Raw genomic sequence first — 241,700 nt, forward strand, 5'->3', positions numbered from 1 at the left:
CTGTTCTTCCAGAGGACCACTGGGTGGCTCAACACTGTTTTTGGGGCTCTGACCCCTTCTTCTGGCCTCTGTGGGCAGTGTATGCACCGTGGTGCACAGATCCACATGCAAACAAAACACTCAGAAACATTAAAAAAAAAAAAAAAAAAAAAAAAAAAGGCCTGCCTTTCCAGCAGGGACAACCTCCTTAAAAGAACAGGCCAATTGCAAGGCCAGTTCATCTCTACACCAGAAGAGAGGAGGAAATACAAGAACAAGTGTCTGTACAGAGCCCAGTTCCTAATTCATGGATATGAATTTCCCAGAATGCTGTTAGTCATCACAGGCTTTATCCATGTCACCTTGTTGGCTGCTACACTGTCAGCCTACAGGTGGGAAAGCAAGGGGGGGGGAGAGGAGGAGAGAGATGGAACCTGGAGGACAGACGACTGGACGATCTAGTTCAAACAGCGAACTGCCGATTCTGTGAGAGGTTCTGCCTCAGAAAATATGGTGACTCGGATGAGGGGATGTTTCAGCGGGTAAAGACATACCCTAAGGCTTGAAAACCAGATTCAGTTTCCAGAACCCACATAAAGGCAGGAGAACTGAACCCACAAAGTTGTTCTTTCACTCCTCCATATGTGTGCCGATGATGGACATATCACACACACACACACACACACACACACACACACACACAGTTTGTAAATAGTAAAGAGCTGGGATGGTTGCACACACCTTTAATCCCAGCACTCTGGTGGTCTCTTTAAAGACTTTCAGGTCAGCCGGAGTTCATAGTGAGGCCCTGTCTCAAACAAAATAAAACAAAACTAAAAGCTAAATAAATAAAAGCATAAATAAAAACGGCAGAGAACACAATGGAGGAAGACCCCCAGTGTTGATCTCAGCATTCAAATGAGAATGTAGGGACGTGTGCAACACAGGCTTACAAGCAGCCCTTGCTGGAGTGTGTCTTATGTCCCCATGATTATTAAAGAAAATGGTAGTCAGCAACACTGATTCTGTTGTACCAAGAACTTTTTAAACATTAACTCAAACCAGGAATCGTGGCTCATACTTACAACCTTAGCAGTCAAGAGGTTTATATTGAGTTTCATGCAGGCCTGGCTTACACAGTGACTTCCAGACCAGTCTGAGCTGCAGAGTCAGACCCTGTTTCAAGAAATAAAAGAAGCAGAATAATCCAGAATTGATTCTGTATAAACCTTCTGAGGAGGAGATTAAGTATGTTCTGTACTTTACTGTGGAGCTCTTAACAAACTTTGAGTCTTGGACCTGTCCAGACTATGTCTTTGTTCATAGCTGTTTCTGTTTCTATCACGGAAATAAGTAAGTGTAAGAAAGGGAGAAAGGAGGAAAAGAAGGGGGGGAGGAAGGAAAGACAAATGGAAAAAAGAAACGGAAGAAAACAGAGGTGTTATCTTGTCTGGGATTTACGCAGCTGGAAAGAAGACTCCAATTTGGACCCGGGTCCAAGTTCATCCACTCCCCGACACTGGTTTGTCTAGGAAACCAATTAATTTGCCCAGTCAGCCTTTAGTGTCTGGAGTTTTGAATCCCAACCAAAAGACAAAGCTCAGAAAAATAAAAAACAAGACAACCCCCCAAACTTCAGAAAAATCCAATAGCCTTAGTTATGGGCCCTAGGAAGCTTGGGCGGATTTGGGGACTGCAGAGATAGGGGTTTGGAATGACAATTGAGGGGCGGGTGGGGGTTTCGGTTTGTGGCCAAATTCTAATAAGCAGGATGGAGTCTACGTGGCTTGGAGGTTCACAGGCTGGGAGGCGAGAAGCTGTGAAATCTGTTTGTCTGGTTCAGGGCATGCTGAGTTTCCATTCTCATTTCTAAACCTTCTAGGCCTGAGTCTGCAAGCCCTCCCCCATTGTCGCACCTGCTGGCAGCGGGGGCTCCAGTGAATGGACAAGTTTCAACAATTCTTCCCCCTTCCCCCACCTTTTACATAGCCAAGCCGGGAGACAAAAGGCGTCCAGAGTCTAGAGCTTCTTGCTCAGTCTCTGCCAGCTCCAGGGAGTGCCAGACAGCTGGAGCCGAGCCTCCACCACGCCATTTACAGTTTTACCGCCTGCCCAACCCACTCCCTCCTCCTCCACCCGAAGGCTAGTAGATCCCAGGATCCTCCTCTTGGTTCCCTGGAGGCTGAGGGTGGCTACCCCTGGAACCGGACAGGAAACCCGGTGCATGTGAGCGTTAATGCTCGGACCACATGTGCAGATATTTTGTACAGGGTACCACACAATACAATGGGGACACACAGCAGCAGCGGAAAGGGGTGCAGGCTAACCCAAAGCTTCTTGCCAGATCACACTGCCCTGATTTCTGGCCTTGGTAGCTTCCCTGTCTTTCTCAGCTGGTTCATTTATCCACCATATATGTAATTTATTCACTGAGCACTTAACCCCCGTTTGAGGAAATTACTCCGGTCTGCTCTCCTCAATGTTAGCAGGTCGGTCGGCAGCAGCACTAAGATGTGAATTCAGGTCTTCCACACCTTGAGTGAAAAACTGAGGACTGATGTCCTGTCCAAATTCTTCCTGTCTGCCGTTTACCGATAGTCCCAGATCCCCAGACGAGCACCAACTTGCCTTTTCCTATCCTCAGGACTAACCCAGTTTGGCCCTTCTTAACCTCTGAAATGTGTTCCTTTGGGTAGGCTGGAGAAAGAAACGGTTACTCCTCAGTTCTGGGAGCTGCCCTGAGGGGTTCGAGGCCAGGCTAGGATCAGAAGCCACAGGCTGATTCCTTCTCTTGCAAGTCCTGTTCTACCGGACTAGACCACCCTCGGAGAAATTGAGGAACTTTTAAAATTATCCCACGAACTTCCAGCTTTGAAATCCTGGGCCAGTGTATCAAAGACCATCTTGCAAGGACCTGAGGAGCAGTTCTGGACCTAAGACTTAGCATAGAAGTTCTCATGTTTGCATTCAATTCCTTGGAAATGAAATACGGAAGCCCATCAGTGGCGATGGCGCATGCCTTTAATCACAGGGAGGCAGAGGCAGGCGGGTCTCCGAGTTTGAGGCTAGCCTGGTCTACAGAGTGAGTTTCAGGACAGCCAGGGCTACACAGAGAAACCTCGTCTCAAGAAAAAGATCGAACAAAAGAAAAAAAGGAGGAAGGAGGGAAAGAAGGAAGTAGGAAGGAGGGAAGAAGGGGGAAGGGAGGGAAAGGGAGGGAAGGAAGGAAGGAAGGAAGGAAGGAAGGAAGGAAGGAAGGAAGGAAGGGGTTGGGGATGTAGCTCAGTGGTAGAGCACTTGTCTAGCAAGTTCAAGGCCCCTGGTCAGTCCTCCGCTGGGGCGGGTGGGGGAGGACAGAGGGATTTATTCATCTCTGGACCCCCTCCTGGGAGTTCTTTTTCACTGTCCCTTAATAAATCTGTTTGTTCTGCTAAAGCACACACACACACACACACACACACACACACACACACACACACACACACAGAAATAAGAATGAAAAACAATCCACCCACAATAAGCCAATGCTTGGGGGCAATGTAACTTTTGTGAATGGGAGTGTGAGAAGAGCTGCTCTTAGCCATCCCTCCTTGGTACAGGGTGCTGCAGACTCCTGGCAGTAGTCGACAATGTTACACCTCCATTTCTTACTACCATCCTCACAGGAGGTCCAAAGCATAACACAGGAAAGAAGAACTTGGTGACAGACACCCATCCTGCACAGACTAGTCTCTCTGCTAGTTTGTCATGGTCCTCTGTGGGTTTTTGAGACCCACAAAGTCTTGCTGTGTTGCCCCAACGGACCAGCAATCTCTTGCTTGCTGCGGTTGCCTTGTTTGGAGTGTTACAATTAGAGGTTTGCCCCTCCCCCCACAGGCAGCTAGTTTGATTTAAGAGTAACTAGGTCCCAAGCTGACCCAAGCTAAGCCTTTTCCCTGTGACAATCACAGTATAAATGCTTTCTTTGCTTTTTATTACTTATTTAATTGTGGTTGTTTTGGGTTTTTTGAAACGTGGTTTCTCTGTTGTAGTCCTGGCTGTCCTGGAACTCTCTTGGTAGACCAGGCTGGCCTCGAACTTGGAGATCTGCCTGCCTCTGCCTCCTTGAGTGCTGGGATTTAAAATGTGCGTCTCCATTGGCCCTCAAAATATTTCTCTTTACATTTATGTGTTTATTAGATATATGTATTGAGGGGTTCATGCCACAGCTTAGGAGGATAATTTTATACAGTCTTCTCTCCTTCCACCTTCTTCTACCTTGTAAGCAACTCCTCTTGCCTTCTGAGCCATCTTGCCTGTCTTTTCTTGTCTAATCTTTATCAGGAAACAAGAAGATAATAATTATTATAATGACCACTTTCACAGACGAGGAACTTAAAGCTGTAAGGTTTTAATTTTTTCCTGGTATATGTGTAGCCTGAAACTAGCTTTAAATTCCTGAAGCTTCTGTCTCCACACTAGCAGGAGGGTAACAGGAAAGCACCATCTCTTCCACCTTAGAGCAGAGATTTCAATTTGTGTCTAAACCGGATGTCCACCACTTCTTAGATACCAGCACTCTGGAGTCAGAGGTAGGTGGATTTCTGTGAGCCAACCTGGTCTACGTTACAAGTTCTAGGACACCTAGGTCCACAAGGAGATTGTCTCAAAATTAATGAAAAAACAAAACAAACAAACCAACAACAACAAAAAAAAAAAAAAAAAACAAACAAAATAAGCAAAAAACCAAAAATCTCATATTTTTTCAATTCTGAAGCTAGTATTATGTTAATTTAAATTTCATTGTTGTTGTTGTGTTTTGGTTTTTTAACAGGGTTTCTCTGTGTAGCCCAGGCTGTCATGGAATCCATTCTGCAGACCAGGCTGGCCTCTAACTCAGCAATCTACTTGCCTCTGCCTTTCCAACACTGAAATTAAAGGCATGTACCACTACCTTCTGGTGTAGGGGAAAATTAATTGCATTTATGCCTGAACCTAGGACCCAGGGAACATCTTGGAGGAGGGGCTTGGAAGACTGTAAGAGTCAGGGGACCAGCAAGTCTACAGAAGGCTGTGTGTCTCCTAGAATTGACAGGGAAGATACAGCTGTGGATACCTTAACAGTATGGCTGCCTAGACAGGACCTGAACAATGATGCTAGTAGACATGCTGTTGTGAAAGGGGGAGTAACATGGGACCCCAGCTCTAGGCAAAGCACTACCCACAACTGAGGATAACTGAGAAGATTAGTCAGTTATCACCAAGGATGAGCCCCCTTATGGACAAAGTGGTCTGTCCTGAAATCACATAAACACTAAACAGACTTAGCAGGCTGTACTGGCTGGTTTTGTGTCAACTTGATACAAGCTGGAGTTATCCCAGAGAAAGGAGCCTCAGTTGAGAAAATGCCTCCATGAGATCCAGCTATAAGGCATTTTCTCCACTAGTGATCAAGGGGGGAAGGCCCAGCCCATTGTGGGTGGTGCCATTCCTGAGCTGGTAGACCTGGGTTCTATAAGAAAGCAGGCTGAGCAAGCCAGGGGAAGCAAGCCAATAAGTAACATCCCTCCATGGCCTCTGCATCAGCTCCTGCTTCCTGACATCTTTGAGTTCCAGTCCTGAATTCCTTTGGTGATAAACAGCAATGTGGAAGTGTAAGCTGAATAAACCCTTTCCTCCCCAACTTGCTTCTTGGTCATGATGTTTGTGCAGGAATAGAAACCTTGACTAAGACACAGGCTGTATTAACATTTACACACATATATGCACATATACGTTTATATGTATGTGTATATATGCAACAACAATAAAGCAAAAGAGGCCATGAATTTGAGAGGGGGTAAATTTGGAAGGGGGTGGGAAAGAAAAAAGGCAGAGGAAAATGTTTTAATTATATTTTAATTCTTAGAAATTATACTTATTAAAGTTTAAATATTACATTTGCTGTGTACACACAGTGCATGTGTCTTGTGTGGTATACCCATGATACACAGACACACATCGAGGCAAAACACACATAGAAGACACTTTAAAAATAATTAAGAGATGAATTGATAAGATCTCAAGGATTTGCTTTTTAAACAGCAAGAGAAGGTGATGGAAACATTTTGATAGTTACGATTCTTTAAGCCATGTATTCTGGTTGGTCTGCTATACCACCTTCATCCTTTAGGTCATGTTAAAGGTCATGTGATTCAAGTCAAGTATGGAGGCCTGACCTCTCAGCTCTCCAAGGCTGAGTCTGGGGGACAGCCACTGTTAGGAGCTACATGTTGGTATCCGGGACAGCCTAGGCTACAAGGGAGATCCTATTTCAAAATGCCAGCCCCTCTAGCTCTAAATTAAAATTCTTTGAGGCTACATGTGCATCATGTGTGTGCAGTACCCTTGGGTTTCCTGGAGCTGGAGTAACAGATGGTTGTGACCCACCCTGCATACGCTGGAATTGAACCTGGGTCCTTTGGAAGATCAGCTGGTGCTCTTAACCACTGAGCCATCTCTCCAGCCCCACACCCCTTTAATTCTTTTTTTTTTTTAATTGTTAAACTTTCCTTAGCAATACTACATTAGCATGTAACAATTGAAAGCAGGTGTGGGGGGAGCCAGGGTTGGGAACATGGGGAGGCAAGAGGATAGTGAGTTTGAGCCCAATCAGAGCGGCTTAGTGAGGCCCTGTGTGAAAACCGACAAAAGAACAAAACCAAGAGTCAGCCATGGTGAGGAGGGTCAGGCTACCTCTGCTGGTATCAGGACCAGCTTTTGCCTCTAAACCCAGCGGTGACATCACCCACAGGCTACAGCACACACACCCCCATCTGTTGCCATGGCATTACATGCCAATACATTCCTAGTATTCATTGGGTTACCTCCCACCTTTACCTGCAAGCTGTTACTTCACAGTTTAAAAAGCAAACCCTTACCTTCACCCTTTCTTCTCTCTATCCCCAGTTTGTCTCCATCGACCCCAATAAACCTCTCCCACGTGGAACTGCATTGGCCTGGTGTGGTCTGTGCGGGCCTGAGCATTTAATTTATTTTGTTTTATTTTTTTGATTAGTTTATCAGATTTCCTTAGGGCCCTTCTTTACACTGTCAGTTGTTCCTTCAGCCAGCACACCAGCACCCACTTTCCCCATCACTTCTCTGAACCCTGCTGCCTTTAATCCCAGCACTCAGGAGGCAGAGGCAGGTGGATCTCTGAGTTCCAGAGTCTGAGTCTACAGAGCAAGTTCTAGGACAGCCAGGGCTACCCGATCAAGTAGTTTACTCTTCACAAAAGTGGTTTTGGTAGCTGATACAAGAACAGGTAAACTGTGAACTCCCCTGTAAGTTATCCCTGGGAAGCTGTAAGTTCAAACCTAGCTCTGGTTGTTTTTTTAAAGGAAGCTCATCTTCTGCATGCTGCTTTATAGGTGCCAGAATATTCTTTCTTTATCTACTTCCTCAATCTGGATTTTGTTCAGAGCCAGGTATGTATTTAAAGATGTCTGCTTTTAGACACTGGTTTAATTATTGCTGGGAATCTTTTGTGTTTAATAACTTAATTCACCAGGTCCTCAGGGTCTTTTTTACTTTTATGAAATCTCACTGTCTGTCTGTTTGTTTGTTTTGTCTATGTTTGAGAAAGGGTGTTGCTATGTAGTGCAGGCTAGCCTAGAATTTAGGAAAATCTTTCTGCCTCAGATTTACAGGTGTGCACCACCACGCCTGGCCTTTTTGTTATGCTGAGATTTGGTTAACACTGTCCATTCTCTCTCTCTCTCACTCTCTCTCTCTCTCTCTCTCTCACTCTCTCTCTCTCTCTCTCTGTGTGTGTGTGTGTGTGTGTGTGTATCTGTGCTAATTTCTGTGTGTCTATCTCTGTCTCTTTCTCTCTTAGGCAAGGTCTCCCTCCATAGCTAAAATTGGTCTGGAACTTGCTATTTAACTTCTCCTACCCCAGCCTCTGGAGTTCAAGGATTTCAGGTGCCTCCTACCTCATTAGTAAATTTAATATTAATAAGTAATTAATACTATTTCTAACCAAATATTTTTTTTTCAGATCTAGGGGTTTCTAACTTTGAACTCCTGGCATTCCAGTATCCACCTTCCCAGGGCTGGAATCCGAGCCATGGGCCACTATACTTGGTTTATTAGTGTTGAGAATTGAATCTGTTGGAGTCTTGGAGTCGCCACACAAACCATGTGCCCACCAATCTTAGTTACTCAAGAATGGTTTATTGAACATACATATAATGCTGGACATCCAGGTTCACAAGAAGGAACAAACCTGATTGTGGCACCAAGCTGTCTTCAGGGAAGACCTTTTATATGAGAAAACAGGTTTAAAAGTTTAAAGGGCCAGGAGGGGAGCAGTTGGCTCACTAGGCAAAGTATTTGCAGCTGACCTTTAAGCTGATTGGTCCTGAGTCAGGTATGGGGGAGGGGGAGGGGTGGTGAAAAGGGAATTTCACAACATTGAGATAACAGAACATGAGTGTTATGGTCATAGCTTTTGGGCTTATTAGCATTCTTCACTGTCAGTAGCTCATATGTAGATGCCTTATAGTCAGTCAGCTCTGACTCAAGATATTTAAAACATAACAGTTCATATTGACCTTTGATTCGATGAGTCCTACATAAAGCTTTGTGGACTTTCTTAAGATGAGTGAACCTCATACAGCCCATTCAGAACACACAGAACAAAACAGGGTATGAGTCATCATGTCCTTGAGCCAAGTCACTTCTCTGTGTCCGTGACTGGCAGGCATGTCACAACAGCAACATGAAATAGCTGGCAGGCCTGGAACAGAATGGCTACAGCCATTAGGAGGTGGGGTGAGTTATCAGACCATAACAGAACCTACGGCCTAGTGATTGCTAGACAGGCACTCAGCCAAGTGTGCAACATCCCCAACCCAGAATGATTGTAGTTTTTAGATACAGTGTTCTGAATAAAAATTCAGTCTTCTGTTTGTCTGATGTGAGCACACCAGCTCCTGGTCCTGGTGCATCTTCCCCGATGCGATGCACTGTACATTCAAAACCTGAGCTGGGGGCTGGCGAGATGGCTTAGTGGTTAAGAGCATTGACTGCTCTTCCAGAGGTCCTGAGTTCAATTCCAAGCAACCACATGGTGGCTCACTTGTAATGAGACCTGATTCCCTCTTCTGGTGTGTCTGAAGATAACTACAGTGTGCTCACATACATACAATAAATAATTCTTAAAAAAAAAAAAACAACCAAAATAATACATAACGTGTGTGTGTGCATGGTGTGCATATGTTTGTGAGCATGCTCTGTCAAGCATGTAGAGCTCAGCTCAGAGTACAGCTTTATGGAGTTGGTGGTCTCCTCCTATGGTGCAGTAAGAGGATGGACCTCAGGTTGCTTTGCTCCTATAGGAAGCCCCTCTACCTGCTGAGCCACCTTACTAGCCAATTGTTGTTTGTGTGTGTGTGTGTGTGTGTGTTTTTTTTTTTTTTTTTTTTTTTTTTTTTTTTTTGTTTATCTGTTTGTCTTTCTTTCTGTGATAGTTTCTCTGTGTAGCCCTGGCTATCCTGGAATTCAAACTATAGACCAGGTTAGCCTTGAACTCAGAGATCCACCTGCCACAGCCTGGACTTTGTTCTTGTATCAAGATGGGCTCTCTCTATGTAGCCCTAACTGTCTTGGAACTTCTGTGTAGATCAGAATGGCCTCAAACTTAAGAGTTCTACCTGTCTCTGCCCCTGAGTGCTGGGATTAAAGGCATGCGAAACCATCCCTGCTATTTCATTTATAAAGTGGGTAAAAGACCCGGGTAGCCAACGGCCTGTGGAGTAACATGCCTAAGTTTTATTGCGACTACTGTGATACGTATCTTACCCACGATTCTCCGTCTGTGAGGAAGACACACTGCAGTGGTCAGAAACACAAAGAGAATGTGAAAGACTATTACCAGAAATGGATGGAAGAGCAGGCCCAGAGCCTGATTGACAAAACAGCGGCTGCGTTTCAACAAGGAAAGATCCCTCCAGCTCCATTCTCTGCGCCTCTGCCTGCAGGGGCCATGATCCCACCTCCCCCCAATCTCCTGGGTCCTCCTCAGCCTGGCGTGATGCCTGCACCCCCACATGGGAGGCCCTCCCATGATGCCAATGATGGGCCCCCCTCCTGGGATGATGCCTGTGGGACCAGCTCCTGGGATGAGACCACCCATGGGAGGCCACATGCCCATGATGCCCAGGCCTCCAATGATGAGACCTCCCGCCCGCCCTATGATGGTGCCCACCCAGCCTGGCATGACCCGGCCAGACAGATAAGAGCAGAAGCGCTCTTTATCATTTTGTTGTTCTTGCTGTTTCACTAGGAGCTCTTGGTGCTGAGCCTGAGGGTTTAGTAGATGCAGGAGAAAGAACTTCCTTCTTAACAGAATGCTTCTGGAGAGAGAAGTGACAAAAAAGTGCAGTTTTTACTTACATTGTGAAGTGTAAAAATAAAATCCTCAGCTCTTTTGAAAAAAATAAATAAAGTGGGTAAATAACATTTACCAGTATATATGGCTTTGTATGGTTTTTAATCTATTTCATTGGTGGTGTTACCTCTGGGTAAATATAGAAAAAAAAAAGTGAGGCACATAACCCCAGCAATCAAACAAACAAAACAAACAAAATAAAGAAATAAGAAAGGGGAAAAGGCCTTTCTATCTGGCTCTGCTCTCTTTCTGACATAATTTTTGCTTTTGAGACAGTATCTAAGGAACATTTTAATTCTCCATTCTATACCTGCACCTCCCAAGTGTTATGATTTCAGGAATGTATCATTGAAGCCAGGCTTGGTACAAGCTGGACAAATACTCTACTAACTGAGCCACACCTCCCCAGATACTTCCTCTCTATTAAAATCCATCTCTGGAATGATACACTAAAAACAGTACTGGGGGTGTCTTAGTTAGGTTTCTACTGCAGAAGTCAAGCAGGGCAGAACCTGGAGGCAGGAGCTGATACAGAGGCCATGGAGGGGTGCTGCTTACTGGCTTGCTCCTCTGGCTTGCTCAGCCTGCTTTCTTATAGCTATAGCTCAGGAATGGCACCACCCACAGTGGGCTGGGTCCTTCTCCCTCAATCATCAATTAAGAAAACTCATCACAGCTTTGCCCACAGGTCAATCTAGTGGAGCATTTTCTCAATTGAGATTTCCTCTACCAAAAGGACTCTAGCTTGTGTTAAGTTGACTTAAGACTAACCAGGACAGGTGGTAATTATTTAGAAAGATTAACTATTGCCAGAGAGCAAGGTTACCATTTGAATTTTAAATCTGTTTATAAAGTTTTGAGCCAAGCTGTATAAGTATTTTGAATATTATGTATATAGGTATTTATGTAATTTGGACATTATGTGTATTTATGTGTGCCTCTGTGAGTCCCTGCCACGTGTGTATACTTACAAGGGGGCCGGAAGGGAGGGTCAGATCCCTGGAGTTGGATGACAGGTGGTCCTGAGCCATCTGTGCACTCGGGTTCTAGGAACAGAGCTTAGGTCCTCTGAAAGAGCAGGGGACACTCTTGATCCTTGAGCCATCTCTCAGCTTCTGTATTTTAATTATTTATTTATTCTACATGTGGCCATGCATCAAGGCACACTTGGGTCAGAGGACATCTTTCAGTCTTTGCTTTCCAGTCCACTGTTTCTGCTCTTGCATGGCTTATTCCAGGCTAGCTGGCCCACCACACCAGGCTTTTACATAGTGGACTAGGTTTGTCTACAGAGACTTAAGGCTGAGCTACCTCCCTTGTCCTATTATGTATATTTTAGACATATGACTTTTTTGTTTGTTTGCTTCCAGACAGGGTCTCACTGTGCAGGTAGCTGTCCTGGAGCTCGCTGTAGACCAGACTGTCCTCAAACTCACAGAGATCTGCCTAAAGGTGTGAGCTGCCACAGTCCATTCATTTAATGTGTGTAACGCATCTGATCATAGTTTTAAAATCTTAGCAGTGTCTGGTGGGACTCGGGAAGCTGAAGCAGAAATATAGAAAGCTTAAGGTCTTGCATGGGTTACAGAGTGAGTTCAAGGTCAGTTTGGGCAATGTAGTGAGATCCCATCTCAGAATAAAGGGAAGAGAGGCTGGGGCTGCGGCTTTGTGGCAGAGCTCTTGCCTACCATGAGTGAAGCCCTAGGTTGAATTTAAAATTCAATCCTAGTGAGGACTGAATTGAAAAAAAAAATCAATCTTTCACATAGAACAAAAATATTCAACCAGAGAAAATATCCTCAGACAAGAGTATGTAGAGAAGGCAGTGGTAGATACGGACAGTAGCAAGACGTGTGAGAACGATCTGTTAAACTTACTCTATGTCTTAACATTTATTTTACTAAACTTATTGATTTGTGTGTGTTTTTCTGTGCGCGTGTGTCTTTGTGAGTGTGTTTGTGCATGTGTGTGTCTCTGTGTGTGTGTCTGTGTAACTGTGTGTGTGTTGGGGAGTGCACATACACAGCACATATGTGGAGGTCAGAGGACAATTTGTTGAAGTCATTTCTCTCTGTTCACCCTGTGTTTCCCAGGAATTGAGCTCCTGTCTACTACAGGCCTGGTGGCCTTTTGTGGCTGAGCCATCTTAATGGGTTCTTATTCTCTCTATTTTCTTTTCTCTGTGCCACTGGAGTCTAAAAAGAGAATGTTTAAACTGTTTAATCATAGGGGGGGAGTAGATCAGGAACAAAATATACCAAGATGTTCACAATAGCTGTCTTTAGATAATAAAATTACATGTAATTTTTTCTTTTATAAGTAATATTTTTGTCATGGAACAGCCCCAAAGCTCTTTTTTTTCCACTAAAACTTCTTTAAAAAAAAAAAACACACTTTAAAATATTCCATTAGCCTTTAAAGAATTTTCAATTATCCTCATTACTTAAAAGAATGATAGCAACCAAATGCAGTCCCTTATAAATGTCATGGAGCACAGGAAGATATGTGGAAAAAGTTTCCTGTAATTCTGTCTCCTTCTGTGAGACTCCCACTACTCTCTCAAACTTTAAAAATCCTGCAAACTCACATCAAGAACACAAAAAGCAATTCTAAATCACCAGAGGGCCTGAGAGTTTGAATATTCACCCTTTGTGACATGCACAATCCAAAATACTTTCAGTTGATCAAGACATCAAAAAACCCTAGTAACCGAGAAGTCAGGCTTCCGAGGTTCACAATTTGCCCAAGGCTGGCATCCAAATCCAAGATGGAGAGCCTAGGCTAAACCAGTGCCTCAGGCCATTACCATCTCGGTGGGTGGCGATGATACCAGTCCTTCAGTGGAACAGATGTCTAAGAAGGGATTTTTGAGTGATAAGAGAGCCCATAACTGTGACAAGGAAAAATTATAACATTGCCTTCGTGTATAATGGGCAGGAGAATACTGGGGGGGGGGGGGGGGGCGTGGGGGGAGTGGAAGAGGAAGCTGAGGAGAGAGATTAGCCAGTCACAGCCCTCTAAAGGGTTAAAAGCCAGGCAGGAAAACTCCTGGAGGGAAGCCACTTCCAAAGACAGCCACTGGATTCACCTCCCCCACTGCTAGACAGGCCGGTGGGATTGGATCCTTTTGGGATCATTTAAAACCCCTTAGGTGCACCACAGGGAGAAGTTAAAGCCCTTGGTACAGTACAGCTCCTTCTTCCTGTGGGTCCAGAGTTTAGGTGTGCTGGGATACCCCCCCAACCCTAGTTCCTGCCTGATACAGTTTAGGCACAGGTAAGCATTGGGTAGAAGAGATGTTGAGCCCCAAGCCTGAGAGATGAGCATAGAAATCGTGGGAGAAGACTTTGTGAAGAACAGACCTTTACCAAGATGGGGACAGGGAGCTGTTTCCCCTCCCTGACTGTTCCAGTCTTGTAAGGCCTACTCAGGCAAGTGGGCTCAGGCAGAGATGCATTTAGGGATTCGGAAAAAAAAACCCCAATGTCTTAATCATCCATGGCTCCTTTGGGGCGATACCAAGCTGTCACCCCCAACCCTCAAGCCTAACTACAAACTTTTCCCTCCCCTCTAGCCACAACCTTCTCTTCCCCTCCCCCAAAACTTTTAGGAAATCTTTCAATTTTCTTTTAAGTTTTCCGTGGTCAGCCAGGGGTCTGTTTCAGAACTGGGTCAGGGCACTTTAACAGGCCCAGCGGGGAACAGTGGATAAGACAATAGCTGCTATCACTTTACCATTGGAAGTGACCCCCGAATTTGCACTTCTTTCATCTTGGGACCAGGGCTCTGGAGGTAGGCGATTTCCTGAGGGGGGGAGTGGCTTAAACCACTTCCCCACCAGCCAGTTGGCTGCGGACCATCCGTGCTCAATGGTTCACTACAGTTATGAGACCGGTGTAGCGGTGGGAGTGGAGCTCAGCAAGGGACGCTCTCCGGGAAGACCTCTCCCGGTAGGGTGCCTTAAATGACCCAAGCTGGAAGGTGGAGAGAAGAGTGAATGCCCCCCAGGGCTCTGGACCACCCTCGAGGTCAGTAAAGTAGGATATTTTCTCAAAACTAGAAGGGGTCGGTGCTTCATTCAACTTGATGCCCTTAGGCACCTAGGAGTTGGCTTCTGGATACTAAGGGATAAGCTAGGTCTAAGGGCCACCGGTGAAGATGCCACGGAAGTGTGTGGACCGGGACGCCAGGCATTGTTTTAAGTTCTCCCTACCCCCACACCTCCAGCCCTTTCCCCACCCCCACCGACTAGCCTATCTTCCCTCCCCACCCGGCAAGCACAATGGTATGACCTCAAGCTCCTCCCCAGACCGCAAGAATTTCTCAGGTTAGGTCTCTGGCTTCTGCAGCTCCAGGTGGGCCAGCTCTCTACTCTACCACCCACTGTCTCCCAAGGGTGACTGGTGGCCCTCACTCTTCTCCCTCCCTTCCAGACACAGGGTTCAGTCAAGAGACTGAACTTGGGGTAACTCCTCAGGCTCTTTGCTTGGTGGTCTCAGGTGCACCGGTTTGCTCTCACTTAGCTGGGGGAGTTTTGTTGGGAAGTCAGCATCTAAAGACCTACCAGTGATTCCCTACAGTATCCTATGCCTACTTTGGTCTCCAGGACACAGGGGAGGGAACCAAGATGGCTGGCAGTCTCTTGGTCACGAAGTCTGGGCAGCCGAACCAGTGTGCCCTGGTGATCGGAGTTAGACTGGCGGAAGAGTTAGTTGGCTGTCCAGGTTGGTAGTGGTAGGAATCAGATTCTGCCGCCTTATTGGGCCTTAACCGTGTGGCCCACATACTTGTGGGTTCAGTAGACTACAGAGACTGCAGTGTGCTTTGAGAGGGGCAGGGAGCGTGGGGGAGGTCTCCAGAGAGCACTGGGTTCCAGTCGGGTTCATCGGAGCCCAGGGTACAATTGGTAGGGAATTAATTTGTTCTACACGGAGTCCCTCCAGCCTTTTCCTTCGGGTCCTACGGGGGACTGGAAGCTGGAACCGGTCTCTGAAGTTCCATCTGCTTGCAAACGGGGAGCTGAGGCGACAGGGAACTTGGTCCTAGTAAAGGTGAGGAATAGAGTGCTTTCCCCATCCACTTATCCCTACGCGACTCCGGAGTCCTTTCCAGGCGCGCTGACACGTTCAGGAGCGGATGCCCCGGGCTTTGCTCTCTCCAGTCTAACTTGAAGCATGTTTCATGGGGGGTGGGGGTGTGCCTCATTGGCTTAGTACTTTTTCAGATCCTTCCCAGCAGCTATGTGGAGGGTTCAGGGAGGCCAGCCATAGACTGGACTCAGTGCCTTCAGTGCACCTGGCAGGGGTCACGTTGGCTCTGCGTACATTTCAGGAAAGGCACCTTTACCAAAGCACCACAGCTGAACTCCATCACCGACTATCTTACTTAAGGGCTTCCTCCTGCTTCGGGTGGGCCAGCCCTGTTTTGTTTGGGTGAGGGATGGAGCGATTTTAGGCTCTCCTTTGAAACTACTTTTTAATTTTATTTTAGGAACAGCCTCTTCCTATGTAGCGGAGGCTGGACTTGAACTCCAGAGCCTTGCAAGTTCCGGGATTGCAGGCTGCTCTCAGCAAGCGTTTGAGGAGGCCAGAAGTGGGACATTACCTACTAAAGAGATAGGGTGGAGTCGGATGTGACCAGGCCAGGGAAGGTGAGGTAGGGTAGGCCCTGGCAGGGTGGGAAGGGGTAAGGTCTATACACAGGAAGTGTGTTGCATCTGGACGCTGTGTTGGACACTACTGGAGGAGTTCAGGCAAGTCGGCTTTACTACCTACCCTTTTTACCTCCGTTTCCTTGTCGACCAAGTGACTCGGTGTGTCTTCAAATGTCAGATCCTTTGGATCATTAAAACAAATGCATTGGAGAATGGCAGTGGTTGGGGGAGCGCTGGAGTCAGGCTGCTAAGGTTCTGTAGCTTTTAATAGCTGTACTTTCTTAACCCCTGCTGAGCCTCCTCCAGGTGTGAGCTAGGATTGATGCCTGTGATCCCGGTAGGTGTGGTAGGGTTGTGGTTTTTGTGGAGGGAAGGTGAGACCCACAGAGTAGTAAAATTACCTCCGAAAAACCTGGAATTGATGGTTCCCCCACAAAAGCCCACTGTGATCCCCTCCCCCCCACATCATGCTCCACTTCTGAGCATGCACAGGGAATGGAAGCAGAAAGAATCACCTACACGGTTTAGATTGTTCTTTCTGAGAATTTGGTTGAATTACCTAAGTTAAATGTGTTCGTGCAGAGTCGGGAAGTGGCAGCTATTTTCCTAATTTTGTTTGTAGAGTATCTCAAAGCTCTCCTTTGCAGCAGCTGTAGAACACCACTTAGGTGACATCATGTAAGAAAAGCAGAAGGAACATTATTCCTTTTCTCTGGATGTTTCTGATAGTGAAAAACTCTTTCTGTCATTAGAGCTTGGTTTTCGGGGCTCAGTTTTGGTTTTTTTTTTTTTTTTTTTTTTGCTTGGTTTTCTTGAGTCAAGGTTTCTCTGTGTAGAACTTAAGAGATTCACCTGACTCTGCCAGGATTGAAGGCTTGCATGAGCCATCACCGCTGGGCTGTCTTTTTTTCTTAGTATGTACACGTGTCAAAGACCGTTAACCAAGGATGGCTCTGATTGTCACTATTTGGGACGCTCTCTCTCCGTTCTTGCCGTCCATCGAGTAAAACTGGCAATTCCTTCATTGCTTTAAAATCCCTTTCTCCTCACCTTTACTCAATCACAATTCACACTCCAATGCATTTCTTTTAAGTGTACAGTTTGATAAGCTGAAGCATGTATATGCAGGCACACTTTTTTTTAATGGGGGCTAATTAAAGCAACGTGTTAGGCTCCGAGAAACAGATCTGTGAAGCCAGAAAAGAAAATAATTCTCTCTTCTAATTGAAAAACTCCCCAGGAAGGAGTGCCTCTTCCTGAAGTTAGGAAGAAGATTGACCTGTGTTGAAGGGGAGGCTGGCTGGCTAGCTCATTTGCGATACCTTGGACAAATTAGGCTGCTGCCAAATGCCTCAGTTTCTCCACCTGGAAATTGGGGCTATTGATAGTGCCAATCTTTTTCTTTCATTTTGAGACCGGGTCTGAAGTCTCCCAGAACAAATTCATATACCTTGGACATTGATTCTCCCATGTCCTGGAATTATGTGTGAATGTTGGGGTTCCTCTTCGGGAATTGCAGGCATTCACCAGCACACATGTTTATGTGGTGGTAGAAATAGAATTCAGGGCTTCTTGCCTGCTAGGCAAGTTCTCTATTAGGTCAACTACATCCCCAGCAGCCCTTCACGTTTCCTTTTAAAATCTGAGGCGTGTTTATTTATTTTTTATTTTATGTGTATGAGTGTTTTACTTGAACGTATGTCTGTGCACCACATACATGTCTGGTGCCCAGTGGAAGTCAGAGGAGGATGTTGAAGTCTCTGAAACTGGAGTTATGAAGATTATGTGCTGCCGTGTTGGGTACTAGGTTTTGTACTGGGTCATCGGTGAGCCCAGGGCTCATTTTAAAATTATTATTATATTTATCTATTTTGTATGTAGTGGGCATACATGTCTTAGCACATATGTGGTGGTCAGATGACCCATACTCCCAGAGTCTTTTTTTTCATGTCATGTGGGTCCTGGGACTTGAACTCAGATCATCAGGCTTGGAAGGCACTTTTACTCACTGAGCCATGTGTGTGTGTGTGTGTGTGTGTAGGCTGGTGTCTTTCTTGCTCCGCTCTGCATCTTCCACTTTGAGATAAGTTCTCTCACTGAACCTGGAGCTCAGTGATTCAGTCAGAATAACTGGCCAGCAAGCCTCAGGGCTCCTCCTGACTCTATGCAGGTCTGCGCTTTCTCTTAACTTGGATCCTGATCTGGGCTCAGGCCTCCATGGTTCTGGTTCAGCAACGTCCCTACTGAGCGCCCTCCTATCTGTTTCCTTTTTCACACTACTGATTGATTGCATGCTGGCCTCTTGAATGCATTGCTTTACCACTGAGCTATAGTCCTGCTGAAAGGATTAGAATGCAAATAGTCTCCATTCAACCTTGTTTGTAGGAGACGGGGTTTCTCTCTGGAGCCCTGGCTGTCCTAGAACTAGATCTGTGGATCAGGTAGGCCTCAAACTCAGAGGTTCACCTGCCTTTGCCTCTTGAGTGCTTGTACCGCCAGCTCTCAGCTCTTTCAACGTGAGGAGCTTGAAGACTTGTTTATGAGGGTGATTATTTCACTATATTCAAAATTAAAGCAAGAGACTGGGGGTACTGGTCTATGTTCATATTTTATGTGTATGACTGTTTTCCTACCATGTGCGTATATCTCATATGCATGGCTAGTGTCCAAGGAAGCCAGAAGACGGTGCTGGATCTCCTGAACCAGGAGTTACAGATGCTTTTGTGGGTGCTGGGAACAGGACTCAGGTCCTCTGTAAGAGCAGAAATAGCCGTCTCTCCAGCTAATCTCTCTCAGATATGCCTGAGTCTATACAACCCACTCCTGTCTCTAATGGTTTTGTTGTTTGTTTTGTCTTTTTTTTTTTTTTAATTTTGTTTTGAGTCAAGCTCTCCTGTGGCCCACAGTGTCCTTGAAACTGCCTGGACAGCCCTGGCTGACCTTAAACCTGATCCTTCAGCCTCGACTTCGCATAACTTATTACAGATGTGTGCCACCATGACTTAACTGTAATGTCAGTCCTACTCTAAAAATAGTAATCCTGACAACTATTTTGAGAGGTTAACCTATTCTAGGCCAGGTCCTTTTCCTCAGCCTGTCTCTTAAGATCTGCCCTTAGATCTACAGTAAGATTCTTTCTTAATAAACTGCCAAATGTGCTTTAGAAAAATAAAAAAAATGGCTCTACCAGGTTTGGTGCACATTGGGAGGTGATGAGAGGCAGAATTCTATCTTATGCTGCTAAACAATAACCGCCCAAAGAAGACCTTCAGCCTGCTGGGGACAAGGAGAGACCCACTTCTAATTCTAGAAATATGTGGGTTCTCCTAAGGACTTCTCTTCAATAAAGTGTGTTCTCAAGGGCATTCTTCAAGGACGTCAGGGGACGAACATGATTTCATAGTTAGACACCATTGCCTTTGTTCCTGATAGGAAAAATAAGTTCTCAAACTTAAGCACGGGCTGGCTTGGGATTCACTTTGAAGTCTGTTCGAGCCTCAACCTCATGTAAGCATTCTGCCTCAGTGATTTTAGGAGTGAACTATCACTCTACACCACAGAATGACAATTTTATTCAAGTGATAAAAAGGCAAATTATATCATTGTGTTAAATTATCATGGTGTGTCTAAGCACGTTCTCAGAGTAGTTTATGAGGGACCCGGGGCTATAGTTTGAGAATCATTGTTCTAGGGTTTGGCTCATTATACGACTAAATGTATTTATTTATTTTTGAGGCAGGGTCTTGCTGTGTAACCCTGGCTGGCCTGGAACTCGAGACCTAGTTACCTTTGCCTCCCAGGTGAGCACCAGGACTAAAGGGCACACCAGGCCCTGTGGAGATGGAGCTTCCGTGTCCGATATGATACGTACTGTAGTAAATATTGCTGTACAGAACTAGCGTTCAGTTCTGCTAGGGAGGGTCATGAGACAAAGATAAGAGTATGTGTGTCTATTCCTCTATTTCCACTGTTGCTTTGTTTTGGTTTTAGATAGAATCTGGCTAGGTAGCCCCGGCTGGCTTTGAACTCATGACCCTCTGCCTTCACCCTCCTAGCGCGGGGACTGTGTGTGGGTTTTTTATTTGTTTTGCTTTCAGTATATCAGTTTTAAGCCCACAAGGGCTCTAAAAGGTAAGTACTATCACAGGGGAGAACGCAGAAGCCAGGAGGTTGTTTTACCACACTAACATCAGAGCCAGGATTCAAAGCTGACTTCCAAAGCCATGAGAGCAGATAGCTGTTATCTATTCTGGGGACATTAAACAGCGCCCCCAACCCCCGTTGCCCTGAACCTTCCTAATGCTGCGACCCTTTAATACAGTTCCTCATGTTGTGGTGACCCCCAACCAGAAAATTGTTTTTGTTGCTACTTCATAACTGTAATTTTGCTACCGTTATGAATCGTAATCTAAGTATCTGAACTCCCAGACATCTGACAGGCCGCGGCCCACAGGTTAAGAACTGCTGCTCTCAGAGAAGGCGCCAGAGCCTACCCACCATTTTTCTGACATCTGACCCCTTTCTCCTTTGCCTCGTCAGGATGGCTTCTCGGGATCAGCTGGTGCAGCAGGTGCTGCGCGATCTGCAGGAGGCAGTGGAGTCCGAGGGCTTGGAAGGTCTCATCAGCGCTGCCCTGGAGGCCAAGCAGGTCCTATCTTCCTTCGCCCTCCCCATCTGCCAGAAGGATGGCCCTGGCGCCCAGGTGCTGGAGGTGGACTCTGTGGCCTTGAGTCTGTACCCAGAGGATGCTCCTCGGAACATGCTGCCTTTGGTGTGCAAGGGTGAAGGTAGCCTGTTGTTCGAGGCGGCCAGCATGTTGTTATGGGGGCACACTGGTCTCAGCCTGGAGCTGCGGGCCCGCACCGTGGTGGAGATGCTACTGCACCGGCACTATTATCTCCAGGGCATGATCGACTCCAAGGTGATGCTGCAGGCCGTGCGCTACTCCTTGTGCTCTGAGGAGTCCCCTGAGATGACCAACCTGTCTTCTGCCACACTGGAGGCCATCTTTGATGCTGACGTCAAGGCCACGTGCTTCCCTACGAGCTTCTCCAATGTGTGGCACTTGTATGCCCTTGCTTCCATCCTTGAGCGCAATATCTACTCCATCTACCCCATGCGCAATGTCAAGATCCGGCCCTATTTTAACCGTGTTATCATGCCTCGCCGCTCCACCCACGTGACCTCCATGCTGCACATCATGTGGGCTGGTCAGCCCCTCACTAGCCACCTCTTCCGTCACCAGTATTTTGCCCCTGTGGTTGGGCTGGAGGAGGTGGAGGCTGATGGGATTGCTAGCCTGGACCCTGCTCCTCCAAACCTGGGTCCTCTGCTACCGCCGGCCAAAACTCTGGAGCTGCTCAACCGTGAACCGGGCCTCAGCTACTCTAACCTCTGTGACCGCACCAGCATCACCAAGAGCACCTTCTACCGCTGGCGGCGGCAGACCCAAGAGCACCGGCAGAAGGTAGCCACCCGCTTCTCTGCCAAGCACTTCCTGCAGGACAGCTTCCTCCGTGGGGGCTTTGTGCCATTACAGCAGTTCCTGCAGAGATTCCCTGAGATCTCGCGTTCCACCTACTATGCCTGGAAGCACGAACTGCTGGGCTCTGGTGCCAACTCAGCCCTGGTCCCAGCCACTCCATCCAGGGAGGCACTGGCTATGCCAGAGATGGAGGGGCTACCAGGGAAAAAGGCTGCTGAGGAGCTGGCGTGTTCCCCGCTGGCAGCAACGATGTCAAGCCCTACTAGCGTGATCTTGATGCAGCGTGCCAAGTCTTACTTGGAGCATTGCATCTCCCTGAACAAACTGGTACCCTATCGCTGCTTCAAATGCAGGTTCCCTGGCATCTCGAGGTCCACCTACTACAACTGGAGGCGGAAAGCCCTCAGGAGGACCCCCAGTTTCAAGCTGGCCCCAGTTCTTGAAACTGCTGAGTCTCTCCAGCCAACAGATGTTGGGGGAGAGGCCCTGCACTCTTTGAAGAGTGAAGTGGAAGAGGAGGGGACAGGGAAAGCAGTAAGTGGAACTCCTCTTGCTTCCCAAGGGCTCGTATCCCCAAGGATGCCCTTATCTCGTTGGCAGAGAAGACTACGCAGGGCTGCCCGCAAGCAGGTGCTAAGTGGCCACCTACCCTTCTGTCGCTTCCGCCTCCGTTACCCTAGCCTGTCACCCTCCACTTTTTGGGTATGGAAAAGTCTTTCCAGGGGCTGGCCCCGGATGCAGGCTCCCTCTTCGGGCCAAAGGAAGCGGAAGGCAGAGGATCGGCAGAAGCCAGAGGAACGGCAGAAGCCAGTTGAATGGCAGAATAAGGAAGCTGTTCGGAATGTAACGTCTGTGGAGGTTCCTCCAGTGGAAACGCTGCCAGTGGCTGCTTCTCCAGAAAACACCCCGGAAGATGCCTCAGGAGGGCCTTCCAGAGAGGGAATCATTCGAGAGGCAGCTGTTGCCCAGGTCCAACCCCACAGTGGATCCTTGCCTAGCCAGACTATGGCGATGGCACCAGGTGGCGGTGATGGGCAGGTGCTAGTGATGGACATGCTTACCACCACAAGGTTCAAGGCCCAAGCCAAGCTGTTCCTGCAGAAACGCTTCCAGTCTAAGACTTTCCCCTCCTACAAGGAGTTCCAGGCTCTCTTCCCGCTCACCGCCCGTTCCACTTACTACATGTGGAAGCGGGCGCTCTATGAAGGTCTCACATTGGTAGATGGTTGATGGGCAGGGACAGAGAGCATGGGAGGAAGGGGAGCTGAGTTGCCTCCTGACTCGGCTAGGATGTCCTTCTTCTGTAATTTCTTAATGGAGGGGTGGAGATCAGCGACCTGCTCTGATGAAAGCTACAGGAGGGCCAATTGTTGGTTGTTGGCTGGTCATATTTTTTGTTGTGTTTTGTTTTTCCTTTTTTATTCATTTGGGTTGGCAGGACACCCCTCCTCCCCAATCAGTGTTAAAGCTCTATTATGTTTGTGCTTTGGCTGCTTCCAGCTTTTCATGGGCCCACAAGCAAAGTATGGAAGTATGACCACTGTCTCCTGTCAGGCCTTTTTTTTTTTTTTTAAAGGATTGTGTTTTTGTTTTTTCTCTCAAAGATGTCTTCTAAAGGGACATGAGGGTTAAGTGTGAGGCAGCTGTGTGGCTTTTGCCTCAAACTCTCAATGGAGAAGGACTGAACTTTACAGAACTAACCACAGTGGACTCTGAGTGAGGGAAGGCCCCAAAGAGCGCATCCTGCTTCCTCTGCTGGAAGGGAGGGTCTTCAGGCCATGTGTCTGCCAGTCCGGCTGCTGTTGGGGACCTGCCTTTCTGCTGAGCCTCCTCAAACGCAGAGGCACATCTTGGGCAAGGAACTACAAGGTTACAAGGCTGGTGGGGGATTGAATTTTCATTGTCCAACGCACAGTTGGAAAACTAAAGAAAATAAAGTGGTATCTTGCCCACACGAAGCCTGTGGTCTCTGGGATTTGTGTGGCTAAGATAGAAGTCCCTTCAGCTTAAGGGACTTGGGAGACCATTTCTGTTACTACTACGTGTTGCTTTCTTGTTTGGTTGCATGCAGACTGTATACATATTTCTCCCCTTTTACTTATAAAAGCACTGAATCCCATAGATGACAGACCAATTTTAGGTGCTAAATACTGAATAGAGAATGGAATGGTGCTTATTTTCTTAGTGTTAAACCTATGAGATCCAGTTTTGCAAACCTAATCAGTGGTGGTTTTAAATATTCCTCATAGGCCAATCCCTCCTGTTCCCCCCCCCCCCATCTTCACAGCCACCCTGTAATCTGTGCCAACAGCAGCTTGTCTTTGATAATTATTTGTCAGATCAACTCTGCCTCTACTGAATCTATTGCTTCTTCTTGACAAGGTTCCAGAGTCATCTTCCCAGAATCTGCTTCACTGTTGGCTTTCCCATTACCCTCAGCACAAATTCCAAACTAGTAAGCTTTAAGGCCCACTGAGTCTAGCCCCTGACTACTACTACTACTGGCTTCTCTAACTCTCAGGTTAGACCTTTCTTTCTCCTGTATGCTTCCCTTGCTTCCCACAGGACTAACCCCAGAACCTTCTTTTTAAAGTTTGTTTTTTTTATGCCTTGAACTGACCCCTCTGGGGTCTCTACCACTGGTAAGGATTTGGTGAAGGAATTAGACCAGGGGAATTTCAATCTAACTTGCAGTGGCAACTTCCGGCCAGCAGATGGCACTCCCGTGCAACGAGACATTGCCATTGATCAGGTGGGAGCTAGGTTCCAATTCCTTTCCATTTGGGCCATGAGGTGGGGTTTAGGTACAGCCCAGTGGATAAACATGTGCCCAATGGGGGTGATGTCCTGGGTTCAGGTTCTGGCACTTCAAAACCAAACACTATAGATTAATGCCTAGGGGGAGGGTCTGTCAGGAATTCTAGGGTCCCATCTGGATTTACCCATCCCCACCTTAGACATTCCTATGGCGCCTTTTTCCCATTTGAAGGCAAGATCTCAGTAGTGCCCATGGTGGTATGGTGGGTGGGCTAATGCCTGAGAAGTCGTTTGCTCAGGGTTACTGTCCAGGAAAACACGCTCTCGTCCTGAGATGGGAAGATGAATCCAAGACCTCTGTGAAGCCCTAAACCTACTGCAGAAGCTTTAGCTTCTGTTGGAAAAGATGTGTCAGTATTATTGGAAAATGATTGTGTTTGTGTGTGCATGTGGGGGGGAGGGGCCATCCAGTTTTGTTAATCTTTAAAAGAGCTGTTTTCTTTATAATTTGCCTAGAAAGGCAAAGGAGCCTAAGTTGTATTCATACCTGTCATTAATGCTTCAAACTGAGCTCTAACTATGTAGAGCTGCCTATCCTGGAACTCACTCTGTAGACCAGGCTGTCCCTGAACTCCCAGAGATTGACCTTGCTTCTGCGGGACTAAAGGTGTGCGTCACCATACCCAGCTTTGTGCTGGTTTTGAGGTTGAGATTATTTGGGTGTTTTTTGTTTTTTTTTTTTTTTTTTTTTTTTTTTTGGTTCATTTGTTTTTTAGAATTTTCTATATATTGAGGACACTGTCACTGTCTTCAGACACAGCAGAAGAGGGCATCAGATCTCATTACAGATGGTTGTGAGTCACCATGTGGTTGCTGGGATTTGAACTCAGGACCTCTGGAAGAGCAGTCAGTGCTCTTAACCACTGAGCCATCTCTCCAGCCCCCCATTTGTGTTCTTTTGATGCCACATTGCCCCATGGATACCTATGGGAAGAAAAGTCCAGTGCATCGAGGTGTAAATCAAGGAGGAAAGCAATGTGTACATTTAGTTTTATCTCCTTGGTGACATTCTGTGAGAAGGTATGTGTTTGGGCACTTGTCTGCATGCATGTCTGTGTACCACATGCATGTCTGGTCTCTGCAGGGTGACCTATCCTTTTGGACAGGAGTTAGTGACAGTTGTGAATTGGGAAATGAAGTCCCACCCTTTGGCAAAATAGCCTGTGATCCTTTTGTTCCCAGACAGGGTTTCTCCAAGTAGTCCTTGCTGTCCTGGAACTTGCTCTGTATACCATCTGACCTCGAGCTCAGAGATCTGCCTGCCTCTGACTTCCAAGTGCTGGGACTAAGGGTGTGTACCACCATCCCCTGGTTTAGCAGTGCCACTCAGAATATTTTCAATACAAAAGGTTTATTCTAGGAGGCTGGATGTGGTGGTGGCGCACATCATTAACTCCAGCACTCTGGAGGCAGAGGCAGCCAGATCTGAGTTTGAAGCCAACCTTCAAGTGGATCTCTGAGTTGTAGGCCAGTTAGAGCTAGTACTGAGACTGTCTGAATAAACTGTGACCCTTGGCCATGTGAGATGACTCAGTAAGGGGACCGACCTGCTGCTAAGCTGGAGGACCTGAGTCCCCCTGGGACCCAGCTGATGGTGAGAACTGACTTCTGGTCTCCACACGGATGCTACGACACACACCGACAAATACGCCAATAAACAATAAGTAAATGTAATTTTTAAAATTAAAAAGCTGGGCTAAAGAAACATTAGTTTTCCCTTTCATGTCTACATTATCCACTGAGGGGAATCTTTCTTTTTCTGGAGATTCTTTTGGCTGTTGTGGCACCTGATTTGCTGCTGAAATGTTTCTCCAGAGTGAGCCCGAGCGTGGTGCTGTGCGACTGTAATCTCAGTCGATGGGAAGCTGAGGAGGCCAGCCTGGGCTACAAAGGCAAGGATACTCCATCTCAAAAAAAAAAAAAAAAAAAAAAAAAACAAAAACAAAAAAAAACAAACAAACAACAAAAAAAAAAAACCCAACAACACGTGCCCCTGGATTAATGGTGGTTCTCAGGCCAAGTGGCCACCTTACTTCCCGAATAGCCCCCAGTACTGTTTCAACCTCCCCTGCAGCCACTCTGGGTTCACTCTCCCCGTCCCCACTAACTCTTCTGGGTAACACCCTGCCATCGGTTAACAGCATATTCTTCATTGCATTAGGCCTTTGGGAACATCTCGGCCCTTGCAAGCCTGCTTGCCGCTTGTCTGTCACAGGAGAGAATTCTTCCCTATCTGAGAGCAAAGCTCTCAGGCTAGCTCATACCGGTGGCCATCCTGCCAAGTTCTATCATCTGTGGCTGAGGTGCAGGCCAGCCTTTCTCCTGAAGGAGCTGGGAGATTTACATTCTCACCCCGGGACCTCTGATAGCCAAATGCTAAGGAGGGTCACTTGGCTTTGACGTCTCCAAGACTTCTGTTGGTTGGCTGCTCACATAGGTGTCCAGCGGGTTCGCCAGGAAGCTCACGCTGGCTTTGCATGGCATCTGGGCTCATCCTGACCATCCAGACTGTAGTTGCTTAGGAGGCAGTGGGGGAGGGGACACTGGAGTGAGTAGTTCAGTGGCAGAACGCTAGTAAAGCACTAAGAGTCGTCCTCACAAGATTGACTTCAGTTTGCTGAGTCTTTAGGAGGCTGCTAATCTGAGGGACAGCTCTGGCGTAGCAGTCTTTAGGAGAGACCAGGAAGCCAAGAGGCAAGGCTTCGTGCATTCAGAGAGTCTGCTGCAGCCGCAGGCGGGCTATCTGCCCCACTTCTCACAGGAACCTTCTCCACAGCTACCGACATCAGGGTTACCTATAGGGTGTTTCTAGCAGGTTCTTAAGTGCTCTGATTGGTGTTAACCTCATGGAGGAGGGGGTGGAGCTTTTAGGAAAATGAAGAGCAGCAGAAAGTAGGTTTAGTGGTGAAAAAAAAATTCCACGGAAGATGACTTTGAAAATAACATGAAATCCGCTTAACTCAGCCAGTGCCTCTGCTGAGCAGTGCTGCGGGCTCCGGAGGCAGCCAGAGGACTCAGCAGGAGATGTTCACTCAGAAAATAATCGCTTTCTGTCTGGGGTGCTCACTGGGGTCTCAGAGGGTGGCAAGACCACACACTGAGGTCCTTCACAGTGCCTCAACTGCAATTCCAGACCTCAGGTATTGGGATGGGGGCTGGGAGGAAGAAAAGCCAAGCTGTGAGAGACAGAGGGAGATACTGGAAAGAAGCCAGTGGCTTGGGTTCCCGTCTCTAAGCCCTCAGGCCAACCTGGCTCAGAGCTGGGCTCCCTGTCTTCTGTGGCTTGTAAATATTGGTAATTTCTTGGTTTCAGGACTCATGGCTGATGTACAAGAATGAGCCCCCCTCTGCTGTGGATTGAGAGAGGACTTAGCAGAGCTTGGGGAAGGGGGGTTGGAGAGATGGTTCCAGGCTGCTCTTCCAGATGACCTGGGTTTGATTCTCAGCATCCACAAATCAGCTAACAATCATCTGTGACTCTGGTTCTGAGGCTCCGACATCCTCTCAAGATGACCTCTGTCAGCGTGCAAGTAATGCCCAGACATATATGAAGGGGAGCATCCGTAATAACAAAATAAAAACTAAAAAGCAAACTCCAAAGGCTGGGCTATACCTCAGTGGTAGAGGACTTGCCCAGCGTTAAAAACAGCACCCACAAACTGTGCTGATTGGGGAAACTGAGGAAGGAAGAGACTAGTAATGCAGGGGCTGCTGGGGAAACCCATGAGGGTGAGATTGTCATATAGCCATTTAGCTGCAGGACTTAGAGGCTCCAAACCACTCAAAATGTCAGTTTTCCGAGAGTATCCATATTGGCCATGATGTGTGTATGTGCATAATTGTTTAATGTGAGTGATTGTGCACCATGTTTGTGGAAGGCTGGAAGAAGAGGGCATTAGAGCCCCTGGAACTGGACTTACAGATGATTGTAAGCACCATCTGGGTGCTGATAGTCCAACCTAGGTCCTCTTTGTGGATTGGGAGAGGTTCCCAGGGACTTAGCAGAGCTTGGGGAAGGGAGGTTGGAGAGATGGCTCAGTGGTTGGGAGCACTGACTGCTCTTCCCGAGGTCCTGAGTTTAAATCCCAGCACACATGGAGGCTCACAACCATCTGTAATGAGATCTGACGCCCTCTTCTGGTGTGTCTGAAGACAGCTACAGTGTATTTATATATAATAAATAAATAAATCTTAAAAAAAAAAGAAAATGGATTAAACCTACTGGGTATTTGAAGATAGTGTTATTAGATGTACAAAGAAGAAAAAAAATAAGCAAGTACTTTATATTCAGTTACATCTGAATTTCAGGGTTTTTTTTTTTTTTTTTTTTTTTTTTTTTTTTTTTTTGGAGGAAGTCGGGTTTTGCTATGTTGCCTTGGATAGGTTGGAACTGGCTATGTAACTCAGGCTGGTTTCGAACCTATAGTGACTATCTTACCCCTGTCTCTTAAGTGCTGAGATTATAGGCAGCTACTGCTGTGTTTAGTTGAAATAATATATTTTTAAAAATTTATTTGCAAGCCAGGCCTGGTGGTATATGTCTTTAGTTCCAGCATTTGGGTGGCAAAAACAGGCAGATCTCTGAGTTCCAGGCTATCCTGGTCTACAGAGCAAGGTCTAGGATAGCCAGGGATACATAGAGAAACATTGTCTTAAAATCAAACACCTCAATAAATAAAATATTTATTTGTTATTTTATTTGTTTTGATGTGTATACTGGCTAGTTTTGTGTTAATTTGGCACAAGCTGGAGTTAATCACAGAGAAAGGAGCCTCAGTTGAGGAAATGCCTCCATGAGATCCAGCTGTAAGGCATTTTCTCAACCAGTGATCAAGGAGGAAGGGCTCAGCCCATTGTGGGCGGTGCCATCCCTGGGCTGGTAGACCTGGGTTCTATAAGAAAGCAGGCTGAGCAAGCCAGGGGAAGCAAGCCAGTAAGTAACATCCCTCCATGGCCTCTGCATCAGCTCCTGCTTCCTGACATCTTTGAGTTCCAGTCCTGAATTCCTTTGGTGATGAACAGCAATGTGGAAGTGTAAGCTGAATAAACCCTTTCCTCCCCAACTTGCTTCTTGGTCATGATGTTTGTGCAGGAATAGAAACCCTGACTAAGACAATGTGTATGAGTGTTTTCCCTGCCTGGTGCTTTCAGAGATCACAGGAGGGAGTGAGACCTCCCCTCCCCCAGGAACTGGAGTTCCGGATGGGGATGAGTCAGCACCTGGGTACTGGGAATCACACTTAAGTCCTCCACAAGAACTACTTGTTTTGTTTTTAAGACAAAGGTTTCTCTGTGTGGGCCTGGCTATCCTGGAACTCATGGGGTAGAACTTGCTGGATTCGAACCCAGAGATTGCCTGCCTTGGGAATGCCAGATTAAAGGCATGTGCCACCACTGCCTGATTCAGAACAAGTGACCCTAACTATTGAGCCTTATTTCCAGTTCCTTAAAATGGTGTCTTTCTTAAAGGTTTATTTTATTCATATTTATGTATATGGAGTGAGGCATAGAGGCCAGGCACTGGAACCCCTGAAGCTGGAGTTACAGGTGACCCATGTGATACTGGTGCTGGGAACCAAAGTCAGGTCCTCTGGAAAAGTAAAGAGTCACTGTTGTGCCATCTCTCCAACCCTTCTTCCTTACCTTTTCAGTCAGTCTCTCAATGAGCCTGGACTTCATTGTTTCCGTTGGCTGGTCAGGGAATCTTCCAGATCTGCTCTGCCTTCACCCTGGGTCCTGGGGCTCCAGATTCTGGTCCTGTGTCTGCATAGCAGGCATTTTACTAACTAAGCCATTTCCAGCCTGCATGGAGCAAAATTGCTATTCCATTACCATGAAAGCATGCACCTGTGCTCAAAGGATCTGAACACACAGACACAAACATACACACACTGAGAGACAGACACACACACACACACAGAGGGAGAATAACTGAACAATCATTCAGTGTTCACTGTCCAGTCTTTCTGGTCTCACTAACTGAGCTGTGGTTAGTCCTCGGCGGGCATGGGGAGGAAGGCAGAGGACCCGAGACACTGGGCATCTCGAGCTTGACTCTGTGTAGCTTTCCTAAGGATAGTTTAGAGCACATGATGAGCCGCCCTGCACCTCACCTGTGGACAGACATAATCACCAGGGTGCTCTCAAACTCAGCGTTGTCCAGGGTGACTGCGCACCAATTAAAATCACAATCTGCACGGTCTCATTAACATGTCTTGGGATTCCTACCTCCTAAATATAGACCGTCCTTTCATTCCATCCTGATATTAGACTGAGATGTGCTTCTCCCTCGCCTCCCTCTTCCCTCCTTGTTTTCCTTCTATAATAACTGGGCCTTCAGTAATCTTGGGTGATGTATATGCTAGGCAAGTATTCTACCAGTGAGCAGAGCCATACACCCAGCCCCCTCCAAACATAACCCCTTTTAGTATGTTTACATTATTTATTTATTTTATGTATGCGAGTACAGTGTAGCTGTCTTCAAACACACCAGAAGAGGGCATCAGATCTCATTACAGTGGTTTTGTGAGCCACCATGTGGTTGCTGGGATTTGAACTCAGGACCTCTGGAAGAGCAGTCAGTGCTCTTAACCCCTGAGCCATCTCTCCAGCCCCTTTTTTGTTTTGTTTTGTTTGTTATTTCAAGTCAGACCCCCCACCCCATCCCTGGGTAGCTCTAGCTGGCCTCAAACTCATAGAGATCACAGAGATCCACCTGCCTCTGCCTCTGGAGTGCTGGGATTAAAGGCCTGTGCCACCATGCCCATCCTGTCTGTTTTCTCAGGAGTATGGTGGCTCACAAAACCACTGTAATGGGGTCTGATGCCCACTTCTGGTGTGTCTGAAGACAGCTACAGTGTACTCATATACATTAAATACATCTTTGAAAAGAAAACATCAGACAAGCTCAAATTGAGAAACTTTATGCAGAGTAATTTAACTGACCATTATTAATTATTAACAGCTAGTTTCAGCTCTTTGGAAAGCAGAGACAGAGGCTAATCTCTTAGTATTTGAGGCCGGCCTGGTCTCCATACTGAGACTTGTTTCAGAGAAAAACCAAACCAAAATGTCAAGGTCATGTAAAACAAAACTGAGAAACTGTCACAGATTAAAGAGACAACCAAAACATGAAAGCTTCGTGTGGTCCAGACCCTGGTTTCAGTGCACGCTGGGACAGACAGGGAGAAACCTGGAGCACTGTGGGTAAGTTCTCAGTCTAGTTAATAGGACTGTGCTTTTATTTTCTTGTTATGATTATTTTTTACTGCACTTCAATGAGTTGTTAACATCAGGGGAAATTAGGTACAGGGCATATGGGAGTTCTGTGTGCTATTTTTTTTTTGGGGGGGGGTAGGCTTAAAATTAGTTAAAAACAAAAAGCTGAAAAAAAATGGGGGAAGGGCTGGAGAGATGGAACAGTGGACAAGAGTGTGTACTGCTTTTTCAGAGGACCTGAGTTTAGTTCCCAGCACCCATTTGGGACATATCACACCCACCTGTAATTCCAGTTTTAGGGGCTCTTACACCCTCTTCTGGTCTCCAGGAACACGCCTGGTACACATGCATGCATGCAGGCACACACTTATACATATAATATAAAATAAGGAAAAATTTAAAAAAGAGACATTTTAGGGTTGAGGCTGTGGGTTAGTGGCATAGCGCTTGCCAAGAATGCCAAGGCCCTGGATACAGACCTTGGCATGGAAAAATACATGTGACATTATAAATCTCTTCGCAATGCTGGTGGCACACTCCTGTAATCCAGCACTTGGGAGATGGAGGCTGGAGGATCAGGAATTCAAGGCCAGCCTGGGCTACATAGTGAATTAAAGACCAGCCTGTGCTACATGACATTCTCTCTTAAGGTCAAAAAACAAAACAAGCAAATGAAGAATCCACTTTCCCTCTGTAAATGCTTTGCTCGGTGTTTGATCACAATGGAGAATAAACCCCCAAACTGACACAAAGATCAATATACCTGTGTAATTGTGTTTCTGTATAGCAGCAGTGAACACTCAGGAGTAAATTGAAAAAGCCAGTTCCAGTAACAGAGTACTCAGACACTGCCTGGAAGTAAATGTAGGGTGCTGAGGATTTGCCCACTAAAAACAGCAGGAGGATGCTGAATGGGAAACGGGCCTGGTGTGGTGCTGCAGACCTGGAGCCCTGGCACTCACAGGAGGGAGGCAGGGTCAGGAGTTCATAGGGTTATCCTTGGCTACATAGTGAGTTAAAGGTCAACCTGGGCTAAATAAGATGGTCTGAAAAAAAAAAAAAAACAAAAAACAAAAAGGGATAGAGAGAGGACTGAGTGGTTAAGAGCATTTGCTGCTTTTCCAGAGGCTGGGAATTCTGCTCCAAACACCCAGGTGTTGTGCCTCACAAATGCCTGCAACACCAGCTCCAGCCTCGGAGGTCTTCTGGCCTCTGCAGGTACTTGCACACACATAGACACACACACACAGGTGCACAGACACACATACAAACATGCAGACACACACAGAGACATACACACAGATACACACATACTAGGGCACACACACACATGCCCTCCCCCCAAGTACATTTTTAAAAAATTAAATAAAAAACCAAACACATACATTAGAAAACTTACTATCATTAAGGTAGTAATCCTCCACAGATAGTAAAATTCTTATCAGAGTCCCACTGATGCCCTCTCCTCTTTTAAGCAGAAATGGAAAAGATGAGCCTCCAGTTCACACGGGACTGCCAATTGTCCTGAGTAACCAAAACAATATCAAAAGAAAAAATGATTGCTGGAAAATTGGAAGTTTTCAATTTTGAAACCGTTAGGAGGCCGGTGCGTTGGTGACAAACACCTGTGATCCCAGGATTGGGGTTCCAGGCTAGCCTGAACTTCAGAGAGATACACCTCAATGAAACAAGCACACGACTATATAACAACTTAAAAAAATCACTTTCGATAAAACCATAGTCATCAAAATGATATAAAAACATAAGCCAATGGAAGATAATCCGGATTTCAAAAAGAGAGTCTAGAGAGATGGCTCAGTGGTTAGGCACACTGGCTGCTTTCCAGAGGCCGTAGGTTTGTTTGATCCCTGCTACCCACACAAGGCCTCACAAATCCTTGCAACTACAGTTCCAGGGAGCCAGTGTCTGATTCTGGCCTGCCTCTGATTCACCCATAAATAACAACAATAGGTTTAAATAAAAAGAGATTCCAAAATTAAACCACAAGTATCTCTGGCTAGTAGATTTTGACCAGGGTCCTGAGAGCATTCCAAAAGAAAGAGTAGAGTGTGTGTTGTTTGTTTTTAGTTTGACAAATGATATCTTTATACCTGGACAGTTACTTTAAAAAGACGGACTGGGTCCCCTACCTTATTCTGTACATAACATTGAGTCAAAATGGATCAGTAACCTGACTGTGCGATCTCAGATCATAAAACTATGACCTTAGGTACGGTAATGGATTCTCAGATAGGACACTAAAAGTATGAGCAACACAAGAAAAACTCTAGACCTATTATTACACTTTATAAAAACCAAAACAAACAATAGCAACAACAAAACCACAGGAAATGGCATCTTCCAGTAAAGCCCAGCACATTGGCGGAGGGTCTGAAGTTCAAGGTTGGCCTCAACTTCACGGGAAATCTGAGGCCAACCTGGGCTACAAGAGACTCTGCATTTCTTAAACTAGAACCAGAACAGAAAGCCTAAACACTTTTATGTATCAAATGACATAAAAAATGCAGAAGGCACAAATACAAAGCTGAGGTCAAATATTTTCAAATCATATATCTGAAAAGAGTTTAATATCTGGAATATATAACAAGCTTTTAAGCTAAAAGAAAAGACAGACAAGGAATTATAAGTTGGGGGTTTGAGTAGACAAACAGATCCTGAGAAACAGAAGCTCCCCAGGCCTCTTCCCTAACTAGCTGCTACTTGAGACAGCCAGGGCTACACTTAACCTCAGTTACACAGACTGTGATAGTGTATAGCATTTACCTTAGAAGTCTATGTCAAGTGGAAGACATAATTTAAATTAAATTAGTCTATGTCAAATGGAAGACATAATTTAAATGAAATTAAATAGGACAAAAGATTCCCGGGAATTAATGAGTAAAAATTAATATTACATAATAAATTAAGTAATTGATAATTTAAAAATTAATTAAGATTCCCAGCGAGGTGGCTTCTAGATGGTGAAGAGGAGGAATTTCTCAGAGGAAAGGCTATCCTAGGTTCAAAAAAATACCCAGAGCACAGAGAAGGAGGTGTTAGGCTTTTGGAAAACAAGGGCGAGGTGGTCAGGGAATTAGGTTAGGAAAGGTAAGGAGTTTAGGCCCGTTCATGTGGCTGCAGGGTTTGTAACCTAGTGTGGCTCTCGAGGCTGTGAGCCTGCCTGGAAGGTATGTATAAAATCCCGTGGGCAGAGTCGGGTAAGGTAATCTCCAGAATCCAGCTCCTGGATAGCAGAGTCAGCCGAATCAGGGCTTCAAGCTTTGCTCTGGCTACGTAATGAGTCTGAGGTCAGCCTGGTTCAAAAAAAAGGCTGTCTCAAAATGAAAAGAAAAAAGAAAGAAGAAAAGAAAAGAAAAGAAACCATTTCCTCTTGCTGCTTTCTCCCATTACTCCTGGGTTCTGTTCACCGGGTCATGCGTGTGAGTGCATGCCCGAGAGAGTGCGTGCGTGCACTGGTGCTTCTGTGTTTTCTGGCTAAGCTATTTCGTCCCTCCTCAGTCACACCCTGCCCACCCAGGGCCTTTGACTCTAGCAGCTCTTCCCGCTTGGGCCTCTGTCAGTGCCTGGAATCAGCCTGCTTTCCTGACTGTCAGTCACACCTACTGCCTCTCCTTTGCCGGTTATGATCTCCTTCACCCTTTCCCTCTCACGGAGCAGCTTTCAAATGTCACTGATGAGTGATGAGCGATGTCCCAGGTGCCAAATCTGAGTTCACCTCAGGGCATCTCCTTCTCCTCTTCCTTCTCATCTTATGCAAAACGCCCCCTCTCAGCCACCCCCCCACATCCGGGATCTCTGGCTACCCCTCTGCTCAGTTGTCTTTCTGACTTCGGCATGTGTAAAAAAGAAAGAAAGAAAGAAAAGAAAAGAAAAAAAAAAAGCCAATGCAGCTGGGATAAGGTTTCACGAAGTAGTGACAGTCCTCCAGGCTCAGCCTCCCACGTGCTGGGATTGCAGGTATGCGTGCCAGCATAGCTGCGTCTACTTAAAGGTTTTCAGCTGGTGTCTGATTGATGTAAATACACGCTATTGGTTTTCATCTGTTGATCTTATATCCTGTAGTTGTGCTGAATTCATTTATCAGTTTGAACAGCTTGTTGGTATCCAGTTTTTTTTTCTGTATGTATAGAACCATGTCATTCTGCAAAGAGCAATAGTTTGACTTCTTCCCTTCTGTTTTGGAAGTTTGTCATTTTTCTCTTTTCCTGATCTTCCAGGAAATGTGGCTTTTTTTCACCCTCTTCTTTTCTTTTTAATCTAAGAGAAGTGGGAAGCCTTTGAAGGCAAGCTGACTCCTGTATTTATTTTCCTTATGAAAAATTCTTTGAGTAGCTGGAGAGATGGCTCAATGGTAGAGAACTAGCTGTTCCAGAGGAACAGAGTTCAATTCCCAGCACCCATATGGCAGCTCACAACTGCCAGTCCCAGAGGATCCAATGTACTGGCACACATGCAGGTAAAACACCAACTCCTGTGAAGTACAAATGAATACATTAAAAAAAAAAAAAAAGAGTTCAAAGTGAGCCAGGGTTGGAGGGACAGAGAAGAAATTCTATAGATTGATCATAGCATTGAAGTTATTTTGGTTTTGGTCTTTTTGAACTCTGTAGACAAGGCTGGCCTCGAACTTAGAGATCCAAGTGCCTCTGCCTTCTGAGTGCTGGGACTAAGGACGTGGGCCACAATCACCCAGTTGAATCAGAGTTTTTGATGTTTGTTTTCTCCACATAGCAAATGATCACTTGCCCTAGGCTCTTATTTTTGGTTAAAGAGTCAGGTATGGTGGCACAGGTCTACAGTTCCAGCAGCTCTGAGTCAGAGACAAGAGGATCCTGAGTTCAAAGTTCCCCTCGACTACATAGTGAATTCCAGGCTAGCCTCAGAAGTGAAACATTAAAGAGTGAAAAACCACACAAGGGGCCAAGGAGATGACACCATTGGTAAAGTGCCTGTTGTTCAAATATCACGAGGACCTGAGTTCCATTTCTGCTATGCACATAAAAAGCACAGCTGCTTGTAATTGCTGCTCTGGAAGCCGAGACTGTAAGGCCCCTGGGCCTCAGTGGGAGCCAGTGTTATCAAAATGGCAGAGTCCCCGTCTTAGGAAAGAAGCCAAGGGCTGGAGAGACGAGACGGCTCAGCGGTTAAGAGCACTGACAGCTCTCCCAGAGGTCCTGAGTTCAATTTGCTCTCTTCTGGTGTGTCTAAAGAGAATGACTATATAATCACATACATAAAATTAAATAAAAAATCTTTAGGAGAAAAATAAAAAAAGAAGCTGGAGAGAAGTTGAGAATAACAAACATGAATTTCTTGTCCACAGGCACATTCACATGCATACGTAAGCACATACAAGTTCTAAAATCTTGTTTTTTTTTTGTTTTTTTTTTTTTTTTTTTTTTTTTTGTTAATTTAAGATCCTGGGTATTGAACCAGCCTTATCTGAACTAAAAAATTATGAGTATGTGTATGCACAAGTATGTGGGTACCTGTGGAGGCCAGAAGAGGGCAGCAGAACCCATAGAACTGGAATTTAAGTCTGTTGTGAGCAGCCTGTACCATGAGTGCAAGGAACTGAGCTCTGGTCCTTTACAAGAACGTCAAGTGCTCTTAACAGTTGACCCATCTCTCCATCCCTGTCTTATCTATTTATTTATTTTCTCTCTTGAGACAGTGTAGTCCTGGCTGTCCTGAAACTTGCTATGTAGACTAGACTAGCCTCGAACTCAACAGATCACAGAGGTGCTGCCCGCCTCTGGCTCCCAAGTGCTGGGATTAAAGGTGTACACCGCCATACCCAGCTATTATCTATTTATTTTGATTTTTGATTTTTCTTTTTCTTTCTTTTTTTAAAGATTTATTTATTTTTATGTATGTGTGTACACTGTCGCTGTCTTCAGACACACCAGAAGAGGGCATCAGATCCCATTACAGATGGTTGTGAGCCACCATGTGGTTGCTGGGAATTGAACCCAGAAAGAACAGTCGTTGCTCTTAACCTCTGAGCCATCTCTCCAGCCCCTGGTTTTTGATTTTTCAAACAGGGTTTTTCTAATGTAGTCTGGTTGTCCTGGAGCTCTCTCTGTAGATAAGGTTGGTCACAAACTCAGAGATCCACCTGCCTCTGCCCCTGAGTGCCTGGACCAAAGGCATGTGCCAACACCACCCAGGCACACTCAACTATTATCCAGTTTGTTTTTTAGTGTGAAGTAATATTAAATACATTCATGTTGCTATACACCTGATCTGCACAGCTTTCCGTCTCGCAAGCTGAGCTGTCTTCATTAATCGTAAGCTCCCTGCCCTGCCTCTCCTCTGCTTCTGACAGTCTGTCTCTGAGTCTGAGCATTCCAGAACCCTCGCAGAAGAAAACATACAGAGCTTGTCTTTTTGTGGTACCCTGTCTCCCTAGCACAACATCCTTGGGGTCCATCCATGGTGTAGCATGCAGCAGGACATGTAGGGCACTTTTGCGGTCATCCGAGCAGATGGAGAAGAATAGAATCAAGGAGCTTGGGGGATGGCCAGACCAGAATGAGTGCAGGGAGGTAAGGTGTGGGTTGGAGGGAGCAGGCTCCTGCTTTTGGCCTTGGTTGCAGACAATGGACAGGCTGGTGGTACCCATACTTGTAGACTGCTTTGGAGACCGGGATCCAGAATGACCCAGGGGCGGAGCTGTGAGCAGAAGACAGTCTTATCCCCAGATCATCAGGAGGCAAGATCTTCCAAAGAGAGGCAAGCAGCCACTCCAGCTCCCTTGTCCCTGTTTTGTGTCCTGCAGGGTACAGACTTCACAGCACCAGGGGAGGTCTTTGTGGCATCCCTGATGAAAGGCAGAAGGAAGAGCAGATATACCCGGTTGGGCATTCCAGGGGCCCACATTTTTGTCTCTGGTCTCTTCACCCACCCTCCCAGGAACCTTCCCATCTAGAAGTTCGATAATACCCAACACAGAAAGAGCCTAACCCTGATGGTTCACACCGAGAACAGAGTGTGAAGAGGCTGGAGCTAGGCCTGGTGCTGAGCACAGAGAAAAAGTCCTGCCTCAGAAGAGATGTGCTGCACTCTAACGGGCCATCTCAATGTGAACAAGGCTTGGTGTAGGGAAAGGGTGGGCTCTCAGAAAGTGCTACACCAAAGAGGTTTTTGCACCATATCTAGGAAGAATGGGGACAGATAAAGGGACTCCAGGCTCTGGGAGAGACTGAGAAGGTAAGAACCTGGCGCTGGACGTCAGTGAGACCTGCCCAAGAATCAGCAGGAATCTAGGCAGCCAGAGATTAGTGTCTCTGGCTAGGGAAGGGTTGGGTGAGAGAGGCTGGAAGCCATTTATTGAAATGTCTGTTGGAGGAGGGGAAGAGTGGCTTTTTTTTTTTTTTTTTTTTTGAGATAAGGTCTCAAGTAGCCTAGCCTGGCCTCAAACTTGATAGGTTTGTAGCCAAGGATAATCTTAAACTTTTGATCCTTGTGTCTCAACCTTTGAGTGCTGAGACTGCAGGCTTGCGCTCACCCACCAGGTTCATGTGCTGCTGTTACACAAGCACTCTGCCAACTGAGCTACACCCCTAGTCCCTAAAGAAGACAAGTTAAGAAACATCATACAGCTTTTACTGAACTCACCCCCCCCCCCTTTATCTTATTGTATTTTGACACAAATTCTCAGTTTGCAACCCAGATTGCCCTGGAACTCATGCATAGACAGCCTGGCCTCTGACTTGTAGCAACCCCTTCTCTTTTAGCCTCCAGGGTGTGGGCCTGCAGGTGAAGTGCACCACCCAGCATAGCGCTTGGTGCTTCTGAAGGAGCTGTGTACGTGCCACACAGACATTCCTGTGCTCACAAACACGCCCAGGTCCCCCAGTTTTACAGACGGGAAAAACCCTGAGGAACAGTGAGCCGCAGAGCTGGAACTGGCTCAGCCAGCCCTTCTCTTCAGAGGGGGCGGGGTTAGTTCAAGGGACAGAGGCTGGAATGTTGGAAATTCAAATGAGCCGCATGAACACCTTTTATTTTTGTTCAGAACATCTGAGTCTCCCTGTGGGGACTCCTCTGCCCAGAGTGGTTCCACCCCTTGTGCAGGAGAAGATGTGAGAACCCCTGGGGACAGGATGAAGCCAGGTTGTCACCCTCTCATCCACTCTGGGCCTTGCCACCAAAAATAGCAAGGACCAGGGTGTCACCCTACCGAGGGGATGACTGGAGAAGCCTTTGAACCAGGAGATAGCTGGGAGCTAAGGCGGAGTCTGTTAATGTTCAGGAAGGCAGCAGGTGGTCCTGGGTTTTCTTTGCCTCCAGGAAGGCTAATATCACCAGTTCAGATCAGCAGCACCGGGAGCTGGGTAGTGAGGCCAGAGGTCAGCTCATAACCTGCTGTGTGACACTGGGTAACTCATCCTTTCTGGGTTTTCGTTTCTTCTGCAGCCTGATCATCCGCGGGGTGGTCACTTACAGGTCTTCCTGCGCAGCGTCCCTGGACTCATGCCCTGAAAGACTTGGATGTCTTCTTGCAGTTCTTTGGATTGGGGCTCAGGCCTGGCCAGTCTGTGGCCTTGGCTGAGATCATTAAAAAGCAGCAAGAGTACTTGGCAGGTGAAGATGGGGGGTTTCCTGCAGCTCCATCCCGGGGGACCTGCTTTAAGGTGGGGACAGGCTGTGAGCAGACAGACCAATGATGCCTTCATGGCCAGGGACAGATAGATATTTAAGGATCAGAGCAGCCCAGGCACAGACCTATCTATGCATTCAGGTGAAGGAGTTAGTGTGCTATCTGAACTGTTTGTTCAGTCGTTTTATTTTATTATTTTAAAAATTGTATTTATTATTATTAATCTTACGTATTCGCTTTACATCCCCCTCACTGCCCCACTCCTAGCTACCCCTCCCTCAATCCTTCCCCAACCCCCTCTCCCTATAACTGCTAACTTTTATGTTCTAGGGTAGGAAGAGATTTGGAACCCTGGGCCTGTGGCCAGGGCAACAGAAATGGGAGGGGGGTACTTTGAAGGACAGATCCTGTTTATGAACTGGTATGAAATCATGTCACCATTTTGACAATCTGTATGACTATATGAAGGCTTGGTGTCCCATCAGCCTGATGGCTGCTGGGCCCTGGGAACTGGTTCCTAGCGGTCAGAAAAAATGCCTTTTAGAATGGAGACCGGCTGTTTTCCATACTTGGCAAGTCTCCTGACCACTTGCCTGCCCTGGGGCTGTGGGGGAAATGGCTTTCTCACCAGGACATCTCCAAAGGCCTCTCCATTTAGCACCCTTGGCTCTGTGGCTTACTTAGGGCAGGAGCTTGTTTAGTGGCTGCCAACCTCAAGCCCCCTCAAGTCCAGTAGCCTTAGCCCCCTTCCCCTCCCCATCACAGTCTAATTCCCTCTGCCAGATACCTCATACACTAAGCAAGGACTTTTCTTGTTTTCATCTCAGAAAATAAACCTTGTCATGGAATTAGAAGGTTGAGGGGCAGTGGGGGCAGTTGCAATGTAAGGCAGTTGTTGAGGTGGACCCTGAGCTCTTGGTGTGTGTCATGGGGGTGGTAGTGGCGGGGCTGCCCTTCGATCTGCCCCGACTTCTCTGTATGGCAATTTCAGTTTCTATTTTAAACAGTTTGGGTTGGTTGCTTCCCTGTCTTCCTGCTGGGTGTTTATAGTGAGCAAAATAATTGGTAATATTTGCACAGATGTGCTGGCGCTGAGGCTCATCACAGGCACCTTTACCCAGGGGACTGCCCACCCCTCACAGCCCCCAGTCTCTCTGCCAGTCAGAGGAAGCAGCCCTGGGCCTCAGGCAGGAGGCACAAGCAGAGCTGGGAAAGAGGAGGACTGAAGTGCCCCAGGCATGCCAGAGGCAGGTCTCATCCAGATTGGGGGAGTGTGGTTGTCTGTGCTCCAAGGTCTCTAGGACAAGCCCAGGCTCCACAGAACAGGCCCTTCCTAGCAGGGGGGAAGCCCCCAGGGTGGCCTCTCATCCCACTGCCTCATTGGTAGACCCTGAATTTGTATTTGAGGGTAGGGATGGAAGGGGAAGGGCTGTGTGGGCAATGGGGTGGGGGTGGGGAGGGGAGCTCATAGGCTAGGGTTGAAAATAGTAAATCAAACTAGTAAGGGTGATATGTGCCTAAATGAGGCAGCCTATGAGACAGACTGAGACTCCCTAAGGAAGACTGGAAGAAAGCTGGGCCTTGGTGGTGCTTGCCTTTAAGCCTTTAATCCCAGCAGGAGGAAGCAGAGGCCAGCCCGCTCTACAGAGTGAGTTCCAGAATGGCCAGGGTCTCGCCCCTCCCCACCCCCCCAAGGGTAAAGGAAAGAAAAGAAAGAGAAAGAAAGGAAGAGAGAAAAGAAAGAAGGAAATGAGGGACGGAGGACACAGGAAGCCATTTGCCTGTGTTTCTTTTTCTTGAGGCCCACATACTTACTGGAAAACTGGGAAGTGTGTGAGTGTTGTCTGGGCTATGGAGGCAGCCTGCCTGGGGTCTTGAGCCAGCCTAGAGAAGGGATGGTGGGCAAAGCTGGATGAGAGTCCTCAACATCCTTCTCGGTCTCTTGAGCACATGCAGTCTGCATGGTGACTGGCTGGGCCTGTTTGTGGGAGTGTGTATATGCGAATGTGTGCACACATGGTGCATACACATATTAATATGAATGTGCATGCGTGGATGTGCGTGGATGTGGGTTCCTTCAAAGCCAACCCTGAGAAACATTCAATGGGGAGCCATTTCAGGCAGTGCAGGAGAGCAATGGAAAAGGCAGCCAGTGAAGGCCATGTTACTAATGAACTGCTTCAGTGATGGGTGGAAAAGGCCCAGCTGGAGACTAGGAACCAGAACCCAAGGGGCAAGACATCAAAGCTACCAACCTACTCCCACTAGGTACTGAGTGAAGTTTGGTCGCCTCTCTAGGACTTTTCAGCTTGATCTGCCTCTGGGCATGTGTCACCAAGTCACAGTATGCAGAGTGGGCAGAGGGATCTGGGCAGATGTTAGCACATCTGTTTAGGGTGGTGGATATGGTGATACGACACCCAAGGGACCTTCAGATGGCTTGACTCCTGTAGAGGCTAGCCTCAGCTAAAGTAAGCTGTCTCTTTCAAGGTCTCATTCCCTTCTGGTTGGTCCAAACCGGGGACTGATAGATGAGAAAGCAGCAAGACCTGGCTCTTTCCCCTATCGTGTGTTGATCCTGAAGAGCACCCTGGTTCTACCCTGGATTGGCCAGACTGTTAATCCAGACTGCAGGGCCTCTTACCATTCCCAGACCTGCCACCTCCCTTCCACAAACATCCCCCACATGCTAATTTCTCTTCGAAGGTCTCTAGCTCATGTAGAACACAGAGCTCTGTCATCTATATGAATGCCCATAGGGGTTGGGATATTTATAGCTTACTTCCCCAGGACCTTGTAGACATGGTGACTTTGAGGCCAGGCCAGCTCCTCTGCTAGGGGGGCTGAGGACAGACAGGACACTGGGAATTTAGCTCTGAGAATGGAACCTGAGGCATAGATGACTTCCTCTCCACAGGGACAGCTCTGGGAACAGAAGACATGGGGAACCCAAAAATGAACAAGTGGGCAATGGTACCATTGGCATGCCTTACCCAGTGTCTAACCCCTGGTAGCTCCAGTCATGGAGAGCACACACTGCTGCCCATCCCTCCCCCTGACTTCCAAGGCTCTTATACCCAGGGGAGCTTTTTCTGCAGGTTTCTGTCTTGTCTTACCTTGCCTTACTTAGGTCAAATGCAACCTATCAACCTCCGCCCCAACCGTCCCAGGCGAGCAGTCTATGGGCAGTAATGGCCTCTGGCCCTTTCTCTTGAGGTCCATAGCAGATCCAGAACAAAAGACTTGGGATACAGTGGAGAAGCATGGGATAGAGGCAGGGTCAGCTCAAGGCCCCAGATGGCACCAGGTGTTACAGAAAGGTTTATTATCAGGATAAATAAAGACAGTAAGGGAACATTAAAACTGCGGGCTCAGGGAGTGGAGGGTGGGCAACCCCTGCAGTGAGGAAGATGGGGAGAGTGTGGGACTGGAAATTGCCAGGTTCCCCAAATCGCGCACAATGGTCTGTAGCTTAAGTCCCAGTGGGCCTGCCTTCCCACTGTACATGTCCTTTGCTCTTCCAGTCTCTGAAACTCTGACATCTCTTAGTGCCTGGGGGCGGAAGGGTTTGAAAGCAGTCGTGAGTGGTGGTTATCAGTGAAGGTGTCCAGGCACCATTACCACCACTGCCCCATCTTTCAGAGATGGGGAAATATCTCAGATGGAGAGAAAGGCTTGGCCTTCCTGCTCAGGCTGATGGAAGGTTTAGAAATGGCTACAAAATTACTCCAGACTGGATATTCCAGGCAGAATCCAAGCAGCCTGGGAACCTCCATGGGAGGCTCTGGCACACTCTGCCCACCAGCACGGAGAGTTATGGAGAAGCAAATCCCTTAGACGTCTGTCTACATTCCTCCTCTGTCTACAGTCCATGTTCCCCAGAACCCCTTCTCATCCTTTTCCCATAAGACCAGATCCAGGACCCTGCACCCTATAGCTGGTAAGTAACAGTACCCTTTCCCAGTCTCCACAGATGGGTCCCATCTCAGGGCCTTTCCAGCAGAGCCCAGAAAGGATGGTGGGGTGAAGTACGGAGGTCATGTAATCTTGCAGTATCCCAGGCCTCCATCCTCTCTGTCACTGTATCTGCCTTTTTTTTTTTTTTTTTTTTTTTTTTTTTTTTCTCCTAGTACAGAAAAACCCTAGCAACCTGCCCTCATTACAGAGCTCTGCCTTGGAGACACTACAGAGTGTCTTCCACAGTCACAGGGAGACATGCAGTACCCAGAGTCAGAAAGAGCAAGAGATGGCTGGGGTCCATGTTTTTCTTTCCTGATTGGAGGATCTTGGGCCTTGAGGAGGCCTGGGGGATGGGGCAGCCGTCCTGTAGGAAATGGGCAGAGTACACTGGACTAGACCATTGGACAGCCCTGCTGGGCCTGCTTCCCATCCATACCCAGCCTGTTCTGGGACTGGAAACAGTGGGCAGGAGGGCAGGATGGCACTGTGTGGGCTGCAGAACGGGTCGCCTCTCCTCAACAGGCTCTTGTCACAGGTTCTCTTCAGGGCCAAGGCGCTCCATTGAATACACAGTTCCAAGCTTCACACCTTCACCAGGTAGGCCAGGAGAGCCAGGAGGATAGTCCTGCTGACTCCTAGCCGTGGCCATTCTGGGACATATAAGCAGCCAGAGCAATCACCACAGCCACATAGAGACCGGCCCCCACAGCGATGGAGAGTGTGGCCAGGAAGAGAGCCCGGCGGGAGGTGGTGCTGGCTAGGCGGAAGTCCCCTTTGGAGATGGCCTTGCTGGTCTAGGGAGACAAAAGGTTGATATAAGACAATTGCCTCATCCCCCCTCCCCCCAAAAACCCAGCCCAGCCCACCAGGTCCTTGACCCCCACCCCACAGGTGAGTGTCAAGTCCTCTGGCTGAGAGAGGTGGCCAGGGAGGCACTCCTGGGTCCCCTGTACACGTACCCCTTGGGAGAAGTAGAAGGCAGCAATGCCCAGAGGCCAGAAGCAGCAGAGCATGGAGAAGAGTGTGAGCCCCAAGTGGTCCCTGGGAGGCAGGGTGAGGAAGGCGTCTTCACACTCACTCTCTGTCGAGGTTCCGTCGCTCTGCAAGAGAGTGAGGTCTGCTGGCTAAACCCAGCGTCTGGTAAACCCTGTCAGACAGGGGTTGAAACACATGTGGGTCCTTGGGTAAAGGTGCCAGCTGCCAATACCTGGGACTCACGTGGTAGAAGGAGAAAACTGGTTTCTACAAGTGGTCTTCTGATTCCTACACGTTGGCTGTGACCACATTTACAGTAGATGATAGATAGATAGATGATAGATATGTGATCGATAAATGGATAGATAGATAAATGATAGATAGGTGATAGATGATGGATGGATAGATAGATGAATGGATAGATGGATAGATAGATGATGGGTGGATGATAAATAGATGAATGGATAGATAGATAGATGAATAGATAGATGCTTGATGGATGGATAGATAGATGATAGGTAGATGAATGATAGATGGATAGATAGATAAATGATAGATAGGTGATAGATGATGGATGAATAGATAGATAGATGGATAAATGGATAGATAGATAATGGATGGATGATAAATAGATGGATGGATAGATGGATAGATGAATAGATAGATGATTGATGGATGGATGAATGGATGGATGGATAAATGATAGATGGATGGATGGATAGATAGATAGATAGATAGATAGAGAGATAGATAGATAGAATGTGTAGTTTTTGTTGGTTGTTTTGGGTTTTCCAGACAGGGTTTCTCTGTGTAGTCCTGTTTTGGAACTTGCTCTGTAGACCAGTTGTCCTTGCACTCAGAGATCCTCAGCCTCTGTCTCCAAGTGCCCAGGGTTAAAGGGGTGTGCCTCCCCACCCCCACCCTGACAATAATGTAGTTTTTAAAAATCTCAACAACAAAACAGGAACTACTCAGTGGGTAGATACAGAGCAAGCCTCATCTGCTGTTGAGAGTAGAGGCTGGTCTTGTTACTCTATGTCACTCCACTGAGAGTCTTCTCAGTGACCTGGTGAATGGTTCTTTTAGGAACTTCTCACCGTGGAAGAATGCAAGTCTCTGAACCCAGAGATGTTCATCCCAGGAGAGAGATGGAGGAAGATGGAAGGGAAGTGTTCTTAGTGCCCGAAGACCAGGAGATCAAGTTAACAAATGATGGAAGAATTCACATTGACAGTCCCTGTCAATTTACAAATTACCTTGTACAAGATATTAAATTACACAGAGTGATATCGGAAAACCAGGTTATAAAGCCACATATTTTGTGGGAGAGAGATTCAGAAAAGAAACGTGATCAGCCACCAACATAATCACATTATTTTCAAGTGTTTAATCATTGCTATTTACAGTGGTTGCTCTCTATCACTTGGGTTGATAGTTAACCCAAGTTAGTGCTCCTCCTCTTCCTCCTTTCTCCCCCCCCCCCCCCCCGCTTCTTCAATAGGGTAGCCATGCTTGAATTCTCCAGGTAGCTAAGGCTGACTTTGAACTCCTGAGCCTCCTGTCTCCACCTCCCAAGTGCTGTGAATACAAGTGGCCTTCTTTTTTTGTGATGGGATCTCTCCGTACTGTGCAGGTTGTCTCAGAAGTCTTTATACAGACCAAATTGACATCCACTCCCTCTTCTTCCTGCCTCTGCCTCCTGAGCGCTGAGATTAAGGGGATTAAGGGCATCCTCCATCATCCCCAGTTTAGAATCTAAGTTTTCAAAATGCTACTTACCTCGTCCTCCTGGCTGTCCTCCTGGCCCTGCAGCTCCTCTTGGACCCCATAGGACACAGTGTGGATGGTTACATCCTCCTCAGCTTGGCCAGGTTCTGAGCCCTGCTCTGCAGACCCCACTAAAGGTTCCCTGGCTTCAGTGAAACTGGTCTCACAGCTGCCTGCTTTGGGCTCTTTGACCTTGTCCCTTCCCAGGAGGCAGCTGGGCCTATACCAAGCCTCCACCGCCAGTTGTAGGGACCCTGGGTCGAGGAGTTGGTGGGCACGGGCGGGACCAGCACCTCCTAGGAGGTAGGAATAAAGCTTCTCCTGGCAGGACCAGCCGGGCGGGGCCTCCGGGTAGGAATAGGGCCTGTGGAGGTGGGTGGGGCTTCTCGGCAGCAGTGGGTTCTGTAGTTCACTCAGACTCTCCATGGTTAGCCAAGCAGTTGCCAGGGAGGGGAGTCTCCGGCCGCCACGCAGTCTTCACGGAGTCTGTCAGGAGAGCAAGACAGGCAGTCACAGAGATCAGGCTCCTGGGTGCACGACCTGGAGTGCTTGAGCATGTGAAGTCTGTGCTCCAACTTGGCTCTAAGCACTGCTTTGGGATTTGTCACCTGTGGGACCTGGAGCTAGCTATTTCTCGGAGCCTCAGTTTCTCTATCTGTGAAGTGGGGATGGTGATGGTACTCACTTCAGAAAACCGGTTCATTCATTTACCTCCCTGACACCTGATTGGTCAGTAATACCTGCATGTCAGGCACTGTGCCCAGTGTGTGTCTGCTAGTCTTCAGGAGTTTAATCCGGCGCAGGAGACAACTATAAAGCTCCGTTGTCTTCCCCGAAGGGGAAGTGCATGGCAGCACGTGGGCTTAAGGTCTGCAATGACAGGCAGGAAAGGCTGAGACACGGAAAGCCAGTTTGCAAGATGATGGGAAGGGCACTATAGCCTGGATCTGATGCTGCCCAGCGGCCTGTGTGTCCAGACTTAGTTCTGGGTGTTTGGGGAGACTATGGAAACAGGTTAGAGGTGGGGCCTAGTGGGAGGCTTTAGGTCACCGGGAGTATGGCCTTGAAGCAGATTGCTGGGAGGCCATCTCTCTTGCCTACTCGGTTTGCTTATTTCTTTTTCTTTTCTTTTCTTTCTTTCTTTCTTTCTTTCTTTCTTTCTTTCTTTCTTTCTTTCTTTCTTTCCTTCTACTTCCTGATTCCTATATGGGGCCTAGATTTTAGGCTAAAACCTCTGAAGGCATCAAAACAAGACTTTATTCCTCTTAAACTGATTTTTTTTTGTTGTTGTTGTTGTTTGTTTGTTTGTTTCGACCCCAAAAAGCTTATTTCACACAGTGGGAGGAATGTCAGCAAAGGTCCTATTCATAGCAAAGGTCCTGTGGCTGGATAAGGACAGCAGGGATGCAGGTCTGGGAGAGGGCTGGTGTGGCTCAAGGTGCAGAAGGAAGCTTGAGGGCCAACTGCATGGCCTGCTAAGGTCCAAGGGGCTGCAGACACGGCAGGAAAGATGGGTGGGACCTGACTCCTGTAGCACTTTCTAAGCTCCTCGTGCAGAGGCTTTGATGCTTTTCTTTTAATATTAAACATTAAATATTCATTTGTGTTTTTCAGACAGCATTTCCTTGTATTGCCCTGGCTGTCCTGGAATTGACTCAGGAGACTAGGCTCAAGCTCAAGGCTCTGTCTATCTCTGCCTCCTGAGTCCAGATTAAAGGCATGAACCCCCATGCCCAGCTTTAAATATTTATTTTAAGATTATTATTATTTACTGTTTTTGTTTATGTGTATGTATATGTGTGCACAAACATGCAAGCCCTTGAAACATGCAAGCTAAAAGGAGGTGCTGTATCTCCGAAGGCTGAAGTTACAGGTAGTTGTGAGCTGTTGGACGTGGGTGCTTGGAACTGAACCCTGGTCCTTTGTAAGAGTGGCTGTCACCTATTCAGTCTCCTCACCCCATTGTTTTCGTCGTCGTCATTAGTGAGACAGGGTTTTTCTTTATAGACTTGGCTATTTTGGAGTTTGCTCTGTAGCACAGGCTAGCCTCGAACTCAGAAGAGATCCGTCTGCTCTGCCTCCTGAGTACCAGGATTAAAGATGTATATACCACTGCTGCTGGGCTTTATTTATTTATTTTAAGACTGTATCTTACTATGTTGCCAAGACTGATTGCAAACTTTCTTGTAATCCAGGCATTGAGGCTTACACGTGTAAACTCAGCCCTCAGGTTTGAGGCCAGCCTGGGCTAAATAGTGAGACCTTGTCTCAAAACATAACAAAGAAACAGCAAAACCCACTACAGAACAACCAAACTAAAGACTCACTATGTAGCTGAAACTGGCCTTGAAATTCTCCTGCCCCAACCTCCTTTACTGGCAGTGCATAAACACTCCTGGCTCCTGGGAAGGGTGGAGCTTACTGTGTCCTGGTAAACCATGGAGGATACTTGAAGCTCCCTGGTGATACAGGCCTGTAACCCCAGCTATTTGGGAGGCTGAAGGAGGAAGACCACACCGTTCAAGGTCTACCTAGACTACAGAGATACTGGGAATTCAGCAGAGCTGGAGAGGAGGGTCCAGGTGATATTACAGGTCTTGGGATGGATGGAACTGGGGGTTAGAGGAGGACTTATTCTTAAGTCTGTGTTAAGCTTGTACAGGGGCTATGTTTACAGCTACAGCTCTTGGCAGGAGAGGGTGCCTTCCTGACCCCCATCAATGTAGTTTTATGTAGAGCACTTTAGGCTAATCTGCTCTTTAAGATCAACTGAGCTTGGGAAGTTTCTGCAGAACCTAAGGTAGAGCATCCTGGGTACTGAGGTCTGCATCAGTGGACCCCAGCGGGAAGTGCACAGACCCTACAGGCTCAGATTATAGATGTACTGGAGGGCTGCCTTCCCTCCCTCCTTCAGCTGTCTGTTTACCTGGTACCTGGAAGGCTTGCTGGAGGAAAGAGAAAAGCCACTGAGCATGTCTACAACAGATCTACACACTGCTTCAGGGAGGAGCAGATATAGAGAGAGGGTCGAAGCAGCCTCAGGAACTTTCATAGTTTCGGGATGGTTCTGGTGTGACTTGCCCTGAGCTTTGGTCTGCAGATTTGGATTCCACCTTGGCTTTGATGACTCTGGTGAGCTTGCAAGACCCTGAGTTTCATTACCCATAAAGACTAGATGGTGCTGGGCAGTGGTGGCCCACATCTTTAATCCCAGCACTTGAGAGGCAGAGGCAGGTGGATCTCTGTGTGTTCAAGGCCCAGCCTAGTCTACAGAGCAAATTCTAGGATAGCCAGGGCTACACAGAGAAACCCTGTCTCAACCAACAACAGCAACAATAAGATAAATAAACAGATGATAAGCCCTGCCCGTCTTATGAGGTTGCCTTAAGGATCCACAGAAATGACTGAGGCGACAGGGCCCTGAAGATGATACATGGGAGATGCTATTTTAAAAATGGATTTATTTATTTTATATGTATGACACATATACACATGTACAGCATGTATGCCTGGTGCCCATAGAGATCAAAGGAGTATGTCAGATCTCCTGGAACTGGAGTTGTGGATAGTTGTGAGTCACCATGTGGATGCTGGGAACTGACTTGGGTTCTCTGGAAGAACAGCAAGTGCTCTTACCCACTGAGCCATCTGTCCAGCCCAAGAGGCTGCAATCTTTATTTCTGGGCTTTAGAACTCATCTTCACTGGGGCCTTTCTGACTTCCCAGCTGCCGTTCTGCTAATGATAGAAAAAGGGAAAGCCCAGGGAGAGATTTCTGTTCCCAGGGCTGAGCATATCTGATCCCATTCCCGGTCCCAGCCCCCACCAAACATTTCCCATCAATGCCTGGGAAGGACTAATTTCTACTTCTGCCCCCAGGGGACATAGGTGGATTCTCGAGAGATGGCTCTGGAGTATTCTGAAGTCAGGATAGCTCCAGGAACAATGCCTGGGTAGCAGATGGCGAGGGGGTGTATAGAGGAGAGGGTCATCAGGGTGGGAGCAGGGCACTGTGGGCATGTCCAAAAGGTGTTAGGCTTCCCTGCCTGAATCATCACTGGAGAGGACCTGGGTTGATACCTATGTGAGGGGAAAGGGATTAGGAGAGGCTGCCATTGGTGCGGAGCCTTTGAGAATTCTGCATTGGATCTGGAGCTAGAGGAATGTCTAATGAAGAATAACAAAGCACAGTAGACAAGGCATGTGGTCCAACAGGCAGAGTGAGTACAGGTTGGGTGCAGGGCTGCCATGTGCCTAGGGGCCTTGCTTACACATCAGTCTGCTATGACTTCCATGTGACTGTCACCCAGCTGTGACAGAAGCTTCCCAGTGTAGCGATGGGGCATAAAGCTTGGGTTGGAATGTAGGTTCAGATCACAAATGCAGGGTCTCATGTTTCCTCCCTGGGATACCAAAAATCAAGGAACCCTTGAACCTTCAATGATGGGAACAAGGCTCCTTCCTGATGGTAGGGAACTGGAGTGCCCAAGGTCTATGCTTGGGCAGCTCTGGGGAGATTCCCAGAAGGCCCAGTCTCTCTAATTCCTGAGGAAAGCTTCTGAACCCCATGGTATCCTCCTGTCTCCAGGCAAATTTGATCCACTGGTGTGGAGCTGGAGGCTACGTAAGTCTAGGGCTCATGGATTGGGAGTCAGGTACATTGGGAGCCCAATCCTGGTCTGTCAGCCTTTTCAGGCCTTTCAGATTCCCTGAGCTCACCCATGAAGGGTTGGGGAAAGTGCCCACAGAGGGCAATTGTAGTGCCAACATTTTATGCTTCTATAGCCTCATAGAGCCCCACAGGAGGGACTCCTGTTAAAGTAGGAGATAGGTGAGCACATTCAGAGCCTAGTGAAGTATGCCGTAGTGGTTTTCTGCCACTTCCCAGTGGGCAAGTTGAATGAGCTGAGAAAAAGGCAAAACATCTGCTTTGCGCAGAGATAGCAGAGCCTCGAAGTTGGCTCTGCCTTCCCAGCTCCACCTGCACCACACTACTTCCTGTCTTATCGCTACCTATGTCTCCCACAACCAAGGGCATAGTTCCCAGAGGACTCTCAGTCTCTTCTCTAGATAGTCTTAATGTATAGACCCTGGGTCTATGGCCTCCAGGGTCTCAGCCAAAGCAGCGCTCTGCCTCTCTTCTTGTGGCTGAGCTGTGCAGGGGCCTTGAGGAGGAGTGGGCAGTCCCAGGGCATTTAGAGCAGCTACATACATCAAACACACTCCTAACTTCTTTAATCTATAAGCCTTGGCAAGTCTCTGCCCTTCCTTTTTCATGCCCTCTCCTCTCCCCAAAAGGGATGGAGAGGTGCCTGGAGACCATAAGGCATTCTCTGGCTCAAAGCAGGCAGAGGCCAGAGACCCTAGCTCACTCTCTGAGCCTGTCAGGTTCCCTCGCTGAGACCCCCAGCTGAGCCTCTGGAGTCCAGGCCACCTGCAGCCTTTCCTGGGTTCCCTCTGTGCTTGGAGGGGTTCCTTCAGTTCCCTAAGCAAGGTCTGCCACCTTCATGCACAAAGCTGTGTGACTTTTACACAGAGAAAGAACAAGAAGTCACTTGAGTGTCCAAGAACTGGAGACAAGTTCAGGAAATGATGGCATACGATCCAGTGGTAAAAGGCCTTAGAACAGGCTCACAAAGAATAACGACTTGAGAAAACGCTCCTTGCTGTTCCAAGGAGAAGGAAGGAAAGTAACTGGTCCGAGCAGCCATCTCTGCTCTGCCAGATGTCAACAGTGGTTAGCAAGCAGCTGGGGTGGGAGCACAGGTGATTTTTATTTTCTTCATGTCCTCTTTCCCCCTGCTTCTCCTATTCATCTGTCTGTCTGTCTGTCTGTCTGTCCATCCATCTACAATTAATGTAAATGTAAATTTACTATTTACAATTTTAAATCAAAAAGAAAAAAAAATAATAAGAGCTTAGAGTTCTTCTGAGCCAGATTACCTAAAATCCATTGAGGGTAAGAGTTCCCCTGGGTTTGTGGCTGAGAACAATATCAGAGCCTCTCCCTGAACACACTCCTACCTATACCTCTGCTTTGGAAAAGTCACTGGTGGGTGGTTGCAGCCAAGAAAGAGTCATGACTCTTTATACAGCTCATGTCTGCCCTCCCACCTCATCCTACCCCTCAACTACCAGGTTACTAACAGAGTTCAGGGCCTTATCCCAGGAACTCTCCTCTGAGTCCTTACTGGAAGAAAAGATAGTGGGTCACCAAGTTTTCTGTTTCATTGTGAGCCTTTGGGCTTAATCCTTTGGTCAGTCTTTCTGTGTTCTTGTTCCACTCAGTGGTCATGACCATTCAGTCTTACGTGAGCTGAGTGTGCCTTCTAGACACTAGTGTGGTCACTGGTGTGCCTGCAGGTGAGTAAGTGTGTGTGTGCAGAAGTGTTTGTGTGTGCGTGTGTGTGTGTGTGTGTGTGCACATGTACTGTGCTCCAGAGGACAGGCGTGAGAATGCCTGGGATTCTGAAGTGCCTATAAATTACATAGTTGGAGTTGTGAGTCTGGATCCTGCAAAAGGAAAGTGGGGAGAAGGTGTCTCTGAGAAGGCCACACCCTTGGGTTGTCTCCCGAACTCAGAACTAGCTGAGCTCTGAGGTTGAGGCTTTGCACACACAGGCCAAAGACAGGAAACCATCTAGAGATCCCCAGAGTCCAATTACAGCCTCCTATGATAGGTGCAGAGCAATGCAGACATCCTAATCCAGAAAACGTATGGGAGCCTTAGGAGAAGCCGATTGTAAAAACTCGGCTCAATCTGTCCCTGGAATTCTGTTGGGAGAAGAACAATAACTCACACTTATTGAGCTTTTTACCACGTGCCAGGAACCAAACTGTTCTGAGAGCTCATTTGACTCTGTAATTCTGACGGGAGCACAACAATAGGGGGTGGCGGCTGAGGAGGGCTTTTTCTTCCAGCTGTGACAGACTCTGAGTGTCACATTAAACTGTCAACAATAGCTAGGAAAGCTGGGGTGGGGAGGGAGAGGCGAAGGCCTTGAAGAATCATCAAGGGTGCCAGAATCCAGGAGGCTGCAATACCCAGATCACAGAGGAAAAGAGAGACCCGGAGAAGTCCTGAGCTTCCCTTTGGGACCTTTCCTGTGAGGGGCTGGTTCATTACCAGCAAACACCCCACATTTTCAACCGGCACCTCGATAAGACATGTCAGAAGCAGGAGCAAACCAGAAACAGATGAGCCCACAGGAGAGCTGAGGCCAAGATTGGAATCAGCGATCTCTCACTGAATTTTGGTGGCCTGCACAAGGCATGGTTGTTGGCCTGAGCTACAGTGGGCCCTGGGCAGTGGTTCCCAGCCTTCGGAGTGTGGGCTGAGTATTCCACCCCAATTACTTATGGTTCTAGGAGAGGGCATGGCCGGTTTGTTGGTTGCTGAGAATCAGACTCAGGGGTTTGTGCATGCTAGGCAAATACTCTACCAACTAAGCTCTAGCCTCACCTGTAACTTTGTTTATATATATATATATATGTAACTGGGCCTTGAGCCTTCAGCATATTTGGCAAGTGCTCTACCACTGAGCTACAGTCCCAGTGCAGTACTTTGGTTTTCAATTTATGCATTTATTCTTTAATTAATTAATTTTGTGATAGCAGGTTGCCTAGGCTATCCTTCCACCTTAATCCTCCTGCTTCTGTCATCTGGGCATGGTAGGACATACCTGTGGTACTAGCAATTAGGAGCTAGGGACAGGAAGACTTTGAGATCATCCTTGGCTGCACAGAGTCTGATGCCAGCCTGGGCTAGAGACCTTGTCTCAAAAACTAAAAAAAAAAAAAAAAAAAAGTTAGACTTATACCCAACTATGTCCTATATCAGTAACTACAGTGACAGCAGTGGGACAAAGAGAGTCATAGGTTTTAGTTCACTCAGGTGGAAGTCTAGCTGGTTGAGGTAGGAGATGCCTTGCAACCCCAGCAACTGGGAGACAGAAGAAGGAGGACCAGGAGTTCAAGGGCATCCTCAGCTACAAATTTACTTTAGGACCAGCTTGAGATACATGAGACCTTGATTCTCCATCCCCACCCCCACCCCTACCCCATACACAACAGGCTGATATTGTAATAGAAAGTGATCAATGGTTGCTAAGGGCCAGGAAGGGGGAAAGGATGCAGAAGGGGTCCTAGGACTCTTTAGAGTGATAGAGTGCTTCTTATCTTGCCTTAGGGGCAGTCATTTGAGTGAACATACATATATGAAGTTTATATCAAGTATATATAAATTTTAAATTAAAAAGGGAAAACACGTTCTAAAAGGAGATTAAGTGTGGTGGTGCATGCTTGAAATCCCAGCATGAGTTCTAAGCCTTGTCAAGCGCCTCAGATTCAGTAACTCACTCATTTAACTATCTTTATGCATGGGAAAACTGGAGCCCAGAGAGGCTAACAGGTTTTCTAAGAACACACAGCTAGTGAGTGGTAGAGCCTGCTATGTCTGTCTGGCCAGAGTACATGCATTTAACTATTAAACAGATACCTCGTTGACCAGGAAGCATGTGTGTGTGTGTGTGTGTGTGTGTGTGTGTGTGTGTGTGTACACATATTTATATGTGAGGACATGTTGACTTGGGTGTCAGTTCTTGCTTTTGCCTTGTTTGCACCAGAGCTGGTTTGCTGTTTGCCTCTGTGTCTGTCCCACTAGCTGACTCGGGAGCTTCCTGGAGCTCTCCTGAGTTTACCTCCCATGTTCCTGTAGGAACACAACACGAAGTTTTACATGACAGTTCTGAGTTTTGGGGATTTGAGCTCAGTTGAAATTCGAGCTAAGCTCTTGTACAGCATGGCTTTACCCACTGACCCACCTCCCAGCCCCCTGTTTGCTTTTAAGACAGGTCTGAATAAATTGCCAAGGCTGGCATGGAACTTATATGATCCTCCTATCTTTTCCTCCCAAGTTCCACCAGGGCCAGCTCTATGGTAAGGTATCTTAAAACCTTACAACAGAGCGAGTGTCATGACACATACCTGTACTTTCAACATTCAAGAGGCTGAGACAGGAGTTCTTGAGTTCCAGGCCAGCTTGGGGCACACTGAAAGAGCCTACAAATGAACAAAACAAAAAGTAACAACGCTAATTATTATTGCTTCCTACTTTTCACACAAGAAAACCGCAGCCCAGAAAGGTTAAGAAACATAGGCAGTGAAGGCCTGTATTTGAACTCAGACTTGATTTTTGTCCTAAGCCGGGGCACTTCTGAACACATGTATCAGGTACATCCCCTGGGAGGCAGGAAACTAAGAGAAGGGGAGCTAACACCTAAGTCCTCAGGGAAGAGAAGGAGAAATGGGGTCTTTAAGAAAAGATGAGGTGGTGACACATACCTTTAATCCCAGCACATAAGAGGCAGAGGCAGGTGGATCTTTGAGTTTGAAGCCATCCTGGTCTACAGGAACAGTTCTAGGACAACCAAGGCTATACTAAGACACCCTGTCTCATAAGAAAAAAAAAAAGATGAGGAGATTTGGGGTGACTTGGCAGCCCAGGGTGGAAAACCTTTGAAGGCCTGGATTCCAATAAATCAAGAGCTATTATGAGGGTCCTGAACTATCAGCCACCATTCTCTCAGTGCAACAGGATAGATGCTTTTAGAGCGAGAAAGGAACACTAGGACTTCCAAGTGAGGCAGAAGACTAGACAGAAGTGGTTACAATCCAGGGGAAAGGCAAAGTCGTTAAGAACAGGCACCAGCCGCACCACCTTCCAGCCAGCAACACGCGAACCGCTTGGCCAGCTGAGAAATGCTGTGACTACCGCAGCTGTTGGTAGGTTTATGCCAGATTGATGGCTTTTGGCCTGTAAGCAAGAGAGCCACTAAGAGAGCTTGGTGCCATTAGCTGCAGCTCGCTAAATCTGCCAGAGAAGGGAGAGAGCCAGGCATGGGGACAAGGGCAAGGGGAGCTGAGCCAAGGAAAATGGAGAACATGGCTTTTCATTTGTTTCAGCTCAGCAAACTTAACACAATCCATCCTCCCCAACCCAATCGTCTCCATCCGCTCCTCATTCTTCCCAAACTGCCTTTAGTTGCTGTTTGTTTCTTAAGGATCGCATCTGGTCCAAGCTGACCTTAAATCGCCATGTAGCTGAAGCTGGCTTGAACTCCTGGCGTTGGCCTCTACCTCCTGAGTACTGGGAATATGAGAAGGTACCATCGTGCCTGCCTCTGACACTTCTTAAACAAAGTGTAGTCTCCTTCACTTGGAATCAAAAGTGTAAGTCGGCAAGACGGCTCGGTGGGTAAAGGCGCTTGCTGTCAAATCTGAGAACTCAGCTCAATCTCCACAAGGTAGAAGGAGAAAAACGACTCCTGAAAGTTGTCCTCCGACCTCCACAGGAATGATGGCATAGACATTCCTGCATCCTACCGCACATAAAGTTAATACCATAAGATTTTAAGAATCAATCAAACCAAGGGGCTAAACTTGTTGTTAGGCTCATAGAGTGGTTACCTAGGATGCACGAAGCTCTCTGGGCTTGACTTGAGAACCTCACGAATCAGGGGTGGTGATGCTGTAATCCTAGTAAGGCAGAGATGAAGACAGGAGGGAGGGGAGTCCCAGAGGATCCATGTCTAGTCTGGGATACAGTACCCTGTAACTCAGTGACAGAGTGCTTGTCTAGTGGGCATGAGGACCCAAGTTTGATCCCTAGCATCATGAGAAGAGAAGGGAACAGCAGAAGAAACTGGTTGCCAAACTTAGCAGTAACAAGTTTCCATGGCTGCTCCTTCTCTCGGTCTGAGACGGCAAGGCTAGTCTAGAGAAGGCTGCATGTCCTTCACCTTCAGTTCGTTCACGGGGACATTCCCTTGGAACCTTGAGCTGCCCTCTAGTAGTAGTTGGATTGTTTGTGGCCACCATGCCAGAGAGGCCATGTGTGATGGGGGCGGGGGGGGGGGAATCCAGTCGGTAGACCCTGGGGCCATCCTCTGAGTCATTAGTAAGACAGCAGGCATGAGAACTGAGCCATCTCGGGCTCTCTGAGTGTACCCATCTGTCACCAGGTGAGCTCTGTTAGCACCACATGGAGTAGATAGATGAGCGCACAGCTAGTTCTGCCTGAGTATCTGACCCGGCAAAGTCATGGCTATGATGAGGTGTCTGCTGTTTAAGCTGCTGTGTTTGGGTGGGGGTTAGGGAGCAACAGTTATCAAGGACATTCTCCTTGGTACCTTTATGCCTTTCAATTCTGTCTCCATCTCTCCTCCACTTCACAGCCATGTTTCTGGGAAGCTCCACTCATATGCTTTAGCTCACAGCTTAAAGGCCACTTCCTTGGGAAGGCTCTCCCTACATCCTGAGTTTAGCTTTTGGTTCCCTGGTTATCGGCACTCTGCGCTCTTCCTCTCAAAGTGCTTATCACAGTCTCTATTTATATACGTGCGATTCCTTGATTAGTGTCTTTCTCCCTCACCAGATTGTGAGCTCCAGAGGGGTGGGGACTGTATGTCTTGCTCTTCCATATATTCTCTTGCTTGATATATAGTAGGCACTCAATGGATAGCCTCATGAATAAATGATGGAATGCAAGTGAGCTAGCTGTACTGTATTATACTGAGGCTCCTTGGCAAAAACAGACTTTCAAGGGCCATAGAAATGGATCAGTGATTAAAAGCAGCTGGGCATGGTGACGTGTGTCTTTAATGCCAGCACTTGTGCATTGGAGACCGTCAGATCTCTGAGTTCAAGGCCAGCCTGGTCTACAAAGCTAGTTCCAGGACAGCCAGGGTTACACAGAGGAGCTCTATCTTTAAACACACACACACACACACACACACACACACACACAGAGAGAGAGAGAGAGAGAGAGAGAGAGAGAGAGAATTTTCTGGAAGGCCCACAACAGTCTATAATTCTAGGTTCGAGGTATCTGATGACTTCTTCTGGCCTCCGTGGGAACACAAATGTGCTGCATAAACATACACGCAGGCAAAGATTAAAATGAGAAGAGAACACTTTCTAGTATCTGGGATAGAGAGCATGCATTAGCCGGAGACACACTCAGCTCTGCACAATAAACATGCCGTCTTGGGCATTTACTTCAGGTCACTTCTCAGGATCCAAAAATAGACAGGAAGCAGCACCTGCTGCGGGGAGGGGTGTACAGTACAGATTAGCAAGCACACAGCTTGCAGGGAATGCAGGAGACTATGCAGCCGCACACTAAGGGCAAGGCACCTCTGTCTGGAGATGGTGGGAACCAAGAAAGGCTTACAGCAGCTGACATGGGCAATGGGTCCTGAAGGTTAAACAGAAGTCACTTAAGTGAGAAAATAAGGACAGGATGTTTCTCACAGAGGAAACCAGTGGTGGGTGGATGGCGGTAGGGTGGAAAGTCAGCTACTTTGGTCGATGGAAGGAAGCAGGTAAGGTGAGAAGACCTCCTGTGCCTACAGGTGAGCAGCAGTGAGCCAAAAAAGGGCACAACAGTGTATAACATGGCCTTGCCTGTGTTCTAGAACATTCCGGATGGCAGCAGAGAGTAGAAAGGATGAGGGCTGAGTCCGAGTGGAGCCCTGTTAAGAGACCATTTATTGGTGAGGGTCTGAAAGAAGGCTCAGGGGCTAAGAGCATTTGCTGATCTTCCAGAGGACAAGTTTGGTGTCTAGCACCTACAGCAAGCAGTTCACAACATCCCCACAGCGCCTGCAACTCAGCCTCGGGGAACCTGTGCCCTCTTCAGGCCTCTATAGGCATCTGTACATACAGACACATACATATAAGTAAAAATGCATCTTGCAGAGGAGGAGACTGAAACTACTGGCCTGGGTGAAATGTATACCTTTAAGTCCAGCAAAAGAAAGGCAGAGGCAGGTGGATCTCTCTGAGTTCGAGGACAGCCCCATCTACATAGCAAGTTTTAGGGTAACCAAAGCTCATAGTAGGACCTTGCTTAGAGAGAGGGTGGAGGCTTTGACTATTATGATTTTGCTTTTAGTCAAAACAAATAAGATATGGAATCAATCAACAATGAATACAGAAAGAGAATATGTCATATAGCTGGTTCGTGCCTGATAATTGCGTTAAATGAAATAAGGTGTGAAAGAAAGACCAGAAAACCAAATACTGTATGCTCTGTGTCATATATGGAAGCTTAACAGTTGATCTGAATGTAGCATATTGAAGTATTAGAAGCTGGGAAGGGGAGATGGGGTGAGTTGGATAGTGGGTACCAAACGCAGGTGTAAGGGAATAATTTCCCACACTCTACCACACAGTGAGATGGTTATAGTTCATAATAACCCACCACACATTTAATAAAGATCTGGAAGTGAGGGTCTCCAAAGCTCCAGACATGGAATGATATGGAAATACATACTGAACATTACAACGTGTTAATAGGAAGGGAGGGAGAGAGTGAGGTGAGAACATGATGGGGCAGAATGGATAGAGAAGGTCATACCTGAAGGGGGAGGAGTTCGGAGGCTAACTAGGTAGAGTTGTGGTCAACTAGAAAAGAGAGAGGATGGAGTCCAGAATAACTTCAGATTTCTAACTGAAAAGATTAACGTGAGAAACGAAGAGAGAAAAAGCTTTAGAAACACTCCTGGTTCAAAAGGGCAGCCTGGGTATAAAAACTGGGTATAAAAATTAGTTCTATTTCTTCTTTGGCTTTAGGGACTGGAGAGATAGCTCAGTAACATGCTTGCTGTTCTTGCATAAGGACCTGAGTTCAGATCCGCAACACCCACATAAAGAACAGGGTCTAGTGGCATGTCTGCAATTAGTGCTAAGGTCTAGACAGACAGGGCCCAAGAGCTCACTGGAAGGCAGCTTAGCCTAACCAGTGAGCACCAGGTTCGGTGAGATAACTTATTTCAAAAATAATGTGGAGATGAATTGAGGAGATTGCCTGACATCTACTTTCCAACTTCCAGCCTTCTGGCCTCCATGTGCTTTTGTGCATACCCTAACATACTTGTATTCACATACACGACACATTATCTGTGCACACACACAAACACACACTTACTCAAATAGCAAGATGTGTGACTTTAAGATAATAAAATAACTAAGTGCAGTGGGACACACATTTTTAATCCCAATTATCAGGAAGTAGAGTCAGATGGGTCACTGTGGTTTCAAGGCCATTCAGGGCCACAAAGTGAGACCCTGTCTTAAAAAAAAAAAAAAAAAAAAGAGGATAATAACAAAACTAAAACAAAATGACATTTCTGAGCTAAAAAAAAAATTCCCAAGAGATAAAGAAAAAAAAAAAAAAGATTATTCTTGATGAAGAAACCTTTGGAACTCTGCAGCCCCAACATGAGAGGTAAGGGCAGCACCCACTTACTGGAGCTGCCTAAAAACAACCACAGTAAAATAAAAGATGATTTAATGAACAAAGAATGACCAGAGAAGATTCCAGAATCATCCAAATTATAGAAAGGATTCTCACAATTTTTAAAAATCCCTATCCTCAGGGCTACGAGCACATCAATGTCTATAAAACACTAAGTGGCTGCTGCAAAGAAGGAACACTTCACAAATATCTAAGATTTTGAAACAAAGTAATTCTCTGACTTTCGGAAAATGCAACAGAGAGATTGGATAATGGAATGGCCATTATCTTAAAAGATAATGTTAATGGAATTCCCCCAAGACAGAGCAAAAAGGCAGAAATATGGTGTATATGTAATAAAATTGAGCTGTGGAAGAGAATATGAGGTCTGATGCTCAAATAACGTGATGTTGAGAAAGACACAGGAAAGATTAGAAGAAAAAAAAAATCCCAAGGTGCATCACAATGCAGTGGAAAAACTATAATGTGTTTATTAAAGACTCAATTAAAAAAAAAAAAAGAACCCAGGTGGAGGTGGTTCTCTCCTGTAATTCCAGTACTCGGGAGGCAGAGGTGGGGGATGGGGGAACCTCTTGAGTTTCAGGACAGCCAGGGCTACACAGAGAAACCCTGTCTCAGAAAACAAAAGCTAAACAGCCACAACAAAAAATAAAGATGTAGAAGAAGAAGAAAATATTTCCTGAGAAAACTCAGAATATTTGGACTGTGAAGATCCACTATGTCCTAGGCTGGAGAAACAGGGTGGGGAGAAGTCCGTGAGTCTGGTTTGAAATACAAGGATAGAATTCTGCCTGTTACCAGGTAGATGAAATGGGGTGGTGGTCTGGGCCAGAGAGTTTTGATAGCCATCCAAAGCCTTTTTGGAGAGAAAAAAAGAGAGCAGAGGAAGGGTCTGGGAAGGAAGAGGACAGGAGAGGGACGAATAAAGCAGCTTGGGTGTTTCTCTGCTTCTTTGAGAAGTGTCTTAGTTGTCTTCCAGTACCCAGGGCTCCTGTGGGCAAGCTATTCCCTCCCCACACGCCTTGCGGCTGACACGGGTGAAAACTGCCCGGAAGACTGTGAAGGTGCCAGCTATTCAAATGATTCCATTTCAGGTGGAAATAAATCAAATCTTTGCTCTTGAAACAACCCATCTCTCCAATGACATAGCTCATTCTAAAATCACTTACAACAACAGTTCTCAACCTGTGGGTCTCCACCCTTTGGGGCTCAAACGACCTTCCCACAAAGGTCGCCTATGACCGTTGAAAAACACAGATATTTACATTAGGATTCATAACAGTAGTAAAATTACAGGTATGAAGTAGCAACAAAAATAGCTCCATGGTTGGGGGTCACCTCAACACGAGGAACTGTATTACAGGGTCGCAGCGTGAGGAAGGCGGAGAGCCACTACTTAGAAGCAAATGGCCTGCCTGTTAACAATGGAAGATAACAAAATACTCTTCACACCCTTCTTGGTGTGCTTCGGGGTGTGAGTAGGGATTTGGGGTGAAGACGGCAGTATGGGAGAAAGAAAATAGAAGGAGAGACTCATTCACATAAAAAATGGGCAGGGTCAAGTCTATTGCGCCCAGTTTGCCGTTGTGGGGGATCTAACAGAGGACAGACTGGGAAAATGCCAGCTTCACGAACTCGGTTGTTCCTGCTTCCCTGCACGAAGCTGCCCCTTCTCTGTCCCACCTTTCTGGGACCCATAGATGAGTTGGCCTTTGGATCTGAAGGTGATTAATAATATGCACGTCTGCAGATGGCCTTTGACTCTGTCACTGTTTGAATGCCACAGAGAAGAGATTTGGGTGTATCTCAGCTTCTCTTACACACACACACACACACACACACACACACTCTTTCTTTTCTTTTTCCTTCCTTAGACAGAGTCTTGTTATGCAGCCCAGGCTGGCCTGGAATTCACCATGTACCCCAGATTAGCCTCAAATTTCTGATCCTCCTGCCTCAGTCTTCCAAGTGCTGAGTTGACAGGTATACCACTCTGCTGGACTCTGTATACTATATTTCCTTTAAAAAAATGCTTACTTTTAATTTTATGTGTATACATCTTGCCTGCATGAATGGGTACCTCAGGTCTCCTGGAACTAGAATGAGAGACAGTCATGATTTGTCGTGTGGGTGTTGGGAATTGAGCCTGGATCTTCTGAAAGACCAGGATGTGCTTTTAACCACTGAGCAATCTGTCCAGCCCTGTATACACTATTAACAACCATGTTTAATTTACTCTTCCTCTTCCTTAGCTCTCCTCACCTCTACCCTAAGTAACTAAGATTTTACACACACACACACACACACACACACACACTATACCATGGCTGACTCCTGTCTTCCTTCTGAAGGGGAAGGGAAGTGATAAGCAGGGGGCAGGACGGGGGTGCACAGGAATCAGCTGATGGACAGCTTCCCCTGGCTGAAAGAGGAAGATGTCATCTGCCTGGGTGACTACAGGAACCATGAACCCTGCAGGCTCCTGGGGTAGGTGTGGATACCCACACATTTAAAGATGGAGGGGCACTGTATTTTCCTCTGCCTGATATCGGGATAGTTCTCCCACAGACCAATCCTAGAGAAAACAAGCCTCTCTTCTAGCTTGTGGTTGCTCCCACCGCTGTCACTTTGTTCTGGGGGTTAGTGACTGTCCATTAACTCCAGAGAGCTGATTCTTGCCAGTGCTGCACCAACAGCTGGGAGCCAGAAAGCGCTGACACGGGGGAGGGAGCAGCCTCCGCCCTGGCTGGGCACTCAGGGGAAGTAAGAGAGGTCACTGGCACGGCTAACTCAGCTCTACCCGAGTGCCAATTAGCTAAGGTTTTTCTGAGCATTCGCTGTGCCTTCCACAGTTGAGGGAAAATGATTATAAGAGAAGCTTGCTTTATTTATTTATTTATTTATTTATGTATTTATTTATTTATTTATTGTAAAAATATAGAATAGAATTCTCTCCACGAGGATGGATCTTTCCTGTCTTCTCTTCTAGCCTTCCTAGGAGAGAGACTCCAGCCAGCCAGGGTCTGTGGGAAGAGAGGGTCAATTCCCTGACCCACTATTCCTTGGTGGGGTAGTTTCTGGCCTCTTGGCTTGAAGGCTAAGGTACTACCACCTTGGTCACTCTGTATACACTGTAGCCTTCCTTGAGAAATAAGGAAAGCAGGACTCCTATGTGTGTAAGTGGTCCTTCCTGCCTCTTCTAGCTTTCTTCCACTCCATTCATAAAATCCACTTCATCACGGAAAAGGCATTAACTTACTTGTCAGGTCAGGTTAATGCAAATGGCGCCCTGCATCTGAGGAGAACAAACTGAGAAGTCTGAAGTTTGGGACAGCCTCGGGGAGCTCCATAGAACACTAGGCCCTGGGAGAGTCTTAGGTCTCATTTGCTTCCAGCCTCTCCTGTTATGGGTGAGAAAACGGAAGGGAAGGCACCTCCTGCCCAAGACAGTCAGGCAGATCTGTAACCAAATCCAGGGCCCTTGAATTCCAGTCAAACACTTTGACTGATACATTTTTCACAGTTCATGTCTGTGTTTTACAGCCAATTACAGTTTTTCCTGTGTTCCAGGTGCTGTGGGAGGAGGGGTGTGGAGGGAAGCGAAGAGCCTAAAACAACACGATCCTGCCTTCAAGGAGCTATTTTCCCTAGATCTGCAATTCTTGGAGAAATATAAAAACAAAAACTATGAGTCAGACTCTCGCCCTATATTATCTCCTATAGGTGTTGATGGAGGAAGGGGACAGGAAATCCTTTTATTTCCTGGAGATTTGTGAGCTGGACTTCTCTGTTTCTGGGACCCTCTTGGAGGCTGCAGCCAGAAGGAACCGTGGCTGGACTTCGGAAGAGGGGCTGAGGATGGTCATAACCAGATCGCTGTTAGCAGGCCTGACTGGGGGGCCTGGACAGTGACAGTGAGGGGAGCTCACTTCGGGGAGATGTGTCCCCTGGAATCCCAGGACAGTTTCCTGAGGCGGGGAGATGCCCAGAGTTCTTATCCTCACCTTAGGGAAGAGGAAACTGAGCTTTTTTATGCTTGGACAACTGGTGCCAATAAGTAGAAACTGCCAATCAGAGCCTTTCCTACCTCTGAAGGTGGGAAACTGAGCTAGGTGGGAGGGACTAGGTGAGAGGGTGTGGAGGAACCAGAATGAAGCCCGTGGTCAGCCACAGCAGCGAGCTCGTCTACCTATACGCAGTTTTATTTCCACGGGTCCGCTCTGCCACTCACAGAACTCCGTGCTGAAGAGCTAGAAGCACTTTGCAGGCCCGAATGAGCTCATACTACATACTCTTGCCAGAAAGAGAGAGGGAGAATACCAAATGGAGGCTCTGCCGGGGTCATCAGCCTTCAGGCATATCATAGAAAACCAGATCCAGGTCCCCTACTTTGTCCTCCCAAAACAAGCAGTGCGAGGCAAAACCGGTGAGGAGGAGGGTCACGGATAAAGCTGGGGAACCTCTGTCACCTCCTCCTTTCCCCAGAGAAATGTATTAACCAGTCCTGAGGAGATAGGCAATCCCCTTTTCCCTGTCCCAAGGGCCGTTCCAGGGCAAAGAAACCTAAGAGCAAAGAGATCACAGCTTCTCCAGTTACTCTGGTGACCAGGCTTGGATGGGAGGGAATAGCTGAGTGAAACCCACTCAGATTTGACCAATGTCATGGAATCTTGGTGAAGACTGATACCCGGGAGTCTGAGAGACTCGCATCAGTGTTCCTGCAACCAGTAGGCAAGGTGTCTCAGAGCTGTTTTAGGTCGCGGCCAAGGCCTGGAAGTATATGGGGTCAACGTGCCCAAGTGCCTATCACAGTCTGGGTGCCTCAAGTCTCTCCTAGTGTCACCCAACAAGGGATGGACCTGGCCAGAGCTCTCTGAAGGAGTGCAAGAATCTATAGGGGCTTGGAGCTTCAACGCTGGGAGGGCTCCCCCAGCTTTTCCCAGCTCTTCCCAGCTCTCCCCAGCTCTCTGGGTACCTAGCTCTGCGCTCCCGCTGCGCCCCAAGACGGTTCCTTACCTGTCGCTCTGCGGACCGTCCCGCCTCCTCGCGGGGCTCGGGGACCGGGCATGGGCCGGCGAGCGACGGCGTCCCCGCCTTGCTGCCGCGGTGGAGCTTCCAGGAGAGCTCCCTGCTCCCGGCCCGCGTCTCCGCCGCTGTCGCCGCCGCTGCTTCAGCACCGCGGACAGCTCCCGCCCGCCCGCCGCCGCCCCGCGCGCCCTACGCGGTCCCGGGAGCCCCGCATCCTGGCTCCGCCGCGCTCAGCTGTCAGCCCGACCCGAGGCGGCTCCGCGCCGACTTGGGGGAGCGGCGAGGAGGGTCCCCGCCTCCCGCCTCCCGCCTCCCGCCTCCCGCCGCCACCGCCTGCCTCTCGCCTCCGTGCTCCTTTCCACGCTCCAGAATCAGCCCACCAGGCACTCCGGACCCAGCTCCCGGGAGGGGCGGGGCGGGGCGGGGCGGGAAGTCGGGGAGCCCGGAGGAGGCGGCGGCGGCGCGAGGGGCGCACAGCTGGAACCGGCTTTTCTGCTTCCTGGAGCCAAACCCTCTTCTCCAGCCCTTCTCCCCTGCCTCCTCTCGCACACCCCAGAAGCGATGCGCGCGGGCCTTGGGATTCTTAGAGCATTTTTGAGCTCCGAGGCTCCCAAGCTCTGAGTTCAAATTATTGATCAGCCCTAAAAGGAGAAACAAACAAAAAAAAATTATTAAATGCCTACTAAATGCCAGACACCACGCCAGGTTATTTATTTATTTACTTAGCCAGCATAATCTCATTTAATTCTCTTAACAATTTACTAGGCACTCTCTGTCTCCCTAATATGGATGTGGACGCAGAGATCAACACAGTTTAAATATCAGAATTTGGAGATGTCAGTTCTGTGTTGGGAAGTATATAGGCTCTATAGTTCATGGGTCCGAGTTTTGGTGATAGCTTGTTCCAATACTGTGTGATCCAGAGGAAGTTACAAAACCTGTCAAATTCTCCAGACAGAATCCACCTAGGAGGGGTCATGTAAGGACATATATATGACACGTTAGCATCCAATAGGCCCAGTGGGTGAGCCGTCTCTGCAGTTCTCCCAGGGGGTGGCCTGAAATCCGACCATAAGGTTCTGGAGGCTGCGTGTTCTCCACTATGCATCTCTTTTTCTGAGCCTCCACAATTTCTTTCTTTGTTTGTTTAAAGCTCCATGATAAATAGCCCGTCTGTGAGTGTTGTGAATGGATGGATAAAGGCATTTTTCATGTCTTCCCCTCTACCCATGACAAGGTCTTGAGATTGATTCATCATGGTCCCCAGAGGTTAGGAAAAAAGCATCTTCTCACTAAAGGAAGGTAAGTAGGGATGGGCAAAGGAAACTCCTGAGCGTGCTGAAGTGGGGAGGCTGAAGGACCCTGGGAACAAAACTCTGTGGTGATCTCTCCTTACTCTCATGCAGAGATGCCATCTCCTTACTCTCATGCAGAGATGCCACCGTGCACATGGGGAGCTCTAGTGGGTGTCGGACATCTAAGACCATTCCCTTTAGTTCCGAGCATGCAGAGAAAGGGTCATGATCTGGTCTCCTCATTAATAAAGGGATTGGGTCTGACATGGGATGGTATTAGTGGCTCCCTTGCTTTGCCTGACTGCCCACTAGAGTTACACTAGGCAGGCTTTTGGGCCGTTCACACGTACACAAACTCCTCCCCAACTACACCACTTGTGTACTTGGCTCCCTTCTAGTCTCCCTGTCATAGGCCTACAGGGTCCCTTCCTTGGCCTTGGTCTCCCTCTGTTTGTTCCCTCCCCACCCTGGTTTTTGCCGATGCCTGGGCTGCTTACTGAATTACTAAATAAAAGGATAATAATAATAATAATAATAATAAATAATGACAAGCCAGTGAAGCAAAAGCTGCATAGAAATTTCAAATGCTGATGTTGATAGCTAAGTGCCTCTGTCTGGAGGGAAGGCTCCAAGAGGGGACTTTAGCTGGTGGTGTGTCAAGGGCCAGGAGACCTCAGGTGCTGGTCTTCCTTTGTCATTGACTGTGCAACTTTTGGCAGTTGCCTAATTTCCCTGGGCCTTTGCTCCTTTAGACTTCTAAACCCTCTGTAGCTTTGAAGAAAGGAAAATAAGCATTGTGTAACTGGTAATGGGGAATGGGGAACAGTTGGCAAATGCGGCAATAAGAACTTCTGGGAAATTACCTTTCACTGCCTGCAACGAATAGGTGGGACCAAGTCTGTACCTCTGTACGTCTCCAGTGGACTTTTCTATTTCCTCTCTATATCCCTCCGTCCTTTCTCCATTATGCAATGTGAGGAAGTTTGGCAGCTGAGAATGTAAAGAATAAGCCCAAGCCGAGATCTTTGAAGGATCTACACTGAAGGGTTTCAGAAAGTTAGACATGTTGGCCAGTAATTTGACATATGGAGAGAAATGCTACTGTGAAGTATGCGAAAAGCTCTAGGGGGCTTCCTGGAGGGAGTGATATTTGAGCTGAGTTTTACTAAAGAAAGAGACATCTTCAAGGCTGACTAGGAAGACGAGAAGGTAAGAGCCAGAGAGGAAAGAGCTAGTCCACCAAAGGGATGATGAGAATGTGAACAAGGCTATGTCAGTGGGACGAGGAACAAGGATGGGTTAAGGCATTACAGGAGGAGAGGCTGAGTGTGTGAAAGGGCCCAGGAGTCAAGAAGTAACACTGGAGCCAGGCGATGGCGGCAGTTGTGGCTGTGGCTACTGCAGTGCACATTTAATCCCAGCACTCAGGAGTCAGAGGCAGGTAGATCTCTGAGTTCAAGGCCAGCCTGGTTTACAGAGTGAGTTCCAGGATGGCTGGGGCTACACAAAGACCCTATGTTGAAAAACAAACAAAATAAAACAAAACAAAACTTCGTGGTCCTTTTGGGCATGTGCGTGCACATGCGTGCGAACACATACACATACAAACACACGCACACACACACACACACACACACACACGCACACGCACGCACGCACGCACGCCACCACCACCTGTCTTTCCAACTTGTCTTTATGGAAGGTAAATATCCCGGTGTAAGCCAGGAGAAGTGAGTGAGGCAGAATAGTCCCAGGAGTCTGAGGCAGCACAGAGCAGAAGTCCTCACTGGGGTGGGAGCAAATTCCACAGAATAGTCTGGAGCGAACACCTGGAGGAGATGCCCTGTGTCCTGTTCTCCCCACATCCCTCTGACATTCCCTAGGAAAAACTGGATGCTGCTGGGGTATGATTTTGTTGAAGTCAGCTAATCTCTTCCCACCTGGGGACTTCCTTTCCTAAGTGTTTTCATGCATAAACTCCACATTCTTTTCAAGAGGGGCTGATTTCTTCCCACCAGTTCCCTGGGGAATGTAAATCAGCACCAAATATAAGGATCCCTGCTTCACTTGCTCTCCAAGAAACCACACAGTCAAGAAGAGGCTCACCATAAGGGAAAAGCATGGCCTGTCCCTGCCCAATGAGCCTAGTTCCTCCTTCGTAAGTTCATGGTCAAGGTTATGTGCCTTACAGACCCAGGGTAATGAGAAGGGCAGTCTAGAAGAGGACAAGAAAAATGAACCTTTCGCTGTCCACTGGCCAAACTCTGTACCCATGGCATGTACCCAGAAGGACAGATCTCCTAGGAGGTACATTCGCAGGTACAAGTAGGTTGTTAGAACCAGTTCTTGACTCTGGACCCAATAAAGAAGCCAGGCAGCCATCACTGCTTCTGAGTCAGGTCCTGTGGTTTGAAGCAGACACCCCAGCGATTGTATCAGAAGCTTGTCTCTTAAACCTCTCATTTGGGGGCTTTGAAAGTATGACACCAGCTGCTCACTTTCTCTCTCCATGGGAGATAATAAAGCAGAAGATAAGGCCTTTTCTTTAGAAACACACTGGTTCATTACAGGGAAAGATGTGGGGGGGGCGGGGAGGGGTTCTCAACTACGGTTCTGCCCAGCCCCCCACTGTCCAGCCAAGCAATGCTCATCCAGTCTGGGGAAGGGAGTGTGTGTGGTAGTACAATTCTGCAAGAAGAGGAAACGATGCAGAAACAGCCCCCCCCACCACAGCCTGCACAGCTCAGACCTCCAGTGCTCTCTGCCATCCGCAGGCTGCCTCAGGCGATGGAAGCATTAGTTCATTGGCAGAGACACACTGTTGGCACTGTCTCGTGTTTGCAGAGCAGAGATGCCTGACTGTGCCTGTGTGAGGGCTCAGGGTGCTTTCTGGATGCAGTGACCAGTCACCAGCTGATGGAAAGAGGCCCTGGCAGGATGAAACCGTGAGGGAGAACCGTTCTCAACTGTCTCACACTCTGCAGGTTGAGAGGCAGCACCTGCTTGGCTGTTCTCTCACTGGATTCTCATCGACACACATCACTGACAATGCAGAGATGAGACCAAACAAGTTCTAGAAGTTACTCCCAACTTGGAATAATCGTCAAGATCAATACCAAGCTAAGGGAGAAGAAATTAAATGATGGGTAAATTCCCCCCTTCATCCTTGAAGCCAGAGCCTCACTGCAGAAGGGAGTCACCCCACTGTCTGCCTCTTCACCTTGATCTTGATCAGTGCTAAGGGGGCCCAACCTCCTTTTCTAAAAGGTCCTGACTGAAGCCTTTTGAAGGGTGACAGTCAGAGGAGCCAGGGCTGCTTCTGTGTGTATGTTTGCTTGTGCACGTGTATGGGTATTCACATGTGTGCCCGTGTGTACATGTATGTAGCCTTTAACATGCCCTCATGCCTCTTCCTCCTAGCTGCTGAGGTTACAGGCATGTGACATCAAGTCTGGCTTAGGTAGTCTTTAGACAAGTCTCATGCCAGCACCATGCACTCAGTGAGTGGCAAGCAAGGTTTGGAGCCTGTTTGATGCCTGAGCTGATTTCTCTCCTCATTCCTTCCCCCATAGTTCTTCTCACCCCCATCTTTGAGGGACCTAGACACCTAAGGATGGAGGGAGAAGAGACACGAGGAAACAACCTTGAAGTGTAGAAGGGACCCTGGCTGAGCAGTCTGGTGAACAGAATAGCAAAGGCCCCATATTTTCTACTGGATCAGGAGCCTATACTGGTTGGGCTGGTTGGGTCAAAGGCTAGGGATTTCTTCCCTACCCCTCTTTTTGGTTTTTCTTTTCTTTTTCTTTCTTTCTTTCTTTCTTTCTTTTTTTTTTTTTTTTTTTTTGAAACAGGGTTTCTTTGTATAGCACTGACTGTCCTAGAAGTCACTCTGTAGATCAGACTGGCCCCAGACTCACAGAGAGGGATCTGCCTTTTAAGTGCTGGGAATAAAGGCATGTACCACTACCACCCAACTCTTTTTCTTAAGATGAGGTCTTACTATATGGCCCTAGCTAGCCTTGCCTCAAATGTGCAATCATCCTGCCTTAGCCTCTGAGAGCCAAGTGTGCCACCATGACCATTAAGGCTGAGAGAGAGAGAGAGAGAGAGAGAGAGACAGAGAGACAGAGAGAGAGAGAGAGAGAGAGAGAGAGAGAGAGAGAGAGAGAGAGAGAGAGAATAAAAACATGTATATGATGCACACATGTACATATCCATATATACGTGGAAGCCAGAGACCAACCTTGAATGTTGTTCCTCAGAGACCACCTAATTTGTCTTCTTTGTTTTGAGATAGGGTCTCTCACTGGCCTGAGGCTCAATGACTAGGCTAGACTGGCTGGCCAGCAATCTTCCTGTCTTGGTCTCCTCAGATTTGAGACTACAAACCCATGCCACAACCAGGTGGTGGTGGCTCACAGCTTTAATTTCAGCACTGGAGAGGCAGGGGCAGAGGCAGGTGGATCTCTGTGAGTTTAAGGCTGGCCTGGTCTATGGAGCAAGATCCAGGACAGCCAGGTTGCACAGAGAAACCCCGTCTCAACAAACAAACACCCAAACAACCAGTCGAATAAACAAAAACCAAAACCCAAAAAACCCCAAGCCACTCTACTCAGCCCTTTTAGGTGTGTTGTGTGAATTGAATGAGGTCCTCCTGGCCAGGACCTCATCAGCAGAGCCATCTCCCCCAGTAAGGCTGTGGCTTTAGTGCACTTTCCCATCTCCTTGTTTTCCTTTCACTTTTCGTGTTTTCCTTTTGAGGGTTCTTGTCTTACTCTCCCAAGAGTGAAAGGAAAAGGAGGGATTGTGGGAATTCACCACCCCTGCCATCACACTAACACTTAGGGACTGTCTGCTATGTGCCAGGCACTTAACACTTGGGGACTGTCTGCCATGTGCCAGGCACTTTTCTGGTTGCTTTTGATGAACCATCTTACAGAATTCCAGCCACTCTCTGAGGAGGATCGAGTGTGCAGATGTGAAGCCATAAATGTCACGTACCCAAGGTTATATGGAGTCTGAACTCAGAGCCCAGATTCTGACTGGGGCTCTGTGGTCTCAGTCTTCCACTTAGTAGCACACAGACTGTGTAAATATTGCATATAAGACAGACCAGCAGCTGTGTGTGGTAGCACTCAGGGGATGGAGGCAGGAGGATCCCTGTGAGTTTGAGGCCAGCTGGGTTTACATAGTGAGTCCAGGATAGCCATGGGCTTCACAGAGAGACCCTGTCTTCAAAACATCACATAAATAAATATTTTTTAAAAGGAAAAGTACTGTTGAGTATTAATTCTTATTACAGAAAAATTGGAACACAGGTAAATGTCCAATACACAGGGCCATGGGCTTAAATAGCTGTTTTGGTGTTTTTGTTGCTACTAATATTGTGAGGTGGTATCTCACTATGTAGCCTAGGCTGGCCCCAAACTCAAAATACTCTGGCTTTTTAGTTTTCTGGGTTTTGGGATTATAGATGTGTAAAGCCCTACTCAGCCATATATTTTAATTTTTTATTCTTTATTTTTTGAGACAAGGTTTTACCATGTAACCCAAGCTGACCTAGGATTTCTAGCAAGCCCTCCTCAGCACTGTTGAGTGCTGAGATCACAGGCATGAAACACCGCACGTGCCTCTAAAGAATATTATAGGAGTTGCGGATGCTGGAGCCAGGTGTTGGGGGTTCACTGCAATCCCAGTACTAAGGAGGGTAAGGCAGGGCGCTATCCCAAGAAACAAGGTGGGGGGTGGTGGGGGCTGGGGGAAGGGGAGACAGACACAGAGACACAAAGAGAGACAGACACACTGAGAGAATTTTCTATAACAGGAAGGAATGGCTCGGGCAGATGGTGAAATGGTGTACCACCCTGCTCTGGTTATACTGTGACTGCAAGTATGCAAATAAACCCAGAGAAGAAAAGAAACCGCCGCAGAGGAATGAAAGCAGAGCCCCCATTCCTAGGGGAGTTGTCTCCTGAGGGAAGCATCTACAGTTCGTCTACAGGAATCCAAAATTCCTCTCCATCCCTTTTGCATCTTCTCTGTTCTCTGTGGATATGCCTGAACTACTTTAGAATTTTCTTAAAGCTGAAATAAAAATAAATAAATATTCACTGAGTGGAGGGCGGCTCCAGTAGGTCCTTTTGAAGGATTCATTTCTTCTTTCAATATCTTCATCCCCAGCAGGAGCCATGATGGGGCTGGGGGATGATCTCGACCTCTGGCATGCCTCAGTGGGAGACTTGTATTAATGAAGTTATTTCTCCATATGGCCCCAGTGATCCTCATTGGGGAAAAAAAATGAGGAAGACAGAAAAGAAAGGGGGTGGGGAGCAGAGTGTAGGAAACAAAATGGTGGGAGGGGAGGGGGGCAGATGAGCTGAGGGGGGGGGGAGGAAAGGAAGCAGTGCTGGAGCCTCCAGAAGGGTCAGGGAGCTGGCAGAACGGAACGGAACATGAGGAAGTTGATGAGGCAATATGGGGGGGGGGAGAGAGAGAGAGAGAGAGAGAGAGAGAGAGAGAGAGAGAGAGAGAGAGAGAGAGAGAGAGAGAGAGGGAGGGAGGGAGAGAGACCCTAGCAAACTGGTAGATTTTTTTTTTCACATGCCAAGGTTCTTGCTAAGCTGCAGTTCATTGCCCCAGTATTACAGCAACCGCTGCTTCTTTTTTCCCTGCAGTTAAATGCTGCTTCCATTTAGGGGAAGCCTTTCCCAGGACTTGCAACTCCTGTCTCTTTCCCAGCAGCCTGTCCTCACCACCAGTCTCCACTGTTCCAGCCAAGGACCTTTCTGGACCACAGCCACTGCAGTTTGCCAGGGACACTGAGACCCGGGCTGGGCTCATTGCAGTTTCACTAGGCCATGTCGGGAGCTTTGGTACCAGTGGACATGAGTCAGGACATAAACACAGCGATTGATGCATAGCTGTCCCAGACCACAGTGCGCAAAGGACACCAAAGTCTTCCAGGTTTGAAACAAAAAACAAACATTGAAAAGATGTCCCAGTGTCATCTCCCAATGTGAGACCTTCAAGGGCCATTTCTGAAATCAACCGCAAAGTGAAAAGTGAAGACCAGAGACAAGAGGCTTGGCAATGTTCAGGAGTCGATTGGCAAGTGAGCCTGGCTTTAGGAGTTCATATGAAGCTCTCTAGAATGATCCCTTAGGATTATTGTCATGTGTCTTCAAGGGCCTTATGTGCTGGTACCATCCTGTTTTCATTCTTACATCATGCACAGGGGGAGATAACCAGTGAATAAGCTCTACTTTTTAATTAAAATACTTATTTATCATTATGTGGACGTATGATGTATGTGTGTGAGAGAGTTTGTATGTGCACACACCACTTTGAGTGTGCTTTCATATGTGTAGAGGTCAGAGGACAACTTTGGGGAATTGGTTCTCTCCATTTTGAGTTCTAGGATTGAACTCAGGGCATTGAGCCTTCACGATAAGTGCTTTTACCTGCTGAGCCATCTCTCAGGCCTTCTATCTTATGGACTAGAAACCAGCACCTCCCCCAAGCATCACTGGGCTGGTCACTGCTGGTTCTGGGGCAGAAGAACACAGACAGGAGCCTTTCTTGCGTAGCCACATACCTTGTGGAAAATTTCAGCCATGGGAGCACAGGAGCAATACAATGTCTGCATTTTTCTGGAACTTTCAGGCCAAATGTCCTTGGGGCAACACAGCAAATATTTGAGGCATTCAGAGTGAGTGTGCCCAAGTTTCCACTCTCATGTGCTGCTATTCACCATGAGCTAGCTCACTCACATTGCTTCCATTCCAATGGGTGAGGCTCTCAGCCTGTTTTCACAGGTAACCCTGATTGGGCACACAGGGAACAGGGTAGGAGACACAAATCAGGGTCCTGGTCATCAGAGATAGGAGTATTTTAGCCGTGGAACAAAGCAGTGTATACATATGCACAGTAATGTCAGATCTGGGTGAGCCTCTCTCTTGAAGTTCCTGTTCCAGCCATGTACCTGTATTTAAATCTCAGCCCTGGGCTGCCTTCTTTAGTCTGGACTGGCTGTCCCTTCTTTGGCATCCTGTAGGCCTGTATTTTCATACCACAGTGCTTGGTGCACTGACTTCTCTCTTAGACAGGGCATCTGGTAGAAGAATCAGGCTTTTGTCCCAGTACCTTGCTGATGTCTAATGTAAGAAGACACTTCATAGATGCTGTCAAGTAGGGAAAAACATATATTATCCTTCTACTGCCTGAAATGCATAAGCTATAATCCATCTTGTAGCAGTCGTTCGTTTATTTATTTTAAATAGGATCTCATGTATCCCAGGCTAGCCTAAAACCAGGTGTGGTGGTGGATATCTTTAAGCCCAGCACTTGGGAGGCAGAGGGATACAGATCTCTGTGGGCTCAAGGAAAGACTGGTTTATACAGAAAATTCAGGACATCCAGGGCTACATAGAGAGACCTAGTCTTAACACACACACACACACACACACACACACACACCCCACACTTCCTCCAGGCTGTTCTGGAGCTTAATAAAAAGGCAAAGATAACTTAAACTTCTAATTCTCGGCTTTTGGAGTGCTAAAATTGTAGGCACACTCCACTGTACCTGGTTTACACTATGGTCGAAACTGAGCCCAGGGCTTCATGAATGTTAGGCAAGAAGTAAGTTACATTCCAACACACGTACCAGAACTTCACACCCATTGGGGAATATATTTTGGTGTCCTAAAGCTCAAGTTGTCCTGGCAATGGTGACACACACCTTTGATTCCACCACTCGGGAGGCAGAGGCAGAAGGATCTCTATGAGTTCAAGACCAGCCTGGTCTACAGAGCAAGAACTAGAACAGCCAACCCAAGCCAAGAAGAAACCCTGCCTCAAAAAATCCAATCTCATACTAAAGGCTTAATCTCTTCTCTTGTAAAGTTTCCTTTACTGTGTCCCTCATTCCTACCCCTGTCCCCTTTGGAAGGTTCAGTCTCACCAAGGGCAGGCATGACTTCACTTGGCAGTGAAGGGACTGCCTTGCCGTGCCTCTCTTTTCTCCTCCAGGACCCACTCATGGCTCAAGCATGTCTCTTTAAAATGGCTAGGGCAGACAGATTCCAGTGGGAATGCCCTGCCCACTCATAACCTACATTATCCATTTACCTGGTTGCTGGGCAGGTGAGGCTGGGAAAATGTAATGGCTAGGCAGCCTACAACACCTGGGAGAGGAAATTAGCCAGGAGTGTTTGCAGATTGAAGTGGTAAGGAAACTCGATGGAAACAAACATTCAAAGTACCTGGCAGGCTTTTAATAATGTCAAAGGAGAAGCGCTGAAACCAGCTGGTGGAAAAAGATAAGAAACACATTTACTCCCCATACTCAGACTACATTAACTGTCCTCCCACCCCCACCGCAAACCTTGTGTTTTTAACGTTGGAAAACAATCGGTTGCGTTTCCCTGGCAAACTTCCTTGTGTAAGTAAGCCTTTCTATAGGAAGGAAAGAGTCCAGCGCCTTAGCAAATTCCTATGGCCGCTTCCCAGGGGCGGTGTTGCTGTCCGAGGTGCTGATCTTCCGGTAGGGGCCCCAAGGCGGCTCCGAGTCTTTGCCAGGTTCATCTGTGTACCCACACAGGACACAAGACAATGATAGGAAAAAGCTGAGCTGGGAACAAGAGAGGCTGAACTCTTCTAGAAACACGTGTCTACAAACTTTCAACTGAAACCCCTGAGGCTGGATACTTTACAGAATTTTTCAAATTTTAACAAGGTGTTATGGTATATTGCATAAAATCCTTAGTGAGGTCTGGGGAAGTACCGCACAATCAAACGGGTCAATATTTCTCCAGGAAAATGTATGAGCATCTCCCCGGTGCAATCAATAAATATGTTAAATACCCTCACTGTTGCTTAGGTCAAGGTGTTTCTCCAAGTGAGCTCACCTTAGCTGTGGTGGTGGTGATGGTGGTGGTGGTGGTGATGGTGGTGGTGGTGGGGGTGGTGGTGGTAGGAGTGGTGGTGGTAGGGGTGGTGGGGGTGGTGGTGGTAGGGGTGGTGGGGGTGGGGGTGGTGGTAGGGGTGGTAGGGGTGGTGGGGGTGGTGGTGGTGGGGGTGGTGGGGGATGATCTATCTCCAGATCCCCATCTCTCCCTCTCCTGATCATGTAGATACTAAACCTAAGGCTTCGAGTGTGCTCCTCCGGCATACTCCACCACTGAGATACATTTTAAACACAGGGTTCCAAAATTCTGCTTAAGAGTTCGCCGAGTCCATATCAGTTCTAACCTTAAGTCCGGTCAAGTTGACCTGTAAAATTTCTCATGGCTGATCAGATTTTCTAAGTTTGTATGAAACAAAACCAAACCCTCCCTTAAAAGCAAAAAAAAAAAAAGTTCTTGTTTGTAGTTTGTTTTTTGAGACAAGGTGGCCAGCTCTGTGTAGTTGGGGGATGGCATTGATCACGTGATCCTGAACATCTGATCCTCTGGAGTTCTGGGATTTTAGGTGTGTGCCAGCACATTTGTTTTATGTGGTACTGGGGATAAATGCCAGAGCTTTGTACATGCTAGACAAGCACTCTACCATCATATCCCCAAACAACAATTTTCTGCTGTCCTGGAACTCATTCTGTAGACCAGGCTAACCTGGAACCCACACAGACCTGCCTGTCCGTGCCTCTCCAGTGCTGGGATTAAAGGTGTACAGCCCAAACAAACACTTTCTAAGCTTGTAAATTCCGTTGCTAGAGATTGGAGGTAGAGGATGGATGGAATGAACTGAACTCAGCTGACGAACTATAGCATACTGTAGAATGAACTAAACGCAGCTCGGACCATCCATTCCCCCGCTGCCCCACCCCCAACATGCACTTCAAGAGCCACAGAATAATTTCCCATAAGACAAATAGTAGCTGGAGATCCTGGAAGCTCCATGAGTGGTACACAGATTGAAAAAGAAGAGGCCATTAATCCTTTCTTCTACTGACAACCCTAACAGCCCTGTCTCTGTTTGCTCATATCTCTCCTCGAATCAGCACAGACACAGCTGGAATTACCAAGATAAGAAAAGGATGTTTTCTTCTGAGTCACAAAATCACACTTAGTGGACAGCACTTGCTAGCCTCTGTAAGAAGCCACCAAATGGCCTTTTTTTAGACTACCCCCTTAGACAGTGTTAACCCATTTCATGCCCGAGGAGACTGAGAACAAAAGATGGTAAAGGTGGTGGGATCAGAAACGGAGCCCTGATTAACTGTCACGGTGGCAGAGAACTTCACTATTCCCTTGCATTGTCTTTCTTAGCACGGGCACAGTGCACTGTTGAATACGAACGGGAACACTGGGTCACAATCTAGGGCAGTCAGTCCTGTTTGGGGTGGCTTTTGAATTAGCCACACTATAAAATCATACATTTTTACATTTGTGGTTTCAAACTATAAAAACTCATACAGGCTCAGCTAGATATAGCAGTATATCTGCAATAGCAACACTTGATGGGGCTGGTGATGTAGCTCGCTCAGTAGAGTACTTGCCTAGCATGCACAAGGTCCCAGGTTTGATACACAGCACTGCATAATCTGACCATGGTGGCATATGCTTGTAATGCAGCCGGAGGTGGAGGCAAGAGAGTCAGAGAGGATAAGTGACAGGCCCAGGTAAGAAGCAACCAGAGTCCAGCAGGTGTAGTGGTGTGTACCACCACATCTGACTTCCAGGCAGGCAGATCTCTGAGTTCGAGGCCATTGAGGTTTACAAAACCATCCAGGATGGACAGGGATACACAGAGAAACCCTGGTTCAAAAACCAAACAGCAACAAAGACAAGCTTATGCTATATAATCAAAATGTGTCGCAATCAAGAAACAAAACAAAACAAGATTATATAGTTAGTATAGACCTAACTAACTAAACAGGAAATTCAAAGGTCCTGTGGTGGGAAGGAAGGCCATGGGCAGGTGGGAAGGGAATCAAAGCAAGCAAGGAGCCAAGTGCTAGGAGGGAGTACACAGGTCCGGGTCACATTTCGTTTTTGCCTAAAACCTCTAGGAAACCTCAAAGATTTAATATGTAGTCTGTTGTGGCCAGATTCGTCCTCAGAATCAATCTCTAGCTGGCAGTATGTTTGGGGAAGGAAGTGAAGTGAGTTTAGGCACACCAGCTGTGAGGTCACTGTGGCAGCTGGGATAAAGTAGCAAAGCAGCCTAGGGTGGTATAAGAGTAGAGTTAGAAGGGGGCCGCTTAGAGCTATTAGGAAAGAGGAGGATAGGAATTGGCCGTAGGTTTGATAGGACAGTGTAGGGGACTATGAAGAAAAGAATGTCAGATAGGTCCAGATTTCTGGTTTTGTCAGCAGCTGTGAGGTGGAGGCCGAGACTCCCCAATGCAGCCTGAGGCAGCCTGAGTTTTTTTCTGAGACCTCTACTACACAGGTGAAGCAAGGATTTTTAAAATTTTGTTTGGCTTGGTTTGGTTTGTTTCTTCAAGACAGGGTTTCTTTGTATAGCCTTGGCTGTCCTGGAACAAGCACTTAGAGCAGGCTGGCCTTGAACTCAGATTTCCCTGCGTCTGCCTCCTGAGTGTTCCACTACATCCTGGCTAAAGCAAGGATTTTTTGATTTCACTACAGAAAAGAATTTCAGGACAAGTTAGTATGAAGCACATTTGGCGTTTATTGAGAAAAGGTTTCAGGATTAGAAAGATGGTTCAGTGGTTAAGAGCACTGGCTGCTCTTCCAGAGACACAGGTTCGATTCTCAGCACCCACATAGTAGGCTCATAACCAGCTATAACTTCAGTCCCAGAGATCTGATGCCCTCTTCTGGCCTCTCTGGGCACCAGGTGTGCATTTGGTATACAAACATATATGCAAGCAAAACACTCATAATTTACATAAAACAATAATTGTAAAGACTTGGGCTGGGGAAGATTGTTCAGCAGGTAAAGCACTTCTAACCACAAGGACCAGAGCTAGGATTCCTAGAACTTTTGTAAAAGGTGGGTGTATGTCACAGCTTCCCCATAACCCCAATACAGAAGGTGGAGACTGGGAGTCTCTGGAGCAAGCTGGCCAGCCAACTAGCTAGAATGTAGTGAGTTCAGTTGAGAGATTCTGCTTCAGTTTATAAGGTGGAGAGGGACCAAGGAAGACACTCAACATCAACCTTAAATCTCCATACATGTGTTACTACATATGTGCATATATATGTACCTTTACTCACACACATGTAAACACACATACATAGGGAGATAGATAGGTAGGTAGATAATGATAGATAGATAGATAGATAGATAGATAGATAGATAGATAGATACAGACAGACAGACAGAACAGGATAGGTCTTGTTGGCATGCACACCTGTCATCCCAACACTTGGGATGTGAAGGCAGAAGAACCAGGAATTCAGCATCAACCTGCTACACAGCAATTTCAAGGCAGCCTAGACCACAGGCCCTGTCTCAAGGAAAGTGGGCAGGAGAGTTTCAACACACTTTAAAGCATGAATGTTAATAGAAAGAGGCATTTAGGGGAAAGACAGTACATCCTCAAGTCTGGGCATGGGCTTCCCAAGAGAGTCACCTTCTGTGCTTAGCAGTAGCCATTTATGCGGTTTTGATGGCTTAAATGCACACGGTTGCTAAGGAACTTTTCTTCCTTTTTGGGTAAATGGGATAACAGGGTGTTTCCTCAGGTGCCTTGAACAATGTTATAGTCTGATGAGTTTCTGTACGATTCCCAGAGGTGGCACCAGGGGGTTATGGCTTGTCTTTTACTGTAAATAGAGTTTATAGTCTTCTTTATGAACTTCTCAGAGAATTGCAGGTTTATAGCTGGCAAAAAAGAAAGGCCTTCCTTGGCCATAAATGCTTGGACCTTCAGCACGGCTCATTGCTACTTTAATAAATTTCTAAATTAAAGCAATACTGTCTCAATGTAGGTAAACTTTGCAGCAAAGTTTGTTAATTGTGCTGGAATTCTTGACTCTGGTGAGAGATTCTAACTACACTGGGGTAAGGGGTTTTCTTTCTCATGCCTTCTACAGTCTCCTTGTCTTTCTATCTTGTCTCAGTCTCAGTAATTGGGAGGCAGGTGGTGCCATCTGTGAGGAGAACCCCCAGAAGAGCAGCAGGTATTGGGGATGCGCCTGAGTGACTTTGGACCCGATAGTCCGAGGTGCCTTAGAGCTGCACAAGCCAATTGTGTGATAGGCAGCTGGATATGTGGGTCTGACGTGGAAATACACAGTTGGGGGAAATTAGCAGAGACGGGGATCAAACTGTGCATATGAATGTGAGGTCTGGGAGCAGGGATTAGTGAGAGGACAGGTCCAGCCTCAGGACCCAGTGCAACTGTTCGGCAAGAAGGCTGAGAAGTGGAGGCAGAACCGAGCCAAGGATCAAAGTGTGAGCATAATTGTGCAAAGAGAGTCATGAGAGAGGGATGCTCAGATGTAGAAAGGGATGTTAGGTCACAGGGGAGGGGGTGAAGGAATAGGGTCTAAGGGATGACTGAAGTTCAAAGCACTTACTGATTTTGTGGATGATCTGAGTTCAGTCATGAGGGTTCCCTGCCCTCGAACGTGTATACACTCACACAAACACACACATACATTCACACTGACAGAGACACACTCACATACACATATACAAATACACACATTTACACACAGACATACTCACACATTCACACAGGCATATGCGTACACATACACACAGACACATACACACTCACACATATACACACTCACATACACACATGCACTCACACATATACACACTCATACACACACTCCCACACACATGCACCCACACATATACACACAGACACACACACACCCTCACATACACATGCACTCACACATATACACAAAAACACACACACCCTCACATACACATGCACTCACACATATACACACAGACACACACACACATGCACTCACACATATACACACAGACACACACACCCTCACATACACATGCACTCACACATATACACAAAAACATACACATGCACTCACACATATACACACAGACACACACACCCTCACATACACATGCACTCACACATATACACACAGACACACACACCCTCACATACACATGCACTCACACATATACACACAGACACACACACCCTCACATACACATGCACTCACACATATACACAAAAACATACACATGCACTCACACATATACACACAGACACACACCCCCTCACATACACATGCACTCACACACACACACATACACACAGAAAGCACTGTGACCTTAGGTAGGGCTGTGTCCGTGGTCTGACGGAAGGAATAGAAAGAGAAGGAAGAACTACGTCAATGTAGGCAGTTTCTGCAGCGGGAAGGGGAGGCAAGGGGGCCGTTAGCAGAGTCAGTAGATGACCGGGTGCAGCGGTAGACAGTAGAATGCTTAGGGTAGGATGGGAAGGGGTCTAGCTCAGCCTCACAGTGCTTGCTGAGCATGCACTGGGTCCTGGGTTCAATCCCCAACACGGCAAAACAAGCAAACAACAAAAAACTGAAATAAAATAAAATGAAACCGCTTAGAACATGTTCTCCAGAGTAAACTGGACTGAGGGTGTTTGCCAGAGACCTAGTTAGCTGGTATTAGTGCGGCCATTAACACACACATCTGAAGTGGGCAGGGAGGACCCCTGTTGAAGTGAAGCAGTGAAGGAGGAGCGCCTGTCTCAGCACTCACATGGCCCGAGGGTGGCGCGAGGTGAATCTGTAACTGTGGAGGACAGTGACTGAACCCCCAGGGCCAGCGCTGTCCAGTGGCAAGGGAGGCATGCTATGCGACCGCTCACTGCCACCCATCGAGGCCAGCCGCACTACAGCCCTGCTGAGGCAAGTGCACGACAAAGTGGCAGTTGTTCAAATCTTATACCATTTACAATGAAATTGGGGAAAGTGAGGCTGTGCTGACGTTGGGAGTAAAAAAATTCCATTGGCTTCTGGAACCAAAAAGATTCACCCAAACCTCATTTAGAGAAGTGCGTGCTATAAAAATTTTTACTTTGCAAATTTGAGAATATTTCTTTTTTTATTTAATCACACACAGAGAGATATTTTTATATATTCTTATGTTTTGTTTTGTTTTTGAGATAAGGTTTCTTCCAGGTAGCCCTGGCTGTCCTGGAACTCACTATGTGGATCAAGGTGGTCTTGAACTTAGAGATCCTGCCTGCCTCTGCCTCTCTAGTGCTGGGATTAAAGGCATGGGCCACTGTTGCCTGACTATCTACCTACCTATCTATCATCTATCTATCATCTATCTATCTATCTATCTATCTATCTATCTATCATCTATCTACCTATCTATCATCTATCTATCATCTATCTATCTATCTATCTATCTATCTATCTATCTATCTATCTATCATCTATCTACCTATCTATCATCTATCTATCTATCTATCTATCATCTATCATCTATCTATCTATCATTTATCTATCTATCATCTATCTATCTATCTATCATCTATCTATCATCTATCTATCTATCATCTATCTATCATCTATCTATCTATCATTTATCTATCTATCTATCATCTATCTATCTATCATCTATCTATCATCTATCTATCTATCATTTATCTATCTATCTATCATCTATCTATCTATCATCTATCTATCATCTATCTATTTATCCATTCTTTCTCTTAATATATATATGTAGAGAGAGTATGTGAGTGTGTGGTGTGTCTGAAAGCCAGAGAACTGTGAGAACTGATTCTCTCCTTTTACCATGTGAGTCCAAAGGACCAAACTCAGGCTTGGCGGCAGACACCCTGACCTGCTGAGCCACCTAGCCAGCCCAATATTCTTTCCCTTTAACTGGAGGCTCGGAGGGATGAGGTCGGCCTCTATTTTTGGAAACATGATCGTCTAGTGTGAGAGTTGACAGGATGACAGTGGAGGGACCTGTCACATCTTAAAACACAAAGCAGCACAGCCTGGGGGTTCAGAAGGGAGCCCCGTGGGCACGTGCCTGAGGAGAACGTTTCTAAAGATTCTCTGAAGGGCTCAGACCCACATGCCTCTACCAGGAACTTTCCTCAAGGACTTTCCAAATTGCAGCTTGCTGCATAAGTCACGAGGATGGCTACCCAGAATCAGGAGAACACGCGCCTGACACACTGTCTTTACTAATGAACTGGTGTCAACTCTAAGAGATAAGACCTTGTGACTAATTTTCTCTTTGTTGCTAAGGTTCTCTCTTTACTCTCTTTACTTTTTTTTTTTTAACCTGTGAATCAAATCACTGGCTTTATGAGCTCAGCATGTGCCATGCTACCAAGCAAGCAGCCAGTGTTCTCTTGTGACACTCCCTCAAGTTCTGCAGGTTGGCACCAAGACATAGTAACCCTTCACTACCTTTTTATTGGAAAGGCTGGGTTAGACATGGTGGTGCATGCCTGGGATCTCAGCATGTGGGAGGCTGAGGAGGGCTGCCATCTTGTCTAGCATCAGCTTGTGGTTGCACTGTAACAAACACTCCCCATGACAGAAGGAAGGAAGGCAGACAGACAGACAGACAGAAACAAAGGACCCAGTTAATGCAAAAGAAGTTAAGAAAAGCAAGAGAGAAAACTGGAACAGGGCCTGAAGAGCTGGCCCAGTGGTGTAAGAGCACACACTGCTCTTGTGAAGGACCAAAGTTTGGTTCCCAGCACCCATGGTAGCAGCTCACAAGTGCTTATAATTGGACGCCTCTGGCCTCAGTGGACACTCTACTCATGTGCTCTAAACCACGATTAGACCCACACACTTGTGTGTGTGTGTGTGTGTGTGTGTGTGTGTGTAGTTTTTGAGACAGGGTTTTTCTGTGTAGCCTTGGCTGTCTTGGAACGAGCTCTATAGACCAGGCTGGCCTCCAACTCACAGAAATCCACCTTCCTCTGCCTCCCGAGTGCAGGGACTAAAGGTGTGTGCCACCACTGCTTGGCTTACATAATTTTTAAAAATCTTAAAAAAAAAAAAGACAAATAGAATGCACAAGACACATGACAGAAATGATTCCATATATTATTGGCTGCAGTTCCGTTAAATGTACCTAGATTAAGTACTGCACTAAAAGATTCTCAAATCATACGAAAGAAATGAGAGCGGGACTGGGAAATACAGTTCAGTTGATAGAATGCATACACGAAGCCCCAGGGCTGCATAAACCAGGTATAATAGTGCATGCCGGGAATCCTAGCACCCTAGGAAGGCAGAACCACAAATTCAATCTTATCTTCAGACAAGAAGTTGGGAGGTCTAATTAAATAATAAGAAAAAAAATCACCGGCTTCTTAAAAATATAGACTCAGAGAGCTAGAGAGTAGCAGTTGACCGATGAAAGGGCAAACGCATGCAGGTGCACTGCTGCACTGGCATATTCAGACACATCTGTCAGTGACTGATAGGTTAGACAGACGAAAGGAATTTAAAAGGGGGATTCATAGGACAGTTGGAAAACACAAGTAACAAGTTCGGTCTAAATTTAGAACACTTCACCCAGAGGTAGCGCCCTGGTGAGTTAGGACCATCATTAAGTTGACACAGCCTTGAGTCACTGGGAAGAGGAAAGCTCAACTGAAGACCTGCCTCCATCACTCTGGCTTGTGGACATTGCCTTGATTAATAATTGATGTGGGAGGACCCGGCCCAGTCCAGCCCACTGGAGAGAGTTCAGCAGCTCTGAGCACTTGATGCTCTTCTAGAGACCCTGGTTCAGTTCCCAGCACCCACATGGCACACAGACACCTGTGACTCCAGTTCCAAGGGATCTGACACCACTTCTCTGTTTCCTTCTCCTCCTCCTTCTTCCTCATTTATTTTTATCTTATGTGCACTAGTGTTTTGCCTATATCTATATCTGTGTGAGAGAGCTGGAGCTGAAGTTATAGACAGTTGTGAGCTGCCACATGGTTGCTGGGAATTGAACCTGGGTCCTCTTGTGCTCTTAACCACTGAGCCAATCTCTACCCTCCTGACACCCTCTTCTGACCTCGGCAGGCACCAGGCATGAATTTAATACACATTAAAATTTTTAATTAAAAAAATACTAAAATGATTATTTAAACCCTACCATATCAATAATCATATTAAAGATAAATATTATAAACATTTCTGATAAAGACACATGTTAACAGATTAGATTTATAACAAAATAATATCCAAGACCCAAATATATATTGTTGACAATAAATATACTCTAAGCTGAACCAGTTGACACCAACCTGTAATCACAGATCTTGAGGCAGTAGTCTGAGGCAGGAGGATTGCAATTTAATGCCTGGTCTACAAGTTCCAGGTAAGCTAAAGTTACATAATAAGACTTTCTAAAAGAAGGAGACTTCCCAGGGACTTTTCTGTATAAGCACTCTGACACCAGTGAGACTGGAAGAGAGGAGATGTCACCGGTGGGCCGAGGCCAGGACAGCTCCCATAAGACCTCGATTTCAGGTCCAGACTATATTCTCATTTTATATTCCAAAACCACAAGGAGTGAGTCAGTGAGTAAGGCTGGTCAGGTTGTTAAGAGCAACGGCTTGTTTCAGCTGTTTCTCCAGGTCATTCTGTTCCAGGTAGCAAGTGACATCATGCTTAGAACTGAGCAGTACAGCCAGTGCTTTAAAAGTAAGTCACTGAATAAACCACACACTGAACCTAATAAACAGTCTTCTTACCTTGTTCTATTTTAAGAGAAGAAAGAGGAAGAGGAAGAAGAGGAGAAGAAAAAAAGAATAGGAAGAGGAAAAAGAAAAAAGAGGAGGAGGAAGAGGATGAGGAAGAAGAAGAGGAGGATGAAGAAATTGTTGCCATCCAACACAGCAATTTAATGAGACATTTACTCCACGCAATTTACTCAGCCTGTTTGAGATTCTAGGTGCAATCCTAATCCTGCAAGGAAAGAAAAGGAAGGAAGGAGAAGGAAAGAGATATGGAAATATAAAGGAACAAGCCGAGTAAAATTCAGGGGTGAGCACTGCAGGGGCGGAGGCAGAGGCAGGAGGACTGTGAGTTTGAGGGCAGCCTGGGCAACATAGCAAGTTCAGGGCCAGCCTGTCATACACAGGAGAGACCCTGTCTCATAATGGCAACATTGCCAAGCAGATGGCATAAGCCTATAATCTCAGCTGAGTCATCTTGATAAAAACTACGAAGCCGCATTTTACTGTTATTATGTTTATTTATTTATTTGCTTATCGCTCACCTCTGTGTGTGGTTGCACTTGCTGCAGATTACATATGGGGCCAGAGGACAATCTGTGAAAATTCCTTCCACCATGTGAGGCTCAGGGATAAAATATAAATCATCAGGTTTGGGGGCCTTTATCTACTAAGCCACACCTCACATTTTAAAATCCCCCCCTTTTTAAAAGATCTATTTATTTATTTATTTATTTATTTAATGTATGTGAGTTTACTGTCGCTGTCTTCAGACACACCAGAAGAGGGCATCAGATCCCATTACAGATGGTTGTGAGCCATGTGGGTGCTGGGAATTGAACTCGGGACCTCTGGAAGAGCAGTCAGTGTTCCAAACTGCTGAGCCATCTCTCCAGCCCAAAACCTTTGTTTTGATAAAGGAGAAAGGGTCTTATTAAGTTACCCAGGGTGGCTTGGAACTTACTGTAGTCCAGACAAGCAAATTTCCCATCCTCCTGTGTCAGCCTCTTGAGCAACTAGGATTGTAGGCCCGTTACCAAGCCCAGTTAGAGAGAATATACACATAGAAACTTTCAATCCACGAACTGTGTGTGGTGGCTTTTCTTGTTACTTTGATCAAATATCTGACAAGAAGCAATGTATAAAGGCAGACAGGTTTGCTTGACTCATAGTTCAGGGGAATGTTGTCCATCAGGAAGTGGGGAGGAGGAGGGAGGGAGGGGAATGGGGAGGGAGGGAGAGGGAGAGAGAGGATGTGGGGGGTAAGCAACAAAAGTCAATGAAGTAAGTCAAGAGTCAAGATCATTCAAGATCACGGAGTCATCAGATAGTGGAACTGGCTCCCATCCAAATCTCTCTCCTTCCCATACCTGTGTTCCCTACTTAAAGTGAAATGCCGCCATAATTTCTCAGTTCTAGCCACGAGGTACCACATTCATAATATTTTTCTTTGTCCTCTCACGTGCAACCTGATATTGCTTATTTTATTTTTGCTTTATTTTCTGAGATAAGCTCTTGCTATGTAAGCATTGTCCAGGCAGCCTTAAGTATTGCACTGATTTCTTCCTTCAGCCTCCCGAGTGCTGGAATTCCAGTCTTGGGGCACTAACCCTGCCTTTCATGCCTGTTATATGCCAGTTTGTTCAGGTTGCAGGACTCAGTCCTTCACTGGGGTTTTAGTGTGAAGCTGTTGTTGGTTTGATTTGGGTTTTGTCTGTCAAGACAGGGTTTCTCTGTATAGCCTGGTCTGTCCTACTCTGAAGATCAGGCTGGCCTCAAACTCTCATAGATATATATGCCCGCCTCTGCCTCTCAAGAGCAAGGTCTAAAGACTACCACCCCACTGTATGAAGCCGTTTCAAAGACGAGGTTAGCAAGCATATCCCCACGACTTTAAGTAAAAGAGATTGATCTGGGTAGCATAGGTGAGTTTCATCCAGCAAATTGGGAAATCTCAGAGAAACAAATTCTGCCTGAAGATGGCAAACAGGGGTTCCTGTCTGAGGGATCCGAGCCTGCTGGGTGTGTCCTACAGACCGCCAGCTTCTACGGCTCTATGAGCCAACGCCACCGAACCAGCCTCTTAACATATTTGTATTTTATGCTCCTCTGGCAAACCCTGACTGGCACAATTACACACTGTCTGTTTCTTCCATTCTTTTTAAAGTAGGGTAAGAAGGGGGTGTAGCTTAGTGACCAAGCACTTAGAACACTTGCCTGCACGGGTGAAGCCTTGGGCTCTGTGTTCAGCCACACACGCATGTATGCACGCACACACGCACAGCCCCTCCCTCTCTGATGTTAGAAATGGAATTGCAGGAAGCAGCAAACCAGGCCTCTCTGCTCTGAAACAAGCCCATGGACGTGGAGGAGTGGGGACAAGAGAGAAGAGTGAAACAGTCCCCAGAGGGTCTTTCCCAGCGTCACAGTCCAAGAACTAGTCACTTCAGATCATGTCTGCTGCCTCCTTACATAGACAATCCGAAGTGAAAGCTCTCACCTCAGAACCCTCAGAAAATGGGGGTGGGGGGTTGGGGGGTATAGAGCTGTGTGTTCCCACGCTTGCTCTTCAGTCAGGGAGTTTCCCATGGACTGGTGTGTGTGTGTGTGTGTGTGTGTGTGTGTGTGTGTGTGTCTGTCTGTCTGTCTGTCTGTCTGTCTGTCTGTCTATGGAGCTCTGGACCAAACCCAGGTCACCAAGCTTGGCAGCAGGTGCCCTTGCTCTCTGAGCCATCTAACAGGCCCAAACACCAGTATTTTTGAGACCCTTCTCAAGTGGCTTTCACCTGTGGCTGGGCTGAGCAATCCTGGTCAAGTGAGCTCCAGAGGGGCCTGTGGCTGCATTTCATATCGCTCGCAGCCTGCTTCCATCTCTTACTCCACTATCCATCTGAGTTACTCTCACCTTGTGCCTACATAGGGCTCAACAGGCCACAGGAGGGCAGCCTGGATAATTCACACATCTCCTTGTACTGCCCGGGAACCTGGTGCCTCACCATCTCCTCTGGAGAAACTGCCCAGTGGAATGCAAAAATGCCAGGACCCAGGGCTCGAGAAATAGCTCTACTGATAAAATGCTTGCCAGGCAAGGATGAGGACCTGAGTTTGACCCCCTAGATCTCATATAAAAATCCAGGTGCTTATAATCTTAGCACGGGGAAGGCAGACACAGGGTAATCCCCAGACCCCAACAGGTGAGCCCAGGTCCTGGTGAGAAACCTTGTCTCAAAAGTCAACGTCAATGCCGTGGATAAATAGCTGAGACGGACCCCTGGCCTCTATGTTCCTGGGCACATACACACAGACACCAGGACCCCTCTCCCTTCCTTTGCCCTTTAATGGAAGCTCTGAGCTCCCTCCTGGATGTCCGTTCCTCTAGCTGTGCTATTCTCCCTCCACTGCTGAATGGAACCTCCTACGGACCTGTCCTTTCTGAAAAACATGACAGTGGGACTCACAGACAGCTCCCCAGAAGCACATCTCCTGCTGGGGCTCCGTTCTTTATGTCATGGCCTCTAGACTGCACCAGGGAGGCGGCAGCCTCACACCCTATAATATAAGCGATGTTCCTGTCTTTCCTCTCTGCACTTTGAGAAAATCCCTAATGAGCAGACTGCAGCAAGAACCCCAGGGACAAAGAATTGCTCGGTGACATTTTCCTAGTATTTCGGAACATCCTACCAAGGCCCACCATGTGCCTTAAGATAGATGAGAAGGAAAGACAAAGATGGGGTGCGGAAAAGTCCCTCATACTATTAGTACCTATCATGTGCCAGGCCAAGATGCCATCTTCTCTAAGACAGTGATCAAACTCATATGGAAAGTACTACCCCCCACCCTTATGCAGATGAAAATGATACAGACCGGGTTTAATCACTTGCTGAAAGTCACACAGCCGTGGAGTGAGAAAGCCCGGATTTGAGGCCAGGTCTTCAGATTCCAACTCCAATGTTCTTCATAGGAGTGTGAAACTCACACCGTCTCATCTAGCTCAGGCTGGCCTTGAACTTGCTATGTAGCCGAAGCTGGCCTTGAACTTCTAATCCCCCCTTCCGCTCCCCCTGTACACTTCCAAACCCCAGGTTCTGGCATTACAGCATAGCATATGCCCAGTATGACTTTTAGAAATCTATTTTCCCAATTAGTTATACATTTTCTTCCAGATCTTATAAGACCCACTGGAGCTTAGAAGTGTCGGATCACACAGCTCATTTCCTGCCAAGCGGGAGCTGGAACCCACAGGCCTGCAGCCTGGCACACTGTGGCTCTTGGCGTAACAGTCTGGGCTGGCTGACAGAAACAGGCTACGGTGGGTCTGGGTGAAAGTATTACAGTAAGCAGGGTCGCACCTCTGCTGCAGGCTCCTGGGAGAAGTCACTCAGTCTTTGTCATGAGGCCAGACTGAAGGAGAGAGGACAGTGTGTTCACCAGGAAGTCTCTTGCAGTTTGGAAGATGATTCCGTTTTGAAATGACGCGGAGTGCGATGCTATCACGAGACGTATTTAATGGGTTTGGAAATTGCCTAATTTTGCTGCAACTGCCTGAGTGTTGTCCAATGCATGTTAAGCATGTAGGGGTTGAGTGGTCTTGAGAACAGGTTCAGGGTGCCCAGGGCATTTCAGAGAGACACGGTATCAGGAGGGCAAGGCACAGAGCCAAAGAGACTCTAGATGATCTCAGACAAGTAGGCCAGGCGCTGGGTCAACGCCCTGTCCTGTTTTTTCAAAGAGCTATCCTCATGGTTCTACCTTCTTCCGTTAGCACCTGTCCTGCATTCACTGGGGCCCCTCTACCTACTGTGGCCCTCAGCCCTTTCTTTAGCTCTCAGTGCAGGTCCCTGTGCCCACATCCTGTCCTGTGCTTTGAGTCAACAAACCACCAATATCCTGCCCTGAGAGGCAACTGGAGCTCCTTGCATCCATGACTCCCAGAGAGCTGCCCTCCAGGCCTTCCAGGGCTGCCTGTGAGCTTTCTCCACTCCCCACACTGCCTTTCCTCCCCCAGAGACACTGCCATCCATCAGTTCTCTGCCTCACTGCACAGACTCGCTTCCCCAGGCTGTCTTTGGTTTGGTTGTTTATTTTCTCCCTGCTCCAGACTCCCTTTCTCCACTTGCTCCCAGACTGATTCTTAAAGGTTGTTTACCAGGGTTGTCCTGAAGAAGGAGGTAGAAAAGATTCCCCAAACAGCCCCAGGCTGCCATGCCTCCACCCATCACAAAGAAAACTCCTCTCTAAAATCTCCCATCCTGGAGACCAGGGGCTGTAGTTTCTCTTAGGTGTAGTTGAGGTCATTCCAGGGGTCAAGGTGCTGTAATTGATTCTGTGGGAACCTCGAAAAGGCCCATTAACCTCTCTACACCATACCTTTCTTGTCTATAACACGGAACTGGGAAGACCAAGGGAGGAAGGAACAGCCCTCATTTACTGAGGACTGGGTGTATGTCAGGGTCCTTGCCTAGCGGTTTCAAATACAAGTGCGTTTAAGCAAGCTAACACGCTTTGCACTAGGCAAATGCTAGCTGTGTAGACAAGCCCAGACAGCTACGGCTGTCTTCTGAGCTCTCTTCTGCACTCAGAAAATAATTAAATGGGCACTTTTGAACTGTTTTGTCAACAAACATTTTCCACATGGATTTTTCAATTTCTTTTTGAGACAAGGTCATGCTGTGGATCTCCAGCACCCTTAATCCTCCTGCCTCACCCTTGCTTCCCAAGTGTTGAGACTGCCGGTGTGCACCGTGTCTGTTTTTTTTTTTTTTTTTTTAAGATTTTATTTTTACTTTAGATTGTGTGCACGTGTGCCTGCCTCTCTCTGTCTCTCTCTCTGTGTGTGTATAGATCGGAAAAGGCCATCAGATGTCCTGAAGCTAGAGTTATGGGTTGGGTTATCCTCCTGATGCTGGGAACCAAACTCAGGTCCTCCACAGCGCTCTCTCCAGCCCGCCTGGCTGCCCCGATGTTGTTGCTGGAGACAGGATTCCAGTGTGTCACTCCAGTCAGCACTGAACTCATTATGTGGCCCACACTGTCCTCGAAATCACAACCCTTTATGGGGGATGTGGAGGCCAACTTTGCGAAGAAAAAGGTGAGATGGAGAGCGAGGCGCCACGGATTCTTGAGACGCCTCAAAGAGTCCTGATCTGCTGAACCCTGCATTAGATCTAAGATGGCTCCGGGAACTCCAGTGAGACAGCAAAAAGAAACCAAGGTCCCCGGGTGGTGGCTGTTTCCCCCTCCCTCACCTTCCCGGAAGACCTAACAAGTAACAATTCTCCCCACCCCCCTCTGTGTTACTTCATTAGGCAGGGCTTTCATTGGGGCATAGTGAAGGTGTGGCAAGATATGATTGGCCGAGGACTTAGGGGCTTCGGATTGGCTTGGACACCGTTTCTGCGCAATTAATTCAGATCTGCACCCAGATTCTGGTCTTCTGAGTCTGATTCTTGGGGTTTCTCACGCGACTCCACTGCCTCTCATCCCCACTACCCCTCCTCAGTCCTGGTCCCACAACCCTCCTGTATATATATCTCTAGAGTGTTAGGATACTGGTATCACCCACGAAGCCCAACTTCATCGCAGTGATCGACACATGAAGCAAGCAGGCTGTGGGGGGAGCCCTGCCTGCTTTTCCTGTCTTCTTCCACGGACTGTACAATGCGCTTGTTCTTCCAGTGGTCGGCAGGGCATATATAGCGTGTGTGGTTGCCTTCGGGTGTCTTATATGGTCATGGACATGAGGAAGGGATGAAATGTCAGGTGAAGAAGTTGCCTGCAGCCTCAGGGTGGTTATTGGTGGTCCTCAGGACTGAGGAATCAGCATTTCTTCAAAGGGAAGAGGGGATGATGGGATAGCTCCCAGGCTCACTGCTCTCAGAAACAGACATCCTGTGTGATCTCTGTGTGGTGATGCAAGCCTGTGATCCCAGTTCTGGGGATCTTGATAATACAGACAATGCAGGTAACACAGAGAACTGGAGTAGCTGGGATCACAGGTGTGCATATGACTCCACACCCAGCTGCGCTGAGCTTCTAAACATAAGGCTCTGAACTAAAAGGTCTAGCAAGAACCAACTCATTACTGTCCACTAACCCCAGACCAAATAGGGTACCTGCCAAGCCATATTTCATACTTGAGGGCACAGTGCCTCACTGCAGTCCAGGAGCCCCTCCAGCCCCTTCTTGGCAGAAAGGATAAAGCATCTGTTAACTCTTCCCATTGTTTCTTCCTGGAAAATGTTCTCAGTTTTGAACAAAGAAATACCCAAAGTGAAAGTAACCCCCCAAAAGCAACTTTTTGTTTGTAAAAAGGGGTGTGCCATAACCCAAACTGGGCAGGCGGGCACACCTGGACAGCCAAGCACACCTGGGCAGGCAGGCACACCTGGACAGGCAGACACACCTGAACAGGCAGGCACACCTGGACAGACAGGCACACCTGGACAAGCAGGCACACCTGGACAGACAGGCACACCTGGACAGGCTGGCACACCTGGACAGGCAGGCACACCTGTCTAGGCAGCAAGCTCAATTAGCTTTTATTCTAAAGCAGGTGGTGACTGTGTCTCCCATTGGCTGGAACTCAATCTAACAATCTGATGTCATTGGCTAATTCATAACCAGCACAATGAAGGAAATGAAGTGTGTGGGGGCAGAGGTCAGCTGTCATGGGTCATCAAGTTCCAGAGAATATAGAGGAACTCTCCATAAACAAATGTTCTGCCGGTGGGGAAATTAAAAGATTTGCATCAAAGTTTTATAAGGTGGGGCAGCTTTAAGGAACATTATTCCTTGGCTGGCTAGCTACCTTTGACAGAAAAAAAAAAAAAAAAAAAAAAAAAGAGTTTCTCCTGCTCTTCCTACCTGGCTCTAGTTCTGCCAACCCCAGGGCCTTTGCCTTCTCCCTGCTGCCATGAGCCTTTAAATCTACTCTTTCTCTTTTCACCCCTCAACTAAAGGAGGTGAAAGCTAATTATGGAAGTACACTCTTGCAACTGTAAATCTTGGGAGGCTGAGGCAGGAGGATTGCAGAGAGTTCAAAGCCTGGGCTACATAGTGAGTTCTAGGCTAGCCTGGGCTACAGTGTGAGATTATGCCTCAAAGCAAAGCAAAACAAAACAAAGAAACAACAACAAACCCCTGACAACCAAATCACGCAAAGACGTAGGGAGGCCCTAAGAGGAAGGAAGGCTGAGGTGGTGAGCTCACAGGGAAGCCACTGAGATTTCCCTCAGGTAGAGAAGCCGAGGGTTCTCTGATTACACATTTCAAGTCTAAGGGAACCCCTTGTTTGGAAAACCATGACCAAAAATCCAGATTTCATCAAAGACCAAGATGAAGGTTAAATCCAGTGATGACAGAGGAGCCTTAACTGTCTAGAATTAGCTACAGCACCGTGAAGCCTTAGGAGCAGATGTTAAAAGCAAGCTAGGTTTTTGCATGTCTGAGAAGGCTGTGTGGAAGAGATAACCCACAATGCTCTAGGGTCCACATGGGCCACTGCTTCGTTAGTGCAAATCCAAGGTGAGCTGGGCTCTTGTGCACGTGTAGCTGTGGAGTCTGACATGGCAGCCCTTGGCATGTGTTCCTCTCTTGTGGCAACAGATCTGGCTGCTGCTCCCTAACTGCACCAGACCCAAAAGAAACCAGAGTAGAATGATGTCAGGAGAGAGGCAAGGAAGGGCACAGATGGGTGTTGAGAACAGGCTCTGAGTCAGGGAAAATAGTCTTGGTAAAGGACCCGTCAGTGTACTTCCTCCTCCAGGAAGTCCCCTCTGGGTTTCCAGGCTTGCTTAGGGCTCCCCTCTGTGTTTCCATAACACCCTATGCTATCCCATTCCCTAAGTGAATTCAGGATGACCTAAGGGGTTTCCGTCTGTCTTTACTGTCAGTCCTCAGATGGTAAGGAAGGTTTACTGACACCTTTAGTCTTAGCTACCACTTGGGAGGCTGAGGCAGAAGGATTGTTTGAGTCCTGGAGGTTGAGGTTAGCCTGGGCTCCTCCTTCTCCATCATTAGTGTGTATATTGTACTAGGGATGGAACCCAAGGCATTCTTCCACCGAGTTAAAACCCTGGTCTTACTGTGAAGTCCAAGTTGCCCTGAAATTTGCTTCATCCTTCTGCCTCTACTTCCTGAGTGCAGACCTTTCTGGCACACACCACCATGTCCAGCTGAAACCCCATCTCTTAAAACATAAACAGACTCCTGTCTTCTAATAGCTGGGTCCTGGCACAGATGCATCATGGGAAGTGTGGCACAGTGGACCTTTACCTACTCCCCTAGGGAATAAATGAACTACTTCAGGGGACTTTGCCTACACCATCCCCAGGAGTAACCTCAGAACAGCCTAGGAGAGCCTGGGCTTTTCAGACCACTTTTCAACAAGACAACTGGAACGATGACCCAAGGAAACCTGGGCCTGGTTCTGCTCGGCATTGATTAATCATGTGACGTTCATGGGTAGTGTCTAACCCACCTCTTCCCATACCTCAGTTTCCTCATCTACCAAATGGGAGCAATGACCCAACAGATGCACAGGGTTGTCTTGAAAAATCAATTGAGCTCTTGGGTGCGCAGGCGGTGGAAACATCTTGAGAAAGGTCTCTAAGACAGAGGTAAGAAGTTATTAATAGCCTCATTATTATTCTTACCCAGAATGCCCAGGGAAAAGCAGCATGTGGCAGCCCCAGCCCCCGCACCCCACCCTTCCATACTATTTCTGTACCTGGAAAGCAGGTTCTTGGACTGTTCTTCCATGTTGTGCCAGTGTGGGGGGAAGAGGGGAATTCTGGGTAGATGGGCCTCCTCTGGCTCTCCAGCCTGCCGTTCCTTGGGAGCTCTCACCAAAACCTTTGATTAGAAAATCACACCCATTGGTGCTGGTGAGGAACTGAGGTGACCTTTTCCCAGGAAGGCCTGGACAAGTCTGTTACTGAGGTAAACCTGGAGGTGACCTGGACTGCTCTTCCCGGGAACCTCTGACCTACCTTCTTTAGAGCCACTGGATTCAGATTTCAATCGGACCCAGGTAGCCAAGGAAGCTGCTTTTCAGTTCTCACACTTCTGAGAGAAAGTGAGCAGCTTAGGGTAGCTCATTTCTCTCCTCCCTCCCACTTCTCTTAAACCCTGCAGCTCAGTCATCACCGGAAGCCCCACACACCTGGAGAAGGGGAGCCATAACCAGAAGGGGAAATGCAGCTCATTTTTCTCCTCTCCGACACCACTCAGGTTACCAGTAAACCGTGATGTTGGTATCAAATGGCCCATCCAAGGAGCAGCAAAGAGAAGCAGGTAGCCCAGATGGGAGAGGAATCCAGACAGGTAGAGTCTAATAGTGACCCCATGCTGCCTCAGGGCTTCAGGCAACATCCGGGTTCCCTCTGCCAGTACAGCCCGCCCCCTCCCCCCAGGCCTGAGTATTGCAGGCCCCCAGCAGAGGGCCCGATGGATCCAGCTCTGGGCCTCATCTTCCAGCTTTTTCTGGCCCTCAGGGAAGCTGTGAACATTAGCCCGAAGGCACAGCAAAGCTGAAGATGTGGGCTTTTCATTGTCTGTGGGAATAACCAAAGCCTCGGGTCACAGAAGCTGTGGGTAGAGAGGATACAAAGCCAGGAAAAAAAAAAAAATCTCTGAGGCCCAGGGAAGACTAGAAGGTGGAAAGAGGTGTCATCCTGAGGTGCTGTCAGCCCCGCCCAGGGCTCTACCCAGCCGAGGAAAGACAGCCATTGTCAGTGTGTCTCCTGAGAAGGGTCTTTGAGGAGGTCTTCTGAGTCCCCAACCCCATGCCCTGCCAGTTTGGATTGGCTCCCCATCCCCACTTGGCCAGACAGGTCTGCCGCTGACTTAAAACGCTGCCCTCAATTCTATCTTTAGCTCTGGCTGCTGGGTTCCTGAGTGACAGGGTTTGTGCTGGGATGGGAACAGTGTGCAGTTCCCAGGTTCGTTGAGAGGGTGGTACTGACTGCCAGGATCAAGGCCTGTGCAATATTCATCACTGCATCCGTGGTCCATGGATGCTGGGTGGGTGGATGGATACGCTGTATGCAATCAGACATGGATGGAGCAGAGACCCTGAAGACTGGATGAAGGCCAAACTGTTCAGATAGGAACCCTGAAGGAGCACCGACTGCATGATCTCTGGTAGGGATTGCCCCTCTCAGCCTCAGTTTCTTCATCTGTAAAATGGGGCCGGTGAAGGGTCTTCCAATCTACCTCTACAGACTGCACTAATAGCTCCATTCTCGTATCCTTGCACATCACCCCTATGAACAGACAGTGGTGTTGAATTTGAAGTAGAAGAAGGAAACATCGGTTTTGTAAGGTTTGCCTACCCCTACCTTAGTGCTGAACTGTTATCAACTCTGAATTTTTTATTTAACTTAATTATTTTTGAGACAGAATCTCTAGCCCAGATGAGTTTAAAATGTACCATCCAGCTAACATGGGCTTTGAACTTTGGAAATCTTCAATTCTGGTCACTGCACCCAATCTCGAATGTCAGACTTCTCACTGGAGAGCATGCCACTAGACAAGGGTCCCGTGGTGACCAACTGGGACCACGGCTGAGATGTTTGGGTCACTCGGACAGGAATAGCAGAGGTCCTGGATTCTCTTTCTCTTCTCCCAGAAGTCTTCTCGAATCAGGGAAAATTCTTTGAGCGGAAGTCAGAAGAAGACTTCCAATTACCAGCTTTGGGCGTAGAAGCACATTATAGTTATCCCCTACCCTTTTCTCAGGCATGTGGCTTCCTTTTGGAAGCTGAGTCTCTTCCACCCTGGGCCCTCCAGCCTGAGTCTTGACTTTCAGAGGGAGGGAGTCAGGTCCTCTAACAAGGACTACAAAGCCGCCATCAGCTGGCTGCCTTCCCCACCTGCTTATCTTAGTCAGAAGCCCAGGACTTGGTGGCTCAGTGGTTAAGAACACACTGCTCTTGCAGAGCATCTGAGTCTGGTCCCCAGCATTAGAACCAGATGCTGTGTTGAGAGGCTCACAATCCCTGTAATTCCAGCCCCAGGGGCTCTGACACATAGACACCCCCAGCCTCCCATACACACATGATTAAAAATAAAATAAACCTTAAAAAAAAATCTGCTGAACAACAATAAAAGAATCCAGGACCTTTTCAGCCCCCTGTGAGGAGCAGCTCAGTCCATAAAGCTGTCACCCTTGGTCTCTAGGGGACTGCAGTCCCCCAAGTGTATTCAGATTAACTGCCTCTCACAGCAGGTGTGAAGAACAGCCATCAACTGCCTCCACCAGAACTGATATGAAAATCCTTTCTCTGAACAATAGAGCCCAGCAAGCTCCCATCAGAAAATTGCTTTTTTTTTTTTTTTCCAGTAAGAGAACATCTCCCAAGGAGGGATGAGAAGGGGCTGAGGGGATTTTACTGGCAGGCAGTGGGAAGGGAGATATACTGGGTTGAGGATGGATGACAGACCCTCCAGCCAGACCTAAAGAGGCATCTGTGCTGGTGTGGAGCTGCTAGGAGACCAGAGGCAAGAGCAGTTCTGAGGAAAGTGCCGGGAGAAAGCAGGAAGTTGGGGTTCCTCTCCCGCCAGCTCTGAGGTGGGAAAACCATAGGACACAGCAAAGGAAACCTGGGCCACCAAATTCTTCCTCCTCCCTCATGATACCCTGGGAGGGGGAGACATGCAGGAGCTTCAGTGACTCCATTTCCTTTCTCATCTCTCTGCTCACTTGGCTGGGGTCTTCATATCGGAATGGCAGCAGATGTGAAGGTATTTCTTTCAAAAGACAATTTAGTTTCATTGGCATAATGGTTTGTTTTTGTTTTAGAATATAAGGTGTGTTTTATTTACTTATTGATTTATTTTTCTTTGAGTCAGGGTCTCACGGAGTATAGGCTTTCCAGGAACTCACTATGTCGAAGAGGGTGACCCTGATTAACCTTTCTGTCCCTCCTTCTTAAATGCTGGGGTTATAGGCATGTACCACACCTGGCTTTTGTTTATTTGTTCTCTATCTATGCACTTATTTATTTATGAGATAGGATTTCATGGAACCAAAACTGGCCTTAAACTCCTGATCTTCCTGCCTCCCAAGTGCTGGGTTATAGTATATGCTACCATGTTCGTAAGCGCTCTCTCTCTCTCTTTCTCTCTCTCTCTCTCTCTCTCTCTCTCTCTCTCTCTCTCTCTGTGTGTGTGTGTGTGTGTGTGTGTGTGTGTGTCTTTGTCTCTTTCTCTCTCTGACTCTGTCTTTCTTCCTTTCATTCTTTCTTTTGGTTTTTTTTTTCTTTTTTTCTTTTTTTGAGACAGGGCTTCTCTGTGTAGCCCTGGCTGTCCTGAAACTCACTCTGTAGACCAGGCTGGTTTCAAACTCACAGAGACCCACCTGCCTCTGCCTCCCAAGCTGAGACTAAGGGCATGAACCACCATTGCCTGGCTAAGGTATGTTTTTAAAACACTGAACTGTCTTTCTGAGATGGGAATAGTGTGATATATACCTTCAAATCCCAGCATGGGGTGGGGTGTCTCTGGTGTGAGGATCAGGAGTTCCGGGGTAGCCTGAACTATAAAGCAAGATCCTGTCACAAAATAAAGTAACTCCACAGGAATTACTCAGTAGGCAGGGAGCTGTAGTTGGCAACCATATGCCTCAAGGATTTTTCTCCTGCTTCTATAAATGTCCTGGAAGACCCAGGCCACACCCCTTCTTGTGCTGTGGTCTTCCTTACTTCCTCCTTAGAAGGATAAGGACACCATCAACCTTCCCTCTTTTTCTGTTTCTTCAGCCTATGCTTTGTCTGCTGATGTGAGGGGACAGGTCCTGTCCGGGCCCTGTGGCTCAGCCCAGTCTACAAGTCCCACTGAGTAGAAACTGTTGTGTGTTCAGCTGGACATCCCACATTACATCTGACTAACTCTTCGGAGACTTCAGCTCACTCAGCTCCAAGCGTGGCTCCCGCTGTAGACAACAGCTTTCTACTTCCTCCTGTCTGCAAGCCATCCCTGGGCCTAACACCTGCAATGCCCTCCCTTTCTCTCTGCTAAATCAAGTAAATGGCCTTTGAACAATGTGTTAACTATCTCTCCCCTCCTCCGGGAAACCTTCCCCAAATAACCTGTGAGCAGTCTTCTCCCCTCACTCCTAACACCTTGCAGACTATAACAGGACGGGTCTCTCTGTTGCATGTGCTTGTGTGAGTTATGTATCTGTGCATCTAAATAATAAGAAGGAGAACATTAATTGTGTGTGTGTGTGCATGTGCGTGTGTGTGCCACAGAGCACACATAGAGATTAGAGGCCAATTTGTGGGAGTTAGTTCTCTCCCTCCACCATGTGCAGATAGATATCAGGCATGGCAGCAAGTGCCTTTACCTGCTGAGCCATCCCGGGAGCCTCTCCATAGTTCTTAAGTACTTAAAAGGTCAACCCTTGGGGGGAGGGGACCATGACACTGGTTCCCAATAGGGAGTGTGGCACAGGCTACTGACCAGCTGGCAACTTCATCGCTCGGAGGATGACTGGGCCAGGCTTCCTATACCGGAGGAAGCTTGGGGAGTGTGAGGTGTGGAGGCTGCTGGAACCTTGTGCAGGGTGATTGTGATTCGCCACGGATGCATGTCTCCTACAGAACTCACGGCTTACAAACAGAGGTTGTAGACAGCGTACAGTATGTGGTCACTGTCAAACGCAGGGTAGCTTGCCCCAGGCTCTCTGCCCTGCTGAGGGTTGAGGCTGGACTAATTAGGTGTTTGTATTTGGCTCAGCACATGATCCTTGACCGTTTTCTGTGGTTTTACACTCAGAGATGCTGAGATCAATGCACATTTGCTGCTTAGTCTGGCAACTAGCACCAGAGTAACCCTTAGGAGCCTCCTGGCCCAGCACTTTCTTTGTTTGTTAATTGTTCTGGTTGGAAAGTGAAAAATCCCTCCCTGCCAGCAACTAATTTACCAAAATAAACAAGATTCTTGCTTTTTTGTGACAAAGACGGTTCCTGAATGCCAACTTGGGGCTGCCACATTGCAGTTTCAAGTGGGGGCAGCCTGAGGACCTGTAAGTTGACTGCAGACAGAGGGAGAAAACTCGGTCAAGACAGGTGGAGCAAAGTGTTTCCCAGGAGTTCCTGCTCCCCCCCCTACCCCAACCCCCGGACTTCTCTGCCAACAAGTCTACACAGCCTTGGCTCCATGCTTTCCTTGTATTCGTTGCAAGCAAGTCTGGTTTTCCCTCCATCCCATCTGATTTATTTATAGCCTTCTCCTGAAGTGGTGCAGTCTGGCTTTGCTTCCAAATGATACCAGTGCCCAGTGGCATGTTTCTAATTTCTAATTTTTGTTTAGTTACTATTACTTTTATTTATTTATTATTTAGCGAGTGTGGGTGTTTGGCTGCATGTGTCTGTGCATGTGGGTGTTTGCAGCACCCACAAAAGCAAGAAAAAGGCATCAGACTCTCTAGGCCTCGAGTTATAGATGGTTGTAAGGCTCCATGTAAATCCTGGGAACCGAACTTGGATTCTTTTAAGAGCACTCTTAGCCAGGTGAGGTGGTGCACACCTTTAATCCCAGCACTTGGAAGGCAAAGGTCATGCAGATCTCTGAGTTCGAGGCCAGCCTGGTCTATGAGGAGAGTTCCAGGACAAGAGTGCTCTTAATCACGGAATCATTTCTCCAGCCCCTTTATTGTTTATTTTTTGAGACAATGTTTTATTCCATAGTTCAAACTGGACTGGAACTCACTGTGTAGTTGAGACTGGCCTCAGACTCAGTGCAAACCTCTTTCATAAGCTTCTTAAGTACTGAGATTACAGGTATAAGCCACCATACCTGGTTTAACAAAATTTGGATTGGCATATTGTCTGTCTCCCTGCATTTCTCTCTCACTCCTTCCCTCCTTTCTTTTCTTTTTCTTCCTTCCTTCCTTCCTTCCTTTCTTTCTTTCTTTTTTATTTATTTATTTATTTATTTATTTATTTATTTATTTATTTATTTAAGTCCTATTTTGTGTGCATGAGTGTTTTGGTGCCTGTGGAGGCCAGAAGAGGGCGCCAGATTCCCTGGAACTAGAGTTACAGATGGTTGTGAGCTGCCATGGGGATGCTGGGAACTAAACTCAGGCCCTCTGCAAAGCAGTAAGTGTTCTTCAATGCTGAGCCATTGTTATAGCCCCTCCCCCATTTCTGGGTGTATTTACTCATTTTTAATTAATTTTTGAGATTATATAACTAGAACATTTCTCTCATTTCTCTTGTCTCTCCAAACCCTTCCATAGACTCCCCCTTGCTCTCTTTCAAATTCATGGTGTGGTCGTTTATTGTTTAGTGCATGCATATATGTGTATACATATATGGTCCTAAATATGACTTGTCCTGTCTGTATGACATTACTTGTACGTTTGTTTTCAGGACTGAGCATCTGGTACCGAATCACCCAGCAGTTGGAGTGCTCGCCCCTGAGGAAGACTTTCTCTGACCCACTTTGGCATGCTCTTTGGTGGCACATCCTTGTTCATGCACATATGTGGGCGCCATTTGATGAGATTTTATGGGTGTAGCTTCTGACATTATTAGGAGACACACTGTCTTTCTCTCATTATTAGGAAAGCAAACTCCCTGATCTCTTGGCTCTTGTAATCTTTCTGTCTCCTCTTTTGCAATGTTCCCTGGGCCTTATGTGCAGGAGTGCTTTGTAGATGTACACATTTGAACCGGGCTTCACAACATTACATTTTGATTGGCTGTGGTTTTTTTTTTTTTAGAAGTTTCCTGACTACACTTACAGTTCTAGATAGTCCATGACTGTCACAGCAGAGAACATGACAGTGACTGGAACTAGGAGCTGGAACAATGGCTGAGAGCTTATATCTGATCCACCAGTACAGGGCAGAGAGCCCTTTTGTTGTTGACGATGTTGTTTTTAAATAAAATTTATTTTTGTTTATTGACATGTGTGTGCATTTGTGTAAGTGTGTACCAAGCATGTGTGTGGATGCCTGAGGAGACCAGAGGAGGCTGTTGGATTCCTGGGGCTGGAGTTACAGGCAGTGAAAGCTGTGGGCCCCATGTGGGTGCTGGACCCAGAACTTAGATCCTCTAAAAGAGTAATGAGTGATCTTAGCTGTTGAGCCATGTCTTCAGCCTTTTGCTTTTGAGACTGAGTCTTATGTAGCCCAGGCTGGCTCCAAGCTTGTTGTGAAGCCCAGGATAACTTTGAATTCCTGACCTCACTAATTTTACCTCGAGCACTGGCATTGCAGACATATCCCACCACACCCAGATCTTTCTTTTTATTTTCATTTGTTTATTTAGCCTATTGGCGTTTTTTGCGGACTTTTGCTACCCAGGATTCTTAGCTCCCTACATTTTGCTTATGGGTCTTGTTCTTTTAAGAGCTGTTTCTCGGGTAACTGATTGGAGGTCACAAGGTGGAAATGGCCTGTAGGTTAGAGGTTCTCTCTCCTTTCTCCTGGGAGAAACAGAAGGCCGGGGTGGCTGTGGCTCTGAGCCACAGAAAGTTGACAAGGCTGTGCTCAGGCAGCATACAACGGGGAGGGCTTGGGGGAGGGGCTGACAGCAGCCAGGGACCCTGAGAAAATACATTGGGGGGGGGTGAACAGGACACTATCTTCTTCCTCCCAGCCCCTGCAGAGAACCAGGCTCAGTGACTAGGCATCTATCTCCAGGAGCCTCTCAGGCTTAGATCCTTTGTTGACTTGTGGATTAGGAGAGGACAAGAAGGCCCCCCCATCTTCCTCATACACCTTGTGCACTCCCTGTTTTCTAGGCCTGGTACCCATGGCTTGCTGCTTGGGTATCTCCCACAGATCTTATCTGCAGGTATTTTATCTACTTAGATCCCAGGAATTCCTTGGGCCAGACAGAGAGCAGGCATTATGCATGGCTTTAAGGTGCCTAGTGTTAAAACAGAGTTAGAGCTTCAAGGGGCTCACATTTGCTCCTGGGGTCAGGGAAAACAAAGATAACATTGGAACCGCGAAGAGAATAATTTCCTTATAGACAACTCAGGAAATTTCATTCTCTCTCTTCTGCTTTTTTCTCACTCTTGTCGCCCCTACATCCCCATCCCCGATTCATCCTGGAATAGTTTGGACACAACACCTCTCGGTGCCTCTTTATCTAGATCCTTCTCAGAGAAGACGATGAAGTGGCCTCGAGTGTCTCTGGAGTGTCTGGGCAGAGAGAGGAATCTAGATGAGATCTAATTAACAGTTTACAGACTAGACTAACTCCTTGTTTGCTCTGGGCTCTGTTACAAATGCACAACCATCACGCACAGCAGGCACTGCGCTGGGTTTCAGTGGAAACCGTCGAGTGGCACAAAATGATCAGGAGCCTGCTTGCTTTCTAAGCATTTCTGGCATTACCTGGTCTCCAAAACTCCAGCTGTACAGAGTCCATGGCTATATAGTAATTTTAGGTGCTGATAGAAATAAACTGATACCCACATCTGCTGACACACAGATGCATACAGGCCACAAATATGCACCACACACACACACACACACACACACACACACACACAGAGAGAGAGAGAGAGAGAGAGAGAGAGAGAGAGAGAGAGAGAATGTGTCGATTTTAAATTACCTGCAGGAGTCATGGTATTAATGTATTTGGAACACTCATCTGAGCTTTCTGGGTTTGGTTATGGGATCTCAAATAACCCAGGGTGGCCCTGAACTAGACACACTAATAGCCCAAGCTAGACTTGAACTCCTGGTACCCCATACTTCCCAAGTGCTGAGTTTACAGGTATGTGCTACATGGCTCTCGCATCTAAATTTTGATCATCCTGAGAATTTACATTCTATTCTATATCATTCGAGGTGTGAATGCGGACGAGCCTCCCCCGCTCTGACCCCTGCTCCTCACAGTCCAGCTCTAACACTGAAGCAGCAGGAAAGTGGGTTCAGACTCTCTCTCCTTCTATCCAGTCTTCTTGACACATTAATTGACACACATGCCCCGAGCACGGAACTTACGCTCCCTCCTGTTTAGTGAGCCTCAGAGAGGGAAAAGATGGCGGAGGTCTGAATTCTCCCTGTTCCTCAGGCACCTGCTAGCCCTAACCTTGGCAGGCAGTTCCAACATTTTCCTACCAGAACCTTCCATTCTCTCAAAGCCTCTGGTCTGAGAAGCTCCCTCTCAACTTACCTTCTTCCTATGTCTTCCTTTGATAAACCTCCCTCCCTGTCAGCTCTGCCCCTTGTTTTTGTGTTTGGTGCTGTTTTGGTGTGTATTGGTGCTGTTTTGGTGTGTGTTGGTGCTGTTTTGGTGTGTGTTGGTGCTGTTTTGGTGTGTGTTGGTGCTGTTTTGGTGTGTGTTGGTGTTGTTTTGGTGTGTGTTGGTGTTATTTTGGACACATAACTATTTGAGCCCAACGCAAACAGCGGTAGAAGGAAAAGGCATTAATGATTTCATTTCCACATTTGGAAATCACCTTTTGGTGTATGTATGATGCATGTGTGTGGCATGTACATACATGTCTGTGTTGGTCTGTGTGAGTAGATGTAGGTGTCGGTCTACCCCCACCCCCAACTTATTTCTAAGGTTTTTATTGGTCACCTGCTCCTTAGATTCCAAGTTGTGCTGGACACTGGGGGCAACCTGATGTCCAAAACAGAAATGGTTTCCTTGTTTTGCCAAGCCTGGTGCTGCTCATGGGAAGCAGAAGTAGGAGAATTAGGAGTTCAAGGCTATCTGTAGCTACAGAGTAAGTCTGAGGCTAGCTTGGGCTAATTGAGATCTTGTCTCAAACATGCATACACAGAAAGCCAACAAACAAGGCCGGTAGTGGTGGTACACGCTTTTAATCCCAGCACTTGGGAGGCAGAGGTACCCTGTTCTGTTCTGGTCTACAGGACAGTCAGAGCTACACAGAGAAACAAACAAATGAAAAACAACAACACAACAGGAGGAAAAAAAAGCCTTTGTACCCCAGTGAATAGTGTGAAGTGCTGGAGAAGACCATCACACTAGTTCTGAATGGTGCCACTGAGCATAGGGAATGCAGTTCTGCTAGCCAAGTGCTTGACCTGGTTAGGGGAAATGGTCAGGAAAGGCTTCCCGGAGGAAGAGACATTTCAGCAAAAACACAGCTGGAGTTAGCAAGAAGAAGAGGATCTGGAGTGAGGGCACAGCAAACACCAGTGCAAGAGTCTCATGGCGGAGAAAAAGGAGAAGAACCAGAGGGGAACTGAAAGGAGACCAATGTTGTTGGAGCACAGACAGAACAAGGAGACGTGGTGTAGAACAGACTAGACAGAGGGTGGGGACCGGACTCTAGAATTCAGACAGATAGTTGTAACTGTGTGTATATACTCAGTTGCCAAGCCAGGACAGAGCCAAATGTGCTGACCTGTTCCAGAGTGAATAAAGTAGGAGGGACTTCAAGTAAAAATCGTTATCCAAGACTAGGTAGGAGCTCAGTAGGACGTAAACCCATTCTTATAAATATTCTAGCCAGGAGGCATGGCTTATGCCTATACTTCCAGTACTCAAAGACTGGGGCAGAAGGAGTGCCAAGAGTTTGAGACTAGCCTGGGCTAGCCTAGTAAGACCTCTTCTCAACAGACCAAACCATAGCTGGGGCTAGGGAGATGGCTGCCTTGCAAGTACGAGGGCCTGAGTTGGGAACTGGCACTTACGTTAACAAGTGTAAAAGTGAAGCCGGGCAGTAGGGATGCAGTCCTTTAATCTCAGCATTCGGGAAGCAGAGGCAGGTGGATCTCTGTGAGTTAGAGGCCAGCCTGGTCTACAGAACAAGTTCCAAGACAGTCAGAAACCTGGCTCACCAAAAAACCCTGTCTCAACAAACAAAGAAGCAAACAAACAAAAGTATTTGTAACCCCAGGGCTGGGGAGCTTTCCTAGATCTAGGTTCAGTGAAAGACCTTGTCTACAAACAAACAAACAAACAAACAAACAAACAACAAAAAGCCAAAACTGGTGGAAAGTGACAAAGGAAGGCATCAAATACTGACTTCTGGCTTCCTCGTGTATGCATGCACATTTGCATGCCTATACACATATGTTACCCCACCACCACCACACACACACCACAGGGGGGAAATCTTAGAGAACAAGAGGCAGGAACAGATTTGTTGAATGAAGGCCTGGGCTAGTGATGGATGGATGAAGATCAGGTTGAGTATTACCTGTCTTACTTCCCAGCCACTCTCAGAGCAGTAGCCCCACCCAGCTCCTTCTCTCCCAGAGCAGATTGCCCATGGTGCTTTTCTTTCTTATTGCCATGCCATTCTGCACTCTTGACTGTCATGACACTGTCCCACTGTAGCAGCGATGGCTTGCTGCTCACCTTTCTTTCCTGGACTCTGATCTCCTTGAAGGCAAGGGCCATGTCCTGATTCCACTACCTAACACAGTTCATGGTGCCCAGTAAGTATTGGTTTGTAAAACATCACACTGGGGTAGGTGACATCTTTAATGCCAGCACTCGGGAAGCAGAGGTAGGTGGATCTCTATGAGTTCGAGGCTAGTCTGGTCTACAAAGCAAGTTTAAGACAGATAGAGCTCTGTTACATAGAGAAACACTGTCTCGCAAAACCAACAAAGAGAGGGGGGGAAAAATGAAGAAGAAAAAGACTCAACAGTCTGCATGGTGATCAGGACGACTGAAAGACAGCTACAGTTGCCTCTGACTTTTGTATTCTTGCAAGTCTGTTTTACAACAAAGTATCGAGTCAGGTTTGGTAGTCCAAGATCCTAGTTCAGCATTGGTGAGGCTAAGGTAGAAGCCTGGCTACATAGTAACTTCTAGGGCATCCTGGGCAACTTAGCAAGATCCTAAAACTAGCTAAAGAGGATATAACTCCCTGACACAATACTTGTCCAGTACCCCAAGATCCTGGGTTCAGTGCTCAGCACCAGCAAACAAAAACTCATTTTTAAATTTACTTTTCATGATGCCTATGTCTGTTTGTGGGTATGTGCCCATGAGGGAGAGGTAATAGATCACCTCCAGTCGTGAGCTGTACTCAAATCCTCTTCAAGAGTAGTACACAGCTCTTAACGACCAAGTCACCTCTCCAGCCCTCCAATATCTTTATTTGTGATCGAATCTAGGTCATTGTTCTTCCTGTGAGATTTTTGTGTTTCTGTGCATGAGCTCGGCTAGGTCCTCTAATTAGCAAGATCCAAGTAGGAAAGTCCAAGGGACTGAGTTCTCAGCTCTCTGGTTTTCAAGCTACAGGTGCACAAGCACCCTTTGTATAGGGTAATTGGTGGGCAGTGAAGAGTACCCTGGTTCTTGGTCAAGATAAGTGAAGCCCCGGGAACATTAAGTGAGATGGTAGGAAGCTTCCTAGTCTCCCAAGAATCAGAACTCTTCACACCACCATAAGCACTGCACTGCCCCTTAGGGTGTCAACCATGCCCTAAGTCCCTCCTCCGCAGGTGAAGACTGACCACAGGTCACTTAAGCTCCAGGCAGAAGCTATATAGATATGTAGAGAAGGTCTTCCCAAGCCCTCAGGCCAAGCCAATAGGAAGTGTCTGTTGTCAGCCTTGGAACCATTTCAAAAACTGTATATGTATGAGGGGTGTGCAAGAATCATTTGGCTGTCTAAGAGCCTCTGTTGTAAGAGCAGTTAACACCTCTGTTTGGGAAAAGATATCCTCTCACAAAGCTTCTTCCACCCTCTCACTGGCTCGGTTCAGGCTGGCCTGGCACCTCATGGCAGCAGCAGAGATGGTGGCAAGCTGGACCCAGCAGTGGAAGTGACAGATGCACCAAGCGTGGCCCAAAGTCCCACACCCTTGCTTTGTCCATACACTAGCTCTGTGAGGCATTTAGTTAAAAGGTGAAACGGTTGACACACAAGATCTCGAGCCAGACCCAGAAGCTCCCCTCCTATCTCCCTTCGGTGTATTCCAGAAGCTCAGGCTTTCCCTGTCAGCCCCCTAGAGAGGGGGAAGATAGTCCTGGGTTTTGATAGTCTAGGACAGTGGATTTCAACCTGTGGGTCAGGATCCCCTTTGGAGGCTAGATGACCCTTTCACAGGGGTGGCATTTAAATTTACATAACATTATTTAAATAAAAAATTCATAGCAGAGCAAAATGACAGTTATGAAGGAACAATAAAAATAATTTTATGGTTGGGGGTTATGACAACATGAGGAACTGTATAAAAGGTCACGGCACTAGGAAGTTTAGAACTACTGCTTTAGGAGAGGCTCCTGAGCTCTCTGGGCTTTGTTCCCACTGAATCATGCATTGGCAAGTCTGGTGGGAAGCTGCAGGGGCCCAGCACAGGCTGCAGACATTGAAACACCACAGGGAGACAGCTGTGTGAGCCAGATGTGCTTCCTGTCACCCTCTCACAAACATGACGTACTGCTATGGAGTCAGAGGCATCACACCCTAGACAGAAGCCACAGGGACAGGAGGCCTTGTGTGCTGAAGAGACAGCCAGAAGAGGAGGGAAGCTGGACATGAGGCTATACCATCAAGAGTCCCAGAGGCTTAGGATAGTTGGCTTCCAAATGTGAGCTCTAACCTTTCTCTAGAACCACCTACCCAGGCTAGGGCACTTCAGTGTCATTCACAAGAATGAAACCAAGTCAGCTGATCCTTTTTCTGTCATGTTTGGAGACCAGGGTACTAGAGTGTTAAATGGTCCAATTTAATTTTTTAAAAACTGGCACTTGTCCCCCATAGAGACATTTATAAAATCCCTGAGTGCCAGGCATGGTAGTATATACTTGTAGTCCCAGAATCTGGGAGGTAGAGACAGGAGAATTAGAAGTTCTAGGTCAACCTCAATTACACAGAGTACAAAGACAGTCAGAGCTATATGAAACACTGTCTCGAAAAATAAATAGAAAAAAAAAATGCTGATCACTGAGTTCTAGGCATTTACTCAGTCTGAAGGGCAGTCCTTATTCTCAAACTGTTTATATTCCAGTAGGAAGGTAAGCTCACACACACACACACACACACACACACACACACACACACACGGTACCAAAAAAAAAAAAAAAAAAAAAAAAAAGAATGTGGGTACGTGTCATCAGGAAGAGTCTAGTTTAATGGAAGCAAAGCAGAGCGGGCATCTGAGAGGCTATGGGGCTTGGAAGGGTTTTGAAGTTAAACCTAGACAAAGGCAGGACCGGTATCTGTGACTCTCGGCCTCTCAGCTTCTATGGCTGCAACTTTCCTTCCTCACTGAGGATGTTACTAATGTCAACAGAACTGAGAAAGGCGATGAGGATTCTCATTCTGTTACAGACGAGGACACTGAGGCCCCTCAAGGGATCCAAAGTCAACAAACTGGAAAGAGTTGGAGGTGGGGAGCTGCAAAAACCCAACTAAAATTCAAACTGTAAGTAACGACTACTTCCCGAAGTGAAATCCTTTCCCCAGTGATTCTGGGGGCATCTGTTTCTCTGGTGCTTCCAGGCTGTAAAATCCCCTGGGAGGGATTGAGACCAACAAAATTCCAACAGACGGTCAGAACAGGAGAAAGAATCAACATCACATCTCAAGTCCTGAAGAATAAGGCCACAGTTCCCTGAACTAAACATCCGGGAGGTGGTCTTTTAAATGTCTTCTTAGCCCCAGCCTCAGTATCAAGCCTCTCTGGATTTCTAAGGTTTGTGTCATCTTCATATGCCTGTGATCTCTGCCAGCCTGTCCATTGTGCCCAAATATCACCATAGGATCCCAGTGAACCGTAAGTGGTTCATGCTTGCAGAGACCTGGAGAGGACCTCGTTGGATCCCTTCCGTCTGCACTTATGGCAACAGTGTTAATGTCACAGCCACTAGGAAGCTTCCTCGCCCTTGCCACTAACCAGTGACTCGAGAGTCGCTTTCCTTGGGTGTGAAACACGAGAATCTTGTGACCATTGCTCAGGTACACCGAGGATCCCTCCAAATTGTGGATTTCATACTTTGATCTGCCTGACAGAGGCACGGGGGTGCATGGGGTGCAGAGAGCAGTGATGCTTTTCTCTCACGCCGAGAACAGACTGCTGCAGCTGGCCTTCCCTTCCCGTTCTGATCTGGTACAACCCATTTCTCTGCCACGTTCAAGGCCAGCAGCCATCTGTTTTGCCTGCCAAGTTCCCCAGTGGCCTGACCCTCTGGCAGTCAGGGTTAAGCTGATCCCTTCACCTGCTGGCTGCTTTGCTGGGGCATATGGTTTGTGGAGAGGGGCCTACCAGAGAGGATATGATAGTTTTCCTCTTGGAGACCCTGGAGAGGAGGGTGGTAATGCTGATATGCCAAGCCTGCTCCAGAATCTATGCCTTTATTGTTCACAGGGACAAGTACCTGTGCCATGTGACCACTGAGGGCAATGAGCAGACAGGTGGGGGACACTGGAGGGTCTGGCCTTTTCCATGTCATTCATTCTTCTGGTGGGACCCTCACTTATGCAACTCAGCCCCTTGGCTCCTCTGGGTCTTTTCAGCAACCAAATCTGTGGTCTGGAGAACATGGTAGGTTCCTATGGCAATGGGCCTTTTAGCTGTTTCCATAGCAACGAACACTCAGACTATCTAGTTGCTAGTCAACTGACAGCTGTAAGTGAATGGGATTCAGTTTATAAGCTGAGGGTTAGGCCCAGGGCTCCTCCGGAGAGGAGATTCCTCTCAAGACTTTCAGTCAATATTTGGAGGACCCATGGCCACTTTCTACCTCGAATCACACAGCACACACCAGAGTATCCTGACCCTTCAGCATCTCACACACTGATTCTCTTTTCCTGGTTCTCTCTCCCCTCAGGGTGCCTCTGGGGGAAGCACTTATTTCAAATGACATACTACTGACTCTGTGGCAGTGTTGCTCCTAGGTAACACAACTTTGTCCCCAAATCAACCCACTGTGGAGGTGCTGTTCTTGGATTCTCTTAAAAGAAAAAAAAAAAAAAAAAGGTAATCCAAGACCACCTTTCTTTAGTTGGCCTCAGCCACTTGTCCTCTCAAGCTACGCCTGGGGCATTCTCAGGGATCAATCTGCTTTATCAGTCTCTGAATCATGGTCATACTTCTTCATTCTTTCCTTCCCACCCTTCCTTAGACAAGATCTCAGGTAGCCTAGTCTGGCCTTGAACTTGCTATGTAGTCAAGGATGACTTTACACTTATCCTCCACCCTTTACAGCCTAATGCTAGGTCTACAAACACTGCTGCCATGCTCAGATGATTACTTATTGGTGGGCATTTTGTGAGGCTATCAGGCTGTCCTTTTTCTTGTATGTCGATGACAACCTTAGATGTCAGTCCAAGTTTAAGATATAATCTTGTTTGCCACCCCATATAGTAGGCAAGCTGATGTATCCAGCTTTTTTCAAAGTCCCCCGCTACTCCCCAATTTCATTTATTTTAGGTGTCTGAGTGTTTTGCCTGCGTGTAAGTCTGCTGTTCAGGCTCTGCTTCTCTGTCTACCTCGGGATGACCAGATGACTTCAGATCAGCTGTGAGTGTAGCAAGAACAGACTCTTGGGAGACAGCTTCAGCGAGATAGCTCTAGTTGGGAGGGGGAAAAGGCTATTTGAACCTTTGGGGTGGGTAGAGGCTTTTGGAGTGAGTGTACATTATTGGCTGGGATAGTTCACTGGGGGTGTCTCATTTGCATAAGGGGGAATTCCAGGTGTTGCTTTGCCACAACTCTTACCTCCATTCCAAAGTTCCCCAGTCCCAAATCAGTCCATGTACCATGTGTATGCAATGCCTGAAGAGGGTGTCTGATCCCCTGGAAATACAGCTGCAGAGAACTATGAACCCTCATGTGGGTGCAGAAAGCTGAACCCCAGTCCTCTGGAAGAGCAGCCAATATACTCAACCACTGAGCCATCTCTTCCGCCCCACATCTAGCTTTTTTAGTGGATTCCAGGGATCAAAGGACAGGTTCTCATACTTGTTTGTGAAGCATTTTTACCTATTAAACCATATATCTCTAGCCCTCACTGTTTCTTCAAACACACACACACACACACACACACACACACACACACACACACTGCAAAATTAAGCAACCCAGGATCTGAAGTTATTCCACCTATTGATTTTTATTACAGCATGACAATTAGATCTTAATGATGGGGGTTTTGAGATTTACCTGCCTCAGATTCATGCAAAGGAAGAACTGGGTCTAAGACTCAAGGCTTGCACAGAGACCAGCACTGGAAAGTGCAGGACCCTCAGCACACTCAGGATGCAAGGCTTCTGTGTTAATGACTGTGCACTTTCTGTAGGGATGACCTTTCAAACTAATCCTCCCATGGGAGCCTACCTATCTCACACTGCAGGCTCCACTGAGCCTCCCGGTGGCTGGTAGACAAACAGTCCTAAGCTGTTGGGTCACCTGCTCTGATTAGAACACAGGGACACTAACAGAGCTCCCCCCCCCCAAGTTCTTTGAGTTTAGAAGCTGTTAGTCCCTACAGAGCTAAAAAGGCAAGAAGAATCTTTTGGGAATAGGGAGTCAGCAAACACAGAAGTGAGTTTCTCCTGGCCCCTCAGCAAGCTCCCACACAAAGAGGATAGCTGTGTTTTTCTGAGGAGACACATTACCACACATCAGACCGAGCCTCTGGATTTTCCTATTTCTAGACAAAATGAGCTGCCTAGCATGATGGCTCACACCGACAGCATGCATACTACACGCCCTGACGCATGTAAGTGTTTTACATGCCTCATTTCACTTCACACTGCTCTACCACTGTCCCTGGTCAATGGATCAGGAAAATCAAAATTGAAGCTGGGGGAGATGAAATCATTTACAGCTCACATTCACAGCTGAATAATCAGAGGGGCCAACATTTAACCACGGGCAGTTGGGAGCAATGACCTCAGCAGGTAACTACTTTTGGAGCTCACATGATTCTGACTCTTATCTACATGGGAACACAGGGTGGGCTCGGTGTTAAAGAATAGACAAAGGACCTCAGATAGTACAGCGGGTAAACTGGTCGCTGGTAGGAACTTCATTACTGACCCACTGCTGCCCCCTGGTGGTTTGCCTGGGAAACTCACGGGTAGAAGCATGGAGGATCAGAAATTCAAGGTTTTCTGATACACGGTAAGCTCAAAGCTAGCCTGAGATACATCAGACCTCATCTCAAAAATTGTGTGTTTATTCCCTACAACAAACTATGATCCATGATGGTACCTGTCATTTCAAGATTTAATCAATGGAACTATTATCTGCTATGCTCTCTAAGACTGGGTGTCATTTAGCCCAGGCTGGTCTTGAACTCATTTTGTAGATGGGGTTGGTCTCATGCCTCTGCCTTCTAGTGCTGAGATTGAGTCAGGGGAGGGGTGGGATGACAGAGGGGGTCAGTATATACAGTTCATGGCTCTTCTACCTCTTGTTGCTGGGCTTCCTTACTTCTTTAAACAGGACTTCACTATGCTGCTTGGACTGGCTTGAAACTCATATCCCTCCTGTCTCCTTAGAGCCAACGGTCGATGATCAGGGTGCAGAGGCCGCACCCAGAGCCTCAGGACCAGCCAGGAAAGACCACCTCCTCCCGGAGCTGTCATCTTCAGTCACACCGAGATGGGGTGCAGCTATCAGCCTGGTACTTGGCTGGAGAGTGCCCCTCTCCCTAGAAGGGCTGGGATGGGGGTACCAGTGGCTTGTAAACAGTAAACCCTCAAGATTAATTTATTACATTTTATTAGCAATAGCCAGGCTGGTCCCCTTGGTGGACTTGGCTGTCTCATCTTGTCCTTGGCCCCTGGAGTGCAGCCTACAGACCCTGTTCTCTGGGCCAAGGCAAAGCACTTTGGGCAACTTCTGTGTATTCTAGTTTGTCCCTTGTCCTTTCCAAGTATGTGTTTGTGTGTGTCCATCCCATTCCCAACCCAAGACCCACTTCAAGGCACATAATGCTGGTCCCTGCTGAGTTTGGACAGGATGTGGACCCTGAGCAGGAGGATCGACTGTTCAGTGATGGACTACACCCTGAAGACTCCCTTCTATGTCTGAATAGCTCTCCTCAGACTGTCCTTACTCCACTCTGCCTGTGATCCTGCATACTTCAGTTTAGGGGAAGTGTGGGAACACGGGGCTTGGTGGATAAGGAATGCTCAGAATAGCCCATACACCTTGTAGAAAGTAACTGACAAACCAGGGGGCTACCAAAGTGGGGAAAGTGTCCACTGCAGGGACAAAGCACTTGTCTAGCCAAGTGTGAGGATCATGCCTGACCACCAAGCCCCCTGCACCACAAAATCAATGTCTACCTGCAGAGCCCCAGGTATGAGGCCCAGCATGGCGTGCCTGGGACCATAACGTGATCTCTCTTGAGTGCCAGTCAGAGGACCAAGTATGGACCCCAGTTATGCTGTAAGTCTGTCTTTCCCATCTCTGCCTGTGTTGCGGTGTTCACAGGACTACACCCAGTGACTTGTACACTTCATGTGCACTGAACATGCTTGAATTCCCCCCAGCTTTGTGTGATCCAAACAGCTAAGGTCCCAAAGGCCAGAGGCTTGTCCCACAATGGCCCAGTAAGATTCCTGTTTCAGGACAGGATCACCCGAGCCCTACTGTGAGCATGCCCATGGGGGAAGCCCAGGATGTCCCTTTAATGTCTGCTGAAAGAGAGATCAAGGCTGTGCATGAATAGCCCTTCACTCATCTTAGAGCTAGCATCAAATAAAGCCCCACGGTAACAAACAAACAAACAAAAAAAAAAAAAAAAAAAAAAAGGAAATGTCTATGAGTTGTGTCTTCTCTAGAGCTTTGGAACTGGGTGCCTGCCTGCTGTGGACCTAGGAGACTGCCATCTGGAAGAAGTAGGCGACCAGACTGAACACAAACAAAAGAGTGGCAAGTTAGAATTCATGGGGAAGTTCAATCTCACGTGCAGAGAGAGGATACAGTTAAAAAACAAAACCAAGCACCTGCAACCAAGTATCGGCTTTAATGAAAACTACCAAAGAACAAGGGCTAACCACAAAGCAGCAGCTGTTCACTTTCCTCAGCCGGTCTCTGGACACCGTGGAGAGTTAGTCACTACTGTTGAAGCCAGGGGGCTAAGGGCACTATGGAGACTCATCAAACCGATAAGCCAGGCGCTCGGGACTCAGGAGGCACTTAGAAACAGAAGAGGTAATACTCCCGGCCAGCCAGAGGACTCTGGGAAGCCATCCTTCACAGTGGATGACAAGCTATCAAATTATCTGACGTCCCAAAGCATCCCAGTTCCATCCTGTCTGGTGGAACCTGCCGACTGCAATCCAACCAAACAGCCACAGACACTAATCTGATCTCTCCAGTCTCCCGTTTCCCTCCCGAAGCCTCCACAAAGGCTCAGGGGGTGATGGCTCTGAGCTCTCAATAGTAGGGTTGTGGTACATTTTTGGAAGTTGAAAGGCGTAAAACAATATTCTTGAAATTCTGCTCATCTTATGGCACTGACTCAATTTCAGGTCTGATTTCTCTCTTGCCCTCCCTCTGTCCGTGGCCGCTCACCCCACACAGACACAGGGCGCCTAGCTTGTGATCTCCACTGGGATCTCCCAGCAGAAGAGGTTTTCCTTTTTGTCATCTTGAAGTTTCCATTCCACCACCAGTTTTATCTGAAAAAAAAAAAAAGACAAGGAATTGGGAAAAATGAAACTGGAATTGATCTTTTTTATCCATAATTGGCTTAAGTGTATATCTTCAATTCAATTCTTTCTTTTTAAGTCCTATCATTTTGAAGCCAGAACAGGAAAGCCTGTGAGCCCCATCATCCAACCTATTCCAGTTTATGAATGTAATCTTTCAAGTGTAATATTTCTTTTCTCCTCTTTCCTGCTTACATTAAAAAAAAAAACCACTTTCATGTGTATGCTTGTCTGAATTTATGTATGTGCCCTGTGTCCCTGATACCCAGAGGGCAGAAAAGGCATCAGATTTCCTGGTACTGGAAACAGTTGTGAGCTGCCTCTTGGGGCTGGGAATTGAACCCTGGTCCTCTGCAGCTAGTGCTCTTCACCACTGAGCCACCTCTATAGCTCCTCTTGTCTGTTTTCCTTTTAAAACAGTCTTGTTAGCTAACCTGGAATAGCCTTGGATTTACTATGTGAATTTACTATGGCCTTACATTTGTGGTACTTCCCCTACTCCAGCTTCCTGAAAACTGGGATTCTAGGTAGACCACCACAACTGATTATCAAATGTAATTCGAAAATCTTTCTCTTCTCTTTCCTTTTTCTTTTCTTCCATTTGTTGAAGCAAAGTTTTTGTTACACAGCTTTAGCTGACCTAGAACTTGCTATGTAGCTCAGCCTGGTCTCTAACTTCTGGTCCTCCTGTCTCTGCTCTGAGTGCTGATATTACAGTGTACGTTACTGGGTTTCACTCTTAGGCCAGAGGCATATAAATAGAGTCTTATAAGAATGATGATTTTAAATTTAAATAGTCTCTCTTATTTGGCAAACCCTGTAGATGTTTCCACTTGAACTGTGAGAACAGAAAGTAAAAGCTTAGATTCCTTGGTGTAAGAAAAATTTCTTGTTAGCTATTAATGGAAATGGCTAGGTATAAGGCTAGTCCAAAGCAGCGCTCCTCAGCTTGTGGGTCGCGACCCCTTTGGGAAGTTGTATGACTCTTTCACAGAGGTCACCCAAGACCACTGGATAACACAAATATTTATTTATATTTTGATGATTCATAACAGCAGCATAATTACAGTTACGAAGTAGCAACGAAAATAATTTTCTGATTGGGGTCACCACAACATGAGGAACTGTATTTTTTTTTCTTTCCTTCTTTTTTTTTTTTTTTTTTTTTTAAAAAAGACTTAATGAGTCACTAGGACCAGTGTGTGTATGAATAATGTTTTATCAGAAAATATTTAAGAGCACTATGTGCATGCAGTGCCCAAGTAGACCAGAAGAGGGCGCTGAAGCCCCTAGAACTGAAGTTTCAGAGAGCTGTGAGCTGCCACATGGTAGCTGGGAACTAACTTGGGTCCCTAGAAGAGCAGCAAACTCCTAACCGTTGAGCCATTGCTCCAGCCCCCCTCTAACTCTAATTAAGCAACTCTTTAGTTATAGGGAAAAAGCAGTGGCTCTGCTTCCCATCTTCATCATGGTCCTCTCTAACTAGAGCAGTACAGTCCATCCCCCAGAAAAGGGATGGGGGCTGTTCTTCACTAGTTATGGACACTTTTTCACTCAAACTGTCTTCACAATGTAACACTTGAGGGACCAGAACATCCACATTCTTGAAAACTTGGCTTTGTTTTCAAGACTTGTGTATGTTACTGTTTTAGTTGGTGTTTAACAGTTTAGGTTTTTCAAACTAAATACAAAAAGTACCTACTGTGAATCAATCTCTGCATGCTGAGGCTGGGAACTAGCCATCTGCAAACCTTTAGAGTCTCCAACAACCTTAGACCAGTGGTTCCCAACCCTCCTAATGCTGCACCCCTCCCCCTTTTAATTAGATATTTTCTTTACTTACATTTCAAATGTTACCTCTTTCCCAGTTTCCCCTCTGGAATCCCCACTCCCTTCCCCATGCTGCAACCCTTTAACACACATTGTGGTGACCCCCAACCAGAAAATTATTTTTGTTGCTACTTTATAACCCATTATGCTGCCATCAAGAATCATAATGTAAATATATGTGTTTCTGATGGTCTTAGGAGACCCTTGTTAAAGGGTCATTCAATACCCAAAGGGTAGAACCACTGTCTTAAAGATTATTGGCATTTTAGTCCTTTAGAGTACCTGTTAATACTTCTCTTTTCTAGAAAGACTACATCTAGGTTCTCCTTGGCTTCCTTAAAAAAATAAAAAATAAAAAATAATAATGCCTGTCAATATTAGTGATAAGTGTCTATGATTCCAGAATTTGGGAGGTTGAGGCAGGAGGACTGCCTTGAGTTCAAGGCCAACCAACCTGGGCTACCAAGTGAAATCATGTCTTATCACAAACAGTTCTAGAACAAAACGATGAGGTAGCCCTTATTATGGGGAGGGAGGATAGCAATTGCTTAATGTCCTCCATTTTTATCATGATCCCTACCTAGGGGACACCACTCCAGCACCTGTGGAGAGGGAATAGGTAAAGCCAGGCTGTGGGTGGAGGGGTGCATAGCTCCAAGGAACCCTCCTGTGCTGCTGAGGGCTCCTGTTCTTTTGTCCAGACTATGGAGGAAAAACCAGGATCTGGAAGATGCTGTCAAGATAACGTAGACCTTTGGCTATTTGTTCTTGGGCTAAAACCTCTTAACACTGCACAAGCTTTGGATTTAGGAGACTCACCTCTAAGTCTAGGTGCTAAGACTTCTTGATAAACTGGACTTGGACTCGGTGTTAACGTAGTGTCAGAAACTTAAAAATCTCCACTTGTAAGTTAGAAATAATATCACCACTTATACAGAGACCCAGGGAGGTGGTGAGGGCTAGGGCCGTAAAAATGGCACCCTTGGGTTTCTCAAACCCATCTCCTCTCCCTCAGGCCTTTTCAGCTCCACCAGGAATGAGAGGCTCTTTGCCCTAGTCTCTGCTTCTGACACCCTGCCTCAGGAAGTCCGACCCAGCCTCAGGGCCTCCGGTGTCCTCAACCATGGTGTCACTTACAGAAGGGTATTCATTCTTCACCGGCAGCTTATTCAGGTAGCTGTAGACCTTGTCCTTCTGGATGGGGCAGTTGATTCCACACTTACAACCGTCAGGCTCAGGAATAGGGAAGTAGACTGGGACCCCTACCAGGATGCCATGGACCGAGGCGGTGCTGTTCTGGGACTGAGTGCCTAGGAAGACAGGGAGACAGGCAGAACACAGTTGTTTATCTGTGAATTCTGAGTCAAGTCGTCAGATGCTGGAATGGCTACTCCAGCAGATCAGAGCCCCCTAACTATGGTGTCCCCATCCCCATGTGTCACATTTAGCACCTAGCCCTATGCACACGGTGAAAGAAGCTGGTCTCTTTCCTTGCTCTCCATCAAAGGAATCAGGCAACTGGGACAAATAACCTTATCTCCCAGGACCACTGACTTCTGTCAGAGTGTTTTAAATACCATGGTCTAGCACAGCAGTGGCAGGTAATCCTTTAGATACCATGTAAGATTAAAAAAGAAGTTCATCTCTCTAGCCTCCACACTGCAAGATAAACAGAAGGGATAAAAGGATTATTAGATTAGGGCAGCCAGTTATTACAATTCTGAGGCAGGACTGAAGGTGTTCTAAAGAGACCACTGTGCTCCTCGCTGACTATCAGGCTATCACAGTGTGCCCCAAGGAACTGGAATTCCCCCTGGAATTCCACGACAGAGGAAGGGGAAAAGCTGGAGCCCTGGTATCAGCAAAAAAAGAAACTTACCGTGTAGGAAGGTCACTGGGTTCAGACAACTTGGAGATAAGCCAGGAGCTGAGCTAAAGACACATTAACACCCTGACCTCTTGCCTTCTATTTAAGCCTAAGCCTTGTCAGTGACCCGGAAGAGCCTCTGGATTTGTTCCTCTTCCCAGTGTGACCACATTCAGTTTCCATTCTCAGGTTTTTCACTGTCTTTTGAATCAGCATACCGAGGACAAGGCTGAGCCTCCCCTGTCAGGCTGCCAGGGCCTAGACCTGTATCCCCAAATCTCTACTAACATTATACATTGTTAGGGTGTTTTGGAGATCCAGGGTATTAGCTGAATTTCATTTCTTTAGTTTTTAAATAATAATAACTAAATGATATTTAGTCAGTGGGGGAGGGGTCACAGATATGTACAGAGGTCAGAGGACAAGATTCAAGAGTCAGCTTCTGGGGTTCGGCTTTAGGCCATCCTGCTTGGCAACAGGCATTCTTACCTGCCAGGTCATTCCTAGAAACTCTTAATTTCAGTTTGTTAAAGACATGTTTATTCAGCATCACGATTGAACACCTCACGACAACACAGATCAAGAAAACTGTACATTAAACCCTTCACTTGGGGAGGGAGCAATGGAAAGTAAGCTTGGCAGGGAAGAAGACTTGTTGCTTTTCCAGAGGACCAGGGTTCAGTTCTCAGCACCTACATGTTAGCTTACAACCATCCTTAACTCTAGTTCTAGGAGAGCCAACAGCCTGGCTGACCCTTGTGAGCACCAGACACGCATGTACTAAATATACATGCATGCTGATAATAAATAAAAAACCCAAGATATAATAACAATTATGGAACAGAACAAAACAATAATAATAATAACAACAACATTACAAGAATGTGTTACACTTTCCACAGAACAGAAACTAAAAGAGCTTGTTCCAAATAGACACAGACACAGCTCTGAAGTGTCTAAAGCATGTCTTCTCCGCAGTGGCCACCACTGCTGTGTTTTGCTGAGGTCATGACCGTTGTAACCTGTGGCTTCCCTGTCACTTCCCTGGCTGTCCTCTCCTGCTAAGCTTTGTTTCCTGGCAGTAACTAGAACCTTCTGCCACAGGAATGTACTGCTGCCGCTAGAACCAGCACTGGCAGTCTTGTGGTTTAGCTGAGCATCTTTTTAATCACCACAGGAGCCAGAGCTTCTGCCTCCGGAGCTTCCTCCCATCACATTCCCAGCACCTGAAGATAGGTTACGGCAACTATCAAAATTGCCGCTGAGCCCACTGCCTCCAAAATGGCTTCCGAACCCATTACGGCCGACCCCACCGGCACCATACATAGCACCGCTGTCACCACCTCAGAAGTGTTCTCCATACCTAAAACTGCCACTGCACCAAGCCACTTTCCCTACCACCAGCTTAGAATTAGAACAGCCCAGCCTGTTTAAAAATGATTTAGTGTGTGTGGGCTGGAGAGATGGCTTAGGTTAGCAGCACTGACTGCTCTTCCAGAGTTCAATGCCCAGCAACCACGTGGTGGCTCACAGCCATCTGTAATGGGATCAGATTCCCTCCTACGGTGTGTCTGAAGACAGCAACAGTGTAGTCACATACACGAGAAAAAAAAAATAATAAAAGAGCTAATGTGTGTTTGTCTTTTTTTATCCAAAGATCTGAGATAGCTCCTGAGCAGATGGCTGGCTGGCCTGTGAGCCTCAGGGACCAGCCATTTCCACCTTCCTAGTGCTGGGATCACAAGCCTGTTGCCAGGACCACTATTCCTAGCATTTTACATGGACTCTGGAGATGGAACTGAGGTCCTCCTGTTTGTATGATGAAACATAGCCCCCAGCCCTGAATTAAAAAATTTTAGCTGGGCATGCTGGCTCACCCACTCCTTTAACCACAGCACCCAAGAGGCAGCAGCTTGTGGGCCTTGGTTGGTTCAAAGTTGGCTTGGTCTACCTAGTGAGTTCTAGGCCAACAAAGGCTACACAGTGAGACCCTATCTTTAAACGCACACTCACATTTGTTTTTCAAGACAGGATCTCTCTGTAGTCCTGGGGCTGTCCTACTGCTCTCTCTATAGACCAGGCTGGCCTTTGAACTCACAGATCTGCCTGCCTCTGCCTCCTTTAAATGGAATTAAAGGTATTAGTCACTACCACCTGACCTTTTTTTTTTTTTTTTTTTTTTTTTTTTTTTTTTTTAAATAAAGGATATTGCTATTTAGTCTAGGCTAGTTTTGAATTCTGCTTGCTTCATCTCCCAGTGCTGTGCTTTCAGGCATTAACTACTGCACGGGGTTCTGTTTCACTCTTTCTGTCTAGGTTGGGCATGGTGTGTATTCACAGGTGAGTGTGTAAGAAGCTAGAGGAGGACATCCTGAGCCCTGCCTTGTCACCTGACTTTGAGTAGAGTCTCTCACTGTGCTGGCTAGTCTAGTCTATGTCAACTTGACTCGAAAACTAAAGGTATCTGAGAGGAGGGAGCCTGGATATAGAAAATATCTCCGTAAGATCCAGCTGGAAGGCGTGGCTGAGCAAGCCTTGAGGAACAAGCCAGTGAGCAGCACCTCTCCAAGGCCTCTGCATCAGCTCCTGCCTCCAGGTTCCTACCCTGTGTGAGTTCCAGTCTTAACTTCCTGTGGCGATGAACAGCAATGCGGAAGTTTAAACTAAATAAACTCTTTCCTCCCCCAACTTGATTTTTGTCAGGACAATTTATCTTATCGAGAGAAACCCTGACCGAGGCACTCAGTACACCTGGGCTGGGTGCAGTAACCTCTCCAGCCCTCCAGCCTCCACCACTCACAGCACTGAATTACAGGCACGTGTGTGTGGCCACACCCGGCCTCTTATGTAGGTGTTGGGATCTGAACTCAGGTCTTCATGTTTATGCAAGTGCTCTTGCGCACAGAGCTTCTCCCCAGCCTCTGGATTTTTCTTCTTAAACACCAGAGGGGATAAGATATATGAGGAAAGAAAGCAGGGTGCTCATTCTTCACGCTTGGATGCCAGCAGTGCTGAGAACTTTGAGTCCTGCAGAGTTCATGGGATAGTAAGGCTTCAAGGCTGCAGCTCTCTCCAGAAATAAGCATTTTTACAGTGGTCTAGGTTCTTTAATTTTTTTTTAAATAAATTATCTTCGTTCATATTTATGTGTCTGTATGTATGCACACACACGTGGGTGCCTGTGCAAGCCAGGGGAGGGCACTGGATCCCCTGGAGCTGGAGTTGCAGGTGGTTTTGGGTGTTTGCCATGTGGGTGCTGGAAATCCAATTGAGGTCCTCTTCAAGAGCAGCAAGCTCTCTCAACTGCTGAGCCATTTCTCTGAAGTGCAACACCTCCCCACGCCCTGGTGGGCATGTCTTGAGTGTGACACAATGTGGTGATCAGAGAATCACTTGAAGGAATCAGTTCTTTCCTTTTACTCTCTGGTTCCAGGGATTGAACTTAAGCCATCCAGCTTGATGACAAGCGCCTTTACCCACAGAGCCACTTCACACATGCCCTTTCTCTTGAGATAAGGCTGCAGTTTTCAACCTGTGGGACTTGACCCTTTGAGGGGGGATTGAATGACCCTTCACAGGGGTCCCATACACATCCCACAGATATTCACATCGTGATTCATAACATAATAATTACAGTTATGAAGTAGCAACAAAAGCAATTTTGTTGTGGCTAGGGGTCACCACAACATGAGGGTCTGTATTAAAGGGTCAGAGCATTAGGAAGGCTGAGAACCACTGAGAAAAGCTCTCTACTTAGCTTCGTCTAGCCTAGAATTACCTAGAGTGTGAGGCTGCTCAGGATTCTTCCCCCACAGCCTGGCCAGACTGAATGTTAGGCAGGAGTTTTGAAGTTTGTAGAATTAAGTTTTTACTAATCATAATGTAAATAACTTCCATCCTTTGGAATGTAATGTAAATAACTTCCTTCCATTGTCAGCTGCTACTCCACTAAGAATCCGATTCGCAGTAAGGAATCCGATGGGCCAAGTAAGGCCAAGTGTCAAGGTGTTTTCTCTAACCTGTGGCTATAGCAGAATCATGCTGTTTGCTTAAAAGGAGTCTGGTAGTCACCGGTGAGACGGACATGGGCACAGCCATAGCAAGGGCCCGATGCCTTAGACCCACGGGAAATTCAAAGCCTTCCTCTGGGTAGTGCACAGATGCTGGAGTATGTGCAAACAGTAGAACCTCCGCTCCCCCTCCCTGATGTTCACAGCTACTCCCTACAGAGACCACCCGAGCAGACTAGCTAACCTCTCCCTGGAAACTCTCTAGGTACCACTCCGTGTGTCTGTCCTTCCTACACCATCCCAGTCAGGTTTCCAGGAACAGGCTGCACTGGACACAGCTGAGCCCAGAACATGAAGGGTGTTTGAAGACACTGTTGTGGCCCGAAGGGTTTCCAGCTGTGAGATGTCACAGGGCCACCCTGGCATCAGAGAGGAGCTCTCAGTTGTTCTGACTCACAGCTAAGGTTGCACATTTCCTGGCTTTGGCGTCATCTTTTTTATGTGCTGTGAAGCTACTACAGGATTTTTCCCTCCTCCCCACATCAGAACTGTAAGCTGAACATGCTTCCTTTCATCAACGTGGTCCTCCAGGTTTCCTTTCAATTTGTGACAAGTAACAGAATTAAGGGACCCAGACTCTGTCCTGTATGAGAACATAGCTTTGTGTATATTGTCAGAAAGAAGGCTGACAAATCCCTTGGCCCCTATGTTCTTATGCTCTTTCCTTTGCCTAACAAAGGAAGATTTATAACGTGGATCAGCACGAACTGGAGGTGGACAGCACATCTACTCACCGCTAGTAAAGGTGACGTTGACACTGTATGACTGGCCTTTGTGTAGCTGACAGGGCTGGGTGGGACACGGGCTCACATTCACCTCCTTTATAATTCCCACCTTAGAGCCTGAAAAAAAGGAGTGAGTGAGTTTCAAAGGGAGGAAAACTACATCCTCTAGCAACCCCCATGCTGCCCGGTGCCTCATGGGAGATATGCAACTCTCTCAATACACTTGAGATGTTTCTGAGGTGCACTCTTTAAGACAATGCACAACTAGAAGCAAGAATCTGAGGCCAGGTAGATGACGCACTAGGTGAAACACTTGTTGCATGGTGTGAGGGCCTGAGTTTGAATCCCCATGAAGCTGGGTATCATAGTGTGCACATGTAATTCCTGTGTACTTACAGAGAGAAGGAGGTAGAGAGGGGAAACCCTGTGAGCTTTCCAGTCAGCTAGCCTGCAGGGTGCAGCCCAGCATAGTAGCAAAGAGATTCTATTTCTAACAAGGCTAAAGGCAAGGACCCAGACCCAAGATTGCCTTCTGAGCCCTACATGTGCACAACCACACACACGTCATACAGCCACCCCATCCCCTCCTTCTCATATACACACAACTTGAGAATCTCAGTACTGCTAAAACCAATCCTATAAACTGAATAAAAAGCTAGTAGATTTTTTTTCTTTTTTTTTGGCAAAGAGAATACCAGTATGTGGGGTACTGCCAGGAAACTTGGTAAGGTTGAGCAGGTTCAGAGACCCCAGCACCCACGTGAGGAGAGCAGGCGTCTCCCTGCTCCCTGCCAAGAGTCCTGGCCTGGAACAGTGACCACACTCCTCACACAGGAATATTGAGTAATGGTCTCAATAGATCAGAACAGAGAGTTCTCCATGCTAAATGAGGCCCAGAGGGCTTAGCCTTTTCTTCCCTTCCCTTCCCTCCTTGGACATTCCTTCCAGTAAAAAGTATTTAATCTCTGCTCCACCCAGAGGAAGTGAACCCATTTTTCACAAAGAACAGTCAATAAACGGTATAGATAAGCTTGGACTGTCTCTCAACAAGAACCACAGTGGGGCTTTGTCTATAGAGCAGCACTAAGTCTCCCTAGGAAGGCCCCTCGGAAGTCCAGGACTTGCTTCCACAGAGCTAAGCTGTCCCTCCCCCCACCCCATCCACCAGGGTTCAAGGTCCTCAGCCTGCAGGGCCCCTCCATTTCCAACTCCTCTGCTAGATTTCCAGTGATGCCTGGGAGTCATAGAACTCCAGCTTCTGCCTCAGCCGGTGCTGTTTCTCACATTTTAGGTTGTGTTTTCCCACCCTCTGAGCATTTTCCACAAACCCAGCACCCAATGACAGCATAGGGTAAAAGTGAAATTCTCACACCCCAGTGGCATGCCAGAATGAGAGATCACATCAATATTTGTCAAATTAAGTACTATGAGACCATTGTCACAAAACACTGTATTAAAAAAAAGAAGAAGAAGAAAAAAAAACACAGGCATGGTGGCTTACACCTTTAATCCCAGCATTTGGGAGGCAGAGGCAGACACATCTCTCTTGTGTGTTCTGGCCAGCCTAGTCTATGAGTACAGAATGAGTTCCAGTACAGCCTGGAATACAGAGAAACACTGTCTGAAAAACCAAACCAAACCAACCAAACAACCAAAATCGGCTCTCTTCTCTATTCTACCAAATAGGTCTTCAGTCTTGGTGGCAACACCTTTATCCACTGAGCCACCATGTAGACTTCTCTCTTGCATTATTATTTTTTAAGACTTATTTATTTTATGTATGTGAGCACACCATCACTGCCTTCAGATGCAGCAGAAGAGGGCATCGGATCCCATTATAGATGGTTGTGAGCCACCATGTGGTTGCTGGGAATTGAACTCAGGACCTCTGGAAGAGCAGTCAGTGCTCTTAACCGCTGAGCCATCTCTCCAGCCCTCTGAGTCCACTTAATAAATGATTTCTTAATAAGAGTCTATAAAAAGAGCCGGCATAGGGGTGCATGCCTTTAATAACAGCACTCCAAAGGCAAAGGCGAGTGGATCTTTATGAGTTCAAGGCCAGCCTAGTCTAGAGGGAATTCCAGGACAGCCAGGCTATACAGAGAGACCCTGTCTCAAGAAAATATAACAATAAAAATATAACCCACAAAAGGACCCCTAGTTTTCCCAGAAAGAGTTTCAGCTGGAAGAGCAGGTGTGGCTATGTTTCCCTTGGTGATAGTAGTCACACATTCAGTTTAAATATTTCATATTTCAGGAGTGGGCCTGGCTCGGTGGCAGAGCACTTACTTCCCTAGCAGAAATCATCAGTTGTATCAGTGGTCTGGGTTAGTCAGTCAAACAGCTTTTTAGGTTGGTGGTACATACAGCCCGCTGACTTATGAGTGAGCCACTTATGGAACTTGAGAGGAACCACCATCTCAACCATCAGTGGAGGAATGGCCCTAAAAGGAGGAAACGGTTCCCTCTACAGTGGGAGGACCCTCCCCTCCCTTAAAGCCAAAGTCCTCCACAGTACTTCCTGTTAGTCACGCTCTCCGAGGGTGCAAGCGGGCAGAATCCATGAGGCTTACTTGCAGTGTCATGGAGTGTTCTGGCTCTCAGTCAAGTCTTGACTAGGTCATTAAACTTCAACTTTTCCCAGAACCAAGCAGAGGAAGGGGAAGACAGCGGTCAAGATCTTATAGTTCCCAAAAATCACTCAGGGCCCCGACTGGGCGAGGTAGTACAGATCAGTCAATACTTGGGCTGCTGAGGCAGGAGAGGCACAGATTGAGACCAGCTTTGTTTCAAACAGATAAATAAATAAGTAAATCAACCAATCTTCGGTCGCAAGCACGGCTGATTCACTCAGCCAAGATGGAAGCAATTCCAGCTACCCCAACTGGCACAGTAACCATTCTAGCAGAAGAGCAGGTATTTTAAAGGGACGTTGTGCTTTAAGACTCGACTGAGGTAATGAACCCTCCTGGCTTTGTGGGGGGAGGTGAAACCTTGGTGCCAGCCAGAGAGACCCACTCCCCAGAAAGTTAGGATAGACAGGAGCTGGCTGCCTTATCATCCCTATCTCGGCCCTCTGCTTAAACATGAGCCTCCTGTCTGTGCCCAAAGACTGACTGACTGGTGGTTCCTTTGTACATTCTTTCCAGTGTGGCCACGTTGAATAAATCTTTTTCAGCTTCTCAATATTACTTGCCCTTAAAATTTTTTTAAAAGGTTTATTTTATATGTGTGAACCTGTTGCCTGTGCACATGGTACCCATGGAGGTCAGAAGAGGGCACTGGATCCCCTAGCACTAGAGTTTTGGATGGATGTAAGCCACCACGAGGGTCCTGGAGACTCTGAGCCTGTGTCCGCTGAAAGAGCAATTTAGGGAAACCACTGAGCCATACCTCTAGCCCCCCCTTACTTCTTTAATGGGCATTAGAGCAGTGTGGCCAAGCCTAGCTTGTAGGGGTGGCCAAAGCCCAGGCTTGTTAACACTCCTTAACAGTTCCAGTTATGGGTACTTGACCCTAGATTTCTTTTCCTGTCCAGCAAAATTACTAAGCTAAGGGCTGCACAGTGGCTAGAAATAATATACTTGTAAATACTGCTTATGTTAATAAAATACCGGTCAGTAAAAAAGAAAAGATAATTCAAGCCCCTGACAGGGTAGGTTAATGATACTATAACTAAGGCTCATCACCTGGGTTAGAAGTCTTGCCATCCCAACTTCCCACTGTATAGCCTCAAGGCAAGATACTTAACCTCTGGGGCTGCCCTTAGGTGGTGAGCCAGCAGAACTACAGATGTTAGATATTGATCTGGAACAAAGTGGTGCTATTGAAGCCATTGATTATAATTACCATCACACCTGGACTCAGTCCATGAACTCAAACAGCTGCTCCTGGGTGGGTAAGCAAGGCCCTCCTCTCTTACCAAAGCTAAGCCTCTCCTTAAATAATGTTTGCAACCTACAGAACGGACTCTTGCGGTCTTGAAAGAACGAAGACTAGAAAGTAGGCAGATCACAAGCTGAGACCACATTGCCTGCTATGTAGTTACCAGGTTAGCTCAGAACCCCGTAGGTAGAACTTGAAAAGATAAAATGAATGCACTTGACCTACAGGGCTTGCCCTCAGGCTGGAAGGCACTCCTCAAATCCCCTCTGAGGCCACAAAACTAGTCTACGGAGGCCCAAAAACAAGGCTTCACAATCCCCATCTCCCAGCTTGCCTACACATAGGACACCCCCTTCAGCACCCTCTGCAAGAGAGAAGCATAGTCTTCTTACATTCAGTGTCCAGCTCCACCTGCTTCTTCAAAGCTGGGTCACGTGATCTCACAGGATCCAAGGAGAGGGTACTTTTGTGCAGGGTTTTTTCCTGCCCCCTGACAAGAGGTTCCCGGACTTCAAATGTCAATAGAACACACTCCTCAGTTCCCACTGCAAACATTGCATAAGTAGTTCACTTGCTTCTAGTTTTTAATTGAGGTGATTCCAGCCCAGAAGGTCAATCCCATTCCAGGAGAAGGTGAGCGTAGAATGGAATGCAAACTCTTTCATCTTGGTTGCCAACATTTTTACATTGCACTTTCTAATTCAAACACACACACACACACACACACACACACACACACTTCCTTTAAGTTCTTTCTAGGCCTGAGAGCTGACTCAGCAATTAAAGGTACTCACTACCAAGGCTGAGACCCTGAGTTCAATTCCCTGGGGAGAACCGACTTCTGAAAGTTGCCCTCTGACCTCCACATGTATGTCGCACACATGTGGGTCCTCCTACATACATACACACAAATGAATGAATGAATGAATAAATAAATAAATAAATAAATGCAACATGAAAATACAAGTTCTTCCAAGGTGTAACCTGCCCAAATTAAAAAAAAAGGGGGGGGGGGGCTGGAGAGATGGCTCAGTGGTTAAGAGCACTGACTATTCTTCCAGAGGTCCTGAGTTCAATTCCCAGCAACCACATGGTGGCTCACAACCATCTTTAAAAGATCTGATGCTCTTTTCTGGTGTGTCTGTAGACAGCTGCAGTGTACTCATATAAACAAACAAAGAAATAAATAAATCTTTAAAAAAAAAGCCAGGCACGGTCCGTGAACACTCCCTAAGTAGAGGCAGGCAAATCTTTTGTGAGTAGAGCCCCGGTCTACCTACAAAGGTGTCTCAAAACAAACAAACAACACCATCACCAAAATAATGAAGTCCAGCAGGGAAGTGTGGGGGGAGGGTTAATCTCACCACTTAAGAGGCAGAGGAAGGCAGATCTCTGAGTTCAAGGCTGCCTGGTTCACACAGAGTTCCAGGACAACTAGGGCTCTGTTGCACAGAAAAACCCTGTCTCCAAAAAAAAAAAAAAAAAAGAAAAGAAAAAAAAAGAAAAAGAAAAAGAAAAAAAAGTCCAAGTGGCTCCTAGAGACTTATCAACTTACTCCTGTTTATCAGCTGTAGGACCTTAAGAAGTTAGTCTATGCGCTTTAGTTTCCTTTCTGTAAAACAGATGGTGAAGAAGTTAATAAAATTAATACAGTACCTTCATCCAAGTCTTGGTCCTCAGTTTAACAAAGTAGGGGTAGTGGGGATATCCCTGTGGATAAAGCACTTGCCTTGCAAACAGAAAACCTGAGTTCAATTCCCAGAAGCCACATAAAAATGGCACTTGTGGTGGCACACACATGTATCCCTGACCCTGGGAGAGGTGGGCACAGAAGGAACACAGGGACTCTGGGGTTAGCCAGTCCAGCCTATCCAGAGAGTCCCCCACCAGGCAGACCATGTCTCAAAAGACGTGGGTGGTGTTCTTGAGGATGACATTTAAGAGGTTGTGCTCTGGCTGCCACATGCTTGGGTACACATGAATACACACACATTAAAAATAAAATACAAATGTAAGAAGTTTAACAGAGGGAAAAACAGGTACTTCAAAGAAACAGCCACTCTGAGCTATTCTGTTCAGTTTAGTGAAACGGCATCTGTAAACTATTAAAAGGCAGGGGTCCTTATTTAATCCAGTTCCACAGGCCCACCTTTGCTTTTGCTTCAACAGAACTTTTAATAACATATTAGAGGCAGTATTAATTTCCTTCTTTCCTCTTTTAGTAAGTATTTATTGATTAGTTACTGGATACTGGCTACAAAGAAGCATACTTAAACTAGTCCCTCATTCAGTTGTGTGACTACAGAAGGCTTACTTTAATCCACCTCCCACCCCCACCCTACTTCCTTAATTAGGGTTCTGTGTGTGTGTGCGCGCGCGCGCACGCGTCAGTGCCTGGGAGTGCAGGTACCTGAGAAGGCCAGAGACATTGGAATCCCCAGAGTTGGGCTACAAGCAGTAGTGAACCACCTGATGTGGGTGCTGGGAACTGAACTCTAGTCCTCCAGGATAGCAGGTGCTTTTAACCACTAAGCCATCTCTCCAGTCCTAATAACTCTTTAATTCAATGCTTCGTTATGATCCATTTCCCCCTGCTCAGAGATTTTACAAAATCAGTTTGTCTTTCACCCATCCCTGCCGGCTTTCCACCCTACCCCCACCCCGTCCCCTGCATTGCTCCCGCAATTAATTATACAGACTTGACTGGATGAACTCAGGATCCGTGTCTCCTATAAAATTCGCATTTCTAGTGACCTCTTATGACGCCTCCCTCCCAATGCTACCCCTGGACTCTTCGCTGGAAAACATAATAGAGAGAGGCTGCCTCAGACCCCTCCCAACCAAAGAGAAAACTTCAAACAAACAAAGGGGGATAGGCTAGTGAAGATACAAGGCGGAAATCAAAAGAAGTTCTGTGCCTATTCCCTCAATCTGCGTTGAATGCAGTCTCGCTGTCTACCCTGTTGTTTTATTTTTGCTTTTATGAGCTATTTTTCCAGACAGGGCTCAATAAGCTCAGGCTAGCCTTGAATTCACAATCTCTTCCGTCCATTGGAATCTCCAAGATCTCGAGCGCTGCAAATACATGCCCGCTGGATGTTCACGCAAGAAACTTTAGACAACTTCAGCACAAGGTTCGCCTGGAGAGTGTTTGAGATTACCCCAAAACGCGAATTGCAAGGAGAGACAAAGTTGTGCGGAGGGGCTAAGTTTCATCAAGGCTAGTACCTGCGGCCTCAATTAGTCCATTCCACCCGGGGTCCGCGGCCAAACATCCGCGTTCTAGGAACCCGCCCAATCCAGCCCCGCGGGTCTCCTCGAGTGGGCTCAATGCTCACCGCAGTCCTTGAAGTGCAGGGGCTCGGCCTGGGTGGCGGCGACCAGCGCCAGCAGCAGGATCGTGGCGGTCAGGAAGCGCATCGTGGGTATGAGAGCTTCACAATCTAGGAAGGAAAAGCAGACGGGGCGATCACAAGATAAACTCGTCCGGGCTGACGGAGGGTGGAGCAGAGTCAGGCCACTTGTGACCAGTAACCAGCGAAGGCCCGCCCGCGCCCCGCCCCGGGCTCCTCGGCCGCCTGGCCTACAGCTTCCCCTTTATCTCCGCCCATCTCTTCAGCTCCCAGGCAGGGCCTGCAGAGAACCGGCTCTTCTTTGGGCTCGCCCCGTTCTATTGGTACCGCCCCGCTTCGGCAAGTGGAAGCATTCTCTGCCAATCAAAGCCCTCTTGTCTCGTTATATCCAATAGGCACACGTGAGGGCGGAGACTCTCTGCCACCCCGCCCCTGTCGTCTCCCCTCCTCCTGAAGTCTAGGCTAAGGCGGGGATTTGGACCATGTTAGGGGCGGAGCTTTCGTAGTAAGATGGCCGCCGCCAGGGCCCTGTCCCTAACTGCCGAGGCGTTTGGGACTGTCATTCCTAGGCGCCGGGGAAGGTACCATGGGTGGAATGTCACTTAGGTAGGGTTTTGGATAGACGCGGGAGGCGAAGACTTGGCAGTTCAGATGAAGGTGTCGACAGATTTGGGTACGAGGCGACCGTAGAGGGTCATCAGGTGTCACTTCGTTTCCCGGCTCATCTTACTTCGTCTTATCGCAGGCTCCTCGCCATCTTTCCCAGGCTTTTGACCCGCTGGGAAACAACATCCTCCATTCCAGAGGCTGGCGAGGGACAGATCCGCCTCACAGACAGCTGCGTCCAGGTAGGAGGCCGGACGCGGGGCGGCGGTGCCCAGGAGGACCCTAGAAGAGGTCCCATTCACCCGCCCCGTTATCTCCAGTTGCTTGGCATTCTTGATCCTCTTTCCTAAATTTCAGAGGCTTCTGGAAATCACCGAAGGGTCAGAATTCCTCAGGCTGCAAGTAGAGGGAGGTGGATGCTCCGGATTCCAATACAAATTTTCACTGGATACAGTTATTAACCCCGACGACAGGCAAGGAGGACGGATGGGTCGCGCTAGAGGCTTTATTAGAGGATAAAACTCACCCCAGTTTAAGATGCGCTTTTATTCCAAACTACCAAGCGTCTAAGTATGCTTACCTCCACCTCCCCATACAACATTGGGTAGTCAGATGAGAAAGGCTGGAGTAGTTTCAGATAAGCCCTTAAATAGTCCTTCTGTTTTTTTACGTTGAATCTTTCTGCTTCAGATACAGTCCGCAACTGCTAGAAGTCCTAAGCAATATTCCATGTGTTGGAGAACAGGATGTACACCTATGGGCTCAGGGTGTTGTGTTCTTGGTGTTTGTAATACCTGTCATTAATGCTGTGCTCTTGTCTTTTCAGGGTATTTGAACAGGGTGGGGCAAGAGTGGTGGTTGACTCTGCTAGCTTGGCCTTCGTTAAGGGGGCCCAGGTGGACTTCAGCCAAGAACTAATCCGAAGCTCTTTCCAAGTGCTGAATAATCCTCAAGCCCAGCAAGGCTGCTCCTGTGGGTCCTCCTTCTCTATCAAAATCTGACACAGTAACAGATGACCCTGGGATTGCCACCACTGTATTAGTATGAAAAACCTGGGAATAGTAGAATTCTAGAGGTTTCTTTCTCATCATGTCCCACTCTCATTTTATTTAATTTAATCCAGGAGTGTCTTATTTTTACCACTACTAATTATGGAATGTGAAGCTTTTATTCTTGGCCAAAATACTCTCCCCTCCCCCAGTACAATGTTAAGGCCAAATTCAAATGCTGTAACCTCAATCTTAATCACTGGTTGTAACCCAGTATAATTTGTAGGACCTTTAGAACCCCAAAATTTGGAGTTAACTTCAGAATCATTTATATATGTGTGTATAGCTATATATAAAGCATCATCATAAACTAAGATCTTACCGTGTTTTTAATCAAGATCACAGTTTGGGTAGCTTGAATACCAGAATTGAGGCCAAAATTGATTAGAAAGGCAAACAAAATACTATCTGCTGTCACTTTTTCTTTTTCTTTCTTCCTTCTTTCCTTCTTTTCTTCTTCCTTCTTCCCTCCTTTCTTCCTTCTTTCCTTCTTTTTTCCTTCCTGTCTTCCTTCTTTCCTTCTTTTTTCCTTCCTTTCTTCCTTCTTTCTTTCCTTCCTTCTTTCTTCTTTCTTTCAACAGGGTTTTATAGGTAGTACTGGTTTCAGATTCTCAATTTTCCTGCCTCAGCCTCTTTATGCTAGAACTACAGACATATTACTGCCAGGCCTGGGTCGTTCCTTTTTCTTCTTTTTCTTCTCCTCCTCCTTTTTTTGTGATTGCATGCCCTCTACTTCCCCAGGATTGGACACCTAGGGCTAGGGCATTGTAGCTGCTGGATAAACACTCTGGCACAGTGGTTCTCAACCTGTGGGTCGATACCCCCACAGAGGTCCCATATCAGATATTTACATTATGATTCATAATAGCAAAATCAGCAACAAAAGTAATTCTTTGGTAGGTGTCATCACAACATAAGGAACTGTTTAAAAGGTCTTTAGAAAAGTTGAGAACCCCTGTTCCAGCACTTAAATTATATTCAACTGTTTTGCTTTCTATTTGGAGACAGGGTCTCACAAAATTTTCCTGGCTGGCCTTGAACTTTCAATCCTCTAGTCTTGGTACCCAATTAGTTGTGATGACAGGCTTGTGCCAGCAGTCCAGTTGTATTGTACGTTTCTTGAATGTTAGGGTTTTAGCCATGTGTCTTATGAAGCCCATTTCCGCTTGCAATATTATAGGGAAATATATTTTATTGTCATGCTCATGAATCTACTAGGTTTTATAAAATCAAGAGACACCCCCCCCCCAAAAAAAAAACCAAAAACAACAACAAAACAAGTTTGGCTAAACCCTTCTTGATATCTGAATTATTTAAAAAGTAGCTTTTCTACTCCATACCCATAAAGATGCTTCAAGATTCTATGACCATTTAGTAACTGAATCTACTACCTTATATAAACTGTCTTTGGCATTCTGCATAGGGGAAGTGGTTCTTTCATTACTCGTAGATAATAGAAGGGACTTGTTTTTAATGCAGTGTTCTGCCTGCATGAATGACTGCAGACCTGAAGAGACAACATCTCACTATACGTGGTTCTCAGCCACCATGTGGTGGATGGGAATTGAACTTGGGACCTCTGGAAGAGCAGCCACTTCCCTTAACCCCTGAGCCATCTCTCCATCCCCCTAGAAGGGACTTTTTAAAGAGTGGATTAAAATATAAAGACCAGTAAAATTCGTATTTCAGATACATAAGTAATTTATCTGTATCTTGAAGACATTTGTTTGCTGATCCTTCAATCCTTCAATGCAAGTCACTGGTCATTAAAAGGTTTTTTTTTTTTTTTAATAGAACATCAAAAAGTAACTTAATTAACTGCCTATATAAACAAACAAATAAAACATATCTACTATAAACTGACAGTAACCTGATAGCATGCAAGTACTTCAGGCTGGAGAATGTTTGTTCTTGATAAGCTATATTTGCTGAGTTCTTATAACATTTGATTCCAAAGTATGTGGATTGCCTTGGCAGGATTAAAAAAGCAAAATATAACGGCAGTTTAAACAATGGCACTAATTTATAACAATCTATTCTGGGTTAGTCTGTCTCTCTGTATCTTTGTGTGTGTGTGTGTGTGTGTGTGTGTGTGTGTGTGTGTGTGTATGTGTGTCTGTGTTTATACTTTTGTGTATAGGCACAAAAGTCAAAGTCTTTAGGAAGCAGCCAGTGTGTATATACATTTGAAGATCAAGGGGTAAATTTTCACCTTGAAAAATGTCATTAAAGGGGCTGGCCAAAGAGATGGCACTTGCTGCTGGCCCAGCAATGGTGACACATGCCTTGGTAGCCAGAGGCAGGTAGATTGAGTTAAAGGACAGCCAAGGCCACACAGAGAGACCCTGTTATAGAAAAAAAAAGAATGCTTGCTGCTCTTGCAGATGACCTAGGTTTGAGTTTCAGAACATACAACCATTTGTAACCCCAGGCCCAGGGGATCTGACACCCTCGTCTGGTCTCCTCTGGCACTAGGCACACACCATGGTATATAGATATACACATAGACAAAACATCCATATACACAAAATAAAAAAAAAATCTTTAAAACCAAAGAATAATGTTCAGTTCATCACAAATCAGTCTCAAGAGCAGCATGTTTCCAAAACTGCATTTCTTTACAAGTCAACATTAGACAGGCAACAACTACAGAAACTGTCAAGATGAGTTCCAAATTACCCTGTGCTCCAAATCACTCTGTTGCTCATGGGCATCCCAGAGTTATTTTAAGTCTCTCCTTTTAATCTTGGGGCACTAAGAACATCTTGCTTTAATTCTTCCTATTTCCATTTTTATCTTCATAATTGGCACAGTTCCTCTTGGCAAGCTTCCAATTGTCCCCAACAAAGTGTCTTAGATACATCAAGTCCCACCATGTCATCTTGATAATTCTGCCTTGTTCTTCTTGCTCAACTATGTTGACTTCTCAGCCTCAGGATTGGACCCCTAAATGATTCTCATCCATAGAAAAGATCTCTATATAACAAGAAGTTCTGTTCTACAATGAAGCTCTCCTCAAGTGCTGGCAAGCCCGAACCTGGCGTTCTTCACTGAGGATGTTTCTTGTCTCCTGGGTTCAAGCTGAGTCCTCTTTGCATGAACTCTGTGCACTGTAGACTATTGGGTAACTTGGTTTTGCACTCAGAAGCCATGTTGGCCACAGAACTTGCCATGAGCCCCACTCCACATAAGAAAAGCTTTAAAAAGCACAAATTCTAATAATTTTTAAGGTACTAAAGTATGACACTTAAATGGGCTAACAGAACTCTCATACAATTATATTTGTATATTTGTATAACAGTCCAGAACTGTTTGGACACCACAGGCACAACAGGTAACTGTTGATATTTAGTGGGGAAAGGACAGGCAGGTGGACTCTGGAAGAGTAACTAGTTAAATTTATCTTTTGCTTGACATCCTAGAAGTAGCAAAGAGCTGGCTCAGGGGTAAAAAGTATATACTGTTTTCAGAGAGGACTTAAATTCCATTCCTAGTACAGCTGTCAGGATGCTTATAAGCCTATACCTCCACCTCCAGGGAACCAGACAGTTTCCTCTGGCCTCCAAGGTCACATTGCACTCAGTGGGTATTACCCCCCCCCCCACAACCACACAATTAAAAAGTCTTTAGTCAAACACGGTGGCATACATCTTTAAACCCAGCACTCAGGAGACAGAGACAGGTGGATCTCTGTGAGTTGAAGGCCAGCCAGTGTTATAGTAAGACCCTGTCTCAAACCAAACAAAAGTTCATTACAGCAAAAGTTTGCATTTATGTACTAGATAGGAGTTAATGTCATCTAGTAAGACAATTTGCCAAAGAAAATGGAAATAGAGATCGGAATCAGAAACTACAGAACCTTACATTTTTAATGTGGGGAAATCTAGGACTCAGAAGCAAGCCTATCACATGCTTAGAGGACAGGAGGAGAGATTCCTCACCTAACCTCGGAAGGAGGGAGATGCTGCACAGAACCATTTGCATATTACTAAGACTGAAATTCAGTGATCATAGCTAGGCCTAATAAGATTTTCAGTTCAGACTACTAACAGCCTTTTATTATTCTTAAAAGAGATTTTGCTACATACTAAATGTTACAACCTATTACTGTTGCTGGGTAGAGATGGCACATGCTTTTAATCCCAGAGCTCAGGATGCAGAGGCAATTGGATCTGTAGGCCAGTCTTGTCTACAGAGTGAATTCCAGAACAGAGAAGCCCTGTCTCAAAACCCATAAACAAACAAATATTATGTGTACAGGTGTTTGTATGCGTCTGTGTTTGTGTTCTATATATGTGTAGCGCCTGTGAAAACCAAATGCCCTGAGATTGGTGTTAACAGTTGTGAGCCGCCATGTGGGCTCTGGGAATCAAACCCCAATCCTCTGGAAGAGCAACTGATGCTCTTAACCACCTCTCCAGCCCCTAGAGCCTACTCTTACAGAATATTTTTGTGGGTTATTGATGTGGTGTTCTTAAGATTCCAAAGCGTCAACAGAATAGCTTTTGTTGCTAAGTATATCTTTTACTAAATTGCAGGGACCAAGCAGGAAAGAAGGTCCCTTAGAATGCAGTTGCCTCTTGGTAATGGGAAAATGGATTCTGTGTTTAGGAAGACAGGATGGAGAAAAACAAGAGCAGTGTTTCTTGTTATGTGAGGATTGTTTTTATGGAACAATGTCTTTCAGGAAACTTGATCCTAGAGGTGGGGGACACCTCATGAGGCAACTATAGTGTAAGAAGTCTCCTGAGTGATTTTTACCTGTGGTATGACAGATCGATAGTAACAAGGGGACACTGGGCTTTTGGCATAGACTAACAGCATTCTAGGGGTTTCTCTTTTATTTGTTTTGTTTTGTTTTTCTAAACAAGGTTTCTTTGTGTAACTGCCCTGGCTGTTTTGGAATTATTATAGGGTTTTCTACAGGTCCTTTCTGACCAAATGCCCTCTTTTTGACAAGCCATGATAGCCATTAGACATTTATGCAAATTTACTCACTGCTAATTCACTTATGGAAACTATGGCCTTCCTGTGGCAATGGAAAGATCTCTCATTCACCTTCTATTCATTTTTTTCCCTTTCATTTCTTAAGACAGTGTCCCAATCAGTCACCCAGGCTGGCCTCAGACTCCTTCTGTAGCTCCAGCAAGCCTTGAAGTTGCAGTCCTTTTAGGAGTAGGTGTGTACCTGTGTGCTCCCAGACCCAACTCACCATTACTTTTTTTTAAAATTAATTTTAGATTTTTATTTTATCATTTGTGTGTGTTATGTGTATCTATGTCGATGTACACTATAGAGTGTGTTAGATCTGGAGAGCTGCCCAACATGGGTACTGGGAACCAAACTCCATTTCTCTGGAAGATCTGTGAAGTTCCTTAACCACTGAACCATCACTCCGTTCCCACTCCACCCCCATTACTCTTTTAATCTTTTTGAGACTGGAGTTTAATGAGCCCAGGCCGATCTTGTTACACTGTGTCCACTCATACTGGCCTCAAACTCTGCAACCTCCCACCACAGCTTCCTGGGTGCTGAGAATTACAAGCACGTGTTCCATGGCCAGTTCTTCCAATTATTTTAAAGAGGGTTTGTCAAGGCCTTAGTTGTTGCAGAATTGGCTTCTATGCAAGTCTGTGCCTGAGAAATACCCCCACAACTATCTCTGTCTCTGCCTCTCTGTTGGTCTGTCTCTCTGTATGTTTGTCTTTCTCTGTCTCTTTGTCTCTGCTGGAGAGAGGGGTATTGAACACAGGGATTCATGCAGGCTAGACAGTATGACTTAGGGTTTCTATTGCTACATCATGACCAAAAATCAGGTTGGGGAACAAAGAGTTTATTTGGCTCACACTTCCACATCTAGCTCATCATTGAAGGAAATTGGGACAGGAACTCAAGCACAGCAGGAACCTGGAGAATGCAGAGGCCATGGAGTGATGCTATTTACTGGCTTGCTCCTCATGGCTTACTTAGCCTGTTTTCTTAAAACTCAGGATCACCAGCCCAGGATGGCCCCACCCACAATAGGCAGCCCCTTCTGTATCAATTACCAATTAAGAAAATGCCATACCGGCTTGCTAATAGCTGAATCTTATGGAGGCATTTTTCTTAACTGAGGTTCCTATTTCTCAAATGATGCTAGCTTGTGTCAAGTTGACATAAAACCATTCAGGACACAGTATATTTCATCTTTAGCCAAAATTATATTAATGCAATAAACAAGATAGTTCTGACTGATATTTCTAAGAGTGGGCTTTAAGAGTGGTCTTATTGTGAAATTATACTTTTCAGTTATATGATGTTAGAGACAGCAGTGTATAAACTATGTATTTACTTGTATGTATGATGGGACTGTTGACTGACTTCAAGAAATTAGGAGGCTATGTTTTCAGAAGTAAGATTAATGAGGACTGCTAACATCTGAGAGTGTGTTTGGGGATCATTGCCATGTGGTGTCATCCTCCATTTGCCTGTTAGGACCGTTGGTACTTGAAATCATTGCCTTTATGAATGGCAAGAATAAAAGATTGATGACCTCCACTGTCGCTGTAACAGCCAAGCCTTGGGAATCAAATGCTTTTTAAAGTGTACTTCACTAGCTCACTCGGTCAGGAGGCCCCGTACAGGGATGTGGTGCAGGAGAACCTTGCACATGTGGCTTTTCAGGGATACATGCCCAAAATAATCCTCCCAACTAGCTGAAAGGATAGTAGACAAGGAACACAGACACCCTGCAAGCCAGCTGTGCTGGGAAGAGAACAGGAAGACGGGTTTAATTCCGTAAGTATCTGTTTGCTAAGGAAGACGACTGGAAGGCCGAGTTAGGTGGTGTCAAGCACAGTGTCCTTCAGTGGTCATGTGTATTTCCATGACTGTAATGCTTTGTAGTTTATTAAAGTCACTTATTTTGATGGGGTGGGGAGAAAGGGGTTGTTAAAGGTGCTTGAGTGATACTTGCTTTAACGCTGAGAACTGAGTTCTGTTCTTTGGGTTTCTGTTACATCACAGAGGAGGACTGACTCACAGGTGCAACCAGATAAAAGGACTAGGCTAGCCGCCCCGTGTCTCTGAGCTGATGTTACCCTGCCTTCTGCAGGGGCTAATATTTCCCAGTGCATCATTATAGTTTGTATGTTTGACCAGGAAGTAAAGGTTTCTCTTGCTTTTCCTGTCATCTAGGATTAACGTCTACAGTTGCTCTCTCGGGGTTCTTCCTCCACAAAAGCATTACAGGACTGCTTGATATAAATTTGCTTAAGAAATTAGGAAATGATTACTTTAAACAACAGATAAATATATAAAAGGAGAGGGCACTGAAGAAGTGGTTGGCCAGTAGTGGTATTTAAGATTATTTTATTTTTTTGAGTAGGTAATTCATCTACAAGTTTAAAAAGGAGGGAAATACAGTGAAAAAAAAAAAAAAAAAAAAAACCCAGTATTTTATTTATCCACCCTGTCACTCTCCCGATAACCATATTGTTTTCAAGAGTTTAATCTTAACATGAAATAACACATGTACAGGAGTGCTCTTTGCAGCTTCATGAGCAAAGGTAGGCAATGGGTTTGTCCGCCAGTGAAGTGAAGGCTGAGTGAGCTATGGCTTAGCCATTCCAACTCCTAGTAGACAGTGTAATATAGGATGAGATTGTTTATTATCTTGTTTTGAAGCAGGGTCTTATTTTGTAGGTCAGGCCATCCTAAGTCTCACAGTCCTCTTGCCTCCACCTTCTGAATGTTGATTTTATAGACAACATGAGGCAATATGAGAGAATTTTTTATGAGCAAGTATGGAGTGAAGAAAAATGTGGCTGGCTGTGGTGGTGCACAGCTGGAGTTCTAGCACAGTGGAGGCAGAGGGTCACAGGTTCTAGGCCAACCTAGCCTGCTTAGTAAGACCCTGTCACACAGACGGGGGTGGGGGGACTGTGCAGAGAAGTATGCACAGTACATTATTTCTGTTTTTAATAAAAGGCAGTATGTGTATGCGCATGCAGCATGTCCCAAGGCTGAACAGGAAGACGGGTGAAGGACTCCGAGGGCAGGTGCGCAGTGCCATCAGGGCATGCTTGGGCAGTGCCAGACACTCTGAGAGAGTCTGAGGATGAGTTTAGCAGTGACCCACTCTCCTCAGACACAGCAGCACATCGCCCACGCTGTTCTACAGCCCCTTCCCCAGTCTTAGGGTATCCTTGACAGGTGTCTACACTGCCGCCCTAGCCCAGCATTCCCTTCAATAAATACCCTGTCACATAAGTGATTTCATATTTAATGAGAACATATCTGAAGGTTAAAGTCCTAGGAGTGGGGTTACTGGGCCAGAGAGTTAGTTTTATACCTGTTGTAACTGTGAGAGACATTGTCATATTTTGCTCGTTGGACACCGAACCAACATGTACGCCCGTCAGTGGTCACAGGTGTCCAGTTCACTGAGACTAGTCACCTAGCAGTCTGAGCAAACTTTGATCTTTGCCATTCTTTTAAAAGTGTCCCCACTCTCCTTACCCCGCCCTCCTGTGTTAGGGAGGAAACCTCGGGGTCTTGTGCACACTAGGTGAGCACTAGTGAGCTAAAGCCCCAACGTTCATGCACTCTAAGCGGGGTTTCTGTTAAGAGCAAAGAATATTTTCATTGGTTTAGGAACCACAGATATTTGTCTGCTGAGATATAGCGGCCTAAAGAAAATTATTTAAGCTTCCCCCGTGTCTCAGTTTTCTTGCCTGCAAATAGGAAAAAAGTAGTAACTGAGCTTGTTGGAGGATTAAATAAAATGTACACACAGCCATCGTCACGGCTTAGACATAGCAGGCATCCAGTAAGTTATCTGACGGCTGGCAGGCAGGGCAGATTAGATTTAAGGAGTAGCAGTCATCACGTGTCTTCTGTCAGACGTGGCCAGTCAGGGAAGCGCAGCCAGTCTGCTCTGTCTTAGGACAGTACAGAACGTGCCGACCCAGAGCCAGTCATGTGGGCGGGCGAAACTGGACATGGAACACGTGCAGGTTCATCTCTAATCTGATCTTTAGATTTAACCAGCGTGGCAGAGCTGATATAATAGGAAATAAAAACTAAGCACAGAAGGGTCCAGATGAACATTTTATTCCCCCAGGCTCCGGAACCCCCAGCTAGCTCGTATGGAAGTGCATCTCTTAGAGGGAACAAGGGCAAGTGCTTCTGAGTGGAGGCGATAAACAGCTTTGAAAATCTGGCTTCCTCTGCCAAGAGCAGCTGAAAAGGAGACCTTTATATTGTTAGCCATCTATTTCGGTTTCTCCGTAGGGAACAGATGTGCCTAATAAAGGCCTTTGCAGATGGGCTCCGGAGCGTGTGACAAGCCTCACTGCCAGCACACAGAGGCTCTGAGGAGGCTTTGGGTACTGATTTGCCCGAAGCAACTCAGTGTTTTTAGATTTGTCTAACTCTTGGCTCCTTTCATATCAACTCCCCATGTTTTCTGAATCACTCTCCTGCCGCACTTTCTCAGTCTCATCATCCCTCTTCCTTTGTATTTCTTATACTCAGCAAGTTAGTATTAGTCTTCATCCTCTGAGACGAGGGAAACTTGTCCCTTCTTGGGGCTGCAGAACTGTCTATGGGATGGAGGTGTGGCAGAAAGAGCTCACGCCAGCTTGGCCGAGTGGTGGTGGCAGTTATGAGAGGTGACACCTGAGCCACTCCCCAATCCCTCTCTTGCTCCACAGATTGTGAAGAGGCCATCCCCGGGTGGATGTAGCCACTGTTCCTGTTACAGAACCATCAGGATCACAGCTGGAAAGGGGTTCCTGCAAGTTTTGCACAGCCTAAGAGGAATGGATGAGGACTCTTCTGATGAGCGCCCTACTGTGTGGCCTGGAGGACAGACTGTGTAGGCTGTGTCTCATGGCCAGTGTCTGAAGCACTAAAATATTTGTGGTGTCTGAGCCAAGCAATGGCATAGAGGCAGTGACAGCAGCTCACACCCAGAGTTAAACTGGAAGAGATAAAAAGTAGGCAAGGCTGGCAGAACTGGGCTCCAGAGCCCTGGCCTGATGTCATCACGCTGTCCTCCCAGCCACGATGGCTTCCCAGCTAGGGAAGCCATCTTAAGTCCCCAGCCTGTGGCTGAAGCCATTTCCAGAGAGCTGCCCACAGTGATTTCTCACTTCTACTCCTTGGCCGCACAGTGTGGGGGCCCTGGCTCTGCCACGTAACCTGGGGAACAGTGGCAGCGATAGGAACCCTCCGTGTTCTCACAGTGGCCGTGTGCACAGAGTGCTGCAGGCCCGTTCAAGTCTTCACACTCGTTCACATCTACGGAAGCAAAGGATAAAAGCTGTAGGGATCTCTGGGTCCCTCTAGCCACCCGCCCCTTCCCCCTTCCCTGGATATGACACCCAAAGGCCACCTCATCAGATCCCACCACCACATCAGGCTTCCCTTAGGGACAACTTAGGGACAGAACCCAAGAAGCAGTTATCTCTTAGCATGTCTTTATGTCTTTGCTCTCTTCTGTGGAGGACATTAAACCTTTGTGCATCCACATTTACTAGCTTGACACATGCCCACTAGGGGGCAGCAGCGTGTTTCCCAACTGTCCCAAACTGAGTCCTGCGGTAGGCGTTGTTCTGCCCACTCCAAACTTACCCACACAGGCCATGTGGGCAGCATCCAGCTGGAAGCCTTCAAAGCAGTCACAAGTGTAGCCCTCCCGCACACGCACACAGCGGCCATTCTCACAACCGTTCAGGATGCCACATTCCTCTGCCTGAAGGCCTTCGAAGGAGGCCAGGGCTTCTAAGAGAGGGACAGAAAGAATAAGGCTGAGGCCTGTGCTTAGACCCCAGTCTCTCAGTAGGACCTAGGACAAAGGTGGCTGCTGTTGAGTGCTGAGGGAGAGGTTGTGTCAGTGGATCATGACAGTTCTAGAGAAAGTCACCGCAATGAAGGTCACACTCTCTGGAAGGTTTGGGGTGATAGCCACATATGGTAGTGTCTCACCCAAGTCATTTGGAGTAAGGGCTTGGCTGACTGTGACCAGTGTCTTTCTCCTTCCCTGTCCTCACCTGGCAGGCAGGTGGATGGGGTGAGGGGAATGGCGGTGCCCGACTCTTCTCCAGTATTTCTGCACATACCTGAATGGCTGGCTATATAGTGGGGCTGAAGTTCAGAGGGTTGCAGAGGAGGCTCAAGGATGGGTGTGTTGGCTCCCAGCTGACTGGCTGTGTTGGAGAAGGGAGGCTCAGGAACAGTGTCCTCAGGGCCCAGGTAGTTATAGAAGGGGGCCCCATCTGGGCCATAGAGGTTTTCAGGCAGATCATCTGGGCCAGGGCCATACTCATATCCTGGCCGGAAGTGGATCCCTGCTTCACGCTCTGCCTCAATCCGAGCCACATTGCACAGCTGAGCATAGACCTCTGTTGGGGAGAAAGGAGAAAGGTGCTGGATTTTAGCTCCTGCTAGCTAAAGCTCGGGAACTGGCTCATATGGTTCTTGGCCCAAGAAGAGGACACATGGGATTTCTGACCATGCCTGTGCCTTTCTTTGTCCCGAATGACCTGGATGGAGGGCAAGTCCATGGCTCCCCGATTGCTCTCTTCTTTTCAGGGTGATAGTACCCCTTCCCAGAGCTATGCCCAGATCTGCAGGTACCCTCTTACCAGAGCTCCTGGGGGGGCACAGAGCACACTGCTGGCTCCAGGCCTCCCCTTCTTGGCAGCAGCACTCTGTGTAAGTAGTATGGTGCCCACGCAAGGGCTGGCTGCACACGTCATTGGTGACTTTCTTCCAGCAGATGTCCATGTGGATGTCATGGTCAGGGAAGTCCTCTGGTGGCACAGACCCCAGAAGAATGTGAGTCCCAGGCCAGGCCTGTGCCCCTGATCCCACACCCCCATCTACTCACCTGTGCTGCTGGTACTGTTCACACAGCGCTGCCCGCTGAGGTCTAGGGTAAGGGGAGGACGGCAGAAGCAATGGAAGGAGCCTTCTGTGTTCACACACTCGCCGTTCTCGCAGGCCAAGTCCTGGCATTCGTTGTGATCTGTGGTGTGAGGAAAAGGTGGAGCAGGGCCAGAGTGGCCTTTTGACAGTGCTCATCAAAGGGTTTGCCTAAGGAGGTCCATGAAGATGCCCATCCTGGAAGGGCTCTCTTTCGGGACAATCTCTGACAGCCTAGAACTCCCCTTACCTCAGACCCGCCTGCTGCAGTGGGCATCTTTCCCAGGAAGGGGAACTCTTAGCAAGAGTGGGACTAAGGGTTAGCAGGGCCCATGTGAGTCCTCACCCTGGCACTTCCTGCTGGAGGCATCATAGCGGTAGCCAGGGTTGCACAGGCAAAGGTAGCCAGGCACTGTGTTGAGGCATCGGCCATTCTGGCAGAGAGCGGGCCCGAACAGTACACACTCATCGGCATCTGCAGGAGGGCAGAGTGAGAGAGAGACAGTGCTTATAGTTAGAGGCTCTACATCCAGCCGTCTCAGTGAGTTGGGCAAGTTGCTTTGGTTCTTCTTGCCTCAGTTTCTCCTTTAAAATACTGCTTAACCTGTTTTCAGTTGTAATGAGGATTAAGAGATGCTAATACCAACAAAGCACTTAAATAGTGCTTGACACAAAGCAAGCACTCAAGACAGACATGTGTGCTACACATGCACAAGTGTGTACACACACATACCACGCATGCACACACATGCTCACAGGAGAACACACACTCACTCATACACGTGCTCACACATGCATGAATGCACACACTTTCCATTATTTCCTTCTCGGCACTAAGTTTCCTGAATAAGGCAGCAAGGGATCCAGTACCTGAAACTCTCCAATAAGAGAATGAGTTCCCTGAAGTTTCTGCTTTGGTGGGTGGAGCCAAAAAGACAGCCACTGTCCTGACAGGGGTGGCAGTGCAGTACCTACCCTAGTCTGTCCTTGTGTACAGGTAAGGTGGTGGTGGTGAGGTCAAACACCACAGTGTGCCCTCTAGACTTGAAGGCACGGGGAAATGAGCTCAGGGGCATGCAAGCACTCTATGAGGATTTTGGTTAAAACTTTCCAGCTAAAAATATCCGGGATGAAAAAGCTCCAGGGCCCAAGAGACAGAAACCACCTGGAAGCCAGAGCTAGGTGTAGGGCTTCCTAGCGTTTCGTAGAGGACTAGGCCAGGGTTCACTCTGGAAGGTGAAGTTTGAGGAGGAGAGTGTTAAGGATGGTTACCTGTATACATGGTTTGTCCAAATGTCCAGGCTCCTTCCACTGGGATGTAACCTTGACCACTGGGGCAGAGCTCACTGAATTCAACTGTGTAGGAGGACATTCAAGCTTAGAGAGAAAATGTTGCGTCTCCCCACCCTCAAATTTTTTTGTTTTGTTTTGGGTTTTGTCTTGTTTGTTTGTTGAGACAGGGTTTCTATGTAGCCCTGGATATCCTGGAACTTCCTCTGTAGACCAGGTTGGCCCCAAACTCACAAGAGATCCGCCTGCTTCTGCCTTCCAAGTGCTGGGATTAAAGGTGTTCGCCACCACTGCTCCACCCCACCCCCATTTTAAGGGTCTAATTATATAAGAGAGGTTGGCCTGGATCTGTGCTGTATAGCTCAGACTTGCCTCAAACTCATGATCATTCTGCTTCAGCCTCCTGAGGGCTAGAAGCTGGAATTACAGGCAAGTGCCATCATCCCTGGCTCCTTCCCCGTTCCCCTAAGTATCTCACTGCAAACATGCCCTTGAGGCCTTACCTGAGTCCTCAGATGGGCAGGGATCACAGGCCTTCCCCCATCTGGCACCCTGAGTGCAGCAGCACTCAGCCTGTGTAGAGTTCTGGCCCAGGATTTGAGAGCAGGGAGGACCACCACTGTGTTCAGAGTAGCATTCCATTCGGATAAGGCCTGGAGCCTGGTCGTCTGTCCCAACCTCTGGGATTCTCTGAGCTGTGTGTGACAGACGCCCTCTATTACAGTCTGTTCATTACCCTTTGAGGCATCCCTGCCCTCAAGTTGATCTTTTAAACTTAGTGTCAATATTGAACCTTATGGGGTACCGTATCTCACGTGGTACCCTTTGCATCCTTAAGAGTGGCTACTGGTGTCATTCCCCTACCACAATGACACTGCATCTCAGAAGTTACATTTAAGGAGTTATTAAGAGGTGAAATGAGACTCCTGCCCCAGTACTCCTGATCCCAAGCTCCTGATGTTTCTAACGTACTACTCGCCAACAACCCCTATGGGCAGTCTCCATCTATGGCATACCATATGAACATCCCTCTGATCCTTTCTGCTTCTCAGAGACCCCAAACCCTTCTCCCATCCTTTTTTTCTTATGAAGTTCCACTTGCTTTTTTTTTCCAAATCACTAAAGCCAGCTGAGTTCTGGTCTAGCCTGGGGTAGAGTGGCAGTGAGAAAGGTAGGGTCCAACTTAGTTCAACTTTAAGGCCTCCTTAATCCAAAAGACCCATTCAAGGATTGGGTGAACTCAGGATCTCTACCAAACTCAATCTGAGGTCCCCTAGGGGGATATTCTAGGTGCTAGAGCACCCTGAATTTCCCTAGGCCATCTTAACCGTTCAGTAGGAATGTTGTCTGACACATGCTGGCAAGTGTGGCCCTTAGACTCCTGTCCCCTCTGTTACCCATCCCTGACCTCCAACACTGGCCCACTGAACTCCACTAAGTGGCAGGAGCTAAATGAATGGATGACTTTTCTAAGCCAGAGTCCTTATGGAAAGAGGCAGGAAGGGTCCTCCCGGTTCTCACCTCCAGTCACCCGAGGACGGCAGTGTCCTTCTTCTGCATCATACTCCTCAAGGTCACTGGCACAGAGGCACAGGAAGGAGCCTTCCACATTCTCACAGAGCGCATCCCCACACACTGCCAGCATGAGTTCACACTCGTTCACATCTGTCAGGCATGAGGACAGACGTGTAGAGAGGAGGAAGCTCATGCACCCTGCCCCTGGTTCCAGCCCACATAGGCAGGTTCTTGTCCCCTAAGAGAACCAGCCACACTCAGAGGAAGCAGAAGTGGACTCGGATTAGCAGTAAGGGGGCCTGTGGGTAGAGGGCATGGCATGGAATAGAGAGGAGCGGTTGCTGAAAGAGGTTATGAAAGCAAACAAAGAGGAGAGTTCCCTCCTCTGGGTGTCTCTTGTGTCCCCAAGCTCTCTAGGGACGTGAGTGGGACAGGAGGTCTCTTCCTTCTTTGCTTGCTCCTTCTGCAGCAGGGCTGGCCAACAGCAATGCTAGCTGGAGGGGAAATCTCCCCCTGTGTGATTTCCATGATCACCCTTTGGGGTCCTATCATGGAGCCACAGAAACATGAATGTTTCTGGAGAGAGCCCTAGTATTTCCTTCCAAGAAAGACAAACATTGGTAGAAATGAGAAGGGCCCAAGTGTCTTTCCTAGCCCAGACTTTGGGTAGCCTGCAGGCTACTCACCAACACACTCCCAGCCTGAGGGGGAGGCCTCAAAGCCCTGGTCACACAGGCAGCGGAAGGAGCCATGAGTATTGTCACAGAAGCCATGGTTCCCACACACAGTGTCGTTGGCACATTCATCTATGTCTGAGAGGGAATGGGGACCAGTTTAGAGGGTATGCACACTCCCTATGTTTGCTGGGAGTACTTAGTCATCTGGTCTATTAACACCAAGATTTGAAAACAACAATAACAACAAAAACAATCCCTGGACACAGCACAAGAAACCCTTAACTCTAACATTCCTCTTTAATTTTTGTGTAAGCTTCAGTGTATGGATAATAAACAAATTTCAAAGAAGTGCCCAAACAGTGTTCTCTGGAGAGAAATTGTTTCTAGTTCAATGAAGGAAAAACCAGCTGCCGTCGGCCCTCCCCACCCCTCCCCGGCCCTCCTTGACCTCTGTCTTCCTACTCACCAATGCAGTCTCCAGTGGGCGCCATGTAGAAACCAGGCTGGCAGCCCAGAACGCAGCGGTAGGAACCAGGGCTGTTCTCACACCTCCAGGCTCCGCACACTGGGTCTTCATGGCCCTCACACTCATCAATATCTGTCCCCAGAGCCATGAGAGGGGGCAGATGTGTGGCTAAGGTCACTGCTCTGACCCCACCTTGCTGACATTACAAGCTCATATTCCTCTGCTTTCTGATTTCAAATCACTGTACTCAACTCTCCCCAAGCAGATAAATTCAGGATAGTTTCCCCTGACCCAGCAGGGCTGGGCATCTAGGAAGTGAACTATGCACCATTTAGGAAGCTCTGAGAGTGAGCGTGCTCAGCCTCCTCTGGGCCATTTTTACCCCAGTGGGGTTTAGGGAGCTTTCTTCAATATTATCTCCTTTATCTAATTTCAAGGATGTCTGTAAGCATCTGTCCTACCAAAAGACACTGAACATAGCAGGTGTTTGGTATCCGATGAACCTATTTGGCCTTTAAAACTAGGTCATGGGCTATTGTCTTTATTATGCCAACCTTGGGCAAGTCTCCAAGCCCCGCCCCAACCCCTGTCATCAGAATCTCAATAAATACATTATACTTTGGATTCTGTAGAACATGTTTTACTTCCTGAGAAGCTGTGTTCATTGTTCTAGGGAGCTAAGGAGAACCAAAGGGATAGAGGTGGGCAGAAGTAAAGCCAAGCCCTACCCAATGCCTGGAGTCCTTACCCACACACTCTCCACTGTCTGGGGAGGGCTGGAAGCCAGTCTCACACAGACAGTTGAAGGAACCCTCTGTGTTGACACAGTGTCCTCCCAGACATGGGTCTGTGGCTGCACATTCATCAACATCTAGGATAGAGATACCAGTGAGCAGCTGCAGCAATGGGTATCTTTAGAGCTTACCAGAACCCCCAAGCATCTTCCTTTGGGCCTCAAAAAACCCACAGGAGAGCTAGGGAGAAGCTCTGAGTAGGAAGGTCAAGGGGACAGTCCAGCACCAGGAACCTGAGGCTATGCTGCGGGGAGGGCTCTAGTGTGGGGGAGGGGGTCTCTGTCAGCAGGAGAAAGGTAACACTGAGACCCTGGAGAGCATGCACATCTGCCACAGGCATCACAGAGGGGTCTTCTGACAGACTAAGTACTTCCTTCCTTCTTTCATGTCTCCCCAGCCCTCCCCAGCCCTGGGTAGGCTGTGGGCATGCTATTTACTCCAGTAAGGGTATTCAGATGGGGTTCTGATCTAGACACCAGCCTTACTGGTTAACCTTAGACATGACCATGATGGCTTCTTACCCTGGCATCTGGTGCCCCCCTCAGCACTAACAAAGCCAGGTGCACAGAGACAGAAGAATGACCCCAGGCTGTTGAGGCACTCGCCATGAGGAGCACAGTGTTCCTCCCCAACACACTCATCCGTGTCTGCAGGGGCAAGATGGGAAGAAAGTGTTCTCAGGGACGCTTTCACCTCTGCAAGACACTCACTGTGCCCAGCTCCTGATGGGGAGACTTGGCATACTCACCCTCACACATGGTGCCATTGGCCAGCTGGAAGCCCTGGGGACAGATGCACTGGTAGGAACCTTCTGTGTTCTTGCACTCACCTCCCAAGCAGCTGTTCTGGGGACTTTCACACTCATCCACATCTGTAGGGCCACACAGGGAGAGACCTGTCACCTGCCTGAGGGGACTGGACCTGTGATGTTTATCTCCCTTCCCAGAGCAGCACAGCTGTGAGAAGCTTATGAGAGGATCACAGGGAGAAGGATGACAAGAGATCTTTTCATTTGGTCTAGCCTTGGCTAGGTTCCTTCATGCCCAATAGTCCTAGCTCAGAGAAAACAAAGCCTCCTTCCCCTGTCTTGGGTTGGGAAGCAATGGGAAATAAATCAAGGAAACAAACACCTGGAGCCTGAGACAGTAACAGAAACTCTCATTTTGCCTGTTTGTAAGTTTGTTTTGAGATAGGATCTCATGTAGTTAGCACTGGCCTTACCTCCAAGATGGCCAAGGATGACCTTGAACTCCTAATCCTCTTGTTTCTACATCCTAAATGCTAGGGTTACAATCATGGATCATCACAGCTGTCCTGCCCCAATCCCCTACCCCTACATCCCTTCTCTCACTAAGTAGCCCCAGTTGGCCTTGGACCTTCCATCATTCTGACTCAGCTTCTTGATTGTTGGGGTCATAGGCATTAACACTATTGCAAAGCACAACAGACACTCTACAATTGTGGTTCTCAACCTTCCTAATGCTGCAACCCTTTAGTACAATTCCTCATGCGGTGACCCCAATTCATACAATTATTTTATTCCAACTTCATAACTGTAATTTTGCTACTGTTATGAATCATAATATAAATATCTGATATACAGGACATCTAATATGCCCCTGCTGTGAGAGGGTCATTTGGCCCTCAAAGGGATCGACACCCACAGGTTGAGAACCACTGCTCTTGAAGCTTCTTATAAAGGGGAATCACTACAGTCTAGGTCAAGGCTCAAGCAACCACATGTGTCTCTTGTTACCCCTCAGGGCTGCTGAGACACTGAAGCCTGCACAACAGTGCCTTCATGGTGATGGTCGTAGGGTTCTTGCTCCTTTTTGTACATGCTTGGTTAGTCTACTGTATCCCATCTGCACTCTCTCCACAGGGAAGGGTTCTCTTACCTTCACAACTATTGCCCAGTGGACTGGGCCGGAAGCCCCTGTCACAGTCCTTGCAGGAGAAGGAGCCCACAGTGTTGGTGCAGACGCCTGTGGGGCAGACTCCAGGGAAGGCACATTCATCCAGGTCTAGGCAGATAGACAACCATGGCCATGGACCCAGGAAAGCAGTCACAGTAATGAAGCCTTCCCTCACTATACTTTTGGCCCATCTCTTGAGTTTGGAGAGCACTCTGGATCTCTAGAGAAGGGTAAGCCTGGGCCATATTCTATAAGGCAACCTCATACTTCCTTCCTAGAAAGCTCCTTGGGTACCTCCAGCTTACTTCTTTTGAAATACTGTCATGTAAGCTCAGGCTGGCCTCAAACTCATCCTGTAGCTAAGGCTGGCCTTGAACTCCTGATCCTTCTGCTTCCACCCCCAAGTCCTGTGATCACAGTCATGCACTACCATAACTTTAGCTTTCCTCTTCTCTCTGTGACCATTTGTCTCATCTCTGAACTTGGAAGTTATGTCAAGTTCAGAAGCTCTCTGGGCCAAGTCTCCCAAAGTTTCCTCTAACATGACCCAGAGACTCCCAGGATCAGTCCAAGGCTGAAGGACAAATAGATGCTATTTAAGAGGGAGGGTGGCCTATATTATGTTTCTTCTGTCATCATCTCTCCTGTGTTACCTTCACAGGCAGTGCCATCTTCATTCACCCAGTACCCACTCTGACAGGCTGAGCAGGTGAAGGAGCCCTCTGTGTTGAGGCAGAGGCCAGTAGGGCAAGAGGCTCGGCTGGCACACTCGTCCACATCTGAAACAGGCCATTGAGTTCTGTATGGGATTCTGCAGGGCAGATATGCCAGAGACTCATAGGTGGGCAGGGAGGATAGAAAGGACAGGTTTTGGCAATGGGGAGGCCTTAGGCCTGATAGGTTAATTTGGGGTTGTCTATAGGAGTTGGCATGCATAGGGAAGATGCTGGAGACTTGATTTATGTGTGGCAAGAAGGGCACTGCATCTTAGTACCTCGGCAGCCCTTCTTGTCTGGGGTGACCTCATAGCCTGGCTCACAAGAGCATCTAAAGGAGCCTTCCATGTTGGTGCACCTTCCATGAACACATATCCCCGGGGTCAGACACTCATTGACATCTGTGAATAAAGTCCAAGAAGAAACACTGGTCTTCTCTCCTCACTATAGCAAGCTTAGATCATCTCTATTATGAGCCCATGGACCCAGCCTTCAGAGGGAATGTAGGCCAGACACCCTTGGAGAGCTTCGAAGCCACGTTCCTTTGTTTCATCTAGGCATAGCAGGGCCGTACCCTCTTAAATGCTCTTTAGCCACCCTACATGGTCCTGGAAAATGAACCCACTTAGAATGCTAGAAATAAAGTGTCCAAGACCATTTTCTCTAATCTCTTACCTGCCACCAAAAATCCCATGTTCCATACCCAATGAGCAGTTCCAGTACGTGGGTGGGTAGTGTGGAGAGAGGCCAGGACATGCCTGGGTGGCTGTGGCTGTCTTGAGGGCCTGGGAAACATCTGCCCTCCCCAGAGCCTCAAAGCATCTATTCAAAACATGGCTCCTCCTGGAATCAGAACCTTGGGCCTTTTCCCTGCGGGGGCTGGGGGAAAAGAGCACTCCTTCCCACTGTTACAGAATTGTTTTGGGAACAAGAAGTGCCATAGCTATTCAGTGGGAGGCGCTCCTTATACAGTACTCTAGTGTAACAGAGGGCCTAGTGGCTGGCTCTCATCACCATTCAGCCTAAGACCCTGAGGCTTCTCATCCTAGTTAACAGAAGCCAACCGCAGGAGCTTCTGGGACTTTGGGTTAGAGCTTCGGAACGGATGTGGCTAGGCAGCACAGGAGGGCCCCACCCTAGCTGATTCAGAGGGCAGAGTCCCATAACTAAAGCACACCCACATCATGCTCAGCATCATCTAAGAATCCAGCCGGATGAAGGAGGACAATACCCTCTAAGGCGCTTCTGTCTGCCCACCTCTTCCCCTCCCTGTGTGTGGGGTCAACCAGCCATCCCAAGGCCAAATGGCCCTCCTCAGTGCCTTGGCAATCAGCCCTTACCTACACAGCTCCCACTCTGGCCTATGTAGCCCTCCTCACAGGCCAGACAAGTGTAGGAGCCAGGGGAGTTGACGCATCTCCCATCAGGGCAGGTACCAGGGTGACGGCATTCATTGATATCTATAAAAAAAAAAAGAAACCCGAAAAAAAAAAAAAACAAAACAGCCCCTCCCTTGGTCATCTATGAGAGCCACAACCCATGGGTACTTCATGTCTGCAAATCTTTGACCCTGTCCTGTATGAGAAAATGGATGTCTGTTTTGGTATAGATGAACACTAGGAAAAAATTACTCCCTCTCCCAGTGTTCCCAACTCTCCCTCTCTCCCTCGCTTTTCTAGAGCAAAGATTAATGAAGGACTTAAAGACCCTGCAGATGGCTGCAGTAGCCTGTGGGCACTGTTAGCTGCAGAAATCAGAGAGTTGCATGTTTCTCAGTGGATGGTTTGGGATGGGCCTTCACATCACCCTTGGTCAATGCTTAATCTTTACAAGGGGTGGTCATCTGGAAGATGACAGTTAGTTGGGCTGTTACCACAGACCAGCAAATCACCAAAGGTCAATGAAACTGCTTCCTGAGCCCAGGAAATGAAGGCTGATCTTCATTCTTGGGTAAGGCACAGATGTGCCTTGAGGTTAAATGCAGACTAAAGGGTCGAGGTTGGCCACGCTCTGCTTTTCTTCTAGCTGATAGGCACAGGGTCTCAGGACTTACTCCACCGAGATCCAGAGACCCCAGGCAACAAGGAGGAGAAGCTTTGCTCAAGAAGCCAAGTGCAGAGTTCTTCACTAGTGACTTGCCTGTTAGGGATTCCAGCATCCAGGGGAAGAACCGAGGGAGAGAGGTCATACCACAGGGACTAAGCTCTGGGTCACAACTGCATGAGAACAATACGCTCTTCTGGCGCAAATATCAAAATGTCTGGCCATCAGGTTAGCCAAGCTGAAGTAAACAGGAGGATGTATCTGCTTAAATTGACAATTATTCTCTGGGAGAAAGTCTAGCAGCTTAAGCAAGCCAAAAGGAGCTACTGCACAGAAACAAGACTTACTCAGCACCTATGGGGGCAATACAAGAGACAGGCCAAGGGAGAGAAGGAAGCTTCCCGCAGAATGACTAAAGCCAGCAGGAAACAGTGTAGAGCAGAGCAAGGGGTCTGAGGCATAGGGTAAAAAGGAAGACAAGAGACAGCCTGGCCTGCAGAAGTCAGGAGCCATCATAAATGACTGTCCCAAGGATAAGAGCTTGTCCCTGAGGGTCTAGAAGAGGAGAATATATCCTCAGGTGGTTACTGGGGTGAGTATCTGCAAAGACACGATTTCCAGGCAATAAGACTCATCTCTGGAAAGAGTCACCGTAAGCCCCTAGCTGGGTTGTCTTTAACTAAGCTGAACTAAAGGATGCAGGACCTAAAACTTTGACCACCCAGGGGACAGAGTCAGCACCAGGCCTGCTGCTCCTGGCTGAGGTATCTGGAGGGAGATAGATAAAGACAGAATGGAGAAGTGGTCCTTCTTCCAGGGATATGAGACTTTGAAGATGGAAAAGGGGGGATTGAAGCAAGAATCCTTCTAATGCCACACTGATTAAAAAATAATAATTTTAGGAGCATCTTTCAGATATTAGACAAGTAGGATGATTGCATTTGTCAAGAGAAAGTGACCCTGAACCTGTCCTGTCTACAATGTGTTATCTAGGTTTATGTAGTACTGAATGCTAAGCATTTGGATGTGGGACTTGCTCATATTCAAAGTATAGCCTACCTCTTCATTTTGGGGTATGTTTTTTACTTCTTGGTCCCTTGTGCTTGAGTGACACCTAAAGATTGGTGATAGTCAGTAAGGTACGAGGGATATAATGAACCAACGTGTTTCATTGCGTACAGCCCTCAAGTATCTTTTATTGGAACTCGGCACGTCCCAGACATTGGTTAGGAATGGTTTAGTCTACTATCACCAAGGAAGCATGGGTTAGAGTTCTCAACTGATTCTTGACAGAGGTCCAACACTGATGAGTTAGAATTTGATTGTGTTCTCTTATAACTAATTCTGGGGTTGCTTATTAGTTAAGCACAACCTAGTGCAAGTTCCAGCTTTTTCTTCAATGAGGGCCCCAGGGAACGACAACAGTAATGTTAATAAATGAGATGCCTGTCAGTGAAGAAAAGAGAGAGGTCAGAAGACCAGGCTGGCCCCTTAGACTTCACCTGAAGTAGGAAAGGCCCTTCCCTTCCTAGAGTGGATACAACTGAGCCATCAGACAAGCTGATCAAAGAAGGCAGAGGAAAGTTCTGGATGGAATGGACTCCATTACCAGACAACCAGAGTCTATCCCATCTAACTCATGGTAGCTAAACTGGAGCCTGTCACTGGGTGGAAATTCTTTGGTCTAGTCAGGAATTTGAATTTTAACTTAATAATATGGTATGTTTTGGTAGAGTCCAATATTCTGGTTGGTTTGGGGAATATTTAGTGCTGTATTCCCAGCCCATGGCTAGTATACAGATGGCACTCAACAAATGTTCACTGACCAAAAGACGAAACACTGTGCCTAGAATAATACACTATCCTCCTAGAAGAAGGCTGCTGAAGAGACTGCCAAAGGGATCCAAGGAATGGCGCCCCAGGGACTAATTTGTGAGTCTGCCATCCATACCCTGGGAGGATCCCTGAGCATCTCTCCAGGGATCAGTCTCTGCATGGGGAACTGTTAGGGCACCCATCTGTGTTCTTGGCAAGAGTATGAAATGGGACTATGAGGCAGGAGCCAGGAGTTCATGGGACCTTGGCTGAGAGTTGGGGACAGCCAAGGCCCTGGAGATGTAACAGAGAATCTGCTCTCTGTCCATGAGAACTCAGAGTCCTGGGTATGATGGGAATACCATGGAGACTGGTGCATAGGCCACTGTCCAGACCTCACAGTCTCTCACCAGAGACTTCATGCTTCAGTGAAAAAAGTAGCTGCTTTGTTGGAGAAAGAAGAAAGGGAAAGGAAATTGACTGAGCTCCCAGAGAGATGGGCAGGGTCTGTGGTTACTGATGGAAACCTGGAGAAGTGTACAAACTACATCACTCTTTCAACAACCCTTGAGTGTCTGCCCAGGCAGGGCCAAGAACTCAGCCTGACCTCCCAGATGAGGTGTCTGTCTAGGACCTTTCCTCCAGATGGGACAGAGCCACCCAGAGTAGGACAGGGATGTGGAGGAGTCGAGACATGATAAAGTGGGCCGTCCTGAGCTTGAGGAGGTCCTGAGCACCAGCCCTCTGAAATGAGTGTGGCAATCTCCAGTCCCAAACATGAAACACTAACACAGCCCAGGCCTGTCTGCCCTCAACAGAGACAGTTACTGTAAATCTGATCTTCTCAACGTTCTGGCATTTTTCTGCTTTGTTTCCTTTAGTCTTGCTTTTCTTTTTAGTAAGTCCTGATGTTAAGTATATAGTGCCGTGATGCCCAAAGAGGCTCTCTTACCAAGCCCTTAACGTGGCCGGTTGGCACATAGAAGGTGCCTGTCAAGTGCTGTGCTCACTCTGCATTCTCTTGGACATGCCAGAGCGTTTTGTTTTGTTTCTATTAATCTGATAAGGACAAGGGAAGGGGGTCCAGCTTTGATAGTGCATAGCCCTAAGTTGTAAGAGGAGGGGCACTAAGAGGGGAGCCCTGAGAGAAGGTGATGCTCTGGGGATGAGAACAGTTTGCTCTATATATACCTATAGCTACACTTCTATATTATCACTTTACTAAGATCCCCTGGGGACCCACACTTCACGTCCATGGTGAAAGTGGGCATTAGCTTGATATCAAGAGACTCGGTGAGGGCAGATAATGGAGCTGGTGGACATAGCTCCTTACCTTGGCAGTGTCCTTCCCTGACCATGATGTAGCCCCGGTCACACTCGCAGTGGTATGAGCCCTCCGTGTTGCTGCATCGCCCACCACTGCACACCTCGGGCTGCTCACACTCATCTAAATCTGAAAACGTATAGGATGGTCCTGAGTCAAAGCCAGGAAGGGGGTCCTGAAGCATCCTTTCCGGAGGCCACGAACAAAGTTGCTTAGGCAAGGAAGACACATCTGCTGCAGTTGGATTGCTTAAAGGGATTCCTAGGTCATCTCTTACATTGGTCAGACTCTGGGGACCCAAGTACACTGATACCCCACATGGCTCTAAAGCCCAGTCTTTGTCAGCCCCCCTCGGCCTTGGTCAGCCACCCCCCCCATCCCCTTCCTTGGCTCCTTGCTGCCTCTAGTCCTACTAGTAGTTTGGCCCGCAAACCTGACCCTAGCCCTGCTGTATCTTCCCACACTCGTTGTTCTGTGTATACCAGAAAGTCCTTGAACTCATAGAGACCTCCCGAGTGCTGGGATTAAAGGTGAACAGCCCTTGCTATAAATCTTAGCTATGGTAGGTTCCCGTGAGTCCAGCTTCCAAACCTCTGTTCACACGCAAACCTCTGCTGGGAGTGTCTTTCCCTTCCTGATGACCCGCAGAGTCCCTAGTCCAGACTCAAACCGTGCCTCAGTACCAGCTCTGCTCTATGTGACTACTCCCGGGCTCCACCATCAAAGCCACCAAAACCTCTCTAGCACAGGTTCAGACACTTCACAGTGTCCTTGTACAGACCGAGTGAAGGCAGAGAGATGAACAAAGTGCCCGGCTGGCAGCCAACACAGAAGGAACGCTTGCTAGCATCACCCCAGCAAAAACCTTCCCCAGAACCAGCATGCTTCCACGGCAGCAATCCTCCATGAACCACTCCAGTTTGCAGTAGAGCCTCAGACAGAGCTGTCACATGCACCCTCCTCGGCCTCCTTGGAGATCCTGACCTCTAGTAAAGGCATAACCAAGAACCTTCCTGGGAATAACTCTCTGGGGAATTCAGAAATGCTGTGGGAGCTCCAGGAAGCTCTACTGCCAACGAGAAGGAAGGGGAAGGAACTCATGAGCAGGAAACCTACTGGGAATAAAATGGCTGATGCCAGCAACACTGCCTAATAAACAGATGGCACTGGGGACGGTGGTTTGTAGAGAAAAGTGGAAATGGAGACATGGGTTCTTAATACCAATGCAAAGACAGACCGGCTGGATAAATCACCCTGGAAAAGGTAACATTAGCTGTAATGTACAACATCCTTGTGACAATAAAACCACAATGCATGAAAAATAAAGCAAAAGGGGCCCAGTGATGGCTCAGTGGGCAAGAGTTTGTCACCCAGGCCTGGAAACCTGAGTTTGATCTCCAGAACCCACCTGAGGATAGAGGAGAGAAGCAACTCCACATAGTTGTCCCCTGACCTCCACATGGACACCCTTACACACATAAAACAGACACGATGTAACTGAATACACAAGGTGCACTGTAAAAGCTACAAGAAAAAGGAATAATCATACTGGAAAGCTAGCAAAAAGGAGTATATAAGCAATTCACATATAAGGAAGCTCCAAGGCCAAAGTGCAAAGAGATAAGCTTTCTAGAAGGTACGTTATTATGCAAAAAACTTAAATTTTTAATAGATAATTTATACTTCTACTTAACTTTAAGACTTGTGATAATTTATAATAATTAATTTATACATATGAATCAATGCTAGCTTAAAGTAATGAAATACTGCTTTGTGAGACTGGATGCAAAATTGGATTAGGTCCTTCAAGTGACAGCCAGTCTCCAGTGGTAGAAGCACTTCAGCTGACCTCAGGTTCCTCCCCTCTACAGCTGTTGGGGCTGGCAGAGACCTGTGGATACCAGGCTGGCCCAGGACAGAGCCTCCTGTCTGGGCCTGGCAATACCGTTTCCTGTAGCAGGTACCACTTGCCCAGGACCAGCTCCTAGGCTTATCTACAGAGAGCAGAGCCTCTGGCCACACGCAGCACCTACGCAGCTTGCTGAAGTCAGGAAAGTCCCTGTCCCTTCCCCTGGCTCTGCCACACTGCTGTCTGAGTCACTGCCTCCCCGACAGCCAGATGACACAACCATCTATCCTTAACAAACTTCTGGTGGCAGCCACTGCCCACAGGACCACGGCCAAGTACTGCAGTCTGGCACTAGAGTCACCTCACAGACTGGTCTCACCTACTGCCACTTCTGCTAACAAGCCCATACTCTAGTCACCCTGACTTCATTATTCCCAGGGCACGCTAGGCCTGCCTACAATACTGGCCTATGCAAAAATGGTTGTCTTCCTCTGGACTACTTGCTCCCTCCATTCCAGCTGCTGCTCGTAGAGGATCACGGGAAGCAAACCATGCCCTGGAGTGGGTGTGACTTCGTGTCCATGTCCAATGCTGCTATAACTAGGTATAATGTTGTGGGCATTTCAACACCCTTTTTGAAGCTTCATCTGATAAAGCATAAGGTAGGAATGAGACCCGCAGGGGTTGGATTGGTATCACAGTGCCAAGAGTGGCTGGCTCTTGGTCTAAGTGCTCATTTAATGGGAGCCGTTCGTTTTCTACCCCAGCTCAAGTAACTGCTCACGGAAACCTTCCCAAATTCTTTGCTATGTTAGTTGTTTGCTCATCCAGACCCTGAGTGGTCATTTTTCTTGGTCATCCAGAACCTTAGTACCCACTGAGTACTCATGACCCGGTTCCCTCACGTTCAGTTAGGTTGGGCTTCTCTACATCTCTTTCTCACATAATGAAATGAGAGGAAATGAATAGCTTTGGATTTTGAAGGCCAGATCCTTGGAATCAGATGTTGAGGAGACTCTGATAAAGAAAAGGTTCACAACTCCATGGCCAGTCAGGGAAACTTATGATTATGGCCAAGCAGCAGACTAGCTCTAGAAGTATGAGCCCCAAACACAGGTAGTGTAATAATTCTCAGAGAGGAGGGAAGCCTCAGTTGAGAAAAAGGCAAGACTGTAGGACATTTTTTAAAAACTGGTGATTGATGGAGAGGGGCTACCTATTATGGGCTGTACTATCTCTGGGCTGGTGGTCCTGGGTTTATAAGAAAGCAGGCTTAGCAAGCCATGGAGAGCAGTTCAGTAAGCAGCATTCCTCTGTGGCCTCTGTATTAGCTCCTGTCTCCAAGTTTCTGCCCTGTTTGAGTTCCTGTCTTGGGTTCCCTCAGAAGACTGTGATTCAGAATATGTGAGCCAAAACAAAAATAAAAAAACAAAACAAAAAAGCTTTCCTCCCCAAGGTCCTTTGGATCACGGTGTTTCATCACAGCAATAGTAACCCCGAGACACACAGGAAGCATGCTTACTGTTGAAGAATTGCCTCTCTGTGACCAGGACTTCCCTAAAAAGATCAAAGCCTGCAAGTGTCCTCACTGCTGGGCAACAGAGCTCTTGTCCCAAATACACACATGTCCCCTGGTCTGCTGAAAGTCCTCATGAGTAACCCTCATTCCACAAAAGGAAAGCTTCCTTGTCACCAGAGTCCTGGCTTTTGGTCCCCATCATCTGTCAAGTCTCTGGCCTATTGTTGGCCAAAACCACAATTCCTTGAGGCCTTTGCAATATTTTCTGGATTCTTCTTCCTCCTTATGATCTCAGCATAGTCTCAACTTCCTCCCAGACCAAGGGAGAGCTCTGTCTCTTTTCCCAAGGCTCTGCTACTCCTCAGCGTTAACACTGTGTATGCCTGGTTCCTCTTCCACCCACACTGCAGGGCCTAGCCAAGAGGTGTTCTCCTATGGCCATTTCAGGCCTAAGGCAGGTGTCGCTCACCTTGGCACTCCTGTGTGTCTCCTCGAGTTTCGAGTGTGTAGCCGGGGTAGCAGAGGCAGGAGTAGGAACCCACACTGTTGACACAGCGCCCTCTTCCTTCACAGGGGTTCCTTAGACACTCGTTGTCATCTGACCAGAAGGAGGCAGGGAAGGAGGTCATGGAGGCCAGTGTGCCTTTCTCTGAGGACATCTGCCACCAAACTGCCCTCACTAGAGGGCGGTGCTGTGTGGCATAGAAGGGGCACGAGAGCAGAGGAAGCAGAGGCAGAGATGGAAGTCGCCAAGGCTGACAGCCACAGGCCAACCTGCTGGGGCCTCTTAGGCACTAGGAGTCCTTGGTGATGACCATGCCTCCTCCCTGACCATTGTCCCCTCCTTTCCTTTCTCCTTCAAGCCCACGGCATATATTTCTCCTTTACACAAAAATACTGAGCAGGAAGGAGGACACATGATGATTTATCTTGGCTTCAAACATGTCCCCAAAGGACAGCCCAAGTGAGACCTTGATCTACTCTGCAGGCAGAAACAGGGGGACCATTTCTCCTAGAGATGTGTGCCACCCTCACAGCCTGGCACATCCTAAGGTGACACTAGTTATCTGTGTGCACAGAGAGTGTTCTAAGCTAACCAATCAAGGCACACACCACTTGGATCTTGTGCAGACTGTGACCGTGTCCGCACACTCTCTTCCTATTTGCTCCTACCATCCAGCAGACCCAGGGCACCCTGTAAATACCAGTGCAGTAGTCCTGGCTGGGGTGTAGCTTGTAGCCAGGGCTGCAGACACATCTGTATCCATTTGGGAGGCTCACACAGGTCCCAGGGCCACAGACGTTGGCGGCTCCAGCAAAACATGGATCAAAGCCTGTGGAGGTGGAGCAAATAGAGGTTAGCAGGGTGGAGCATGCATGAAGGCCATGGAGCAGGTTAGGTTCAGTGGCCTCAGAAGCCCACTAGAAGCCCACCCACCCTTAGAGGGCCCTCTCAGGCCAACAGATCAAGTGGCTTCAGAAGACTTATGGGACCTGTGCCTGTTCTCTGAGCCCATTTGCATACATGCTCCTGACAGAGACCTGATGGCTTCTAGTAACCCATATTCCCTTCAAACGACCTTCATATCCTCACCCTCAACCTAAATGTGGGCACAACTCTTACCCAAAGAACCAGCACTGCCTATCCCTGGAAACTCTTACCCATCTTCTCATAGCCTGACAGGTTACACAGACTGAAGAAACTAGTTTTTTGTCTTATACCTCTAATATTAGGGAAATACTTAACACTTATAAGTGAATGAATGAATAAATGAATGAGTGAGTGAGTGAATGAACCAATAAACCAACAAGGGAACACTACTTTTATCTGTATCCACCCTGATGTATTATTCTATGGGTACATACCTAGGGCTCCCTTCCCTGCTCTCCCACACACTCTGAAAGAATCCAAAAGCATAAACAGAGTAGGTCAGAAGTAGCCCAGGTTGGTACACAGAAGGGCTTTACGGCATTGCTAATCTGCGCCGAATCGGAAGCCCGTGTACAAGGTCACCTTTGCCCTAGCCTGGTTCCAAGTTTGTACTAGCGGTCCTCAGCCAGATTTCAGATGTCACTCAGTGAGGCTAAAAGAAGGCAGGGCAGAATCTGAATCAGACAAAAGACTGAAGCTGCTGCTGGTGGCCCTGTCACCAGCACAACTGAGGGTTACTGCAGGGGGCGGGGCATCCTGGCTTCACTGACCCCTCCTCCAGGAATATTTCTGCTGTCAGTCTCAACACTCTCTAGTTGAGCCTCTTGTACTCAGCTCTTCCTGCCTGCTTGGAAGGAGAGGCTTCCTGGAGTCTCAGTGGACTTACTCTGAACTCTGGGAAAGGTCAGTGGAGGATTCTCAGGAAAGCCATTCCCCAGGCTTTCTCTTTTCACTGGAGGAAGTCCAAAGAGCTCTAGCCACCCTTGACTCCTACTCAAGGTGACCCTCTAGCTAAGAGCACAGCTAGCCCCTAGAGAGGGCAAGCAAGAGGGCACACAGGTCAGTGGTGACAATATTATACAATGGTAGCCTTGCTTCTCCTGAACCAAGTTCTCAGACAATGAGCCTTTGTAGAAGGCACATTCCACAGCCAGGTGGGTTTGCCAGAGATCTCCCCCACGCTGCCCCTCATTACTATGGCTGACCAGAGGGAGTCAGATACTAGCACTGGACATTTAAACAACCTTGTGCAATATAACTCAGTCTCTTTCCCCAAAACACTCCTCCCATGGGCAGGTAGCTGCCACTGACAGGGACCTCACTGCTTCATCCTCTTTCACCCCAACTCCTACTCTATGAGCACCCCTTTCTTCAAGAAGGCTCCCCTCTCCCTAAGATACTCTAGGAAGATCCATGGCTTTCCCAGGAATCTTCTGAGTAGGGCCATCTCGCAAAAAGACATTATAGCCCAGGCAGGGCCCCTGTTTTTACTAGGTAGGCTTTGTGCCCCTCTGTAAGAGCAAGCCAGAATCATAGCTAGGTCAGAGACTACTCATCTGGCTAAGGTAGCAAGAAAAAAACTCCACTAACAGACCTGCCTTGAACTCTGGTTCTGGGCAATCATATCTCCCAGAAGTAGTAACAAAGAGCCTCCAAGGGCTGCTGTAGCTACCTGGGGGACTGTGTGTCACCAGTACATCACTGGAAGGAGTCACTTGCTCTTCTGATGGACTCTCCGGAATGCCCTGTCCAGGCAATGATGGGGTTGGTCTTCCAGTGGCATCCCCTGGAGAGGACAGAAGGGAGGAAGTACAGTCCATTGGCTGGCAGTGGCTCTTCAGTATTCCCTGATGGTCAGACTCCCAGAACCAAAAGTGTCACCTAGGCTCCCACTATCTACCCTCTCTTTGACATAGCTGCTCTCCTCCCCTCATAGTAGAAGAACCCGAGGAGTGTAGAAATGACTACATGTCTAAGCTCCCTGGAGAGAGATGCAGTCCCATCTCCGGATGCCTAATTTAACATTCCCTTGCTTTCATTTTAATTTAACATTCCCTTGCTTTCATTTGTAATGCATCTTGAAGCTTACAAAACGTTGCTGCAAACACGAGCATCCAGTTGCCATGGGTGATAGCAGGTAACACATTCACATCACACCAGGGAAAGACCAGCATCTTTGATTCTGAGCTCAGCTCTAGTGAGAGGTCAGCTCAAAGTCAAGAGGTAGAATGAGGCCCATGGAGGAAAGAGCCCTGAGGCCCTACAAGCTGCTACATCAGCTACCTCCTCCTCTTTGCCCCATGTATGTGCTAAATGGCCTGAATAACATCATGAGGTTAAGAAAGAGTTTGGTCAATAGGAAAACATTCGCAAAGCATTGTGTGATCTAACCTCACAACCCCTTAGGGAATTAGGGTGGGTTCCCGGAAAGAGCACTCACACGTCATATCATCACACCACCTCCGATTTGAGCCCCATGGGTCAGTTTATGGGTAGCCATTCCATGGCTAAACTAATGTCTCTCCTATTTCTTCCCCTTGGAAGCTTCTAGGAGGAAGAACTCACCTGGTACCCGGGCAGGTAGGTGGGGAGCACTGGTTGTAATCTGCGCAGAAATGAAGGTTATTTGAGGGGCTCATCTGTTACTCTTAGGACATATTTCTTCCTCACTTACCCCATCTCCTTCCTGTTCAACTCTCTCAGTGAGTGAGTTTTCGCTGCCGGCATGTATTCTCTAGGCATTTTCTATCCCCAATCTTAACCGATCAGCTCCACCTTCCTATCAGTTACAGCGGTTAAATGTGTGTCCTGTATCAGCTCAGTGCTGGCCACACGGCGGAACTCTAGCATGTTTCAAGGCTACAATCCTCATGTCACAGATGGAGTGACAGAGATTAACTAGATCATCCTGGGCCACGCAGCCAGTGTGTTGAAGCCAGGAGCTACCTTTGGTGTTGCTCACCACAGCTATGGACAGAGACAGATGGGGCACAGGAAGCAAAGAGGAATGCCAGGGGACAGAAAGGCACTGGGACATTGCTGGTACTGTGAAGACAGACAGCGGAAGCTTTGATCTGGGACAGTTCTGGTTCTTTCCTTTGTTTGCCTTTTGTTTTCTTTTGTTTCTGAGACGGGGTTTTCTCTGTGCGCCCCTGGCTGTCCTGGAACTCACTTTGTAGATCAGGCTAGCCTCTAATTCAGAGATCTGCCTGTCTCTGCTTCCCAAGTACCAGGTTTAAAGGTGCAAGGCACCACACTTGGTTTCAGCACATCATTCTTAAGCAGGGAAGCAAGGTTGCTGGAGAAGCAGGGCATGGAGACAGCTTAGCAAGAGATGAGCAGGAGCCAGAAGACTGGAATGGGACTGGAGAAGCATAAAGCAGATTCAGTCTTCAGGAGGCGTTCGGAGATGCTCAGTCTCAGATGCCCATGGACATTCTGGGACCAGGGAAGAGAGCCAGATGCTTTCTCCTCAGTGAAATGGTTTGAGATGCTCAACAGCTATGCGTCTGCTTTCCCACCAGCTCCTCCCAGAGGGCATATGTTAAACAAGCTCAGAAAACGTGCCAGATTCAGGACCAGCTCTAGTTTCCATGCACAGCGCTCAGGTGTGAGTGACAGCCAGGGCTAACTACACAGTCGAATGGGTCCTTGATTCAACTTTGCGATCTCTCCAAGTAAAATCCGATATCGGGTCCACCCTTTTCTTCTGCTGTCAGGAGGCTATGCCTGGAGTCTAAGGTATTCTCCAGTTACCCTCATCCAACTCCCTGGCTGGAAGGCTCACTCACCTGAATAGCCCGAGAGTCACCTGGGAAAAGAAGACAAGATGAGCTCCAGGAGGGGAGGCAGAGGCTTTTGCCCTCCGTGTGGGTCTGCTTCCCAGTCTGTCCTCCTCCCTACATCCCCAGCAAGATGAGCAACACCTAGAGTGCAACTCTTTTTACCTGCCTTGGCATGTCCACTCCCTTTTGGAACGGACCCAAGGCTAGAGAGCATTATAGGTAAACCCAGCTCACCTCTCAGTTGGAGAAAGGAAGTCCCCTGCATTCCAATGGCAGGAGTCCCCATCCCCCACCCACCATCCCCCTCAGACCCATAACAGACCTCCTCCCTCCTGTGTGCCCAATCACTGGTGGGTTACCCACCATCCTCTCTGCAGGGGGCTGTAGACTGAGGGAGAAGTTCTAAGAAGGGAGTGAGTTGCCTTTCACTGGACTAGTGTCCTGTGTCCATGGCTGCTGAGTTTGGGCCTCACTTTTGTACCCCAGATTCTTGGCAATCTCCTAGTTTACTTGGTCCTATTCCCTTCCTGGTCTCCTGTACCGGGTGACCTGGGCATGACCCCGTTGTTCTCTGGAGTACTGGCTAGAGACCTCAAATGCAAACTCTTTCTAGCCCACACATTCTAGCCTCAGGCAACTGAGTGGGAGTTACTGTTCTGAACCTAAGGCCCCTGGGCAAGGAACTGGTAAGAAAAGGAGTCAGATACCTTTGTCAGGGAGGGTCTCAGCCTCAATCCAGGTAGCGGTGGCTGCCAGGAGTGCTTGCCTCTCTGCTGCCCCAGGTGAGGGTCCGCTGCTCTGCTGTGTCTGTTCCCTTAAGGGGCTAGCCAGTTCCTCTTCCTCTGCTTTCCTCATAGACAGGCGGATGTCTGAGCTTGAGTAGGTGTAGCCATGGCCGGCAGGGCATATCTCCCTGAAGGCTTCTAAAAAAAAATACAACAGAAGATTAACTGAGCCATGTCATTCTTGTAAGAAGCCAGGGTCCCCTTCCTTCCCCCAAGGAGACAAGAGACTGTGGCTTCAAAGAGAGTCCCTGGTGTGGAATACAAAAGGTAGATGGAACTTTCCCCACTTGAAGGAGTCTACCCAGGTTGGGAAAGTAGTCACTGACTTTGAGGAAGTATCCTGACGGTCAGGACTGGGCGCAGGATGGGGTTACCTGTGCCAGGCAGGGGGCATTGTTCACAGTTGCTGCCCCAGGCTTTGCCCACGCGGCTGCAACAGCATATCTGCTTGGTGATCCGTTGTACCAAAGGCAGGGTGCAGGTGTCAGACCCCAGTGACCGGTAGCAGAGTCCCTGTTGCATGGAGACAGCCTTGTCCGCTGCAACAGACAGGGCATGTGGGGATGGGCAAGTAGTCAGTGGAAGGAAAAAAGGACAGAAGGCCGTGGATAGAGGTGTGGTCAGCCACAGGCACAGGGACTAGCCTGACTCATGTCTCAGCCTGGAAGTTCAGCAGGAATGGCTGCAGCAGAAACTCCCACATCTCCCCATGATGTCTACCCAGTGAGGCCCTAGGTTCAAACAGGAAGTGTGAGAGCAGGACCTGGGAAAGAAGTTGTCTGTCTCCGCCTGCTGCCTTCAAAGTGTTTAGGAAAGACGTTGGTCCTGTGTGCTTCAGGATGAGCAGAGGGCAGTGTGCTCTGGTCCACAAGGCCTCACTGGGAAGATGGGATGAGGTGAGAACCAGAAGCTTGCCATAGAGCGTTGAGGACAGAGACCTCATTTGGGTCATCTTTGTCACTTGGAGTCATCCATGTGTCTGGTGTATATGCTTGCTTAATAATTCAAGTAGAATCGATGCATGGATGGCTCACTTAATTAAACAGCTGAGTACTCAATCTGGGGCTGGATGAATAGCCCAATGGTAGAGTCCTTACCTAACATGCCCAAAGTCCTGGATTTCATTGCTAGTACTACACATAGACACACAGACAGGAAGACATATACACATATATACAGCAGACAAAAATAAAAACCCCACCGAGTCCATGGATCCTGTGTCTACAAAAAAATTGAAGACTGAAAAAAAAAAAATCTCTTGCTTAAAATCTCAGTGGGAAAAGATACAGCCAACTAGTTTGAAAGAGTCTTAAGTCTTAAGAGGGTCAACCACACTGTCAGAGGGCAGAATGGGGTAAAGGGAGTGACAGTCAAAGTTCAGATGTAATGATTCTGAGGAGCCCTGGTCAGTTCGATGATCTGCTTCCTACTGAGCTGAGCTATGTATCTCCTTGGGCCCAGCTTCTCTACCTGCAGAGCAATGGTGGGCTATGCTGTAGACTGCAGACACTGGGGTCTGCCTGGCACGTGTGCCAATGCTATAGAAAAGCACTCTGACTCACCCCTCCCCCTCCTCTGCAACACTTCCTGACTGAAGGACTGAAGGTCATACTCCTTGGTCATACCCAGTGGTCCCATTGATTGGGACACTTTTAGCTATGGCCTTGTTGGAGGAAGTGTGTCACTGTGGAGGTGGGCTTTGAAGTCTCATATATGTTCAAGCCACGCCCAGTGTGGCAGTCTCTCCCTGCTGTCTGCAGATCGGGACATAGAATTTACGGTTCCTTCTCCAGCACCATGCCTGCCTGCACACTGCCATGCTTCCCACCATGGTGATAAGGGACTGAACTTCTGAAACTATAAACCAGCCCCAGTTAAATCTTATCCTTTATAAGAGTCGCTATGGGCATGGCGTCCCTTCACAGCAATAGAATACTGACTAAGACACAAGTCTTCTTCACATGGTCATGGAGATTAAACGGAGCAAGGCACACAAGCACTGCAAGACCCTGACAAAGGTCAGGGGCTAAATACTCATCCATTAGTCCCTGAGCCCTGCATCCTCAGGTGCAGCCTCTGCCTTCAGTTGGCACTTCCCTCAGACTACTGTGGGGACAGGCTCTATGCCTTTGAATCAGGAAGCTGGACCAGCATCTTGAGACTTCCTTACCATGTAGGAAGTCATTGACTTGTTTTCTCCATTGGCAGGAGAATGAATCCTTGGAGGAAGGGGAGAGAGGAGCCCTAGGATGGGAGAGAAACTAAAGACAGAGTCCCCTGCTTCTCTCCATATTCCTTTATCAGAGTGACTTCCAGGCGCTTTAAGGTCAGATGTTAAGCGAACTCTCTGATAAAGAAACGTTTGTTCTGTTTTTCAAGCCAAGGTTTTGCTATGGAGCTTTGGCTGGCCTGTTTCCAGAGTGCTGGGGTTAAAGGCATGCACCACTGTGCCCAGCCCAATAAAGGAATCTTAAGTGGCCTGGTAAAGGAAAGACTATAAGGTCCTCAGGGCCTTGATTACATATCATTGCTACCACAAATAAACTGACATGTTCCCCCAATCCAGGCTCTTACTCTCTGGGCTCTCACTGTCTCCTATCCCTAAAGTCAGATTCAGATCTTTCTTCATGCCACTACCTCTGGGTGGCAGCATAGTCTGGTTCCTCCCCTGGCCTTCCCAGACCCAGTAGCAGGCCAGAGTGCTCTGTGAGCTAGAAGGAGCCTTGTGCCAGAGGTCTTTGGGGACGGCTTTTATTCTGTTCTAGTCAGACCTGTTTTCCTAAGAAAGGCCCCACATGGGCTGTGATGTCAGCTCTACTGCCTGGGGTATGAGGAAGGACCTGGCAGCATGGGCCTCTCTCAGCTGGAACCACAGAGGTCACTGGGAACAGTACTGCAAGGGTTTACAAGCCGTGTGCACACATTCACTATGTAAGGTCACACAACTCATGATATGTGTGTATTCATGGTCATGGAGATGCATACAAAAAGAACCATGGAGTAATGTAAAGGCATTGGGGTGGGGTAGTAACCACTCTCCCATAGACAAATGAATACTCCTTTAAATCATCTAGGGACTGGAGAGATGGCTCAGTGGTTAAGAGCACTGGCTACTCTTCCAGAGGATCAGAGTCTGAATCCCAGCACCCACCTGGCAATTGATGACCACATATAACTCCAGTTTCAGGGGCTCTAATGCCCTCTTCTGGCCTCTGCAACACCAGGTACACAGTGCACTGACATACATTCAAGCAAAACATCTATACACATAATTAAAAAAAATATCACTTAGCAGCCATGTAATCTGGTTGCTAAACTTCGGTAGTAGTTTAATTAGCAGCTACAGCTCACCCAGACACTTCAAGGTGGCAGCACACACCTTCAAAGACAATGAGACAAGCAAACAGGACAGAAACGATCAGAGAGAAAAGCAAAACAAAAGCCAGAAGATCTGAATCACAAAATAGTTTTAGAAGAGAAGACAGGATTTGAAAGTGAGGCTGTAATCTCCAGACCCAGCAGGACACACGGATACGTTTTGTGCATTGGTCCAACTCCAAGCCGATAGCCACTGGCTCTGAGCATGAGACCATGAGGTCTGGGGACCTTTGCCTCTCAGTCTGGACTGTGCCCCTGGAGGGTGCCCCTTGCCCCAAGCCCCACCATCACTCACAAACACAGCGGCTCCTCGATGGATCCAGCATGAGGCCAGGCCCGCAGGTGCACAGGTAGCTGCCCCTGGTGTTCACGCACTCCGAGTCCTTGCACAGGCCCAGGCTCAAGCATTCATTGATATCTGCAGGGAGTGCAGAGATCTGACTGAGGCCAGATGGTTGGGAGGGAGCTGCACATATTCAGTGTGAGGTCTCTCTGGATCGTGAGAGTAACCACCCAACAATGTCAATGGAATTATTAAATAGAAAAATTACATACCATCCCACTAACTGGCACATAGTAAACCATCTTGGTTGGAAAGCTAACATTTATGGAGTGTCTACTGTATGTTTGATACTCTTTTGGTATTTGAACGTGGCCCTCCATTTAACCTGATATGTAGTTTTATCTACTTCTCATTTTATAGACAAAGAAAAGCTCCAGGAGTAACTTCCCCAGAGTAACTCGGCTCTTGGTGACTCTGGCAGGCGACTTGGGAACCAGACAAACAGCGTTGTCTGGATTGGTTTCAAGAGCTCCCAGTAGTTCTGAGGGGCATATCTGCAGGGAGCTGGAAGCAGGGAATTGGGGAGACAGTGCTGAAAATCTGGGAAGGAGGGTAGGGCCAGCAGGAGGTTAGGAAGGCACATGAGAGGTACCCCCTGCCACAAGCAGGCTGCAAGACCTCCCAAGACCAACAGAGGAACCAGTTCATTTGCATGTAAGAAAGACAATGGCTTCTTCCAGGTGCCCAAGCATCTTGTGGTGCAAATGGGAGCTCAAACCCTCATTCTCTGGGATTCAAGCATCTTGGTGACAGCACCTCTGTTGATGACAGTAATGGCTGTCACTTGGGAAGAGCACATGCTTCCAAAGCAGGGTGTAATTTAGGTAGCCAAGTGCCATCAGGAACACGTGCTCATTCTCAGGCTTCAAGAAAGTTAGCACAAGACGAGGCCCCAAAAGATGGGCACCAAGAAGACATCCTTGGTAGGATGCCCATGGAAGCAGAGGCACCCAAGAGAGGCCGCTGACAGCTGGCAGGGAAGCTGACCCACACACCTTCCGACTGAACACAAGTCTGATTTGCCTCCCTGAACTTCAGAAGCCTCAGAGTTCCTTATCGCCTTTTCTAGGCAAGCCCAAAGCATGACATAGTATCCAAGACCCTCCCAGAGCCTATGGATGAGCAGGTGGGTCTCATGAGACATTGCCACCTTCTATGTACATATAGGCTGTTTGTCCTGCGCCCCAGCCAACCCAAAGTGTCCCTTTGCTTATTCTTCTTATCTGGGAGGTCTGCTCCTGCTTCATCTGGATAATTTATGTTTACTGGCCTAGTACTACCTCTTCCAGGAAGCCTTCCTTGATCCTCCCAGCTTGGGTTGGGTTCTACCAGGGGATCCCATGCCACCCAATAAAAACCTTCTCTGGTTGTATTTATTAACTAAGTGTCTGTTCTCCTGAGTCATAGACTGGTTTGTGCCCATCACTGTGTCCTTAGCAACAGGCACAGATTGGATGTAGCACTCAGCTTTTGTACACAAATCACACCCCGGACATTTCCTCTTGTTCTCTACCACTTCAGAGAGAGGGGGATGGTGGATGTGGGTGAAGAAGTAGAGGGCGGGACACTCTGGGGTTGGAGCTTAGGAATCTTCTCAGGAGCTCTGTGGAGGACAGGCATGCTGAAAGTCTAAGAATGAAAGGCACAGAGTTCTCCTCATCCCCAGTTGTCCGGGTCCACTGTACCGAAGGGAGTTTCAAGCTGGGTTAGGCAGAGCCAGCAACAGGCACTTAGGCCTGGACCAAGCACCCTTTCTTATCCTTGAGCCAAAATCTCTTCTGAGGCTGGTACCCCACAAACAGCCACAGTTTTTTTTTTTTCTGGGGCCTCAGGGACATTTGAGACAATATTACCTTCAACTCAGTTTTATTTAAAGCCATACAGACATCTCTCCACCCAGTTGTTGAAGTCCACTGAAGTTAAGTGTCCCCAAGTACTGCTGATCCTGCCAACTCTAGAGTCACTTACCAACAGAAGGTCAGAGTTCATTATAGCTCCAAAATCAACAAAGTCACCACTCAGTCCCTCTCTGTCCAAAGGCCTGGCCCCTCTGTGGGCTCTACTGCAGGCCACCCCTGCCTCAGCTGGTCCACAGATCTGCCAGCACGGCAATATTAGGTTCAGGCTCCACCATCCTTGCTACCTGTGCCCCTCCCCCCTTGTCTCTGGCTAGGGCTGAGGAAGGTGAAAAGGAGCCCTAACCACCTAACTGTGTCCTGTTGGGAGGAGCCTAAAGAGGCTCCCACCACCTCACAGGCAGTGATAGACCACTCCTGCCTTCTGGGGTGGGTGTTTTCCCAGTATTAGCAGGCATAACCACACTTCCCTCCCCCACTCCACCCTGCTCAACCCTGGTTCTGGGTCTTCCTTACCTTGGCAGTGGCTGAGGTTCAGTCTCTTATACCCTTGAGGACACTCCAGCTGGCCATTTTCAATCACTGGGAAGGCTGAGGAGTGAAGATACAGACAGGTCTCATGGGAGGGCTTTTATCTACCGAGTGGTCACATTCTGGTTGTCCCTTGTGCTAAGTAGCTCTGGGTTCCTCAAAACATTTCCCTGGGCAGCTGTCCACCTTGCTTTCACCAAGATCCTGCTGGACAGTCTTGCCTTTTCTTTCTTTCTTTATTTTAAATGACAATATTGAGGGAATGAACCAAGCACAGAAAAGCAAGCACAGCCTTATCTGTGAGGAATCTGAAAAGGCAAACCTATGGAATCAGAGAGGGAAAGTGCCCTCATTGGAAGCTGTGGTAGAGTTGGGAGTAGTTTGGGAGTTGGTAGTCAAAGGGTGTAATTTCAGGACAGGCAATGGCTCAGCAAAAAAGTAAAAAAACTTACTTCCAAGCCTGCCAGTTTGAGTTCAAGACCTGGAACTCACATGGTGGAAAGAGAACTACCTCCCACAACTTGTCCTCTGACCTCCACACTCATGTGCTGTGGCCTGAACACACCACACAGACACATCATACATGAGTATGCATACACACACACAAGACAAACAAACAAATGAAAAAATTAAAGGTATGAATTTCACAAAGGACTGTGGTGGTTTGAATATGCATGGCCCACAGGAAGTGGCACTATTAGTAGGTGTGGCCTTGTTGGAGAAAGTGTGTCACTGTGTAGGTGGGCTTTGATCTCTTTGTGTTCAGGCCCCACCCAGTGCAGAAGAGAGCTAGTTGCCTGCAGAAGAATCTCCTCCTGGCTGCCTTTGGATCGAGATAAAGAACTCTTGGCTCTTCCAGCACCATGTCTGCCTGCATACTGCTGTGTTTCTCATCATGATGATAATGGACTGAACCTCTGAAACTGTAAGCCAGCCCCAATTAAATCTTTGCCTTTATAACAGTTGCCTTGATAAGAGTTGCCTTGGTCATGGTGTCTGCTCACAGCAATAGAACCCTAAGACAAAGAGGAGTAAGTTCAAAAGATCTACTACCTAGCATAGCAACTATAGCTAATAATGCACTACATCCTTGAAAATCACTAAAAAAGAGATTTTTAAGAACACTCATCCTTCCCTCAAATAAACACAAAAATAATTGTGTTAGTTAACATGCATATCTATGTAAAGCAATACATATGTTTTTTCTCTGTCACATGTGTATGTGGTATACATATATGTCCATGTGGGTATGACACTTTTTGTGTGTCCCTGTAGGAACAACATAGGACAGATGTAAACGTTGAATGTAGTTTTTGATTGATCTCCACCTTTTTTTTTTTTTGAGACAAAGTGTCACACTAAACTCATAGTCATCACTGGCTGACTGGTCAGTGAGTTCTAGGGGTCTGCCTGTTTTTACTCACATGACACTGGGCTTACAAGTACTTGGTGTTTGTGTTTCCTTTACACATACTATGGGTCTGAACTCCGGTCTTCATGCTTGGGCAGGAAGCAATTTACCGACTGAATCATCTCTTCAGCCCAAAGATGTTAATTAGATTAGATTAACTATGATACAATGTATTCTCATTTCAAAAGCATGCTGTTCATCATATATGTGTGTGTGCATATATATACATATATATATATTTCAATTAGAAATATATTTGGAAACCAAACTGATGTTTTATACTCATAATCCTAGCATCCAGGAGGCTGAAGCAGCAGGACCACCTCAAGTTCAAGGCCAGCCTGAGACAGAGAACAAGACCCTGTCTCACATAACAAAAAGAGTTCGTTTTTTTGTAATACTAAAAAAGCCTTTCTCACCAGGCAGTGGTGGCACATGCCTTTAATCCCAGCACTCAGAAGGCAGAGGCAGATGGAGCTTTGAGTTTCAGGTCAAGTGGTCTACAGACTGAGTTCTAGGACAGCCAGGGTTATACAGAGAAACCCTGCCTCAAAAAACCTAGACAGACAGACAGACAAATAGATATAAAAAGTCATTTTTCATCTGAGTTTGTAACACATATATAGCTATAATATATGCATTATGCAGTCTACTAATTTACATTTGCAATATAACATATGATCAAACATGCTTTATTTTTGTAACTTTATTTGGAAATGATTATGGATACACAGGAGAGATCTGAATGCATATTGGCCAACAAGGAAGTGATATCAGTATTTTGATGCTAACACACATCCTGCCTTGATTTCACAACATCCCTCTTATGCCACAGAGGCAAAAAGCCCCTATTGATACTAAATAGGAAAAGAAAGCATCTACATTGTTTTAGAGCGACAGTCCAGTGAGTGTGCCCACCTCTTGGGTTTGATCTCAACCACTGGGGTGGGGGGAGGGAGGACTGCGTTTATAATTCCTAAGCTAAGAAGTACCTGAGAGTCATGAGATTGCTCACTGATTCAACACACATGCCACCAAACTTGACAACCTGAGTCCAATCCCACAGAGCCACATGATGGAAGGCCAGAACTGTTACTCTAGCTCTGTGGGATCCAACACCCTCCACCAGCCTCCACAGGTCACTCAGGTGCACACACTAACACATAGACACATAGAGGTATAATTAAAAATGAAAAGAAGCAATGTTTAAAATGATGCGATTTTGCTGGGCAAGGTGGCTTACATCTTAACAAGGAAACAGAGACAGTCAGATCTCTGTGCGATCCTGGTCTAGACCCTCTTTCTCTCTATTAAAGATGAGGAGGAGGAGAGGGAAAGGAGGAGGGGAAGGAAGGAGAGGAGGCAGAGGAGGGAGAGGAGGGGGAGGATGGGTAGGAGTTGTACAGTCAAGTTTGAGTGTCTTGATGTTTATAGGCTTTGTTTTCAGTGCTAAAGATGAAACTCGGGGACCTAGCACTAAATTTCCTACTCCTCTTATCTTCCCTGCTTTGATATCTATCTATCTATTTATTTATTTATTTGGACAGGCTCTCTCTATGCAGCGCAGGGCAGACTCAAAAGACTCTCTGTCTGAACCTGCTTTCAGTCTCCCAAATGTTCGGATTCCAGGAGTGAGGCACCGTGCCTGACCTTACAAATGTTTTTCTAAGTGTATAGCTTAGTGGCCACTTCTCTAGACACTTAGGGCGAGGTTTGTTATCTATGGTGGCAGACAGAACCCTGCACCTCACATCTTCTTGGCCAGTTGGCTCCTGTCCTGCATGTCGGGCCATGTGTGATGGGCTGATGACAAGTCATAAGAAGTGCTGCTGTGAGCTTTTCATGATAGCTTATAGTTACGTCATTAGTACTCTCGGAAACCACAGGTTCTTAGCAGGAATTTTCTAGAGTCGCCCCTCTGCTTTGTCAGGACTGATTCAGTTAACGCCAGGCAACAAACAAACAGTAAGCAGAACAATGGGAACCACAGGAATTGTACCATGACAAAATCAAACACATGGAGATGCCAGTTGCCTGGAAACCCTATCCCAGGGCATGTTCCAAGCCAAGCAAGACGTGTGACAGTTTGACAGTGTGACAGATCAAGTGAGGACATACACTTGTAAAGCTTAATGGTTTGTTTTTGCTACTAATATATATATATGTAAGTTGAAGTTCTAATTTTTTAATGACATGATTCATCTTCTCTGAGGTAGGTTCTAAGTATGGGTTCTGAATCACCAGGAGGGAGACACAGGGATGGAGGTGAAGCTTGGGAACGTACGAGTCCCCTGGCCTGAGGCCTGGAGGTATGAGCCGAGGACAGAAGAGAGGGAGATTGAGACCACACTGTCAGGAGGAACTTGGAACACTGGCTGATTGGATGCAGGCATCAGACATTGCAAAGAGCAGAAAGTGGGAAGGAATACTGCAGAGTATTTGCCGGGGGCTAAGGAGTAACACCAGGTTAGTGCGTGTGTGATGATTGAGTAGCAAGGAGGCTGGGTCAGGCTACCCTGTCTGTTTCTCACAATAACCGTCGGGAAAGCTTCTAATCCTCATCTTACAGAGCAGGGAAGCACAGCTCAGGGAGGCAAGGAGGCTGGCAGGGACCAAGTCACCAACCAAGTCACGGTTGGATGCAGGCTTCTTGTCACAGAGGCCTTGAGTCTTTTTCATTCTGCACTGTCTCATAGAGAAAGAGAGACACCCACAGAGGCATGCAGAGAGACACAGAGACAGTGAGAGACAGAGGCACAGACAAGGAGATAGACACAAGACACAGAGAAACAGAGTCAGCAAGAGGAGGGGAGAGAAAGAGGAGGAAGAGGTGAGAAGGGGGTACCTTCTCAGCAGGTTTCAATATGCCAGAGGCCAGGGCAGCATCACATTCGAGTGGTCAGAAGAGATGTCAGGCAGATCTTCGCTTTCTGGGCAGTTGGAGGGGAGGGGAGAGCACTAGGCTAGAGCCATGAGCAGTTAGAGAACGGGACTCTGAAGAAAACAGATAGAGAGCTGAGGCATGTAAGCTGAGAGGACCTGTGAGAGTCACATGGAAGCCCAGGCTCCCTCCACAATGGAGTTCCTGCTCTATAATGAGACTTTGCTCTCAGTGGGTTGAAGAGAAAACACCAGATTAACACCACTTCCTGAAGGCAAGATTCTAGAGAAAAATAACTGCCAAGCTTCTGTCTCCAGTGGCTCTCCCAATTTCGGCCAACAGCCTCCACGTCAAACTAGGTATATCCATATCTTTCCGAAGCCTTCCAGAACAACTCATAAGGGGAGCGTTCCTTCTGTGAAACCAAGTCTAGCATAGGTCTTGAGAAAGCAGAAAAATCTCCTTGGGAGAAGGAGCAGAAGTTCAAATGGCCAGGAGGCATGGGGTGAAAACCCAGCAGCCATTGAACTGTGTGACTCATGGTGTGGGGGGGTGAAGGCGGCAGGTGTTCTTCTTGCACATTCCCAGGCCACCAGCCTTCCCTGCTCATTGCATTTAACATGTGTTGTGGCCACTAGTGTGCTTGTCTAAATCCTTCCCAGCATATAAACTCTGTGAGGACAGGGACCCAATCTCTAGCGCCAAGCCCCAACCCTGTTGCAAGCTGGGCACTCCCACCAAAAGGAAACAAGTAATAACAGCATCCTGAAACAGATTTGCTGCAGGGGAGTCCCTACTTTATGAAAAGGCTTTACATAGCAGCTTATTTAACCTCATAGCAGCACATTTTGTTATGAGGGGTACTTAGTAAATTTGCTCCATTTCACAGACACTAGAAACATGCTTAATGTCACCCAGTGGGTGGATGGAGCTGGCATTCTGAATGCTGGAAGGCTGGCTACGGCGCATCTACTGCTTCAGAAAAACAAATAGGTGACCCCACGACAAGCCTTGGGCACTGTGTTCAGAGAAAACTCTGGGGTCTAAGGGAGGCTTTAGGAAGATATCAGCCCAGCAGGTCCCAGGGATCGTCCCCCACTGTTTTTGTGTTTGTTTGTTTTGTTTTGTTTTGGATCAGGAAGAGGAACTGGAAACAAAGTGTGGGGTAGACAAGAGGCCAGAAGGTCTCATCAGATGTTTGATAAGAGCACAAAGTATTGAATCACCCACCACTCAGAGTTATCAGAGGAAAATATGAAGAGCTTGTCTTCATCCTTGGGGCCACACCGGGTCAAGGACATAACCATGACTCAGAGGGAGGAGGGTGTGATCTGCAGCTCTGGATAGAGAAAGCAGCTACAGGTAGGTGGCTGGAGAGATGGCTCAGAGGTTAAGACCACTTGCTGCTCTTCTAGATGACCCAGGGTTGATTCCCAGCATCCACAGGGCAGCTCACAACCTTAACTCCAGCCCTAGGGGACCCAGCACCCTCTTCTGGCCTCCTTGGGTACTACATGCATGTGGTGCAAAGACATCCAAGCAGACAAAACACACATAAGCATAAAAATAGAGACATTGCCTATGGTGACTCTAGTAGAGATGTCAATGTCAAGGACATGGGGAGCTCTGACACCTGACAGGGCCAAAGTATCTCTTGAAGGTGTAGCCAGAATCCACCCAAGGTCTATAACATCTAAAGCATGTAGGGTGGGTGTGGATAACTTTTCTGCTGTAGGAAGAGGTCAGTGTGCCTCTGGACATTTCTGGTCACTGACCTTGCCCATCTCTTTGCCCCAGACTTGCAAACCTCACAGGTGGGGCAGAGGGACAGAGAGCCCCTGGCTGCAATCTCTCTTACCATCCCAATTCTACCCTTCCTTCAGCTGCTGGGACTCCCTAGGAGGCCTCAACAAAAATTAATTGCTGGAGACAGTTTTGGCCCTGGTTCCCCAAGCAGAGCTGGGAGAAGACGGTGGAGACGTGTCTGGTCATGGGGCTATTTACATTACACTCCTGATCTCGGCCATCATGACAAGGCGCCCACAACGGGGACGTATGGACGATTCCTGATGCATAAATACCCCTCCCCAGAGAATGGACTCATATTTGGCATAGGGGTGGATTTCTGAGCTGGCTGGAGCCTTGTCCCACAACTGCACCCTCAGGTGGGTGGGTATGCAGAAGGGGAGCTTCACTCTTCTAGTAGAGATGGGGTGGGAGCCCAGGAAGACCAGGGCAGCCAGGGTAATCAGGCACACAACTAGTTCCTGGCTTCACTATGATTTGGAGCACATTTCCTATTCTCTTTTAGCCTGTGGTTCTTCATCTGTAGAAGTGAAGACAGAAACTTAGTTTGCAGGAATAGGGTGACATGAAGATTTGCTTTGCTGAAATGATAAATGCTGGGTGAAAGCTCATCCTTCCCCTGTCTCCATCTTCCTTCTTCCCCTTCTTTCCCCTACTATGCCCTTTCCTTCTCTTCCCCTCCCCTTCCCCTTCCTCCCCTCCTTCTCATTCCCTCTCCTCCCTTCCCTCCCCTCCCCATCTCATCCCTCCCCTCTCTCTCATTCTCTCCCCTCCCTCCCCTTCTCTTTCCCTCCCCTCCCCTGACCTGCCCCTTTCTTCTTTCTCCCTTCCCTCTTTCCCTTTCCTTCCTTTCTCCCCACACCCCATTCCTCTCTCCTCTCCTTCTCTTCTCACTCCTCCCACAGTGTTTTATCACAGCGACCAAAAAGTAACCAATACAGATGATGGCAAGCTCTTCCCGTGGAGTTAACACAAGCTCTAACTGAGCCTGTGAGCCCAGAGCACTATATTGATACATTTTTAGCAATAGTCATATTGCCCACAGTTAGGACTTTCTCTTTGCTCAAGTGCCATGGGACCTCTCAATGAGAATGGACACTTCCCTCAAAGACAGCCCCTATCTGTTTCCTCAGAGGCAGGAGGGCCAGTGTCACCATAAAAAGCAAGTTAGAGAGAGCTCTTCACAGAGCCTGGCTCACACAGATTCCACCATGCTCCAGCCCCTCCTGGGGTAAGACAGAAATGCCACATAACATGGCCCACCCCTGCAAGGCAGAGAGGGAGCTAGCTAAGCCTGGGACATAATTCCCAGATGGCTTCAAATCTCTTGGAAAAAGCTCGCAGAACAACACCCAGCCAGAGACAATACTTTCTCAGCCTGACAGGAATTCAGTAAGTCCCATTTCACTAGGACAGGGGACTAGTGTCTCAACCCAGGTCCTGGAGAATGAGAAAACCCTACCCCAGTGCAGCTGAACTGTTCCCCAAGCAGAGGCCCTCCAGTGTGGTAGATGCCTGAGCTGGAGCCCCAGAAACCCACCCACCGACAGTGAACAACAGAGAACCAGAAGCAGGAGTCAGAAAAAGACCTGAACTAAGGGTATAGGATTCCATGACAACCGGGAAGCTTAGTAACCACTACAATCCAAAGGCCTACTAAAGGTACTGAATGAGCAGCTGCTACCGTAGCAAAGACAATGACAATACCATCACTGCTGCTGTGACTTGCCTCAAGGCTCTCTGCCCCAAGCCTCCTCTGCAACCCTCTCAGACCCAGCTCTCCTCAGGACTGACATCACAGAACTACCCGAATTCGCATTCAACCTCCCTACCGGACAAAGGTTTTGCTCTGTGACACACCAATACATCTTCAACCATGTGCACCACCCATATCCTCTCAAGTTAAGCTACTGCTCCACCTCCAAAACACCTGTTCTTGATGGGTCTGCCTCTTGCAGGGAGGTGTGTGGATGTACAGTGTCTCTAACGTTGGGCATCCATAGCTTTTAGTAAACAGTACCCTTTTTAAATTTTGAGTTGAGTACTACTTTCCAGAAACATCTACCCTTTTGGGGGTTTTTGTTTGTTTTGTTGTTGTTTTGGGCTTTGTTTTTCTTTCTCTTCAGGATCCCCCAGAAACAGTATACCTTCTTCTCTATGGGACAAATATCCAAGGTCCCTCCATTAATTCTTAGGTCTGAGTTACATGTTGAGTTCCCTGCCTGCCTGCCAATTTTGATGAGCATGGTCCTCCATGTACAAGTAACTCATGAAATACAAGGCTAGTGTGCAGACTCTTAGAATGGCCTTCCAGTTTAGTTGCCTAGGCTTGTCTGTCTCAGGCAGGCCCAAGTCTCCTCAGAATGATAAGATCTGGGTCAGCCAAGGATTAGACATACTGTGCTTCAAGTTCTAGCCTCTTTTGTCCTTACTCTGCCATCTTAGAAAAGTTCTTCAGCCTCCTTGGAGCTCAGTTTCCCCATCTGTTAAATGGGCTTTAAGATCCTCAACTTGTGCTTGTACGACCTAAACAAGACAACGCAGGTAGAGACAGCTCGGTAAGTGGCAGGCATTATTGATCATGAGATGCTGCCTTTCTTGAAGGAGAGAGGGACAGAGTCTGCAGTCCCTGGAGAATCAGGGAGGGGGCCAGGGTTCTGAGATAAACTCATTCCAGGCCAGGCAGATGGAAAGACAATCTCGTGGCGAACAGCTGGAACCCACCATTGCAGGTCTGGAGCCAAGTGCCAACTCCACCCGTTCCAGCAATGGGGCCTTGGGGTTGACATAGCAAGTGCCAAGCCTGATGAGGCAGCTGCCAACTTTCCAGTTAGCCCAGATGTCTGTCTTATACGGAAACTCAAAAATATGGCCTCAATCAAAGTGGCTCTTGAGAGCGGTGTGTTCCTAGAGTCTGGCAGGACACTGAAGAGACTCTGGGCTGGAACACTGACTAATTCCCAAGGGGTCAGAAAGGCAGGGATTGGGCTAAATCCCAGAGGTCACTGGGGGACATCTTGTATTCCTCATTCTGAGGGAGAGGAGAGGAGGGAGCCCCAGTGGGTCTAGTATGACTTTTGGAGCCATCTTCTTGAGGATTGGGGCTCTGAAATCTTTCTGGAAGGAAAGAGAATCATCCATGCCATTGGAGCTGAACCTTCAAGGCGGCCCTTTCGTTATTAGAAACAGTGGCATTCTAATGACTAAATTCAACAGTCAGACTCAAAACCTTGAAAGACCAGTTTGACCATACATGGGGGAAGCTATGAAGCCATGGTCCTAGGCTGTCCATTCTCTTGCTCCCATCGTGACTTGACTCTGCTGGGGAAGACAAAGTTTTGCACAGGAGACATGGTCCCATTTTTATCAGAGGAGGAATAAAAGCAAAGCCATTAAGGCTGAGAATGTTCTAGAATCCAGAAGTTCTGCTTTTCTTGCCAAGCAGCCCCCAAACTCATCCAGCAGCTTCTTTTGTTCTTCAGTGCTTACCCAGTAGCTCATTTGTCATGCCCACTTAGAGAAACACCCCTGCCAGCCCTGGGGTAAGGCACTGAGGTAGATGTCCTGGCAAACTGTCAGCACAAACAAGGCTCCCCAACGTCTTGCCCCTTCGCCGTACAGTGCCCAGCTACACTTTTGTGTGTTTGAAATGTTTACGTTGCCCCGGTCTTTGTTAGTTCTTGCTCAGCACGCTGGAATGTTTGCCATCCCGGGGTCCCGGGGTCTGTACCCAAAAGTACAAGGTGGGGGCACCACAGAGATGGAGGGAAAGAGCTGAGTTTTAAGTGTGCACATGGAGAGGTTCATTCTGTGCTCTGCACCAAAACATACACCAAGCACCGCCATTTACACGGAATGCAACGGATCCAGAGAGCTTGTCCCATGCCCACTGTGGGTGAGATCCAGGCCCTGCCTGGTCAGAGCTGGCCAGCTCCATTGGGATTGTGGTCCTTGGTCAACTTGTGTGATAAGCTCATAAGACTGGTACACAGCCCACACCATGAAGTGTGGGCCTTCTCATCCATTCCCACCTTCCAAGTGAGGACATCCTTCAGAAGTGGTTCCACGGTCACTGCGCACACCCGTCCCTGCTAAGAGGGACAGGCTAAGGCGCCTTCAGTAACCACAGCAATCCCCACAGCCTGCATCTCTGCATCCTGAACAAGCAGGATCCTGCGCTCCTGCTTATGTCCCACAACCAGTAAATCGGACATTGAAGTGATGACTATGGGGTCCAGAGAAGTGGCTCAGCAGTAAATGTTTGCTGCCAAGCCCAGTGACCTGTGTTCAGTCTCTGCAGTTCACACTGTGGAAGCAGAGAACCAGCTCCTGTAAGTTATCCTCTGACCTACACACACACACACACACACACACACACACACTAAATAAATTAAAAGTTTAAATTTTTTAAATGAATAATTTAAGGTGCTCTATATTTTCCTTCCCACTAACATCACCTGACAGGTCTCCTTCATTAGCTTCACTGTCTAGCTGAAGAACAGGAACTGACCTCAAGAACCCACACAGCCCTAGGTTTCCTGTGTCCCCATCAGGGATCTGCATGTCAAGGGTTCAAGGTCATGTATCACAGCTAAACCTCAGATACCTAGGGTTTGCAGACTCACCTCAGCTGTGATGGAGGCAGGATTCTGGAGAGGCTCCTTCTAGAATTCTTCATATATTATCCTATGATACCTCCTCCATGAAGCTGTTCCTGCTTCACCAGCTTCAGCCACAGCCCCTACCCCTCCGTGTTCAGACAGGCAAGTTATACGCAGCAGAAAAGCACCACATCTAAGAATGTCTTGGGCACCATAAATTTGCATATTTATGAAGATGGCTCTGGTCCCATGGAAGGATCCCATTCCCTAATTTGGGTAAGGGTAGCCCAGGACCTGTGCTTAGCCTGGCTGCACTGTCCGTCCCACATACTCAAACTACTCCAGATGCTGTGCTAAGTTCTTTATCTCTAAAGCCAACCACAGCCTCTGAGGCTAAGCTTAGAGAGGGGAGGCACCACATATACATCATCCTCACTTGGTTCACTCAGGGCCTTCACACCCAAAGTGGCTCAGTCAGCAATTGCACTTGTTGGCTGAACCAAACATGGGATACAGAAGTTCTGACAACTGGCTTGAGGAGGAAACTGTCCCTAAGCAAACCAATCTGTTTCTTTCCAAGGTCAATTGGTCCCTTTTCCTCTCTTGAGAAGACATCATCATCATCTTCTTCTTCTTCTTCAATACACAGTCACCCCTCCCTTCATTATCTATGGGAGATCGATTTCAAAACTCTCACAGATACCAAATTTTGCAGCTGTTCAATACTCTTATACAAAACAGCGTAGTACATATCCTATACATAGTCTCTCATGTAGTTTAAGTCATTTCTAGATTGATTTTAATATTTAATGCTATGTAAAGAATGCGCAAATTAGCATTATATACTGTTTAGGGAATGTGTCAAGAAAATAGCCTTGTGTATGTTCAGTAGAGACACAGCTCTCCTTTAAGCAAGGTGTAAACAGGACTCACTTGGCTACTGTAGACAGCCGAGGATCCCAGAATGGCAAGAGGCTATCAAATCATGTGGCCACATAGCAGGATTTTCGTTTTGTGTGGGCTTAGCATCAGACTCTGCCAGAAGCAAATTCGAGGTTTGCTTTTTTTTTTGGGAACTTGGATTGTCCTTCAGATACTTTTTTTTTTTTCTTGTGTGTGTGCAGGCGTGTGTATGCATGTGAGTGTGAAAGTGGGCGTGTGGAGGTCACAGGGTAGTGTGTGAAGTCAGTTCTTCCGCCATGTGGGACCCAGGGATTGAACTCCACTTGTCAGTGTAGGGGCAGACGCCTTTACCTGCTGAGCCATCTCTCTGGCCCTGTCTTTCAAATATCTTTGCCCTGAGATTGGTCAGACCTGCAGTTACAGAACTGTAGACATGGAGAATCAGCTACAACATGTTCTATGTAATTCCCACAGCAACTCTGTGAGGCCGACACTTACCTTTCAGTGCCAGACGTCACAGGAGAGGGGACCAGGGCAGAGAGAGGTAGGCAAGCAGAGCAGAGGCTGGACCCTAAAGCCTTTGAGCTGAATGGCACCCCTTGATGCTTGGAAGGCCATCCCACTTGTTTTTAGTGTGGAAAACGCAGTCCCCAGCGCCACTGCCGTGTCCAACGCTGGGCACAGCCCTGACCCCCTTGCCTTTGGGCTCTGCTCCAGGCCCCCCACAAAACCAGCTCACAGGGCTGATTGCTGGCAAGCAAGAGAACATGCCAGGTTCAGGCCCAGGAATGAGGGAGGCCTGGGGGGAAAGACAGGCTGAGTAGGCGAAAGCCATACTCACACACAGGCGCCTGGTCACACCCCCAGGCATCAGACTAAGGCTTCTGGGAGCAGTGTGAATGGGTTTTCGATGACTGAATCCTCAGTGCCTGGCACATGAGAGGCATCCAGCCGATATCTACTGAATGAGTAGATGAATGAATGAATGAATGAATGAATGAATGAATGAATGAATAATTTACCCAACCATCCAAAGGGAACAAGGAACTGAGTCTCTCAACCCAAAGTTGAGGGCATTTGAGGACAGAAACTCAGTAGGGGGTAGGGAGAAGAAGAGGAGGAGGAAGTGGCCAAAGGACCTCAGAGAAAGAAGGGAGACATTCCAGGTCCTGGGGCCTAAGCACAGATATATGTGGGAGTTGGAAGGGGTCCATCATAGTCTAAAATTCCTACAATATACTACAAAAAGGAGGTCCCCACACAGACTATCGGGTTGAACAGAGACCCAGCAGCTGGGCAGACAAGCTGAACTGGCCAAGCTGTTGGGGAGGCTCTTTGATGTACATCTGGAAATATTTCAAGGTCTTGGGAACCCTGGGTGGGGTGAGGGATGGAGATGGGGCACTTCCCCCTAGCCCTCCATCTTGAAACCAGTACTCACCTGGTCTGGGTGGGCATGGAGCACAGGAGGTCACCCCCCAGAAGGTCCCCACACTGCCACAGCAGTCCTCCTGAGAAGTCAGCTCCCCTAGGGGGTTAGCACACTGGAAAAGAGTCCAGAGACAACTGTGACACCTGATGCCCATGCACCAAGGGTCCTACGCTCAACTCACAGACAGCTAATATTTTGCTGAGACCAACTTCCAGGCTTCCTTAGTCTGCAGGTACTAGTGATGGCCCTTCTAATAGGGGACTTCCTTGGTCCCCTTCTATGTGACTGGCTCTTACTGACAGACACTACACTCAGCTCAGGGAGGAGACCCAGCCTCTCTCTACATGCAGCTCCCCTCCCCGTCTTAGACAGGGTCTCTGTAGCTTAGGCTAGCCTTGAATGCACTATGTAGCCAAGGATTACCTTGGGTTTCTGATCCTCCTGCCTCTGACTCCTAAGTGGTGGGATTACATGCCTGGCTTGTGTAGTGCTGGGATCAAACTGGGGGCCTCCTACCCATGAGATAAGCACTCTGCCAACGAAACTACAGCCCCAGCCCATTAGGTGCCTTTATGCTGTGATTTTTCCATATAGGAAACGTGCAGTCACGTTCCACAAGGACAAGGAAGGCGAGAAGTGCAGACTGAGTTGCCACAGCTGCTCCTGAAGGGCTGAGGCAGGGACTTCCTCCTCACCTGTCCATTCACAGAGCTCAGGTAACACTGGCCCAGAAGCCCATAATGCCTGGGTAGCACTTGTGGTGGCCGAGGGGCCTCTCCAGCCCGAGCAGGTATGCTGTTGCTGGCCCAGTGGCTGTGGCCTGGGCTGCCAGGGAGACGATGAGAGGGTCTTCTGGTCTCCACACTGTTGTCCTCTAGCACAGGGTCCACCTCACCCCGGACCCGGGCCACCTGGTGGATCTGCACAGAGGCCTCAGGTGGGTGGTGAATTTGCACTTTCACCAGCGAGGGGTTCACAGAGGCTGGGTGGAAGAATTGGGATCAGAGCTGAGAAACAGGCTCCTAACCTCTCTTTTCTGCCCTATGAAGAGTGCCCACCACCGTAATCAGGTAGGCTGCAGACTGGGTGCTTCTCCCAAAGCCCATTTCTATTTTTTTGCCTGCTATTCCTAACCAGAACAGTGCCCCACCCCCAACCCCAGGACAGGAGGAAGTGGTAACTCCTCCCCTCATGGAAGCTTAGAATCAAAAGCTGCACAGTTGTTCCTGATCCCACCTCCTCTGTGGCCTTGTACAGCCCCGAGTGCAACCCATGACCTTAGGGTCACCCCACCTCACATTCATAGGTCCCAGCCCAACTCCTATAGAATCCTGTGGGCTTGAATCTTTGATTTGCCTTACAGAAGACAAGAGAATGAAGTGTATGCTGAGTTTTACTGCTACCTGAGGCTGGGGAAATGGGGAAGGCTCCATTAGCTGTTCTGTCTTCCCTGGCACAGTTTGGAGGAACTCCAACAGAACGGGAGGCAGAAATGTGGGGAGACCTGTCCCCAACCAGCACAGCAATGGTGACAGCACACACCCTACCTGGTGCACCTCGCGGGCTGGCTTCCCTGATTGCTGGGGCAGCACTCACCTAGCTGGTTGGAGAGAGGCAGCGTGAAGGTGGATTGCTTCAAGGGCCCTTCCAGCAGAGCTCTGTGCTGGGAGCCTCGCCCTGGAGGCTCCCTGTCTGGCTGTGGGACAGGCAGATGGCAGAACTTCCCTGTAGAGTTGGCTGGACACCAGCACTCATCCCGGCCAATGCAGCGGCCCCCATTCAGGCAGGGGATTTGGCAGAAATCTACAACAACACTCAAGGTGATTGGCAGCTGATCTCCAACTGGTGACAGGCAAGTAGGGGAGTGGTACCCTAAATTTGGGGGGATTGGAGGGTGCCAATTTGGGTAGATTTGAGGGGGATTGGATTGTAGCACCCCCCTAGAAATGCTTCTTTGAAGTCCTATTGTAAAGGCAAGCAGAAAAACCCTGTCTCTCAGGCCCACCACAAGGACCTAGAATACAAGTAGAGTCATGGTTCTTTCTATCTAACTTAGACTCAGAGAGGTTGTGTGACTTGCTTGGAACCATACAGCCAAGCTGGGGACAGAGATGGAACAAGACTTTATTTACCCCGTGCTGTGATATAAACATAGTACTACCATCACCACCACCACCACCACCACCCAAAGACCATCTGTGGAAAGGGAACTCACAGATACGGAAGCCAGACTTGGGGTCATGTCCGTGGCCACCCTGACTGTACAGGGTGGTGGTGTCGCCTTTCTCACAGCTGTTGGCACAGCGTCCCCGGGCACAGGTCTGCTTGCAGATGGTGGGAGTGAAGACGACCTTGATCTTCTTAATTTTCTCAGTGAGGTTCAGCCCTGCAGAGAGAGGACCTGGGTCCTGAACAGAACCACACATAACCTGATCTCCAGACCCTTAGGATGAGGGGTACACCCTACAGGATCTTCCAAGACCTGGACACCAGGTGTGATGGTTTGTATATGCTTAGCTCAGGGAGTGGCACTATTGGAAGGTGTGGCCTTGTTGGAGTAGGCGTATCATTATGGGCGTGGGCTTAAGACCTTCACCCTAGCTGCCTGGAAGCCAGTCTTCCACTTGAAGGCTTCAGATAAAGAAAGAACTCTTAGCTCCTCCTGCACCATGCCTGCCTAGATGCTGCCATATTCCCATCTTGATGACAATGGACTGACCCTCTGAACCTGTAAGCCAGCCCCCAAATATATGTTGTCCTTTATAAGACTTGCCTTGGACATGGTGTCTGTTTACAGCAGTAAAACCCTAAGACACCAGGTCTGTGGTCAAGGTAGAGCAACAATCTCCAGAAGCACCCAGATGTGCCCCTTCATGCTTTGTGTACACGGACATGTACGGCTGCAAGAAGAGCCATTCAAAACTATACTGGCAATTCTCATGTATCCAACCGGATATTTCATTTCACAGTTGGCCCGAGGTGGAGAGATATCCAGGACGTATCATTACACAGCCAAAAGTGCAAAGCCAGGCTCTGAGCACAAGGGCAGGGAGTGGAACATAGTTCCAGCTGGCAGAAGGGAGTTTCCTAGGGGAAATAGGGGTGGGAGGGGAACGTGGGGGATAAGGTATGAGGAATGGCTAAAATCAGGGCTGGGGGATCTAGTTTCCAGCTTCATTTAGCAGGCTGTGGGGAAGCCCAGCAAAACATCAAGGAGGAAGTGAAGGCTGTAGGCAATGACAGCGTGCATGGCCGTGTGTGTCCAGAAATGCCGGGGGTTTCCTATCGGAATTTGCAGAAAGCATAATGTGGAAGTGTGTGCGGCAAAGAATTGAGAACACCCCCCAACTCCCAGCTGGATATGAAGGAAGTAAAGGCCCTCGGAGATGACAGAGCAGGAGATGGCAAACAATAGTCCGAGGGTCTCAATAGGAGCCACGTCCAAATGGATTAGTTTGGAACCCTGGCACTTGGCACAAAGCGAGTGCACAAACACTGGTCGTAGGTTGGCTGAAAAGGTGAAGGACAGGGTGAAGGGCCGGGCAAAGGCGGGGCTTAGATGCTCGGCTCTCCCAGGTCCAGAGGCAGAGCAGCCTTACCCCAGTGGGGTGAGAGGTGGTTCACGTGTGCTGCCTGTTGGCTGCTGTCCCTCAGCTCAAGTCCTGGTCCTGAAGGCAAAGCGTTGGATATCAGCTGGCCATTGGCACCTGGATAACGACGAACAGTCCTGGACAGCCCTGCGTGCTGCTGCAGGGGGCGGGCCTGGCTGAGAGTCCTGTGGAGACAACCATGGCCCTGGAGTTTACATCCCAGGAACAGCATCTCTCTGCCCTCTGCCATCTGGCTGCACTCAATCCAGCACTTGCTCGGGAAGAACACTCTCCATTAAGATGCCACCCCATACGTGGCTGACTCCTGGATGTGTAAGTACCCAGATGAAAGGACCAAGAGTGGCCAGTCTTTTATGGAAGAGGACTTAGTCCTATTGGAGTATTTAGAAGAGCCAACCTCTCTGAGCCTCAGGACCTTTGACTGCACCATGAAGCAGCATCAGACTGTCCTGGGTAGCCCTGACATTCTAGGAGTCGTTGAGAGTCCACTTCCAAGCCAGCCCAGCACTAAAACCATGGTGTGTGCCAGAACCCTGCTATTTTTATCCACGAGTGCTGGGGATAAATCCCAGGAACATGCGCATGCTACAGTGCTAACAAGGACTTTAGCGCTACTACAGCCCTAGCCTTACTTAAAACATTTTATTTTGAAGCTTGGCCCAGGCTGGCCTCAAGTTCGCTGTCCTCCTGCCTCAGCTCCCCCAGTGCTGGGATTACAGACATGCCTTATTACACCTTGCCCTGCCACTTCTCCATATAATCCTTTATGTAAATTACTATGTGGAACTGAACAATAGATATTCATAGATTACTCAGGGGCAGAGCCTAGATTCTATCTCCCGATTAATTAACATAAAATAATAGGAGAACCAAAAACCATAATAATACAAGAACATATCCAAAGAGAAAAATGAATTCATCATCTTTCATTCCCAACACAGCAAACACTTCTGTCTTCTTTCAATCTTTGTTCACATATATGACTTTATAAGATTATTATCAGCTATAGATGCAATTTAAAATTTTTTACTTAAAAAATTACACCCTACTCTATATAAATTCACACTTCCCCCTGATCTGACATTTCCCCTGTCCTGAGGCAGTTGAGTTGAGTCACAGCTCAGAGACAGGCTCCTACTGCATTTTTAGATTATTGATTTTCACCGTGGAAAGTCTCACATGTGTGATATAATTTCAACTGTTCAAATATTCCTTTAGGGCCAAGGAGATGGCTCAGTGGGTAGAGGCTCTCGTCATCAAGCCTGGCCACCTAAGTTTGATCCCTGGAACACACCGGCGGAAGAAGAGAACAGACACCTGTCTTGTCCTCTGACCACCACAAGCATGCCACACCCCCACTAAAATAGATAATTAACTGTAAAACAAAAATTAACTATTCCTTACAGGGACTCATTGTTTTGTTCTATATGTTTGATACTTTATGTGTGCTTACGGGTGTGCACAGTTGTGTGCAGCTGCCTGTGCACATGTGTGCAAATGTCTGTGGAGTTCAGAGCTTGACACTGGGTGTCTTTCTCACCTATTCTCCATCTTATTTTTTGAGATGGGTTCTCTTGCTGAACCTAGAGCTTACCAGTTGTGGTAGCATGATTACTTAACATGATGCTTGGGACTGAACTCAGCTTCTCTTGCTTGTGTAGTAAAGCATTTCAGCAAGTGAACCATTTCCCCAGCCCTGAAAGTTCTTAACAGGAACTTCATATGTTTGAAAAGCTTTTTAATAATAAACACTTTGCAAACAGCTATGACATTAGGATTAACTCAGTTCCTCGGGCTAGCAAGACTATATCAAAGACTGCAAACATCTTCAGCTTTAATATATTCCGGGGCACTGTTTTCTGAAGAGGTCACATCAAAACATTTAAGTGTCACAATGTGTACATTTATCAAACATTACATGGAACCCCATTTGTATATACAATTTTATGTTTTTTTTATTAGTTAAAATTTAAGAGAGGTGGCTCAGTGCTTAAGAGCATTGGCTGCAGGGTGTGGGGGGGGGACTCAAGGGGCCCCATCCTCTCAGAGAACAGAAGGGGGATGGAAGGAGGAAGTCTGTGAGGGGGAACCGGGAAGGGGACAGCGTTTGGGATGTAAATAAATAAATAAGTAAAGCACTGGCTGCTCTTCCAGAGGACCTGAGTTCAATTCCCAGCACCCACATGGTGGCTCACAGCCATCTGTGATGGGATTTGATGCCTTCTTATGGCCGATGCTGTCTTCTGTCCTGCAGGTGTACATGCAAACAGAGTGCTCATTTACATAAATAAATAAATCTTTAAAAAATTTAAAGTGGGTTTCAAACTTAATAAATTGCAAAAATATACCACACAGAGCACATGCTCATTAGTGTAGCTTATAATCATAATTATTGTCACATCATCATGATTGAGAGTCTGATATGTAGCTCAGGCTAGCCCCATAATTCTACTTTTTCTTTTAAGAGCTGGGATTACAGGCATGCACTCCTTGTAACCCTGAGCCTTATTGCTAGATTTTGTGATATGTTAATTGAACAAGCATAATAAAGCCTCAATGTTGCTTTTCTTTCCTCTCTAAACTTTCAAAAAAGATAATTTTTGCATGTATATGTGTGTGGCTATATTTGGGTATGTCCATGTTAATACAGTTGCCTGCTGAGACTAGAGGCATCGTAACCCCTGGAGCTGAGGTTATAGGCGATTGTGAGCTGCCTGTAGGTGCTGGGAACAGAACTTGGGTCCTCTGTAAAAAACAGTATGTGCCCTTAACAACTTAGCCATTTCTCCAATCCTCACTTCTTAAAAATACTTGAGGTTGGAATTTTGTTCATGACTATATTTATGGCTTGTCCTTTGACAACTATTTGAATTGTTTATCTCATAAACTCGAACAGATCTTCTACATGTTTGTTATTAGACTGCCTCTATTGTAAATACCCTAGTGTTCTGACAGTGGTATGAGCCACTGTATACACAACAACATCTGGACTATGATGGGTGTGAGGACATGTGAACACAGAAGTTAAAAGGGGCTGCAGACTCACCCAACATTATACAATAGCTAAAGCAACACACTGGGATTCCAGATAGACCACCCCGACTCCAAAGCCTGCATTCTGGTCAGTCCAGACCCCAGTGGGAGTCAGCCCGGGAGCCTCTGCTCAGGCCTCAGGCATGCTTTGCACTTGGTCTTACCCCTTTCCTCCCCGTTGGCATCTCTGCCCTGACAGGATATGGTCTGGGACCCTTGCCCCCTCCTACTCCAGAGCAGTTGGCTCCATGTCCTCAAGCCACAAACGGTCTGTTGACTAAATCTAGATTTAGACAATGTCAGAGCCTGGTTATCTCATCTACCCCAGGACCTGCCCCAGTCCCTATAGCACAAGCCTTCGCTCCTGGAAATCTCAATGCAGCTCCTTCTAGAACCATGGGCTACAAATCCTCTCCCTATTTTCCAAGTTTGGGAGTAAGAGTAGAAGTCCTGTTAGTCATGCGGAAGTTCTAAGAGTGATGATGATCTAGAATTGAGGAAACCTCAGCACCCCCTCCTGTCAGGGGGAGTCTAGCATAATCCCATCCATTGAAAGCAGACTCCTTCTGATGCTTCCAAGAGACTGCCCAAGAGAGTTGTGTGGAAGCCGGTGTGTCATTACAACCTTCAAACATCTTCAGGGCCAATTGAATTACTTCTCAGAGAAGAACACTGGGCAGCCAAACCTGCCTCCCCTAGGTGTAGAGGACCTGGCTGCTCAGAGGAAAAAGGAAGGGGTTTGAAACAGAAGGAAACTAATTTAGCATCTTCCCAGCAGTGTGGCCTCCAGGCATTCCTTACTCCCTCTGAGCCACTTTATCCGCAAGACAGGGTCAGGAATATCTACTTCACTGAGCAGTTGAGAGGCCTGGAAGAATAGATTATTTTACTAATTACTTTATTAACACAAGTGAGTGCTCACAAGACAAGTATGTCAGGATTTTCAAAATGCGCAAAGAAAGGGACAGAACACGGTTTGCTACAATTTGGATTAAATAGCATCTCCACATGACCCCATACCCAACAACCCAAGGAGAAAATATGACAAAGTCACTACAAAGTCTTCTCCATCTAAAAGGAAGAAGGGAAAAAAAAAGTATGCTGCCCAAGCATCCTTATACACAAAGGGCGAAGGATCCAACCTGATGTAACACATTGCTTTTTAAGATTCAGAGGCCCTCTCCTGAACCTAATTCATTGTCATCTACTGATGAGACAGAGAGTGTTAAATGACAAAAACCCAAAAGGCCTACTTACTGAGAGGCTTACAGCAAAGTAAGTAACGAAGCCCTAGCTCAGCAATGAGAACACAGGCATACACTACTCTGCCCTCCTGTTCCCTAGAGCCCTCAGACTGCGGGAGAGCAGACGGGGGAGGGCGGCAGCCTCTTGGCTCACCTGTGGTCTCGTGGCTGGGGCTTCCATGACCACAGGCACCTGGGCAGAGAGGAGTCTGGGAGCTGGGAGTTGTGGCAACCATCCAACCTTGCTAAATGTGCTTGTCCTTAAACGAACCACAGCGTGAGTATCGTTGTGTGTGTTGCCTTGGTCTCTGGCTATGAGACTTTAAGATAAGGCCTGTGCCATGTTTGATCCAGTGCCGCCTTCAAGGACCACTGAATGGTGCCTACCAAGGCAAGCAGAACCTCAGTGAGAAGGTGATAGTAACGGTACCACAATGAACCAGAACAACTCTCTCTAGACTTCATGGTTTCATGGATCAGCCAACGTTCAAATGAACCTGGGGGACCCACATGAAGTCTCCAGCTTTCTATTTGAGTGGTATGGTGACTATTTTTTTTTTATCTTTTGTTTTAGTGTATGCATGTGAGCCTGTGTGAGTTATGTCTGTCTGCAAAGGCCAGGAGCATTGGATCATCTGGAACAGGAGTTATAGGTGGCTATGAGCCACCTAAATGTATGTTCTGGGAATCAAATGCAGGTCTTCTGCACAAGTGGTGTTTTGGTGGTTTGAATATACTTGGCCTATGGGAAGTGGCACTATTAGGAGGTGTGGCCTTGTTGGAGGAAGCGTGCCACTGTATAGGCAGGCTTTGAGGACACCTATTGCTCAGGCTCTGCCCAGTGCAGAAGAGAGACCTCCTCCTGGCTGCCAGCAGGAGACAGTCTCCTTCTGGCTGTTCTCAGATCAAGCTGTAGAACTCTCAGCTCCTTCTCCAGCACCATGTCTGCCTGCAGCTGCCATGTTTCCCGCCATGATGATAATGGACCGAACCTCTGAAACTGTGAGCCAGCCCCAATTAAATGTTTGCCTTTATAAGAGTTGCCATGGTCATGTTTCTCTTTCTAGCAATGGAAACAGTGTGCTTAGCTTCAGGGCAATCTCCCTCTAGCCTGAATGATGTTTAATATTTATTGTCCATCTGATTGGATTAAACACACCCAGAGACTCAAAGAGACATGTCTCTGGGTGCATCTATGAGGGGGTCCCAGAGGTGACTAGATGCTGAGAGCTCCTACCTAATAACCATGGGCTCCTAATGTGAGCATTCTTGGAGGGGTGAAAGGTGGGGGCAGGGGGCCACCTAGGGGAAATAACCCCGATTTCCCCAAGATCTATATCTTGCCGTGGCTTCTTTCCCTTGTCTCTCTTATCTCTGTTTCCTGTCTACCATAAAGAAGCTGCACACAAGCCCCCGCTGCCATAATGTTCTGCTTAGTAATTGGCCCAGAAACATGAAGACTGGTGACTGTGATGAATTCTTTGAAACTGTGAGCAAAAATACAAGTCCTATATGTCGCTTCTGTCCCACAACGACGGCAAAGTATCAACTAACAAGGACTGATATGATGCTAACACACACATGACTGTGTCCTGATCGTTACCACCAGAACTTCATAGATAAAAGACCTTCTATTCCAAAAGGAAACGTTTGGATAGATTTACTTTATCATTTCACTGGGTGGGACAAGCCTGTCACCCTCCGGTACCAGGAGGAGCCACTGGACTTTTCCAATAAGCTTAGGGAGAAAAATGTTCCCATATCGGTTGGGGCTATTGACTTACAATGTGGCCATTCAGTTAAATGTGCAGAGTGTCTCCACCCCTTGTCCCCTACACTAAGGCTTTCAAACAGGATGTGGAGACATGGGTTAGGAGCCACATTCGCTGTCCTCCGGAGGCTCAGTTCCATTCAGTTTATATGCATGGGCACACACACACACACACACACACACACACTTTGGGCTTCCAGGGATGGCTTCATTTGAAAAGAGTCTTTACTAAAAGAAAATATGTAAACATCAGCAAGCGGCACACAGAACAGCCATGGATGCTCATGCTGTGTATCCAGCACAGAGCTCTGCCCTATCCTTTCTTCTTTAGAACAAGGGCGGTAAGTGCGGAATAACATGGGTTTTATACTTCCAGTGAGAATAACCTCTCACTGGGCATGAGAATGCACACCTTTAATCCCACTGCGGCTAGCCAAGGCTACATAGTAAAACCCTGTGTCAAAAAAATTCTCCTCCCTGCTGGTCTGGAAGGATCTGTAAACAGTGGGCATGAGACTACCTGTGTGCATGTAACTGTGCTTTTAACCTTTACATATGTGTGTGTTCTTAAACACTACATTATGCATTGTGTGGTATATTTACTTTTAATAAAACTATATACATAGGGGGCTCAAGAGATGGCTCAGCGGTTAAGAGCACTGACTGCTCAGACTCCTGAGGGTGATTACAGACCTGTATCACCTGGTCCAGCTTAAAGTGTATTTATTGTCAACAGTATATATTTGGGTCTTGGATATTCTTTTGTTATAAATCTAATCTGTTAACCTGTGTCTTTATTAGGAATGTTTAGAATATTTATTTTTAATATGGTTATTGATATGGTAGGGTTTAAATAATCATTTTAGTATTTTTTAATTAGAATTCTTAATGTGTATTAAATTTATGCCTGGTGCCTAGAGAGGTCAGAAGAGGGTGTCAGGGGGGTCAAAATAGGGCTCAGTGGTTAGGAGCACTGACTGCTCTTCCAGAGATCCTGAGTTCAATTCCCATCAACCACATGGTGGCTCACAACCATCTGTAATGAGATCTGATGCTCTCTTCTGGTGTGTCTGAAGACAGCTACAGTATACAGTATACAATAAACATAAGATAAATAATTTTTTTAAAATATAAAAGCAACTATATACTTATTTTTACCATTATTTCATATATTTATATTTATATTAATATATTATATATTATGTCTATTATATAATATATTATACTTGTAATTATATTATGCTTAATATATAACACATAGCATATTAATATGTAATAATATATATTATATAATGATATATAAAATGTATATATTTATATATAAAGCAATCAAAGCTCAGCAAAGGTGTGGTAAGTATATGAAAATGTGTATAACGCAAAATGGACTTTGAAGATAACAAAGTCACAGGGGTTCAGATGCAAAAACATGGCCTTATCTCATGGAAAGACTCCAGAAAGTCTCTGGGGTCAGAGAGTGACATTTGAACTTTTGCCAAGAGGAGGGATGGAGACGGGATTTCAAGATCCTTATGTCACAAACATGGAAAGACCAGGAAAGGAAGAGGCATAATGGATGGAGAGGGCGGGGTCGCAAAACACATGGAAGCCAGAAAGACAGAATGGCAGCGACCATGGGGCAAAGCGACGATGGGCTGAGTAACGAAACATTATCAAGTATGTGCTGCCACACAAGCTAGACTCTGGGAAGAGGAAACCTCAGCTCAACTGAGAAAATGCCTCCCTCAGACGGCCGGTAGCCGGAATGTAGACAAGTCTGTGAGGTATTTTCTAGAGTAAAGGTTGGGCTGAGATCCTGGGCTGGCTAAGACAGCTGACTGAGCAAGCCACAGACAGCAAGCCAGTAAGCAGCTTTCCCCACAGCCCCACCCCCGCCCCTGCCCCATGTTCCTGCCTTGAGTTCCACATGTTTAATGAGTATGGTTCTGAACAGAGAGGTCAAGGGGAAAGAAGCAATGGCCGTTTAGTGCCAAGCATGTGGCAGGCAGCATGTGAAGTGTGGAACTCCACTCATCCCTTAATCCAACAACACTGTGATCAAAACCCTCTGCTTGGCCCAAACCACCTTAAAAGAATGAAAAGCCAGACTAGCGATCGAGAATCTCGCCACGGACAAAGAGAGTCAATCATGGTATCTAATGATTGCAGGCCTACAGCACTGAAAGAAAACCCACAAAAGAATCAGAGGAAAAGCTCCGAGGGGAAGAAGTCCAAGCTTGTACGTAGCCTTTGTGCGCAGAAGATGTACAAATGGAAAATGACCCCGCAACGGCGTGCTGCCGCCCACCAGATCAGCAAAATTCTCAAAGTTTAGTTACATATGTGCTGTTGAGACTCCAGAGATCGTCATTCTCAGCTGTTGCTGGCAAGGAGCTGAGCTGACGGAGCTCAGCGACCTGGTGGTGCTGACTCTGCACCGTGCAGAAGGCTTCATGCCTGCTATCCCACCTCGGAGACTGGTCTGCAGATACAGCTGCTTTGAGGGTGCTGCTGCTCTCCTGCCCCTAATGGGGGCTGGTGCAAAGGTGGTTACCAATCACTTAAACCCGTGGTTTCCTGGGTCCTATATTTGGCCAATGAGAACAACCTGAGAGATCTCCTCACCACCATGACTACAAGGCTGATGTCCCCAAACTGGAGGCCGTAGACCCCATCTCTCAAGGTAGGACAGTTTTGAACATTCCATTCTCAGTCAACTCAGCTTGATCTCCTGGGGACGCTGTCCTTGGTTGGCTGTTCTTCCCATTCCACTCTGCCTCCCTCTCACTGCTTCTTCACTTCTCTCCCAAAACACGTGTTCATATCCCAACTGATGCAAACACGAGGTTCTTTAGAGCAGCCCAGTTTTGAATTAGCAAAATATAGAAATGGACCGAGCGGCCTCCAGTAGAGGAGTAGTTAAGTAAACTAGAGATGGCCACAGGATAGAGTCCGGTGTCCACAGCTCTTTCGTATCAGAAAGGAACACTCTCCAAGACATATTGAAATGTAGAAACACAACAGCCCAAATCCAGCCTCCTGGCTGTTTTGTATAAGCTGTGGCCGAACAATGGTCTTTACATTTTTAAACGGCTGGAAAAATAGTTAAAAGTCTGTTTCTTGACATGAGAAAATGATATAAAATTCAAATGTAACTTTCCATAAATAAAGCCTCCTGGAGCACAGCCACTTGCTGGCAATGGCTGGCTTTGCTCTTCGGCGGTCCAGTGAGTAGTTGCAGAAGCCATATGTCACAGGAAGCTGAAAATATTTACCATGTGGTCTTTTATGGAAGAAGTTTGCTGACTCCTGGTATAAAGGGCAGGTAAAGTTATAAAAATGCTGGAAATACAGATCACATTGTGCATATTCATAAAGCAACCTTAGAAGAAACCCCTGGGAAATTAATAACGCTGGCTGCTTAGGTGGGAGGGGCAGGGAGTAGGAAGTGAGAACCCGGGTCACCTGGTATAAGCATTTAATGAACACTGTACTCAGTGCAGGGCCAGTGATACACACCATATGCATCTTCTCATGTGGGCCTCTCTATTACCTGGTCCCCAGTTTATACACACAACCCCCATTTTATAATTGAAAACAAACAAACCAGAACGTACGAAGGGTTTAGACCCTGCGGAAAGTTGCAGAACTCACGATACACAGAGGCCAGGTTACTAAGCCAGGCTGACTTTGTCCTACAGCCCTTCTCCCTTGCTGATCATTTCCATTTTACAGATGAGGATACTGACGCTTTGAGAGACGAAGAACAGGTTTGCATCCATATTCCCGGGGACCTCTTACAACTCCCTTTATGCATCCAGGAAGCATAAAGCGTTATGCAGGAAGCATTATGGGGCTGGAGAGATGCTCAGTAGTCGGAGCTCAAGCTGCTTTGCCAGAAGACTAGAGCTCTCTCCTAATATGTATGTCAGGCAACTCACAGCCACATGTAACTAGCTCCAGGGAATCCCACACATGTCTCTGGCCTCCTTGGGAACCTGCATACATGTGTACACACACACACACACACACACACACACACACACACACACATCAAATAATTTTTGTTAAAGAAGCAGTCATGCATGCCTGTCACGAGTTGGGTACTGGGTCCCAAGGATGGCCGCTACCATCTTTTCCCTCTTAGATAACCAGAAGGGGTGCCAAGTGATCAGCACCCAGCAAAGGTAAGGAGGCCCAGGTGGGACATTAGTTTGGAGGTACTAGAAGTAGGAGGAGAGAGGGGAGGGCTAGAGGACACATAGAAGGCTTTGGCTATAGTCCAAGCTAGGAGTGATCAAGGATGGGACTGAGAAGAAGGTATGGGTTCCAGAGATATTTCGGAAGTGGACACATAGAAAATTCCCAGCAAAGGTTTGGACAAAACGGTGTCTGAGATGGTAGGGTCCAGGAACCCAGATTCCTTTTGTTGTTCTGTTTTTGGAAGACCCATGTATCCCCGAGAAGCATGTATCACACGCTGGCCTTGAGCTTCTTGCACTCCTGGGGATGATCCTCCCAGGAGTAGGGCTCTCAATTCTGACTCTCCAGTCTCTGGGTCTCTGATGCCAGATTGCAACCCAAGAGAAGTGGGTAGTGAGCTTTGCTGACAACGTTCAGCATCTCAAGCTGGATTCCAGGGCACCTAAATAGCCAGGTTCAGGCCAATCAGTGCTGTAGTAGCCACTGTGGAAGGGCATCCTGAGGTTGTGTGGGAGATCTGATCTCACCAGGGGAGAGAGTGTAGACTGGGGGCCCCTGCTGAGCTCAGGCACAACTCTGCTAACACATCCTGACTTACAAGGAAAATCTGCTAATGAACAGCACAGGCCTCAGCTTTAAGTGGCATTCCATAAATCCCCCAGCCCGTGGCGCCTGCTACTACTTGTCTGCTAGTGCAGGACTGAACAAATGAACAAGCAATAAACCAATATTAGTGGAAAAATGTGGCAACATAGTGTCACACTTCACTCAACTGCCCTCTTTCCATAGGGGTGTGTGTGTGTGTGTGTGTGTGTGTGTGTGTATGTGTGTGTATGTGTGTGTGTGTGTGTATGTGTGTGTGCTTTTTTTTTTTCACAGTTTTTTTTCCTAGTTTCTGCTAATAAAACTGTTTCCAGCTAATTCTAGTTATGAGATTAACTGTACTGATGTCTCATGGTATTCCTTGAGACTTCCACACACTCTGACACCTAAACATGTTGAGAAACGCAAGACTGAGGAGAAACAGGAAGGCAGGGTAGCAGGGAATATGGCTCAGCATCATTTTAACCAAGAAGACTACCTTGTAGACCAAGTGCTTAGCATGCTGACCACCTCTGCTCTCTTCTGCTGCCTGGAAACCGGACTCATTCCTGGGGTGCCTTGGGGCAAAGGTGGGAGAAAAGGGTAACCCAAGGGACTGTCTGATGCCCAGGAAATGTCCCTCCTTTTCTATCCATCATGCTCAAGTGACAAACTTTTTGGGAAATTGATGTTCCCAAAGTCCCTCCAAGAGCTTTCAGCTTTCTCCTGGGCCCAGCAGGACCTCCCAGAGTGGAGCCAGGGACACAGTCCCCAGAAGAGAAGGAGCTGATGATTCTCATCCTCTGTGTCATGCACAGACTTAACACAACTGGGCACCCGGTTGCTGCCCCTAATTATTGATTACATTGAACTTCCAACTACTTCGTGGTTCTTCCCGCTCTCTCTCTCCACTGGAGCCACCTGCCCATTCCCGGAAGGGCTGGTCTCATCTGAAAGACTTCTCAGGTCATAAGGGACCTAGGTTTTGTAAATTCAAAACTCAGTGTGGCCAAGTTATGTTCATGATGCCCTTGGAAGGTGCACAAGTCTGCCGGGTACTATGGAAGGTACGCCTTGCCTATGGAGAACTTCCAATTCAGCAGGAGACCTAGTAAACCTGTTGCCACAACAGAAGCCTCCCCATTTCCTCTAGGAGGCTGTAGCATGGTACCAGGGCATGGTGACCAGAATGCAGGCTGGATTTTTGCCCTGTTCATCCTGTAACCAGAACTTTTGGTATAGCGAACAATGCAAACACCTCCACATAAAAGCCAAGTGACACAGTCCTGCATATGAGCCTTTCAGAAGAACCCAAGAGAGGAAAAGCAGAATGTCACAAGGGCCAGGAAACTCATCGCCAAGTAAGTTATCCAACCCAAATGTTCCAGGCCTTCTAAGCTAGCATGGTCCTGAAGCTGGAGCCAGCTTTTCAGGGTTGGGGAGTGTGAGCTAGAACAGGAAGTGAAAGGGGCAGAGCAGACGGTGAGCACATAGGGACAAATATAGAATGTGCTCATGGTGATGTTCAATGGGGGAGCAAGGAATATTGCGATGATGGGAAACAGGAGGAGTCATGCAAGTAGCTATCCAGAGGCCTGTCCCTCCATTAGAACAAAAAAGTCCACCAGGAGCCATTGGCTTCTTTCTAAGCATGTTTCATATGTTAATCATTTAATCATCACTAAAGTTAGGGCATAGATCTTTGGTCCAGTTTACAGATCTGGCATAAGAAGCTCAGCCACTTATCTAAGGTCACACAGCCAGTGAGGAACAGAGACAGGTAAACTTTGACATGTAATGCTGTAGGAACCCTGGGGTCTGAGCTGTAGAAGACCTTGTCTGGGCCTCATCTTATAGAACTCAGTAAACAATGAGAAGTCTTGAAGAGAGTTGTGCTACACACCCAGTCCTGGAACTAGTAAGGCTAAAGAGTGTCTCATAGGAAGGCAGTCATGAGAAACTTCCCCGAGCTGCCCCTGTTGCCCACACTGCCCAGGAATGTTCCCTCCCTGGCTCTTTCCTCTGACTCCTCTTCCAGATTGCTGGGAACTCTTAGAAGACGGGCATGAGTCCAAACACTCCCTGTTACTTCAAAGCAAAGAAGAAGTAGAGGAAAGACAGAAGGATGAAGGGAAGGACCAAAGGCAAGCAAGCAAGCAGGCTGTGCCTGAGCAAGATCCTTGTCACTTTCTGCTTCTCAAAGCTCATCCCCCCCTTTTACCATCCTCTCCTCCAACCGTCCTGAAAAGTCCACCCAGGACATACAGAATGTGCGGCGGAGGGGTGACTAGAGCTTATTCAGTTGGACCTATCTTTTGGGAGATGAAACTCTAGAAGCAACTCCCTCTTAAGACGGGTGGCTATAGGGCAGACAAGTGCCAGTCAAGGTTCAAAGGTACAGACAGACATGTTGCTGGAGACCTGGTCAAGTCCTGGGCCTCTCTTGGCTACTAGAACAGGAAATTTGCTTATTCTGAAAGAAGATCACTGTTCTCAGACCCCAGTGCTGTCCCAGGCTGGGTGGCTGAGGTGAGGTGGCACTGTGTGACATCCTCGATTCTCCCTACAGAATCCATCTAGATTAAATTCATGTAGTTCTATAGCACAGTGTGAATTTCCTCAGCTTTGTTATCAGCTGCCAACTAAGAGGTTAGACTCTAGTCTGAAAATATTAAGTAGAACATTCCATAAACAATTCAGAAGTTTTAAATTGTGTGTATTTCTGAGGGACATGATGAACCTCTCACCACCTGTTCTGTACTGGCCAGAGCGTGAGCTGTATTATCTAATGTATATACCCTATACATGCTATCTTCCATTTAGCCATTTAGTAGCTGTTTTGGTTGTCAAATTACTCATGATGGTTACCACAGTGTTTAAATGATGCTTCACTTTCTTAATCCTGGTCATGGTGGGTAAGAGTGTATGCTGGCAACTCATAGGTGCCAAAAAGGAGCCGTAAAGACAGGGAGATGTCTCAATCTGTAAAGCACTTGCCATCTGAGTATAAATCCCAGATGCCACATATAAATACCAGGTAAGAAAGGTGCCGTGCACCTATATGTCCAATACTGAAGACACAGAGACAGGACAATCCCTGGGGGCTTGCTGGTCACCCAGCCTGATCAGATGGGTGAGTCCTAGTGAGAGACTCTGTCTCACAAACAAAAGAGAATGGTCCCTGAGATGTCACAGCCAAGGTTGCCCATACATACAAGCACACATATGTACTTGTATGTACCCTCCAACACATACATATACAAAAAATATAAAAAAGAGAAACCATAGATGCTGAGTAAAAGCCGGACATTGCTGATTTAATGAGCAAAAAACTAAAATAAAATAAAGTCTTTGCTAAAGTTGCTAAGGTCTATGAAGCATCTATCCTTGAGACTGCAAAGAAGAGAAAAATATTAGTATTCTTTTTGCTGTCACATCATAACCCTCTTTCCCCAAGGAAGGGGCCCGGGAAGGGTGCGGCCTCTCTGGCGACTCAGAGGACCTGGTCCAGATTCCTTCAAGTTGCTGTGATGTAACCCAGGGCACATGGGTGGACAAGTAAGGCTGTGGTCAGAGCGGAGGCGCCAGCAGGAAAGCGCTGTGTGGGCAATCGCCTGGGAGCTCCAGAGGTTTTCATTTATAATCTTTGTTTTGCAAAGGCTCTGGGATTTTTTTCCCTTCAAGAAGCACTTAACTTCCTCGAATTTTAGACCCTTCACAAATATTTTCTTAGGAGAAATGAGAAGAAGAAAAGCTCCACCAAATGCCTGCCGCAGCTACTCACTTCCACCATGAATCAGACACAAAACCACAGCTCGGCGGCTCACTGAGGAACTACACATTTTCATAGTTCACCACTGGGGACTAGTTAGCAATTGTCACTGTCATCTGCAGACAGACAGGTGGACCCATGCACAGACATGCCCCTGGGCTCTGAAGGTAGCCTTCTTACAATAAGATGTGTACACCACCCCTGAGCTCTAATTCATTTCTAGGAAATTATCCTGATCGGTTTAGGCTGCTCTCTCTTAGGCACTCCCTTGAGGTGGAGTTTGTGTGTTTGTGTGTGTGTGTATGTGTGTGTGTCTGTCTGCCTGTCTGTCTACCCATCTGTGTGTCTGTCTGTCCATCTGTGTCTGTTCATCCGTCTGTCTGTTTGTCTGTGTCTCTGTCTCTGTGTGCAACTGATGCACTGTGGCTGAGTCAGCTGGGAAACAGTGCTCATCCCACCCATGAGTGCCACCCGTAGAAACAAGTGTGTACTTTAGAACTGTGTATGGCTGTCTTACCCTAACACCACTGGACTTTGCTGAAGCACGTTTCACCTGGGAAGCGCTCGCTGGCTTTTCTGGCAGTGCCCAGTGAACGAACTGATGGCAGATTTACAGATTGAGTAACTGGAAACACTACTGGGCCCATAAATCAGAAACTTCCTCCACACGCCTGGGGAGAGGTGAAATCTGATAGAGCTCAGAAGGAGTCTGGGAAACCTCCACCAACCAGTCTCCTGACCACCAACTCCCTGCTGCCGTCCACCCAAGCCTGGTCATACGGTACCCCCCCAGGGGTTTGGCCGTCTTTTCGTCCCTCTTGCCTGCTTGCTCCTTAACCTCGTCCTTCCAAATGAAAATCCCGGATGACTTCAGTCCACCAAGTGCAAGTGTATTTTTTCGTTAAGGAGGGTTGCCCTCAGTTTTCTCACTGTAGACTGACAGCCCCCTTGCTCACAGGACACAGGCTACTCTGTGAGCTGGAGGCTCACCCTCACCCTGCCTGGGTGGCCCCAGATATCCCTTTCAAATCACACAAGGCCCTAGAGACTTTTTCGCTCTGGATATTACCCAATAGGGAATTCCAGGAAGAGATCAGAGAGCAGGAGGCTCCTGAGTGGAGGTTTCCTCTTTGCACAGCCTTATGAAGAACTGTTGGCTAGCCCCTGGGGACAGCCTGGTCCTGCAGCTATGCTACCGTGGATCCTAGCAACTGTCTCTTGTCCTTTAAAAGGTGACAACGTTGTTACTGAGTTCCACCGCTCTTATTTCCCCCTCCCCCTGCCCACACCTTGTAAACAGATTTTTTATTAAACTGTCCCCACAGAGCTCCCTCCACTTTCCCGATGGAACTCAGATCCAAACAAGAAACACCCCTCGCTGTGGATTACTGCACCCGGAACCCTGTGGCTCAGCACTTTCTCCTGGGTCTGTCATCTTTCAACCCACAGCCCTGTGCGGTCAAGCATTAGTGGAAGCCGTATATTATACTGAGTCTCTGGGAAGTGAAAAAACTACCTACCACATCCCACAGCTGGTGAGAAGAATCCCATAAAACTGTGCTCTGTCTGAGCCTCCCTCTGGGCCTTCTTGTGCCCAGGACTGGGTTAGATGGAGCCCATAAAGCACCTAGCTTCCTCATTAAGACGCCAAAAGAGACTAGGTTAAAACAACAGCCATTCTATATTCAAAAGACCCACAGTCTTAATCCTGCTTTGCCACAACCCTAAGGTTCAACTCTCATCTTAATGCCACACCAGAGACATAATGCCAGCCTCCTGGTAACCACCACACCACAGTTAAAGTGTAATAACACTACCCTAACCACAGCCCTGGTCCTCCCAACCTTACCCTGAACATCCCCCATAATAGGCAGAAATGTAGACCCTCTAGCAAGGTGCAAGGAGCTCTGGGGACCCTCCTTACCCTTTGCTTCTGGGAGTTGCCTCCCTTGTCCCCATTTATACTCCAAAGGCATAATAATTAACCAAAAGACGTTTGTACAGCATCCACTTCCTAGCTATCATTAAGCTGGAGACTTTCATGCTGGGGTCACAAGGAAGGTCAACTAGCACTGTGCCTGAAACGTGGGGGTGCAGAGAGTCTTGGTGGTGCTGGTGATGGTGGTGCTGGTAGTAGTGATCTGTAGCCCTCACTACTGAGTTGCAGGTTGTAGGCAGGTAGGAGGCCATTCTCTCAACTCAGCAGTTGTAAAGGGCTGGGGCTGGGCCAGGCAGAGTCTTTGTAGTTTGCATCTAAACTGGGTTAGAAGCTTGATCTCCAGGGCGGTGCAATTTGGAGTTGGTAGAGATTTTAGGAAAGGGTGGATGGATAGTGGGAGGTCCTTCAGTCACTGGTGGGAGGGGGTATAGCCTCAATGGGAATTTGGGACCATGGCCTCTTCCTCTTCTTGTCCTGCTTCTTAGCCGTGACAGGAGCATCTTGCTTCTCCACACATCATCTCTGGCTTGGCAATTAGAGGTTTGAAGCAATGGGTCTGCTCAATCTTGGACTAGAGCTTTCAAAACTATGAGTCAAAAACAAACCATTTCTTCTTATAAGTTAGCCACCTCAGGTGTTTTGTTATAATGATGGAGAATTTAATATAGTTCTCTTCTAAAACCAAAGTTGGGGGCCTGATAATCCTTAGCTCTGAGAGGCCTTTAGAAAGGAATACTCAGAGAAATACCCAGATCCTATCAGAGATTTGGGGGTCTCTTTGGACCAGATATCCTTATTTGGATTCACAGATGGGAGAAAGAAAGAGGGAATTGTGGGAAACAAAACCTGACTGGCTTGCTCCTTGAATGGAGTCGTGGGATTCTAGAGGACCCCTGAACCCTGCACTCCTGAGCGTTGCCTCAGCAACCCAGACATGTCTGCTTTGGGTCAAGCATAGCAGGAGGAGATTCACCAGCTCTCCCACACAGGAGAAGAAACACACACTGGTCTCTACCTTCCTCAAAACTACTCCCTGAACCTCTAGCCCTGGGCTCAAAGCTGGATCGCATGTTGTAGGCTACATCTGGGTTTCACTGTCATTCGGGCTGATCTGGAACTCACTATGTGAACCAAGCTGGCCTGGAACTCGCAGAGATCCACCTGCCTCTGCCTCCCAAGTGCTGGGATTAAAGGTGTGGACTACCTGTCAAGCCGAGCCTTTTTATAATTTATACAAGTGCACCCCAAGGCCAGCCCTGCCCTGCCCAGACTCTGTAAGTCTCAGACATCTTTGCTAGCTGGATATATGCTAACTCTCCAAAGGCTCAGATCCTTACCCCTTTTGGGGAAGTTTCCCTGGAGAAAACTACCTTGAAGTAGCATGATTTGTGGGTGAAATGAGAGATAGAACCCTCCTTCTCACCTCTCCTGGGAAGAAGCCAAATCTAGAATCACATGTTGGTTACATTAGGCCGCAGGCTGTACAACTTGGCCTAGTCACTCTAGGCCTCTGCTAGCCAGAGATATGCTAGTGGGGGCGGGAGCAAAGGACTTCCTGTAAACCTTAGGTGGCCTTTCTACAGTTCCAGAACTGCCCCTGCAAACAGCCAGGGGACATAGGAGGTAAAGAAAACTCTCAGCTGAAACATGAAAGACAGACAGAGAGAGAGAAAGAGAGAGAGAGACAGAGACAGAGACAGAGAGACAGACACACACAGAGAGAGACAGAGAGACAGAGAGAAACAGAGATTCTTTAGAACAGTAAGTAGTTGTACCTGGAGGGGGGAACCCTTTCCATTAATTTGGCTTCTTCTATGTGGGTGGTGACAATGACCCTGTTTTAAAAACCACACCCCCAAGTCAACTAAAACTAGCCCGGGTGGATCTGTATTGCACCCCTGGGGCTGCTGAATCTGAGCCCTTATTTTGTTCCAGAACAAGTCTATATGAGTCTCATCCACCACTTCTCTCTCTCTCTCTCTCTCTCTCTCTCTCTCTCTCTCTCTCTCTCTCTCTCTTTCACACACACACACACACACACACACACACACACTTTTCTGTTCTCTACTCAAGTCCTCACGGCATTGCTGAAACCACTAGAATCAGATACCACCACATCAAGTACCCTACTCAGCTGATCTCATTTCATCCTTCTGGTAATCCCATCAGATGAGGCTACTGGCTCAGAGAGATTAGGATGTGTGCTAATGTCACACAGATGCTGACTGTAAACTCAGAACAAGAGCCAAAGCAAAGTCAATCCAAAACCCAGTCACTAAGCGATGGTTCTGAGCAGACCAGCAGCCTGAGCTAGAATTACCTGGGACCACAGAAGAGATGCTCCCTCCAGACTGGGAATGAACACTGTGCATTGACAAGATCCCAGAAATCAGCTTCAAGATTAGATCCTTGTCCAAAGAACTTCTCCATAGCACACTTGTCTCCTGTAACCAGCCTTGACTCCTGAAGCCCTTGTTTAGTTGCTTTGTAGGTGAGCAGGCCTTCTGCCCAGTTTTGGAACAGAACCCTGAACCTAGCACTCCAGAGGTTCTCTGGGCCTTGCAGCCAAGGTGATTGGTCTCCGTGAACATCCTTCCTGTTGCTGGAACTCTCTGTGCCCTTCCCCCACATCTTCCTCTGGTACACAAGTCCTACCCTCTTGGCCATCACAGTTCCTGTAGTGCTTTCTCCCCAGACATTTCCCCCTCCTTCCCTGTCCTAGAATGTCCTTTCTGTCCTGTCACTGCTTTGTCTGGCCAGGCATGGCCTGTCCAAACTGCTATCAGGACAGAGGCCAGCGGCTGCTTGGGAAACCTGGCTGGGCTCACAGGAAATGTTTAGCACTACCAGGCATGCAGAATTTGGCTTCTCAAAGCAAAACACAGCTGGGTGGACAGCAGCCGTCAGTGGGTGCTTATTCTGACCCAGATTTCATGCATGAAGGCCTCGGGCAGAAAGTGATGAGACCAGCCCAGACACTGCAGTGCATTAGGGACATCCCAGTAGCCTCTGGCCTGAGAGCCTGTGAGATTTGGGAAGGATGGCCTTACTGTGGGCCGAAGACCTCACCCAGGACCTTGGCCTCTGATAGCTCCTGCATCACAGACAATCTCCCTAGGATATAGAACATACAGAACTTAAGACGCACCTTACAGTCATTGATTTACAGATCGATGGAGCTCCTATAGTGTGCTGGGCATGGTGTTAGATGTTAGGGACAACGTGCTTACTCTCAGAGTGTTCCTGGTTTCAAGGAATGGCCTATCTGGAGGAAGAGTGAAAAGCTCTACAGAGGGAAACACGGTCCTCAAACTGGTCACACAGGCCGATCTGCTTGCCACTCACACACAGCCTATAGAAATTAGGGCAAGGGCCAGGCCCCGCCCACCAGCTCATAGCCATTCCTAGACCCTTGCTTCTGCCCTAACATCTGCAAGCCTGGGCTGTAGGTGCCTCTGGGTTTTGATCTTACGCCTCAAGCTGAGATCATCGATCCTTTCTCCCCATTTATGGCTGCCCTTGGAAGCAGACGTCTGGGAGTTCAACCTTGCTAGCTTAGCAGCCTGCCTGCTGCTCGTGACTTCAGACTTGCTGAACATTCTTCCTGCTACTCAGGTCTCTCGCAACCTTTTCTGCTAAGGACATGACCGCAACATCAGCCTCCCTTCCCTCTAGTTCTCTTGGCTCCGAGTTCGGTTTTCCCCTTGGTTCAGCAAGACAAGGTTGGTTGCAACATTTCAGAAAGAACTCCCTAAGTGGATGTGAATGGAAAAACCGACCTAAAAGCTCAGAGCAAACAAAAGAGGGACCAGTTTACCAAGTTCAGATTTCCCATCCTAAGCTAGAAAAACATCTAGTCAGAATTGGGTACAAGGGAAGGAGGGGCCCCACCCCTCGCTCATTTTATACTTTTCACTTTTTCCACAGGTACCTCCACTTCCCTCTGGAAGAGAAGCTTGGTGGTGAGTGGACAGAATGGGCTCTCTCTCTCTCTGTGTCTTTTGTGCGACGTGTGTGTATGCACGTGTGTGTGTGTGTGTGTGTGTGTGTGTGCGCTCGTGTGTGCATGTGTGTTGTGTATGTGAGTGGGTGTGTCTCTCTGTGTCTGTGTATGTCTCTCTGTGTGTGCATGTGTGGTGTGTGTGTGTGTGTGTGTGTGTGTGTGTGTGTTTCTGGGTGTGTTTGTGTTTGTGTGCATGTGTGGTGTGTGTGTGTATGTCTCTGGGTATGTTTGTGTGTGTGTGTGTGTGTGTGTGTGTGTGTGTGAAGGACTATAGCAACACCATCAACACCACAGAGAACCCTGGGGAGGAAGGAGAGTGAGGGGAGTTGGAGGCTGTGACAGGGATAAGGATAAAGTGGGGTTTGTTGAGAACTGGTACTTGTGTTCAATGCTGCAATCCTCACAGACCTTGACACAGGTGTTAGCTTTGTCGCCTCCTCACTGATGAGCAGGTGTCCCACAGCGCCCAACCCAGGAGGAGACTTACCTTGATGGAGGTGGTGGTAGGGGTACCAGCGGCTGTACTCTGGTCGCTAGACTTCCTCTGGCTTCGCTGCTCCTGTGAGGACCGGGTGCTCCCTCCACTGAACGTCTGGGCACAGGTCTGGCATTCTGAGGGTCAAATTCCTCCTCAGGGATCACCTCCTCACAGCGTGCCCCACGGAAGCCAGAGCGGCAGATGCAGAGCTGGGGCCTGCTGCAGGAACCCCTGTTCTGACAGGGGGGCTGACACACAGCTGAGGAAACAGGAAGAGAGCAATGATAGCAGGCCAAGTCCTGTGACGCCATGAGAGGACCTCTCCCAACCCCTCGTGGACATGGGAAGCCCACCACCTAGCCTCAGGAGGCTTCTACAACCACTTCTCCCCCTACTACTCTCAGGTCTCCAGGATGCCCTTGAGTTTTAAACACGAGTTGTGACATGAGTTCTTACCAAGCTACCAGAAGGACACACCAGAAGGGAAAGAACCACCTGGTATCCTGTTTAGGCTTAGGTGTCCATTTCTATCGGGTTATAGAAACACCATTACAGAAATTTTATTTCATGTCCTCTGGTAGCTTCAGAACTCAAAAATAAAGACTGTTACTGAGTAGATTATCGATAAACATTGAGTGAATGGGTGAATGATGTCTTTATGGGACGGTTCAACATTAGCCTAAGAGCCAGTAGTATGTGTCACTTATAAGCTACACAGCCCAGACCTATTTGCTGGTGAATCCTGAGGGTGGGCTTAAGTGACCTGGAGAATCTAAGGCCCTCTCAAGATAGCACACCCACATCTTTCTGTATCCTGATGGCCCCTGCTCCTAATCCCTGGCTCAGGAGGTGGAATTCTGGCTTGGGCATTGGGATGATTCTGTTCAGCAGGTCCTAATCCATCTTGGAAACAGAGCAGAGGCAGAAATTGGCCTTCTTCCTCTAAGTGGGTTCTCAGCCTAAGGGCCTCAACCCCTTTGGAAGTTGAATGACCCTTTCACAGAGGCTTCCTAAGACCACTGGAAAATATAAATGTTTTCATTACGATTCATAACAGTATCAAGATTGCAGTTATAAAGTAGCAACAAAGTTATTTTATGGTTGTGGTCAGCACAACATGAGGAACTGTATCAAAGGGTCACAGCGTTAGGAAGGCTGAGAACCACTGCTGTAAGCCTTCACCCTGAGCAGCCACCAGTCCTCTTGTGGTTTCTCCATTCACTGGCTTTTACTACCTTACCACATTCAGAAACACGCGCAGTAATCTGCAGCCACCCAGAATCCCCACAGAGGCCCACACTGGGATATAAAGCCAGGCCTCTTCCTCCCTGCAGAACAGGGTTGACCATGGTCTAGGTCATTCTGGTGATTCTAAAGCAAGGCCTCACCCACCTACCTCCCATTCACTCAGTAAGTAGTTGTGGCTCCACCACAAAGACTAAGTCATCTCTCATATGCAGTTGGCACATGTGAGGGAGGCTAACAGGAAGCAAGAGAACAACCGGGTGTAGTATCAGGAGAACAGGATGTAGTAACAGGAGAACAACAGGATGAAGTATCAGGCAGACAGAAGGGAGCGATGATGCTTCAGGCCATTCAGATGAACACTTCACTGGCGAGGGAGGAGTAGTCCAGAGGGAGTGGACTAGAAAGATCTGAGTGGACTTCCGGAGGCAGGTACAGACTCCTGGAGGCTAGAAGGAAGGCAGCATGCCGGGAGAAAGATCAATGAGTCCATGGAGGCCACAGGCTAGTGAGAGTGAAGGAAGTAACCAAGGTCAGGGTTATGGAGGAAACAAAGAGCCCCAGTTATTCTAAGTGATGTTGAAACCATCAGATAACTCTACTCAGACCACATGCCTGTGGAGAGGGGGGGGGGGTCATGAGAAATCTTTTAGAGAAAAATTCCACATTCTAACCACAGGTTGATTTAGATGGAACTCTGTGGTGGCAACTAGATGTCCCACTGGGGCCACTAGGTAAATCTCCTCCTGGGGTTAGAGGGAGATACGCTTCGGGGCATTTTCCTGGTCGAATTCTTTGAAATGGGAAAACTCTCCGAGTGGGTGGATATCCCGGTGGCAGCTGGATATAAGAAGGTAGGGGGAGTTTTGGGTTTTGCCTGCTTGCCTTCCTGTTGCCTGGCATGCTGGCAGGGTCCCTCTGTGCGGCTTGAGTCCTACACTCCTGAGCTCTGCAGCTACTTCTGTTGACATAAGAACCCAGACGAGAGACCAGTGGTTCCCCTGGAATCCACGAGACCTTCACTGCCAGATGGGGAGCACTGAGGCACCCTGTCTCACACATTGAGCTATTCTGTCATTCTGGGCTGTGTTCTCTCCAGTGTGAAGACGGCTATTGTTGGACTTCCCAGATAGCATCATGCAAGCTAATGTAATAAATCCTTTCAATATATATTCATTCTGTTCCTCTAGAGCACTGGTTCTCAGCCTTCCAAGTCTGTGACCCTTTAATACAGTTCCTCATGTGTTGTGACCCTTGACCATACAATTATTTTATTACTACTTCATACCTATAATTTGCTACTGCTATGTATCATACTATAGATATCTGATATGCAGGATATCTGGCATGCAAATCCCCCAAAGGAGGTCTCAACCCACAGGTTAATAACTGCTACTCTAACAAACTCTAGCTAATACATTCTCCAAGGTTCTAGTGGGAACCTTCAGCGTCTTTAGAATACAAGCACACACTAGCAACCAAAGACCTCCCAACTCTGACCTCACTAACAACACTCAAAGTCAGCCCACTCTGGCTGAACTTGCTTTCTGGCTTCCTAACTTGGCTGCTTGCCTAAGTGCTACTCTTCCCTCAGTCACCTCCCCTGCCCTAGTGGCCCATCTTTCAGTGGCTGCTGCCTCCTCGTTGAACAGACCACTGACTGAGCTCGTCCAGTAGACGGATTTTCGTGTTGGGCCTCTCTGTCCCCACTTGTACAGTCAGCCCTTAGGAGCACAGTCAACTTAGCTCCCAGCATACAAAGCACAGTCACCATCTTTCTTCAGCTACTCTCCAGTGGGTGCTGATATATGCACCATCTCATTTAATTCTTGCCACCGTCCTCTGTAACAGGTATGCTTGTGATTCCTACTTTACCCACAATGCCTCTGAAAGTCAGGGAGATTAAGAGACTTGCTTAAGGTCACCTAGCTAGATAACGGAGCTTGCACTCAAATCTTTGCCTTAATAGCCTATCCACCCCCCAGCGTGCTCTTTTTCTACCACCTCTGAGCCTAGTCTTAGAGCTGATGGTAAGACGAAAGGACCGCTTGGCTTCAAACTATGCATCAAAGGGGCCACTAGAAACCAGGCCTGGGGATACTGCGCACCCCAGGTTGTAATGGAGGCTTCAGGCGTGTTTGCCCTTATAAAGTCACATGGTAAATTTCAAATTATGAGGGAAGACATGTGCCAGCCACTTCAGGCACCTGCTTTGATATGTAGTCTCAGAGCACTCACAAGGTCTGAGATGTGATGGAAAATGGCTCGTATGCTTGTGCAAAACAAGCGTGATGTTGGCCAGAGCTTATTACTCAGGCTGGAGAGAGTGATAGTTAAGGAAAGTTTCCTGAAGTAAGAGATGCTGACCAGCCATTCAAAGGATGAGATGATTGGAAATCCTGCCCAGCAAGGGTATTCAGGGTCCAGGCTGCCCGGTCAGTGGGTAGTAAGTACAATGTCTCAATTTGGGTTTTATTGCTGTGAAGAGACATTGTGACCAAGGTAACTCTTAGAAAGGCACACCTTTAATTGGGAATGGCTTACAATGTCACAAGTTTAGTCCATTATCAGTATGGCAGGCATGCCAGGAGGAGGTGCTCCTCCTCACTGGGTGGAGCCTGAGCACCAGGAGATCTCAAAGCCCACCCACACGGTGATGCACTTCCTTCAACAAGACCAAACCTCCCTCAATGAGGCCACACCTCCGAACAGTGCTGCTTCCTGTGGCTGAGTAGTCAAAGAAATGACTCTCCAGGGGTCAAACCTGTTCAAACAACCACAAGGGTTAACAGTGAACCAACTGAAGGATTCTGAACATGAGCTAGATCCTGAGGTGAAGACATCTTCTTTGGTGCCTCAGTGTCCCCCAGAGAACTATAAGTCAAACCCTTTCCCAAGCACAAACTGCCACCACAGATTCTGGCCAAAGCCTAACCATCATCCATCTGCCCAAATATAACTAGCTACCACATAAGCACCTCCAGAGGCCCCCATCACCACCATCTCAGCCACAGACACTATCTGCTAGGGCCAGCTCAGCAGGCAAACACTGAGGAAAGCAGATGAGCCCTGGGTGCATCTTGAACCTGGTTTTCACTTAGGAATGGAGAAGAAAGACCCACCCCTCCCATCCAGTAGAGACCCAAAGCCGGTATGAATGAGAGGAGGGTCTTGCAGTTCAACCTCTGATCCCTGCCTCAAAGGTGGCCTTTGATATAAAATGGCTTAGCTTCTACCCTCCCCTCCTCTTCTGAGTCTCAAGAGTGACCCATTTGCTATTGATGTAAACAATAACATCTTTCACTCTCTGGAAATCTGAGACACCCTTCCCTGCAAGCTAAGCCCCTCCGCCTCTTTCTACCACTCAGTTCTGCTTCTTCTCCAGGGCTGTCTTGACAATGGCGGGGGTGGGGGGAGAGTGGTACAGACCTAAGTGAGAGCAGGTTACACAGAGGAAGCCCCATCCTGGTGGGGGTCCTGACACTGCTGGAAGGGGTTTTCTCAATCAGGAATTCCATTCCTGAGGAGGTGTTTGGTCTAATGAACAGCTCATGAGAATGGGCAATCAGGAGGAAAATTGGCTATATAATTTCTTCTATTATATCATCATAAATCAAAGTCATAAGACTTCCAGAGCAGCCAGCTGTGTTGATAGATAAACACCTTCCTGGGAAGGTGACCTTTCCCAGCTGGCTGAGGCAGACCTTCCATGTCGGGACGGTCTGAGCTTTAGAGCAACTCTCATCAGCCTGTCTTCTATGGTTTCCATAAGTCTCGGCAAGTAATATACTGCAGTGTCTGGGTTGTTCTGAGCCAATCACATGTATTATGAGACTGGATCACGGACTCCTTCTCTCATACAAAAGCACTCCTAAATGACCCACAATGCTGGCTTCAATCGCCTAAGAAAAAGAAAGTTCTGATTGATTTTACTGGTTGTGTGTGTGTGCATGTTAAGTGCTCTTTTACATTTTCTTTTGGCATTATACACGTGTTCACATGTGGATGGGCACACATGTGTGTACTGGTATGTGCACATGGAAGCCGGAGGTCGATAATTGGTGTCTCCCTTGATCACATCCCACCTTGGAATGAAGCAGGGTTCCTCACCAGGAAAACCTAGAGTTCACCTTGTGGCTAGGCTAACTCGCCGACATGTTCCAGATAACCCGCGTGTCTGATACATGGGATTGCACGCAGGCTGTCAGAAACATCCTGCATGTATGCAGGTGACTAAGCTCTGGTCCTCATGCTGCACAGTCCTCAAGTTCCCGCCCATAAAATGGCGGCTTTAATTAAAGGTACTAGCATTCTTTCTTAACTGATCCCCATTAAGGTCCTTTTTTAATTCCCCTAATTCCCTTCATTTGGAAAAAAATGACAATCTGGTCATTCTATGCTGGCGCTAGCATTTGTATTTTTACTTATGTTCAGTGTGTATGTAGATGGTATGTTGGGAGTACAAGTATAATGGTGGTCCAAGGACAACGTTAGAGTCAGTTCTCTCCTATCCTTATTGGGTTCTGGAGGTCAAACTCAGGTCATCAGGCTTGTGTGGCAAGTGCTGAGCCATCTTGCAGGCCTTTTTGATATTGTACCAGTGCATGAAATCCAGTAACACTGTGAGAGGTGGGAGCAAGGACGGTGTTTAAAGGAGACTGGCAGGAAATAAATGGGCACAGATTTCAAAATGTATTTCTCAAAAAGCAAAAGGCCGGCTCAGAATCCCTGGCTTGTAGCAGGGGCTTTTTACAAGTAGCAAAAAAACAAAAAGCACCTACAGAGAAAGGCAGAGCCGTGGCAGCTGAAGAGAGAAGCCCCAACCTTGGTGGAGTGTTTGTTGTTGTTGTTGTTGTTTTGGTTTGGTTTGGATTTTCCAGACAGGGTCTCACGGTTTAGCCCTCACTGTCCTGGTACTCTGTGGATTATGCTGTCCTCAAACTCACAGAGATCCTCCTGCTTCTGGCTCCCAAACGCCAGGACTAAAGGTGTGCATCTCTACTGCCTGGTGGTGGACTTTCATACCCACCTCAAAATCCGACTCTGCTTGTTGCAGAGGTTTCAGTTCGAGCGCGAGTTCTAAGACCCTGGCTGTTCTCTGGTGAATTACTGGGGGACAGTTACCCAGTTACCGCACAGTACAGCCTCCGTCCTCTGATGGGTGATTCACTAGGAGCATGTGTCGCCTCTCCTCATTGGAGGGCAGCACTTGTGTAGCTAGAGGTGTGCCTTCTCCAACCATTCATAAATGGGGACTCTTCTGGAACCCTGCCTTTCCCACTTTCCCCTGGCCCTCTCCACTCAACATGAGGCACACGGAGAGCTCAGCTCTCTACAGAGGTAGCTGAATGCCAGAGAGAGGGAAAGACCAAACGCTCCTGAAATTGCTTTGAAGGCCGGAAATAGATGGAAACATTGTTTCTGGATACCCTGGCATTTTTGGCTGTGCTCCTAGAACCTCTGCTCTGCTCCAACAGTTGGGCAAAGATAAACTGACTTTCCACACAAAACACCTACTTTTGGAAGCAGACTAAACTCAGAATGGACAGGCCTGGGGGGAAGGTTCTAGAAACAGCTCTCACGGTGTAAACACATGCTACCCTCCTCAGGTCCCCTGTGATGTGATCAGCTCCATGCTAGTAGAAATGTCAGAAAGTTGGGGGTCAAACGGATATGATTTAAGCCAGCTCAGCCACCTCTGACTGCGAGACCTTGGGTCCTTCTCGCCTCTCTGGGGAACTTCACTCCACCCTTAGTCTTGCTCAGTGAACAGGCTGCTAGTTCCCCTCTCTACATAGAGATCCTGCCGGATGACACCTTCTGTGCTATCTAAAACTTCAAGTTCTACGTAATTTAGCTTACTCGAGCTGTATGTGGTTCTTTAAGTGCAAATGGGTTGGATTGAGGTGTTAGCCACATTTCAGGTGTTTACTAGCCACATGTGGCTTGTGGTGACCATATTGGATGGCAAAACATAGAACATTTCCACCACAGTGAATAGTCTAGGAGATAACACACAAAGCTTAACCGGGGTAGGGCCAGATGGCTTCTGAACTTTTTAACCATACCTCGTTCCCAATAGCTAGGCTTAGGCTAATGTGCAGAAACATGTACCACAGTAGACAGCCCCCTCTTGACACCCCCACCTCCCCAGATTAAAATCTTTGTCATCACTTCTTTCTTCTGGAGCTGAGACACCTTCTTTTTCTCTCTATGACCTTTGAGGTGAGGCACTGGTTCTAAGGTTAAGCCCGGCCACAGCCAAGCTCTCAGTTTTTCCTGTAGCCTGCTTCCTGGGACTCTAACAACCTGTCCCCTACGTTACTAAATTCTTTCTCACCCTGAAGACTTTGTAGATCTGATCATTTCTAACCAGTCACAGCATTTGCCCCAGGCCCTCCCTGGGCACCTCACCTTTGGAATGTGTTTATAGGTTTGGGGGCAACACCTTGGGTCTAAAGGCAGGGACCCTAAGAACCTCTGGCTCACACAAGTGTCAGAACCGTCTATGGACTCACCCTTTCCACCTAAGCCCCATGAGGAGGACATTAGCTGTCAGGACCTTGGCCTGAGCCTCTAGGCTATAGGGAAGTCAAGGCCGCAGGCTCCAGAGCCTTGCCCCTGCACAGCTGGGCTCGGCCACTGCTCTCCAAACTGCTGCAAACTGCACTGGGGCTCAGAGGCCCGCCAAGCACTAGGCTCCAAAATAGCAGTTGTATTCACATAAAAGCCTCTAATGAGAGAAAGATGCCATTTTTTGGCCCCTTGCACACACGCTGCAGACGCTGTCTGGCAGGCCAAGTGGGTCTCTACTGTTTGGCGGACGGAGGGGAGGAAGGGAAGGTGTGAGTCAGACTTTGGCCCCAGCCCCTAGGCCTGGACCGCCCTGTTAATTACTTTAACAAATGCTGAGATGCTGGGCCACTCGGAGGCTGAGGGCCAGGGACTGGGGTAGAAAGCTGCCCCAGTTCACACCAGCCACAGCAGGCACACAGAAGGAGAATTCGGGGTATATTCATCCCCCAGACCTTGACTCGGTTGAGAGAAACCAGGGCTTTGGATATTTCAGTCTCAGTGGGGCCTCTAGGGAGGAGAGAGGAATAATGCCCAGAACAAGGGCCATCAGAGCCGAGCCTCTTCCTGGAAAGCAGCAGCAAGACAGGTCAGTGATTGACAGGTAGCTATCTGCTCTTGGTACCTCCAAGTCCATGTTAGTGCACGGAGGAAAGGGATGCCTTCCATCACAGAATCCTAACCATGCGGATGCAGGAGCCATCACCGCTGCCTCACTGTGTCCTTCTCTGGAACATGGTTGTGCATCCAATACATACTGCCTGCATAGAATGCTAAAGACGATAGGCTGTGTCTGTTCCTTCATGGGACTTCCAAATTAATCACAAGGGGAGGCGTAAACAGGTAAACAGAGGAGCAGAAGAACAGAAGTCGGGTTGTGAAGATATAGAGGTAGCAGTTAAGGGACCAAGATCCAGAAAAACGGGACTGATGAGGGACAGCTATTAGCAGAGTGATTGGAGGCTGCTCCTCTGGGGAGGGAAGCATGATGTAGACTGGAAAGATGACAGAGGCCAGGAACACAAGGCAGTGGGTGGAGGCAGAGCGGAGAGAACGGCATCTGCTATAGAAGGAGCACATACTCAGGAGCCAGGCAAATTACATAGATCAGGATAAGTGTTGAGAGCCCAGGCTAGAAGGGACACTAGTTTGGGGACCTCGCAGCAAAAGGTAAGCTTATGTATTCATGGCTTAGAGAAAGAGCAGTTGGTAGACATCTACAGACATCCAGAGTAGACAGCCGCAGATAGGAACAGTCATGGAGGCAATCTAGGCAGCAGACTCAAGAGCCTGGAGGTCGAGAGAAGTCTGGCTGAGAGTGTCTGTAAACATGGGCTAGTGCCAGTGTTTACAAGACAGTGCCTACATCCTGCTTCCTCTGTATCACCTCTTCTTACTCTTATGGGTACTATTACCATCCCTGGCATATGGGAAAACTGAGGTTTACATTGGTCATAAACGTGTATAACATTACCATGCTATTAAGTGGTTAGAGCAAGGGTTTTATATAGGGGATTCTGGGTCTAAAGTTGGAGCCTTCCTACTTGTGAGCCAAGTGGAGCCCAGAAAACAAAAAAAAAGAAGCAGGTTCCCTTGTAGGACTGAGATAAGAACCAAAAGTAATATTGTTCCATCGCCAACCACAATGCAGAGGCTCTGGACCAAGAAGTCAGGAGCAAATGCTTGCCTAGGACACGATCATCAATCCCCTGAGTAACAGGGAGGGCTTCTGGGAGGGATAACACGAGTTGGACAACAGAAAGGGATTTCTCAGCCTAGCCAGGAACAACACAGAGGTCCTACCCTTAGAAATCACAGTAAAAAAAAAAAAAAAAAAAAAAAAATCAAGGCTCTTTATAAAGAGCCTAGAGAACACAGAAGACCGTGAATGAAATATTTAACCTAAATTGCCTCATGTTCCTTATGACTCTGGAAGGAAGCAATTATTGTTAGTCACAGGCACAGAAGAGGACTCCATACACAGAGAGCTGTAACAGCTTATCTACCAAGAGGGTTTCTAGCACAGGCTCAGTCTGAACTGTGATCAGGTCCTTGGTTGCTGGAGACGGGCTTCATACACATACTGCTGAGTCCTCACCCCCTGACTTGGACAGCTATACAAGTTCATCTGCCAAGTGGGTAAAAGATGAGATCCAGGTTCCAGAGTCATCGTATTAAAATTGGCATCACAGGGCTGAAGAGATGGCTCAGTGGTTAAGAGCACTGACTGCTCTTCCAGAGGACCCGGATTCGATTCCCAGCTCCCACGCACGGCAGCTCACAACACTCTAGGAGATCTGACACTCACACAGACATGAATGCAGGCAAAACACCAAATGCCCATAAAATAGAAATAAATATAAATTATTTTATAAAAGACTGTTTAAAAATCAGTAATATAAAGGGCTTATGATAGCACCTGGTATACTTCAAGAGTTATAGCTTATATTCTCATTATTGCCAAAGACAAGCCTATATACACTGTCATACAATGTGTGGCTCAGACTTAACTAAAAAAAGGGATCTGGTTACATGCCCAAGGATGCAAACCCGGGGTTCAAACGCCCATCTCCTTGGATCTGTGCCAGAATCTTACTCTTTACCTTGCTTGAACCTTACTTCGTGAGTTGGGATTTAGAGATGGGCTCTCCATCAGCCATTTGCAGGGGATTGTTTCTGTCCTCCTCAGAGTGGACCCAGACTCTGTGTCTTCAGGTCAAGATAAGATAGGAAGGCTAGGGGAGGGTCCTCAGCCCCTCCCTGGCTGTATGAGTCAGGGGTGAGCTGGTGTGAGAAGACAGAATGATCTCCCCAAATTGGCATCAACAAATGGGATCTCACATCCTATTGCCTTTCTTTCAGTCATCTGCCTCCACAAATACATAATACACGAATCATGCACAAGAGCTGGCAAGGCCACAGAAAAGAAAGGCAGATACCAAGACCAAGGGAGGAAATGGTGGCCCAATTCCAGACCCCACCAAGGTAGAGGAAGGAACTGGGGATACAGCAATGTGACAGCCAGAGACACGGCAGCTCCCCAAGTTCCAGTGACTTTGAGAGGAGGGAGCAAGCTAGCCAGTGATGTGGAAGTGTGTTCGAGCTTAGAATGGCTTCCGTGAGAAAAGAGAAAGACCAGGAATCAGGGCAACAGAGCCAGGACCAGCATTTCTGCCCATGGGCAATGTGTTGAGTCCTCTTATATGGGGATCCAGAAGATGAACCAAGTCTCCATGTGCTTTGGGGGCCAAGACTGAAATGGGAGTGTGTCATACACTCTGTGTCTTTTTCTCATCTCCCACCTGCCTGGAAGGCACCCCATGTGTATGAACTTGCTAGGACAAAATCCTGAACATTCTTTGGCATGTCATCTCCCCCAAACCCTGAAGACAGCTGTGCAGAGGGGAGAAAGCAATGAAAAGCCATTGGGGAAGCAGAGAGCCAGCTGTCAGGGTATGGAGCCAAGATCACCACATTCTACACAGCCCTGGGCCCAGTTACCCAGGGCCAACACCCCAATGCTCACGTGGTTCTCATTAGGCTCATTAGCTGCAAAATAGCAACAAGCAAACAGCACAGAGACCAACTAATCACTAGACAACTCTTTGGTGGGCAGCACACTTTAAGCAGCAAAGGCCAGTCCTCCAAAGAGCTGCTAGCCTGGTCCAGGGGTAAGCATTTAGGGAGTGGTGCAGCACAATCGGTTTGGACAGGGAAATAACAGGGGTGTGGCTATCTGCACATCCCTCAGCAGCACCCTCTGAGACATGAGGGTGCATGCATGCTCAGAGACACTCACCCAATCTCAAGTTTCCAGTGCTGAAACTACAGTTTGGCAAAGAAGAATACTGGCAAATCTCAAGTGAGTTAGGAGTAGCCTGCAGGCCTGGAGAGCTGAGTGTGGCCAGGCCCAGACCTCCTCGGACATCTGGGTTTCAAGCCTGTGAGGCTGCCTTGTCCGGTTAGCCTCAACAATACCCTACCACCCTCCTTGCATAGGCTGAGCTCCCTGGGACATACCAAGCTTCTTCCCTAACCTGGAACTTCAAACACCTCTGGAATCCTCAGGGTGCTGTGTCTCAAAGTGTGGTCCTTGGTCCTGCAGCATCAGCAGCCCCAGGGAACTTATGGGAAGCATAGTCCCAGCCCCGCTTCTAATCTACTTATCAGACTCTTCTCTACGGTAGCATTTCCTGATGCTCCTTCTGGTAGTGGACCCTGAACTCTTCTTCGGGATGTTCAGCCACACCTAACTGTCATCTATAGTGTTTTTAAAATGGCAGCATCATGCCCTAGCCATTAGTCTCTGCCTTGCATAGAGTTACTGGGCCTCCTACTTCCCTGCTTTCTCTGCCCAAGGGAGTAGCTTGAAGCTGATTTGGTCTCAGTCTGTCCTCTAAGGAGGTGAGGAACCCTGAGCAAGTCACCAACTCTCCAAAGGGCAGTTTTTCACCTTTGAAAATATGAATGAAGGCTGGGAACATGGTTCTATTATAAAGTATCTGTCTAACACAGTCCGATGCATAAGACCCAGCACATTAATAATAATAATAATAATATTAATAATAATAATAATAATAATGAGAAAGAGGAGGAGAAGGAGGAAGAGAAGAAAACTTAGTTGTATTTGTTAATCACTGTCCCTGGGAAGCTAAAGCAGGAAGAGTAGCTAAGGCTACAAAGTGAGATCTTTTGAAGCTAGCTAAGGCTACAAAGTGAGATCTTGTCTCAAAGAGAAAAGAAAAGGAAAGAAAAGAAGAAATGAGAACACAGGTTTCTTCTTAACTTGACCTCTAGCCACAGAAGACTTGCACCCTGATGGTCCCACTCATCCAGGTGGCCTGAAAAGAATGTAGGTGAGAGAAATGTCTGGACTTTTGTTTTGAGGTCCTTAGAGCTACAGATAGCAGAGGGGGCGGAGCCATGAGGCCTGAGGCAGAGTTCCAGGGCTTGCTCACTGTTATCCCACTCCTATCACAACCCAATTATATATCCATCTCAAGACGTCCTGGGAAGGACAGAAGGGCATCCAACATGTTGGGAACACCACACATGTCACACCTCAGTACGTTTTGAGATGTGAAGCTCTCACATGTGAAGAGCCTGTGAGTATCTTGATGGAAGAAGTGACAAGACCAAGGTCTTACAGTCAGGCCTGGGCCTGGTACAGGCCGTGGCAGCTGTGAGGGCAGGGTCGGGTGGGCAATGGGGCAGAGGTCCTAGGGAGCTGATATAGACCCAATAGGAGGCCTGGGGTGCAAAGGAGAAAGAGCCTAGGAGTTCCTGTGAAGCCCATACTTTTGCCCGTAGGAAATGCCACCCTCGGCTACTGTTGAGAACGGGTCAGGGACACGCCCCAGCATGTGCTGCACTCCATCCTTGGCCACATCTCCCAACCAAAGCCTTAGTTTCCTCAAAGGTGGAGGATAAGTAAATCCTCATGGAGAAGCTTGACTGATAACACTGGTGACGAGCCAGGCAAGGGGTTGGGCAATCATAACACCCAGCTCTTAGCAGCATCTCCAGGAAGACACTGCTATCCCCAGTGCTCCGAGGTAGTGTGACACTCGGGACAGGATCAGACTCCTTGTAGCAAGTGTAAGAAGCATCCTTGAGTCAAGTTGTCTGCCTTCTGCCATTGTCTGACTCAGTTTCCTTATCCACCAAGTGGGAAGGATAAACACACTCTGCATAAAGTGGGTAGTGTATGGGTGTTGCCTCTGACATTAGTGGTGGCATGGGTCATGGTTCTCCCACCCTTGAGTAAAGGATCAACCTGGAGCCCATGACCCTTCCTGCCTCTGTCCTTGGTCTTGACATAGCAAACAGGAAGTCTTTCTCTCCCCACATTTAAGACAGCTTGGCAGGCTTCAGAGAATCTGAGAGAAGGTTCTTCCTGGCACAAAGCCTTACCAGATCACCCCAGTTCTATGCCTGCCTGATATCAGAACTGTATCAGGCCAGGGGCCAGGGCAGATGTGGATTCCCAAAGCCCACAATAAGAATAATGTCACCAGAGGCATATTCTGCAGACCAAAAACATGGGCACCAACACAATGACCCAGAAAACAGAACTTCAGGAAGTTTAAAAGACAAAATTTAAAAGAGGAATAGTTTCTTTCTGGAGGCATCTTTAAATCTCCCTCCCCTATACTCTGGAGGTCCCCTTGGTCTGCTTCACATTCTGGAGTCTTCATCCAGGTCTGTGTCAGGGGCAAGAGGAATGGATGGGACAGAAGCCACTCACGTTTGATACAGTGGTTGGTGCTGTTTGATGTTGTCCATCCTGGGCAGCACTGTCCCCCGCAGACATTTCTCCTGTGGGGTCACCAGGGCAAAGTTAACACGAGTTTGCTCGAAGCGGGTACTATTCACATAGCCCTCTTTGGGCAGAGCTTGGAGAAATACGTGGAAGCTGGAAAGACTGTCCCCATTCCACTCAGAGGCCATCTGCTCTAGGAATGAAGACTATGCTGTGATGAAGACCAAACTTGAGTCTTCTCCCTAGCATCCCTGTATACCTCTGGGAAACCTCTGTCTTTCCATCTGCACAATGGAGATAACGCCTGCCTCACTGAGTGACTGTGGTGAGAAAAGGTGTCTAGTAACCAGTACAGAGAATTCAGTTCAGAGCAGAGTACAGAGCCAAACTGAGGGGCCAGCATAGGCTATGTATCGAGATCTCATCTCATACAATAAAACACACACAGACACAGAGAGAGTCAGACAGACATACAGACACACAGAGACAGGCAGACACACAGACACAAATACACACACACACACACAGAGAGAGAGAGAGTCAGACAGACATACAGACACACAGAGACAGACAGACACACAGACACAAATACACACACACAGACACACAGAGAGAGTCAGACAGACATACAGACACACAGAGACAGGCAGACACACAGACTAAAATACACACACACACAGACACAGAGAGAGAGTCAGACAGACATACAGACACACAGAGACAGACAGACACACAGACACAAATACACACACACACACACACACACACACACACACACACACACACACACAGATAGTAACAGGGACAAGGTGGTAAGCAAGTTCATAGAGGTTCGGTCATTTGCCAAAGCCACATAACCATCAAGTACTAGAGCCAGATTCCAAAAAAAATCTAGGTTAGCAGACTAGTGGGTACCTCAGTGAGAGAGAGAGAGAGAGAGCGAGAGCCTGCCTAGCATGTTGAAGGCCCTGGGTTCTATCCAGAACACCAAAACCAAAACAAAAAAACGCTGAATTGGCTGAACTCTAAACCAGACCCCAAGTGTACAATGCTTCTCACCAAAACCACACAGCAAGCTCCTTGCCTGCGGATGCTGACAACTGCAGAGAAGGTACATACAAATCTAGTCTTAGGGATATGTGTGTGTGTGTGTGTGTGTGTGTGTGTGTGTGTGTGTGTGCATCTCCTTCCCACACATTTAGACTAGCAGAAGACTTGAGCAGGCCCATATGTAGTCAGACTGAGGGCTAAGTGGGTGACTGAAGAAACAGGGCTCTCTGGTCACTGTTCAAGAAAGGCTCCCAAGGTGACAGCTGATAGGAAGAGGGGACATAACTAAGCCACCCCTGCCTGGCAAGCCCTTTTCACTTGGGAAGGCCAATGGGATGTAGTCTATGGGTGGATGCACCTGACCCTGACACCTTGGTCTTGGTGGGACTCTCATTCCCCTTGCCAGATGTCCTCGGGTGTCTAGTGAGAGCTATCAGCACCGGAAGGATTTCCAACCCAAGCACTTCATCTGTAGACCTCAATGGCCAGACAAAGGAAACTCCCCAGAAAGAGTATATTGGAGAAGACTTCTTGGGTCAGATCTGTGGGGTCAGGACAGGCAAGGCTGGCTTTGCCTTCCTGGCCCCAGACACAAGGAACAGAAATGAAACATGTGTGAGTGGGGGAGGGGCAGAGGTTGGAGTGGGTAGCCACTCCTGGAATCCTTGGGGCCAAGATGGCGAGCATCTGGTGCCGCTTAGGGGATTGTTTGACATTTGAGTGGACCCCAGAGCTTGTGCGGTTGTGGGAGTCGTAAGAAGAATTCAAAATAAATTCCTAAAGCCTGCAAAGGCTGAGGCCCATTCCCAGTTCTTGGTCCCAACCTTATGGGGGGCATGGCCTCCTAGGAAGCTTTCAGAATGTCCTTCTGGCCAAGAGCTCTGTCTTGCTGGCCACCTCCTGCACCATCCTGGTTTCCTAATACTCTCCTCCCAGCCAAGGCCCAAGTCGCTGGGCTCTGGGGAGAGAGCTGCTCCCGAGACCCAGGGCTTTCCAGCATACACCCGAGTAGAAGGGGAAATCCATCCAGTTATTTGGAAGTCACAGCCCACTGTGTTAGTGACCAGGCCTCGTTGTGGGCTGAAAAGGTCTTTAAGAGAAAACAGGCTGCATGCCCTGGGAGTTTTCTGAGAAGCAGCGCCTGTGGGAACTTAGCACAGACCCAGGAGCCTACTTGGGTGGAAAGTCATACCTTAAGTCCTGCCCAAAGATCACCCCCACCCAAGGCACTCTTCAATCCAGATTCCCCTGGGACAGCTTTGCAGCTAAGATGGGCAGCAGCCAGGTCTGCCCTGCCTGTCTGTAGAGGAGTCCTAAGGGATGTCAGGGTCAGAGCGGAGACTGGCCAGAATCAGAGGCTGCCAGCAGACGGGGCAGGATGGGGCTGGAGGGTTACTTAAAAGAGATTCAGACATGCAATGGACATCCCTGAGAATACTACAGGCCCGGCCAGGAGAGCTGCTGGGAGGTGACAGCATGTGTCTCATGTTTGCTAGATGAAATCTGTATAATCCTAGGCCTTATGCACATCAGACATGATCTCCTCTGTGGAAAGTTACTCTGACGAGTGTCTGCCCCTCCCCCCACTCATTGGCACACTCATGCATCATTTAGTAGTGGTGGCTTATGCCACTGGGGCCTCCCTCTGTCTCTGGGTATCTCAAATGTTCTTTCCCTTTTCTCTTTGCCTTCGTAGGCTAACGCAGTGTCACAAAGCGTGGTCTATATTAAGTGCTCCCTCTATTCGCCCAGTCCGGGGCTCTCTTGGAAGTGGGCTGAGCATCACCAAAGGCAGAAAGGGGGATGTTGGGTTTACACCTCAGCCCGACTGACTCACATGGCAAGGAAGTGATTCCCCATCCCACAGGTTTCCTAACCTGCATAGGCCAGAGAGCAGGTCTACATCTGAGGCTAGGTCCTCATGTGGGCGCTGCTGCCAGACACACCCAGCTGGTTTCTCCACAGGGAGCAGAGGGCACCAGGTTCAGCTTCCAAAACAATGGGTGGGGCCTGACCGGAGCTGAAGTTTTTCTTTATTTCAAAATTTCTTACACTTCCTTTCTCTTCCTGTACTACTTTTAACCACTAATGAGTATGCAAAGTTTCCTTTTAATTGTGGATTTATTTATGTGGAAAGATGAGTCAGGCTTTGTTCGTAAGGATTAAAAAATGTAATTCATCTAAACATCCAGAAACAGGAGGATGGATAAATAAACTGTGGAAATTTTAGACAAAGGAACAATATATGCCAGTTAAAATGAATAAACTTGAGTTGTATATTATCATAGTTAAATCTCAAATTCCTAATAAGGAGGGAAAAACATTGTAGGGGAATACAATACGCTACTTTTTGTCTAAGTTTCAGATATGTTAGCCAACATTGTATATATTATGGATATTTGCATCTGTCACAATAGCATCAAATGCACGTTGGAAATATTTTAAATCCAAAGCAATGGTTAACTAGGGGAAAGAGGAGGTAAATGTATAAAAGAAATATCAACTCTAGTCTATTGCAACTTTGATATGCCGTGTTGTGTTGATATGCCTGGGAAGCCTGCCCTATTCTGAAGGAAAAGGAGGAGGAGGATCTGGGGCTGGAGAGACTGGCAGAGGAAAATAAAGAAAAAACAGGGCTGGAGATGGCTCAGTGGTTAAGAGCACTGCTCTTCCAGAGGTCCTGAGTTCAATTCCCAGCGACCACAGGGTGGCTCTCAACCATCTGTAACAGAATCTGATGCCCTCTACTGGTGTGTCTGAGGACAGCTACAGTGTACTTATATATAATAATAAATAAATCTTTAAAGGAAAAAAAAGAAAAAGTAAAAAAAACATCTGGCAAGGTGGCTCATTGGATAAGAGCACTAGCCAAGCTTACTGCCTGAGTTCAATCCTGAGATCCCACTTGGAGGAAGGAGAGAGAATAAAAACAAAATATTAAGAGTCAAGAAATGCTGAGTGTGGGGAGACAATAAGCCCCCTGTAGATTGTAGTACTGTTCACTGTTCACTACTGTGTCACAGACATTTAGCACAATGCCTGGCACATGTATTAATCTTCAGTACATTTACAGTTCCAAAAGGAAAGGGTTCTTGATTTTGTGTCTTTCTTTCTTTCAGTGTTGTTGTTGCTGCTGCTGTTGTTTTTCCAGATAGGGTTTCTCTGTGTAATCCTGGATATCCTAGAACTTGCCCTGTAGACCAGGCTACTCTAAAACTCCGAGATCTGCCTGCCTCTGCCTTCAGAGTGCTGAGATTAAAGGCGTGGGCCACCACCTGGCTGTTTGTCTATTTTGTCCACTGCTATATAACCAGGGTTTTCAGGATAATGCATATTAATGGAGTTCTGCCAAAAATTAACAAAACAAAAACAAAATCCAACCAACCAACCAACAAAAACCCCTCAATTAACAATAGTGTAGTTCTACATTCCACCAGCAGATGGCACTTGGTCCCTAGATCTGACCTGCACACAATGGCCAGAACGGACCTGGATTGAAGAAGTTAAGGAATAATTCTGCCACTTGGGCCCCTTCCCAAGAGATGAATGGGATGCCAGAAGAACTCAACATCTACCAAAGCTGTAGGAGACAAAACTGAGGAGCCAACTCCAGCACAGGTATGCATCTGTGTATATAGCAGGTGCCCACAACTAACATACTTGGTCATAGCTGCCAGCTTTGTCCTGGCCAGTCTGCTTTGCTTCACTTTATGACTTCAAATAGCAGCACGTTCCAACACACACACACACACACACACACACACACACACACACACAACACACACACACATACACACACACACACACACACACAAGCCTGCAGCATAACCACCCCCTCCCCCAGAACAGCCAAACTTCATCTGAGCCTCAGCCCTGCCTCCTCTATACCAAGACTTCATCCTTGCTCCTGGGCAAACCCTTTTGGTGAAAAGCCCTAGTTTTGAGTCAATGTTAAGCCTGCATGACAGCCTCATCTCCAGGGGCCACTCCGGCCATCTCCCTCCCCATCTCTGATCAAGGACCCCCCAGGTCACGGTGTCTGAGCCTCTCCCCTACACTGTACTGCTCCATTGCACTTAACAGAACACGCCCTATGCTTTTAGAAACACATTCACCAGCACACACAGCGTTCACGCCTCCAACTTGATTTTAAGAAACTGACTTGCCCTCCAGCAGGATTTGTATTCTGTGTCTCCGTGCCTTCTCCTGTGCTCGGCACATGTAATCATGAAGTTGCCTGCACAAGTCAGGAGAGAGGGGAAAGCCGAAACAGGGCAGGTAACTCTCCTTGAATGGTCCTACGCAGGAGGCACTTGGCAGCACGCAGCTCTATGCCCCAAGACTTTAGGCTAGGCCTCCGAAGGGTAGCAGGGGGTCCAGACTCTGAAAGGGCCAGCTACGTGCAGGCACTGATCTGCTGGGAACACGGAAGCAAACAAAACCCTGCTTAAGTAGAACTTGTATAAGTCTGAGCACATACACAGAAATAGAAATGTTATGGGGGAGGGGGATAAATGCTATAAGAAAGCATAAAAACAGGGCGAGGGTGAGGAAGGGATGAGACACGGTGAATTCTTCTAAGATACAGGAGGTCGCTGCAGCCAAGAAAAGGGTGTGTGCGCAGAGTAGGAGGCAGAAGATCCTCTGTAGTAGAGCTAGGCTTACAAGCATCCGGACAGTTACGGGACTACAAACGGACAGGTAAGCCAGGCTCAGGATAAGGGCTGTCAAGCCCCTCCTAGACTAACCAATGGCACCCTGCCCAGTCCCAGTGTTGCCAGGTTCCTGTGCCACTCACTCCAGAGACACCTGGATACTCGTTGAGGTCTCCAACCTAGCAGGCATTAAATTCTGGGCAGGGTGTTGTTGGGGCGAGGAGGGGGCCTCCTTCTGTGGTGATAGAGTCCAGGGCCGCAGCGAGTGGTGCTAAACAGTAAGTTGAAGAGTTGGAGCAAGGCGTGGCCTTTGCAAACAACGCTGCCATATAGACTTACTGGCACACATAGACCCAGTCCCTCGCACATCGCAGCCTTCCCCTCCACACAGCTCCTGACCCCATGCCTAAGCCCTCTGCGTGTCCCAGCAGACCTGAGCCCGGACCATACACTTGTCTCGGCGCGCCAGCTTTGCTGTCAGCCCCTTCCTGGAGATGCGTCTGTCTTCGCGCCCTGATGTCCCCACTTCCCCGCCCAGATCCTCCACCTACTGGCGCCCCGAGCCAGTTTAACCTTCTCTGGGCCTCAAGAGCCCAGAGCGCCCACCCAGCAGCGACCGTGAGAGCTCTTTAGCCCAGTGCGGAAGGAGTTAGAAACGCACAAGAGCTTAATTAACGTCGGGGTTCCGGGTGAACTGCTGTCCAAGGGAAAGGATAGATTTATTTTCCCCAAAAAATAACTTTTTGAAAGCTGGTCCCGGGCCCCGGCTTCGGAACCTCGGAGTGGTTTCTCTATATTACCGAGGACAAAGGAACAGGAGTCTCCTCTAAAGGCATGACCTTCCGGTACCCCCGCATCCCCACCCCCAACCCCCTCTCCAGTGCTCACCCGGTGAGCCGCCCTCGCCGTGCAGCCGCGGATCGCTGAGGGGTCGCCAGGCGCGTGACAGAATGTGCGGCCCGGGCTGCTGGCTGCTGCTGGCCTCGAGGATTGCTCCTCCGAGTCTGGACAGGTGGCTGGACTCGACGCAGCTGCTGGGCTCGGGATGGCCTCCTGGCCTCGGCCTCTGCGAGCCTCCCAGGGGTCCCCTGGCCCGGCTGGTTCCACTCAGAGGGCGACAAGCCGGGGACCGGCGCGTCAGGCTCTCGAAACAGACTGTACACCTTGGCTGCAGCCGCTGCGGGGTGGCTTCCCACGGGGCGCCACAACCGATTCGCATCCCTGCTAGCTGGTTCGTATGTCCCTACGGAATCCCTTTGGGCTTGACATGTCCCCATCAAGAGAGCCAGGACAAGTGGCAGGAAGCACCTCCAACGCACCCGTTGGATGCGTCCCGAGCAGCGGGAGGTGGTCGGCGCCCTCATGGCGCCAGAGTGGCTGCAGAGCTGTGGGCACCAGAGACCTCGCAGGGAGGTGCTCTCCATCGTTCGCTCCACAGACCGGCCTGGCAGCTTGCCCCCTTCCCGTCTAGGGGACCTCTGAAACAGCGGTCTGGGGGTCCGGGGGTTCCCAGGCAAGGACTGTATGGCTTGAGCTGCTCGGGCTGCGCACCGAGCCCGAGTCCGCCGCACCTTCGCGCCCTCACTGCCGCCGTCTGAAGGGGAACCGGAGGGTTTTATTTTTGGAAACCGCCCCCCTGCTTTTTCGTCTCTTTTATCCACGCCATGCCCCCTCCTTGGAGGGACAGCTCGGCCCCCTTATTACGGGAGACAAGAATTCCAGCAACACCCTCTTTGGCACCGAGAAGCGAGCGGGCGGCGAGGGGATTAACCCGTGAGGAGCTGCGGGCGACGTAGAGCCGACCCGGAGACTGGAAAGGCAGATGGCGTCTGCCCGGACAAGCGCACCTGAGCCGCCTTTCTCCTGTCCTGAGCAAGCTTAAGTTGTCCACCTGTCCTGGATGCATTTTCTGCTCCTGACCTCACGGACTCAGATGAACAAGGCTGCTTCTCGGGCATAAAGGAGGCTGGGTAAAGTCCCCAGACCCGGGTAATGGGGACCCAGCCTGAGGCATGCGCTCCTGGTCTCGTCGCTTCCTCCTCTGACCACTGGGGGTGCTAGGCGCGAATGCAGGTGTCCCCGGGGCAGCACCCAGGAGCCGGTTGCCTATGGGGAAGGTCAACTTGGGGCGCGCGCCCCCTAGTGGACCTGGCCTCATCCTTGGCAACCGTACCTTGTGACAAACTCTGCCAGAAGGTTTAGCTCTTAGATCTTAATCTGCTTCCTGTGGCGGCAAGCCTTGGCCTGGGCCTATGGTGATGGTGACTGCCCGCTGGAAGAGGTGTTCTCTTTGCACAAAGGTAGACGTGGAACCTCTTGAATAATGTGACTAAAGGAGAGCATTGCTAAAGACGGAAATAAAACCCAGGCCGGGGGGCCTCTGGCCCACAGTCCACTTTCTAGACTCCTTTCCAAGCCCCTCATTTCTTGGAGGTTTCCTCCAGGAAGACTGCATGAGCCTTTGATTGATCCCTGCTGGGCGGAGTTGTCTTTCCACCTGGGTTTTCTGTTAAAACTACATTCTTCCTCTTGTCCCCTGCCCCAAAGCCTAAAGGCCTAGGCATATATGGGTTTCCTGGAAGCGTTTTCACAGTTTACTACCTCCTAAAGAGATAAGACGAAAGAGCCGGTAAGGGGCACCAATTAAAACTACCAGCCTCTCCCCTCCCAGAAACCTGAGTAATGCCTAATTGGAGATGAAAGCCTCAATACTTGACTTCGGCCTACAGAATCCTCCCTGCCCAGCTGGTTCTGCCCTGCTGGGTCTCTGGCCGATCGGAAGTTATTCTCACTCGGTATTCGTTCCACAGTACCCTCTGTGTTCCATTGCAATGCCTCATCGCTCCACCTGGAGTACTCATCTCCAAGAGATCTTCAGGACCGCCTCTTCATTTCACCTCACAGAGCAGACACCCGCCCCTAGACTGGCCATGTGTGCTGTTCAGCTTCCCATCCCTGTGAGGAAATACGCAAGATTGCCCACTCACCAGGAGGGATCGTTTCTTAGGGCTTTATTGTTGTCGGTTTGGTTCGGTTTGGTTTTGGTTGTTGTTTGGTTTGGTTTTGGTTTTCCAAGGTACGGTTTCTCTGTGTAGCCCTGGATGTTCCCTTTGTTAAACCAGGCTGGCCTTCAACTCAGAAATTTGCCTGCCCCCTGAGTGCTGGGATTAAAGGCAAATCCCTCACCTCCCAGTTCTTCCCTACTGTTTTAAAAACATATTTTAAAAATTAATTTTAGTTATGTGTAGGTGTGTGTGTGTGTGTGTGTGTGTACATATGGGTATGTGCACATTGAATACCTTTGGAAGCCAGTGGTACAGGATCCCCTGGAGCCGGACTTACAGGTGGTTGTGAGCCACCTGAGGTGTCTGGAACTGAATTAGGGTCCTCTGGAAGAGCAGCAAGTGTTCTTCACAACTGAGCATCTCTCTAGCACCATTTTTCTCCACTTAATACATGCCAGGCACAGTCCTTGGCTTTCCTACTTCTACCAGATACAATTTGTAGCTAAGATCAACTTTAGACCTAAAGAGCCAGCTCCTGCTCAGGTTGAAAGCTCATTCAATTCAATCAAAATCATATCCAATTTAATGCTCTTCCTCTCCCTACTGTATCCCCATCAAAAAACTGCAGGCCCTGCAGTGGGGAAAGTGGAATGGGCTCTGTTCTCCGGACTCTCCTTTCATACTGTGACTCTCCATGGTTTCACAGGAGGTGTCAGAGAAGGGATAACAAAGTCTTATTTAGCTGATGCTTAAGCATTGGTTAGCTCTTTCAGAGGCATGTGTGGGGTCATGTGTGTGTGTGTGTGTGTGTGTGTGTGTGTGTTCCACCCTGCACGGTCCTAGCAAATTCATCTTTGACCAACTTCTTGACAACCCAGCATCCCTTGCCCCAAGAGACATGCCAGTCCACACCAAGCCAGGAAGTGGGAAGGTGGCTTCTTATTTTATTACTTATATATGTAGATTAGTCTAACAAAGCAGCCCAATTCCTAAAGATGCATGTTGGGATCTGCCAAGAACTTTCTTATTGTGCCTTGGCACCTGGGGGGCCTGTAGTAGCCAGAGGTCACCCAAGCACCAGATGGAGGGCAGCTGTCATAGCATCTCCTCTTCTGGCAGATGAAGAGCTGCACTAGAATGTCCTCAGGCTCAGGGAGACCTCAGCCCTGTCTACTAAGGTGACCGGTGTGTTCTCTCCCCAGAGACTAACTCCATCCTTCCCACCGGTGGGCAGGGACCAAGGTAGTTTCTACTTACCTGTGTCCTACACTTCTCTTCAGAATGCTCTATTGGTCTAGGCTCTGGAATTTGAGCAGACATTTTGTGTGTGTGTGTGTGTGTGTGTGTGTGTGTGTGTGTGTGTGCACATTTATGTGGGGGCACACATATGTGTGGTAGCCTGAGGTCACCCTTGAGTGTCATTCCTCTGTGGCTGCCCATCATGTTCTTTGAAACAAGATCTCTCACTGGCCTGGGGCTTGCTGGCACCACTGGACTAGCTGTCCAGGAAGCCCCAGAGATTTGTCTGTCTTTGCCTTCCCAGTGCTGAGATGAACAGGCACATGTTTTCATGCCTGGTTTTCCTTTTTCATTCTTTCTTTTCTTTTGGTTTTCTTTTCTTTATTTTAGCAAGTGTTCTGGGACCAAATGTAGGTCCTCAAGTTTGCAGGCGAGCACTTTACCAACTGAGCCACCTCCCCAGACCAGCTTCAGCAGACATGCTAAAACCACAGGAAGAGTCCTGCTCAACAATCTATAAAATTACTCATCGGTCTGACTTCCCTGGCTACCGTACCTCTAACTGAGCTGAAACATGCTCCACTCTTTTCCCCAGAACATACAGCAGGGCTGGAATCTGGTGGGCAGTCAAGAGACACCTGGACAGAGTACCCCACCAACCAGGGAGGACGGGCCTCACTTAAGCCCATTTGAAGAGAGGAAAACCTGAGCTCTCAATGGCCACTCCTAGTCCAAGCTCTCGTGCTTGCTGTCCTTGGGGATAAATGCCACCTCCGTTCCCACCGTGCTCTGTCCCCTCCCTCCACAGGGAAGCAAGCCCCAGCCCGTGCTGACTCTTCCAGGCTGGACCGGGTGCCCCTCTCTGCAGTCCAGCCCTCCCCGCTCTACCTGCCCAGGGCTGTCGGGGGGCCCTCCTCTCCATCCCCCCAAAAGCTCACCTCACATCCCCAAGAGCTTCTCAAGGCCAGAAACCTTGGCGTCATCTTGTCCCTGAGCTATTTTTTCCTCCTGTGTGTCCAAGTCATTATTACTGCTCTGTCTCCCCGGCCTGCATTTCTGGAAGTCTGCCGCCCATTCAGCCTCTCACTCTTTGCCTCAGCCAAAAGCCTCAGCAGACACACGCTTCCCTCGCCACCCGGCACCCCGCCCACTCCTCAGTGAGCACAAGTGGTCCTTGGAAATCCCCACCCTGTTCTCCTGGGCCCACAGCCCCGATAATCTACTCCAAAGCTTGGCATCTGTTACCTTTCTGAGCACCGTCATCCCGCCCCACCACATGTCTAGTTTGCCCCCCAGCCCTCCACCACATACACAACTGTTGGGACCTCATGGCCCAGCTTTTCAAAGTCTCTTCTCCCATTAACACTTGAGTTCTATCAGATTTTTACTTCATTTTGCTGTTTGAAGCTGCCAAAATTTATGGCACGTAGTATGGTTCAGGCACCGTGTTAATCGTGCTAGGCAAACGACTCATGTACCAGACCTATAGGGCAGTGTTTCTCAACCTGTGGGTCAAAACCCCCAAACCCGTTATAAGGTATAGATACACACACACACACACACACACACACACACACACACACACACACACACGTTATGTAACAGTAGCAAAATTACACTAAAAACATAGCAATGAAAATAATTTTGTAGTGGGTGGGGGTGGGGAGGTCACCACGACATAAAGAACTGTATTAAAGGGTCACAGCATTAGGAAAGTTGAGAACCACTGCTCTCGGGAATCATGATTTCCACAAACACAAAGAACACTGAGTCTGGGAACAGCTACTGGCTTGCCCAGGACCACACACCACATAACAAGAAATAGCAGATACAAGATTCAAACCTGGCCCACCTAAGCCACGCCATCCTGCCTCAAGCCAGAACTCCCATCACAACTTATAGGGACCCTCCCAACCCCATTGTTGTTACCACTACTGAGTCTCTAGTGCCTAGTCTCAAATGCCTCCCTCATGCCTGCCAGCTCACCACTCAATACCCTGAAGAACTGGGATGATCAGAACATTCTGCTTCCTTGAACCCTGTCTGCCCAGTTGGACAAGGGGTTAACTGTTTCCAGCATGGCCCCTGACTCACCATGTGTCATTCTCCTGTCACTGATGAGACAGGAGAATGCTGTTAATCCCACTCACACATTGTGGAATCTAGGGAGGGAAGGCCTCTCTGGAAAGCCCTGAAGAGTTTGTTCTAAGGGGTCAACATATTGGTCAGGACACTTGTCCACCAAGGGGATGGCAGTCTGCTGGACACACTGGGCCACCTAATTGCTTTCCCATGTCTTGCTGGAATGGTGCTGGCAGCCAGAGAGCTACCAGAACCTGAACTAATTTGGTAAATAAGGACCAAAAACAAGGACCGAATTTCTGCTTCCTTTGCTGAGACCCAGACTCCCCACAGAATTCCAAAGATTTTTCTTCCTTGGAAGCCACTGGACCTCCAGCCCTGAATTCCTCTCCCCAGGAGAGCTTGTTCCCCTGCTCAGAACAAATAACATATTTCCTGGTTAATTGGAAGTCAGAATGGCTTGAAAAGGGGTGATTGGACCCCCAGTCTTCCAGTGGGATCAGCTCAGTGTCCTCCTCAGACATTGGGCAACTGGGATTCTTGTATGGTTCTAAAGATGGATCTGTGCAGGGTGACCTGGTGTCTCTTCTTTGTGATGACTGCTCTTCCTATAGAGGTAGGTTACCGGGACCACTCTGATTCAAACGTCACTGCTTGGCATCACCAAACTCAAAAATACTGGGTCAGATCTGCTGATGCTGCCTGTCCCTCCCAGGGGGCATAGTATGCTGGCTTAGCAATATCAGCCATATCGAGAATGCCTATGCAGATCAAGCAATCTGACCTGTTGTTGTAGAATGTTCTGGAAGGGCTGCTGTCCGTAAATGGAGCTCAGTTCAGAGCTTCCCTTGGTTGCTATTTTCTCCTTTGAAAATGGAGTTAATGACACCCTTTCCTGCTGTTCCCCCCTTTATGCTGTGTCTTGGGAGGAGACTGATGACTGCTGTTCCCTGCAGTGCTTAAAAAGTGCCAGGCTCTGTGCTGAGTGCCTCACACTCACTCCCTTACTTAACTGCAACAATAATCCTGTGAAGGAAGTATTATGTTTTACCATGTAATAGGTGAAGAAGTGAAAACCCGGGGAGGTAAAGTGACATATCCACAGCCACAGCTATAAAAACAGCTACATAGAGACTCTCTCCTGGTTTATCTAGCCAGACATTCAAGCCACACTAGCTTCCAAGGCAGGGAGGTCACCTCCAGCCATGAGTCTCTGGGTGATGGAAGGACTCAGCATTTGTGGTACAGTAAGGATACTGGTGGCCCTGGAACTGTTGTTGGTCCCAAGCAAGACCCCTGTCAGCCATATTGATCAGTTAGCAGTCCACTTTGTGTCCAAGCAGACCAAAGCCAACATGGTGAGTTTCAGAGACCCTGATGCCACTCACCAAGGAAAAGGAAAGAGGTCACACGCAGCCTCCTGTGAGTGACTTGCCATCACTGGCCAGGGCTCATCTTGACCTCAGCTTTTCTCTTAGAGTAAAGAAAAGGGGAGATAGAAAGGAATGCCTGTGCAGTCACAAGGCAGGCAATCTCCAGGTCACAAATCCACAGGAGTAAAGTGTCTTGCTCAAGGTTGCACAGGAGAGGAGACCAGCGGGATTCGTCTAAATAAAGTCTGAGTTGCTCCAAAGTCTGCACATTCTCCAGGATCGCACAATGTGCTTGCTCCAGTGTATTCTGCAAAGATGTGAAAAGGGCCACCCTTCAAAATAACTGACTCCACTCTGTCCCTCCATTCCCTGGCTCGGGCATAAGGGTGAACCGATCTAAAGTCTCTGTGCATGTAGTGCCGAGCGGAGATGTCATTTCCAACTTGCTTGCACATATGCTGTCAGTTTCTAACCAGGGCAGAGACTTCTAGAACTCCTGGGACTGGGAGCACACCAATGTCCTCCTCCTCCTTCCCCTCTTCCTGTTCATTTGTTTGTTTGCTTTTGTTGTTGTTTTGTTTTTGAGACAGGGTCTCACTGTGTACCCCTGGCTGGCCTGGAACTTATCATATAGACCAGGCTGCCCTCGAACTTACAGAGCTCTATCAGCCTCTGACTCTTGAGTGCTGGAATTAAGCTTGTGTACCACCACACTCCCACTTAAGTATTATTTCTTAAGCAGAGGCCCCATGCCTGAATCACGTGAACATCTGGAAGCCCCCTTTTTATCTATCCTATAAGACCACAGGGACTTATGTGTTCCCCTGGAGTGAGGTTAGATGGGCTCTAAATCTCCAGGAAGAGAATCCTAAGGTCTAGGGAAGGGGGGCAGACCTATACAGGCTTCTGGGGTGGCTTTGCAGGACAGTATGGGGGGCAGACCTATGCAGGCTTCTGGGGTGGCTTTGAAGGACAGGAGGGGGGCAGACCTATGCAGGCTTCTGGGGTGGCTTTGAAGGACAGTATGGGGGGCAGACCTATGCAGGCTTCTGGGGTGGCTTTGCAGGATATCGATGACAAGACTGAGGGAGCAGCTGTCCTTGGCTGTCACTGAGGTTCCTCAGGCTGTTCACATCTTGGCCTCCTGCCGGGACAGTGACACCCTCACACCATGAAGGATGAGGGTTGTAGGAACAGAAGAAAGGGGCAGTTCTGGGCTCTTTCCCAGGCCGACTCACCACCCATTCATTTCTTCTGGCACGGAGAAGCTGCTGTCTGCCCCCATCAGGTGAGACACAGGCCAAGAGTGGTGGCCTTCATAAAGTTTGCCCTGTCTCTAGGGCCTCAAGCCCTTAGGGATACACCCGGACCTTGAAAGTCTCCAGGAAAGATCACAGACTTTAGATGGGGCTGGGGGCGTGGGGAGGGGAGCTAAAGGGGGTGGGGAGAGCTGCAACCAGAGTTCACTGGCC

General features: G+C 47.7%; 5 protein-coding genes and 1 pseudogene across 6 annotated transcripts; 3 read left to right on the top strand and 3 right to left on the bottom strand.

The window, feature by feature from the left end:
- The first annotated feature begins 9,740 nt into the window (after window positions 1-9,740).
- Window positions 9,741-10,249, top strand: LOC308430669 (U1 small nuclear ribonucleoprotein C-like; annotated as a pseudogene). The gene has a single exon. The product of its transcript is annotated as a U1 small nuclear ribonucleoprotein C-like (transcript).
- Window positions 10,250-20,586: 10,337 nt separating this feature from the next.
- Window positions 20,587-22,761, top strand: VRTN (vertebrae development associated; the record flags this gene model as incomplete). Its single annotated transcript, XM_080937431.1, has 1 exon — window positions 20,587-22,761. One exon carries the CDS (start codon window positions 20,587-20,589, stop codon window positions 22,759-22,761), a length of 2,175 nt encoding a protein of 724 aa, XP_080793557.1.
- Window positions 22,762-44,787: 22,026 nt separating this feature from the next.
- Window positions 44,788-55,891, bottom strand: SYNDIG1L (synapse differentiation inducing 1 like; the record flags this gene model as incomplete). The annotated part of the gene is made up of 5 exons (XM_080930123.1): window positions 55,879-55,891; window positions 54,576-54,678; window positions 46,907-47,380; window positions 45,112-45,252; window positions 44,788-44,946 (listed from the first exon to the last, which is right to left on the bottom strand). Exons 3-5 carry the CDS (start codon window positions 47,318-47,320, stop codon window positions 44,788-44,790), a joined length of 714 nt encoding a protein of 237 aa, XP_080786249.1. The 5' UTR covers window positions 47,321-47,380; window positions 54,576-54,678; window positions 55,879-55,891.
- Window positions 55,892-117,041: 61,150 nt separating this feature from the next.
- Window positions 117,042-133,620, bottom strand: NPC2 (NPC intracellular cholesterol transporter 2). The gene is made up of 4 exons (XM_080930300.1): window positions 133,464-133,620; window positions 126,250-126,357; window positions 120,716-120,888; window positions 117,042-117,718 (listed from the first exon to the last, which is right to left on the bottom strand). Exons 1-4 carry the CDS (start codon window positions 133,543-133,545, stop codon window positions 117,632-117,634), a joined length of 450 nt encoding a protein of 149 aa, XP_080786426.1. The 5' UTR covers window positions 133,546-133,620; the 3' UTR covers window positions 117,042-117,631.
- Window positions 133,621-133,978: 358 nt separating this feature from the next.
- On the top strand, window positions 133,979-136,949 carry ISCA2 (iron-sulfur cluster assembly 2). The gene is made up of 4 exons (XM_080915470.1): window positions 133,979-134,059; window positions 134,224-134,326; window positions 134,442-134,557; window positions 134,911-136,949. Exons 1-4 carry the CDS (start codon window positions 133,989-133,991, stop codon window positions 135,083-135,085), a joined length of 465 nt encoding a protein of 154 aa, XP_080771596.1. The 5' UTR covers window positions 133,979-133,988; the 3' UTR covers window positions 135,086-136,949.
- Window positions 136,950-144,341: 7,392 nt separating this feature from the next.
- LTBP2 (latent transforming growth factor beta binding protein 2) lies at window positions 144,342-233,978 on the bottom strand. Its single transcript, XM_080928537.1, has 36 exons — window positions 233,418-233,978; window positions 226,810-226,880; window positions 212,754-213,003; window positions 191,711-191,886; window positions 190,327-190,497; window positions 189,708-189,914; window positions 188,807-189,093; window positions 188,121-188,223; window positions 175,063-175,137; window positions 172,643-172,765; window positions 169,344-169,508; window positions 168,892-169,107; window positions 168,191-168,210; window positions 166,965-167,004; window positions 166,072-166,185; window positions 164,173-164,301; window positions 163,437-163,565; window positions 159,609-159,728; window positions 155,758-155,877; window positions 154,696-154,818; window positions 154,355-154,480; window positions 153,684-153,809; window positions 152,534-152,656; window positions 152,307-152,432; window positions 151,740-151,862; window positions 150,992-151,123; window positions 150,535-150,660; window positions 149,855-149,998; window positions 148,837-149,028; window positions 148,316-148,399; window positions 147,390-147,518; window positions 147,009-147,146; window positions 146,764-146,931; window positions 146,239-146,520; window positions 145,751-145,900; window positions 144,342-145,417 (listed from the first exon to the last, which is right to left on the bottom strand). The coding sequence occupies exons 1-36, from the start codon at window positions 233,951-233,953 to the stop codon at window positions 145,272-145,274; spliced, it is 5,490 nt and encodes a 1,829-aa protein (XP_080784663.1). The 5' UTR covers window positions 233,954-233,978; the 3' UTR covers window positions 144,342-145,271.
- Window positions 233,979-241,700: the final 7,722 nt, after the last annotated feature.

Source organism: Micromys minutus (genome assembly GCF_963924665.1).
Source record: "Micromys minutus genome assembly, chromosome: 1".
In the NCBI taxonomy this organism is placed as follows: Eukaryota; Metazoa; Chordata; class Mammalia; order Rodentia; family Muridae; genus Micromys; species Micromys minutus.

Excerpts from the sequence above, each read along its gene's own strand:
- NPC2 (XM_080930300.1), bottom strand. The coding sequence starts at position 133,545 with ATGCGCTTCCTGACCGCCACGATCCTGCTGCTGGCGCTGGTCGCCGCC. Across the intron at positions 126,358-133,463 it reads CCTGCACTTCAAGGACTGCG|GCTCTAAGGTGGGAATTATA; the intron begins GTGAGCATTGAG and ends CCTTTTTTTCAG. Across the intron at positions 120,889-126,249 it reads CAACGTCACCTTTACTAGCG|GCACTCAGTCCCAGAACAGC; the intron begins GTGAGTAGATGT and ends CTGTCTTCCTAG.
- ISCA2 (XM_080915470.1), top strand. The coding sequence starts at position 133,989 with ATGGCCGCCGCCAGGGCCCTGTCCCTAACTGCCGAGGCGTTTGGGACT. Across the intron at positions 134,327-134,441 it reads TCACAGACAGCTGCGTCCAG|AGGCTTCTGGAAATCACCGA; the intron begins GTAGGAGGCCGG and ends CCTAAATTTCAG. Across the intron at positions 134,558-134,910 it reads GTTATTAACCCCGACGACAG|GGTATTTGAACAGGGTGGGG; the intron begins GCAAGGAGGACG and ends TTGTCTTTTCAG.
- LTBP2 (XM_080928537.1), bottom strand. The coding sequence starts at position 233,953 with ATGGAGAGCACCTCCCTGCGAGGTCTCTGGTGCCCACAGCTCTGCAGC. Across the intron at positions 189,915-190,326 it reads CAAGTCTGGCTTCCGTATCT|ATTTCTGCCAAATCCCCTGC; the intron begins GTGAGTTCCCTT and ends GTGTTGTTGTAG. Across the intron at positions 146,521-146,763 it reads GTGCCCCCCCAGGAGCTCTG|AGGTCTATGCTCAGCTGTGC; the intron begins GTAAGAGGGTAC and ends TCTCCCCAACAG.